Source organism: Humulus lupulus, chromosome 5 (genome assembly GCF_963169125.1).
Source record: "Humulus lupulus chromosome 5, drHumLupu1.1, whole genome shotgun sequence".
NCBI lineage: Eukaryota > Viridiplantae > Streptophyta > Magnoliopsida > Rosales > Cannabaceae > Humulus > Humulus lupulus.
Window position 1 is genome coordinate 40,622,032 of NC_084797.1, and position 288,358 is coordinate 40,910,389.

Genomic DNA, 288,358 nt, shown 5'->3' on the forward strand with positions numbered 1-288,358 from the left:
TGCTCTATCAAGGCCTTATATGAATAAAATGATGCTTTGCTATGTCCCTTTGTGTATGCTTTCTTTACGGTCTATGTGTTGCTTGTTTGTTACCTTTGTTGGGCCATTGCGTGCCACTTGACTGTGTTGTATGCTCTGATTGTTGTGTGGGATGTTGTCTCTGGATAGCTTGCCTCGTGCTTCCTCCTGCTTCATAATTGCCCTTACTCGTGTGAGACTTGTAACGTGGCTAACCATTGAGTTTGCTTGCCGCAGGTGTGAATTCTAGGCTGACTTGCTAGCTAAGAGCGCTAACAAGTGCCGCATGTTCCGTCAATTTGAGTATTGAAGTTGGCGGCCCGTGACACGCCGCGGTGCCCTTCAAGAAGGGTCGCGCCGCGGGTGGGCTATTTTGAGGCAGGGCCTCAGGTTGAGCTGGGGGCCGCGACATGAGTCCCTAGGGCCGCGGTGCTGAGAGCATTTTTGGGTTCTAGAGGGGTTTTAGGCTCGGGAATTCAATGGTTAAGGCCCGGGATGGATTTTATCACCCGGATTGATAGAATTCAATGCCCCGGAGAATTAGAATTATGATTCAAAGCTATTTAATGGATTAGAACCTGGTGGATGAATATTGTTAATGCGTTGTGACTATGGTTTTGGCGAGGCTCAGGTTAGGGGACTGTGCTCGGGATATCGGTACTTGGAAAGCTCGGGACGCAGGTAAGAAAACCATTATTCCCATAGAGCTTGTATGCAAGGCAGAGCCCAATATGATTGTATTGCAGGGTGTAGCCCTTTGATTGAATTTGTACATGTTCAGTATATGCTTTATTATTCTATGAATGCAAATATGTAAATGTTCAGCAAGAACCGGGAACGACGCAGGGCGAGGTCGGCGGGGGCCGGAAATGGCGTTAGGCACGTGGAGTGCAGCAAGGGGCCGGGAGCAGCGTTGAGCACGTGGAGTGCGAGTTGCCAGGGCGAGACCCTAAAGGATACCTGGGATATCCTCACGGTGTGGACCACAAACCCAGGGCATGGTAAAGCGCCTGGGACAACATGGTCGTATGTGTTTTGCCTATTGATGGCCTGTTTATATGCTAAGTGTTTGTTATGCATATGTTTTCTGCTTGTAAGGGTTTTCTTGCTGGGCTTCGGCTCACGGGTGCTCTGTGGTGCAGGTAAGGGCAAGGGGAAAGTCGACCAACCATGAATATGGAGAGCATGAAGCGTCGCGTACATGTTGGCCTGCCTGGCTGCCACAGCCAGTGGTTTTGGGAGATGATTGTATTAAACCTAGATTTTGTCATCTAGTCGACTTTGTTTGTAATTATATGTTGTAAATATTTCTAAACAGTATTTTGGGATCCCAAATGTCAAACACTATGCTTTTCAGTGAATGGAATTACTTTCAAAGTTTATAACTCTGTTTATGATTTAATCACACTTTTGACTTAAAACCTCGATTAGTGAGTTGAATGCACGTTTTAAACTCACCTAGTAACGGCTCTAAGGAGGTAGGGCATTACAGGTAACGTACAACATCTCGCCTATTGTGTTAGCAAGCGACTAATAGATGCCAAGGCATGATACCATCAGACAGAGAAGCTCGCCTACTATTTAGTGTTAGTATCCCAAAAACTGCGACTGCATTTCCAAGCTCATCTGATCATGGTGTTGACAAACCCATCTGATCATTAAGTTAGGACAGTTCGAGATCGCCTATCAGCCAAGAACGACAATAAAGGGTCAAGCCCTCCATGATTTCATAATCAAATGCAATCAATGATCAAAGGCTATGGATAGCGACCAACGATCAAGGGAAGAATATTGACAAGTCTATGTGGACGAACATAATGCCAGGGCAGGCCTAATCTTAGCAGCCCTGAAAGGCCACCGTATCCATTGCACATTAAGGCTCGGTTTTGCTGCCACAAATAATGAAGCCGAGTATGAGGCATTACTAATGGGATTAATCATGGCGAAGGAATTGAAAGCTAAGTGCCTAACAATCAGAAGTGACTCGCAATTGGTGGTCAACCAAATCCTTGGAGAGTACCAGGCCCGTGGATTGTGCATTACCGCCTACTTAAACAAAGCCAAAGGCATGCTTACCCAGTTTTATCGCTACACAATCGAACATGTCCCTAGAGAACAAAATTCCAACACCGATGCATTAGCAAAGTTAGCAAGCGCAAGAGATGTGGAGACCCTGAATGTCGTTCCAATTGAGTTCTTAGCAGTACCCAACATCACCCCTGCCACAGATGACGCCATAGGTGACCACACCATTGGCGATTGTACTTTTGGCGACCTCATCACTGGCGACCACGTCACTATCGACTGCACCCTTAGCCACGCCACTAATGGTGATCACAACACTTCAATTCTAATTGACGAAGAAGAAACATGGATAACCCCTATCATCAAATATCTAAGTGATGGTGTCCTCCCATTGGATCGCAACTTGGCAAGGAAGATGTTGTACCAAGAACCCTGCTATGTCATGCAGGATGGTCGCCTATACCGAAGGGGACATTTGATGATGCTACTATGATGTGTTACCAAGGAAGAGGCCCAAACCTTGTTGTAAGAGGTTCACAAAAGGATTTTGTGGCGACCATGCTGGGAGGCAGAGCCTCTCCAAGAAGATACTTCAGCAATGTCACTTTTGGCCAGCCATGAACGAGGACTCCATGGAGTACGTGAAAAAGTGCAAAAGGTATACATCCTGCCTATTGAAATAGATATCCTGTCGCACAGATGAATGAACTACGATCAAGGGTGGAACGAGGCAATGCTTGTCAAGTCCCTTGATCTCATTGAAGAAAGGCGGGAGCAAGCTAACTTGTAAGTGGCGGCCTGCCAACAAATGGTGGCTCACTACTTCAATGTTCAGGTTAAGGATAGAAAGTTCTGCAAAGTCCTACGCCGCGTGTTCCTCAATATGCGAGACCCATCTGCCGAGATCCTAGGTCCGAACTGGGAGGGGCCCTACTTGGTAGAGGGAGTCATGCAGCCAGGAATGTACAAGTTAGCGAGGCTCAATGGTGAGGTTGTCCCAAGGAATTGGAATGAAGAGCACCTGAAGAAGTACTACTAGTAATAGGGTCGGTGTCCTAACTTTTGTAATCAAAGACCAGCCTCCAGGTGGTCGCTCTTAATATTACTATTTTGAGTTTTAGGGCGTCACTTTTTAGTGACCTCCGTGTAATGGCTCGTAGGCCATAGCTAATGGGAATCAAAATAGACATCCTCAAGAAAATCTTGATTTCTCTAAGTCCCCTATAAGGTCTAATATTGAATGGAAAAATTTGTTGAGTCAAGCCGACCGATCAAGAGAAAATGACATTTTACAAAGGACGTAAGGGGCTGCGACCCAATCTCAAGTCCGGTCATGGGAACATGAGAGCCATTGCAGGCCACGGGGTAGAACATATAAGCAACTTTCCCTCTGTGTTAGCCACTACAGGCAATCTGGAAAAATAAGTAGTTCGCTCAAATTTCACGAGAGTCGTCATAGGCGCGGGAGGGGTCCTTTGCAGGCTCCCCTATCAATCAGAGGGCCAGTCGCAACATAGGTGACCAGGCTCCCCCACTCTCCTAGTCACTTGGAGGGCATAAGTGATATCATGCCCATGGAACAAAGCAGCGGACATGCAAAGTTCATGAGAAGTATGTATGGAAAAAAATAGAGTGCATGTAAAGTTCATGCAAGGCGCATTCAGGATGAAGCATGCAATCAATCAACAACAAAAAGGAGAAATTCAGAAATTTTTTCGAAGCACCATCAAGCATGGATGAAAAAAGTAAGCAGAAGTCATCATCAATATACATAAAAAAGTAGCCAACTTAAGGCCAATGTTTATATAGACGAGAGCATAGCTCAATGTAAAGAACAACAAAAATAAAGAGAGATAGAGATGAGAAGCCAATGCGAGGTCGGTCGAGTGGTCGCCCTCGTTGATAGCCACCTCACTGACAGAAGCCTTACAAGGTGCAACCCCCTCAGCACTGCCTTGGTCTGAGGCAATCTCATCAGTGCCATCCTCACCAACGACCTCAACAACAACGTCCCTCAAATCCTCGCAACGCCGTCTTCATCAACCTCATACTCATCTGTATCCTCGGTTAGACGAGCTTGACAATATGTCAAAATCTTTGTAGTAGGTGGCTCACCCATGAAACTGAAATCGGGGTTATGGTTGAAGTGCCAGAGAGAGAACAACATACTATTAGTATTCTCGCTGCCACCCCTATGAGCCACCTTGACCTCACGGTGAAACTTGTCACGCTCATCCATGAGAAGCACGTCGATGATGTCATGCTAAATCATCCATGCTTTGGCATCTTGCCGAGTGCATGTCGCAGCTTTGGTGGCATCCTCACAGTCAGAACGAGCCCTTAAGAGCTCCTGCTCTTAGCGACAAGTGAGATATGAGCGCTCTCAAGGCCAGAAAGGGCACTCTTGATATCTTAGCGGGTCTTCTGGAGATCCTCAGTCTTTCGCTTGAGTTGGCGATGAAGGTTAACCATAGTTAGGGCCGCCTGAAAAGCAAAGAAAATTGTGAGAACGTACACATAACAGAAGGAAAAGGAGACAAGTCAAAACAATTACTATAATAGTGTTCTCCATCTATTGCTGGGACAAGTCGTGAGAGGAGCCAGTGGTCGCCAATGGCCAGTTGCAGAGGATGAGAGGGCCTAGTGCTACAATCTCTAAAATCCCTCTTACCATGTTGATGGTCGCTTGAAGGGGCACGGGAGGTGGAAAATCTGAGGAATTCGATGCAGCAGGAGGAAAAACACACTCTGGCACCACAAGACATGGAGCGCTCCCCAAAAGAGGGCATGATGGAGCGGGCCCAGTAGGTGTAGTAGCTGGAGGTCAAATCTGGACCCTCTCAATTATGTGACGAAGGTCGTTTCTTTTGTCTTCCAGACCCCCTGGAATAGTCAAGGGTTGAGAAAAATACTTTGATGGGTCCATGGTTCCTGCAATTCAGAAAATAAATAGTCAGTCAGTCAAGGCAGAAACTAAATTCTGACATCACATAAACAAGCTCCAGCAAATATTTTTTAGCGCAGGTGGGCACTAAATACCCAAAAATAATGTGAAAGAAGGCCCACTAGAAGGTACCCTTCCACTCGGATGAGGATCTAGAAAAGTCAAATCGGCCCAGCTCCCCAAAAGGGACTGTAACTACCCAAATTTACTAATGAGGCTTAAGGGCCTTGATTAGTGTGCCGGGAGGGCATAATCGGAGCATATGTGATTTAATGATTTAAAGCATGTTATATGACTATTTGAATATTTGAGATGCATGACTATGTGTATTAGTATGCATGTAGGCCCTGAATAGGTTAGAATGGCATAATCGTAATTTTGTCCCATTGCGGGCATAACTGTGTATATATGTGATAAATATTGAGACCACATTATTATGTGGATATATCTGTGATCTGTGATTCGAGACGATCCTAGTGAGCAGATTAGTGAAAAAGTCACGACGGGGATTTATACCCGGCTCGGGGCGAGCCTGGGGGTATAAATGGGAATATAGAGAATATATTGGGGTTAATTTTGATAATGAGGAATATAATTGGTGATTAATTAGGTATCGAGAAGTAAGCGGGAAATATTAGAGACACTTGAGGAAATTAGCGGGACTTGGGTAAAATGACCAAAATTCCCCTAAGTGGATTAAAGGATTTAGGATTAAAGGGGAGGGCATTATGGTCATTTGGCTTGCAAGAGATAAGTATGTTGAGGCTTTATACTTAGTGGAAATTGTAGAATAATATAGAAGCCTGAGGAAAGAAAGAAAAGAAGGAAAAGAAAGGAAAAGAAAGGGAAGAAAACAGAGCTGTTTTTCTAAGGGTCGGTTGGTGATCTCCTTCACCATTTCCTTGTGTTTTCTTGGAGCAAGACTCAGAGGGGAGCTAGGTTAGGCTGAGCAACAAGAATTCTGAGCTAAGCTTGAAGGGTTGGAAAGGGATTAGCAGGAACACACCAATACCTAAGGTAAGACTTTGGGGTTTTTAGTTTCTGTTTTGGCTTGTTTATGCTATGGGGTCTAAGCTGAGCTGATGGGAACTTTAGGGGAATTCAAGCCAAGGAATTGAGGAAGAACAAGCTAAGGAGGGCTAGAGGCTAACTTGAAATCGAATTTCCATCAAAGGTATAAAACTCTAAGCTTTAAACTTTGAAGTTTTGATTGTGTTTTGCTGAATTCTGAAGTCCTGGAGCAGCTATGGTGAATTTTGGGATTAGGGGTGCATGTGGTTATATTTTGTATGGTTATGATGCTTGGGATGAGTTAGACATGTTAGTGAGCTTGATTTGTAGTTTGGTGAAATTTTGGGGAAGTTTTGGTTAAGTTTGGCTCGGGAGAAATCGCAGGAAGAAATTGAGCAGTTTGGCAGTCTGTGACTAGCGCTACAGCGCTAGCCTTTGGGCACTGTAGCGCTAGGCCAAGTTTACTGAGGGCATTTTAGTTCTATTTGTAGTGCTGTAGCACCCTCCAATGAGTGCTGTAGTGGAACTAGGACTTCCCGAGGGCTCGAGATAGTTTCCGAGGCTAGGTTATGGACTTGAGGGTTGGTAATGACTTTGGTCTATGCTTGAGGCTAGGTTCGCACTAGTGCTCGGGTAGGATCGTGCTTGAGGATTTCATTGAACAAAGCTAGCAAATTCAAAGGTAAGAAAACTGCACCCGGTTATATGTTTGTGATGGGACTAAGAGCTCCCGATATCTGTATAATGTCAATGATGGTATTACGCCATAGGACATGTGATAGCGGCCTAAGGGTGCCGTACACAATATTTGCGCACAGAGCGCAGCTTGGCCACTGGTAGCCGAGGACAGCCTAATATTCACTGAGCTCAGTTTAAGCGGGCCGAGTCAGTGGGATAACGGAGGGTGCGACCTGAGGGCGCTAACCCTACTTATCATTTGTGAATTGATGTATGATATGAGTTGATATGTTTGGTATGCTGAATACTTGGTTATTATGAATATTTAAATGGTTGAGAACATGTTTATGGAATATGTGATATTGAATTGTGTGTTGATTGTTTATGCTCTGTTATTGTGTTTTCTTGCTGGGCCTTGGCTCACGGGTGCTACGTGGTGTAGGTAAAGGCAAAGGAAAGTTAGCCCAGTCCTGAGATGGAGAGCTGCGGGGCTGAGTGTACATAGCTAGCTGTTCGGTCGCCATGGCCGAGGAGTGGATCAGGACAGAGATTGCCTAATTGTCTGTTTTGCCTTAATATGGCTAATACTGTATTTAATTCTTGAATCTTTTGTAGATGGTTTTAATCTTAATATTTTTGGGATCCTGTGTAAACAGGAAATGTTTCTTTATAAGAAATGTGACTTTTAAGACCAAAACATTTTAACCCTAGTTCCATTATAGTTTCAGTAACACGTTCTTAATTAAATGACTTGATTAGCAAGCCTAGCACTTTTATAAATACACAGTTTAATGGTCTTGGCTATCCAGGGCGTTACAGGGACCCCATTAACGCCTTGTCAACTATATTAAGCCCACAGTGGTTTGGATCGGTGGAAAAGAAGGGCATCGATGCAAGCTCTATCGTGGTAGCAGCCAGAAAGTCATCCCACTGAGAGGGAAAGGGATAGTGCAGCGAGGATCACGAATACTCCCCCTGTACTTGAGTGATCCCAAAGGGTCGACCGCGGAGGAAGTCCCGAAAGCGTTGACCTCTTGAGGCACAAAAGTGTTGCAGAAACACCGCGATGATGAGTGTGCAGGGTGAAGAGCTGAAAGACCTACCATCTCGGGGGTTGTTGGTCACTTGTAGCAAACCGCAACTGGCCCACCGTCGTCAATTGTCCCCATGCCTGCATCACGAAGTGTCAGGACTCCACGTCCCACAAAAACAATGTTATAAAAGTGCAAGTAAAGTACAACCAGGTGACCCCTAACACCCTCACGGAGGAGCTCGCCGATTGCCAATGTCAAGGACTCCCGTGCGGGATGGCGAGAATAACACCCTAATGCTCCTAAGAAGAATCTCAAGAAGAAAGGGAGTAAATTACTTACCAACTCTCCTAAAGACTCTATGGATGGAGTTGATACCCCTTGTGAACAAATATCTATACGGGTACTACCCCGACGTTGGACTTCCCGCTGATTTCTAAGTCTGACACCCCACTCTGAACACGAAGGTGATAGAATCCATATGCCCCCCATCTAGATTTTACTGAAGGTGATATAGATAATGAATATCTCGAGGCGTAGGAAGCGCTCAGCCTAGGCTGTGGTATAATACTTGAAGCTCGAGAATAATCCGATAGTTGTTGGGCATCAACTGAAATGGCGCCACCTGAAAGTAGTCTGCAACACTGGCCAAATAATCATGCAGTGGAAGAATTGCCCTGGGTCACAATTTTGAGGACTTTATGCCTACCAACCCTCTGGAGGGAGATCTGTATGCTCGCCGGGCCTGGGAAGCCTGCACTTGATAGCGTCTAAAAGAACGTGGTAGGATCTCATATGCGCAAGTTGAGCCGCGCTCATAACAGATGGACTATAAGCAAAGTCACCCTTAATTGACGAGGGCAGCGTGTCGCGAGCCCACCAAGTGAAGAATCCTTGCTGGAGGATGACCCTGATTCAACGATAGCAAGTCAAACGACACCTCACTTCAGACGCCTTGGTTCCTGAGGAGGCTATTGGGGAGCCATAAGGATAATCAAAAGGGTACCTGAAATAGGCAACATTCAAGAGTTATTGAAATAGGCAATTTGATTCGCCCTTCACGCCCACGGGCCGCCCTTCGCCACCGCACGCCCTTCGTACCAGCAAGTCGTCCATCGCCACTGCTTGCCAAGGGGTGGGCCCGATTAACACCTGTGGCTTATTCCAAGCTCCCACACATGGCACAAATCACCCCATTGCAGAACTGGACAACCCAATGAGGAATTTCGCCAAGTTCTATCCTAAACCTACCTAGCACACTCAATTTCCACCACTAATTTCATGGGTCAAGCTAGAAATAGAGAAATTACCCAAGGACATTCAAGAACATATTTATTCAACAAGAATTATGCAGATTTCTAACAATGTGCAAAATTAATGGGGAAGGAACTTGTTAGAATATATTAGCTGTATATTAGTTGTAGAAATTAGAGTTAATTGTATTTAGTTAGTTTCCTATTTAGTCTCTCTAATTTTGTATATAAATACATACTATTCTATTGAATATATACACAATTCATTCACCATACTTTTACATGGTATCAGAGCTGATTTTGGGATTGGGAATTCGAAATTCGAAATTAGGTTTCATTACAAATTGGGGTTTTCAATTAGGGTTCATCACAAATTTGGGTTTTTCAATTAGGGTTCTTTTTTTTTCGGAAACCATCTTTAGAGTGATCATTTGTTCTCACCGCCCACTCAGAAAGATTGCCCAGCCGCCGATCTGCCAAACCCCAAAGTCTGGTTGTTAGATTCCTTGTTTCTTCAAATTCGAAATTCTATTGATAATGAGGTAATTAGTTTAATTGGTTAAAGAACTAATGAATTACTTGGAGTTTTTCTATTTTGGAAAAAACAATCTATCGCGTATGTATGATGTTTGCAAAGCCTTTTATCGCGCGGAGAAACAAGATCAGTCTCTTATGAACTACTTTATGACATAAAGAGGACATATGAAGAGCTTAATGTGTTGTTGCCATTTAGTCCTGATGTGAAGGTTCAACAGCGCCAGCGAGAGCAGATGGCTATCATGAGCTTTCTAGCAGGACTTTCATCTGACTTTGACTCTGCAAAGTCACAGGTTCTTTCTGGGTCTGATGTCTCCTCTTTACAAGATGTCTTTAGCTGTGTTCTTCGTACAGAAACTACTACATCTGTTTCTCTTAATAGTGCTTTGGTTGGTCATAATAATCATGCACCATGGAGAAACTCTACTCCAAATGGTTCCAAAGGAGGCAATTCACAAAGGCCTGACAATCAAACACCGGAATCCGGGAGCATTATGTGCAACTATTGTACGAAACCAGGCCATACCAAGTTCGAGTGTAAGAAGCTACAGTTTAAAAATCAGCAAAAACACTATGCTAATGTTACAAGCACTAGTGATGCATCTAACAAATCGGTCATTATTTCTACGGATGAATTTGCCAAGTTCTCAAAGTACCAGGAATCACTCAAGTCATCTCCTTCTGTCACTGCAATTGCTGATTCAACTAAATCTAATGCATGCCTTCTTTCCACATCCTCAAAATGGGTCATTGATTCCGGTGCCACAGATCACATGACAGGTAATTCTAGTCTCTTTTCCACTCTTCAGTCTTATAGTCCCACTTCTTCTGTTACCTTAGTTGATGGATCACCATCTTCTGTTCTTAGATCTGGCACTGTTACTCCTACACCTTTGCTTACTTTGTCATCGGTCTTACATTTACCTAATTTATCCTTTAATTTGCTTTCTGTTAGTCAACTCACTCGTAATTTGAATTGTTGCATCTCTTTCTTTCCCGATCATTGTTTATTTCATGATCTTATGACGAAGAAAATTATTGGCAAATGACATGAATCTGGCAGCCTGTATGTTCTTGATCCACTGTCCTCAACTCCTATTGCTTGTCCGAGTGTCACTTCCGCTTTTGAGGCTCATTGTCGTTTGGGCCATCCATCCCTTCCTTTGCTCAAGAAGCTTTGTCCCCAATATAGTAAGGTGTCTTCATTAGATTGTGAGTCATGTTAGTTTTCCAAACATCATCATGTTAGTTTGAGTCCTCGAGTCAATAAACATGCTAGTGTTCCTTTTGAGTTAGTTCATTATGATGTTTGGGGTCCTTCTCCTATTTTGTCTAAACTTGGATTTAGGTATTTTGTTACTTTTGTGGATGATTATTCTCATGTAACTTGGTTATATTTAATGAAAAATTGTTCTGAGTTGTTTTCTATATTTTGTGCTTTTTGTGCTGAGATTCAAAATCAATTTAATGTGTCTGTTTGTACTTTACGAAGTGATAATGCCAAGGAATACACATCTGCTCAATTTCAGTATTATATGATCTCTAATGGCATGCTTCATGAAACTTCTTGCGTTGATACTGCACCCCAAAATGGTGTAGCAGAACGTAAAAATAGACATCTTCTTGAAACTGCACGTGCCCTCTTGTTTCAAATGAAAGTTCCTAAACCTTTTTGGGCCGATGCAGTTTCCACAGCATGCTTTCTTATTAATCGCATGCCATCCTCAGTACTTAATGGTGAGATCCCATTTAAAATTCTTTTTCCTGGTAAGTCATTATTTCCAGTTGTTCCTCGGGTATTTGGCAGTGTTTGTTTTGCTCGAGATGTCCGTCCACATGTCACCAAATTAGATCCTAAGTCATTAAAGTGTGTATTTCTTGGTTATTCTCGTCTTCAGAAAGGATATAGGTGTTATTGTCCTGATTTTAACAAATATCTTGTGTCTATTGATGTTACTTTTGTGGAAAATACACCTTTTTTTTTTCATCTTCACCTACTCCTACTCGTCAGGGGGAGGATGATGATTTGTTGGTATATTCTGTCACATCCTATGCACCAGATACATGTTCTGACGAGTCTCTTGTTCCTTCACCTGCCTCAGTCATAGCTCCCATAATGCCTACACCTCCACCACCTCCTAAGCCTCCTATTATAGTGTACTCCAGACGTCCACCTCCTCCACCTCCCATTTCATGTCCTGCATCTTCATCATCAGATTCGGAACTCAATGATGATCTTCCCATTGCACTACGTAAAGGTAAACGCCAATGTACATATCCTATATTTTCTTTTGTTTCTTATAATCATCTGTCCTCTTCTTCTTTCTCTTTTATTGCTTCTCTTGATTCTATCACTATTCCTAAAACTATTCGTGAAGCCATGTCTCATCCTGGTTGGCTTGCTGCAATGATAGAAGAGATGAATGCTTTAGTTGCAAATGGTACTTGGGACTTGGTTAATTTACCTTCAGGAAAACGGGCCATAGGGTGCAAATGGGTGTTTACGGTTAAAGTCAATCTAGATGGAACAATTGCTCGATTAAAGGCCTGTCTTGTTGCCAAGGGTTATGCTCAAACCTATGGAGTGGACTATTGTGATACTTTTTCTCCTGTTGCTAAACTCACATCTGTTCGATGGTTCATTTCCATGGCAGTTACTCATCATTGGCCTTTGCATCAGCTTGATATTAAAAATGTTTTTCTTCATGGGGATCTTGAGAAAGAAGTGTATATGGAGCAACCTCCTGGGTTTGTTGCTCATGGGGAGAAAGGGCGAGTTTGTCGTCTTCGCAGATCTTTATATGGGTTGAAACAAAGTCCTCGTGCTTGGTTTGGTAAATTTAGTCAGGCTGTTGAGAAATTTGATTTGTTGAAAAGTAAGTCAGATCATTCTGTGTTCTATAAAAGATCAACTGTTGGTATCATTTTGTTAGTTGTGTATGTGGATGACATCGTTATTACTGGAAATGATACTGGAGGCATCTCATCCCTTAAATCTTTCATTCATACCCAATTTCACACGAAGGATTTAGGGGTGCTCAAGTATTTCTTGGGAGTTGAAGTTACTCGGAGTAAACAAGGTATTTTTCTATCTCAAAGGAAGTATGTACTTGACTTGTTAACTGAGACAGGAAAATTGGGAGCAAAACCTTGTAGTACTCCAATAAATCCAGCTGTGCATCTTACATGTGATGGGAAACTATTTGAAGATCCTGAGAAATATCGCAGATTGGTTGGAAAGTTGAATTATCTAACTGTGACTCGTCCAAATATTGCATTCTCAGTTAGTGTTGTTAGTCAGTTTATGTCTTCTCCAACAATTCATCATTGGGCAACATTAGAGAAAATTTTGTGTTACTTGAAAGGAGCACCAGCACGAGGTATTGTTTACAAGGATCATGGACACACCCAGATTGAGTGTTTCTCTGATGCAGATTAGGTAGGCTCCAAGGTAGATAGATGATCCACTTCAGGTTATTGTGTCTTTGTTGGGGGAAATCTAATCTCTTGGAAGAGTAAGAAGCAAAATATTGTGTCTAGATCCAGTGCAGAATCAAAATATAGAACTATGGCACAGTCTGTGTGTGAGATAGTTTTATCAGCTTTTGATTGAATTCGGGTTTAAGACTTCAGTTCCAGCAAAATTGGGTTTGATAATCAAGCTGCTCTTCATATTTCCTTAAATCCTGTGTTCCACGAGCGAACTAAGCACATTGAGATTGATTGTCATTTTGTTCGTGAGAAAATTCAACAAGGCCTGATCTCCACAGGATATTTGAAGACTGGAGAACAATTAGGAGATATTTTTACAAAGGCTTTGAATGGGGTGCGGGTTGATTATCTTTGTAACAAGTTGTGCATGATTAACATTTATGCTCCAGCTTGAGGGGGAGTGTTAGAATATATTAGCTGTATATTAGTTGTAGAAATTAGAGTTAATTGTATTTAGTTAGTTTCCTATTTAGTCTCTCTAATTTTGTATATAAATACATACTATTCAATTGAATATATACACAATTCATTCACCATATTTTTACAAAACCTTACCATAATGAACACAACGCTTGATGATCAAATGGCGAGAGATGCGACCCAATTGGGGGGGGGGGGGGGGGGGGGTAATGAAGGTGGCAAAATCCTTGGAGCAAGTTCTCAATGAAGTGGGCAAGTCACCACCTTTATAGGCCCCTTTGGCTAGCACTTCACATCAATGCTTCGGCAACTAAATGGTTCCCTATGAAGAAGGAAGAAGGAGAGAAGGTGGCCTTGCTCCTCTTGAAGCGAGAAATGAAGTATGTAAGGGTGCATGTCCCCTCCCTCGTTGTTCTGCCACTGCATGTGAATGAACTATTAAGGTGGGACCCACTCACTTTCGACGGGAAAGGAAATGCTAAATACTTAAAATGACTCATAAAAACAGAAAATATGCGAATGACACCAATCTGGATGCAATGCCCGGGCCCCCGTCGCCAATTGCCGCTCTGCACCTCACCAAAGGCGATCGCGGTCATCTACATTGAAAAGATGTAAGAATCAAATCCATTGATCACGGTCAGACCACATGGGTACAGACTAAGCATCAATCCCATCAGCAATCCCACGCTTCGAGACACCCATCATTCACTGAGTCTTTGCATAGTAAAGGCGTCAAATTAATGAAGGAAAAAAGATGGGTATGGGGATAATATAATAAAAGAAAATCAAGTAATTTTCTTGTTATTATTCCACGAAGAGGTACAGATCTATAGTGAAAAAGGATTCGCGGTCTATAAATACGAGCTAGTTGTGCGCCATCAGAAGGCAACTCACCCCCAAGAATCCACCTTACGATCTCACTGACCAGCACTGCACAACTCACACAATCCCTCTCAAAGAAAATGATCAGAATACGGGCACGAGTTAGAAAGCAAGAATGGAGAGGAAACCAATTCCCTCCATGAAGAGAAATCATTTCCGAGCAAGCTCAGGGAAGCAACGTTCCTGCCAGTGCGCAAAAAAATTAGGTCCGAGCATACAGTGGGGACGGGTTGCACAATAGGAAACTTCCCAGCCGAGGAGATATTCAGGGGTAGCCCTTGTACAGTCGCCAAGCAGAGGCAACTATGGTAAAGAAGGCTACAACTTCCCTTGAAGTTCGCCGTAGCCTCTCATCACACCTGAGGCACCCCATTTCCTTTCGTCATAGAATGGGGAAGGCGGGGCAGAGAAGGCGAAGACAGCCAACGGGAGTTGGTCTTGAAAATATGACGAGGAACTCGCAAACAAGGCTTCCCCAATGGCTATGGATGAGGAAGTGTAACTCAGACGCAGAGTTCCAATTCCACCTCGTCCCACTCTGCAACTTCCTCAATCGAAGGAGTTGATGTAAGAATGAGCCTAGAGACAACGAAGTTATGGGCTTCAATAAGCGGATCACCCCTCGGCCATGTAAGTCAGCCCCACATCAACGTGGAGCTTAACTTGGGGGACAAATGTTATGCCCAAAATTTGGCACATCCACGTCACTTTCTCTTTATCGACTGGCCTGATTCAACGGGGTTTTCCCTTCGATATTAGACCTTATAGGGGACTTAGAGAAATCAAGACTGTCCTGAGGATGTCTATTTTGATTCCCATTAGTTGTGGCCTACGGGCCATTACACGGAGATCACTAAAAAGTGACGCTCAAAACCTCAAAATAATAATATTAAGAGCGACCACCTGGAGGTTGGTGTTTGATTACAAAAGTTGGGGCACCGACCCTGTTACTGGTAGTACTTCTTCAGGTGCTCTTCATTCTAATTCTTTGGGACAGCCTCGCCATTGAGCCTTGCTAACTTGTATGTTCCTGGTTGCATGACTCCCTCTACCAAGTATGGCCCCTCCTAGTTCAGACCTAGGACCCTGGCAGATGGGTCTCGCGTACTAAGGAACACGCGGCACAGGACGAGGTCGCCAGTGCAAAACTTTCTGCCCTTGACCCGAGCATTGAAGTAGCAAGCCACTATTTGTTGGTAGGTCGCCACTCACAAGTTAGCTTGCTCCCACCTTTCTTCAATGAGATCTAAGGACTCGAAAAGCATTGCCTCATTCTGCCCTTGATCATAGTTCATTCATCTGTGCGACGGGATGTCTAATTCAATGGGAAGTATGGCTGAGCGTGAAGTAGTTGGTCCCCAAGGCCCTCGCCAGTCGCTGGTCGCTAAGGGCCCTCAACCCTCGCCGGTGGCCCTCGCTGCCCGAGCCTCCTTCCGCATCACAGTGGGCCTTCAACCATTAAATGAACAAGACACGTAGGATTACCAATTTTTGTGAGACACAAACCTGTCTCCAGCCAAGTGCACCGAAATTTAGCCTGATCGAGAAACAAGGTGCCACCGTCAGCCCTTCTCATCTCTGCATCTATAAATAGTGCAAATACAAATGTAAGAAAGGGAGAACAATCAGTACCTGTTCATTTTCGGAGAGAGCTCCTACTCTCCATTACTGCAACTGCCACAAGAACAAGAACAAACTCAACTTGTTCTTGAGGGTTCAGAGTTCATAAATCATACTGACTGAAATGGACGTAGGTCATCTTTTTTGGGTTGAACCACTATAAATATTTGCCTCATTCATTTATTATTGCATTTATTTCTCTTTTCTTTAACTCATTGTTCATTATTAAGATCCACTCTGAGGTATTACACACAAAACAACTCTTCATTTATTGCTCTGTGCAAGTTGATGAAAAAATGAGTCAACACATATATAATCTTTATTGTGCAATTCTTTTATAAAATAAAAAATAAACTCAAAATTCAATAAAAAATAAATAAATAAAAAAGAAAGTGAAAGAACCCAGTTAAAAAAAATCCCTAAACAAATCCACATTCAAAATTATTCAAATATTCGAGTTTTGTTTTTAACCTAGTTAAGAAAACAAGAAGAAGATTAAGGATAGATCATGGTGAGAGTAAGTGAAGGCAATCAATCATCTTCCCACAACCTCGTCATCCTCGCACAGCCTGCAACCCATTCTTCAATTTCGTCATTGTTAATTTCCCTACATAGATCGTTCCTTCATTGTCGAAATGTATAAATTGGAAAAAAAACGAGGATTATTTACAAAAGTTGCTAAGTAGTTTCAAAAGTTGCACATGGATCATGAAATATTTTTTTTATGACAAAAGTCACTTCCATCACTATTTTGGCACGGTTGTAAGTCATCCTAATGATGGAGCCAGAAGTTTTTCTTAAGAGGGCTAATTGTAATTTAAAAAAAATTAAGGGGCTTTTTTATTATTTTAAAAAAAATTATATATCAATATATATTTTACTTATTTAAAATAAAATAAAAAAATAAGAAGAGGAGGGGGGCTTGAGCCCCCACACTTCATGTGTGGCTTCAACATAGGGTCATTCTTAGTTAAATCTTGCTTATAAAACACGTGGTGATTTATAACTTTGTTTGTTTAGGGAAAATGAAAATTTCATTAAACGATTAAAATAGGTTAAAATCTAATACAAGTTTGATATGCTCAAAGAGCAAATACAAATTTCACACGAAGATGACCAACCAACCATGCTGTTACAAAGGTAGAAACAATAAGAGGCACAATAGCTAAGAAATAAACTAATCTAAACCCCATATACAGAAACAATACTCGGCAAGCCACCTTCTTTGATTTAATATTTTGGTGAATTGGTAAATCCAAATCAAATCGGCAAACCCAAACCAAAAAGGTTAAAGCCTTATACAATTTAAATGTAGGGAAACCATCCAACTTAAAATTATGACAAAAGACAAAGTCCTCGAAAGACAAGGGTGATAAACATCATTACCAGACAAATGCCAAAGTTCATATTTTAAATGCAAATTTATTGCTTCCTTTATTGCCTCTGCACTTCCATCAATACTTATCCTTCTACAAATTGAAGGTGGATTCTCAGCTCTTGATAGCCCCGTTAATGATTTCAATTATTATGGTACATTGAAATCCTTAGGAAAGAGATAACTGTGATGGTGACTAGCCTTTGTATGTAGTCGAATCTAGAATGGGGTTAGGGACAGTGGTGGCGCCAGACGTTGGATATGGGTTTTCGTTGATACGAGTTTTGTACAAATTTTAGGATTTTTTTAGTTTACTTTTTAGATTTTAGGTTTTAATTTTTTTTTTTAGTTTTAGATTTGTAAATATATTTTTAATGTTTAAAATATATTTTAAGTTTTATAATAAAATTTTGATAATTTTATTTTTAAATTATATTATATATGATTTTTAGAATATTTAATAAATTAAAATTGATATGAGCCAATTATAAATTGTTATGTGTTTTATGTTGACCAAAATTTGACTAACGACACTTAGTCAAGAATTTGATATATAATAGAGAATTGAACAGAATTAATAGAGAACATACATGATTTATAGTAGTTTGGCTCCAAAAATTAATAATGGTCCACTTATATTTTTATTAAATATATAAATCTCAGACTCAAGATCAATGATCAGCTGAGTTTCTAGAGAGAATACAAATTGCACGAGTTTCAGTAATAAAGAGTGCTTAAGAAAATATGTAACATTAAGTCTGATATTTATAGACTTAATGGCCTGACATAATGGGCCTTCGGCCTTGAGTAACTTGCTTAACACGTAATGTACGTATAAATGATCAAAACAATACATTTAAACTAGATATCTTCATGATAAGCTGCTCGAGATATTCATATTTTTTATAATACTCGACCAGCTACATATTATGCGATCAGTTACATCTTCAATAAGTATCATTGCTATAGGTCTTTTGTAGCACATTTACTTTCACTGGTCGTGATCATCGACCGCTTTGTTTTTGTCATATATAACTTTCCTTTGCCATGTGTTATTCAAGAAATGCCACGACATCTTGCTGACTTTCAGGGATAGCATCTTATAATTTGGATTTAATGAAGGATGACCTACGATTGAACCAAAATAGTGATAAAAGTGACTTTTTTTCATATAAAAAATTACTTTGTGACTTGAGTGGAACCTTTGATACTACTTAATGACTTTCATCACAAATATTTCAAAAAAAATAAGAGAATATAATAAGTACAAAGAAAAAAAAAACCCGAGAGGTGAGAGAAGGTCAATGAGATGAGAACCCTAAAGATAAAAAAAAAAAAAAAAAAAAGAGAGAGAGAGAGAAAAGAAAGAAGATAGATTCTTGCTAAATAGATTAAAAGGGACATGAATAAGTAATAAAACCTAACATATAAAAGGGTGCTTTACCTTTCATTATAAGGTTTTTCAATGGGGTTCAAATCAATATTAAAATATTTTTTAATTTATTTTATTTCTGATGTATCTTTCTACGCCAGTCAGCATTTGTTGAGTCTAGTTTTGTGTAGTGTGTATGTTGTGTTTTAGGAAGTTTTTATTAAGTTTCTCTATTGTTTAGTGCAGTATTATGCTTGTTTTTGTTTGTTTTCATATTTTAGCTTATAAATAAAGGAAAATAACAAGTGGAGAAAATTGGCAAAAAATGATGAAAAATTGGCTTTTTGGTGTTGATTCCGTGAAAAAATGAATCCTCAAGCACTTTTATGGCTTCGGTGAATTTTCGGGACCAAAAGCACAAAAATTGAAGAAGTTGTTAAGGGTCGCGGCACTACGATGCTAAGTCGCGACCAGGTCCAAGATAGAAAGCCTTTTTCTTTTAGGTTTGACATGGGCTGCGGTGGAAGAACAGAGGGTCGTGGCATTGATGAGTGTGTCTGCCCAGAAATTTTACATGGGCCACAACACTGAAGGGGTTGGGCTTCACCTGCCTAATCGAAGCTCGGCTATAATTTATACACAGGTCGTTGCGTTGGAATAGGTGGGCCGCGGCCCCCATTTCAAAAGAAAGAAAAAAAAATTAGTTCCTTAAACCTAATTTCGAGATAGAGTAATCAGACTGGAGATGAGGACGAATTGTGAAGCAAGGAACACACCGTGGAGCATCTCCATTTGCTCTCTACAATTCTTTTCTATTTCCTTTTAATTCTATGTTATTTTTAATTGTTGTTTATGTTTAGAATGACAATGTTGAACTAAATCTTTATTAGGGTTTTTAATGGATTCTCTTGAACTCCTTTAATGATCTAATGCAATATTAGTATTTTTCATCTTCGTCTATTAAGCTTGTCTCAATCTATTTTAATGCATGAGATGTGATTGACAATCTTATTTCATTATCTATTTGTGTTTGAATTGAAATTCTGAAAGGTGAAATTTAAACAAGCTTTGATTGAAACATCATAGATTTAATCTAGAACGAAAGTATCTAGGTTATTTGTGTAGCATCTAGGTTGTGAATTCATTGCCTCCTAATTATTGAATTTATCATAGAAATATAAAAAGTTCACTATTAGATTGAGTTTTATAATTCCTAATTCTTTTATAAAATACCTTGACAACTTGTTAGCTTAATAAGAAGAAGATTTTTTAATTTTGTGTTAGTGATTAATTGGAGGGATTGTAGATGAAATTAAAACCCCTAATTGTTTAAATCTTTGGAATTTTATTCCTGTTTATATTCTTACAATCTTGCATTATTTTTAGTAGCTTTTATTGTTTTTAATTATCAAGATACAAAACTAATTTTTGTTAACCAAATAGAAACTAAGAATTAATTATCTGGTAATTAATAATTCAGTCCTGGTAAGACGATACTTGGTCTTACTAAGAAATTATTACAAATTGCGACTGTGTGCAATTGCATATCTTTAATTTTCGCCACAACATTTGATGTAAAAAGATTAATTTAGTATGTTAGGCTATGCCCAACGTAATAAGTGAAAATGTAGAGGTTCTCCATATCAATTCTTACTCGACACATAAAATATTTGCGCTTTTATTATGTTGGTCAACACGTTTGACTAACATAATTAGGCGACATGAAAAATCCTTTTTGTAGTAGTAAAAACTCTAAGACATATTTTTTTGTAAGAGTAAATAACATTTTTTCCCCTTGAACTATAACTGATTCAGATCGTGTCTTCTGAATGATCCGCGATGTTAAAAAACCCTCCCGGATCATATGCGTTACTGAAATGTGGGACTTTTGTTAGATTTCGTCCTAGGTCGCTAACCGAATGATGTTGTGGCAATGCCACATGTAGAATAATAAGCAATTTTGTCCCTCAAACTTTTACCACTGCCAAATCATGCTCTTTTTATTTAAAAAATTGATTAAAAATTAAAATTAAATCTAATTTAAAAAAAAATTAAATATCATTTTAAAAGATTAAGAAAATAAAAAACATTAAAATGTTCAAATATTGAAAAATTAAAATTCTAATTAATGAAAAATATATATTTGTTTACTTGTGATTTTCTTTTCCAATATAAAATAAATTTATTATAAAATAGGAATTAAAAATAAATACTAAAATTAAGTTTTTCCCCTTCGTCCTCCTACTTCTTCTTCTTCTTCTTCTTCTCCTACTCCTTTTCTTCTTCTTCTTCTTCACTAGTTTGCTCCATCATTCCCAACCACCCTAGCATCCGATGGACGGTCAGAGAACACAATAGAGATGGTTAGAGAACGTGAGAGGACAAATGACGTTTGTGTTGTGCAGATTTGGAATTAAATGATTTAATGTTTTAGTTTTTTTTTAATTTTCTTAATCTTTTAAAATTATTTTTTTAAGGTTTTAATTATCTTTCTTAAGATTTTTTTTAATCTTTTAATAAAAGGGACACGATTTGGTAGTGGTCAAAATTTGGAGGGAAAAATTACTAATTATTCTACACGTGACATTGATGTGGCAGGCAAAATGCCACGTCATATTCTGTCAGCCACCAAGGATGAAAATCTAATAGAAGTCTCACGTTTCAATAATGTGTATAGTTTTGGGGAAATTTTTAACATCGTGAATCATTTAGATGGCACGATCTAAAGTGGTCATAGTTCGGGGGAAAAAATTATATATATTTTTTTGTAAATACTTAAAAAGAAAAATTGGTGAAAGTATATCTTTTTTATGTCATTTTGTAAAAAGAATTTTTTTATTTTTATATATAAAATTTTTTAAAAATGGCATCCAACATGATGTTGAAATTTTTTGGCAAGGTGTTGATAATTTTTAACAAAATATTAGCCTCTGCATGATTACCTGAATCATTATTGATATTCACTTAGGATTGACTTGATAGTCATCCATACAGGAGGGCAGGGCCCACAATCATTTACTTGGACTTACTTGCATGCATGAATAGGGTTATTATTGCTAGGCATGCTTATTATGATTCAGTGACATGTTATTACTTGTTCATGAGCATATTGAGTTTTCTTGCTGAGTCTCGGCTCACGGGTACTATGTGGTGCAGGTAAAGGCAAAAGAAAGCTAGACAATCCTTGAGTTGGAGAGCTTAGGTGACGATGTGTACATATGCGGCTGCTCGATTGCCACGACCGAGGGTTTAAAGAGGAACTAGGGATAAACCCTATTTTACCGCTTAGGTTAGCTGGTTGTAAATCTTTTATTGTAATTAATCTTTAAAATATATTTTTGGATCCCAATGTATACAGTAAACGTTTTAGTGAAACGTTGTATCTTTGACCAAAATTTTTAATCCTAAACCGTTAATCACATTTAGTTTCAAGGTTATGGCCAAATGCCTCGGTTAGCAAGTTTAACACTATTTAAAATGCACAACGTAACGGTCTCTGGGTAGTAGGGTATTACGCACGCCTCTCCTTTACAAGCAAAAGAAAATATCACCAAAACAACTTCTTCATGTCTTGGCCTATTCTCCCTCAAAGCTCCCAAGAGTGATTGATTTTCTAAAAGTGAATCAAAGGCATATCCCAAGAAATCAAAGGCTCTTCCATCCATTTGTGTAAGTTTTCCCTTCTTTTACTTCATTTTGAAACATTTTGAAGCTTTCAAATTCTGCACATACTATGTAAGAACATGTGGTGGTCGAAACCCTCTTTTGGAATACTTTCTTTGGAATTTTGTTATGAATCTTTGAAGGATAGTGTTTTTGTGGCTGTTTTGATGTAGTTTAGGCTTTGGGTTAGCCAATTTCACTTCTAATTTCATGAAATTTTAGAGAAAAAATAATTACCCATCCTCAAACATACATTCAGGTTCATGGGTGTGTATGAATTCTTGGAGTTTTCATGAAACTTTTGCAAACCCTTGAAATTCCCCTTTTTGATCTTGTTTGTGTGCCCCATGAATAGGAAAACATGTTTATGCTCCACGTTATACCCCATTTCTTTTTAGGCTTTGACTGCTCAGATTCTTCTTAGCCGATCAGATTACCAAGCTAGCCCCTCGATTTTCACATTTTGCTTTTCGGAACCCCCTAGAAATTTTTGGGTGCTTTAACTCCTCAAGACCTTGTAACCGATTGAGTAATTTTGGCCAATTACCGCTCGAATAACTTTTGGCTGTCTAGGCTCCTCAAACACTTGCTAGTCGATCGGATGCTGTCTTTGGCCCCTCGTAACATGCTTATGTGCTTGGTCACACACCACTTGGGTGCCTTGACCCATGCGCTCCAGCCGATCGGATCACACATCACTCGGGTGCCGTGACTCTTCGAAAACCCTCAGCCGCTCGGACATTCTCTACCCCTCGAAACCCACTTAGCTCCTCAGCATAATGCTTTAGCCGTTTGGATTAAGCATCCAACCACTCAGGTTTGTGCGTATTTAGCCGAGCACAAAACTTCATAGTTCAAAGACACATAGCATAAAACTATAGGCTTAATGCCCCCAAACACATAGCCCTCAAAAAAATTTCCATTTTTCTTGTGAATTTCTTAAAATTGTTTCCACTGCTCAAAAATGTTTTTATCTGGCAGTAAAATGTTTTTACTTTCATGCATTTTTGTTTGGTTTACTCACCTCCCCGTATTTTTTGTAGATGAATTGTTTTGACTATAAGGGAGGTAACAACCAAACAGACTCTGATTCTTCATCGCCCAAGTCAAGTGACACCCCTCCAAGCAATGATTCTTCTTCAAAATCTCCAAGCAAACGAACTCCCGAAGACTGTCTTCGTTGTCTCAAGAAAATCCTTTCCCGATCAGCTTTATACTTCTTTCACAAAGAATAGTTCCTTAAGCAGCAACATCAACACCAACCAATGAGGATGAAAAAATCCAATCGACTCCCTCAGGAACAAGATCCCCAAGTAGCTCATAGAGCGACACAAAAGGTGGTGGAACGAGTGCCTTTTGTGGGAGAAAATTTATGAGAACATGCCAAGTTCGAAAAACTAGTAAACCCAAGAGAAAGGCTACCCAGACTTTCGCAACAGAAATCCAACAAACTGCTACACTCAAACCGAGGAAAGAAGAAGATCGCGTGCGTTCATGGTTCTTAGCTAAGGCTTCTAAGTTGAACTCCAAAATGCTCGATAGACACATTCAGACTTTGGGACTTGAAGGAGTGAATGTGGTAGGCCTGTACCCATACTGGAGAGCCAATAATCCTGGTGGTGCCTATTGTGCCTGGTCTAGGTATCACATTTATGCAGGAGCTACTATCCCTTTGCGTCTTTTATTTTGGTCAATAGCAGATTACTTTAATGTTTCTCCCTTCCAGATTGCTCCAAATGGGATACAAGCTGTTGACGGTAAGAACTCGTCAACGATTGATGGTTAGAAAACTTCAATCTCTATACTATAAGAAGCTATGAATTAGATAGAAAGCACTCTAAACAACAGGAGAAAACTCAGGAAAGCATGAGAACCAGAAGCATATATTTCATAAGTCTCATTTTTACATTCAGTTTTCCAACCCCTTAGCCTGAGGGGTTGGAGCCTATTTATAGGGGAGGCTCTATTGGCCCAGGATACAAACAAGTCCCAGACCACTGGGACGTACATAGGTACTCTGATAAAGTAGTGGCTCAGGGCGTAGTGGTGTCTACCCTGATGGTGTCAGAGTCGTGGCCTTGGACATAGTACTGTCGGCTCTGGCGCATGGTCGGGGGTGTCCAAGTGGTCTCACCACTCTTCGTACAGGTCCGTACCGCCACTACTCCTCAGACGCAGATCATAGGGTCGTGCCTCTGTTCTCTCCATAACCGTACAGCCCGTGTCAGCGCACGTGTTCCGTACTCGGTCATCAATTCCCGTTCAATGCTCCATGTTCGTTTGGCATATCAACAAGATTCCCCTAAGTGATCTCATGCCTGTGCCAAGGAGGCTTCATCCTATGCATGTCCTGAGAAGTCGAGGTGCCGAGGGTCAGGGCCGACCTATGCGGACCGCATAGACACGAGGCTAGGAGCACGGGTACCTCAACACACCCTTCACCCTCGCATAGCGAGGCTGCCTCTCCTCCTTCCGAGCGCAGCGTCGCGAGGCTAGGAACACGGATACCTCAACACAGCCCTCACCCTCGCATAGCGAGGCTGACGTTCTTCCTCCGAGTGTAGACGAGGCTTGATGCCTACTGGAATGGGGCGCACGCGGATGGCCAGCTGGGGACCTTCATATAGCGAGGGTGAAGCTTGGCAAGTGGCCGAAGTCCCTCGCCTAGTGAGGGTGACTCTCTTACCCCAACTCCCTGACCATCATGCGATGCCCTTTCAAGATGTCTCGTAGTATAGAGCTTCACTTGTGAATAGAATTCACAGGGAAAAAATTCCACATTTACACTTCCCCCCGAGTCTATAAGTACACTTTTAAGTGTGTTTGTAGACTCTCTCTATTTTTCTTGCTTGACACGCATGGCCAGAAGTGTGAAGAAACACAATAGCCACCTAATACTTGGGGGATCCACGTAAGTTCCTAAGGTTGCGTAAGGACTAATCATCCTCAATCGCAGATCCCAAGTTTCAAAGCCACTTGTCCACACCAAGATCTGCGTAGCCTAGCGGCATGCTCTCCAACTTATTTTCACGAGTTCAAGGGTTCTATCCTCCTCCAAAGCTCTTGAGGTGCTCTAGTAGGTCCCTCTTATTGTCGTTGTTCGTGGATCACATATTTTTCTTTGATCTGATGGCGATAATCTTTCCGGTGCACCTTGATTATACTTGTAAGGACACATTAACCCGTTGGGCTGTTGGGGTCCTTTTATATTCATTGCGCGCGCTTGTTATTTTTTTGCGAGAAGCGTCCTTCTCGTCCTTATACATAGTACTATTTTTTCCAAGGGTCACTTGTAAGACCCTTTTTGGCTAGCCGGCTTAATGGCCGATCTAGACTTATTGGGCGATTCCCTCCTTACGGCCTCACCTCTTGGGGTGTCGGCCTTTAGTTAGAGGTCATCCTTTTAGACCGTTCCTTTGATATTCATAAGGGTAGCTAATCCTTTTGAATATAAGAGAGATTTTTTTTTTTTTTTTTGCTCATGCCTCCTGTCCTACCCCCCAAGTGCTTGGTGAGATTTAATTCAGCAGGCAGTTCGGTTGATGCTCGCATGAAAAAGAAAAAAAATCACATGTGAAGTTGTGAACATTTTCATTTATAGTAATCAGATTACAACGACATGCATATAGAGGGCTTACATTTACTTGGGGGTTATGTAGGTAACCTCTTTGATTCTCGTCTACTGAGATAGCCTATCCTGCGACAAACTAAACACAGCTACTGCCTGTGTTGGGAGTGGAAGTCTTACGAGTAGTATTTCCTCAGGTGTTCCGCGCCATTTGACCCTTCATTGGTTGGGGGCTGTGCAGGGGACTCGCCCATTCCCGCCTTTAAGTTCGCGTGACCATCCTCTACACGAATATACTTCTGCGCTCTCTCGTAGAAGTCATCTAGATCTGTGACTTCCCTCTTGAGCATATTATCCCACAACTTGCTTCCCAGAAGCACCCCGGCGGTGATGGCCATTTTTAACTCTCTGCGGGTCAGGCTCCCCACTTTGGCCGCTTCCATATTGAACCTATGGATATAGTTTTTTAGGCTCTCACTTTCGCCCTGTTTTACATTGGCTAGGCTAGTTCCTGGCATTGTATAGTCACGCACGGCATGATGCTGCTGGAGAAATTCGTCTGAAAATTGTTGCCAAGACCTGACGGACCCCGGTCGAAGTCTCTTAAACCATTTGTATGCGGGCCCTTTCAACGTGACTGCGAAACAGTGGCATCTAGCCCCGCTACTTATCCCCCTCAGCTTCATTAAGTCATTGAATGCGTCTAGATGGTACTTGGGGTTGGTGCTTCCTTCATACGGGGTCATATGAGGCTCCTTGAAGTTGGCTGGGAGTCGAATGGCTTGGATCTCTTTGGTGAAAGGCGATTCATAGTCGAAATCTTCCTCAAGGCTCTGCCCTCCAGACACGGTGACAATCTTACTCCACAGGCTCTTCATCTCCGTATCGAGGTCTTGCCTCCTCTTCTTCAGGGAGTCCCTCAACATGGATGGGTTGACATCTTCCTTTCCTTTGCCGTCCCGGGGGGCAGTAGGAGGGGTAGTTCTCTTATTCGCCCTCTTCTTGCTGAGCTCCTCTCGTAGGTCTGAGGGCGTCCTCTTTGAGGTGACCTCGACGTCGTTGCGAGAGCCACCATTGTTCCCTTGCTTTGGCTCCTGGGGTGGCCTCGATGGTCTAGGATGCTCTTGTGGCTTTTCCCTGGGGGTGTTACTGGTGGAGTATCTGGTTCTTCCGTCGTCTACTGGGACAGTGGTTTCCCGACCCTTCTCTTTCCTCTTGGGCAGGGTCACGTTTGACTTACCTTGCAACAGGTCATTCAGCACCTCCTGCATGTTCTCCAGGGTAGTCTCCAGTCTTTGGTTTTTACGGTGCAGTTCACGAATCTCCTCTTCATAGAAACGAGATTTAGAACTCGAGCTCACGGAATGGACCCGGGGTTGCTTATCGCGTCTGTGCGTTGAGGGGCCCGGGTCTTGCCGGCCGGAGTTCGGTACCTTCGGTGGTTTGGGAGGAGGGAACTCGTTGGCGTTCCCGGGTGGTGCAGTAGTTGTCCTTGGAGGATTCTCACCGAGCGGGATGGCCGGAGACGAGGCCTCCTTGTCATTCTGGTGAACCTCAGGGTCCCTTGGGGGGTCTACGTCTCGGGGTGGAGGTGGATCCTTCATGGAGGCCTTCAGCTGGACTCCGGTAAGGTGGACCTCCACCTCTCGAGGCTCCTTGAGACGCTTCGAACGTCTCGACATTTTTCCTTGCCCGAAATAATGGCAGAACAGTAGCTTGGTGCTTACGTTCCCACAGACGGCGCCAAACTGTTGACGGTAAGAACTCGTCAACGATTGATGGTTAGAAAACTTCAATCTCTATACTATAAGAAGCTATGAATTAGATAGAAAGCACTCTAAACAACAGGAGAAAACTCAGGAAAGCATGAGAACCAGAAGCATATATTTCATAAGTCTCATTTTTACATTCAGTTTTCCAACCCCTTAGCCTGAGGGGTTGGAGCCTATTTATAGGGGAGGCTCTATTGGCCCAGGATACAAACAAGTCCCAGACCACTGGGACGTACATAGGTACTCTGATAAAGTAGTGGCTCAGGGCGTAGTGGTGTCTACCCTGATGGTGTCAGAGTCGTGGCCTTGGACATAGTACTATCGGCTCTGGCGCATGGTCAGGGGTGTCCAAGTGGTCTCACCACTCTTCGTACAGGTCCGTACCGCCACTACTCCTCAGACGCAGATCATAGGGTCGTGCCTCTGTTCTCTCCATAACTGTACACCCCGTGTCAGCGCACGTGTTCCGTACTCGGTGGTCCTCATCAATTCCCGTTCAATGCTCCATGTTCGTTTGGCATATCAACAAGATTCCCCTAAGTGATCTCATGCCTGTGCCAAGGAGGCTTCATCCTATGCATGTCCTGAGAAGTCGAGGTTCCGAGGGTCAGGGCCGGCCTATGCGGACCGCATAGACACGAGGCTAGGAGCACGGGTACCTCAACACACCCCTCACCCTCGCATAGCGAGGCTACCTCTCCTCCTTCCGAGCGCAGCGTCGCGAGGCTAGGAACACGGATACCTCAACACAGCCCTCACCCTCGCATAGCGAGGCTGACGTTCTTCCTCCGAGTGTGGACGAGGCTTGATGCCTGCTGGAATGGGGCGCACGCGGATGGCCAACTGGGGACCTTCACATAGCGAGGGTGAAGCTTGGCAAGTGGCCGAAGTCCCTCGCCTAGTGAGGGTGACTCTCTTACCCCAACTCCCTCACCATCATGCGATGCCCTTTCAAGATGTCTCGTAGTATAGAGCTTCACTTGTGAATAGAATTCACAGGGAAAAAATTCCACATTTACACAAGCCCTGTTTGTTCTATACATTCTCTACCACTTCCAGGGCTGAAACCCACCTACCCCTCATGAGGTACACTATTTGTTCGATTTTAGGACCAATCCCAGCCACAAGAATATAGGTGTTTTCCACCTTTTTTCAGACAGAAATGGGCTAAGTATCTTCATGGTATTGCCCATAAATCGAATCCTAGAAAGTATTATAAGGAATACTTCCTTACTCCATACATTAAAGCCAACAACCTGGCTTTTCCGTATGCGGACCCTTTCCATCAACCTCTCCCGACCAAGGAAATGCATTCCCGGGCAGAGGATCTTGATAACATGCACATTTAGGAGAGGATGTTGAGCAGTTGGTCACCTTGGAGAATCTTCGATTGGCGGGGATGTTACAGAACAACCAAGACATTGTTGTGGGAAACACTACTGATGAAGCAAACATGACTAACCATTCAAATGCAGATATCGAAGTACTTACTGACCAGTTCTCTCCTGAACCATCTCCCCAGCCACGCAGACCAGGTGATCTTATCATTAGAGAACCTCTTCATGAAAATTCTCACTGACTCACCTTCCCTACCAGGCCCGGAAAAGGCAAAAGCATTTTCGATGATATTTTTTAAAAGACAACTCATCGTCCGAGAAGACAACTCATCGTTGGAAGGCAAGGATGATATTTTCGATGAAATTCTAAACTCAGTTTTTACTAATAGTAACCATAGTTACATTTTGAGAATGATTGCGATGAAAGTCTGTAGAATTTTTATTCACTTATGTTTATTTCTAGTTTCCACTAACCAGGTTTTTGCTTTAATTTTATGCAGATCCAACCATGTTCAAGCAGTTCAACACTCCCTCTGCCCAAAAGAGGAAGACTAGTGAAGGTAGCAGCTTGAATCCTCCAAGCAAGGTCGTGAGGACTTCACCTTCCAACCAGGGGAGACCATCTGATCTGTTAGTCACTATCCCACGCTTGACTCCTCCATCTATTCCTCCTTCTGCCAACCTACAAACTACTTGACCAATCAGCCTAAGCAAGCCCCTTCACATTTCTGGTGAGTATGGAAAAGAGTTACTAGACCACACTCTTCACCACATAACGAGAAGTTAGACCTTTGAGACTCTACCCCGTAAAATCTTTGAAGTTGTCCTTTACAAAGGCCTCACTGAAATAATGAGTGTAAGCATCTTATCATAAAAAACACTCACTTTCTTATCGATTGTTCTTATTCTGAATACTTTTATGGTTATTTACTTCAGGGACTCATCACTAGTAGTCATGCTCAACACCGAGCAGTTGACATAAGGATCTGGTCAAGGTCTTGAATGATCAATTGGTGGAAGCTCAGGTAAAGATTGAAATTATGACTAAATTTGAGAAAGATCTCCAAGAAAAGACTGAATAGGAAAAGAAAGCAGTTGCTGACCGGAACCATTCTCTAAAAGAGTTGGTTGTTGAGAACAACAAACAAATTCAAGCCAACAAGAGATTGACCGATCAATTGGTGGAGAGAACTCAAGAGAATGAGGAGCTGAAACAAGACAAGGAAATCAATCTGCTTCAACTGCTTCTATCAGATATGGAAGTTAAACAAGCCTCTTAACCTCGACTTTCTCTTTGAAGAGGCGAGGGCCGAAGAGCTTTCTAAATGTGAAGCCAAGGCCACCGAGGAGGAAGCTCTTCCAGTTGGCAGTGTGCCTGCCTCTCCTACTCTATCATTCCAACTAGAGGAGGTTCCAGATGTTGATGACGGTGTTGACTAACCAAGGACCAGTTTACCCGACCAGTAAACGTGCCCATCCGACCTTGGAGCCTCCTACCTGATCAACAAAAACTTTGTACCTAGCCAGTAGTTTATTTTTTTTCATTATAATTTTGTTGAGTCAACTGCTGCTTATCAACTTTGATAGTTTGCTCATACGACCGAGTTGTTTGACATTTACGCTTTACTATTCTTAAAACATTCTAACTCTTTTGTGAATAGTAAAGTCTCTTTGATTTATTCCTTATATTTTTGCATGAGTACTTAGTTTTCTAACTTAGAAATTATAGAAATTTTATAAGTCCCTACTAAGTATACTTTCTCACACTCTTATTGCTTTAAAATTTTATGAGCATATTGTTTATTTTCACACGAATAACTACATTTTAACTTCGAATCTTGAAAAATTTCAAATTATTTAAGCTTTGTTAAACAAGTGAGCTTAATGGCCATTTTTTACTTCAAAAATTTACAAGTTGACCTGAAAACAAATATTTTAACTCGTGCTCTCATTGCTTATGTTGAATTATATACCAGTATACCCTGTGCGCCCCCCAAGTGATCGAGAGTTGAAAGATCCTTGGTCACTTAATGCTTGACCGAATCTGTTGAGTAGTTATTACTCGTGAAATACATAAAATATAAAGAAAACATCCAAGCAGTTAAACACTGCTAGAATACTCAACCAGTTAAATACTGTCAGTTTGCCCGACTAAGTGAATATCGGTCAGTTGAACACTGCTTAGTTTGTACTGACCAGTTGAAGACTATTCGAGTATAAATAATCAACACATATGCATAATTTGTAGCAATATCAGACCGCGCTGCATGTGATCTCTTTTATTAATCATAAATTATAAAAGGAAAAAATGTATCTAATAATGAGTTTCAAACAAACAAAAAATTGTTCAAAAATAAATGACTGGTCAACAAATAACCAACTCATAAACAAACTTAAATAACAAGTAAAACACTTGAATCCAAGCTACCACTCTGCAAGCGGTATTTATTGATAATATTCCTCAGGTGCTCCCCATTCCAATAGTATATGATCAGCGAACCACTCAACCGAGAAAGTTTGTAAGTGTCAGGTGGTATTTCTTGCACAATCTAATATGGTCCTTACCAATTTGGTTCTAGCACTCCAGCAGCTGGGTATTTGATGAACGCCTTTCTGAGGAACAAATCTCCGACCTATAACTTTGGACTTAAAATAGCGAACCACCTTTTGTTGATGAGAAACAACTCTCAAGCTCGCCTTTTCTCATTTTTCTTCAATAAAGGGCAAAGATTCAACTAGTAATTGGTTGTTCTCTGCCAGGTCGGCCAACTTTTCATTACCTCCCTTGTCGGTAAAATCTGCAATACCTCATAGGTCGGTAAAGTTAATGTAACGCCCTACTTCCTTAGAGTCGTTACCAAGTGAGTTTAAAACGTGCATTTAACTCGCTAATCGAGGTTTTAAGACAAACGTGTAATTAAACCATAAACAGGGTCATAAACTTTGAAAATAATTCCATTTACTGAAAATCATAAAGTGTTTAACATTTGGGATCCCGAAACACTGTTTAAAAATGTTTACAACACATAAATACAAGCAGAGTCGACTAGATAACCAAATTTATGTTTAGTACAATCATCTCACAAATACCCCTGGCCGTGGCAGCCAGGCAGGCCAAACATGTACGCGCTGCTTCACACTCTCCATACTCATGGTTGGTCGACTTTTCCCTTGCCCTTACTTGCAACACAGAGCACCCGTGAGCCGAAGCCCAGAAAGAAAACCCTCACAAGCAGGTAACATATGCAAACCAAACACTTAGCATATAAACAGGCCATCAATAGGCTATACACATACGGCCATGCCGTCCCAGGCACTTTACCAGGCCCTGGGTTCGCGGTCCACACCGTGAAGATATCCCAGGTATTCTTTAGGGTCTCGCCCTGGCAACTCGCACTCTGCATGCTAAATGCTGCCCTCGACCCCTTGCCGCACTCGGCCTTGCACTCCACGTGCTTAACGCCATTCCCGGCCCCTTGCCGTTCCTGGCCTTGCCGATCATTTACACATATGCATACATAGCATAATAAAGCAAATACTAAACATGAACAAACTCAATCAAAGGGCTACACCCTGCAACACAATCATATAGGGCCCTGTTCTGCATACAAGCTCTACGGGAACAGCAGTTTTCTTACCTGGGTCCCAAGCTTTTCAAGGATCGATGTCCCGAGCACAGTCCCCTAATCCGAGCCTCGCTGAAACCCTAGTCACAACGCATTAACAATATTCATTCATCAAGTTCCAATCCATTTAATAACTTCGAGCCATAATTCTAATCTCCAGGACCTTGAATTCTATCAATCCGGGTGATAAAATCCATCCCGAGCCTTAACCTTTGAGTTCCCAAGCCTAAACACACTTTAAAGCTCAAAATTTCACTAAGAGTCGCGGCCCCATAAGGCCATGCCGTGGCCTGCCCCCAAAAACAGAGAGCAACCCCAAATCAGGGCAGGCACGCCGCGGCCCTAGCTAGGGCATGCCGTGGGCCGCCCTTCTTCCAAGCCACAAAAATGCTTCGGAGGGCCACGGCTAAGCAAGAACAATGTCGCGGCCTGACCCTTCAAACCCAGAAAAATCCTCCATTGATGCCACGAAAACCCATCCAATTTATCCCAAAATCAACCCAACAATCCAAACCATTAATCACATAATCTCTACCATGTTTTCAGTAACAAACCTAACAAAGAACTAGCCCAAAACCTCATCAAATCTCAAGAGTGATCCTTCACCCAACACACATGCAAAGCTCTAATATTTCAGCGGAAAACCAGATGCAAATCAAAACAACTCAACCATATTAAAAGCTTACCTTAAGCAGAAGTTAATCCCTAAACTAATTCTCCAAGGTCCAAGCCTCTAGCTCCCAAAATCCCAGCTGAAATCCTTTAATCTTTGCTTAAATTCACCAAGGTACCCCAAGCTTCCAAAGGATAAACTCCAAAAGAGAGAGAGAGAGAGAGAGAGAGAGAGAGAGAGAGAGAGATACCTTCTTAAGTGTCCCTGTCTTATCAGGAACTCAATCTCGTCCTTCAGCTGGTTACACTCATTGGTGTCGTGCCCATATTCGTTATGGTGACGACAGAACTTTGTTGAATCTCTCTTGGAGATATCTTTTCTATGGGTTCGGGTCGTCTGTAGGGCACGCTCGAGCTGGTCGCTTGGAAAAACTCCGCTCGGCTTTCAACAAGGGCGGTGTAATTGGTGAATTTCAGTTCATACCGATTATTTTTGGGGCGCTTACTCTCAGAGGCCGAGGGTTCTCCATTCGCCCACTTTCCACCTTTCTTTCCATTTCCATTCCTGTTGCCTTTGTTGTTGCCATTGGGCTCAAACCCGTTGGCGGCTTTGGCGGGTTCTTCCTTGGGCTTGTTGTCTTTTCCTGGCGACTTGCCTTCATTGGCAATCGCGTCTTCAAGCTTGATGTACCGATCAGCTCGATCTAAAAACTCCTAGGTAATTTTAACCCCATGCTTCCTAAGGCTACTCCAGAGGGGAGAATGGCGCCTAACCCTAGCGGTTACGGCCATCATCTTGCCCTCATCGCCCACAGTCTTGGCTCCTGCTACGGCTCGCATGAAGCACTGAACGTATTCCTTCAAAGGCTCCCCCTCTTTCTGGCGTATCTCGACCAGTTGGTTCGCCTCGGTGGGGTGCACACGACCCGCGTAGAACTGTCCGTAAAAATCCTTCACGAACATCTCCCAGGATACTATACTTGCAGGAGGGAACTTAAAGAACCACTCCTGAGCAGCATCAGAAAGGGTCGCTGGGAAGATCCTGCCTTTCTCGACGGTCGTTGAGTACATCCCTCAAGTCATCGTCTCTTCGTTGCTACTCGCTGGCTTCGAGCTGGCTAAAGACATTATTTTGTCTGGGCTTCCCCCCAGCATTATGTCCTGCTTGTCGGTCTTCTCTAGCTGGGGGGCTTTTGCCTCCACCTCTCTCCTCGTTCCTCCGACCAGCATTCCCACTGCCTGAGTTGGCCTCATTGTAGCTGTGGCCATCTCTGAACCTTGACTGGTTATGGTGGGACCGACTGTTTCCTCTGTTGCCTCCTTGGGCTAGCATTTCCCGGGCGTTAGGGGGAGGCCTGCGTTGGTCGGTGGGTCCCCGTGCATTGTCATGCCGTGGGGGGCCCCTGACCGCAGAGCCTGTCTCTGAGTTCCTTCTATTATTAGAAGGACGCTGCCCCCTGCTCGGTGGATGCGGCTCTTCACCCCTGGGCATCTAGGGTTGCGGGGTTGTTGCCCGGCCCTATTCTGCCTCGGGCGCGGGGGATTGCCTCAACCAGCCTGGGATGGAGGCTGCATCTCAGGGTCCCTAGGTGGGATATCATCTTGAGGCATCGGTGGCTGCTCCGATCTTTGAGGGCTTGTTGGCTGGAATGGAGGGCTAGGATTGGGACCTCTTTGAGGTGGCCCACTTGAGGGTTGATCAGGCTACGAGGCAGGCGCAGCCTGATTCCTAGCCAACTGGAGGGCTACTTCAAGGGCTGCCATGGCATCCCTCTGACGACAGTCCATCTCCGCCTGTCTCTCGCTAAGCTCTTGACACTGACGCTCTATCTCCTTCTGCTGTGACGCCATTATCTCGGTGGCACTCTCCTGATTGGCCCTCAGAGCGGCCAACTCATCTTGCAACACCCCCAGTGTTGTCTTCAGGGCCTCAGAGTCCACTTCCTCCTCATCAAACTCCAAATGAGGTTCGTCTTCAACCATATTTAGGGGAGGAGGCTGGGATGGTGCAGCGGCAGCCTGTCCAGTCTTCTTGGTAGTCTTTGCCATTAGATTTTCTTGGATTCAAGTCTCTCAATGAAAGCACCAGAATGTTGACCCTAATTTTTTTCAACGACACGGAGTATAGAAAACGACAGGAAATTAATATAGAGCTTGAGAAAATAATCTAATGGAAAGATAAAGAACACAGAGATTTATAGTGGTTCGGCCCCAGTGATTGGTAATGGCCTATGTCCACTTGATACTATTATTAGTATTGAGCTCCAAAGGTGTGATCAAAGAACTAGGGTTCTTGAGTTTCACAGACCTTGGAAGAAGAAAGCAATACAAACAACGGATAATAGTACTATAATTCCAAAAGAAAAAGATCGATCTCCTTCCTTGAGCTATTTCTTGTGTATTTATAGGCTCAGGAAGAGTTACATGAATTAGGAAACAATATCTATCCTTAATAAACGGATCTGCAGATCATAATGAAGAGATATTCTTGGATATCATCACAACTGTACAGATCTTTACATAAACGAACGGAGTATACGACCAGTCTGGTCGTATATAAACTTGATCTTTTCATGTGGAAATAGTGCTGGTTGATAGGCGAGCCGTATCTCTACTACGTGTCTGCCACGTGTCGAAAATCATTGCCACGTCATCAGCAACTGATTTATGGATAAACAGTCCCCGAGGGAAAAATAGTAAACTTCCCCAATATTCCCTCCTTTAACATTCTAACCTCAAATATATCTCCAAATATTTATTTCCACAACCCGATAACCCCATAAAACATCTAATACCCGAAATACCCCTCGACTCACCCCGAGTCAGATTCTCAACCCCATTGTGGCTTTCTGGCTAACAGCTCCCAAGGACTGTCTCGGATCGTGCTACATAGATATGTCACAAGTATATCTCATTTATCACATTTATGCCCTCAACGGGCTAAAATTACAAACATGCCCCTTGTTATCCAATAAATTAGCATTGGTGACGTGGCAAATAATCTCTGGACACGTGGCTGATACCTGGAAGCGTCTGCTAGAGTATCGACCAGGGGACACAGTAGAAGCAGGGTAAGCCTGTCTTACCCGCGACCAGTCTGGTCAGTAGTTCCGCATACAAGGCAACATTTATGGGAAGATCTTTATGAATCCCGAATTTATCTCATACAATCTTCTGGATATCCGATTATTCAGGGAAGAATATGTAATGCCCCGAATTCCCCGATGAGTTTAACGGCATGAATAGTAGGCCGGGAGGGCCATACTTGCTTAATTATGTTATTAATTGATAAATGCATGTATATGTTGATTATATTATGATATGATGTGAAATGCATGCATGTGAGTCCATATCTCTTATTACAGGGGTGTGATGATAATTTGGCCCGTTGAGGGTAATTTGTGTATTTGGGTGCATAGCTTGATTTGTGAATGAGATTCCATTATTATGGAGATATATTCGAGCTATTTGACATGAGACGGTTATTTTTAGTGGATTAGCGGTTTTACCATAACGGGGTCAATTTTGGGGTAATAGAAATGTTCATTTGATGATAAATTGGGAATATTTGAGATCAGGGTAAAATTTTGGAGGTTTTGACTATAATGTCCCCGGGGGTGTTTTCGGGACCCCGAGCATTAGGTTTTATTTGAGGTTACTTAAGGTTGAAGTAGCTTATCAGATAGAACATACGATAAGAAAACCTTCCGTTCTCCCTTTTCAAAGTTCGTTTTACCGTTTAAGCCTTTTTGACGAAATCTTGAGTTCTAGGAGTCGGAATCGAGTGAGGATCGAGGCATAGCGATCCTAGGGAAGATTAGAAGCTTCTTAACCGAAGGATTCGACGGAAAACAACCCAATTGAAGGTAATCGAAGTTTAAGTTTTGAGTTTTTCCGAGTTTCTAAGCTTTGAATTGATTTTGTGAATTGTTGAGTTTTCGGTTCGTTCGAGCCTTGGGTTTTGAGGGTCTTGATGCATGGGGAATCTTGGGAACTTTGTCTTGATGATTGGGTAATGTTTAGGGATGATTTTGGAGGCTTTGGAGTGTTAGAAACGCGGTTGGGAATGGCCCAGGGTGGAGCGTCGCGGCCCTGTTCTTGAGGCGCTGCGACCCTTCTTTGAAGAAGCAGGTGGGGAGCTTGTGCTCGCTGGGCGCCGTGGCCCTAGCCTCTGGGAACCCTGGGGGCCGCAGCCCAAGGTGCCAGGGCTGCAGCCCGTGCCCTGTTTTCGCCCCGTTTGCTCGTTTTGACCCCGGGAACCTAGTTTTAGGCCTCGGGAGTGTCCTTGCTACTTGGATTAGTTTGGATTGATCTCTTGGAGGTTATATAATGGTTTGAGACCCTTGATTATCTTGATTATTAATGGTATCCCAAATGTGTTGTGATTAGGTAACCACTAAAGGACTAAAAGCTAAACCGTTCTCAAAGGTCGTTCTTTTGTTCATTCTAGCTCGAATCAAAGGTAAGAAAACTGCACCGCGAGTGTGACATGCATGGATATTTGTGAGGCATGTTGGTTGAGTAATATGGACATGGGTTGTATATGGAATGCTTAGCATATGTTGTACACTTATACATAGCACTGACTTATTAGTCAGATTTGGCAAAGGTGCCAGTATCAACTGTGAAGCTGTGACTGATTAGTCAGGTTCGGCAGTGGTACTGGGCACTGGTCACGTTGCACTGACTTGTCAGTCAGAATTGGCAAAGGTGTTAGTGTCAACTGTGAAGCTGTGACTTATTAGTCAAGTTCGGCGGTGATACTGGACACTGGTCACTTAGTGCTGACTTATTAGTCAAGGATGGACTTAGCGTGGTTCACGCAAGCCAACGGAGATTAGATCTAATCGACTTCTAGCATTGAATGACTCAAGGAGCATTAATGTTTGACCGACCCTGAGGGTCGATGAATAAACAGAGCCTGGAGGCTAGTGGCTTACCTAGCAGCCACCCTCCTGCTAGAAAAGAGAGCTTGGAGGCTAGTGGCTCACTTAACAGCCACTCTCCCGCTAGATTCATTTGTTGTTCATTCGCTTGTTGAAAGCTTTATGATCAGTATGATTATAATGATAAGCAATTGATAATGTTTATGAAAAGTGTTATGTTTTCTTGCTGGGCTTTGGGTCATGGGTGCTATGTGGTGCAGGTAAAGGGAAAGAAAAGCTCACCTAGCCTTGAGTGGAGAGCTGATGTGGTGTTGTGTACATATGCGGCCGCTTGACCACCACGGCCAAGGAGTTCTCAGAGGAACTAGGGGGTTTACCCTATTTTTGCCGCTTAGGTCGGCGGGATTGTAAATTTCAAACACTAATGACCATTTTGTACTGAGAACTGCTTGTAAATGTTTTGTTTAGCTCTGTAGAGCGGTTTGTAATAAAATCTCCATTTCCTTTTTATTGGTTTTGTACCTTAACCTGTTAATTACACTTAGAGCACGTTTTTGACCAAAGGACTCAGGTAACGAGTCAAATTTCTGGTCCACCGTTCACCGTAACTATTCTGGGGTAGCCAGGGCGTTACAGAATATCTGTAACAATCTCTTGTAACCCTCCTTGAGCCTATAAATAAGAAGAGATAGCTCAAAGGAGGGGACCTTTGGCTTTCGAATCATAGGAAACGATAGTAATTCTCCAAGTAAATCTGTATTGTTCTTTAGAGGAGAGTGAAACTCATTGAACCCTGGTTCTTTGATCACCCTTCTGATTTTCTATCAATATCATTCTAAGTGGACGTAGGTCATTACCAAATCCTGGGGCCGAACCACTATAAATTACTGTGTTTTCTTTACTTTTGTCATTGCGTTATTCTCTATACATTTGTCCACATCAATCACGTTTTGACTCCGTGTCAGTTGGCCAAATCTTGGGTCAACATTCTGATGCTTTCATTGAGAGGATTGATTTGTTGCTGTTAAGAAAACCAATGGCGAAAGCAGGAAGGAAAACTGGGCAAGCAACCGCCGCTGCACCGTCGAATCCACCACCTCCTCCTCCCCCTACAAGCATGGCGGAAGATGAGCCGCAACTAGATTTTGAAGAGGAGGAAATGGACGATGCGTCGCTGAAGAGCACCCTGGGCGCGTTGCAGGAAGAATTGGCTAGCCTGAGGGCCAATCAAGAAACTGCCGCAGAAGTTATGGCGCGGCAGCAGCAGGAGATTGATCGGCAGCATGCAGAATTGAGCGAGAGACAGGCGGAGGTGGATCGCCGCCAGATCGAAGCCATGGCCACCCTCGAAGCAGCCTTGCTGTTGGCTAGAAATCAGGCCGCACCTGCCTCGCAGCCTGACCAACCCGCGAATGGGCCACCCCACAGGGGTCCCAATCCTAGCCCACCAATTCAGCCTTCAAGTCCGCAATGGCCCGAGCAGCCTCAGACACCCCATGACGATGTCTCGTTGGACCCTGAGGCAAATCTACCATCCCAAGCTGCTCGGGGTAATCCCCCGCAGCAAAGGCAGAATAGGGCCGAGCATCAGCCTCGTAGTCCTAGACGCCATGAGAGTGATGGGCCAAACCTACCGAACAGAGGTCACTACCCTCCTGGTAACAGGAGGGACTCAGAGTTAGGCTCTGTGGTCCGAGGACCCCCACGGCATGATAATGCACGGGGACACCGCGACCAGCGCAGGCCACCCTCTAACACTCGGGGCGTTTATGCCAGAGACGGGAATAGAGGGAACAGTCAGTCTCACCATAGCCAGTCAAGGTTCAGAGATGGCCACGGATACATTGAGGCCGACTCAGGCAAGGGAAATGCTGGTGGGAGGAATGGAGAAAGAGGTAAAGGCAGGAGCCAAGTACCTCAAGGTGACCAGCCATATAGACAAGATGCTGGGGGGCAGCCCAGACAAAATAATGTCTTCAACCGGCTTGGAGGTAGCGAGCAGCGAAGAAGAGAAGAGGACCTGAGAGATGTACTCAACGATCGTCGTGAGAGGCACGGCGAAAACATCCCCCCAGCAACAGAGGCCACCGCAATACCTGCCGCAGTGCAGGCCCAGATAGATGCACTCAATCAGGTTGTGCAGCAGCTGGTCGGAGGAAGGACTTCTTACATCGACCACGACAGGAGGAAAGGTACTCCTTTTGTCCAGAGGATAGCTAACGCCGAAACTCCCAGCAAGTTCAAAATGCCTACGATCCCAAACTTTGATGGATACGAGGACCCAGTCTCTCATGTGAATAAATTTGAGATTCAGATGGACATTCAGAAAGTGTCCAAAGACGCTCGGTGTAGGATCTTCCCTGCAACACTTTCTGAAGCAGCGCAGGAGTGGTTCTTTAAGTTCCCCCCTGCAATCATAGTTTCCTGGGAAATGTTCGTAAGGGAGTTCTACGGACAGTTCTATGCGGGTCGTGTGCACCCAACCGAAGAAAACCAGCTGGTCGAGATTCGCCAGCAGGACGGAGAGTCAGTGAAGGATTACGTCCAGCGCTTTATGCAAGCGGCAGCTGGAGCAAAAACAGTAAGAGACGAAGGCAAGATGATGGCCATTACCGCGGGGGTCAAACATTGCTCTCCCCTCTGGAAAAGTCTCCGAAAGGAAGGAGTTAAAACAACCCAGGAGTTCCTGGACCGAGCTGATCGTTACATCAAGCTCGAGGAGGCCATTGCTGATGATGGAAAACCCTTGAACAAGGGTAAGAAGGTCGTCGAACCTGCCAAAGCCGCCAATGGTTCCAAACCAAATGGCAACGACAAAGGCCACGGAAACGACAACAGTAATGGCAAAAATGGTGGGAAACGGTCGTATAACGAGCCTTCCACCTCCGACAATAAACGAGCCAAGGGTAATCGTTATGAACCTAGGTTCACTAACTACACTACCCTCGTCGAGTCTCAGGGAGAGGTTTATCAGGCCACAAGCTCTAGTGTGCCTTACAAGAAACCGGGACCCATTCGAAAAGACATTTCGAAAAGAGACACTACCAAGTTCTATCGTTACCATAATGACTACGGACATGACACTAATGAATGCAACCAGCTGAAAGACGAAATCGAGTTCCTTATTAGACAAGGACACTTGAGAAGGTACGTACGGGCCTCGGGAACTTCCCAATGAGAAGCTCCAGGTGGCAACGAGCAGGCGTCTACACGCCAAGGCTCGCCACCATTACAGCCTGCCCCCGTGGCCGGAACACTCTTAACCATCTGTGGAGGCTCGCACCTCGCGGGAAATAGCAGAAAGGCCAGAGAACGATATGCTCAGACTCTACGTCATGACCAGGACATCGAGATGATGACTGTGGAGGACCGTGCACCAAAAAAGGCCCGGTCAGAAGAGGGTGGGATAACCTTCTCTGATGGCGATGCCCAGCACGTTCGGCTCCCACATTCTGATCCACTGGTCGTGGACATCCAGATGCCCAACATGATGGTAAAGAGAGTACTGGTCGATACAGGGAGTTCAGTGAACATCCTGTATAAGTCAACACTGGAACGCATGAAGTTGTCCGTAAAAGACTTGGAGCCCTGCAATCAAACCATATATGGTTTCTCTGGAGAAGGACTTGCCCCAGCCGGAATGATCAAGCTTCCAGTAACGACGGGTACAACGCCCACAACAAGGACATTACTCACCACCTTTGTAGTGGTCGATTGTCCTTCAGCATACAACACCGTTATTGGAAGGCCCATACTGGTTGATCTACGGGTCGTCATCTCTATGTGGCACCTAGCCATGAAATTCCCGATGGACGAGGGGGTAGGACGCGTCTTAGGAAACCAAAGGGAAGCCAGGGAGTGCTACAACGCCTCGATCACAAAGGCGAAAAGTGGGACATCAAGGAGTACTACCCCAGATCGATTGCAGATGGAAATAGACACGCAAGCCCAGTCCGGTGGTGAAGTCACCAAATAGGCTGTTGCCCAAAGTGAGGATGGAGATTTGGATCCTTGCTTTGGGGATTTTGAAGAAATGTTGGACCCGTCGAGGACCTGGAGGAGGTCCAACTCGACAAAAAAGACCCGACCAGAGTCGTAAAGGTTGGGAAGAACTTAGAGCCTACTATAAAGCAAGCACTGGTGGAATTCTTGCAAAAGAACCAAGAGGTTTTCGCCTGGACGCACAAAGACATGCTTGGGATAGATCCTGCAGTAATCAGCCATGTCCTAGACATAGATAAAACCTTTCCACCCGTGCAACAAAAGAGAAGGCTGCTCGATAAAGAAAGATCAAGGGCCTTGAAAGAAGAAGTCGAAAGGCTTAAGGAGAATGGGTTTATCAGAGTGGCGTTTTATCCGTCGTGGGTCTCCAATCCGGTGCTAGTCCCCAAGCGTAACGGAAAATGGCGGACCTGTGTGGATTTTACGGACCTCAATAAAGCCTGCCCAAAGGACTGCTTCCCGCTCCCAAGGATCGACCAGCTGGTCGATGCAACTGCAGGACATGAGATCCTCTCGTTCATGGATGCATATTCAGGCTACAACCAGATCAGCATGCATCCCCCTGACGAGGATCACACCAACTTTTGGACCGATACAGGCTTATACTGTTACAAAGTGATGCCCTTCGGGCTGAAAAACGCAAGTGCGACTTACCAACAGCTAGTCAACCACATGTTTAAGGAGCTGATCGGTGCAAACATGGAGGTATATGTGGATGACATGCTGGTAAAGTCTAAGAAGGCAGAAGGACATGTGAGGGATCTACAAGATTGCTTTAATGTGCTAAACAAGTACCGGATGAAGTTGAATCCCCTCAAATGTTCCTTTGGAGTCGGATCAGGGAATTTTTTGGGTTTTATAGTGAATTCAAGAGGGATCGAGGCCAACCCCGACAAGATAAGAGCCCTGATCGACATGAAGTCGCCAGAAAGGATTAACGATGTACAAAGATTAACTGGGAGGATCGCGGCCCTGAGTAGATTTATCTCGAAATCAACTGACAAGTGCGTCCCATTCTTCAATCTACTCAGGGGAAATAAGAATTTTGAATGGACGGGAGACTGCGAACAAGCATTCCAGGCCTTAAAAACTCATATGGCGCAACCTCCCATCTTATCAAAACCAATCAAAGGAGAAAATTTGTATATTTATCTGGCGATTACCGAAGTTGCTGCTAGTGCGGTACTATTACAGGAGGAAGAAGGCATACAGAAAGCAGTCTACTATGTCAGCAAAAGGTTGATCGGTGCAGAATTAAGATATCTGCCAATCGAAAGATTAGCATATTGCTTAATTCTAGCCTCCCGGAAGTTGCGTCCCTACTTCCAAGCCCATCCTATCACAGTTCTAACTGACCAGCCCCTTCGGCAAGTCCTCCAAAAGCCTGAGGCAGCTGGAAGATTGTTAAAATGGGCAGTTGAACTAGGGCAGTTCGATGTAACTTATTCACCACGGGCAGCAAGAAAAGGACAAGTCTTGGCTGATCTTGTCGCGGAGTTCACCGAACTCCCAGGCAGTGAGCAGTGCGAACAGCCTGAAGCGCCCATGCCTCAAGACAAAACTCCTTCGTGGAAACTATTCACGGATGGTTCATCCAATGAATCCCACGCTGGAGTAGGAGTGATATTGATAACGCCGGAAGGGCATCGATTTCACTGCGCAATCAGGTTCGACTTCGCAGCATCAAACAATGAAGCGGAATATGAAGCACTCCTAGCTGGATTGAGAATGGCCAAAGATATGAGCATAAAGATGCTTGATATTTACAGTGACTCTCAGCTAGTCGTAAATCAAGTCCTGGGAGAATATCAAGGGCGAGGCTTAAAGATGATGGCCTACCTGAATAAAACGAAGGATTTGCTAGCCCAGTTTACAAAGTACACCCTCCAGCAAATCCCGCGAGACCAGAATTCGAATGCAGAAGCCTTAGCTAAACTCGGGAGCACGAAGGATGCTGACACTTTGAACATTGTGCCAGTAGAAAGACTGAGCAAGCCAAGCATACAAGTAGCTGAGTCCAGTATGGAGATTCGAATGGAGGATACATGGATGGCACCTTACTTGGAGTTTCTGACGAATGGTGCACTACCAACAGATAGAAACAAAGCCAGAACTCTGCAAAGACGAGCCGCTAGGTACATACTAGTCGATGGTGTTATGTATCGGAGAGGATATTCAATGCCACTACTCAGGTACGTTACACCAGAAAAAGCTAAGGAACTCATGAGAGAAGTGCATGAAGGCTTCTGCGGAGATCATGCTGGGGGGCAGAGTTTGGCAACAAATATTCTAAGACAAGGCTACTTCTGGCCAACAATGAACGAGGATTCGATGGAGTATGTACGAAGATGCGACAAATGTCAGAGGTTCTCCAAGATCCCACGAGCAGCTCCAAATGAACTAAAACAGATGCAGAGCCCATGGCCCTTCGCAGTATGGGGGATAGATTTGATTGGATCCCTGCCAACAGGGAAAGGAGGAGTAAAGTACGCAGTTGTGGCAGTCGATTACTTTACAAAATGGGCTGAAGCTGAACCACTCGCAACCATCACGACCAACAAAGTTCTTGACTTCGTCATCAAAAACATTGTATGCCGGTATGGATTACCCAGGAAGATAGTTTCAGACAACGGGACCCAATTTGACAGTGATTTATTCACCAATTTCTGCGACAGGCATGGGGTCATTAAAAGTTTTTCTTCAGTCGCACATCCCCAAGCGAATGGGCAAGTCGAAGCCGTGAACAAAACTCTTAAGGACACCCTGAATAAAAGACTTGAAGAAGCTAAAGGAGCGTGGCTGCCTGAAGTCCTCTGGTCGTATAGAACATCCCACGGAACAGCAACAGGGCATACCCCATTTTCCCTAGCCTACGGATATGAGGCCATGTTACCTGTCGAGTTAGATCCCCCCTCACATCGGCGTTTGACTTACGACCAGGACATGAACAGCCAGCTGATGATGGAGTCCCTAGACTCGATCGATGAGATGCGAGAAAAATCTCAACTCCGAGTTGCTGCTTACCAGCAAAAAGTCGCCCGGTACATTAACTCCAAAGTTAAAGAAAGAAAATTCAACGTCGGAGATTTGGTGTTACGACGAGTTTTCTTAAATACCCGCGACCCCACTGCTGGAGTGCTCGGACCTAACTGGGAAGGACCTTACCAGATTGAAGAAGTCCTTCACCCAGGCACCTACACACTTGCACGCTTAAACGGAGATCTCGTTCCGCGTTATTGGAATGGAGAACACCTGCGCAAGTATTATCAATGAACAGTCCTTCTTAAAGGACTGGCTTGTTTAAATTTTTCTTTTTAATTTTTACAAGTTTTGCAAAGAGGGTTAGCCACGTTGTATGGCTAACTGCTCGTATATGTAAGATTCTATTTCAGAATCACTCGTAAAGACATGTTTAGTCCATTTTTAATACGAGATTATAAGGGACTGTACTCAGCCAGTCATTCTTGCCAACCTTTGTGAATTTATATTTACAAATATTTGTTCATTACGTGTGTTGTTTTGCTGTATTACAAGTATCAGTTTTAATACGAACAGGAATGTTCGAGCAGGTTATGGTCAAGGCAAGTGACCCAGGACCTAAAGCTCCTCGATCACTTGGGGGGCATATAAGGCACATCGATAGCAAAGGATACTCTCAAGGTATGTAAACACATGAACAAAATAAGTGAAAGCATGCTACAGTACTTAGAGTATTTTTCAAAATTTGTGTTTTGTTAAATCATGGCAAAGTACTATGCTAAGTCCGGTCATACGGACAAATGTTATAATAAGTAAAGATATTATAGCACCAGGAGGTAAGCTTTTACACCGCAAGCATCGCAGCTTGGATGTAATTGTTCAAGTAAAAAGATTTACTGCCCGTGCAGCAAAATTTAAAAAGAAACTATTGTCTTTACATCACGACCCTTGGGTCGTATATCCAAAAAGAGGAAAAAATAAATGAGAAGAATTCAAGAGGCATTCAGGGCTGGAGGATCTTGGGCAGCATACTGGTTAGCACGTCCTCAACAACATCTTCTTCTTCCAAACCAGTGACGCTTGGAGTGGCAGGGGTCGCGGCTCTTGCCTCCTCTTCGGCCAGTTGGGCAGCACATCGGGCCAACTCCGCAGTTCTGACTTCCTCTGAAAGGTAGCTAAAGTCAGCACCCTAATTGTGTTTCCAGAAATTGTAGAAACATCGGAGTGTTGTCCTCTTGTACTTTTCCAGATTCTTGGAGTTGTCAAGCTCCAACTGCTTCACTTTTCCCTCGAGGGAGAGAATAGCCTCATCCTTGGTCTTGAGAACCTCCCCCAGATGCTTGATTTCGTGGAGATGGGTTTTGTTGAAGTCTCGGTACTCCTGCCTCAACTTGACCGCTGCTTCCTTCGCAGCTTCAGCCTCGGACAGCTTAGTCACCGTCGTATCCCTCTCTCGGACCACTGCCTCCAACTCCTTGGCATGCTTAGCCTCAGCAGCCGAAAGCTCCTCGGCTGCCTTCACCTGATACCTCTCGATGGCTTTTGCCTCAGCCTGCTCGAGGTAAGCCTGGGCTCGGGTACGAGCAGTAGTGGCAGAAAGTAAGGCCTGTGCAAAAAAAAAAAAAAGGAGTTAGAACTTATCACGAGGACTAAAAAACTAAAGACTCAAAGAATAAAGAAACACTTACGCTGGAGATTTCGTTCAGAGCCCTGTTCAGGATCTGGTCGACTGGCAGCTCTTCAGCTTGGACCATTGCGGCCCTAACACGGTCGCCTTTGCCGATGCGATTGAGGCGGTCCCTGGCAGATCGAATGGCGCGGCTCATGAGTCTGGCCTCATGAGCCACTTCACGAGAAAGCTGCTCCCTAGCAGGCGCAGCTGGAGGATTCAGCCGAACAGGAGTAGTTTGCTGTTCAGAAGGAGCTAGAGGAGGAGTAGGAGTTCGCCCAGTGGGCGCAGGACTTTGCCCAGTAGGCGTACCCTGAGGAGGATCTTCTGATCGACCCTTCTTGGCTGGAGGGCCTCGACTGGATTCACCAGTTCTCTTCTTAGGCTTCCGTTGGAGTTGAGGAACTTCCTCTTCCTCCTCGGCCTGGTACATGTCAAAAATGTTGGGAGATGACATATCTGCATGAAGATAAACATAGCAAGTTAATAAAAAGGAGGCAGGTGAAAGTAAGCAAGACAACTGAAAGGAGGTAACAAAGTAAATACCCGAGCTACAACTACTGGTCACTACACTACTGACTCTATTAGTCATATACTCATTATCTGGCATGAAGAAGTTTGGCCCTAGATTTGGAGCATATGTAAAGTTACCGTCCCCGTCAAACATATGACAGGGAATTGGCAAACCATTTAAAAGCGAAATAACTTTACCATTATCATCGAAAGATTCTCCTAAGTCAACAATAGGCTCTTTGGCATTTTCTTTCCCCTTGCCTTGGGGAGCAGAAGGCCTTTCTGCGGAAGGGCTACCCGTGGGTTCCCTGATCATAACTCTTGTTGGCCTCCTCCTAGGAGGACGCATAGGAGGTTGCTGCTCGGAAACCCCCTCGGCAGTGGCTTCGACCACCACGGACCCTCTATTTTCATGGCGAGGAGCCAGGAGGCCAGACAACCTCAAGTTCTTTTCGATTATCAGGGTCTTGACACATTTTGCTGCATCAGACATCCTGGCCAGAGTGTTAGACCTCAACACCATGTCTGGTGTTGGGGTCGGACGTAACCAAGGGCCTGAAAAACAGATTAAGTTTGAGAAAGATGAAAGGAAACACTCTATGTTAAAGTATCGACCAGTCGAAGACAAGTTCTTACCTCCTCTCGCGAAGGCCAAGTTGTTACTGGTTATGTCCGGAGTAAAGAAGTACTCCTTGTTGTAGTGCCCCACATTTGATATATGGGTAGTGCCACTCAAGAACGTCCGGCCGGTCTCCTGGTGGGAGAAGTGGAAAAATCCCGTCCCGTTGTGTTGTGGGTTGGACTTGAGGTCAAAAAGATAGTTGACCTCGTGGGGTGAAGGTTCTGGCCATTTGTTAAGTTTGTACAGGATATAGAGTGCGGCCAGCATCCTATATCCGTTTGGAGTTATTTGGAAGGGAGCGACGCCAAAATAATTGGCCACCCCCACAAAGAAGGGATGAAGAGGGAGATAAGTTCCCGCCTCAATGTGATACCGGGACCAGGCGCTGTTCGCCCCTCCTGGACGGTTAGCCCTCTGGTCCGCGGTGGGACGTATAATGGTTACCCCCGTGAGGGGGAATTTCCTGAAGCAGTTAGCAACCATTCGAAGGGTCACTGAACTAGCTGGGGAAGTATGTTGGGGTTTTATGCCCTAATTAAAACCCAAATTCTTTGTAATCTCATTTTATTATCAATAAAAGAATAGAAATCATTTTTTGACTTGGTCAATCACTTTGCTCGCATGTTTTATTTTCATGATTATTTGTTTAATATAAAATTCTATTAAATCCCGAGCATATAGCTAATCTTATTTATAGTGACGTAATCACAGTGGAATATAAATATGATTATATGTTCAAAATAAGTTAGTCCTAAGATTAGTCAGTGCATCAGATTCACACTGACTTGCCAATCTACGATATGATCTATTTACACATTACAGTGATATGTTCTTTCTAGAACATTAGCAAAGTAGATAAGATCGGATGTATATGTTACATCGGACAGGACCGATATTGACAGTTGATAAGATAAGTAAACATGTCGTTATTATCTATTCTAGTCATATCATATAGTTGACCATAGGTCAATTCAATCTCAATTCTGAGTGGTTAGTATTCTAACTGATTGTATTATTTGAGTTCTTTGACTTGTTCGTTACCAGCTTACCCTACGGACTAGCCCATACTTACATCTTGGGAACTCGGTAGTATAATTGAGTAGGAGTGTTAATCATAGATATGAACATCTATAGCTTCTGATGAAGAAGTGAAACGATGGTTTCTTTTTAGTTTGGTTCAAGGTGTTAAATGATAAAGATCTCATTTCAGTAATTAAATTAGTTTACTGAAATATCATTTACAAGGAACTGAGTGTTTTAAGGATAAAATACAATGAGGGGTAAAACGGTATTTTAGTCCTATCTCATTGTAGACCGTCTATAGAGGATTGAGTGACAATTATGGTTGTAACAATGGATAATTAATAGCGTATCTATATTTGTTATAGAGCGTTCTATGAATTCAAGAGTGCAATTCCAAGTCTATAGTGGAGTCACGAGGAATTAATAAGTTAGTAAATTTATTTGTTAGATTTATGATAACTTATTGGAGCTTGATTTTATAGGCCCATGGTCCCCATTGTACCTTGGATAAAATCATCTAGATAGTCTCAATTAATTGATTTAATTATCAATTAGAATTATCAAAGTTGACCAGGTCAATTTTGGATAGTTTCACAGAGTTGTGTAATTTTGAGAAGAAAAGAGAAATTATGGCAGATTTATTAATTAAGATAAATTGGTATCTAAATTAATAAATAAATTTAAATCAAGGTTCAAATTATAAATAATTAATTTGATAAAGGATTTAAATAATTATTTAATTAATTAAATCAATAGAAAATAATACAGACCTTCATTTTAAGTCCAATGGGCTTATAATCAAATGGGAAATTTCACGGGCCTATAGCCCATGATAATTTCAACCTAGGGCTTCAAAATGGCTGTTATTTTATTGATTTTTTAATTAAATTAAATGGCCTAATTTGAGTCTATAAAAGGAGTGCTTAGAGAGAAGATTTTAGAGACGACAGATAAGTCACAAATCAGATTTTAGAGACGACAGATAAGTCACAAATCAGATTTTAGAGACGACAGATAAGTCACAAATCAGATTTTCTGATAGTTTTATATTCTCTCTAAACACAAGTCCTTTTCTAAGCAACTTTGTTATTTTCTCTTCTTCTCTCTATATATATCGCATGTGTTGATAATTGTCCACACTAGTCTAGGTGGTTCTAAGGATGCATTGGAAGATCGTGAAGAAAATAGAAGATCGGTTCAGTTTCTTGTTAATACTCAGCAACAGAAAGGATACAAGAGTTAGAGAAATTGAAGGAAGGACTCTTAATTCCGCTGCGTATACTGTAAGTATTATATTATTTGTTTCTCTTTGAATTCAATTTTAGAAACATGTTTTAGGCTATCTCGTATTAATTTGTTTAATATTAGATATACATGAAAATAAATAAAGATCCTGTATAAGCTTTTTCCAACAAAGTATACCACTCGACGTCAGGCGGATTCCAATGATGAGGACGAGCCCTAGTTTGGATATTAGGGTCAGGAACAAGATTTTCTCGACCGTTGGTCGAGGGAGCCCTAGCCTGCGAATCAGGCTGGGCAGGAGGAGTAGGGTTGCTTTCAGACTCGGGCCTTTTCTTGCCAGAATACTTGGAGCGGGCCATTGGGGAGGAAGGACGAGGTCTGGAAGAAGATCGTGAGAAAGGAATCTCGTGGACACGTACAGCTGGTTGTTCTTCCCCCTCGAGCAGCTGGGCAAGAAGGTCGTCATCGATGGATCTTTCACCTCCCCACAAATCTGGCATTAAAGTCTGCAAACAGAAGAATAGGGAGGTGAGGAAATAGAACTTTAAAAAGCTTTTTAGAATAACGCTGGTCGAGTATAAAAGTTAGGCTTTTATACAACAGCATTCTATCAAAAAGCTAGTTTTTCTACACGAACAGTTTGAAAAGCGGATCAAAGGGTGAAAGTAAAAAGTTTTTCTGTGAAAGCTTTTTCAACTCCTCTTAGGGCGGGAAAAATTTATTTTTCAACTGGCTTAAAAATCGAAATGTTACTTCGGTTTTACGTCCTAAAAAGCATGATCCTGGATTTTAAACTAACTCGTAACTCTATTGCGCCTACAAAACATTCTGTCTACAAGCATTTTAAACCAGAAACAGAAAGACTTAAAAAATATACCATCAGAAGCATGCATCACGAGAAATTAGAAGCATGGGGTTTTGAAAACTTACCAAGAAAAGTGATCGTGAAGGTGGAAGATGGGTCTTCGAAGATTAAAGAGTCCGCGGCCTGAGTCTTGGAAGTGCAGGAAAACGGTCTCCGGAGAAGATTAAAGCTCTGGTTTTTAGGGTTTTCTGCAAAGATAATGGCGTGCGTAAAAAGAAAGAAGAGGCTCCGACGGTCTTATATAAGTTTGTCTCTGATATTAAAAAAGTATAATCATTAGTTTTCCTTTTTCAAAGTATGGGGAAACGTGATGGCCGTTGAAATCGTTTCTGGGGAACTGAAAAGACATGATTAGACGGAAGTGGGTTGCTTTTTTCAAGAGCACACGAAGGGCTCTGACACGTCAGGAGGGGTTACCGAAGAGTCGTTCGTTCAAAGTTTATTTACTGTTCGTAGTAAATAAACTTTGGGGGGCAAATGTTATCCAATAAATTAGCATTGGTGACGTGGAAAATAATCTCTGGACACGTGGCTGATACCTGGAAACGTCTGCTAGAGTATCGACCAGGAGACACAGTAGAAGCAGGGTAAGCCTGTCTTACCCGCGACCAGTCTAGTCGGTAGTTCCGCATACAAGGAAACATTTATGGGAAGATCTTTATGAATCCCGAATTTATCTCATACAATCTTATGGATATCCGATTATTCAGGGAAGAATATCTATAACAATCTCTTGTAACCCTCCTTGAGCCTATAAATAAGAAGAGATAGCTCAAAGGAGGGGACCTTTGGCTTTCGAATCATAGGAAACGATAGTAATTCTCCAAGTAAATATGTATTGTTCTTAGAGGAGAGTGAAACTCATTGAACCCTGGTTCTTTGATCACCCTTCTGATTTTATATCAATATCATTCTAAGTGGACGTAGGTCATTACCAAATCCTGGGGCCGAACCACTATAAATTACTGTGTTTTCTTAACTTTTGTCATTGTGTTCTTCTCTATACATTTGTCCACATCAATCACGTTTTGACTCCGTGTCAGTTGGCCAAATCTTGGGTCAACACCCCTAATATCCAAACAGGGCCCACATGCATATTTAATTCAACTAAACATGCATCTCTAATCACATATTCACATAAATTCACATATTATAGAAATAATTCACTTATTGCTCTCTAGGCACGCTAATCAAGGCCCTAAGCCTGATTAGCAAATTTGGGTCGTTACAACTATCCCCTCCTTACAGAGATTTCGTCCTCGAAATTACCTGAACACCTCGGGATACCGCTCCCGCATCTCTGATTCAAGTTCTCACGTCGCCTCCTCAATCTTGTTGTTCCTCCACAGCACTTTCACCAAGGTGATGGTCTTGCTCCGCAAGACTTTATCCTTTCGGTCAAGAATCTGAACCGGCTTCTCCTCATTAGACAAATCCTGGTCCAGCTCCAAATTCTCATAACTCAAAACGTGCGTCGAATCTGATACATACTTCCGGAGCATGGATACATGAAAAACATCATGAACCCCTGACAAAGTTGGTGGCATCGCCAGTCTATAAGCTACCTCTCCAACCCGTTCCAAAATCTCGAAGGGGCCAAAAAACCTAAGGCTTAGCTTGCCCCGAACACCAAACCGTTTCACTCTCCTCAAAGGTGAAACCCTAAGAAACACATGGTCACCAACCTGAAATTCCACGCTCCTGGGTTTCAGTTCTAAATAACTCTTCTGGTGACTCTGGGAGACGAGCATTCGCGCTCTAATCTTCTCAATCACCTCATTGGTCCTCTGAACCATCTCAGGACCCAAATAACTCCTCTCACCTGTCTCATCCCAATGGATAGGTGATCTACACTTCCTTCCATAAAGCATCTCATATGGAGCCACTCCGATAGTCGCCTGATAACTGTTATTGTACGAGAACTCAATCAAAGGGAGATACTTACTCCAAGATCCCCCAAAATCTAGCACGCAGGCTCGCAACATATCCTCCAATATCTGAATCATCCTCTCAGACTGTCCATCTGTCTGAGGATGATAAGCGGTACTAAACCGTAACTTCGTGCCCATAGCCTTCTGCCAACTCTCCCAAAACTTGGAAGTGAAGGTGGGGTCCCTGTCGAATACTATCAACCTCGGAGCCCCATGAAGTCGAACAATTTCCTTCACATATAACTCAGCATATTGCTCCATGGTATAAGTCGTCACGACAGGTAAAAAGTGGGAGAACTTGGTATACCTATCCACAATCACCCACACCAAGTCATGCTGTCCCACGGTCCTCGGAAAACCAACCACGAAGTCCATAGTGATATCTTCCCACTTCCATTCTGGAATCCCCAGAGGCTGCAACAACCTTGCTGGCCTCTGATGTTCAGCCTTGACCTGCTGACAAGTTAAGCACTTGGCCACATAATCCACCACATCCCTCTTCATGCCCGACCACCAATACAAAGCTCTCAAATCCTGGTACATCTTCATCGTACCTGGATGTAAGGAATAAGGAGTGGTATGCGATTCATCTAAGATCTCCCGCCGGATACCAGAATCTATCGGAACACAGATCGGACCCTTGTAATTCAGTAACCCCATCTCCGAGATAGAAAAGTCCTTAGCTGCTCCGACTAAGACATTCTCTCTGTGACCTCTCAATTGGGAATCTTTCCCCTGCGCCTCCATGATCCTTTCAAGGAGTGTAGAATGAAGAGTGATGTTGGCTAACTGGCCAACCACCAACTCTATACCCGCTCTGGTCATCTCCTCAGCTAGCTTATCAGATATATGTCTCGAACTGAACATCTGTCCTGGGCCTTTCCGACTTAATGCATCAGCCACTACATTAGCCTTCCCAGGATGGTTTAGGATATCACAATCATAATCTTTAACCAAATCTAGCCACCGTCTCTAGCACATATTCTGATCCTTCTAAGTAAAGAAGTACTTCAAGCTCTTATGGTCGGTGTATATCTCGCACTTCTCACCATAAAGATAATTTCTCCAAATCTTAAGTGCGAATACCACCGCTGCCAACTCCAAATCATGCGTGGGATATCTTTGCTCATACTTCTTTAACTGTCTCAATGCATAGGCTATCACCTTACCAGCTTGCTTCAGCACACACCCTAAACCCTGTCTGGAAGCATCACAATAAACCACAAACTTCTTGTTGTCTGTCAGCAAACTCAATACTAGCGCGGTGATCAGTCGCTGCTTCAACTCTTTGAAACTGTTCTCACATCTGTCTGTCCAAACATACTTTGTCTTCTTCTTTGTCAATTCTGTCAACGGTGTAGCTATCCTAGAGAACCCCTCAACAAACTGCCAATAATACCCTGCCAAACCCAGAAAACTCCTCACTTCAGGAACATTGCTCGGTCTAGGCCAATCTCTCACTGCCTCTATCTTACTTGGGTCAACCAGAATCCCATCCTTACTGATGATATAGCCAAGAAATGTAACTTGCGGTAACCAGAACTCGCATTTGCTGAACTTAGCATATAACCTATGCTCCCTTAACCGCTGCAATACCAACCACAGACGTTGCTGATGCTCTGTCTCTGACTGAGAGTACACCAAAATTTCATCGATGAACACAATCACAAACTTATCCAAATAATCCTTGAAACCCCTATTCATCATATCCATAAAAGTTGTTGGGGCGTTGGTTAATCCAAAGGACATAACCAGGAATTCATAGTGTCCATACCTCATGCGGAAAGCGGTCTTTGGTATGTCCTCCTCTTTGATCCTTAACTAATGATAACCTGATTGGAAAACACTTTCCTTCCCTGTAGTTGATCAAATAAATCGTCAATCCTAGGCAATGGGTATTTATTCTTAATAGTCAACTTGTTCAGCTCCTTGTAGTCAATACACATCCTAAGAGATCCATCCTTCTTCTTGACGAACAACACAGGAGCACCCCATGGCGAGAAACTCGGTCTGATGAACCCCAAATCAAGTAACTCCTACAACTGAATCTTCAACTCCTTTAACTCCGCTGGAGCCATTCTGTAAGGTGTCCTAGATATTGGCTCCGCCCCTGGTACCAACTCAATAACAAAATCAATCTCCCGCTGCGGCGGCAACCCTGGAAGATTTGCTGGAAATAAATCTGGAAACTCACATACCAATTTGGTCCCCCCCGGTCCAACCAACACAATCCTAGAGGTATCCACAACATTCGCTAGGAATCCTAAGCAACCTCCCTACATCAGGTCTCTAGCCTTGAGTGCTGAAATCATAGGTATTCGTGGTCCATCAACTGTCCCCACAAATACAAAGGGTACCTCCCCTTCTGGTTCAAAAGTCACCATCCTATGCTTACAGTCAATCGTCGCCCCATACTTTGATAGCCAATCCATCCCTAGGATCATATCAAAGTCATCCATCACAAGCTCAATCAGATTAGCAAACAACTCACTACCATCTACCTCTACTGGTAAAGCTCTAATCCATCTCCTAGAGACTATCAGTTCCCCAGTTGGCAACAAAGTCTGAAAACCCCTAGCACACAACACACTAGGTCTACACAGTTGATCTATCACTCTAGCAGACACAAATGAATGAGTAGCTCTCGAATCAAACAATGCAGTATAAGAAGAACCAGCACTAGAAATCTAACCTGGCACAACCAAGGGGTTAGCCTCCGCCTCAGTTTGAGTCAAAGTAAACACTCTGGCAGGAGCGAGACTATCACTCTGCTTCGACTCTTCTTTCCTGACTTGTGGGCAGTCCCTCTTTAGATGATTGGCACTCCCACAAACAAAGCAGGACCTAATAATTCACTCACCTTGGTGTCTTCGTCTGCACCGTGGACACACTAGAAAACTCCTCCAGTTGTCACTTCCGCCCTGATGGCCAGTAGAACCACCCCGTGCCCTCCTATCTGAACTGGGAAGAACAAAGGTATATGGGGCCTTCCTCTTCTGCTTACTAGAGCCACTACCCCAACTGGATCCAATAAAAGGAGAAATTTTCCTCCTAGCATCGCGCCTAACAGCGCTTTCCTTCCAAATCTGATCTTTGGCCCCCTCAGCCGTAAGGGCCTTATCCATAGCCTGAGCATAGGTAGTAGTCTCTGGATCCAAGGTGATCTTTACATCACGGGCGATCATAATGTTCAATCCACGTATAAATCTATCTCTTCTTGCCGCATCAGTCGGCACTAAATCTGGCACAAACTTTGCCAACCGGTCAAATCCCAGAGCATACTCAGTAACTGTCAACCGGTTCTGAGTCAGGTTGATGAACCCGTCAACCTTCGCAGCTCGAACTGCTACACTGTAGTATTTCTCATTGAAGATATTTTTGAACTCTTCCCAAGTCATAACTGCCACATTCCTCCTCTGAACTACTACATCCCACCAGATGCGGGCATCCTCTCTAAACATGTAGCTAGCACAAGCTACCCTCTTGTTCCCCTCAAACCTCATAAAATATAGAATTGAGAAAATCATCTTCATCCACTGCTCTGTCCGCAGCGGGTCTGATCCACCCTCAAAGGTGGGAGGATGCTGCTTCCTTAACCTCTCCTATAAAGGTTCCCACCTGTTCTCCACAACAGGTTGAACCGGCACTGGCGCCACAACGTGCTGAACTGGCAACCCAGTGACCTATGGAGGGTCCTGCTGCCTCAACTATCGAAGTTCCTCCTCTGTTCGTTGCATTCTTGCTTCTATTTCGGCAAACATCTCTTGCCAATTCTGTGGGGCAGGTGGAGGGTCCTGACCCTGGTTATCATCCTTGGCCTTATTATCGCGAAGTCTAGACAATTGTCGAGGCATCTCAACAAATATGCCTGCAATCAACGACGCTACTCATCAGACATGATAATAACATCCAAAACCACATCCCAATTCAATTCAGCCAACCCATAAACAACAATCCACATAACATATAGATAGCATATAACACACAACGGGCCATGCCCTAGAATCATGCATATGTTAACTCATTCATCATGCTCTATATGAAGTAAGCAGGCAAACAGGGCATTTAAACACATATTCAAGAATATTAATCAATCATACCAACCAACCCTGAGTTAAGCTTGTCACTGACAGCGAGCGTACATGTTCGGTCAATCTCCAAAAACCATAAACCTTGGCTCGCTCTGATACCAATTTGTAATGCCCTACTTCCTTATAGCCATTACTAAGTGAGTTTAAAACGTGCATTTAATTCGCTAATCGAGGTTTTAAGATAAACGTGTAATTAAACCATAAACAGGGTCATAAACTTTGAAAATAATTCCATTTACTGAAAATCATAAAGTGTTGAACATTTGGGATCCCAGAACACTGTTTAGAAATGTTTACAACACATAAATACAAGCAGAGTTGACTAGACGACAAAATATAAGTTTAGAACAATCATCTCCCAAATACCCCTGGTCATGGCAGCCAGGCAGGCCAAACATGTACGCGTCGCTTCACGCTCTTCGTACTCATGGTTGGTCGACTTTTCCCTTGCCCTTACCTACACCACAGAGCACCCGTGAGCCGAATCCCAGCAAGAAAACCCTCACAATCATATAGCATATGCATATCAAACACTTAGCATATAAACAGGCCATCAATAGGCTATACACATACGGCCATGCCATCCCAGGTGCTTTACGAGGCCCTGGGTTCGCGGTCCACATCGTGAGGATATCCCAGGTATCATTTAGGGTCTCACCCTGGTAACTCGCACTCTGCGTGCTAAACGCTGCCCTCGGCCTCTTGTCGCACTCGGCCTTGCACTCCACGTGCTTAACACTGTTCCTAGCCCCTTGCCGATCTTTTACACATATGCATACATAGCATAATAAAGCAAATACTAAACATAAACAAACTCAATCAAAGGGCTATACCCTGCAACATAATCATATAGGGCCCTGCCCTGCATACAAGCTCTACGGGAACAGCAGTTTTCTTACCTGTGTCCCAAGCTTTTCAAGCACCGATGTCCCGAGCACAGTCCCCTAATCCGAGCCTCGCCGAAACCCTAGTCACAATGCATTAACAATATTCATCCATCAAGTTTCAATCCATTTAATAACTTCGAGCCATAATTCTAATCTCCAGGACCTTGAATTCTATCAATCTGGGTGATAAAATCCATCCCGAGCCTTAACCTTTGAGTTCCCAAGCCTAAACACACTTTAAAGCTCAAAATTGCACTAAGAGCTGCGGCCCCATAACGCCATGCCGCGGCCCGCCCCCAGAACAGAGAGAAACCCCAAATCAGGGCAAGCGCGCTACAGCCCTAGCTAGGGCATGTCGCGGCCCGCCCTTCTTCCAGGCCACCAAAATGCTTCAGAGGGCCGTGGCTCAGCAAGAACAATGCCATGGCCTGACCCTTTGAACCCAGAAAAATCCTCCATTGATGCCACGAAAACTCAACCAATTTATCCCAAAATCAACCCAACAATCCAAACCATTAATCACATAATATCTACCATGTTTTCAGTAACAAACCTAACAAAGAACTAGCCCAAAACCTCATCAAATCTCAAGAGTGATCCTTCACCCAACACACATGCAAAGCTCTAATATTTCAACAGAAAACCAGCTGCAAATCAAAACAACTCAACCATATTAAAATCTTACCTTAAGCGGAAGTGAATCCCTAAACTAATTCACCAAGGTCCAAGCCTCTAGCTCCCAAAATCCCAGCTGAAATCCTTTAATCTTTGCTTAAATTCACCAAGGTTCCCCAAGCTTCCAAAGGATAAACTCCAAAAGAGAGAGAGAGAGAGACAGAAGGGAGGGTCAGTTCTTTTTTTTTCTAAAGGTTTCTCTTAGCTTTTTTGTTTTATTTAACTTAGTCTCTAAGGTTACCTCAAGGCTCGGGGTGCCAAAAACGTCCCCGAGGGAAAAATAGTAAATTTCCCCAATATTCCCTCCTTGAACATTCTAACCTCAAATATATCTCCAAACATTTATTTCCACAACCCGATAACCCCATTAAACATCTAATACCCAAAATACCCCTCGACTCGCCCCGAGTCGGATTCTCAACCCCGTTGTGACTTTCTGGCTAACAGCTGCCAAGGGTTGTCTCGGATCGTGCTACACAGATATATCACAAGTATATCGCATTTATCTCATTTATCACATTTATGCCCTCAACAGGCTAAAATTACAAACATGCCCCTAATATCCAAACAGGGCCCACATGCATATTTAATTCAACTAAACATGCATCTCTAATCACATATTCACATAAATTCACATATTATAGCAATAATTCACTTATTGCCCTCCAGGCACGCTAATCAAGGCCCTAAGCCTTATTTGCAAATTTGGGTCATTACAGTTAATAACGCCGTGTTGGTCGGCATCCAGTGTAAACCCTACTTCCTTAGAGTCGTTACTAAGTAGTTAAAAAAATGTGTCATTAGCTCGCTAATCAAGGTTTTAGGTTAAAAGTGTGACTAAACTGTAACAAAACTTGTTTAAAGACATTAAATATAAAATATTTGGTTATTTATTGAAACCTTAGAAAGTTTTACATTTGGAATCCCAAAATACTATTTAAAAAATACATTACAGATCAAAATATACATATGGTTGACTTAGGCGACAAAACAACTATTACAATACGTTTTTGTTGACGCCGTTTTTCGTCAACAGATAAAAGAAGAGCACAAAAACAATGAATGACAATGGCCAAACGAAACAAACAAATCAAACACACGATTTTTTACGTGGTTCAGCAGTTAAATCTGCCTAGTCCACGAGTCTCTGTTATTAATCTCAAGATTATCTCTGAAAAATTCTTTAGCATGAATTCTCCAGAGTTTTCTCTCAAGGATCAGAATTTCGGTCCTTTACAATGGTGCATGGCTTCTCTATTTATAGAGAAGGATGCAGAATACTATCCAACATATTTTGGGTAGTTACTCTTTTGTGAATAAAATAAATGGCTTTAAATGCCTATAATCAGATAAAAAAGGAAACACCCCTGAAAACCAGGAAACGCATAACTGATTAAATAATATCCCACGATTCTTGGGGATTTACATTAATAAATGAGGATTACATCTCATGTCTATAATACTTGTTGATATTCAAAGCGGCGATCGCGTATCTCTAAGGCTCTTGCCTCCCAAGTTTCCCATCATTGCCCGAGCTAGTGACTTCTCCCGAGCTAACGTGGCTTTCGAGATAGTGCGTCGAGCTCAAGACCCCTGCTCCGAAGTTGTTCCTGAAGATGAGGGTTCTCTCAGAGCTACCTTTCGAGATCGAGATTATTTCGAGGTCACGATATTCGAGGTCATGTATCGTACTTTGCAGGCTCGATTTACAATCCTAGAGCATGCCCTAACCCTCACGAGACCATTTATTGCGAACTCAGCTTTCGAGGTCATATTTACTATAGCTCGAAATCTGGGTATAACAGTTTTACCAAAAATAACCCTAGTCGTGGCGGCCAGGCAGGCCGAACATGTACCCGTCGCTCCAGGCTCTCCGTACTCTTGGGTTGTCAACCTATCCTTTGCCCTTACATGCTCCATAGAGCACCCATGAACTGAAGCCCAGCAAGAAAACTCAACACAAAACATATAACATATGCATAGCAATCCATAGTACATAACAAAATAGACAGCATGCTAAAGACATAGCGGCCAACGCCGTCCCAGGTGCTTTACCAGGCCTTGGGTTCGCGATCTTCACCGAGAGGGTGACTTCAGCATCCTAGGAGGGTCTCGCCCTAATGGCATGCACTCATCGTGCTCAACGTAGATCCCAACCCTTGTCGTATCAACTTCCTGCCATTCTCGGCCTTCGCCAATCCCGGCTTTCGCTGTTCCCGGCCTTCGTCGTTCACTCGCAAATATTCATCACACAGCACATTATCAACATATATTTAAACATATGTTGAATATAAACATTAGGGCCACGCCCTGCAACACAATCATTAGGGCTACGCCATGCAATAAAAACAATAGGGCTATGCCCTGCTCTATGGTTACAAAAGTTTCCTTACCTGTGTCCCGAGCTATCTGAGCACCGCAATCCCGATCACAGTCCCTTAACCCGAGCCTTGTTGAAAACCTAGTCACAACGCATTCATAATAACAATCCATCAAGTTCTAAACTAATAAATAACTTCGGAATATAAATCTAGCCTCCGGGTCCTTGGATTCTACCAATCCGAGTAGTATAATCCTTCCCGAGCCTTAACATTTGCGTTCCCAAGCTACAATCCTTCAAATAGCCATTATTTTGCATTTGAGTCATGGCCCAGCCCCTTAAGAGTCACGGCGTGCTCAAGTCAGAGGAAAAATGCCTCTCTTCTGAGGGACATGGGCTGCGGCGCACTATACCTTGCACCGCGGTGCGCCTAGGCAAACAGGGGCTTCCCAGCCTCTTCGACACACACGGGCCGCAATGCCTGAAGAACAAAGCCGCGACCCGAGCCCCCAAACCCAGAAAACCAACACTCTTCCTGCATTTTTCCTTGATCCTAAACCCCAATTTCATACCCCAAACACCAATTAAACTCAGAATCGGGCCTAGACTTCCTTTCACACAACTTAGGCTTCATAAAAATCTCAGAAACAATCATATACTCATCAAAACATAAAACCAAGCTGAAATCTACCTTCTTGCATACTTATAGTTCTAGCTAGAATTCTAACAGAAACAACCAGCATCAATTCTTACTTCAGTGATATCTCAAACCCTGAGCTGACTTCCCAAATCTTCAAGCTTCTAGCCTCCCAAATTCCAGCCTTGAATCCTTAGTCTCTGGATAATTTTCTTCAAAAAGCCTATAAGCTTCAATGAGAGAAGGAGTGAGCCGAGAGAGAGAAAAAGGCTGAGAGATATTGTTGTCCTTCTTCTTAGTTCCAGTGGTTTCTCAAGCCATCTAAGTGTATATCCAACCTTAGCCAAAAGTCTAAAATGCCCTTAAGCTTATCTAAACCCTCAAGTGCCACCAAGGGAAATTTTGTCAATTGTCAGGTCCTACTAATTCCTCGAGTGTTCTTATAAATCCCCATTAAATCTCGACATGTCTAAATCATTGCTAAATTACTACCCATTACTCGATAAATCCCAAGTACATATTACGTTCCCAAAATACCCCTAGGTTCCTCCCGAGCCGGGTATTCGACCATGTTGTGACTATCTAGCTAAACTGCTCCCTACGACTGTCTCGGATCGTGCACAAAAAATATATCACCACTCACTTGTGGTATCAATCACAATTTATACAACTATTACATTTAGGCCCTAAACTGGCTAAAATTACAAATATGCCCCTAATAGCCAAATGGGGCCCACATGCATATTTAATTCACCTAAACATGCATTGCTAATCACATAATCATCAAATTCTAATATTAACATAATTAAATCAATTATTTCCCTCCCGGCACGCTAATCAATTCCCTAAACCTTATTAGCAAATTTGGGACGCTACATCTAGCTCCTTTACTTCTTATTTTCTCTCTCCACACACAATCATGCTATTCTCGTTGATTCCCCTCCGTGCCGTGAACACTGAAGCATTGTAACACTCCCTAGCTTCCCTTTGGTTTCCTTGGATACATCCCATGCCAGCACCGGTTGGGAATTTAATAGTGAGCTGCCATATAAACACTGCTGCGTGTAGAGCCATGAGTGGTGGTCGACCAATCACCAGATTGTATGCTGATGAGCAATCTACTATAAAAATTATGTCAAGACTATCTCGTGCCTAGGAGCATCTCCTATTGTGACCGGTAATTTGATTGTTCCAGCTAGTGACAAACCTTCTCCAGTGAACTCATAAATAACTTGAGAGCATGGCTTCAAGTCATTGACATGCAGCTTCATCTTTTCAAAAGACAACTTGTACATAATGTCCACTTAGCAACCTGTATAAACCAGGCAGCTCTTCACCTTCATGTATGCAATTTGGACTGTAATGACGAGCGGGTAATTATGAAGATGCCTCACGTTTCTAGCATCATCCTCTGTAAAAATAAGAGACTCACTCTCGTGTAGAGGATTCTTTGGAGGTCGCTCCTCAACAGTCATGACATCTAATGTTGCAGCAAACCCATGTCGAAGTGTCCGGGTGTATCTCTCCCTTGCTTTGTTATTGTCCCCAGCCAAGTGTGGACCTCCACATATAGTGTCTAAGGGAAATTCAACAGGCTCAGGTTGTGAGGGTGGAGATTGTTGTTGTGTGAACCCAGGATTGTTGTTGCTTCCTTCTCCTTGGGGTTTTTCTGCCCGATACTTTTTCAATTTGTCCGCTCAGAGGAGAAATTCTATCTCATCCTTAAGGTGATTGAATTCATTCATGTCATGACCATCATCTCCATGGAAGCAAAAATACTTATTCATGTCCGTCTTACTCATCTTTTTCCTGATGGGTGGAGGCTTTCGGTAGGGAACCTCCTGATGACTAGTGAGATATATTTCCGCCCGGCTAATCGAGAGAGTGGTGTAATTAGTGAGACAAGGTTAATATTTGGTTGGCTTGTCGTTTGTGTTATATTATTTTATAATATAATGTAATATTATATTATATTATATTATAATATAATGTTTTAGATTAAATAAATGTGACAAAGAGTGTCACATATTGTAACATATAATAAAGAGTTACAATATTTAGATATATGAGATATATCCAAATAATGTAACATATTTGGTGTTACAAATTTGTAACTTCCACATATTACCATTTATTGTGTAAATTTGGTGTTACACAATATTGAGATGAATTTCATAAAGCCATTTGAGAAATGGCTATTAGAGATATGATTTTAACCCCAATAATATGTTTTGGGGGTTACAAAATCATTTGGGAGGGTTTGGAACCGTTTGGAAAAACAGCACAAAATTTTGTGCTGAAAATGGTTAGTGGTCGCGGCCACTGAATGTTGGTGGCCGTGGCCAGTGGGACAGAGAGTAGTGACCGCGGCCACTAATGTCTCTGGCCGCGGCGACAGGCCAAAACTGACCATTTTTTCAGTTTTTTCAATCTTTGTTGAACGGCTCAAAAAACCCAAATAACTCCCAAATCTCATTTTTAATTCCATATTAATCCAATTAAACATTGGTAACAGCCACGGGGGTTGGTGGAATTTGAAATTCAAAGGGTGTCTCTAAACTCTATAAATAGGAGCCTATAGCTCACTTGAAAGACACAACATTTTCTATCCATTAGAGCACTTGGCTAGAAACACCTTGAGGCTTGATAATTCCAGAAAACATTTCCAATATCTGAGAGAGATCCCTTAGTGCTTGAGTTAGGGGAAATAAGCTTTTGGACAAAGGTTTTAAACCTTGTTCAAGTTGGTGATCCCTAACCCTCTTCACTTAGGTTGTGTAAGTGAGAGTTTACTTGTGTTTCTGTTCTTCATTTTATTCTATTGTTTTTCTTCTTATTCTCTTGTTCTATTTACTTGTATATTTTGTTTAAGAGTTGTAATCTTTTCTTTTGGTTCAAACACTTTATTTTACTTGTAATCTTTTTCTTAGAGTTGTATTCTCACTATTCTCTTCTTCTTCATCATCTTCTTCCTTTTCTTTGTTTATTTGTAATTTTCAGTTATAGAGTTGTAACCTTATTTAATCAATCTATATTTATTTGTAATATTATTGCATAGAGTTGTAATATTCTTACCTATTTCCATTGAGGCAATCTATTTTTTCCTAACAGTTTGATCCCTACTTATCCTTCTTCTCTTCATGGCGGTCAAACACGTTATTCCCACGTTTCTTTCCACTATTTTGACTGTTTCTGCCATTCTTGGGAGGTTCAGATGATCCACCTGGATTGTTTATGCCTTTCTCCTCTTTCTCGATTGCATCATCCAATTTCATATACTTTTCTGCCTGGTCAAGAAATTGTTGAAGTGTTGAAATTTAGTTTCTATGGATGCTATCCCACAAGGGGCTTCGGTAAGTGATTCCAGAGGATATGGCAACCATCTTCCCCTCATCTCCTATAGTGGTTGCTCTGTTTGCCTCTCTCATGAATCTCTGTATATAATTCTTTAGCGATTCATCCTTTCCTTGTTTGATATCTGCCAAGTGGTTGGCATAAACTGGTGGAGTCCGAGCAGCAATGAATTATCTACAAAATTCTTTCTTGAATGTTTCCCATGAGGTAATGGAATTTGGCTTAAACATCCAATACCATTCCTGGGTAGTATTTGACAGCATAGTCGGGAAGACTCTGCACTGATAATCATCACTTATCGTGACCAGTTCCATCTGATCCTCAAATTTCCCAACATGCCTGATGGGATCTTCTTTTTCTATATACACCGAAAGCACCGGTGCTTTATATTTTGCTAGCGGCTAGGCCGCTCTGATCCTAGCACAAAATGGAATGCCACTCCTATGGTCTACTCCATTTAGCCCAAAAGTTTTTTAGATAAGCCCTACATCGTAGCTGTTAGTGCGTCAAGCTGGGCTTGGATGGCTGGTGCAACTGTCGATGCTCCAATATTTTGACCTCCTAGTCGAACATTTCCATCTGGTGCATTTTCCTCAAGTATAACTACTTTCTGGGTAGCATGTCCTCCTAACCGACTGAACACTGTACTTTTCGATTTTTTAGAGGGCTTACTTCGCGGGACCTGCTCATTCCCACTACGCTACTGGCCAGGATGTAGTGGCGGGTTTTCAGAACGACTCAGGTGGTCTCTTCCTCCTTATCGTTGGTTGTTGGCCTCTTTTTCCTTTGACTGGTCGGTTTGATGACTATCAGCCTCATCTCGACCATATCCATCTTTGTATTGGGGATTTTTCTTATCTTGAGGAGCTCTGGTCTGGTTATTCCCAAACGGGGTTTTCTTACTACCCGACCGGTAACTTCCTGATCGGGAAGTTTCTGACCCGTGGCTTCTGTTTGTGTTGATGCAGTTTTAGAGCAGACTCCATCATCTGCTCGACCAGTCTGATTGCTTCGACTTCATTCTAGTCCCCGTGAATCTGCCCTCCTAACAGGGGACTTCTGACTAGCATTTTTGTTTCGTGCTCCCTGGGCAGCTGTCCATGCTACGGCTTGAGCGTTGGCTTGGGCCATGGGTAGCTACTTCTAGAGCGAGCGCTGCCTCACGATGTCGTCGTTAGACCTCCTCTTGTTGTTGTTTGATCTCTTTACTTCTGGCATCCATATCCCGTCTTTTCTGCTCGAACGCAGCCTTCTGCCTTGCCATTTCTTCAATGAAAAACTCATGTTGGGCATTGAATTGCATCATCTCTTCTTGAAAATCCCCCATGGCTTCCTGGAGTTGTTTGAATTCTGGGGTTATCTCCTAGAGAAAGACCCTGGGCTCAGTGTCAGGGTTCTCAGGTGCAGGACCTTCTGGTCTAACAATTTCTTTAGCAGTTGTCATACCGGGCTTTCTGGGCGCCATAATGGTAGGATGGTAATGTGTTTCTTCTATCTAGGCTCTCAATGAAAGCACCAAAAATGTTGACCATGATTTTGCCCAACTGCTATAAAGATTATCCTCCTCAAAGAAATTGGGGTTAAAGCTACTCATTGGAAAGATAAAGTTGCCATTCCTGTCTGTTGACCATGATTTTGGCCAACTGTGAGTAGACGCAAAAACGACAATAATCCTAATAGCCTTGAATAGAAAATAAAATGACACAACCAATTTTATAGTGGTTCTGCCCCAGTTTATTGGTAATAGCCTAATCCACTTTGAGTTGTGATATATGAAACTATCCTTAAGATCAGATGAACCTGAGCCAACTGAGTTTCCTAAGAATAAGCCAAAAAAATACAATGTTTCTCTCTCTAAATTCTCTGAGAAAATGTCCCAAGAATTCCCCCAGTCAAAGTTCAAAAAGTAAAAGGTCCCTCAAATGATGCCATGAGCTCTATATTTATAAGCTTGTGGATCAAACATGAAAATCCCCCATTTTGACTAGGTCCTTGGTTGTTTTAACCAATATTAAGTAAAATAATAAATAAATTCATATTACAATAATGCGGCTACCACTTCAGGATATCTGAGAGATTCGTGCGGTAGTTACGGCCAATACGGGTTGTATTTGGTAATGAGATTCGTAAAAATCCACTTGGCATCTAACTCTTGAGACTCTGGCATACCCGGACGGCTAAATCTTCCTTCTAATGTAGCTGGTCGGGTAAGACCTCCCTTGTGATGTTGCTGGTCGGATAAGCCTCCCTTCTGATGTCGCTAGTCGGATAAGACATTCCCTGACCAGGTAAAATCATACCTAGTCGGGTGAATCAGTCCCTACCCAAGTAAATTCTTACCTGGTCGGGTAAATCACCTCCTGACTAGATAAAACCATCTTTTTGGCCAATGATCTTCCGACCAGTGAAATGATGACTCTATAGATCATCTTCTAACCCTTACACTTCCCTTGGCCAATACATTCATTGACCATTATTATGCCACTCGATGACCATGCATTGTCACGTGTCACTTCTGATTGCCACATCATTGAACTGAAATTTTGGGGATAACACTGTCGAACTTGCTAATAGGAATGGGCAATGTATTTAGGAGCGTTGAATAATCCATACCCATCTCACCCTTGGATGAGTCGTATCCTCGACCAGGGTGGTTAAGAAGTTTTTGTTTTCCCTTCTCGTGGGAAGGGGGAATGTCTGGTCGAAGGGAAGGTACCGACTACCTTATGGAAACCCCAACCGTCGATCGGCGCCTGGGTGGTTTTGAAACGTCTTGGGGTTGGGAGGCCTCCTCGACACCTTCTCCTATGGCGCTCCCAGCAATCGTTTCCTTCACCTCTTGGTGAGGCTCAAAAAGGTCGACCAACCTTATATTATTCTCGGTAACCAGCTCCTTGATGCTTTTTTCGATGGCGGTCATGCAGGATAAGGCAACGACCCTCTCTACCACAGGCTCTGGTCGAAACTATGGGCCTATATTCGGTAGAATGAATTAAAAATAGGAATAAAAATAAGCAACCAGAAGTATAAAAAAGAAATTTTTCAAGAAGGATAAATACCTCTCCAGGTGAAGGACAGGTTGTCCGCGACAAAGCCCGTCATGAGAAAATATTCTTGAAAATATTTTCCCACGTTGGAATTGTAGGTGATTTCGATTAGGAAGGTGCGACCAGACTCTTGATGGCAGAAGTGGAAGAACCCTGTGTTGTTCTGGTTGAGGTTGGACTTCAGATCTAACAGGCAGGGCCGACCTAAGCTTTTTTGGGGCCTTAGGAAAAATTCCAAAATGTGGCCTTTGATGAAGAAGAAGAAAAACTATATTCTTAATATTAATATATCATCCAAATTTAAATAAAATTTTTATACCCACATAATAAAGTCAATTATTCTAAATAAAAGTACTACAAATTTATTATTCAAATTTGTAGATGAATTCTCCAATAAGCAAATTTTCTTCTCCAACTTTTTTACAACGAACAATCTCCAAGCCATAGAACTTAACAAGAATATCAATTAAAAAAATGATTAAAAAGGAATAAACAACAATAATTGATTCATTTAAAATTTTATCTTTCTTTCTTTTTGGGATGCAATTTTTTTAATCAAATCATTGTATTCAAGTTTATCTAGCAAATTATGCTCAATAGACAACATTGTCAATCCACTCAATCGTTCTTGCAACATAGTTGATCTTAAATAAGATTTTATCAATTTCAATTTTGAAAAACTTCTCTCTGCTGAAGCAACTGTTACATGAATAGTTAGCAATATTCTATAAGCAATGTATGCATTTGGAAATGAATCAATCTTTTTTATGGAATCAAGTATTTCTATTGAACTACTATTTTCATTTGGAAAATTTTCTCTCAACACTTTTAATTCTGAAAACAAATCTAAACCATCAATATTAGAAAATCCATTATATTTTAAAACATTTTCGAGATTTAAAGAATGATATTTTAAAGCATCTTCATTCAATGCTTTTAGTTTCTTCAAATTGAATAAAAATCCAAAAATGTTTACATACACTCGAAATTGTTCAAATATATTTCTAAATGAACAAATAATTTGATCAATCACAAAAAGAAAATAATCAATCTGAAATGATTCTTCAGCAAATTTTACTATATCATCATCATCATCATCAATTATTTCATCAAATTATTTTTTCCTACGAATCACACGTTTTTCAAAAAATTTAGGCTCAATTTCCATCTCATTTGCAATTTCTTTAGCTGAAATCATAGCAAAAACAAATCCATCATTCCTATAATTTTCAAAAATAAGAAAGAAGGTCATCTAATTGATTTATAGCATTGTCAATATCCATATTTTTACATTGTAATATTTACTAATTGAATTGACAGCAAAAAAAATATCAAACCAAATAGCATGCCTAACAAAAATTCAAAATTCTCTAATTCATAAGTTGCTAGACATTTAGCTTCACTCTTTATTTTAGGATCATCAATTGTTTCTGCTAGTTCAAGCAAAGCATCTCTTATTTTTGGAGTTTGAAATCTAATTGCCTTAACACTTTCAATACGACTTTCCCAACGAGTTTGAGACAATGATTTCACAGCCAAAGTAGATATATTATTTTTCAATATTGTCCATCGATTAGGTGAAGAAGATAATAATGAATATATACGTTATAAAAGACAAAAAAAAAATGATACAGCTTTAACACAAGAATTAGCAACATCACAAAGTACTAAATTAAGATTATGACAACCACAAGGTGTATATAATGCTCTAGGATTTAACTCTAATAATCTCTTTAATACACCTTGGTTCTTTCCTTCCATGTTAGATCCATTATCATATCCTTGTCCTCTTATGTCATTGATTTCAAGTTTCAAATTTTCAATTTCTTTTGTGAGTCACTAAAAAGACCTTTTTCCAGAAGTATCATCCACTTTTAAAAGTCCAAAAAAAAATATTCTTCCACTCTTATTGGACTAGTTGAGATATCTACACCTCAGTATAAGAGACATTTGTTCTTGATAACTTAAATCAGGAGTACAATAAAGTATAACTGAAAAATATTTTGCTTCTTTGACTTTTTTCAAAATTGTATTTTTCACTTCACTCGCTAATAATTGAATCAACTTATTTTGAATTCTATGTCCCAAATAATGATTATGAATTTCACTATTTTTAATTGTCGAGCATGTTCTTGCATAAGTGGATCAAATTCAGCAATCATTTCAATTAAACTCAAAAAATTTCCATTGTTCTCTTGGTAGATCTTTTCATTATTTCCACGAAATGCCAAATTATTCTTAGCTAGACGTTTTACAATAGCAATTATTCTTACTAAAACATTCCTCCAATGTTCCTTCTCCTTATTAATTCGTTCTTGCACACTTTTATCTATTGTTTTATTATTTTCAAGTGTCAATTCTAAGTCAATCCAAGCATTCATGTTAACTATATGCTCATTACTTGTTTTATGTGTTTTAAGCCTAGCCCCAAGATTTTTCCATTCCTTAATTCCTTCATTGCCTAATTGATTCATATTATTAGTAGAATTAGAATGAAATAATTTGCAACAAAAACAATACACCTTGTCAAAATCCTTAGAATATACCAACCATCTTCTATCATATATTTCTTCATTCGATAATTTTCTCATGTAATAAAAAGTGGAAAAATGCCTAGAATTTTCATCTTTTAGAAAAATTATATCATTTATTCTAATTGGATCTTTTCTACTAACAAATCTCTTAGTTTAGTATCAATAATTTTCCACCTTCGGGATCATAAATATTACAAGAAACATCACTACTCAAATTATCATGAACATCTTTTCTTTCTATATCAACTTCATTTTCATTAATATTTTCTAAACCATCTTCATTAACAATTACATCATCATTCTCATTCTCTAAGTTCTTTTCTACCATAATTTCCCCATCCTCTAGTGATTTCAAATTAATTTTTTCACTTGTTTCACGACTCGAATTCAATGCATCATTCTTGCTACTTAAAATAAATTTATTAAGAGCTCCTTTTTATGATTGAACTAAACTTTCTATTCTTTTTTTTCTTTTTTAGTTTCTCATATCCTGAAGCATATTTTTGGTTAGACATATTTTTTCTGACTCTAAAACTATTACATAGAATAAGCAAACTAGCAAGCAAATAAAAATAATATAACAAGATAGAAATAACAAAACAACAATAATAACAATATAAAATATTATTTGAAAAATATTATAAACAAATGAGTAAGAATGATATAACCTGGAGGGTGGAGATTTTTGCTTTCTAGCAAAATTATGAAGAAAGATTTTGATTCTTGAATCCAAATGCTTAAAGAAAGAATGCATATAAGAGAATTTCACTTTTAGAGAAAAAGAGAAATAAAATAATGTATTATGAGAATTGTAATAGGAATATATAAACACAAATATTTTAAGGATATATTAATAAAATTAAATCTATTAATTACCAAACCAACGATATAATTTGAAACGTTAACCTATAATTAATGAAAATTTCTATTAACAAGAAAAAAAAATGTTAGAATATATATATATATACTGTTATTAAATTGGAAATGAAAAATAAAATAATTTAAAGTCAAAAGAAGTTAATCAGTACCTATTTTTTCTCACTAAATCGTATAACTCGTGACTCGCCACTTTAAAGTTTAAAAAATATTTAAAAAAAAAGTTAACTATGTACAATAAATATCTAAAATTTTGAAATATATTTAATATATGTATATGATGGTATAAAAAAAATGGGCCTGCTATATTTTAGGCTTTAGGCAGTCACCTCACCTACCTTGAGGTGAGGCCGGCTTTGCGAACAAGTAGTTGATTTCATGAGGGGTGGGTACGGGTCATTTCTTGTGATGGTAAAGAATGTAGAGTATTGATAGCACTCTATACTCGTTTGGCATGATTTGAAAGGGCGAAATGTCGAAATAGTTCGCCACCCCTCGAAAATACTTGTGTAGAGGAAGAGTAGCCACCACCTCGATATGGTACCTCGACTATGCGCTATAAGCACCTCCTTGCACGTTTGCATTTGGTCGGGGGTTGTCTTGAAAAGAGTAATCTCAGGAAGGTCATACTTCTTGGGGTATTTGGCCACCATCCTGCTTGATATAATGCTAGGAGGAGCAACATACCATGGTATATCCTTTTTTATGACCTCTTTTGGAAAAGCGCGAAAAAGGAGGATCTCCGGAGGTTGCTCAGGTGTGGCAAGTCGATTAGTGGTACATGTTCCTTCAGCATTGGATGTGTGCTGACTGATGTGAGGGTCAGGAATTTTCCTCCTCCTCTGAGCAACATGTTTAACTCGTGCCATGAAGAGGCTAGTAGCGGGATAGTTGGTTGGTGTTGTTGGTGATGTATTTGTTCGAACGAGTAAAGTAGGCGGTTCTGCGTCTTCGAACAGCAGGTTAAGAAGATCTTCGTATATTGGCCTCTCACCTCCCTAGGGATCGTGCATGAATATCTAAGAAGAATAAGGAGAAATGAGAATCCACGACCAATAGAGAAAGAAGAAAAAAAAAGAAGGGTACAGTGTTTGCTCATAGATAAAAGTTAAGTTTTTATCCGACCAGCAGCACCTGAGTACAAACACACAAAACCTACAAGTAGGTTGGAAAAACAAATCAAAAAGTGAAACTAAAAAGTATTTTTAGAAAAACTTTTCAATTTCAAAACTAGGCGGGAAAAACGTAGTTTTTCCGAAATACCCAAAATTGAATTTTCACTTCGATTTTGGACCTAAAATTAGTGTAAGCAAACCCAAAAACTCCTCATAAACGTTTTTTTATGCACTATATAGCCTAAAATGCCTATTCTAGCATAGTATTTCTATGAGTATTTTGCCTAAACCCGATTTACCCAAAGACTCGCCAAGAACAGTGTAAAACCAGTTACGAAAATTGGTATATCGCAACCAAAAAGCAAGTAAATTTGAAGAGTTTTCTCAAAAACTTACTTGGAATAAATATTGTTGAATAAAACACGGCGAAATCGCTTAAAATTGCTACAAAAACTTCGGATTGCACTAAGAAAAGCTTGACAGTCTTGAGAGAATTCGGAGAGTTCTTGAGGAAAGAGAAAGTTTAGGTAAGAGTAAAAATAGGTGAAGGGACTTATATTTATACTGCTCGGGGCATTAATGGTGAGTAATGATAAGAATAGGGTTTCGATGCATGGGAAACTGCAATAACCATCAAATCATACCTTGGAAAGTGAAAAAGTTGTGATTACTTATCTTTTCGAGAAAGTAAGTACTGACAGATATGACGAGTAAGCAGAATTGTTGATCGAGTAAGTTTTTTAAATGTTGTTCAAATTAAAATAAACTTAGGGGGTAAATGTTTCCCTAAATATTGGCATGATGAGGTGGCATGTTAAAGAGGCACATGAACAGCACGTGACTAACTATTAAAAGGACTGGTCGATCGATGACCAGATTGTCAAGAAGAAACTAAGCTGCTCGATAGGCGCACGAATATGCTGAGCAGCAGGAAAAGGAGGTATACCAAAGCATACGACTAGAGCTGCTTGTAGGACTGAGACAAACGTTCAGAAACAGTTATAAGTTAGATATTTCATATATATATATACTATTTTAAATGTAAATATCATTATTTTGTTATGCTTGTAACATCAATTAAACATGGCCCATAGGCCCATAAGTACATCCATGAGCCTATAAATAGGACTCATAGGATTCACTTATTTCACGCGCAATATTTTGTATTCAGAGAGAAATAGTGCTTTTATACGCAACATTTGTATCTACTTTCAGAGTTTATGAAACTCAGTGAACCCTTGTTCACTGATCATAGATTTTGGAATTATTTTACATCAATAAAACACTAAGTGGACATAGGTTACCAATCCTTGGGGCCGAACCACTATAAAATTCTTCTGTCGTTTACATTCTTGAATTCAGTGTTTTACTTCTTGTCTTTTTCTGTGACTCTGTGTTGTTGACCAAATCGAGGGTCAACATGAATTAACTTATATTTATTTTGAGAAAAATATATTGTCTTAAATATTAATTAAACAAACAAATGAGAAAATTAGGGAAATCCCTAATGTGGCATCACACAGGGATATTTTCTATCCCTGTGATTTTGAATTTTGAAATTTATTTGTTTATTTAATTATTCTTTTTAAATATAATTTAAATTAAATAATAAATAGGTTATAATTGATTAGTTTTATTTTAAATTAAAAAAGATTAATTAATTAAGTTAATTATCTTTATAAAACTGAAAGAGCGATACTTTTAGGGATAAGATTTTTAAGCAATCAAAGTTGTTTGACTGTCAGACTCTCTCTCAAAAAAAAGAAAACGATAGATTTTTCTAAACCTGAAAATCTATTCACAACATCCTCTCTCTTATCAAACATCTCTAGATCTCATGTGTTGAAAACATCTAGAGAGTTCTAAATCAAGATTTTGAATCCTATGTGTCCACACACTTCCTTGTGTGTTTGAGGATTGGTCTGGAAGATCAAGGTGTGAGCTTTCAGAATAAAAATAGGAAGATCGTTGATTTATACAAAAAGATTCATAGACTCTTGATAGGCTACAAGAGGTAATCTCTAATCTATTTGTGTTTGATTTAGTATATCTATTTATGTACAATCCTGGCTAGAGTTAATATTTTTTTTTTAAAAAAATCAATTTCGTTGCGTATTCTGATTTTCATATTTAATACCAACGATAATTACATTATATAAGTGTCGTATGTATAAATAGTATGATTGTGTAATTGCATAAGGGATTAGAATAACATTTCTCTTTTATCAAGAATAAGCAAACCTTTTCTCCAATCACTAATGTGTGATTTGAATAATATCATAAATATTTTGTACCTTAAATAGGGTAGTTTGTGATCTAAAACATTATCATATTATTTTTAAAAAAATCATAAACAATGTTTTGGTTTAATTTTTCTTTAATATGTTTATGTCATTATTTTATATGTAACTAGGTGCAAGCAACGTGCAATGCACGTTTGCTTACTTTTATTTAGAAAATTTATTAATTATTTTTATTATGTTTTTATGATTTTCATATAAATTTTAAATAAATAAAAAATATTATATATAAAATAATTACATAAACATATTAAAATAAAAATTAAACCAAAAAATTATTTATGGTTTTTTTAAATAATATGATTATATTTTATATCACAAACTACCTTATTTAAGGTACAAAACATTCATGATATTATTCAAATCACACTTCAATAATTGGAGAATAGAAATGTTATTCTAATTTCTTATGTAGTTACACAGTCATACTATTTATACACACACGACACTTATATATAATGTTTGTTGTCATTTAATATGAATATAAAATAGAACATGTTTTAAATATAATTGATAAAAATTTAAATAAAAATAAAAATTAAGATTATGTATTATGTATTATATATTATAATAATAATGATATTTTATAACATTTGAATTTATATTAATATAATTATTCAATATCTAGTTTTGTATTCAATATTATTATAATTATGATATTTTATAACATTTGAATTTATATTAATATTATTACTAAATATCTAGTTTTGTATGAGAAATTTCACTTTTTATACATATTAATATCTACAATTACAAAAAAATCTTAGCACTATTAACTTTTTCAAATTGATGCTAAACTTTCCCCTCATACCCAAAATATCCTTCTCATTTTTCCACACCCAAATAATTCAACCTCTCACTTCTCTCTCTACACTCTCAATTTCTCTCTCTCATTCTCACAAAAATCCCCAAAAAATAGTTGAACCCCCACCTCCGTCGAGCCCCCACCTCTGTCGAGCCGCATCGCCGTCTACTCTTCTCTCCCATTTCTTCGTCGACCCCGAGACCCACGGCAAAGCACTATTTCCGTCGAACCTGAGACCCACGGCACATATTTCCTTCAAAGTTTCAAAATCAAAGGTAAAATCTTGAACCCAAGTCCATATTTGCTTTATATTGTTGTTGAATCTTTGATTTGTGGAATGGGTTCATCGATTTTGTGGGAAATTTTTTCTGGGTTTGAACCAGTGGCTTGATAGGTTCGATACAAGTTTGATAGAAGCTCGATTGATCTATGGTAATGGATGAAACTAGCTCAATGGGATCGATTATGGTTCGATAGTAGGATCGATAGGGTAGTTTGAATAGTTCGATGGTGGATAGATAGGAGCTCGATAGGATGAGTGTAAATTTGTAACGCCCTGGATAGCCAGGACCGCTACACTGTGTACTTATAAAGTGAAAGACTTGCTAATCAAGTCATCAATTTAAAAATGTGTCATTAGTTTAAGTGTTCTAGGGTTAAGAGACATTTTGGTCTCAAAAGATAAGTTTTATAAGTTATAAACAGTTTACAGTAGGGATCCCCAAAACATCAGTGTTCAAAAGCTGGTTTACAGAACCCAACAGTTAAAAGTAAAAATTAGCCATACTAAGGCAAAATACAAGGTTCTGGTCCTCTCGTCCCTGTAATCTCCTCAACTGTGGCAGCTGAGCGGCCTGTCATGTACATTCACCCTACAGAGCTCTCCAATCAAGGCTGATCGATCTTGCATTTGCCTTTACCTACACCACACAGCACCCGTGAGCCAAGGTCCAGCAAGAAAACAACATACACAACATATATAGCAATCTCAAACAGATATTCTAACAAGCATGTTTAGTTATCAAATCCATAGCATATAAGAATATTTCAAGGTACAACCAACTTCAACCACACTTAGATTACTCAACAACCTCATCTATAGCCAAATACAGCATTCAGTTTGCACAAATACTAGGGCGGACACCTTAGGCTGCACCCTCTGTTTGACCCACTGACTTCGGCCCACTTATACCGTGTTCAGTGCATAATAAGCTGTCCTCGGATACCAGTGTCTGAGCTGTTCCAATTTCACAAGTTAATTGTGGTTACAATTTACATGGCATAATACCGTTCTTTCAATCATTTATATTAGGGAGCCCTTAATCCCGTTCAGATATTCAACCGGGTGTAGTTTTCTTACTTTTAGTCTGTACGGTTATTGAATTACGAGCAACGCCCCTCAAGCACGATCCGTTCCCGAGCCTAAGCCTTTATCACCTAGTCACAACCAAAGTATAGGGTTCCATTAATACTCGAATATAGGTTTCTGGTTACAAAGCTGACTCCCGGGACTCCAAATTCCACCAAGCACGGTGGTGAAATCAATCCCGAGCATACTAGACCACTTTCTCGTGCCTAAAACCCTCAAAAGCTAATGTGTGAAACCAAGGGCTGCAGCCCTTGAAGCTTAGCCGCGGCCCTTGCCTCAAAACAGAACCAATGCCATCTTAAACAAAACACACGCCGCGGCCCTTGCTTTGGGCGCCGCGGCGCCCTCCCATGGCCGAACCTCCTTGGCCCTTTTTCATCCTAGGGCCGCAGCGCTCTAGAACAGAGCCGCGTCCCTTCCCTTCGTGCCCAGAAAACCCATCATTTTAAAGCCTAAAACCTTAACCAAAACCACCCCTAAGCTTCCTACTTCTACACCCAACAAATCCCCAACTCATGCCACACAATTTCAACAGAAATTCAGCTCAATAAACTATAGAAGATTCACCTCCAACCCTTGAGACTCTAAGAACACAAACACCCTGTTATAACCAGTCAAAACTTAAACTCAAATCATCAATTCATTAAACAAAGCTTACCTTCTTGATTGAACTCCTCCCTTAGCCAAAACTTAGCTGATTCCAAGGAATTCCCCTGCTCAATTCCACCCTAATCATCAATTGAACAACACCCTTAATAATCCAGCTGAAGCTTAAGGTTGAATTTCAGAAAAACAGATGGATTAAACCCTTACCTTAGTCTTGATTCATTCATGGTTCATTCACTGAGCTAAGCCTCAAGATTTACTCTAGAATCTCACTAAACTTCCAACAATTCTTCAGCTCCAATCCCCAATTCCCTTGAGTGCTTCTAATTTAGTTCCCTTTGTTTTTCTTGAGAGTGAGAGTGAGAGTAACCAGCTGAGTAAGAGGTTAGGCTGGTTTATTTTTTCCCTAAAGGCTTCCTAACTCTTGTCTTACTTGTTAAGCTAATCCCAAGGCTCGGGGTGCCGGAACTGTCTCCGAGGCCAAAACGGTAAAATCCCCCAGTATTCCCGCCTAGACATCCTAACCTCAAATATATCTCCATATATTTATTTTCATGACTCGATAGTTCAAATCACTACCTGATACCTAAAATACCCCTAACCTGTCCAAAGTCATATCTTAAGTCCCGTTGTGACTTTCCTCGCTATCTGACCCTAGGATCGCCTCAAGTTGTGCTCTATGAACCTGGCCACATGATAATGTGGTTCTCACATATATCACATAAATATTCATATTATCACATAATATCATTAATCACATATGCACACATTAAAGTCAATAATATTCACTCTAATCCCAATTATGCCCTCCCGGCACACTAATCAAGGCCCTTAAGCCTTATTAGCGAATTTGGGTCGTTACAAAATTACTCAATGGATCTGTGGTATTAGATAAAAGGGGCTCGATAGGTTCGATAATGGTTCGATAATAGGCTCAATTGTAGCTCGATTATTTCTCGATGGTTATTTATGTAGACAATTTGGCTTTTCTCGATAGGTTCGACACTGGCTCAATAGTCTCTATAGTTTTAGGTTGTTGATATTGCTCGATAGTTTCTCGATAGTGGCTTGATAGGGTATGTTGCAGCTCGATAGAGCTCGCTGGCTTATTTTAGTTTTTCTATGAAATTTTTTTGAATTTTTTCCCAATTTTGTTTAACATTTTTTTTTCTTACCAATTTTTTCCATGTGTTGTTGCAGATGCCTAAGTTGCTTGTTTCGTTTAGTGATCACTTTCCTGGTAAAGTCATATATCAGGGTAGTAGCACTTTAAATCACATTAAGACTAGATTTATGGACCTCGGGCTGATAGAAATGGCTAAGGAATCCCCTTTCAAAGCAGTTCTTTTTGGCTTCGGAGTTTAATTTCTCCAAAGTTTTGGTGCATCAACTTCTTTTGAGGAAAATCGCCAGTAACAACGAAGATGAGGTGCATTTATTCTTGGGGTCAAAGTCTTGTAGATTCCTCATGGGAGAGTTTTCCCTGGTGATAGGGTTGAATTTCAGTACCTTCCCGTCATCAGAAGAGTTGGAAGAGCGTAATCTCAGCGACCGCTTGATAAAGGAGTATTTCAATGATGCTAAGAAAGTAAAGCTCTCACAGGTGGACCATGCTTTCAAGACTTGTACTGTTGTGGAAGATGTGTACAAGCTTGGTCTATGTTTGTTGGTTGAGGGGGTTCTGAATGCCATAGAGGGAAAGTTGCATATATGGCAAGATATTCTGAAGATGGTTGAGGATGTAGACTACTTCTTCAGCTATCCATGGGGGAAGTACTCTTATGGGAGGCTATTGCAGTCTTGTAAGAAGAACATGGTGAAGCAAAAAGCCAACTATGACAACAAGAAGGATGCCAAGGTGCAGCAAGAGTCCAAGTACAGTATGTATGGTTATGCCCCGACCTTACAGTATTGGGCATATGAGGCTATCCAGCAGCTTGCGATGGAGTTTGTTGTGAGCTCGGGAAACATGGTCCTGAGGATGCTTAGTTCGTCACATCATAAAAACAAGGATTTCACCAAGTCTGTCCTCTCACCGATATTATCGAAGAAGAATGTAAGTTATATTTTATTGACATTAAACAATGATTTTTTTATCTATATGCTTATCTTTTATGATTATTTGAGTTAACCAAAGGTTTTATGTTATTTGCAGTTGATCGTCCTTCCGATGTTGAAGCCTCGACTAGAAGAAAAAGACTAATATTTATCGTTGACAGAGGGAGATCTTCCCATTTATCCCAGGCTTGGCCAGGATCCCGGGGATGCTGATGAGGAGGAGGATGCAACTTTTGAGAAAGTCGCCGAGATAGTTTCTCAGACAGCCGAGGCAGCGAAGATATTTGATGATGTTGTTCTGTAGGATGAGGAGGTTGCATGTCCCACCCCTCTTGTTGCCCCAGCTACAACCCCAGCACTAGCCCCAGTCCTAGCCTCAGCCCCTGAGCTCGCCAAGTTGATCAAGTGGTTGGACAGAATCAAGGGTCGATAGGAGACCCTCCTGAAGAACCAGTCAGTGATCCTGGACAGAGTCAGTCAGATCCTGACGTTTATTAAGGAGAAATCAAGGGGCTCCAAGGAAGATTCAGACTTAGATTCACTGGATATTCCTCTGGACTATGTTGATGATCCAACCACACCTCCCACCATCATTGTGACACCTGATGCTGCGACTTCGGGAGTCGTTATTGTCAACCCTGAGGATATTGTTTGGGTTTGGTTTCAGAGGACTAGACGCCAAAGACGCAAGCCAAATTGGTTTCAAGACTACACGAATCCCACGAGGAAAAGACCTCGCATTCATGCAGCTGCACCAGAAGAAGAGGCTACACAGGTGCTGGACCCTCTCAAGAAGCCAGATCGCAAACAATATAGGACAGTGTCCAAGTGGCTGCTTGGAGACATCCCCAACAAGACCCCGAGGGATGTAAAGACTGGGAGTCACAGTCCAGCGTGGTTTCTGATGTAAAAGACACCCCAGTCGTGGCTCAATGATGGGGTAAGCCATTTATACCTAATGTTAAGAAATTATGTTTAATTTTCAATTTTACAAGTTCTGTTTTTATTGACTCGATATGAGCTCGATGAGATCTCAATAGAAGATCGGTGGGGGGTTACCAGGATCGATATGGCTTGATAGTGGCTCGATGGGGTGTTAAACTAGGGTTGTTTTTTACTGTTTGAGATTAGCTCGATGGAGCTCGATAGTAGATCGATAAGGTTGTTAAACTAGGGATGTTGTTTACTGTTTGAGATTAGATCGATGTGAGCTCGATGGATCTCGATAGTAGATCAATAGGGTTGTTAAACTAGGGTTGTTGTTTACTGTTTGAGATTAGCTTGATATGATCTTGATGAGCTCGATAGTAGATCGATAGCAGTGTTAAACTAGGGCTGTTGTTTACTTTTTGAGATTAGCTCGATAGTAGATCGATGGAGCTGTTGTTTACTGTCTGAGAATAGCTCGATATGAGCTCGATGGGGCTCGAAATGGACTCAATGAGCTCGATGTTTTGTTTGATATAAGCTCGATAGTGCTCAATTATAACTCAATTTATTCGTTTATACACTATTTTTTATCCATTTATGATGGTCTTTGCTAACTTTTTATATCGTACTCTCTTTTGTAGCATATTGATATGGCATAACACATGCTTCGTATGTGTCACAAGTATTTTCCCAACACATATCGCCAGAATGCTGTTGTGATGAACATTTATTTCTCACAAGTGATACTTGCTTGATATGATTAGAACAAGAAAATTGCCCACAAAACAAAGTACACGTGGGATTCTGACGTTATGTCCATGTTGATCGGCATTAAGCATCAATTTTTGGCATCTTGGGGAGGAGTTAAGGATGTATATTGGTGTCAGAACTATGAACAGCAACATTGGTTTGCCATTGAGGCTTCTATTTCTAGTTGAACTCTCACTATTTATGATTCAGAAAACTCGGTGATTAATGACGTAAAGATGGAGGAAATTATGAATCCATGGTTCTTTTTGCTTCTCTGTTGATGCAGAGTAAATTGTTCACTGATAGCTTGATGTTGAAGATTCCTACAGCAGGAAAGAGGCCGCATCAATTCACATGGCGTCGCAAACAGAAACACGAGCTCACTCAGTCAAAGAGAAGGTAACAAACATCATCTTCATACTATATTTGTTTCTAAGTAAAATTATAATATTGTACACTTAATGCTTACATGTTTTTTTTTACAGTGGGGATTGTGGTGTGTATGTTGTCAAGCATATTGAGCATCTCATGGCCGACCTTCCATTGGAAACCATCTGCGATGAAAATATAAAGGTGTTCAGGAACAAGTGGACCACAAACTTGTGGTATAAAAACTTGTTACCTTGATGATTGTATATTTACAGGGTATTTACATGTGCAATTTTTTTGTTTTTTGTTCACCTTTTTTTGTAACATTCAGTTCCCTGTATTGTTATATCGAACTACTATCGAGCTTTAATTGAGGAATATCATTTTCATATACATTATCTAACTGTTACCGAACTATGTCGAACCATTATCGAACTAATATCGAGCTATATCGAACCATTATTGAACTAATATCGAGCTATATCGAGCTATATCGAACCATTATCGAACTAATATCGAGCTAAGATTTGAAGTAAGTTTAGAAGCTAAGTTAACAACCATATTATAGAGTTCATATCGAGCTACTATCGAGTATATGTTAAGCTACAATCTAGCTCATCGATTTTACATCGAGCTTAACATAACTTTTAAGAAAAATAAAAGAAAAAAGAAGGGAAAACAAGCTAGGTTATTAATACAACAAGTCCAAATGGGAAAAACAAGTTTATAGCCTAGCTTTGCATGTAGCCCTGTTGTGGCCAAGACCACCACACATACTACACTTGTGCTCTTTGCGAATGATTTTTCCATTCAATGGAGTGCGGTTTGTCTTCCTTCTTCCCACATTTTTCTTCTTCGGCCGACCAACTGGTTGTTTTTCAACGGGAACCCCAACTTGTATTTTCTCTATGTTCTCAGGAATTTCCCAATCATCCTCGTTGCCAGGTGGGTAAATTGTTTCTTTGTAAGACTCCATCCACATCTCAATAGTGTAATATGGGAAACACAGTGAGTAAATGTTGACATTGCACAGGATGGCTGTAACGCCCTGGTTACCCCAGAACAGCTACGGTGAATGATGAACCGTGAATTTAACTCGCTACCCGAGTTCTTTGGTTAAAAACGTGCTTCTAGGTGTTATTAACAGGCTAAGGTGGAACAATCAAAAGGAAAGGATATATTTTATTTAAAACATAAAACTGTTCATGGGCCCATAAAAACATTTACAAGTTATTTACAACTCAAAATGGTCATTACAGTTTCAAATTTACAAACACGCCGACCTAAGCGGCAAAAATAGGGTAAACCCCCTAGTTCCTCTGAGAACTCCTTGGCCGTGGTGGTCAAGCAGCGGCATATGTACATAGCACCACCTAAGATGTCCACTCAAGGTAGGGTGAGCTTTTCTTTCCCTTTACCTGCACCACATAGCACCCATGAGCCAAAGCCCAGCAAGAAAACATAATAATGCAAGTATATAATTTTAAATGATGATCATGATAATCATACAAAGCTTATAGCTCTGAACAAATGAGTGAATATCACTTTGTGGTTACATTAACCATGAAGGAGCTTATAGCTCTTAATCAAATGAGTGGTTTAACACTTGAGGTTCTGGTAAACCATAATGAGTGACTGACAAGCAAGTCACTAGCTTAAATAGATGAGTGACTGTTGGGTAAGTCACACGGGGCTCAGCACCCACAGCCATGTGACTAAATAGTCACTGTGGCTCTAAGTAACTAGCCTTTGGCTAGACAAGCGATTATAGTATTCATCGAACTTGAGGTCGGTCCGGCATTAATGCTCTTCTGAGTCACTTAATGTAGATGTCGATTAGATCTAATCTTTGTGGCTTGCGTTGAACATGCTAAGGCCGTTCCTGACTTATGAGTCAGCACTGTGTGACCAGTGCCCAGTACCACTACCAAACTTAACTAATGAGTCACAACTTCACAGTTGATACTGACACATTTTCCAATTCTGACTATTCAGTCAGTACCATGCACAAGTGAGCAAGATTTGCTAAGCATTCAATAATCAATCTATGTCCACATTTAAACATTCAACATGCCTCATGAATAACCATGCATGTCACATATGGGGTGCAGTTTTCTTACCTCTGGTTCGAGCGAGAATTAATATAAGAACGACCCTTGAGAACGATCTGTCTTTTAGTCCCTTAGCGGTCACTAGTCATAACCAAATATGGGATTCCATCAATAAAATGAATAATAAAATGTTCCTGAACCAAGATCTAGCCTCTAGGACGTCGAATCCTACTAAACCGGGTAGTAGGAACGACCCCAAGGCCTAAGATTTGAGTTCCCATGACAAAAACACATTTTTGGACAAAAAAGCTCTTAAGGGCCGCGGCCCTGCTTCCACCATGCCGCGGCCCGCCTCCCAAACAGAGGTGCCAGCCTCAAGCTCCTGCACCCAATGCCGCGGCATTGCCTCCCAGCAGCCAAAAACCCCTATTTTCTCCCATTAAAACCTCGTTTTTTCCCTCTTTCAATCCTTCCAAAAACTTACTCAGACATCTCCAAATCCAAAACCAAGTATTACCACAACACAATCAACATACCAACAACAAAACATAAGCAAATTTTCTCAAAAACCTCCATGAATTCCCAACTAACCACGTCAAAATCTCTTGACTAAAAACCATAAGAAAAACAGAGCAATTCTTGAAATTCATGGATAAAATCTTACCTCAAATTGGTTTTGAATCCTTTTCAATGAATGAATCAAGTTCCTAAGCTCAAACCTTTAGTTTCCTAGCTTAATTCCTCAATTTGGCTTTAAAAATTCCAAAGAAGAAAAAAGAGAAAATGATGAACGTGAGGAAGAAGGTGAAGCTCTGTTTTGTTCTGTTCTTTCTACAGGTTTCTACAGCCAATAAAGTCATATATATCCATGCCAAATGACCTTAATGCCTCTAGGTCATTTAAAAGCTTCTAAAGTCTCCCCAAGGGTAAAATCGTCATCTTCCACCTATTTCATTAATCATAATTAACACTCTCCAATTCCCGATATTCTCAATATTCTCAAATACCAATAATTCAAATCTCGTTACCCTTTTATTCCTGGTAACTCTCTAATCTCCAAAACACCCCGAGACTCACCCCGAGCCCCGAGCTTAAGCCTGTTATGACCAAACCAATAGTTTATAATCAAATATCGTCTCATGCCGAATAGCTCGAACAAATCCACATTATAATGTGGCCTCAACAATTAATCACAAACATGCACCAAAATATTCAAATATGCCCTCAATGGGCCAAATTACCAATATACCTTTATAATCAAATGTGGACCCACATGCATGCATTTAACGTCATATTATAGTATATTTCACATAAGCATGCATGTAACAGTTTAATAGCATAATAAATCAATTATGGCCCTCCCGGCCTACTAATCCGACAATTAAACCACATTAGGGATTTTGGGGCATTACAATGGCTGTAGCCACACCATGAACACAAGGGTAACCCATTATTTGAAACATGCCACAGAAGCATGATTTGGTCATCAAATTCACCTAACCATCACCTTCTGGGTCTACCACATGAAATTCGAACTGTCCAAGAGGATGGACTTTCAAGTACCTTGCATCATCCGCAATGCCTGAGACATCCTTCTCATATATTGTTGCTAATTTGGACGTGCACTTCTCTAGCTCCTCACAACACGTAGAAAATAATGACTGAACTGTGAAACGAATGAATTCCAAAAAATTAGTGACTGGGAATGTAACGCCCTGGATAGCGAAGACCACTACACTGTGTGTTTATAAAGGTGTGAGACTTGCTAATCAAGTCGTTTATTCAAAACGTGTCATTAGCTAAAGTATTCTAGGGCTAAAAGACATTTTGGCCACAAATGAAACATTTTATAGACTATAAACAATTTACAGAAGGGATCCCCAAAAGTACAATGTTTAAAAGTTGGTTTACAAAATTCAACAGTTAAGAGTAAACATTAGCCATACTAAGGCAAAATACAAGGTTCTGGTCCTCTCGTCCCTATAATCTCCTTAACCGTGGCGGTTGAGCGGCCTGACATGTACATTCACCCTGCAGAGCTCTCCAATTAAGGTTGATCAATCCTTCCCTTGCCTTTACCTGCACCACGCAACACCCATGAGCCAAGACCCAGCAAAAAACAACATACGCAGCATATACAATGTTATCAAACAAATATTCTAATAAGGATGTTCAAGTATTCAATCCATAGCATATAAGCATACTTCAAGGCACAAATAACCTCATCTATACTTAGAATATTTAACAATCTCACTAACCACATCATAACCAAATATAACAATCAACTAACACAAATACTAGGGCCGACACCTTAGGTCGCGCCCTCTGTTTAACCCACTGACTCCGGCCCGCTTAAACCGAGCTCAGTACATAATAAGTTGTCCTCGGATACCAGTGTCCGAGCCATGCCAATTACACAAGTTAACCGTGGCACACTTAGGCCGTTGGTTTACAATTTACATGGCATAATACCATTCTTTCAATCATATATATCAGGGAACCCTTAGTCCCATTCAAATATTCAACCGAGTGTAGTTTTCTTACCTTTGGCTTCTAGATGAATTAGTTATGGGCGATACTCCTTGAGCGCAATCCGATCCCCGAGCCCTAGCTTAGCACCTAGTCACAACCATGATGAAGGATACCATTAACAATCTTAAATGAGTTTCTAAACCAAGTTCTAGTCCTCGGAACATTGAACTTCACCAAATATGGTAAAAGATTCAATCCCGAGCACCCTAGGTTAAATTCCCAAGCCTAAAATCTCAAAATCCCAAAATCCCTTAAGGGCCCTGGCATAGGCCATCCATGTCGCGGCATGGCCCCAGACAGAGCCCTCCATAGGCACAAAAACAGGTAAGGGCTGCGGCATTCCTTAGGCCATGCCGCGGCCCGCCCTCCTTCCTCAGCACAACTCAACTTCCAAGGGCTGCGGCTCACCAAGAACCATGCTGCAGCCCGACCCCTTCGAACCTAGAAAAACCACCATTTTTAACTCCCAAACCTCATGCAAACTCACTCAAAACCACCCCAAATCCACAACTCAATTATCCAAAGACTTCCCACAAGATTCCAACAACTCAACCAAGCTGAATCCTAGGCTAAAAACCCATCAAAGACCCATTTCAATTACTGAAACTTCCTAACTTAAAAACACAAAACCCAGCCATGGAAACTCTAAAATTCAACCATCAAACTTTGAATTGAACCTTACCTCAGTTGTAGAATCGTTTCTCCAAGGACCCCCTGGCCTATCTTCAGAGTTCCAAGCCTCAAACTCCACCTTAAATGTCAAAGTCACAACTATCAAAACTCAGCCATTTTTCTTAAAGTTCCTAACCATAGAACGAAAATCAATGCTTACCTTGGCTCTAATTCAGTCCTTGATTAGTTCTTGAGCTCAACCTCTAATTCAGCCCTTTAATTCCTCAAAGATTCAGCTTGATTCCAGTAATTCCTCCTCAACTTTCAGTGTTGTTCTTCCTTAGGAGAGAGAAGAGAGAGAAAGAGTTGAGAAAGGGTCAGTTTAATTTCAGTGTCTAGTATTTTCTAAGTCTTTCCAAGTATATCCTTAGGTTATTAGACTAATCCCAAAGCTCGGGGTGCCGAAAATGTCCCCGAGGGCAAAACGGTAAAATCCCCCAATAATCCCGCCTAGACATCCTAACCTCAAATATATCTCCAATTATTTATTTCCATCACCCGATAGTCCAAATCACTACCCGATACCTAAGATATCTCTGACTTGTCCAAAGTCAGTTATAATGCCCCATTGTGAATTTTCCCGCTATCTAGCCCTAGGATCGCCTCGAGTCTCCGGCTATAGAGTTATCCACATAATAATGTGGTTCTCACATATACAACATATCTATTTCATATTATCACATAATATCATCAATTATCATATAATATCATTTAAGCACTATCAATCACATAATATCTCATTCAAATAAATATTATTCACTCTAATCCCATTTATGCCCTCCCGGCACACTAATCAAGGCCCTTAAGCCTTATTAGAGAATTTGGGTCGTTACAGGGAAGGTTCTTGCATCTTTGGTTTTGTTGTTGAAACTTTCAGAGTAGTTGCTTGTCATTACATTGTATCGATTCCCAAGAAAGTAAGCACGAGTCCACTTATCGAAGTCGATACCCTCGAGATATTGAACTATGGCAGGATCCATTTGCTTTATATTGTTGAAGTACCTGTGAAATTTTGACTTTAAAAAAGCATATGTCACATTCCACATCTCCTTGTGACAGTGATCAATATTGAATTTAGCGATTACATTCATACTTATGTGATAGTAGCATGCACCGTGGTAGGCATCAGGGAAGACCAACTCAAGAGCATGAATAATGCTAGCTTGCCTGTTTGATACAAAAGCTAGATTATCAACAACTCCAATGGCTTCCTTCAATTTAATCATGAAATACTTCCAAGAATTATGATTCTCGCTGTCAACAATCACGAACGCAATTGGATAAATGTGGTTATTCACATCCAATGCAACAGCACACAACATGTGGCCACCATACCTTGACTTCAAGAAAGTGTCGTCCATACATATAACAAGATGACATGATGTAAATCCCCTTCTAAAAATTCCAAGTGAGAAGAAACAGTAAAGAAAGCAACCGTCATCTGTGACAAAATCAGTTATTGTACCTGGATTCTTTTGCTATAGCATGTACAAGTAAGAAGGTAACTTGGAGTACGATTCTTCAAGTGTCCCCCTGACATAACCGAGTTCCTTCTCTCTGCATCTCCAAGCCTTCATATAACTCGTATCAATCCCAAAATTATTCTTTATATCCTCATTTATGTTGTTTGATGGGTAGCTAGTGCCATCAGTAGCATATTTGTTCTTAATAAGGTGCCCAATGACCCAATGTGTTTCTTGACGGTGGTCTTTCTGTCACAATTCTAGCGAGCAAGTATGTACACTATTATAAACAGTGATCTCAAACATATCCGATCATGCTACTTTTTTCCCCTTTATTCTCCAACCACAATCAGGATCCTTGCAGATGATATACAACACATCAGTACCAGACTTCTTAACCATAAACTCAAAAGTATTCTTCATTACGAAGAGAGCCGCTTTGGTTTTCAATTCCATCTTATTCTCAAAAGTCTTCCCAAGGTGTAGTTCTCTCAACAGTACACCAGATGAGGGTGTTTCAGATCAACTAAAAGCCATGATATTTTCTTTTGTAAACATGGGGGCACTCCATCTTCTATGATCTTCTATTGAACATATTGGAACGTTCCCTGTATTGTTATTGTGACAGTCAGAATCCCGTGATCCGTAAGGGGAAAGACCGGGTAAGTTGTGCAATCCCACACCGCCTGGGGAAGGTCAAGTGTGATGATTCTAAGACTGTGTAGGTATGGGACTACACAGTTGAAGAAGGCTTAAATGGATTGATGGGTACTACCTATATCAACAAGATGCATCTTCTTTTCGGTAGCCCATCACTTGAGAACTCCAAAGTTAAGCGTGCTTGACCTGGGGTAATCTAGGGATGGGTGACCTCCTGGGAAGTTTTCCTAGGAAGCATGTGAGTGAGGACAAAGCACGCTGAAAAGACTTGTGTTGGTTTGTAGGGCCAGTCTTCATTCCAGAAAGTAGCCATAGTGACATGAGGCGTTACAGTTATATTCTGTTCCACCAGGACGACTAGAGCTGGTGTCAGGACGTTCCAGGTGTTCAACGTCCTTGATTTGGTGGGTTCGCCCATGCAATAGGACGTATTGGCTGTTCTTGTACTTGTTCGACTTGCAAATAATCAGACATGTCAATCGACACTTCTGCACTATAATATGCCTCTGAATCGTATCTTGAGTCCTCATTATGTTCAGCTACTAGATCATCATTCACATAGGGGTTGTACTCACACTGGTTGTCCCTCAAGTCACCAATAGGACCTCCTAAAGTATTGGCTGCTCCCTCAAGTCCGGGAGTGGAATATAAATCTGTAATGACAATCTTTTTAACAAGATTGACACACAAGGCTAACCTTTCTTTAGTATTACTCCTAAGAATGAACAGACACCCAGATCACTTTCAACATGAACGGTGTAAACGGTTGGTCACCGCATGTGTAAGGAACCTCCAATTTCAACCCATACATCTGTTTATCAAATTTAAGTTCCCTGTGCAATATGTCAAGAAGTTGCAAGTATGTTACAGTATCCTCCATCGGTATCACCATGCCTTGAGGGTCCTTGAAAATCAACTTGTGTCCCTTGTAATTCCCAAAAACCATTGTAGGATAAAAAAACTTAGACAATGGAACCTGTGTTGGAAATTTTTTTTTTGAAATTGTTGAAAAAACAATCAATTTTTCACAAATTCATGAAAAAAAGAATATTATCGAGCTTTATTGAGCTTCAATCAAACTCTGTCGAATTACCATCGATCCCTCATCAAGATCTTATTGAGTTCATATCGAGCTAAAAGTTCTTAAACTGAACATAAAACCTAACCAAAACCTTCATCGAGCCCCTATCGAGCTCCTATCGAGCACATATCGAGAAAACAACTACACCAAATATTCTAGGGTCCAATCGAACCCTTATCGAGTTGTCATCGAACACAATCGAGCAACAAAGCCTAAAACTATCGAACTATATCGAGTAGCATCGAGCTCATAAAAGAACATTCTTCTACATACCATCGAGCCCCTATCGAACCGCTATCGAGCTCCTATCAAGCAAAAAAGTTGCAGAAAACCCAGAAAAATGCAGATCGCAAAATCTCTCTAAGAAAAAGCCAAAAAAACACACCAATATAGGCTTAGATCTGTTCGAAATAGCCAAAAAAAAAATGTAAACATACAATACCCAACACATAAAATGAACAATCTTCTTACCCATGGTTTTTCTCCTCCAAAAACCCTCAAAATGGATGTTTCTTTTGATATTGGTGACTTTACAAAAACAATGGAGATGGCTAACAACGATTTCGGCAAGAAAATCATACAAATCCATGAGTTTTAGGGAGGATTTCGTGAGAATGAGAGAGAGAGAGAGAAGGTTTTAGGATTAATGATATAATGGGAGGGGTATTTTGGGTATGAGGGGAATGTTTAGCATCAAATTGAAATGAATAATAGTGCTAGGATTTTTTAGTAATATTAGACACTATTAAGTATGAATAGTGAAATTTATATTTTGTATTCAATATTATTATAATTATGATATTTTATAATATTTAAATTTATATTAATATTATTACTAGATATTTACCAAATTTTTATAAAAATTAGAATTAGAATTATATATTATTATAATAATATATAATAATAATATTACTAGATATTTTATAATAATTGAATTTATATTAATATAATTATTAAATGTCTGATTTTGTATTAAATATTATTATAATAATATTTTATAATGTTTGAATTTATATAAATATAATTAATAAATATTTATTTTTAATTGATTTTATATTTTGTGAAATACTTATAATATTGTGTTATAGTTAACCATCAAAACGGTTAAAACCAATAAAATTCATTAAATACACACTTTTTATATAGAAGAGATATTATTTATTTATTTAAAATTTATACGTCAATCATATATAAAATTAATTTATAAATTTTCTTTACAAGTACGATGCTTGCACCTTGTGTATATATATATATATATATACTACATACAAGCAACGTGCAATATGCACGTTTGCTTAGTTTTATTTATAGAATTTATTAATTATTTTTATTAAATTTATATTAATGTCATATAAATTTTGAAATAAATATCATATTTTAATTAAATAATTTATTTATTTTTGTTTAAGTTTATGTTTGTTCTAGTTTTTTAATTTGGGAGTGACAACAAGAGATTATATATTATATATTTAATGTAATATTAAATATTATACGTGGATTTTAAATTTAAGTTTCTTATTAGATTTTAAAAAAAAAACAATTTGTTGCTAATTCACAGTAAATTACATTATATGTTTAATATGATATTATTCTAATAAGTGAATTTAAGTTTAATTAAATTTTATTTAAGTTATAAAACGTATGATTTTATTATTTTTAAATAATTATCATTGTAAAATATCTCAAAAATATCATATTTTAATTTGTTTAATTATTTATTATTTTAAAATAATTATCATTGTAAAATATCTCAAAAATATCCTATTTTAATTTTTTAATTATTTTATTTTATTTAAGTTTAAGTATTTACAAATTACCGTTAAATATAAGAATATTCTGTTAAAGTTAATATTAAAAAAATAAAAAACCGTTAAAACAATCTACACACTTATTATATATATATATATATGAAAAGGGAAATTTTACCATTTATGCATCATAACATATTTAATTTTTTTAAAATGCCAACATAAAAATTCTCCCCATAATATGCCCCCTCTTATATTTTGGACAAAAATACCCTCCTCACTCAAATTTAACACTTCACACATTTTTTTTCTCTCTCCCTCTTTCTCTCATCCCTCATTTACAGCCATTTTTTCACAACTCGGAGGTGGAACGGATTGGAAGTTTCTTGGCGTTTTTTAAGAGAAAAAATCATGGGTAAGTATCATTTCATTAATCTACTTGTGAATATGAAATGTCATTGTTAGATATTAGATCGGACTGTTCCGAAGTTGAGTTTGTATTTTTTTCTGCAATTTTTGAACTGTTCTTCGGATCTGGGATTATGTGGGAGCCATTCCAAAATCGATGGTACATCGATGCCATTTCGATGGTACATCGATGCCATTTCGGTACTGAGGCGAACATCTAAATTAGATGATATTTTCGATGTAATATCGATGATGTATCGATATTGAATCGATGTCATATATGTTAATTTGGTTCAGCGTCGATATGGCATCGATGTGGCATCGATATACCATCGAAATTGAATCGCATGCATAGGGCAACCATCAGCATCGATGGCATTTCGATGATACATCGATGCCATTTCGATACTGAGGCGAATATCTAATTTCGATGTTAGTATCGATGTAATATCGATGGTGTATTGATGTTGAATCGATGCCATATATTTTTATTTGGTTCAGCGTCGATATGGCATCGATGTGGCATCGATATACCATCGAAATTGAATCGCATACATAGGCCAACCATCAGTATCGATGGCATTTCGATGGTACATCGATGCCATTTTGATACTGAGGCAAATATCTAATTTCGATGTTAGGATCGATGGTGTATCGATGTTGAATCGATGTCATATATGTTTATTTGGTTCAGCGTCGATATGGCATCGATGTGGCATCGAAATGGTATCGCATCGAAATGGCAACCATCAGCATCGATGATGCATCGAAATGTCATCGATGTGGCATCGATTTTGAACTACAATACAGATTTTCATAGGCATCGATTCATCATCGATTTACCATCGATTCTTCATAGATTACACTTTATTTTTATAATTTTCTTATGTTTTTTTTTTTTTGTAAATTTGCAGGTTCCAGAGTTAATATAATTATTTCTTACAACAGTGTTTGGGAACAGAAAGGAGAAAATGGAATTTCAAAGCTGGTTTGAACACTATAATACATGTACCAATTGATGTTGGTTACATAGAATTATTGGAGAAGTTGTATTCAAAGTTGAAAGTGGATAGGTCATTGTTTGACTTAAAGTTGGAAGTGTCGTTTACATGCAATGATTTTAGCGTAGATCTCATTGAAATCACAGATGATGAAGGAGTTAGTGCTCTTATTCTTAAGTCCTTAAAACATCGGGTTCCTTTATGCGTTAGTTCGATTTCAAAGAACATTGCTCTTATTGATCCATATCCTAGAGCGAGTGTTAATATGGAAAATCATAATCAATCATGCACGACTGTTCCACAAACAGCTCATGGGCCAAGTGTATGCATGGGAGGTCCTAGTCATAATGAAAGTTTTTTCCCCCAACAAATCTCCCGCATGATGATGGGTATGAGTATGAGCCTTATGTCAATGACGATCCAGTTGCCCTTTTTGGTGATGATGATGAAAGAGTTGAGGGGTGCAGTAGTTCTGATGATAACTCAGAGGATCGGTTGTCGATGCTACATGTGGTTCAAGTAGATAATTTAAATGTATGACCATTGCCAAGTCGTCAAGAAAGCCAAGGACGGAGGACTGCTGGCTCAAAGAGCTATCGTCCAACTACACAAGATGATGGAAATAGATGGAGTTCTCTAGCGTATACTGCTGAAGATATCCCATGCCCCTCTTATGTTATCCCCATGTTATCTGGGGTGAGTTGTGGAGTAATAGAAGTTGGGAAAGTTTTTGAGAACAAGTTAGAGTTGAAGACGAAGGCACACTTGTATGAAATGAAGCAGAACTTCGAGTTTGTGGTGAAGAAGTCAGGTACTGAAGTTTGGTATATCACTTGAAAGGATCCTGATTGTGGGTGGAGATTGAGGGGGAAGAGAATTCCTAAATCTGATATGTTTGAGATAACTCGTTTCACCAACAAACACACTTTCTCACTTGACCTCCGACATAAAGGCCATCGCCAAGCTGCACCTTGGGTTATTGGTCATTGCATAAAGAAAAAATATCAAACTAGATCGAATGTGTACATGGAAAACAACATAAGAGAGGACATTAAGAATGATTATGGCATTGAGTTGTCATATGGAAAAGCTTGGAGATGCCGAGAGAAGGCTCTTTCTTATGTCAGAGGGACACTGGAAGCATCCTACCAAAAGTTACCATAGTACATGTTCATGCTTCAACAGAAAAATCCCGGGACGTTGACAAATTTTTTCACTGAGTAAGATCGATTCAAATATTGGTTTTTCTCACTCGGAGTTAGTAGAAGAGGGTTTCGTACATGTCGTCCTGTGTTATGTGTGGATGGCACTTTTTTAAAGACAAAATACGGTGGGCAGATGTTATGTGCAGTCGTGCTGGATGCAAATAACCATCTATATCCAGTTGCATTTGGTATTGTGGATAGTGAGAATCGTGATTCTTGGAATTATTTCATGCCAAAGCTAAAGGAAGCGATTGGGGAAGTCGAGGACCTAGCGTTTGTATCTGATAGGCATGCAAGTATTACACATGCCTTGGAAACTATTTTCCCGGATGCCTATCACGGTGCTTGCTACCACCACATTAGTATGAATGTGGTTGCTAAATTCAAGACAGATCATTTTCATGTGTTGATGTATAATGCGGCATATGCTTTTAGGAAATCCGAGTTCCACGCTAACTTCAAAAAAATCAAATCAAAAGACCCAGCCATTGCTCAATACCTAGAAGGCATGGGTTTTGATAAGTGGTCCCGTGCTTACTCTCCTGGAAATAAGTATGTCATTGTGAATTGTATTTTAATTTATGAAATCTTCTAAATGTATGTTACTATTAAATTTTAGTTTTCCTGGATACTAGGTATAATATAATGACAAGCAATTACGCTGAAAGTTTCAACAATAAGACCCGGGACGCTAGGAGCTTTCTGATAACTACATTCGTCGAATTTATTCGCTTCACACTACAGTCCTGGTTCTGTGATAGGAGAGAAACTAGCGAGAAGACAACTATAACTCTTGCACTGACCTATGAGAAAAATTTGGCGGATATGGCTGAGAAAGCTCGATTCTTGATTCCTTATGCAATAGGGAGGCATGAGTTCCATGTGTTAGATGGTGAGCTGAATGGTGAAGTCGACCTCCTGAATAAGACATGCACATGCAGCGTGTTTTAGATTATTGGTATCCCATGTGCTCATGCACTATCTGGATCCCTTAAGCGAGTGGTGAACTTTTATTCGTTGTGTTTAGATTACTATAAAATTGAGACATGGAGGTCCTCTTACGCAGAATCTACATATCCTACTGGTAACGAGGAAGAGTGGATTGTTCCACATGACATTATGACAATAAAAGTGAGAACACCTGCGCAGAAAAACCTGGTTGGTCGTCCAAAGAAGAAACAAGGTAGGCCTAAGACGAAACGCCATCCTTCCAATGGAGATAAATTGGTTGTTCAACGCAAGTGCAGCACTTGTGGAGGTCTAGGCCATAATAGGGCAACTTGTAAAGTTCGTGTTTGAAATTTATGGCATCAATGTTAAACTTTTTATTTGGGTACTAATGGTATTTGTTACTCTTTTTATTTGTGTATTGATGGACTTTGTTACTCTTTTTATTTGTGTATTAATAGACTTTGTTACTCTTTATATTTGTGTATTAATGGACTTTGTTACTCGAAACGAAATTTTTTATATACAATACTAAGGAGAAATATACTATTGTGTGTCATCAAAATCAAAATAAATGTTCTAACATCAAGGGTACACATTCTCATAAAAAAATGGCGATGCATAATTTATCCCTGAAGTACTGAATGTTGTCCTCGATGGCATATGATAAGGGAATGTCTCCAAGAATGAACTCCAAGTGTTTGATGGCGAATACGCTGCAATCTCCGCTGAAACCAAGAAATCTTTATTGTGAGTGTATTGAAAATTAAAGGAGAACAATATTGAAAATATGAATTTAGTACGTCTACCTGGTTCTAGACTGTGGGACAATATCGGTGGACATGCGCCGCCAATCAAAGTTTGGAACAGTGATCTTCGGTCTAGCTATTTTCAACTTAGGGTGTCCTTTAAACATACCAGAAGCGTTGAGTAAAGATGGAAGCATCCTAGTCCAAGGCTCGATCAACTCAGACAACTTATTATGGCTAAAGTTAGAATGATCTGAATCAAATATAGTGATCATCCAATCAGTAAAATTTATTTCGCAAAGGACCCAGTGTCGATTTTCCATGCACCAGTGGAAGTAGACCTCGTTGCAATCACCCCAAGGCTTCTTGTACTTTTTGGCATCTCCTTTCAGGAAATCAAGAATGTCCGAGTCCCATTGGTAAGTCCTGCCATTTTTCTTGAATTCCTCATATCTAGCAGGAATATATTGTGCAAATGATGAATCAAGTACGGTGGCTTTCACGGGGTACGTCTTCAGCAACTCAAAAAGACGTCTCCGTATAAGATAATTCGCAGCGTCGAGATGCTGCAAATAAATAGAGTAACGTTAAGGAAGAGTGGATTGTTAAAATGAGATAAATGTTCTAACAAACATAAGAGACTTACAGTTTCTGCCAACCATTCTTTTGCCACCTTCAACTTCAAGAACCAAACAGGGGTCCCATCACAACATTCCAACTTCCTCAGTCTGCTGTTGTCAATCTCACCGAGTACCCATCGATTAAAAGTTGTCAACATATCTTGATCCAACACCTTTAAAGGAAGGATCGTAACTGGGTCCTTGAACTTTGGTTTCTTGGCTGCTAGAGTATAGTCCTTGTACCTTACTGGTCTCTGTCTAGTGCGCTTACCTGTAAAGGAGCAATTAGTATCTAATATCTTTAAAACAAAAAAACAAAACTCATGGATTTGTCGTACCTAAGACCGTCTGCACTGGCTGAGAAGGTGTGGCTTCTCCAACAGAAGGCTCGTAACATGAGGGGAGAATGTCATACTCTACATCATCTGTTGGAGTAGGTGCATGAGTATGTGCAGGAGCAGGTATACCACCTAGTGTTGCCAGCTTCTCTAATATGACTTCTTGATTTTTAAGGACGATACCTAGACTGGCCTTAACATCGTCCACTGTACCTGATAGTCTGGCTATCTCACCCAACACCTCCTCATAAGCCCCAGGAGCAGGAGCAGAAGTAGATTCTGTACTAGTATCTGGAGTAGACTTTTTCGGGGCATCCTCCACAAATATGCTAGCCTCAACGGCTATCTCAGCCACCGCAGCAGCCTCTGCCTCAGGATCGTAAGGTCTTCCATCCTCTAGTGCAGGCTAGATCATATTCTACAGCATCGCATACCTAGGAGCATCCCCCTCTGTCCTCTGATATATGGCATCAAAGAAGTCTCGCTCATTTGGTCGAGGCCTTAGGATAGAAATGCATGACAGCTGTAATGGAAACCAAACAATCAAATTAGAAACGACATAAGTTGATTAGTATAATTCAAAAGTTCTTGAATTATTTAAATGTAATATAACTTACATGTCCCCTCGCAAGTACATCCTTCAAATGCAAATGCTTCGGCTGGCCTATGCTCTCCCACTGTAGCATCCTAGGGAACTTGAATCCACAGGGCTTGGTGTGTTCCTTCTGTAAATCAAGAATCGTCTCATATGCCCAATATTGCAAGGCTGGTGGATACCCCTTGCAAGTATACTTTGCCTCAACCTTAACACCCTTAGAAGACTCCACCTCAGTGATCTTCTTCGCCTTCTTACCTGGTATTGTAGCACCAATCGCTTTCATATCTCTATTGAATTGTTTCACAGTTGTATCGAATGAAAGGGATCCCCATGGATACTTCTCAAAACAATCTAAATCCTCGACCATCGACAATGAATCTCGCCAAATAGCATTGTCGTTCTCAGCGCCCAATAGTATCCCCTCCACAAAGTAAACCAAACCGAGCTTGTACAAATCATCAGGTACATCGCACATACTAAAAGCTCATTCCAACATACTGAACCGAATGTCTTTCTCGGGTTCCACACTGAAATATGTATCAACTAGGTGGGAGGAAGTAAAGTGAGGTTCAATGTCAACGGCAAGTGGTGGACAGGAGCAGCTCAGACCGGTGATAATGGCAAACTCGTGCACCCCAAACTAACATAAGTTTGGGCCCATCAAGAAGTGCACCTCATCGCCACGCGGAGACTTGACCTTCCGCAAATGCAATGTGTGCACCAATGCCCTAGAGAACAAAAAGGGAGGGGTTGTGAAGAATGCTCCAAAAACAGACTCATTCACCCTCCCCAACAATCCATGCTCCTCAAATCTTTTCTTCAATTTTTTTAACCTCCCGAAACCCCTATAGGTCATACGACTAACATAATGATCCTCCATAGGGATCTCAAGCGGTGGGATACGTTTGGGTGGCATCTGCAAAATATCCAAGAAAAAAAAAAGAATTAGTTGAATTTATAAAAAATACTCAATCTGTTGTTGTCATCGAAATGGAATCGATGTACCATCGAAATAGCATCGATGGAGCATGGAATCGATGTCATATATGTTCAGTATTGATATGGCATCGATGTGGCATCGATATACCATCGATTGCGCATCGATAAACCATCGATGGAATTTCGATGGTACATCGATGCCATGTCAATGCTGAGGCGAACTTCTAATTTAGATGTTATTTTCGATGTGATATCGATGGTGTATCGATGTAGAATCGATGCCATATATGTTCAGCATCAATATGGCATCAATGTGGCATCGATATACCATCGATTGCGCATCGATTAGGCATCGATGTGGTATCGATAAACCATCGATTATGAAAGAATCGACATGGCATCGATATACCATCGATGGAGCATCGATTGCGCACTGTATGTCATCGAATTACCATCGAGGAGCATCGATGTGGAATCGAAAGAACATCGACCCACAAAATTTTTGCAGAATTTAAACATAATCTTCCAAAATGATGCACATAGAATCAAACCCATTTTAAGCTACATTTTTTGCAAAATAAAGATTAACAATCAAACTCATTTCATCGATTTATACATTACGATTCAAATTTTTTTAAAAAAGAACCACATGATAACCGAATGTCTTACCTTATCGTGGCCGGCGATGGAGAAGACGGTAGCGACGGCGGCTGTGAGGAGAGAGAGAGCTTCGCCTGAGAGAGATGGTGAGAATGTGAACCGAGAGAAAATAATGAGAAAGAAATGAGAGAGTTTGGCTGGGAAGAGAGAAGATGAGGGGTCTCGGTTAGTGGTAGGAGTGTTTTTGTCCAAAATTTTAAAAATGGCATATATTTGGGAGAGTATATTATGTTGGCATTTTAAAAAAATTAAGTATGTTATTGAACATACTGTCTAAAATTTCCCTATGAAAATTGGGGATAGAATAATCTCAAGTTTATTAATGAGATTAAATTATTCCATGATAGAAGGATTAAGGTTTTAGAGGTTTTTGCTTCAATATATTCTTTAATTACTTGACAAAATCACATAATAAATTTGATTCAGTCCAGCCCAGTACTATCTTATTTATCTAGGGGTACCGCTGCACACCATAGGAACTGATGCTTTTTACTCAAGTTATCTGCAATGGAAACAAAGTGACTAACAATCTTACTAAACACTCTTAGGCTAGCTAAAAGCAATAAAAATTTAAAATAAAAAAATGGTGAAGAAATAGAAAATGGAGGTATAAATACAAGTAGATGTAATAAAAAAAAAAATGAGAAATTAATTTGCAAGTATTATTTAACATAGAATATGGCTCTTTATATTTAGATTCTACTTAATAAATTAACAAAATTTACGCATTTCATGACTGAGGCTGTGCCGCTAATAACATTTACATCTAATTTTTTAAAAGAAAAGGGTGTCATTTTAAACATCTATCCTTCCTTTACTTGTGAGCGTGACCAAGATATGGAGTATCCGGAGCTCTGTATCTTTGATCAAAAAGCAAGAATGAAGCTGAATGTGGATGTGGGATATCAAGATCCATTTCCTATAGTCAAAACAAAATAAACAAATTATAATCGTATTCGAACAGAGGGTTTGGATAAATAAAAAGTTTTTTTACATTATTTGACTTTCTACTTTTGATTACCTGCCTCAACTGCGTAGTGTTTGATACAGATTCTGGGTACGTATTATGGATTAGTGGTTCCTGCATGAAGAATATGCGAGTCACATATAACAACAATACTTCAAATTATGATTTATACTCAAAATAAGATTCAACAAACAGCTAGCTTACCTGTAATAATTGGGATTGGCTGGGTGAATCCTGTTGGTTAGTATAAAAGTTCGGTGGTTGGTACATGTTAGTATTGGTTTGCAGGTCAATAACAAGATTTGGTTGTTGGTACATGCTCTTAACCACCTGATTTGCTTCAAAATTGTATAAACCCTGTTCATATGGAAGATAAGAAAAATTTGGAAAATTTAATAACCAAATTGTAAAAGTAACAGTCCTAGCAAATTAGTACCTGCATAATGGGATTTCCTGTTGTGGCTGGAGGTGAAACATAAACCGGAAGGGAATTAGAAATACAGGTAATAGTACTTTGTGGGTGCATTTCTACATTCGGAATTCCTTTTGTAGCAGAGCCTTTTTCATTTAGAATAGTTAGATGATCTCTATCCAATACGGCTCTCTCCCCTTGGTTTGTTCTGTTATCCTTATCATCAATTGCATTTCCATTTATAAAAACCTGTGTTTGTTCATTTTCAGAAGCATTTACGCCCGTGTTAGTCGAAGTTACTGCTCGAGCTTCTTCAGGTTTTAATCTCAATATTTTCTCAACCCCTTCTATCACTTCATCAAGTTGTCTATAAGCGTATACATATGCTTCCTCAGATTCAGAAGCCCTGGCAGACAAGGTTAGAATTTTGTGGCCCAAATCCTTGTAACGGTTTGCTACAATCATTTTAGGATTATCATGGGTGGGGAACTCCTTGCACTCTTTCACACTCCCTAACCTTGCATCTTTTGTCCACCTCTTCAATATATATCTGGAGGGAACTACTTTTATATTTCTATGGTCAAGAACTTTCAATGCATGGCTACACAGGAATCCAACACATTCAAACTTTCTACAATTGCATATAACTGTATCATCCAAAGAGTTAAATTTAACATTGTATTCTCGACTTTGCCCAAATTTCTTAGTTTTGTACTCAAATGATGGTCCATTCTCACTGCACTGGTTAACAACAACATTTAAGCACTTCTCATATCCTTGTTGAAAAACTTCGAATGCCCTTGGGGTGTAAACATCACTTGCATGTTTCAGCAAAACCACTTTCCCCATAAGTCTTGGCATACATCTATCCATTTCATCACTAGCTTCTGTTTCTTTGTACCGTTGCTCATCTACCACCCTCTCAAAGTGCTTAAAGAATTGTAGCACGTCAAGGCTAGAATTTAGATAGTCTCTCAAATCATTAAATAAACTTTCACCAAGATGTGAGCCCTTCATGTCAATAAAAAAGGAATTTCTACCATATACCACAGCCCATTTTTCTTGTTCTCTAAACATCCACTTTAGCCACTCATTTTGTTGAAGACTATATTTTTCCAACATGGCCTCCCACGTATGAATGAAGTCCTCCTCATCCTTTGAATCATAAATACTGCTCTTTAAATCACTAGCAAATGATTCAGTATCTTTTACAACACGGCTCAGGTTTTTGACTGCATTCTCATACATTTGCCACACACAAACACAATGGTTTGTGTCTGGTAAGACTGAATGGATTGCCTCAATAATTGCTGCATCCTGATCAGTGTGTATGGCCTTAGGAGTCTTCCCAGACATTACCTCTAGAAAAGTTCGAAAAAGCCATTTATAAGATTCCACAGTGTCATCGTATAAAAGTGCAGCAGCAAAGATTACCACTTGTTTGTGATGATTCACTCCTACAAACTGTACAAATGGAAAATGATCTGCCTTTGTTCTGCAAACTGTGTCCAAACAAACCACATCACCAAAATGGTCATAATCTGATACCATATTATCATCAGCCCAGAAAATATTACTCACCTTATCATCAATATCAAGCTGTAATGCATACAAGAATGATGGATTTTCAAAATGCTGCCTTTGAAAATAATGCATCAAGCGTGCTGCTTCTCCCTCCTTCATATCTCGAATTCTTTCAGTTCGAAGATAATTATTAAAACTGAAAGAAAAATCATCTAGAGAATCACGGATTCTAAACTGCCTATTCATTGATTCAAATGCTGTTTTTGACTGTGGTCTAAAATCTTCTACCAAGTCAGCTTCATTATATTGATCTTCACTTAATTCTCTTTGCAGTGGTAATGTTTGGACACTACTTGGATTGACATTATCATGATTATGTTGAGATTCAAAATGTGTGACACGGTATTTACCATCAGGTTGACGAGTAATAATCATATGTGCCAAGCAACCAGTTCTTGTTTCCTTCCGATGTTTCCTCACATTAACATCTCTTCTGTCTTTCCGACGATAACCCTCCTTAGAACAGGTGAACTTCCTAGATACCACCTGACCATGTACCTTACTCCTATTTACCCAGTCTTTTCTAACACTAAAGCCAACCAATCTAGCATATTTGTTGTAGAATTTGTATGCATGTTCATCAGAATCAAACTCTGTGCCAATTTGTAATATTGAATCTACACCAACTTCATCTTTTGAGGAAAAAGTGGAGTGAGTACCACAACTAGCATGGACCACTTTTTGGCTGCGATTGTCCTGCTCCACATTCAAGTCCAAATCCTTTGATGTTTTAAGTTGGACATCCATGTTTTCTTGATGAAGAGTACCGAAATCGTCGTCATCACTGTCCATTGACCTTCAGTGAAAACAACTCACATTGTCATAATAGTACACGTTTAAAAGAAAGTTGCAAAACATTGGGTCCATAAAGACAAAGGCATAAGCTTTTATAGTTTTTAAAGTAATATATGTATCAATCACAATGCTACTACATTACTTGTCTATCTGTAAAGTCTAATTGCATAAAATCATTGGCAGGAAAGAAGATCAAAGTGAAAACAATATGCAAAAGAGTTAATTATCAGTCAGTGCTCAAGTGGTATATGCCGCAAATACATTATAATGGTCAAATTTCACTCATTTTATAAGGAGAATTAAGTGATTCATGCCGAATGTGCCCAGAAATGAAAGTTGTGTTTCTTCTTGCTAGTTTAACTTGTAATATGAAACAAAAAAAAAATGATTATTGTCCATAGGATGCACAAATAAATTATCAACGAGGAACATATCTTTTAGATATTTTCATTCTTCACCAATTAACACATGAAAGAAACCTGGTCAAAACAATATAATAAACCTCTTGGTTTAAGTTTTTACAAAATTTCCATGATATCCAACCCATTTGTATTCCTCTAATTTAACATCCAAAATTTACAAAACTTACATCTCCAACATCAATTTGAAAAAAATCATTTTTCCTTATTATAATCATACTAATTCCCTAAATATTTTCCTAGCTAAAACATGTAGTTAAATACAAGCAGAAGCTTTAAACCCCTTGCTTTCTTAATCAGTCCTTAGTTGATGAAAGACATACTATTATTGATTAAAGCTATAACTATAACAGTTCATTGAGAAACAAATTTCAAGAATTTCACAAAGGAAAAAAAAAGCGGAAAATAAAATTGCCTTTAAAGAAAAAAAGCTCTTAGTTTGGGCTAGTATTCATGATAACAGCAGCGGCCAGTTTCGAGCCAAGAATTAAGACACAACCACACAATGTGGTAGGAAATAACTGAAAAGGCACATCTCAAAACACTCGTTATGTTTATACATAAGAAGATGATGCAAAAAACCCAAAAAAGAATACTGTACAATTAGGATGGGGTACCTCGAATGTTTGAGCTTGGAACCGAATCAGGTTTTCGGTCGTTTTTAGGTGGCGGAGCTCGTAGCCACGACCATGGGAGCTTTTCGTTCTTTCTTCCGACGACTTAGACAAGATTCAAGGTTGGGTTGGGCTGTTTTGTCCTGTGAGAAAATTAGTGTAAGCTGAAATGATGTTTTTTTTTTCTAGGGGAGATTGAAATAATGCTTAATTTGGGAAATTTGACCAAATATTCATCAAAACACACACCATACTTTTAAAAACTATGCCTAAATTACTCATTATTGCAAAAATATACTCTAAAATGAAAATAAGACCAAATATTCTTCTGTATTCATAACTTAAAGAAAGTATGACCAAATAATGTTTCCTAAATCATATATGGAAATATTCATAACAATTTTGTATATATTCAAAATTTATATTTTTTTTATTTGTTATTATAAAAAAAAAAAATATCCCATCTATATATTTATAGGAAATTTCTAGTGTGAATATAATTATTTTGTTCCTATGGGTCTGGACATTTTCTTGTACGCTGACTATTGATCAAATAGTTATAAAAATTTAGAGAATATGTATGATGGTGGAGGTTAGTACATAGTTTCTTTAGCGGTCAGCTACCGCCGCCATCGGCGACGACGTTGACGTCGTTGCTCTTCTAGACCTTTCAGCAGTAGTATCGGAAGAAGAAGAAGAAACCATATCGGAGCAGAATGATGTCGCACGGGGTAGTACTGATGAAACACGAGAAATTTGAGGAAATATTTATGGGAAGAGGGAAGTTGTTTTTGCGTGTATTTATATATATTAGAAAGAGAGAGGTCTTCGGCCGGTTGCGTTGGGAGAAAGTAGGGTTTCAAGAACGTGGACTACTTGGGCCTAAAAGAAAGGAAATCTACACAAATACACTGAAAGTTAAAAAAAATCTGAAAAATACGGTACATTACAAAAATACAGAATTTTTGGATAAAAACACGGAAGGGCAAAATTGTAAATATGGAGTGGCAAAATCATAAATAAAAGCTGTAAAATATAATTTTTTGTAACCAACGTTTACAAACTAGTAAATATCTGTTACAAACTTGTAAATATCTGTTACGTGTTTGTAAATAATATTTACAAAGTCAGTTATAGAATTGTAAAAAAAATTTTAATTTTTTTGTAAATAAAACTTACAAACAAATTCGTAACTATTTTTTTTTATTTTTGCAACAATAGTTTACAAATCTAGTTTTACAACTAAGAAAGATATTTTTGTAACTAATATTTATGAAAATATTTTATAATTAAGAAATCATAAACAAAAAATACATAAAAATATTATACTTTTCCATATTGTTACAATATTATACCAAAAAATTACATGAACTATCATATTTATGCTATAAAACTTAAAAATATAAATTTAAGATATTTATTATTTATAAAACACTTTATTGAATATAGTGGTGAAATATAATATTTTTTTTTAACAAGTTTTACATTTTTGTAACAACAATTTACAAAACTAATTTCACAACTAAAACGTTTATTTTTGTAACTCGCATTTACATAAATATTTATAAATTTATTTAACATGATTATTACAAAGATTTACAAAACTAATTTTTTAACTTTAAATATATTTTTGTAACAAAACTTGAAACTTTGATTAGATTATGATTTTTGTTTAACATTGAGTGTTGAGACTTGACTAGCTATGATTTAAAAAAAATATATACAATATTTTTATAAGGAATAATAATATTGTGATTATCTTTAACTATATATTGTAACATATAGTTATTAATATTAATTTTAATTAACAGCATATTGTAATTTGTATAAATATTTATTTATTTTTTTAAGTAATTGTATAAATATTAATTTTAATATTAATAAATACATTTATTTTAAATAAAAATAAATTAATCTACTTTATTTTATTTTATTAAAGATAGTAACTATAATTATTATTATATATTATTTGATATGCCTAAATTTTTATTAAAAATTAAGACAAAAAAATAAAACAAAAGGTCTATATACAAAAAAAAAATTATATTACGGTGTGAGATGTAATTATCTCTTAAAAAGAAAGTTGTATAATTCATTTTTCCAACATAGCTTTAGACTTTGAATAATTATTATGATTTTATTTTACTATTTTCTTGGAGGGTATAGTTTGGGATTACGAATTGATTAGGTAATTGTTTTCAAAGATGATTAGGTTTAATTAATGTCGTGAAAACATTGGAAAAGGAGGAATTTAATAGGGTTTGATTTGTTGTGGAGGGGTGGAGAAATACCCATTGGTTGACACGTGTGAGGGTTGCATCCAAAATGTTGAGTAGTTAACTTCATCAACTTGGATTTATTTTGGACACAAAATAATAATAATAATAATCAAATAGTGGACTGGATGTAATGGGATGTTGGGTGAGACAAAACATCTCGGCTAACATATCCCATCTATTATCATATATTTAATCATCAAAGCATGAGTTTTCTTATTGGATAATTCTTAATGATATGAATAAAAAATAAATAAAAATTGTTATAAGTAATAATGTTTCTAGTTAACCCAAATTTCTTTCTTTGTATAATTGAATGTGAAATATACGGGTCAGTATATTCTTAAGAAATTTTTTCATAAATATGACTTTTTAGCTATTAATACGCAAAAATATGGTCATTAAATTTTCTTAATTTGTATGGACAAATTTAATTAAAAAAAAATAGATTATAGGAAAAAAAATATGGCATAATAATGATTTTTTACAAAAATATGGCATAATAATGATTTTTTTACAAAAATATGGAAAAAAAAATTCAATAGAAGGAAATACAAATTTTAAAAAGCCATAAAATAATACTTTAAAAAAAATATATTTTTTAAAAATTTATTAAAAACTCATATAAAATGTAATTTTCACTATTTTCTTAATCAAAGAAGCTATATAGGTTACCCTATAATATGGGCTGAACAACAGTAAACTATGAACGAGAGTAGTGGTGGAAAGGTGAGGCGTGGGGTGCAGTTTTTGTGAGTATGTGTAGGGAAAAGTGTTACGTTCTTTCCGGAACATTAGCAAAGTAGATAAGATCGGATGTATTTGTTACATCGGACTGGATCGATATTGACAGTAGATTGAATAAGTAAACATATTGTTATTATCTATTCTAGTCATATCATATAGTTGACCATAGGTTAATTCAATCTCAATTATGAGTGGTTAGTATTCTAACTGATTGTATTATTTGAGTTCTTTGACTTGTTCGTTATCAACTTACCCTACGAACTAGCTCATACTTACGTCTTGGGAACTCGGTAGTATAATTGAGTGAGAATGTTAATCATAGATATGAACATCTATAACTTCTAATGAATAAGTAAAACGATGGTTTACTTTTAGTTTGGTTCAAGGTGTTAAATGATAGAGATCTCATTTCAACAATTAATATTAGTTTGCTGAAATATCATTTATAAGGAGCTAAGTGTTTTAAGGATAAAATACAATGAGGGGTAAAATAGTATTTTAGTCTCATCTCATTGTAGACCGTCTATAGAGGATTGAGTGACAATTATGGTTGTAACAATGGATAATTAATAATTGGTGGACCCAAAACGAGTATGTTTTAAAAATATATAACTCGCAAGCGCACGAATCGTATATGAAATATAGTGTTCGTATAAGCACAAAATCGAACCCAAAGGAGTTGTCTAAAATAAAAAAAAATAAAAAAAACTATTTTAAACCAAAATTAATAAATTCTAACCTAGCTCCAAAGATTGATGAGATTTTTGTAGAATGAAAATACAATAAAAGATAATAATAAAGAAATTAAAGACAATGAATAAAAATAAATTAATAGTAAAAATTAAGATGGTAAAAGAAGATTATTAAGGTATTAGTTACCACAAAATATAAGTTTAATAATATTTATAAGTACATTGATTCCCAAATTTCATTAATAGTAGAAATTAATCAACTATCACTTATTCAAATTAGATACTCTATTTAAGCACAAATTACTATATAATTGTAGGATTTATCTTCAGTTTTAAAATTATAATTTCAAAGCATTTAGTGTAAATCAATATAATGAAATAACAAATAAATCAATGAACATTATTTATAAGGCAGAACATAATATTTTTGTTCTAAGCATTGGATGTGTACAATTTACTGACACATCTTACACAAATAATATTATATTTTTGCACTAATGAAGAACAAAGTGTAAATATGTTCTAACAATAAAAAATACAAGATATTTAAGATGAAAGAAAATATTTGAAGAAGAAAATTCATAAACTTTATTGCACAAAATGAAAAATCAACATTATAATTTCAAAGCATTTAGTGTAAATCAATATAATGAAATAACAAATAAATCAATGAACATTATTTATAAGGCAGAACATAATATTTTTGTTCTAAGCATTGGATGTGTACAATTTACTGACACATCTTACACAAATAATATTATATTTTTGCACTAATGAAGAACAAAGTGTAAATATGTTCTAACAATAAAAAATACAAGATATTTAAGATGAAAGAAAATATTTGAAGAAGAAAATTCATAAACTTTATTGCACAAAATGAAAAATCAACATACAAAATAAACACTGTCTAGTTACATATTGTTTCATCATCACCTTAATAATCTTAAAAAGATTAGAAACTCATAACTACAATAGAAAATACAAACCAAAAAATTACAAACATAAATAGGATAATTTGGAGAAGAAACCCCCAAATTTTTCCTCTAAAAATTTATAGAAAAAATTACCAAAAATGAGAAAAAGATGAAGAGAATGGAGTGATCTTCCAAGTGTAGCAATTGTAGTGTGACCTCCTCCAAAAATTAAGCACACTGAAATAGTCTTGAAAATTCACTATTTATAGCCAAATGAGAGTATTAAAATAATCAATTTAAATTGATTAAAATAATTACATTAATAATAATATAGCAAATATGGGTAAATTTTAGGATGTAATGATGATTTTTGGGTAAAATGTGTAGAAAATTTGGGTAATAAGTTGGCATTTTTGGACATAGGGGACAAAAATACATTGTGGGCTCAAGAAGGTTGTTGGTGGCTGGGCAGGCGGCTGTGGCAGCTGGTGCGTGTTGGGCTCGATTGGGCCTGTGTTGGGTCTGTGGCTGGGGCAAAAGGCTTGGGCCGAGTGGGAGGCTGAAGGTGTTAGGCAGGCAGGGATGGTTCGGGCCTTGGGCTGGGCAGCTAACTAGGAGGTTTCGGATTGGGCCTGGGCCCGTGTGGCTGGAGAAGTTGGAGGAAGGCCTGGCAGCTAAGGAATGCCACGGGTTGGGTGAAGGACTTCATGCAGCTGGGCTGGTGTGGGACGAACTGGGCTGTTGAAGGTTGCAGCAGCAGGTGTGGGCCTGGCATAGGCTTTAGTCTGGGCTGGCCTTTTTGGGCCTAGGAAAATGTCAATTTCTTGTCTTTCTTTCTTGAAAATGCCACATTTTTTCTTCATTTTTCTTGGCTTTTCAAACACCAATAATACAACATACTCCCTACAAAATAAACATAAATTAAATCATAATAAAATATTTTCAATTATAAAATAAATCATATTAAGTCATTGAAAATATTAATTAAAACTTAATTTAATTTAACATTTAGTTTCAATAAAACACACATTTTTTTACTTCTAACTAGACACAATAATTTAAATAATTAAATACAACATTTTACAAAAAAAAATAACTATAAAAACACAAAAAAATATATAAAATAAAAATAAACCCAATAAATTCAAAATTACTTTAAAACCTAATAAATCAATTAAAAACTCAAGAATTAAGCAACAATTAGCTCATAAAAAGTGGTAAAATAACTCTATTTCGTAGAGTTATCACACCCCCAAACTTAATATTTTGCTCGTCATCAAGCAAAAGAAAAATTAAAAACACACACATTTTTTTTAATTGGTGATGTCAATTATATAATAGAAATAGTTCAAAGAAAATCACAAATAAAAGTAAAGCTTATGTAATTAATTGAAAAGTTAAAATTGTTTTCAAAATAAATATTTAACATGCAAACACAAAAACATCAAATCATCATGTGAACATTAGACAAGTTTATGCAAACAAAAATAAATTAAATCTGAAGATATAATCAAGCAAATTCTAGGATTTTTCAATTTTTTTTAGAGATTTAAAGAATTTAATGTTTAAATAAACTTTGTCCAAATATCACAATAATTCAAATAGAATAGAAAAGTGTCATATAATGAAAAAAAAAATCTATAATTAAACAAAACTAACTCAAAAATTAAAAACAAAGCTTAAGATTTATTTATATTTTTCTAAGAACTAAGAACAATTTCAATCATAATTCTTATCATCGGAAAATGAAAATCACTAATTTTTTTTTTTCAAACAAAACAAAGAAAATAATTTTTTTTAACATTTTACAACAAATAAAAAACATGCATAAACACAAAGAAAAAACACATACACACTACCCCCAAACTTAAATGAAATATTGTCCTCAATGTTTAAAAAAATGGAAAAAATTAAGAACTACTCCCTTTGATGTATGCTTCCTTGATTTGGCTCCTTTGTTTTCTTCTCTTTTTTCATTTTTTAGGCAAGAAGTTTCCTTCCAGCTTTTGAAAAACATGAAATAAAAACACACAACAAAAGTGAAATATAAAATGAAACATGAAAAGTATGGGTTGCCTCCCACAAAGCACTTTAGTTTATAGTCTTTAGCTCGACTATAATTTTTTTCTTTCAACCTACACCCAATCGATGATGTAAAATTTCATTTGTAGGGTGAGTTATGACTTTGGTGCAAATGCCATAAATAATAATTGATAACATCACACCTACAAAAAAAATTAGAAATATGCAATTTTAATGGAATATCAATAAAATACAAAAATTGCATATATATATAAGGCTCCTTTTCATTTTGAGTAAATATACAAATTTGTTCATTTATGGGCTCTTGAGATATAATTATATCTTTTTTATTTTCCTCATGAGCCTCGAAAATTATTTCATTCAACTCTTTTGTTTCATTAGGGGGTTGAATGCATATTACAAGTTCTTCAACTACTTCATTCTCTTTTTCATTTTGAATTTGACTATTTGGATTAGGAATGGGTTGGTTGGGATAAACTTGTTTTTCCGATTCTATAACAGTTGCAAGTTGTCCTACTATTATTTCAATTTTTGAGATTGACTGAGACTGGTCTTGTAAGATTTGGTAGGTTGATTGCATGAACTGTTGTAGGGTATCCTCTAAAGATGAGCTCGTTTATTGTTGAATGGGATATGATAGGTCGGATTGGGCATGACTTTGATTATGCATGTTGAATGCATGCCCTATTGGAGATGGGGTATGACTTCATGAAAAATTTGGATTATGGGTAGGGGCATATGAGATATCAAAAGATTTATGCATATCATACATATCATTAGTTTCTCCATAATTTAAATTTGATTGTGCATAATAGTTGTACTCAGAGTTCATACTATAATTAAAATGATCTATATGGTAAAAAATAAATGATATTATATATATATATTTTCTTTCTAAAATGACAATTAAGGTAAAAATAAAAAAATAAAATTAAGAGAACAAAAATAACGTTAAGATAATAAACAAAATTTAGAAGGCACAAGTGTCATCAACTAATAACAATATAATAAAATAAAAGGTTAGGAGACACAAATGCCATCAACTAGCTAGGAAGCAAAATTGTCATCAACTAGTAATGTGCAAAAATAAAATAAAATAAAAACTACAACAAGATAAACAAAAAAAGTTACAACAAAGGTTAGGAGGCACAAGTGCCGTCAACTAACAAAGAAATAAAAATTATAACAAAATTAGGAGGCACAAGTGCCATCGACTATAAAAATTAAAAAGATAGATAGGAGGCACAAGTATCGTCAACCTAAAAAAAATAATAAATATAGAAATATAAGTAAGTGTTTTTTTTATGGGTGGTAGAACCGTCCCAAATTTTCTTTTTATCTTTTTTTTTTTATAGTTTTTATAGTTTTAAATATATATTTTATATTTTTGTATATATAGTTTTTTTTAAGTGCAAAAAGTAAAATAACTAGTAGAAGAATTCACTAACCTTGAGATAAATTTCGTTTATTTTCTTGCAACTCCCCGACAACGGCGCCAAAAACTTGATGGATCCAAAATGGGTATGTTTTAAAAATTTATAACTCGCAAGTGCACGAATCGTATATGAAATATAGTGTTCGTGTAAGTACAAGATCAAACCAAAATGAGTTGTCTAAAATAAAAAAGAAAACTATTTTAAACCAAAATTAATAAATTCTAACATAGCTCCAAAGATTGATGAGATTTTTGTAGAATGAAAATAAAATAAAAGATAATAATAAAGAAATTAAAGACAATGAATAAAAATAAATTAATAGTAGATTTCAAGATGGTAAAAGAAGATTATTAAGGTATTAGAATCCACAAAATATAAATTCAATAATATTTATAAGTACATTGTTTCCCAAATTTCATTAATAGTAGAAATTAATCAACTATCACTTATTCAAATTAGATATTCTATTTAAGCACAAATTACTATATAATTGTAGGATTTATCTTCACTTTTAAAATTATAATTTCAAAACATTTAGTGTAAATCAATTGTAACGACCCGAATTTGCTAATAAGGCTTAGAGCCTTGATTAGCATGCATGGAGGGCAATGGGTGAATTATGGATATAATATGTGAATTTATGTGAATATGTGATAGAGATGCATGTTTAGTTGAATTAAATATGCATGTGGGCCCCGTTTGGATATTAGGGGTATGTTTGTAATTTTAGCTCGTTGAGGGCATAAATGTGATAAATGTGTGATATATCTGTGTAGCACGATCCGAGACAGTCCTAAGGAGCCGTTAGCCAGAAAGTCACAACGGGGTTGAGAATCCGACTCGGGGCGAGTCGAGGGGTATTTCGGGTATTAGATATCTTATGGGGTTATCGGGTTATGGAAATAAATATTTGGAGATATACTTGAGGTTAGAATGTCTATGAGGGAATATTGGGGAAATTTACCATTTTTCCCTCGGGGACGTTTTTGGTACCCCGAGTCTTGAGGTAACCTTAAAGCTTAAGTTAAATAAAACAAAATATAAGGAACTTTCAAAATTGTAGAAACCGACTCAAACTCTCTCTCTCTCTCTCTCTTCTTCCATTCTCTCAACTTGCCAAGGAAATTTTGAGGGAAAGCTTTGGATTTGAGGTTGCAATTTGGGGAATCAAAGCAAGGAGCAAGGTTAAAGATAGCTAAGGGTCGAACTGTTCTTGAGGTAAGGATTTAAGCTTGAGTTTTATCTACGTTTTTCTCTATTTTATTGAAGTTTGAGGAGTTAGAACTTAGGCAATTGAGTTTGAGTTTTGGTAGGATTTTGATTGGTTTCTCTAAGGTTATGTGCTACTTAAAGTGTATTAGTATGAGTGTGTGACTCAATTCTGCTGTTGGGATGTGTTTAGAATGATTCTAGGGGTGTTAGCTCGAAAAGTTTGCATGGGAATTCTGGGTTTCGAGCTCGTGCCGCGACCCCATTCTTCAGCGCCGCGGCCTGCTTGTGTTTTGAGGCTAGTGGCCTTCGAGGGAATTTCCCAGGCGCAGCGGCGCAAGGTTTGGGCGCCACGACGCTTAAGGGAGGCTGAGTCGCGACCCAAATGTGGATTTTTGGCAAAATTAGGGTTTTTAGCTCGGGAACTTGAACGTTAAGGCCCGGGAAGGTTCCTGCTACCCCGTTTGGTAGAAATCAAGGTCCCGGAGGTTTGAATTATGACTTGAAACTATTTAATGGGTTCAAACGTGATGGTTGATTATGGTTCATGTGTTGTGACTAGTTGAGAGGATCAAGGAGGCGCATGGGAAATATTCCTAGTTGAGAGGTTACAGAGAGAACGTCTTAGTCGAAGTGGCTAAGGACTTTTCCATTTCAGAGATGGGGTTGCTGAAGTACAAGGGTCGGATTTGTGTTCCAATGGATTTTGATATCCGACGGGAGGTTTTAGATGAATCACATACCACTCCCTATTCCTTGCATCCAAGTACGATGAAGATGTACCAAGATTTGAGAGCTTTGTATTGGTGGTCGGGCATGAAAAAGGATGTGGTGGATTATGTGGTCAAGTGCTTAACTTGTCAGTAGATCAAGGCTGAGCATCAGAGGCCAGCAGGATTGCTGCAGCCTCTGGGATTCCAGAATGGAAGTGGGAAGATATCACCATGGACTTCGTGGTTGGTTTGTCGAAGACCGTGGGTTAGCATGACTCGGTGTGGGTGATTGTGGATAGGTATACCAAGTCCGCCCACTTTTTGCCTGTTAGGATGACTTATACTGTGGAGCAGTATGCTGAGTTATATGTGAAGGAAATTGTTCGACTTCATGGGGTTCCGAGGTCGATAGTATCCGATAGGGACCCCACCTTCACCTCCAAGTTTTGGGAGAGTCTGCAAAGGGCAATGGGCACGCAATTACGGTTTAGTACCGCTTATCATCCTTAGACAGATGGACAGTCTGAGAGGACGATTCAGATATTGGAGGACATGCTCTGAGCCTGTGTGTTAGATTTTGGGGGATCTTGGAGTAAGTATCTCCCTTTGATTGAGTTCTCGTACAACAACAGTTATCAGACGACTATCGGAGTGGCTCCGTATAAAATGTTTTATGGGTGAAAGTGTAGATCACCTATTCATTGGGACGAGACGGGTGAGAGGAGTTACTTGGGTTCTGAGATGGTGCAGAGGACCAATGAGGAGATTGAGAAGAATAGAGCGCAAATGTTCACCTCCCAGACCCGCCAGAAGAGTTATTCAAACCTGAAACGCAGGAGCGTGGAATTTCAGGTTGGTGATCATGTGTTCCTTAGGGTTTCACCTTTGAGGGGAGTGAAACGGTTTGGTGTTCGGGGCAATCTGAGCCCTAGGTTTGTTGGCCCCTTCGAGATTCTGGAACGGGTTGGAGAGGTAGCTTATAGACTAGCAATGCTTCCAGCTTTATCAGGGGTTCATGATGTTTTTCATGTATCCATGCTCTAGAAGTATGTGTCAGATTCGATGCACATTCTGAGTTATGGGAATTTGGAGCTGGATCAGGATTTGTCCTTTGAGGAGAAGCCGGTTCAGGTTCTTGACGGGAAGGATAAAGTCTTGCGGAGCAAGACCATCACCTTAGTTAAAGTGTTGTGGAAGAACAGCAAGGTTGAGGAGGCGACATGGGAACTTGAATCAGAGATGAGGGAGCCGCATCCCGAGTTGTTCAGGTAATTTCGAGGACGAAATTTCTATAAGGAGGGGATAGTTGTAACGACCCAAATTTGCTAATAAGGCTTAGGGCCTTGATTAGCATGCCTGGAGGGCCATGGGTGAATTATGGATATAATATGTGAATTTATGTGAATATGTGATAGAGATGCATGTTTAGTTGAATTAAATATGCATGTGGGCCCCATTTAGATATTAGGGGTATGTTTGTAATTTTAGCTCGTTAAGGGCATAAATGTGATAAATGTGATATATGTGTGATATATCTGTGTAGCACGATCCGAGCCAGTCCTAAGGAGCTGTTAGCCAGAAAGTCACAATAGGGTTGAGAATCCGACTCAGGGCGAGTCGAGGGGTATTTCGGGTATTAGATATCTTATGGGGTTATCGGGTTATGAAAATAAATATTTGGAGATATACTTGAGGTTAGAATGTCTACGAGGGAATATTGGGGAAATTTACCATTTTTCCCTCGGGGACGTTTTTGGTACCCTGAGTCTTGAGGTAACCTTAAAACTTAAGTTAAATAAAACAAAATATAAGGAACTTTCAGAATTGTAGAAATCGACTCAAACTCTCTCTCTCTCTCTCTCTCTCTCTCTCTCTCTCTCTCTCTCTCTCTTCTTCCTTTCTTGCTTTCTCTCAACTTGCCAAGGGAATTTTGAGGGAAAGCTTTGGATTTGAGGTTGCAATTTGGGGAATCAAAGCAAGGAGCAAGGTTAAAGACAGCTAAGGGTCGAACTGTTCTTGAGGTAAGGATTTAAGCTTGAGTTTTATCTAAGTTTTTCTCTATTTTATTGAAGTTTGAGGAGTTAGAACTTAGGCAATTGAGTTTGAGTTTTGGCATGATTTTGATTGGTTTCTCTAAGGTTATGTGCTGCTTAAAGTGTATTAGTATGAGTGTGTGACTCAATTCTGCTGTTGGGATGTGTTTAGAATGATTCCAGGGGTGTTAGCTCGAAAAGTTTGCATGGGAATTCTGGGTTTCGGGCTCGCGCCGCGGCCCAATTCTTCAGCGCCGCAGCCTGCTTGCGTTTTGAGGCTAGTGGCCTTCGAGGGAATTTCCCAGGCGCAGCAGCGCAAGGTTTGGGTGTCGCGACGCTTAAGGGAGGCTGCGCCGCGGCCCACATGTGGATTTTTGGCAAAATGAGGGTTTTTAGCTCGGGATCTTGAACGTTAAGGCCCGGGAAGGTTCCTACTACCCAGTTTGGTAGAAACCAAGGTCCCGGAGGTTTGAATTATGACTTGAAACTATTTAATGGGTTAGAACGTGATGGTTGATTATGGTTCATGTGTTGTGACTAGGATTTCTTAAAGGCTCGGGTTAGAGGACTGTGCTCCTGATCGCGGTGCTTGGGAAGCTCGGGACACAGGTAAGAAAACTGTTGTTCCCATAGAGTTTGTATGCAGGGCAGGGCCCTATATGATTGTGTTGCAGGGCGTAGCCCTTTGATTGATTTTACTCATGTTCAGTATCTGCTTTATTATGCTATGTATGCAATTGTGTGAATGGTCGGCAAGGCCGGGAACAGCAAGGGGCCGAGAACGGCGTAAAGCACGTGGAGTGTGGCAAGGGGCCAGGAGTAGCGTTTAGCACGTGGAGTGCGAGTTGCCAGGGCAAGACCCTAAAGGATACCTGGGATATCCTTACGGTGCAGACCGTGAACCCAGGGCCTGGTAAAGTGCCTGGGACGGAATGGCCGTATTTGTATAGCCTATTGATGGCCTGTTTATATGCTAAGTGTTTGATATGCATATGTTATTTGCTTGTGAGGGTTTTCTTGCTAGGCTTCGGCTCACGGGTGCTCTGTGGTGCAGGTAAGGGCAAGGGGAAAGTCAGCCAACCATGAGTACGGAGAGCGTGAAGCGGCGCGTACATGTTTGGCCTACCTAGCTGCCATAGCTAGGAGTATTTTGGGAGATGTTTGTACTGAAACTAGATTTTGTCGTTTAGCCGACTCTGATTATATTTTTTAGTTGTAAATATTTCTAAACAGTATTTTGGGATCCCAAATGCTAAACGTTTTATGATTTTCAGTAAATAGAATTATTTTCAAAGTTTATGACTTTGATTATGGTTTATTTACACTTTTGCCTTAAAACCTCGATTAGCGAGTTAAATGCACGTTTTAAACTCACTTAGTAATGGCTCTAAGGAAGTAGGGTGTTACATCAATCTAATGAAATAACAAATAAATCAATGAACATTATTTATAAGGCAAAACATAATATTTTTGTTCTAAGTATTGGATGTGTACAATTTAATGACACATCTTACACAAAGAATATTATATTTTTGCACTAATGAAGAAAAAAGTGTAAATATGTTCTAACAATAAAAAATACAAGATATTTAAGAGAAAAGAAAATATTTGAAGAAGAAAATCCATAAACTTTATTGCACAAAATGGGAAATCAACATATAAAATAAACACTGTCTAGTTACATATAGTTTCATCATCACCTTAATAATCTAAAAAATATTATGTTGGCCGCGTTTTTGGCCAAGGACGTGAGAACGTCAAAAACGAAAAAACTTCAAGAGAATTTAAACGACACAGACGGTTTTTGAACAGAAAGTAAATAACAGAGCAATTTTTATAGTGGTTCAGCCCCAATATGTTGGTAATAGCCTAATCCACTTAGAGTTGTGATTATAGATCTGTACTCAAGATCAGATGAACTGAGCCAACTGAGTTTCTTCAGTACAGATTACAAGAGTTCTTTCAGATACAAGCACTTTCTCTCTCTAGAAAACTCAGACCCAAAATTTCCCAAAAAGTGTAAAAAAAGAAGCCCCCTTCTGATCTCATAAGCCATGTATTTATAGGCTTAGGATCATACATCTGATATCCCCTAGAATCGGGATATTTTATTATTCTTATTATATTTAAATTACAAAATATTCAAAATTTAACAGAACACCCAATTTGTGGGGAAAAATGAGATATTCCCGCGTGTGCCAAGACCGGTTCTTGTTGAAGCCGTTTCTGGGAATCTTGACTTAGTCCTCCTCTATCTGGTTGATCTACATCACCTCCACTCTGGTCGAACATACACATGCTGGTCAGTCATACACTTGCTGGTAGGACATGCACTTGCTGGTAGGACATGCAAGTGCTGGTAGGACATGCAAGTGCTGGTCGGACACATGCATGCTGGACATACACAAGTGCTGGTAGGACATGTGCATGGTGGTAGGACATGCACTCCTCTCCTCTAACATGGCACGTTCTCTCTGGTCTAGCATGCCATGTCTCTCCTCTAACATGGAAATCTTCTCTAGCATGCCATGTCTCTCCTCTAACATGGCACTCTCCTCTAGCATGCCATGTCTCTCGTCTAACATGGCACTCTCCTCTAGCATGCCAGTGCTGGTAGGACATGTGCATGCTGGTAGGACAATGTCACTCCTGGGAAGCAATGTCACTCCTGGGCAGACAAACACGTGACTGGTCGGACAAGGTCATGCCTGGTCGGTCATGACACTTCTCAAGCAGTCAAAACTCTTCATCAGTCTACCGGGTCACTTTATCACAACTCTGAGGAGTCAATGTATTTATTGACTATTTAATGTGTCTTTTACGGAGCATATACTGTCACTTGTCACCTCTATTTCCACGTCATCGATCTCCATTTTTTGGGGATAACATATTAGAAACTCATAACTAGAATAGAAAATACAAACCTGAAAATTACCGTTTTACCCCTCATCAGTATTTTATTCTTAACTCCCACTAAGTTCCTTATAAATGATATTTCCGTGAACTTAATCACAGAAATGAGATCTCAATCATTTAACCTTTTGAACAAAGAAATTAAGGAAATCATCTTTTCACTTCTCATACAGAAGTTATAGATTTCATATTTATGAATGATACTCCCACTCAATTACATTACTAAATCTCCAAGATGTAAGTATGGGCTAGACCGTAGGGTAAGCTGGTAACGAACAAGTCAAAAGATTTAAATAATATAATTAGTAGAATATTATCACTCAGAATTAAGATCGACTTAACATATGGTCAACGTTGTGATATTGATTAGATTCGATAACAACGATACTTATTTATCAATCAATAATCAATATCGGTCCTAGTTCGATGTAATCAAATACATCCGATCATATCTACTTGGTCAATGCCTTGGACAAGACATCACACTCCTAATGTGTAAGTAGATCATATCGTAGATTTCCTAATCAGTGAAAATCCAATGCACTGATCTAATCTAGGACTTGTTCTTTTGAACATATAATTACAACTATAATCCACTGTGACCTAGTCACCATAATTGTAACTATCCATATGTTCAGGATTTTATGAATGTTTGTATTAATTGAATAAACATGTAATAAAACAAGCGAACAATGCAATTGAATAAATAAAATGATTTCTACTTCTTTTATTTGATAATAATAACGTGTTACATAAGAAATATGGTTTTATTAAGGGCATAAAACCCAACAAGAATCAATAGGCATTAATTTATTTATGTAAATGGGGTGTTACTTAAAAACGTGTGTTACCATATTTATGCACGGATACCCAAAATTGTCCATGCAGAATTCCCTATAGTGAAGGAGATCGACATTTTTGTATACTGAAACTCTAGTGAAATTGTCACGTACAATTTCACAGTGAGAATAACATAGATTAATAAGAGTGACTCGTGGACTAGGTGGATTTTAACCATTGAACCACATAAAAAGTGTGTGTGATCTTAATACTTTTTTATTTATCCAATTATGGTTTAACATAAGTCTAATATCTCTATATTCAGTTTTCTTAATCCACTGTTGGCAAAAACCGCGTCAACAGATTGGTGCTTTCATTGAGAGCATATTAGGCTTAATTACCCACACAAGTTTCTTGTAACAGACACCATGGTGGTCACCCGATCAATGCGCGACAACCAGATGGAACAACCTGACGACCAGGAGGCTCACCGTGAGACCATCCTCACTTGAGAAGGCTCATTTGCACAATATCGTCCTGGAAAACAACATATGCACCAAGATGATGCTGGGAGCTCTACCTCACGCCCACCAAACCCCCATCCGGGATACCTGATAGCCATCGAGATGGAAAACGCCTAGTTAAGGAACCATCTTGCCCAGGCTAACAAGTATATTGAGGAGATCTTGGCTTGATTACCCCCTCTTGTAATCGATGTTAACATTAGAAGGTGGAAGAGTAGGTCCATAGGGAAACTAGGTTCCCTAGCAAGCTAGTAAAGGTATTGGCCTAGGGACTTGAGGACACTGCTAGGCTGTTAACAATTGTATTCGCCTATAAGGATCGTGCGAGGCCTAGAGGTGGTGTCCCCTTGGGACCTCACCAACCCTGTAGGAACAATGGTCTGGGGGCCCGCCAAAGGAACGTCTCATAGAACCGAAAACGTGGCATCAATATCTTGGTAAATGATGAGAATATTGAGTTCGATAGAGAAACTGAGGTTGCTCGTCCCGATGATAACGACGCGACCTAGGGTCAAGCGACCTGAGAGACAACCTTAATGATCGAAGATATAATAAGAACAATGGGTGTGAACCTGCCAGGAAAGTTCTGTCATACCTACGAGACAACCTCAATGCCCGAAGAATAGATAACCTGGCGCAGAGCATCAACCAAGACCAAGATCCATTCCGTGCAGAGTTAGAGAGTCTAAAGAAGATCATGTTAAGAATCACCAAGCGGCAAGGACACGACTTAGACTCGGAAGACGAAGAAGTGGAGCCATGCGCTCCCCACATTGTGGAAGCCACCTGGTCACAAGGCTTCAAGATGGCGTCCATCCCGCCCTATGATGGCGGTTGGGATCCCACCGACTACCTTTCTAAGTTTAACAGGTTGATGTCGGAACATCGCATCTCCAACGACGCTAAGTGTAACGTGTTCCCAATCACTCTAACGGGACCAACAGATGAATGGTTTAAGAAGCATCGACCATGATTCATTTGCTCGTGGCATAAACAATCATTTTCCTTCCGAAGGAAATTCATAGGAGCTTGGAAGGTGAGCTTCGAGGTCAATCCTTTGGCCAACATTAAACAAGGGCCCTTCGAGACCCTCAAGTCATACATCAAATGCTTCAAGGAGGAGGCGAGGGTTCAAGAGGAGAGGGCCATTGAACCAAAAGAGGAGGTGTGTGAGGTAGTTCTTGATACCTCCACCCCCGATAGAAAAATAAAAGTTGGGGGGAGGTTTAAAGACGGAAGTCCGAATGATACTGGTGGACTTCCTTCGAGAAAACCAGGACGTGTTTGCATGGTCGCATTCTGACATGACAGGAATTGATCCAAACATCACATGCCATGCCTTGAACGTTGATCCTCACTTTGCTTCCGTCCAGCAGAAGCAATGAACGTTTGATCAAACTTGGAAAAAGGCTCTCAAGGTCGAGGTAGACAAGCTCCTCACCAACGAATTCATCTGAGAAGCCCAATACCCCAGGTGGCTATCTAACCCTATTCTTGTGCCAAAGCAAAATGGAAAATGGAGGGCATGAATTGATTTCTCAAACCTTAACAAGGCTTGTCTGAAGGATTAATTTTTTCTTCCCAAGAAAGATCAGATGGTCGATGCAACCTCTGGCTACGAGCTATTTTCATTCATGGACGCATACTCGAGATATAACTAGATATCCATGCATGTCGCAAACTAGGAGCATACTAGTTTTTAGACCGATAATGGTGTCTACTGCTACATCATGATGCCTTTTAGACTGAAGAATGCTAGTGCCACCTACCAGATGCTGGTTAACACGATGTTTAAGAAACACCTGGGGATAAATATGGAGGTCTACGTGGATGACATGCTGTCATGTCTAGAACAGCTCCCGACCATGTGGGCGACTTGACAGAGGTTTTCTCGGTGCTTTGTCGATTCAGAATGAAATTAAAATCCCCAAAAGTGCACATTTGAGGTCACCTCCGGAAAGTTCCTAGGCTTTATCATCAGTGCTCGGGGAATTGAGGCAAACCCCGAGAAGATCAAGGCCCTAATCGAGATGTCGTCTCCTTGAAAGCATAAAAATGTTTAGAGTCTCACAGGGAGGATTGCAACTTTGAGCCGTTTTATCTCCGAGACAACAAACAAGTGCATCCCTTTCTTTAATGTTCTCCGAGGGAGTCAGAGGTTTGAATGGTCGGAAGAGTGCGAATATGCATTCCAGCAGCTCAAGGCACACATGGAAAATCCCCCCGATTCTGTCCAAGCCAGTAGACGGAGAGCCTTTCCTGCTCTATATGGCTGTCTTGGAGAATTCTATCATTGCTGCATTGGTGCAGGAGGAAGGCCGTGTTCAGCACCCCATCTATTACATTATAAAAAGGCTCCTTGGTGTATAATCTAGGTACTTGTTGATGGAGAAGTTAACTTTTTGCCTTATGGTGGCTTCTCGAAAGCTAAGGCCCTACTTCCAAATGCATCCAATTAAAGTCCTCACAAACCATCCCCTTAGGCAAGTCCTTCAAAAGCCACATTCATCAGGAAGACTCTTGAAATGATCGGTGGAGCTGGGTTAGTTTGACATCACTTACCATTCGAGGACTGCTATAAAAGGTCATACACTAACCGACTTCATCACCGAGTGTATAGGGAATCATGGGGGCATCCCAGTGATTAGACCAACCTGGAAGTTGTATGTGAACAAGTCTTCAAACAAAAATGGTGCCGGAGCTGGACTCATTTTGGTTTCCCTTGAGGGATACAGAGGGCACAATGCCCTCCGCGTTGGGTTCGACGCCTCAAATAATGAAGTGGAGTACGAAACCTTAATCGTTGGGCTCCGATTGGCACTTGAGCTCAAAGTCAAGGCCCTCGAAATTTTTAGCGATTCTCAACTCGTGGTAAACCAAGTACTCGAAGAATACCAGGCCCGACGAACAAAAATGGCAGCGTATCTGGCTAAGGCTCAAGAAATACTGCATAACTTCAGAAAGTTCACTATTCAGCAAGTGTCGCGAGAGTAGAATTCCAATGCCGATGCTCTGGCTAAGTTAGCCACTTCCAAAGACACTGAGTTGATTTATGTGTTCCTTATTTATTACTTGAACTCTTTGAGCATCTCAGCTCCTGAAGAGGTGGAGGCTATACAACCCCAAGATGGGTGGATGGAGCCAATAGTAAAATATCTTATCTCTGGGGAGGTGCCTCCAGAAAAGAAGGCGACTCAGAATTTGCTCTATCAGGCACCTTGGTGCGTGATCATGGACAGTAAACTATATCGGTGAGGTTATTCTCTGCCTTTTCTCTAATGTGTGTCCAAGCAAGAGGCCAGTCTGGTACTTTGACAAGTACATGAGGGTTTTTGCAGGGACCATGCAGGGGGGCAAAGTCTTTACAAAAATATCTTACAAAAAGGATACTTTTGTTGGGGATTTATGCCCTAATTAAAACCCAATTTCTTTGTAATCTCATTTATTATCAATAAAAGAATATAAATACACTTTTGACTTGGTTAATCACTTTGCTCACATGTTTTATTTTCATGATTATTTGTTTAATATAAACTTCTATTAAATCTCGAGCATATAGCTAATCATATCTATAGTGATGTAATCACAGTGCAATATAAATATGATTATATGTTCAAACATAAGTTAGTCCTAAGATTAGTCGGTTCACATGATTTACACTGACTTGCCAATCTACGATATGATCTACTTACACATTGTAGTGTTATGTTCTTTCCAAAACATTAAAAAAGCAGATAAGTTCAGATGTATTTGTTACATCGGACTGGAGCGATATTGACAGTATAATATGATAAGTAAACATACCGTTATTATCTATTTTAGTCATATCATATAGTTGACCATAGGTCAATTCAATCTCAATTCTGAGTGGTTAGTATTCTAACTGATTGTATTATTTGAGTTCTTGGACTTGTTCGTTACCAGCATACCCTACAGACTAGTCCATACTTACATCTTCGGAACTCGGTAGTATAATTGAGTGCGAGTGTTAATCATAGATATGAACATCTATAGCTTCTAATGAACAAGTAAAACGATGGTTTCCTATTAGTTTGGTTCAAGGTGCTAAATGATAGAGATCTCATTTCAGTAATTAATATTAGTTTGCTGAAATATCATTTACAAGGAACTAAGTGTTTTAAGGATAGAATACAATGAGGGGTAAAATAGTATTTTAGTCCTATCTCACTGTACACCGTTTATAGAGGATTGAGTGACAATTATGCCTGTAACAATGGATAATTAATAATGTATCTATATTTGTTATAGAGCGTTTTATGAATTCAAGAGTGCAATTCTGAGTTTTTAGTGGAGTCACGATAAATTAATAAGTTAGTAAATTTATTTGTTAAATTTATGATAAATTATTGGAGCTTGATTTCATTGGCCCATGGTCTACATTGTACCTTGGATAAAATCACCTAGACATTCTTAATTAATTAATTAAATTATCAATTAGAATTATCAAAGTTGACCAGGTCAATTTTGGATAGTTTCACAGAGTTATACAATTTAGAGAAGAAAAGAGATTTTAGGACAGATTTATTAATTAAGAAAAATTGGTGTCTAAATTAATAAATAAGTTTAAATCAATGTTCAAATTATAAATAATTAATTTGATAAAAGAATCAAATAATTATTTAATTAATTAAATCAATAGAAAATAATACAGACCTTGTTTTAAGTCCAATCGGCTTATAATTAAATGGGAACTTTGACGGGCCTAAAGCCGATGAGAGTTTCGACCTAATGGTTGATATTATCTATTATTTTATTGATTTTTTAATTAAAATAAGTGACCTAATCGAGCCTATAAAAGGAATGCTTAGTGAGAGTAGAAATCAGATTTTTGAATCACTTGTTTTGAGAAGATCAGAAGATCTATTCTTGATGCTCTAGGTTTTAGATTCTCTCTACAACATAAGTCCTTTTCTAAGCCTCAATATTCTGTTCTATTCTTCTTCTCTTTGTATCTATCTCATGTTTTGAGAATTTCCCACTATAGTCTAGGTGATTCTAAGGATACTTTGGAAGACTGTGAAGAAATTTGAAGATCGATTCAATTTCTTGGTGATACCCTGCGACAGAATGGATTCAAGGGTTAGCGAAACTGAAGGAAGGACTAATACATTCCGCTGCGTATAATGTAAGTGTTGTTATCATTATCTTTGTTTAAATTCAATTATAGAAACATGTTCTAGGTTGTCTTATATTAATGTGTTTAATATATGATGTACATGAAAATAATTAAGATCCTGTATAAGTTTTCCCAACAACTTTTGGACCACCATGAATGGAGATGCAATAGATTATGTCAAGAAATACGACAAGTGCCAGCGCTTCGCTAACATCCTCCGAGCACCTCCGAATGAGCTTATGCAGATGACCTGCCCATGGCCTTTCACTGTCTGGGGTATCGACCTTATCGGGTCCCTACCTACAGGGAAGGGAGGAGTGAAATATGCCATAGTGGTCGTCAACTACTTCAAAAAGTGGGAATCGCTACGATCACCTCTGAAAAGGCATTGGATTTTGTAATTAAAGGCTCCCGAGGAAGATAGAAGACAATGGGTTGCAGTTCGACAACGAAGTATTCACGTACTTCTATCAACGACATGGAGTCATAAAAAGCTTCTCCTCCGTGACCCATCAGTAGGCCAATGCCCAAGTGGAAGTAGTTAACAAGAAACTTAAGTCCACTTTGAAGAAAAGGCTTGAATAGGCAAAATGAGCTTGCCACGAGGAGTTGCCTAGGGCTTTGTGGAGCTATTGCACCACTGCAAGGAATTCTACTCACCACTCGCCATTCTCCATGGCCTATGGGTATGAGGCTATGCTCCCAGTTGAGGACCCAATCCCCACGCACCGACGAGATATGTATGACCCAACCACGAACCATGCTTTACTACGAGAATCCCTGGACCTCGTGGAGGTGCTCTGTGAAGCTTCTCAGCTTTGCTAGCGTCCTACTAGCAGAAGGATAGATCTGGTGTGGTGAAGAGTCTTCTTAGCCACCCGAGATCTCGGTCCAGGAGTGCTGGGACCTAAATGGGAAGGCCCATACCAATTCGAGAGCATTGTGTGTCCAGGAACATAAAAATTGGCCTGAATGAGTGTGGAGTTGATTCCCCACGCCTAGAATGTCGAGTATCTTCGGCAGTATTACCAGTGATATGAGTAAGGTACTTTGTCAATTTCTATAATACCCTTTGTAGCCTTCAGGCACATTTAATGAAAACCGTGTATATAAAACATAGTAGGAAATAGATTTATTGCCTGCTTATATTTCTTAGTTTCCTTTATTATGTTATTTCTACGTATAAGAGCACCCGCTCGCTGGCCTGAACAAGTGAACGCAGACTAGTCTTCGATCACTTAGGGGGCATGGAGTTAGGGCAACGCAACGACTTACAGGGAGCGACCAAGGAAACTAATCTTGTCAAGGGGAGTAAGCCTAGTGTCGCCACCATGAGTATAGAAAAACCTAGGAAACTAATTGAGTCTAGCGTAGGAGACTAAGCAGAATAGGCTCAGCACCTAGAAATTAGACAATCTTAGTAGCACGAGAATAGACTTTTGTTATCTCCCGTGGACATCGAGGTCGAGGAGCACTGACCAAGTCTTTGACCTTGAGATGTGAACGGATGACCGAGTACTCTGTACTCAATCCCAAGGCAGACTTGGGATGCCTCCCATGGACACCGTGCCCGAGGAGTATGCCCAAGTCCTCCAAATGCCTCAAATATTATAGCGTCAAGAAGTCCATGACATGGGGAGCTTGGCTAGTCGACGAGTGAAGCACCCCTTGTAGGAAATACTTATTGTAGGATCTTCATTTATTTTCATCCAATTTACATATTATCAAACAAACATGCAAATTATAGAACATGCTCCTATGAAATTGATATAAATATAGAGTAGAGTAAAAACTTACATTACGTAGCAGAACTGTAACAACTCCTTCCTTCAATCTCTCTAACCCTAGATTCCTTTCTGTAGTAGAGTATTATCAAGAGATTGAACTAGATTAGTAACATAGTCTTCCTCACCAAGCCTTTGATCAACCTAGAACTAGTGTGGGCTAGTTCTCAACACATGAGATAGAGATCTAGAAGAGTAGAAGAGATAGTGGCTACGAAAGGATTAGATTGTCTAGGTTTTCACTTACCCAATGAATCAACTGAGACTGACTTATGAAAACCCTAGATATCATATTCCTTACATAGGAAACTTAATGGGCTTTATTTAAATTTAAATTAATTAAAATAATAAACAAAAGATAAAAGCCTTGGGCTTCCACAAATGGACTTGGTCCAAATCTCTTTGTTTTGAATTTAAATCCTAATTGGGCCTAAATTCAAAAGCTTTTATTTATTTAATTTTAATTAATTAATTAAATCATTATTCAAATTAACTAATTATAATTTGAAACTTGATTTAATATTATTTATTTATATTAACACCAATTTATCAATATTAATAAATTTATCCAAAGATTCTCTTTTATTCTCTAATTCTCATTTCTCTGTAAATTTTCCAAAATTGACCTAGTCAACTTTAAAAATCCTAATTGATAATTAAATCAATTAATTGATACATTCTAGATGATTTACTTAAATGTGATGTAGGGACCATGGATCCATGAAATCAAGCTCCAACAAGTTACCGTGAATTTATTTATGAATAATTTCACTACCTTATTAATTCCTCGTGACTCCACTATAGACTCATAATTGAACTCTTGAATTCATAGAACGCATTTTCCAAACCATAAATACGTTATCCATTGTTATAACCATTACAGTTAGTCAATCATCTATTGATGACATACTAACGAGCTGGGTGAAAATTACCATTTTACCCCTCATCAGTATATTATCCTTAACTCCCACTAAGTTCCTTATAAATGATATTTTCGTGAACTTAATCACAGAAATGAGATATCAATCATTTAACCTTTTGAACAAAGCAGTTAAGGAAATCATCTTTTCACTTCTCATATAGAAGTTATAGATTTCATATCTATGAATAATACTCCCACTCAATTACACTACTAAATCTCCAAGATGTAAGTATGGGCTAGATCGTAGGGTAAGCTGGTAACGAACAAGTCAAAAGATTTAAATAATATAATTAGCAGAATATTATCACTCAGAATTAAGATCGACTTAATCTATGGTCAATGTTGTGACATTGATTAGTTTTGATAACAACGATACTTATTTATCAATCAATAATCAATATCAGTCCTAGTTTGATCTAACCAAATACATCCGATCTTATCTACTTGGTTAATGCCTTGGACAAGACATCACACCCTGAATGTGTAAGTAGATCATATCGTAGATTTCCTAATCAGTGAAAATCCAATGCACTGATCTAATCTTAGGGCTCGTTCTTTTGAACATATAATTACAACTATAATCCACTGTGACCTAGTCACTATAATTGTAACCATCCATATGTTTGGGATTTATAAATGTTTGTATTATTTCAATAATCATGTAATAAAACAAGCAAGCAACACGGTTGTCAAAATAAATGATTTCTACTACTTTTATTGACAACATGAAATCATGTTAAATGTCCGACATGGTTTTATAAGGGCATAAAACCCATCACCCCTAGTATCGTGGGATCCCATAAAATACTTGGAGAAAACCCAGCGTAAAAAGTCCAGTAACACGAACTTAGAGATTCATGTTACCTCCGAGGACAACGTGAGCCTGAGGAGTAATAACCAAATCCTAATCTTCGAGATGTGAACAGATGCCCAAGTCATTTGTACTTGGATACATCCTGTGGAAATCGCGCCTAGGAACCCCTGACCAAGTCATAGTCTTGACACGTTGTCGGGATATGAGCTAAACACTTGGAAGACTAGACCTTAAAGCTAACCCCTAGAAGCGCTAGTATAGATTAACATCGCCTCCCGAGGGCATAGAACCTGGGGAGTTGTGAGATGATCCTGAAAGGAAAATAAAAGCCCCAAGATACACACTCGAGGAAACAAAGCAAAGGCCCTTAACTGGCCTCCCGGGTATTTCATACTTGGTGGGGCAGGCGTTCCATGTGCAAGAACTCCTGAAAGCCTGAGTCTTTGGACTACGGAGGCATAGGGGGATGATAGACCGACTCCACCTCGAGCCGTAGGAGCTTGGGGACGCTGAGCTGTGTTAGATTAATGGTCAACTTCACATTAAAGTTACTTCTAGAACTGCGAGTCTATAAGAGACACTAAACGCTGAAGTCACATGCTTAAAATAGTTTTGGTTCTTGTTCTCGTGACAGTCATGTTATGTTGAATTTACAGAACCAAATCAAATGCTTGAAGTTGTAATGCCCCGAAATCCCTAATGTGGTATAATGGCTGGATTAGTAGGCCGGGAGGGCCATAACTGTTTAATTATGCCATTAAATGATTATATGCATGTTTATGTGAATTATATTATAATATGATGTTAAATGCATGCATGTGGGTCCACATTTGATAACAGGGGTGTTTTGGTAATTTGTCCCGTTGAGGGTGTAATTGTTTATTTGTATGCATGTCGGTGACATATTGTTGAGACCACATTATAATGTGGGTTTGTTCGAGCTTTTCGGCATGAGACGATCTTAGAATATTGATTAGCGGTCTAGTAATAACAGGTTTAAGTTCGGGGCTCGGGATGAGTCTCGGGGTGATATTAATGATTAGAGCATTGCTGGGAATTAAAGGGTAACGAGATGTGAATTATCGATGTTTGAGAATTTCGAGAATAGTGGGAATTGGAGAGCGTTAATTATGATTAACGAGATAGGTGGGAAATGTCAATTTTTCCCTTGGGAGTCTTAGAAACCCTTAATTAGACCTAGGGGTATTTTGGTCTTTTCAACCCTAGGATAGATATAAGCCATTAATGCTGTAGAAAGAAGAGGAAAACAGAGTATCATTTGAAGTTCCGTACCTTTTCTCCTTCAGTTTTCTTTGTGATTTTTGAGCCATTCTTGAGGATTCAAGCCTGGGAAGTAAGTCTTGGGAGTTTGGGAGTGTGTTCCACCATTGAAGAGCATCATAATCTGAGCTTGAGGTAATTTTCTAGCCATTAAAATCCCTGCTTTGCTCTGTTTTAGTTCTGATTTTCAGTTGGGATTTCTAGGTTGGATGATTGGTTTTGTTGGAAGTTTTGGCTAGGGTTCTTGTTGTTGTGATGCTTGGGGTATGTGAGGATGGTTTTTGGGTTCATTTGGCAACAAAAATGGGATTTGGAAGCATTGGAATCGAGTTAGAATTGAAGGATTCGAAGAAGGAGGTTTCAGGGGAGCATCAGTCTGGGGGTAGCGCTACAACGCCCATCAGAGGGCGCTATAGCGCTACATAGGATTTCTGTGGGTGGTTTGGGGGTTCTGAGTATAGCGCTGGGGTGCTAGGGAGCAGTGCTATAGCGCCACTCTGTTCCTCCAGAATCCTGTTTTGAGTGTTTTTAAGGGTTTTTGGCTCGGGGTTTCAATCCTTAAGGCCCGGGATCGAATCTACTCACCGTGTGGGCATGTTTCGAGGTCCCGAGAGTGGGGTTTAGGTTAAGACCCTTTCATTGTTAATTTTCATTAATGGAGGTTATAATTGGTTATGATTATGTAACTGCCAAGGAATCAAAAGGTCGATCGTTCTCAGGAGTCGTTCTTGTTTTATTCTCGCTCGAACCTGAGGTAAGAAAACTGCACCCTATGTATATGACATGCATGATTGTTGTTGAGGCATGTTGATTGATAAATGTGGACATTTATTGCATATAAAATGCTAGCAAATGTTGTTTACTTGTGTATGGCACTGATTAGTCAGGGACGACACTAGTCGTGTATCACTGACCTAAGAGCCAGAAACGGCATAAGCGTCCTGAACGCAGGGCCGAATGAAGATTAGATCTAATCGATGTCAGCATTGAATGACTCTAAGGCATTAATGCTAGACCGACCCTAAGGTCGATGAAACTTATAAGCGCTTGGCTAGTCTAGGACTAGTTACTCAGAGCCAGGGCCTAAGGCCTAGTGCTTGTCACATGGCTAGGGAACAGTGTTCCATGGTTATGACCCTATTGTAACGACCCAAATCCGCTATTAAGGCTTAAGGGCCTTGATTAGCGTGCCAGGAGGGCATGATGGGATTTATGTGTGATTTTAATGATTTAAATGCATGGTTATGATTTAAAGCATGTTATATGACCATTTGTTTATCTGAGATGCATGACTATGTATGTTAGTATGCATGTAGGCCCGGATCGTGTTAGAAGGGCATAATTGTAATTTTGGCCATGTTGGGCATAACTGCATTGATATGTGATGATTGTTGAGACCACATTGTGATGTGGATGTATCTGTGAATTGTGACTCGAGGCGATCCCAGTGAGCAGGCTAGCGGAAATTCATGACGGGAATTTATACCCGGCTCGGGGTGAGCCTGGAGGTATGAACATGAATTCAGAGAAATAGATTGAGATTTACTTTGATGATGGGGGATAATTATTTGGTGATTTATCAGGTATTGGGAAACAACGGGAAAATATTAGAGACACTTGAGGATTAGCGGGAATTGGGTAAATGACTAAAATGGCCCTACTTGGGTAAAAGGGGTTTAGAATTAATAGGGAGGGCATTTTGGTCAATTGGCTTTTGAAGATAGAATAAATAAGGCTTTATACACTTAGTGGATTTTGTAGAATAGAGTAAAGGGGCTGAAAAAGAAAGGAAAAAGGAAAGAAAGAAAAGAGAGAAAACTGATGGGTTTTCTAAGGGATCGGTTTGGGGGTTCTAGCACCTCTTCTCTTCATTTTTCTTGAGGTCAAGCTCAGTGGGGAGCTAGGATAGGCTGTGCATCAAGAATCTTAAGGTCACACTTGAAGACTTGGCAAGGATTAGCAAGAACATCTGAAACTTGAGGTAAGTTCTTGAGGATTTCTGTTTTAGGGTTTTGGCTGGTTTGAGCTGTGTTTTGAACTGAGTTGTTGGGAACTTTAGGGGATTTCTGGGCAAGCTTTGAGGATGAACAAGCTAAGGAGGCCTAGGGTTGAATCAAGGTCGAAATTGCATCAATGGTAAGAATTCTAAGCCTTTAACTTTGTTGTTGATTGAATTTCTGGTTTTTGAGTTCTTCATGTTAGATTTTGAGATTTGGGTTGAATGTGATTGGGTTTTGAGTTCTTGGGATGCTTGGGATGAGTGTGGAGTGTGTATAAGCTTGATTTTGGGTTTGGAAAAGGTTTGGACAAGTTTGGAGTTGAAATGGGAGGAGAAAATCGCAAGATGCGATTTTTGGTTCTGCTGGGCTGCAACTAGCGCTACAGCGCTAGCCCCTGTTCTGGGGGGAGTGTTCTGCTTGTAGCGCTACAGTGCCCTCTTTAGAGCGCTGTAGCGCTGCACTGTTCACAGAGGTGAATTTTTGGGTTTTTATGAGGGATTTTGACCTAGGGTTTAGGGCTCGATTCCGCCGCTTTGTTTTGGGGATTTAGGACTTCCCGGGGGCTCGGGATTGGTCCCGAGGCTAGGTATTCAGACTTGGGGTTCAGTGTTGACTTTGACCTATGTTTGTGCCTAGGTGTGCGCTAAGGCTCGGGTGGGATCGTGCTCAAGGAGTCAGGTGATCTAAGCTATTGATTGGAAAGGTAAGAAAACTATAACACCCGAGGTTAGGGCATGGCCCCAGATTGTATTATGTGCAAATGTTTAAACCTTAAATGAATCATGATGTATGTGAATGATTATTTTGAATGTACTATATGTGTGATTATGATGAAATGAGCGGCTAGGGCCGAGTACGGCGTAAGCCGGGGCGGCCGTGGGCCGAGTACGGCGTAAGCCGGGGCGGCCTTGGGCCGAAAGTAACACCTAGCACATGGGATGCTATATTCAGGGTGGGACCCAAGGGATACATGAGTTATCCTCGCGGTGAGAACCGATACCCCAGGCTTCGGTAAGGCTCTGGGGCGGCTTGGCCGTGTTTGCTTAGTCTAATGATTGACTTGTTTATTTGTGGATTATCTGTTATGATAACTGTATACATTGCATATGTTATGTTCTGCATGAGTTTTCTTGCTGGGCTTCGGCTCACGGGTGCTCTGTGTTGCAGGTAAGGGCAATGACTGAATCAACCAACCATGAGTACGGAGAGCGTGAAGCGGCGCGTACATGTTTGGCCTGCCCGACTGCTTTGGTTGGGGGTTTATTTGAAAATGGCTGTAATAATCTATGATTTTATGATTTATCAACTGTAAACTTATTTCAAGATATAAATAGTTTTCAAACCTTATTTTGGGATCCCAAATGTTTAATAATAGAAGTTTTAATGAAACGACGCACTTTCAAAGATTACAGCCTTAACTTTTAATTAGTCACACTTTTGTTTCAAAACCTTGGTTAGCGAGTTCATTGCACACTATTTTGTCTTATAAAACTCACTTAGTAACGGCTCTAAGGAAGTAGGGCGTTACACCTATGGTCATGAGGAAGGTTATGTTGGTGACTAGTCATCATGCACCTCCTGTTTAAGCTAGTGAAAGTTTCACTTATCTGTTAAGCCCCGGTGACCCTATCGTCACATGGCTAAAGGGAGCTGTACCCACTTTAGTGAGTTTTCCAACTGTCACTCCTCTGTTTTGGACTGAAAGTCCTGAATGATTATTATGATCATTGTTGATATTATATCATGCTATATTGTGTTTTCTTGCCGGGCCTTGGCTCATGGGTGCTATGTGGTGCAAGTAAAGGGAAAGAAAAGCTCACCCATCCTTGAGTGGAGAGCTTAGGTGGTGACGTGTACATATGCGGCCGCTTGACCACCACGGCGAAGGAGTTCTCAGAGGAACTAGGGGGTTTACCCTATTTTTTTCGCTTAGGTCGGCGGGTTTGTAAATTAGAAACAGTAATGACCATTTTGAGTTGAAAATAACTTGTAAATGTTTTGATGAGCCCATGAACAGTTTTATGTATTAAATAAAATATATCCTTTCCTTTTGATTGGTTTTCCTCCTTAGCCTGTTAATAACACTTAGATGCACGTTTTTAACCAAAGGACTCGGGTAGCAAGTCAAATTTCCAGTTCACCGTAACTGTTCTGGGGTAACTAGGGCGTTACAGAAATAGTTTGAGTTCTTGTTCTCGTGGTAGTCATGTTATGTCAAATTTATTGGACCAAGCGTTTAAAACAGTTTGATTTCTTGTTCTCGTGGCAGTAATGTTACGTCGAATTTATAGAACCAAGCGTTTAAAATAGTTTGAGTGCTTATTCTCGTAGCAACTAAGTCATGTTGAATTTATAGAACAAAACCAAGTAAAACAGGACTTAGGGTTCATGTTCTCGTGAATGTAATGATACGACGAACTAAAAAAACCAAAGGCGTTTAAAAGTAGTGCAAGCCATCATTGCATTAAATAGTGACAACTATGCTCGGGGACTCGAGTGTTGTTTGTCTATACCCCAATAAGCTACGACATGCAGGCCTACTCAGTTTACAAAGAAAAAAAAATTATAAACGAGGCAAAGTTACTGGGCCCTTCACCTGGGGGAACCTCTACCACCAACTCGATCATCGGGTTAGCTTTGGGGGTGCGACCCACCATTGAAGCCTCTCTCTCCTGAGCTGCGTGGGCAGTGTCTGCTTCAAGATGTGCCTCGAATTAGTCCTCATGTCGGGATCCTCTATGAAAGAGAGAACCATGTCTTTGTTTCTCTGCCATGCAACGAAGAACATGTCCTCGGCCATCACATCAAGGTCTTTGCCCAATTCTCTATTGGTTTTCTCTAGCTCATCGACACGAGCTAGAGACTCCACCCGGTTCAACCGGGGCTCCTCGCGGACTTGAGCAAGCTCCTCCTCCACGGTCCATGTGCGGCTTGCAGCATTTTCCAGTAACTTGGAGGATGTTTCCTCCAAGGTAGACAACTTCGAACTCTAGGTGACCAGTTGGTCCTCCACCTCGCGGACACGGGCCCTGGTGTCTTCCACTTCTTTCTGGAGCCGCGAGTGTTCCTCTAGGGGGACTGCAGTCTCCTGGAGTTGGGCAAGTTCCATCTGGACCTGGACCAGCTCCTCCTGAGTTTTCTTCAGCTCGAGAGATCGTGTTAGCACTAGGTCCCCGAGTTGTTGATTGAGGGTCACAGTTTGTAAAATAAGAATATCAAGCCAGCTTAAAAGAAAGAAAATATAGACTGAACTTGGACAGAAATCAAGAGACTTACCCTCGTGGAAGAGTGGCAGCTGGTAGCCACCAACGCAACTTCATTGTCACTGCTGCAACGGGCGAAATTGCTGGCGGGCATCTCGCATAAGGACACTGCTAGTCCCTGCATGAGCTCCGTGCCGAGGAGAGGTTCCAGCTCTTCGTGGTGAGGATGAACGATGGGTTTCTTTGGCCAATCCTCTTGCAGGAATTCGGCTAGGAGTCAGTCATCCTCGATGCCCTCCCTGATACGAGCGTTGTAGTACTTGATAACCTCCCTATGCAGCTCCGAGTCATCCCCTTCATAGTGCTTTGGGAAGATGACCAGCCGGGGCACCCTAGCTTGAGGAGAGTTGGAGGGGATCTCTTTGCCCTTCCTGGAGAATCCCTCATCTCGGGGAGAGGAGGTCTCGGGGTCAATGACCTCACCGACATCTGTTGTGCTCGGGGCAAGGGCCATTGGAGCAGCGGCAGAGGGTGCTTGGGTAGTCAACGTGGGATCAGGCACTGCTGTAGGAGCTGTCGGGGTGCCAATCTTAGAAGGCCCCGACACCCTCTGACGTTTTGAACGTATCAAATCAGAAAGGCCCATACTTTCTCCACAAAGGAAATACCTTGGTTAGTCTCGATAAAAGAAAGGAAAATCACAACAGAATAAAACATGTGTAGAAAGGAAAATAAAACTCCTCGGGAGACCCAACACGATCAGGCTCCTCAGATTGGAGGGCAGAATTAGCGAATTTGTGTACGAGTCTATGTTGTGATAATATTCAATCAAATATGTGCAAGTGTACACAGTCACAAAACAAGTAATAAAGTGATAAGTATACAAGATCGTCTCCATAGGGATTGCAAATTAAAACTAAATGCGTCAATTAATTACCAAACAATTACACATGAGTAACCAAATTAAATTGTTTTGATTTTTGTAAGCTAACATTACTTGGAATCAATTAAAAATGCTCAAAAATAAAATGCAACACTAATATAAAAGTGAGATAAAATCGATTGGTTAAAATAGGCTTGAATTATTAAATCCCTCAATGTCAATTGACCTGTGCGCTTTGCTGTAGCAAAATCTCAGCAAACTACCCAGAGTTAACAAGAAATCAAAACACGTTCATGAAACTTTTCCTAGACCCATGATATTAATTCTTCCACCTAATTTAACATATTCCTATGCCAGTCAAGTTAAAGAACCCATAATTAAGTATCAATTCATCATTATTACACAAGGAAAATAACACATTCCTATGCTATTCACAAACATAATCTAACAAGATTATCCACTTGTGTCATTCAAATCTGTCCATTATATTCAAACTTCCAAGCACAAATATAACTCAATATCTTGTAATTGGTGATCAAGCAATAACAAGAATTCATCATTAAGCACAATTGAACGAACAATGGGTAAATTACTAAAATAAAGTGCTAGAAATTTAGAATTAAGACATAGAGTTCATCAACAATTCAAGCCACAAAAGATTAGTTCATGGCTAATATAAAGAGCATAAATCCACTTTCAATTCTGCCCATGAGTATAAAAATTCACAAATCAAAAGAGGAAATACAAATCTAGAGAGAGAGAGAGAGTAAGAACAAAATTTCTTCAATGGAGATGTAAGATTCCTCTTCTTGGACTTCTGGTACTTCTCTTTCCTCCTTTCTCTCTATTCTTTTAGCTCTCTCCAATCTCTCCAAAAAAATGGCTACCAAAAAATTCAGTAATGGAGGCTACTTTTGCTAGGGTACAAAACCCTCTTTTCTATCTTGCCAAAAATGCCCCCAAGCACTCCACGTGAGCCCCTCCTTTTTTCTCTAGAATCTTCCTTCTAAAATGCAGCTAACATTCTAATTTGCTGCCACATCACCACCCTTTGACATATCAATTAATGAAATGCCACTTGTCTTTCCCTTATATGCTGACTTTTCATTTTTGATTCCTACTGAAAATGCTCCAGCAAAACTTTTTTTGCTCCAACAAACCTAATATTTCAGCACACAATAAAGAAATAAGAGCCTTTTCATTTTTCATTATTTTCTTTGAACAATTTCATACCTCAATTCCTTAATTACTACATTCAGCTCTAAAACACCATAAAGGACACAAGAACACAAAAAGGAAAAGAATCAACTAAAAATAACAAAATACACAAACATCACTCAACCAAAGTCTAAAATTATAAGCTCAAAAGTATGAAAATTAACACTTTATTAAAGAGTTATTAGTCGACCCATCTCCTGCGTTAAGTTGGCCTCGTACTGACAAAACCAAGAGGCATGCATGGTCATCGTCTCGTCAAGAGGCATGAAGCCTTGAGGGTGCCTCTTCCTCCTCAGGTTGCGAAGGAACACGTCGATGAGATCCTTGTAATCTTGGTATTCCTCTGCGGACCAGCGACTCCCCGAGACTTGGCCGCATTCGAGAAGGAAGGGAGAAAAGGATGAATGGTCAGGATTAGTTCCCTCCCCTACACGCCTGGAGTAGTAAAGTATACTCGGAGATTTACCTTGTGGCACGAAAGATGATTCAATCCCCGCCTCGAGCTCCGCCTCAAGCTCCTCGTCTTCCTTCGCCTCTGAAACTGCCTTGATGGCGAGGATGCTCTCCGCATGCTCCTCGTGAAGGCGTTGTATGTACTGATGTTGTGCTCTTGTTTCCATGTACTCCATGTGTAGCCTTGCCGCATTCCGAGATTTCTTCGAATCCCAGAATTCGGTTAACACCATTGGATTTATGCTCTGTCCTGCCTACGGAAGCCCGTATTGTCGGAGATGGCCGTTGGTGACAAGGAAGTCGAGCTCTAGCTCCTCATTGCAAATGGAATCCATCGCCCAAAGCCTTTCATCGAAAGAGTCAATGAAGGGAGTGCGGTGAAACATACCTGATTAAGACGACACAAACTGGGATGAGTCGTGGACTAAATAGTATCGTACTAACTAACTTGGGGATATAAGTACTTACCAACTGTAGCAAAGTCCAAGAGTAATGTGGGGTTGGTCTTTTTCGGGAAGCCGTCCGCCCAAAAGATCTGGTCCTTGTAGGCACGAGCGTGATTCTCATTGGTGCACGAGGCTTTGTAGCTTCTCCCTGGGACTGTATTCTTCATCAAGGTATAATATCCCCCTTTCCCCCCTTCTTTGTGCATTCGAAAAAAGTGTAGATGTACAGTATTTCGGATGGGGATGGGAGTAGGCCAGTTATGCCTTTTGTACAAAACATACAGCCTTGCCAGTACTTGATATCCGTTCGGGGATAGTTGGAAAGGAGCTATGCCAACAAACTTAAGAAAGTCAACATAGTACTGGTGTAGTGGCAGGGCTGTACCCGCTTGGAGATGAGAGGCGCTCCAAGGCCCGAGCCCATGAATACTCTCTTGCGCCCTCTCATCCTCTCGAGCTAGATGCAACACTATTTTTCTATCATACCCCGTGGTTTTTGAGGATCCTCTGCAAGGCGCCTTTATGCCATAACTTACTCGGGAGGTCTACCACTTCGAACCCTACGGTAGGGTAAGGGGAGTCTGAAGGTGTCGGGCCTGTATTGGCCTCTTCCTCGGAGACACTAGCTCTGAGAGGTCTCGTCGCCACTGGTTCCGAGCTCTCCCGTACTGTGAGAGCTTGGCTGCTACCAACCACTTGTTTCCCCTTCTTAGGGCATTGTCCCGCTTCTTGGGCCATTTGAAGGATCTCATTGTCGAAGGCATAGAAATCTTATTGATGGAGCAGATGAAGCTCCTCAGACATCTGAAACAAACACCAAGCAGTTAGTGCCTTGACCCGAAGAAAGTAAGGCAAAAACGAGAACCCCTAAGACAATTACTCGGGGAAAGGGGAAGAAAAAGAAAATCTAGACATTGGGGTGTTCTCGGAGCCAGGCACTTGGCGCCAGAGACACCACCAGAAAAGATGAACACCATTGGAGATGACGAACACCACCGGAATCTGGATATTTTCCAGATTCCGATCGAAGGTCCACAATATAAAAAAAATGCCCCAGATCGTCTAAATAGGCCTTTTAGACCATTCTCAATGACAAATAAGCTAAAAAAAAACTCATAAACATGCATCCTAAGTCATCAAACATATGCAAAAATAAAGTTACAGTTCAGAGGCACTTACTCGAAATGAAGCGTCGGATGGTGTTGAATCGTGTGCAAACGATGAAGAATTACTTGCCGTTTGCCCAGAAGTAAGAAGCTTCACGCCAATCTTCCAGAATGACAGGAGAGTTAGAAAGGATGTAAGGCCGGAGAGTGGTTTGGGAGGCTAAGAGAGGCTGAAGAGTTGAAAGCATAGGAAATTTAAAATGGGCAAAAATAAAGTTGGAGACTTGGTTCTTGAACTTTTATACGTCCACCCCAACCATCAGATCACCTAAGACATAGCTACTCAAGAGCGATCCAAGGGTCAAAGACCCCAAATGGGAGAATGGTGTAAACTAGGTTTACAACCATTCCATAATTCCATGGGTGTCTTCTGGATAGACTTAGATGGAACAACATTCAATATGTATAGAGCACAATGAATCGCATAGCCTCAGAATGACAGTGGTAATGATGAGAAGCTCATCATTGATCTAACCATATCTAGTAACGTTCTATTTCGTCTTTCTGAAACACCATTTTGCTGTGGTGTTCTAGGTGCTGTGAGTTGGGATTGAATACCATGCTCACGCACATGGTCCTCGAATTCAAAATCCAAGTACTCTCCTCCTCGATCAAATCGAAGAACTTTCAGTGATTTACCTAATTGCTTTTCAGCCTCTGCTTGAAATTCTTTGAACTTTCCAAAAGTTTCAGATTTTCTTTGCATTAAGTATAGGTAACCATATCTTGAATAATCGTCAACGAAAGTGACAAAGTATTCATAACCTCCTCTTACTTGTGCATTAAGTGGACCGCAAACATTCGTATGTACCAGCTGAAGTGGTTTTGTAGCTCCTGAACCTTTAGCAGAGAAAGGTCTCTTGGTCATCTTGCCTTCTAGACAGGATTCACAAACAGGGAGAGATCCAATAGATAGTTCTCTTAAAGGACCATCATTTACAAGCCTATTAATTCTATCTAGACCAATATGGCCCAATCTCAAGTGCCACATATATGTTTCACTATCAGAATCAATCTTTTTTCATTTAATAGATCTAGGATTAGCTGTTTTAAATAATTTAGAATTATTAGCAGATTTCTCTTTAGCTTGTAGTTTATAAAGACCATCAATAGATTTTGCATAACATATCTTAAAACCATATCTCAAAATAACAATCGAATTATTATTAAAAGAAATTTTAAAACCTTGTTCATGCAACATTGAAACATAAATTAGGTTTCTAGAAAATCCAGGAATATAATAAAAGTTCTCTAAAATAAGAAATTTATTCTTCTCAAATTCCAGACGAGCTATTCCAACTGCTGCTGTAGAAACAATCTGACCACTACCTACCCTCATAGTCACCTCTGTATCAGCAAGCTTCCTCGTCGAACTAAGAGTCTGTAGAGAAAAACAAACATGGTTAGTGGCTCCTGAATCTACTATCCAGGATGTGGAATTGTCTTCCACTAAACAAGCTTCTAGCATAAGTAAATCAAATTTACATTTCTTTTTCTCTTTCAGGTCAGCTAGATACTTTGGACAGTCTCTCTTCCAGTGACCATCTACTCCACAGTGAAAACAAGTCCCTTTAGCGGTCTTCTTTTTGGAACTCTTGGTGTTCTTGTTCTCTTTGCCCTTGGATGACTTGTTAGGCTTCTTTGAATTCTTGTCTTTTTCTTTCTCTTTGTCCTTTCCATATCCATTTTTCCTCTTTTTGGTTTTAGCCTTTGAAGAGGAAGGGCCAGAATTAGCATCATTTGCCTCTCCTTCTTTCTCAGAATCTTTGTTAAGAGATTCATAAGTTTGCAACTCATTCAACAGCTGTGTCATGTTATATTTTAATTTGTTTATGACATAATTGGTTGTGAAACCTTTAAAAGCTAGAGAAAGCGATTCAAGTATAATGCGCACTTAAGTTCTTTCATCAATGGTTGCCCCATGGATAATGACATCATGCATTATATTGATCATGTCTAATACATGTTCTTCGACATAAACTTCTTTCTTCATTTTCTTGGTCATGTAGGATCTGGTGGCCTCATGCCTGCACTGATCTGACTGCTGCCCAAACATATCTTGAAGGGAATACCAGATATCATAAGTAGGCTCAGTGTCTTCAAAATTCTTTCTGAGCACATCGCTCATACTTGCAAGCATATAACACTTTGCTTTGTTGTTTGATAAGTTCCAATTATCAAACTTTTCCCTTGCAGTTTTGGTAGCAGTAGCGGGAGGGACATCAGGGCATTCCTCAGTCAAGGCAAATTTGTGGTTCTCACGTATTAATACAATGTTCATGTTTGATTTCCATTTCATGTAGTTTTCACCAGTCAACTTTTCATTAGTAAGTAAAGAAGATACAAGATTTAAGCTAAACATGATTGCTGAAAATAAATAAATAGAAAAAATTGAATTTATGCATATAATAAATATCAGTAATTTTTGGAATAGTAAACGTGATGCATGAATGCAACAATTAAAGAACACATAAAAAACAATTACTAATTCCACGATTAATTAATTTGAACATTAATAGACCAGCCTTAGGGTAGGTCAGACTAATTCCAAATTAATTTTGAGACAAATTATCAAATTTATATGTGAAAACTCAAATCAACATTTCTCTTTTGACTTATAAACAACCGCTTGTTTTGTCAAGAATACACTAGTCTGCTCGAAAGCCTAATGCACCTTGTGAGTGTAACCCATTATTTTAGATCAATGACTTAACTCAAGAGTATGCCTTAGGGTTAGTCAAACTTGAAATACATCATTAAATCATATTATTGAAAAAGAAGTTTGCCTTGAGAATAACACAGTTTGAAGCCTTCCTTAGGGGGACACGAGCAATGGTGTCGCGAGGCCCTCTCCATGTTACCTCGGTGCTAACTAATAATGGAGACCATGAGACTTATGGTCATAACTCCCTCTCCCACTCAATATTTTAAAATGTGTTTTCTCAAAACATCTTATGCTTTTTAATTAGTTTGTAAAAATAAAATGATCTACTTTTACCAAATGATATTCTAATAATTACTAATCCAATTAAGAAAAATTTAAAATTATAGAACTATGCCCTAATTAATTTAATTTTAATTTTCTATAATTACTAGGAATATCATTTATTATTTATTAAAACAAATTTATTAAATACTATAAATTAAACTACTTTAAAATCAATTTTCGCTCGTGAACTAGTTAAAACTAGATTTATTATTATATGGTCCATCACATAAAGCACATAATCACATAGGACAATCCCTAATGCATGTTTCTACTCATATGAGATGCATGCTAATTTTAAATACTGTGTGGGTAATATGTATGACGTGTTCAAAATGCATGATAAAGTATTAAACAATTTAATCACATTCAAACATTTAAATAAATAAATAAATAAATGCGAGCTGGGTGTCTTGGGTATTTCTAGAAAAATTACAACACTTGCAAAATTATACACAAAAATGTAAGAAACTAAATAAAACCTAAAGAGATCTCTATCTTCAGCTTTGGGCCTTCACAAGTAGTCTTAATCCATTAAGTCATTTATCCATTTAATTTTGAATTAAAATAACTTTTAATTATGTTAAAAAAATTTAAGAATAATTAACTTGGGCTTTAATGTCCAACAAGTTATTAGGCCCACTTTTTGAATTTGGGCTCAAACAATTAATTCAAAACAAAACAATTTTAATTATGGGCTAAAATTAATTAGGTTCATAATTTAAATAGATAACAAAGATGCAAGCCTTAGGGTTTAGAGACCCTAGGGCCGGCGGCACAAGGTGGCTCGGCATGGGGAGGTGCAGCTGGAAGGCGCACTGATGCAGATGAAGGGGCGCGCGACAGCAGGCGTAGGGGCGTGCGCGCAGGGGCTCGGGCTTTGGGGCACGGAACCCGGGGCTCGGGCCTTACAGAATTTTAAAAAATAATTGAATGCAGAAAATTAAATTACAAAAAATTCCTATGCCCCAAAATATCTTACATTTTTCATCTGGAAATTTAAGAACAATTTGTAAACCCAAAACACCATATAATTAATGACCCTTAAGAATCAACTTTAAACATACATACCTCCATCCATTCGCACATATTACGATAACATAAGAATGGATATTATGCCCACACAGTAACTAATGTATGCAGAGATTAATGACCGCTATGGTACCAATTGTTAGGAACGAGTTTCCTAATACGCAGCAGAATAGTGATGGGTGGCCCAGTGTGCAACAAAAATTTTGTAACATATTTAAACTACTTTTAAATATGCGGATTCATTAATATACATACATTAATCATAAACAAGAAAAGAATAAAGAACATAACTCTTGATGCCTATCAAGTTTCCTTGCTATCTTTTCATAAAATGAACGATCTTCCTATCCACGCTGCTCCTAGGTACTCACACCAAGATTTTCCACAACGTTCTCTACACCTCAAGAAGTGTGTGGGCACTTAGAAGATAAAGATTGGTATATTTCTGATTCAACTTGATGTACTCAACACATGAGATCAAGAGAATAAACCTGAAATTGGTTCTGTATCTTTTTCAGAGAGAGATAGAAAAGTATTGTTCTTGTTCTTACAACGAATAAATTCAGTCTCTTTTTTATTTTCTGGTAAGTCTAACTTATATGGAAAATATTTAAATTTAAAAAATAAATATGTAACCAATTTACAATTTATCTTTTAATTAATTAATTATCTTATTAATGAAAATATCAAAAACTAACTTTTGAATTTTCCATTAATTAATTAATTAAATAAATAAAAATGAAAAATCTATCCCTGATTTTTATATATCTGCACGCCACACACACAGTCTAGGGACTGTGTGTGTCGTGTAACACCCTATAAATTAGGGATATTTAATTTTTCCACAATTATTTAATTATTTATTCAAACTACCTTATCAGATAAAATCCAACAACCTGATAATTAATTCAAATTTGAATCTATTATCTTTTTAACTAATTATTGCATATAATTAATTATTTGAATAAATATTAATCTTTTAAATTCAAATCCAATTTGAACATATTAGATTATTATCTCCCACTCAAATAAATATATTTAATTAATTCTACTAATTAATTAAAACCAATTTTAATTAAATACTAATTTCAAAAATTAAATATTTATTTTATTATAATTTCAAAATTATAATAAATTAATTATTTATATAATTTTGAAAATTATATAATAATTAATTTTGATAATTACAACTAATTTGTAATTAATTATTTAATCACTATTATCACATAGTTGCATATTTGGCCCGAAGAACAAATTTCTTCTTAAATATATATTTTTACCATTTTACCCTTTATATCAATTCTTGCCTTGAATAGTGTTGATAGAGCCGATGTGGGGACTAATGGACCTATAATTCCAAGCTCCAATAAATTTGTGATTATTAATTAAACTCTTTAATTGAATAATCTTAATTTATTAATCTCATGATTACTCAACTATAAATATGAGACTGCACTCTTGTAATTATAGACATTTCATTTACTGAGTACTTTATAACAATAAAACGTCCATTGATATAATCATTACACACAAATTAACCCTTTAATAATGGTTCATAATTAACTAGGAATAAAATTACCATTTTACCCTTTTAATTATATCTTGTTTCCTTAAGTACCATTGACTTTACTAGTGAGGGTTAATTCATAACTAAATTATGAATTTGAGCTCAATAACCTTTCAGTCCCAAAAGTCAACCCTTAAGAGAACCATTATTCAATCTCTTACGAGAAGATATAGATTCCATATCTGTATACTATGTCCCCAGCCATTTACATTAATGAGTTCCCAAAACAAAAGTTTCTAGCATGATCATTCAGACAAACCCTAACGAGTAAATGAAAGAACTCATGTAACATAAACAGGAGTTCGTTGTAACTTCAGGATTAAGATCTATTTGTATATGATCATCAGTTGATATATTTAATTAATACTTCGAAACAATATTTAACTAAGTATTAATAAAAATATCTAGTCCAGTTCTATATATTCTCTAATATATGAAGCACCTCCATTAAAGTGTCCTACTACACTAGTAATCCGGATCTAGATCACATGTATTCATAATACTAGTGGACCGTACTTGCAGTAATTAATCTAAAGATTCCATAACTTTATTTTACTGCGAACTATTAAAGTTTATTTATCTCAAACACAATCCTCCCGTACCAATACGTGGTTGAGATCACATGTATGAACTTAGGAATTTTTCTGATATTTACTTAATACTATCACATTGTTGACGCGGTTCTTCGACAACAAGTAATTAAGAGAAGAAGAGAAAGAGATTAGCACTCAAGGTAGAACCGTCACAGATATGAAATCTTATATAATGAACTAGGTGACTCAAGACACGTTTTTAAGTGGTTCAAAGGTTAAAATCCTTCTACTCCACTAGTCAATATTATTCATCCTCTCTGGGTATTTGGTTTACAAAGTATATAGTTCTTCAAAGACTATTTTTCCCAACCCCTATCAACTCCCAGGGTCTCCATATTTATAGGAGAAGGCACCTAGAAGTTGGTAGGGAGGTCATCCCGTGACCTTAACATTTGTCATATCAACCCTGTGACATTCATGATTAATTCCTAAACCTGACACATAAGTGTGGTCTAATCAGCATGGAAGGAGATAATGGGCCGCACGGCCCAACCCATCCGTGGGTGTTTGACACGCACGTTCCTACTGCGTGTCCGAGAAGTCAGGGGGATATCAGACACGTGATGTCAGATATATGCACGTTTATCTTGCGTGCGTTGACTTCATAAAGGCTCAAAGCTTCCTGGGCTCCTCGTGACATGAACAGCTCGTATTACGAGCTGTTCTCCTGGCGTGGCCTTCAGATGCCCCTCTCGAGCTGAGAAGATCCGCCCTGGAAATAGGATCTTCGTCCTGTGGGCACCTCGGACTAAACCTGATTAGTTCGAGGCTCGTCCTGCTAATCAGCCCGTGGGAAAATCAGGGCGTACATCTGCCCCCCAAGCTCCTGCTCGTGGTATATGACGTCATGTATAGGAGACCACAGTAGGGGCTTTTAGACTTCCCCCACAACCCTTCGCATTCCATTCTTTTCGCAGGTGTCTGATACGTGGAACGTCGTGGGTGGCGACGGTACACTCTACAAGAACCACATTAAATGGCCTAGCCTACTGACCAGCCGTCGTTTCACATTTCGAGTGGAGGGTCTTCCAAGAGCCTTTTACACGTGATCCTTCCCTTGTATAAAGAGGGGGTGGCCACCCTTCGCACGGGCCACCCTATCATTCAAAAATTTCTCAAATTTCCTTCTTCCTTCTCTGACTTTCCGAAGGACGAAACCCTCATCTCTGCTGTTTTCATCTTCTCCATTCACGAAGCCTAAGCGTACGAGTTTCTTCAAAGCCTTGGAAGCCACTGTACCAACGAAGCTCCTACCAGCGCAGCAATCTTGCTCACCATCTAGCCATACACTGTAAGTTTTCTGACCCAGTTTATTTTGAAAGCATGCCACTGTAGCTTAGGTAAAATTTTTTACTGTAGCCACATGCAGGGGTTTTCTGGGTTGTGTGGATATGGAGGTTGACGGCCCTTCTTAGATTAGGGAACGCTTGTTGCAGGAAATCATTTTAGAATATGGGTTTCAAGGTGTTTCTTCAGGGACAATTTCTGGGTAGGACTTTTAGGAATTTTGGGTGCAAAACCGGGTAGCTTAGGGAATACGCCTCAAAAGCAGTTTTGCACGTTTTGCCTATTGAAACTTTCCCCCCAAGGCAAATTTTTACTCTGAGCCCCCTGACACACGAATTCCGAGTAATCTGGGATCTGTTGAGGGCCTAGGCGCGTGTTCATTGAACCGCGTGGTTCCACTCTCCACGGGCTGGGCTTACCCCAGCTCGTGTAATTAACACTTGCTTCATCCTTCTGCTTGGGTCGCCTTTTCTAAAGTGTTTTCTTTTGTTCGATAGGCGACCAGATGGCCCCGAAGAAGAACCTGCCCCAGAAGAACGTGGGAAGCTCGGCCTCCCAACAAGATAAAGGAAAGGCGGTGATGCCCAGCTCGCCGATTCCCCACTTTGGCCCGGCCGTGGAGAAACAGGCCGAGGTGGCCCCTGACGCATTTTTCGAGGCGGAGAGAATCGTCTCGAAGATAATCGAGCAGGCCAAGATCACCAAACTCTTCATCACCCACAACATTCCCTTGGGGAAAGCCTCAGTGATTGCCTGACCTGCCGCAGAGGGCGAGCGAAGCTACACGCCGCTCGATGAATCGTTCGCGGCCTGGAGCGGTGAACACTTCAAGGCAGGGGCCTTCCTCCCCTTGGACCAGTACTTCGCCGACTTCCTGAATTATGTGGGGTTGGCCCCATTTCAGCTCCCTCCCAACTCCTACCGTCTGCTGGCGGGGTTGGGGTATTTATTTCAAAAGCACGAGTGGGAGGTCCCCACTCCTGCTGATATTCTATACTTCTTTTGCCTCAAAGCCAGCCCGGACCAGCGGGGGCGAGGCGACGGGTTCTATTACTTAACCCGTTTCCCTAATACAGCGGCGGTCATCGAGCTGCCGAGCCACCCGAATGACTTCAAGGACCAGTTTTTCATGTCAACTGGGTTCCGCAACTGCGATCATCATTACTTTAATCGCCCTCGTAAGTGATCCTTGACCTTAGCCCGCCTTTTAAGGGTTATCTTATTTTAGCTCCCTCCTTATCCCACTTCTGACTTCAACCAATCTTGCAGCCATCTACGCGAGGACCGAAAAGTCCGCGACCCTCGGGGGTCAATACGACACACTGGCGAGCTTGCCCCCCAGTGAGAAAGACTACCGCGTGCTCGTGACTGACAAGACGATGGTATTCTGCAAGCTAATTTTCCCAAATCAGACTTTGAATTTGAAGAGGCCTCGGGGGCCGCCCCCAGCTCGTGACAACAGACCGATCATCACGGAGGAGATCGCAGACGACGAAGGTGAGGAAGAGAGTGACGAAGTTCCTCTCGTGAGGAGTAGGAAGAGGACCTTGGAGGTCACCCAGATGATGGACGAGGAGAGGGTCCAATCCGGAGCAGCCGCGGGTCCCTCCGGCCAAGGTAATCCTTACTTATTTAAGAATGTAGATAGGGCCATTGCAGACCCCCGGCTGGTTAGGTTCAATCCTAGGCAGCTCATCCATCGTCACCTGAGGAATCCGGACCTGGACACGCTCTTGCTCCATTGTGTTGACCGGCTCGTGCTGGATCACCAAGAGAGTCGGCCTGGGGGTACCGTAGCAGTAGATAACACCTTAGCTTTTAGGTCGATCCTTTTTGAGGAGTATGGGACCAACTTACGCACGTGGCCGGCGCTCCAGAGGGGCATCTATGCTCTGGGGATTAGGCAGTATGTAGAAGAGTCCAGCCCCGAGTCAGAACCGGACCTAGAACCTGCGCCAGTTCGTGAGATAATCGTCTTAGGCTCTTCCAGCTCGGGGGGTAGGGCTCCCTTAGTATTCGTTTACTCATTGCCTTTAAACCTTTTGCCTCTATTTCTGCATGATTGCTACCTTGTAATAACCATGTTTTTTGTTCTTGGCAGAAGAGATGTCTCAGCCCGGAGGTAATCTGCGGGGTGTGGTCTTCAGGGGAACCCCCCAGCGGGGCCAAGGTTGAAAAGGCTTCGAGAGTCCAAGAGCTCGGCTGGGACCTCCACCAAATCCCCGGCTAAGGAGAAGGAGAAAGCCCCTCCATCCCAGGTCGCGGGGACGATCCTTCCTGTCGCCAGGACAGGACCCATGCCCCCGCCACCCCAACGATCTCCATTAGCCGCCCAGGACGGGGTAATGGAGATCGGGAATCCGGCCGCGGCAGCCTCGGATGTGCGTATCCCGGTCGATCCCCAGGATCTGGAGAAGATGCCAGAAGCATTCCGGGGGACGGTGTATGAGTCGGCGAGCTATGCTGTCAGCCATTTCTACAAGCTCAGGGAGAAGGAGCTCCGGGCCATCAAAACAACGAGCCCGGTCCGAGTTATAGAGTCTTCGATGGACATGACCCTAACGGTAAACTGCCCCATTCTTTTAAAGCTTTAACACTCACACGCCGCCTTTTTTCTTCCAGTTAGTTAATTTATCCTTCCTTTCTTGCAGGGCATTGCTGCCGCATACAGAGGCATCGCTAGGACCAAGGCCCAGCTCGAGGGTATGGAGGCTGAGCGCCAGACCGCCCTTCAGGAGGCGAAAGACGCGCTGGCGGCCTCTAAAGCCGAGCTAGAGAAGATCCGCTCCAAGAACCGAGAACTTAAAAACTCCCTGGCCGCGTCGCGGACAGATCTCGAGGTTACGAAGACCGAGGCCCAGGCAGCCATGGAAGCCGAGCGGGCCGTCTCGGAGCAGTCCTTGCAAGACCTGTTCTATCATTGCTGGTCCCACAACCCGGATGCAGACTTTTCTTTCATGCCGCCGAACCTCTGGGCGTTTTTGCTGCCGAAGCTCCAAGCCCGCCTAAATAAAGAGGTACCTCCCTCGGAGACTGGAGAGGCCTCTGTCGCGGCGGAGCAGGACGAGACTGCGACCTCCAAAGGGCCAACTGATGGGGCTTAGGAGACTTCTCTTTGGGCATTTTGAACTATTTTATTTTCCATTGTAATTTTTTCATGAGGTGTTTCCACCTTGAGACAATTTGCTCAGCAACCTTAACATATATATATATTTATGCTTTTGGCTACAATTCATCTCTTTATTTTTATGAACTTAGTTCGGGTTAACCGTTATTTATATCCCGGGCTTTTAAAGAAGAGCCACGATCAAAATTAAAGTTAACCCCTAAGTTTTATGACCTGGTTAAAACCAGGAACTTATTTTGAAAACTTAGTTCGCGTCAACTTTTATCCATATCCCGGGCTCTTTAAAGAAGAACCGCGGTCAATAAATTTTAGTTAACTTCTAAGTTTTATGACTTGGTTAAAACCAGGAACTTATTTTGAAAACTTAGTTCGCGTCAACTTTTATCCATATCCCGGGCTCTTTAAAGAGGAACCGGGGTCAATAAATTTTAGTTAACTTCTAAGTTTTATGATCTGGTTAAAACCAGGAACTTATTTTGAAAACTTAGTTCGCGTCAACTTTTATCCATATCCCGGGCTCTTTAAAGAAGAACCGCGGTCAATAAATTTTAGTTAACTTCTAAGTTTTATGACTTGGTTAAAACCAAGAACTTATTTTGAAAACTTAGTTCGCGTCAACTTTTATCCATATCCCGGGCTCTTTAAAGAGGAACCGGGGTCAATAAATTTTAGTTAACTTCTAAGTTTTATGACCTGGTTAAAACCAGGAACTTATTTTGAAAACTTAGTTCGCGTCAACTTTTATCCATATCCCGGGCTCTTGAAAGAAGAACCGCGGTCAATAAATTTTAGTTAACTTCTAAGTTTTATGACCTGGTTAAAACCAGGAACTTATTTTGAAAACTTAGTTCGTGTCAACTTTTATCCATATCCCGGGCTCTTTAAAGAAGAACCGCGGTCAATAAATTTTAGTTAACTTCTAAGTTTTATGACCTGGTTAAAACCAGGATAGGACTTAGTTTGTGATAACTCTTATCCATAGATAAAAATTACCACCTAAGTCGTTAAGGAGACCTGCTTATATCCAGGTACCATATGCCCCCCAAGTAACTGGGAAAGGGTATTTCGTGGTTACTTTAAAATCACACTTGCAAATAAAGAGAAACATTTGATTTTTATTTATACATGGAAGGTGACCTCCTAGGCTTTACAAGTGGCTCATTGATAGTATTTCTTTAGGTGGATGGCATTCCAAGTCCGCGGGACCGCCCCTCCACCAAGTCGAGCTAACTTATAAGTTCCCTCTTTGATGACTTCGATGACCTGGTATGGTCCTTCCCAGTTTGGTCCCAAAACCCCATCTTTGGGATCTTTCCCGGCCAGGAAAACTCTCCTTAAGACCAAATCGCCGACGCTAAAGGCACGTCTTTTGACCTTAGTGTTGAAGTAGCGAGTGATCTTCTGTTGATAATGGGCGAGCTGGAGTTGTGAATCTTCTCGCCTTTCATCCACTAAGTCTAGGGAATGGCATAGGAGCTCGTGGTTCCTGTCTTGGTCGTAGGACTGGACCCGATGTGACAGAACTTTAACCTCCATGGGGAGGACTGAAAGGCGTGTGACCCGTGGGAGTCCGATGTGAGGTCCGGTATGCCCACATGACTTGGGGGAGCTGTTTTGGCCAGATCCCCTTTGCCTCATCTAGCCTCTTCTTGAGGCTCGCCTTCAGAGTTTTGTTGATAGCCTCGATCTGGCCGTTCGCCTGGGGATAGGCCATGGACGAGAAGCTTTTCACAATTCCGTGCCTTTCGCAAAATTCGGTGAACATATCGCTGTCAAATTGAGTGCCGTTATCGGAGACGATATTCTTAGGTAGGCCAAATCGACATATGATGCTTTTAACCACGAAGTCTAGCACCTTTTTCGATGTTATTGTCGCCAACGGCTCTACTTCGGCCCACTTGGTGAAGTAGTCGATGGCTACTACGGCGTAACGGACCCCGCCCTTTCCGGTAGGCAGGGCGCCTACTAGATCTATCCCCCAAACGGCAAATGGCCAGGGAGACGAAATCATTTTTAGCTCGACCGGAGGAGCTCGGGCAACCGCAGCGAATCGCTGACACTTGTCGCACCATTTTACATATGAGATCGAGTCTTTGGACAAAGTCGGCCAGTAATAACCTTGCCTGAGAACCTTTAAAGCCAGGCTTTGCCCCCCAGTGTGGTCTCCGCAGAATCCTTCATGAACTTCTTGCAGGATGGCCTTCGCTTCACTTGGAAGAACGCATCGGAGGAGAGGTAGGGAATGCCCACGTCGGTACAACGCCCCTTCGACTAGCGTATATCTTGGAGCTTGATAAAGGACTCGCCGTGCGTCGTTGCGCCCTTCGGGTAACTTTCCCTCGACGATATACTCAATAATGGGAGTCATCCAGGTCGGCCTGATGTCAATCATTTCAATTTCTGCCCGATCCCCGTCTATGCTAGGTTTCTCCAAGAACTCAACTGGCACCAACCCCAGGGTTTCTGTCTCTCCCGAGGCAGCGAGCTTGGCGAGAGCATCTGCGTTGGCATTCTGCTCCCGAGGTATCTGTTCGATTGACCCTCGCCCAAACGCAGACAGCTCGGACTTTACCTTTGCCAAATAGGCGGCCATCTTGGGTCCCCGCGCCTGATATTCGCCTAGAACCTGATTCACCACGAGCTGGGAATCGCTGAAGCATTGGACAGAGCTAGCCTTTAGCTCACTAGCTATCCTAAGTCCAGCCAACAAAGCCTCGTACTCTGCCTCGTTGTTAGACGCCTTGAATCCGAACCTTAGCGCCGAGTGGAATCTATGTCCCTCTGGGGATATCAGAATGATTCCGGCCCCGGAGCCGTTCTCGTTAGATGAGCCATCAACGAAGATCTTCCACGATGAGTGTGGGGAGGCGACCTGAGGTGAGTCTCCTGATGGAATCTCCTGGAACCCCGTGCATTCCGCCACGAAGTCGGCCAAGGCCTGACTTTTTATGGTAGTTCGGGGAGTATAGAAAATCTCGAACTGACCGAGTTCGACCGCCCACTTTAGCAAGCGTCCTGATGCTTCAGGCTTTTGCAAAACCTGCCTTAAAGGCTGATCGGTCATGACATGTATAGAGTGGGACTGGAAGTATGGCCTAAGCTTTCGCGAGGCCGTGATTAGGCAGAACGCCAGTTTTTCCATCATTGGGTATCTTGATTCAGCTCCGAGGAGTCTCTTGCTGATGTAATAGACCGGTTTCTGAGCCTGGTCCTCTTCTCGCACCAGAACGACACTAGCTGCTCAGTGATGGCCATGTAGAGGAAAAGAGGTTCTCCTACCTTGGGTTTTGATAGCACAGGCGGTTCAGCCAAATGTGCTTTTAGGTCGAGGAATGCGCTTTCGCACTCTACTGCCCATTCGAATTTCTTGTTTCCCCGGAGCAGGTTGTAGAAGGGCAAACACTTATCGGTCGACTTGGAAATGAACCGGTTCAGTGCTGCCACTCTTCCTGTGAGGCCTTGGACATCTTTCCGCGACCTGGGGGAAGGAAGCTCGAGTAGTGACCTGATCTTGTCGGGGTTTGCCTCGATTCCTCGGGTATTGACTATGAAACCCAAGAATTTCCCCGATGCAACACCGAAAGTGCATTTATGAGGATTGAGCCTCATGCCATATTCTCGCAGTATGTTAAAACATTCTTCCAGGTCGGCAACGTGGTTGCTGGCAGTCTTTGACTTGACAAGCATATCATCGACGTACACTTCCATGTTTTTCCCGATCTGGTCCGCGAACATTCTGTTCACTAGCCTTTGGTAGGTAGCTCCGGCATTCTTCAGTCCAAACGGCATGACCTTATAACAATAGACATTAGTCGGGGTCATGAAGCTGGTATGTTCCTGGTCTGCCGGATTCATCGCGATCTGATTGTAGCCTGAGTACGCGTCCATGAAGGACATGAGCTCGTGCCCCACCGTGGCATCCACCAATTGATCGATCCTTGGCAATGGAAAGCAATCCTTGGGGCAGGCTTTATTCAGGTCGGAGAAGTCAATACAGGTCCGCCACTTCCCGTTGGGCTTTGGAACTAGCACGGGATTGGCAACCCAAATTGGAAATTTGGCTTCACGAATAAAGCAACACTTTTTGAGCCGGGCCACCTCTTCTTCGAGGGCTTCAGCTCGGGTTGTTCCCAGACGCCTCTGTTTTTTAGACTTGGCAGGGACGCTTTTATCCAGGTGGAGCGTGTGCATGATGATGCTCGGGCTGATTCCTATCATGTCCTCATGCGACCATGCGAATACGTCTAGGTTCTTCTGCAAAAACGTAGTCAGCTCCGCCTTTCTTTTATCGCAGAGGTTCTTTCCGAGCTTAACCGTCCGTGATGGGTTTTGTTTATCGATGCTCACCTCCTCGAGCTCCTCAATAGCTTGTAGCTCGGACCTGTCCTCGCCTACACGGGGGTCAATGTTCTCACTTAGGGCGAGCTTTTCATCTTCGTAAATCTGAGGTTTTTCAATCTCAGGAGCCGCCTTGGGTCCCTGAGATTCCTCTTCATCCTGAATGGCCATCGTCGCCTGCCCGGGTTTAGATTTTCCCTTCATGGAAATGCTGTAGCATTCCCTGGCAGCGAGCTGATCGCCCTTGATAGTACAGACCCCTGTTGAGATAGGGAACTTCATGGCGAGGTGCCGGATGGAAGTGATAGCCTCGAAGGCTATGAGCGTAGGTCGGCCCAAAATGGCATTGTAGGCAGCGGAGCAGTCAATGACCACGAATTTGAGTAGTTTGGACACTGTTCGGGACTCCTCTCCTAGGGTGATCACCAGCTCGATTGTCCCTAGCGCTGCTGATCCTTCTCCTGAAAAACCATATAGCATCATCGAGGTTGCCTTCAGTTCGGCAACAGTCAGACCCATTTTTTCTAAGGTGGATCGGAATAGGAGGTTCACCGAGCTCCCATTGTCCACCAACACTTTCCTTACTTTCCGGTTGGCGAGCTGGACTGCTACGACCAAGGGATCGTTATGAGGGAATTGGACATGGCCTGCGTCTTCCTCCGTGAAAGTTATCGGTTGTTTCTCTAATCGTTGCTGTTTTGATTGACGCTGTTCCGGGGCGAACTCCGCTCCGTTGTGGGCCTTTAATTCATTCACATACCTCTTCTGGGCGCCCCTACTCATGCCAGCCATGTGTGGTCCTCCAGAGATGGTGGATATCTCTCCCTCGATCACGGGGGGAAGGACGTCCTGATCTGCCCGACGCCCGGGCTGACTGGCTGGGACCTCCGGAACGGGTTGACTTGCCGGGACCCTGTTCCGCGAGTATTGCGCCAATGGACCTGCTCGGATAAGAGTCTCGATTTCATCTTTGAGGTGCTTGCAGTCGTCGGTATTGTGCCTGACGTCGTTATGAAAACGGCAGAATTTGGAAGCGTCTCTCTTTCCCTTAGGGTGCTTCAATGGCTCCGGCCTCTTCCAGGGGACCCGAGTAACGTTGGCCAGGAAAATATTTTCCCTGGTCTGGGTGAGCTCGGCATAGGTTGTGAACACGGGCTTGAACTTATCCACAGACTTATTCTTCTTCTGGCCATGCTGGTTGTTTTCACCATGTCCTTTTCTTTTGCTACCACTGGGCTGGTTATTCTGCGCGACGTCGGGAGTCGCCACTACGATCTCTGTCCCCGTCCCAGCGGTCTTCTCGGGGACTTGGCTGGTCCCGGCGGCCGAAGCTTCAGCTTCTTCCAGGTTTATCCACTCTTGGGCTCTGTTAAGGAATTCGCTAACTGAGCTGACTCCCCTCCTTTGAATATCTTTCCACAGGTCTCCGCCGACTAGGATCCCGGTCCTCATGGCCATGAGTTTGGAGCTATCGTCAGCATCCCTTGCCCGAGCAGCGACATTTGCAAATCTGGTCAAGTAGGCTTTCAACGTCTCACCGGGCTGCTGCCTCATGTTAGCTAAAGAATCGGCCTGGATTCGGGCGGCCTGAGAGGCACGGAATGCCCTCTTGAAGTCCACCGAGAAGGTCTTCCAGGAGCTGATTGACTGCCTTTTACTCTGCTTGAACCACTGCCTGGCAGGTCCAATCAGGGTGGAGGGAAAGATCAAGAACCACAGCTCCGGGCCGATGTTATGGGCCATCATTAGGGTGTTGAACATCCCTAAGTGGTCAGACGGGTCTCCATCCCCGTTGAACATTGACAAGTGGGGCATACGAAAGCCAGAAGGGTATGCCGTTGCTGCTATATTGGGGGCGAAGAGTTCCTTCTCATCCCCTGAATTATATTCATCTTTTTCTTTTTCCGATAGGAGCTTCTTCATCAGCTCCTCCATCTGAGTTAGGCGCTCTAAGGTTTTGTCCTGAGATCCTGGGTTATTCCGGGGCTTTTCAACAGCTCTAGTCCCGTTGTACATATTAGGTGGGTTGTTGCCCCTCCTATCTTGAGATAGGTTATTTGGGACATTTCCACCGTTACGTACTTCGGATCGAACCCCCACTGAGCAGGCCTGGCTACCATCCCTAACTCGATCCACTCTGTGAGAATTGAGGCGATCTCGAAGGTCGCCTCCCTGGGTAGTATGGTGACTTTGTGCTGAACTTAGTCGCTGGCGCAAGTCTCCTCCCGAGAGATCACTCCGTCCACTACCGGTCCAGTGACTCCTGCTGGACAGGCTCGGGGTGCGTCTTTGGCGGCTACGACCTGATCGTCCCTCCGGCACCCTGCCGCGCCAGGAGGGTCCAACTGACGGCGGGTCTCTCCTGCTATTTCCATAGGTCGGGATGTCTCGGACGGGCTAAGGAGACGGATATCTGATGGGAGAAGGAGGATGCCTGACCGGGGAGGCGATCCTAGTGCCGTCCGGATGGACTAAATTTGGTGGGGGCCTCTCGGCCCTGTCATCTTGCTGGTCCCGCGCTGGGTGAGCTGGACGAGGAACTGGACGTTCTTCGGGGACGGGCTGACGTCTCTGGCCTTCCTCGGCCCTTCTTCGGGAATTTCCTTGATCTCTTCTAGGCGTCCTCGAGGAAGGATGAGAGCTAGGGGTTGGCGTCCTAACCGAACGGCTGTACTACTGCTGTCCGGTCCGAGGCATTTCCCTGAAGTTTGCCTCCTGATGGTGTGATGAAGGGGTGGAGATGGCTGCGGGAAGTCTACCCGAACGGCTATGCCTGGACCGATTACTCCGACGAGACTTAGGAGCCTCGCCTTGCCTCTCTCCAACGTTACCGTTGGTTGTGAGAGGGGGTAGTCGGCTCAGAATATCCTGGATTTGCTGACTAGCTGCTGCTAAATGGCTCCTCAGCTGAACATTCTCCATCTCCACCGCAGAATAATAACATGGATTCGGATTAGGCGGCCGGGGCGCTGAACTACCAGTGTCGTCTTGGCCCGCCGGCTGCTTTCCTGGCCTCTGCTGGACTGCAGGAGCTTGCTCATCAGGGATGGCAACCTGGTGGGCCTCCTGCCCATCATGCTGTTCTGTCTCGTTGCCATGCCTGGATCGAGTGGTCACCATAGTTGGATGTCTGCAGTAGTACTAATAGAACTTGCTCTCAATGAAAGCACCAAACTGTTGACGCGGTTCTTCGGCAACATGTAATTAAGAGAAGAAGAGAAAGAGATTAGCACTCAAGGTAGAACCGTCACAGATATGAAATCTTATATAATGAACTAGGTGACTCAAGACACGTTTTTAAGTGGTTCAAAGGTTAAAATCCTTCTACTCCACTAGTCAATATTATTCATCCTCTCTGGGTATTTGGTTTACAAAGTATATAGTTCTTCAAAGACTATTTTTCCCAACCCCTATCAACTCCCAGGGTCTCCATATTTATAGGAGAAGGCACCTGGAAGTTGGTAGGGAGGTCATCCCGTGACCTTACCTTTTGTCATATCAAACCTGTGGCATTCATGATTAATTCCTAAACCTGACATAAGTGTGGTCTAATCAGCATGGAAGGAGATAATGGGCCGCACGGCCCAACCCATCCGTGGGTGTCTGACAAGCACGTTCCTACTGCGTGTCCGAGAAGTCAGGGGGATATCAGACACGTGATGTCAGATATATGCACGTTTATCTTGCGTGCGTTGACTTCATAAAGGCTCAGAGCTTCCTGGGCTCCTCGTGACACGAACAGCTCGTATTACGAGCTGTTCTCCTGGCGTGGCCTTCAGATGCCCCTCTCGAGCTGAGAAGATCCACCCTGGAAATAGGATCTTCGTCCTGTGGGCACCTCGGACTAAACCTGATTAGTTCGAGGCTCGTCCTGCTAATCAGCCCGTGGGAAAATCAGGGTGTACACACATAATAACATAGTCCATAAAATATATGCATAACAAATTCAATTTATTTGTTTATTTCTTAAAACAATGTCTACTACATATGCTTTCAGGGCACAATTCCCAACACAACTAGGTGTCAACCAATGCATATTTGCAGCGTCAAAGGATCGCCTGACAACCTTTTTGGCGATCCGTCCATAATGTTGTCAATTGTACGACTCAAAAATTCACACTCCTACTACGTCGTCTGACATGGAGATGCGTACAACACGCCTTGATAGTAACTGGGGCATGTTTCCCATAAAGTAGGTACCTTTCTACAGTGGGCCCCGCAGACCTCGCCTGGGCCGTGGTCTATATTCAATGCAGCCCAATGCATTAAATTGGTATTAATCCCCCAATAAAGGGAAGAATGTATATTAATTACAAATGATTAGTATTAATGACCCCAACCTCTATAAATAGGGCTAGGAGTCTCATTGTAAAGGGTTCGGTCCTTTAGAGAGAAAAAGACCTTGTACTCAGAGCAATCTATACGCTGCCTGAGAATACACCATTGGAGTTTGCATCAACTAGCTTCCAACCATCTTAATACCAGAGAGTTGTGGACTAGGGCTCTTTTATAGCTTGAACAACGTAAAAAACTTTTGTGTTCTTGTTAATTATTTCTTTAATCTTTCATTTTAAGGTTGATAGCGAAAAGAGCAATCAACAAGCTCCATTAAGACAAGGCTTGAAAAAGCTAAAGGCAGGTGGCTCGAAGAATTACCACAAGTCCAATGGGCTTATAGAACAACAACTCAAACCTCAACCGGACATACACCCTTCTCCTTAGCCTAAGATTGCAAAGCGAAGTTGCCAATCGAGGTCGAAGTTCCTACTATCAGACGTGAAGCATATAACCAGGACTCAAACCAATCTCACCTTGATGAAACCCTAGATTTAATTGAAGAAAAGTGAGAATAAGCCCAGCTTAAAAACACTTCATACTAGCAAAGGGCTACAAGATACTTCAATAAAAGGGTTCGAGACAAACAATTTAGATTGGGAGATTTCGTGCTTAGGCACATATTTTTGGCCACACGAGACCCCTCTGCAAGCGTGCTCAGGCCTAATTTGGAGGGACCTTACCAAATAAAATCCATCATTCGACGTAGAGTGTACAAACTAGTGAGATTGAATGGAGAGTTGGTTCCACGAGCTTGGAATAATGAACATCTAAGACATTTTTATCAGTAATGTAGAATTGATGTTTATTTACTTGTAACCAAGCTTGTATTTACTTTTCACTTTTATTATCAATAAAGAACTAATTCTTGTTCAAATTTTTATTTTTATTGTTATATTTTTTGTAAGCTCTCACAACTAAATAACCTAAGATTTCACAATCGTAGAAACTTAAAGGGGGCATGAGTGGTATACAATCATACCATAGGCTCGAAAAAATATAGCATAAATAAAAATAGAAGTAAAAACAATAGAAGAATTGCAGTGCATAGATCGCTACTAACAACCAAGCACAAATTTAAACACAAGTGCCTGGACAAAACAAAGCATGAACTTAACCTAACAAGTCTGGAATAACCAGCAAAAACAAATCGACATAAGAATAAAGTTGGAATTCTAGATTATCCACAATATTCTTAAAATCGAGACAGAACTGGAATTTGTAGCCAAATAGTTTCATCCTCTCAATTTCAAGACCATACTTCGATGAGGAAAGTTTACTACCTCTAAGCAAGAAATATGTAATGACCCAACTTTTTCAAGGACATTGGACCATTAAAACTACTAGACATAGCTAATATTTTGATACGATCACAAGAAATAACATATCTTTATTGAAAACCCAAAATATTGTACTAATACAAAATAGAGTAAAAATATAAAATAAAATGTGACATGGTATGGGATCCCATTGTTTACAACACATAAAACATAACTTTAAAAAAACTAGTTGTAGAATTACATCAAAACATAATTTTAAAAGACTAAAATAAACGTCATCCTTGATTGACACGCAACCCATCCATTCCATTCATCCTCAACACACAAGCCAAGTTGCCAAGAATCCTTCCGCCTTCCATATTCATTCTCCTGCATCAAGCTAAAAATAAAGGAGTGAGCCTAATGCCCAGTAAGGAAAATCTACTGTCAACATACAACATATATCATAAACATAAGACTACATCATATTAAAACATATGACTATAAACATATATCACATATGACTACAACATCAATGGCCAATATAAACTATTGGGGCTTGTTAGCTAAACACGTCATATGCCCAATATAACTTCTTGGGGCTTCCTTATCTAAGCAAGTCATATGCCCAATCATCCATTCTCGGGGCTTGTTATCTTAACAAGTCATATGCCCAATCATAAATTCTCGGGGCTTGCTTGTCTAAGCAAGTCATGTGCCCAAGCGGCTGAAAAACATACTAATCTATTGACGCAGTTTTTCGCCAACAGTGTATTACAAAAATGATCTAGAATAAATTAGTGCTTAAGGGTAAACCGTAAGAAGAATAATAGCTCTTAAAGATGCTTAGAATGGTATAGTAAGAACGCTCGTTCCTTTTTATGTGGTTCGAAGGTTAAAATCCCCCTAGCCCACGAGTCGATATTATTGTTGTGTGTCTCTCTATATTTTGACAGAATATTTGCATTACACAGAAAAAACCCAACCCCTTTTCTATCCAAGGTCTTGGTATTTATAGAAGAACCATCCCAGGAAAGGTGTTGGGGTTATCACGTGAATATTCATCCCTTTCTGTGACCTGTCTTCTACAAATGGTGAATATTATATTATATCTTAAGGTAAGGCCTAATCATTAGGTAAATATGATCGTGGGCCGCCTGGCATAATCAAACATGTGATATTTGATTACGCACGTTTATATTACATGTCTGAGAATTCAGGGATAAATGGACATGCGATGCCTGACCACACACGTTTATATATAATGTATCAAGCTTAATAAACTCGTGGGCGTGGTAGGTGGTCAGAGGACTCTGACCTAAGCATAATACCAATCCATGTCCATGAGACGGTAAGTTATATCCATCTCCAGCTCGTACTTTAATGTTTCATTCTCCTCAGCTTGTGTTATTATCTGGGGGGTCGCATTGCCTCCGCCGAGGAGATATCAACTTGTGGGTTCCTTAGAATTGTTCTTAGATAGCCAGCTGTACTCGAGCTGTACAAAAGGTCCGGGCTAAATATAATGGCGTACATTTGCCCCCCATGTCCCTGCTCGTGTCTTATGACGTCATTCTCTGGCTGACATGATGGGGACTTTTAAACTTCTGTTGCGATTATCCATGTTTGTTCATTACTTGAGTACTGGACACGTGGAACGCCGCGATTGGCGCTTGTTCAGGTTTCGAGGATTGCATTAAATGGCCTGGCCACCTTTTTTTTCGCCGTTTAATCTTTCGAAACACGACCCTCGCATGTCGCGTTAGCTTGATCAGACGGTCCGTGTTTCTTTATGCTTATTAGGTATAAATAGGCCTGGCAATTTTTAGTGTCCATACCCTCCCATTTGAAAATTTTCCTAGTTTTCTCTCCTCTGAACTTCGAAAACCCTTCTTCATTTTCTCATAAAATCCCAAAAAATCTGCCACCGAAACCTTCGTAAGCCCAGTCACCAAGGATTTTTTTTTACGAAATCTCCTTCTACGTTGCATATTCCTTCTGTCAATGAACACACTGTAAGTTCTCTATTCTACTGGAACTTTCTTTTGCTGGTTTTTTGTGTATTTCTTCTTTATAATGCCAATCTGCACTTCACCGTCACTAGGTTCAGGTTGTTCCCACATGTTTTCTGTGCACATGTTTCAGTTTAGGTTTATTGAGCAGGTTCTAAAATACATCTAGGATGGTGAAGTTCATAAACTGGGTAAATCTTCGAGTGATTCCTAGGTAATTTTTAGAAAATATCCATTAGGCATGTAGGAGATGAAAGGTTTTAGGTTTCGACATTAGGTTGCGTAGGGGCTATGCTTCTTGGGCAGTTTTGCTATAAACCGTTCCCCAAGGAGGGTGGTGGCTTGATTTTCTAACACACATATTCCTAAATATCAGGGGTTTGTTGGGAAACCTAGGCGCGTAGCATAGGCAATGTGTGGCATCACACCGCGGGGTGATATTGCGTCAGCTCGCGTGTTAGGACCCCTGCCTTTGTTATTTCTTCTGTTAAAAAAATTCTACGTTGCCCACTAAAAACTCAGTCGTTCTTATTTGATAGGCGAGCTAATGGCACCCAAGAAAGGCGCATCTAAGAAGAATGTACCTGGCTCGTTGTCTCAGCAATCTCACAAGAGAAAGGAGGTCGTCCCTGATTCCCCCCTTCCTGAATTCGGCCCCGTGGTGGATAAGGAGGTCGCGGTTGCTCCTGATGCCTTTTTCGAGGCCGAAAGGATTGTCTCCAACAAAACGACCCAAGGAAGGGTCAACAAGATTCTGCTGTCCCATAATATCGAGGTTGGGACGGGTGTTCACATTGCTCGACCTCCCTACGAGGGGGAGCAGAGCTATGCACCACTCCAGGACGATTTCGTGGCCTGGAGTGACAAACACTTAAAGGCCGGGGCCTTCCTCCCCCTCGACCAATACTTCGCGAACTTCCTCAACTATGTGAGGTTGGCGCCATTCCAGCTCCCCCCCAACTCGTATCGACTGTTGGCGAGGTCGAAGTACCTTTTTCTAAAGCATGAGTGGGAGGTCCCCACTCCGGCAGACATCCTCTACTTCTTCTGCCTCAAAGCCAGCCCGAACCAAAGGGGACGAGGCGACGTGTTCTATTACTTGACCTGGTTCCCAAACTCGCCCACAGTCATCGAGTTGCCCAGTTATCCCAACGACTTCAAAGACCAATTCTTTATGCCGAATGGGTTTTGAAAATGCGAACACTGATACTTCAACCGCCCTTGTAAGTCTTCTTTCTTTTCTTAGCTTGTAAAAAAGAAAGTTCCTTTCACACTTAGTTTTTCTTCAGTGTATATTGACTCGAGTGTCTTCGTGCAGCCATTTTTGTGAGGACGACCAAATTAGTGACCCTTGGGGGTCAGTATGATACTTTGGCGGGGCTCCCATCCGTCGAGAAGGACTACCGCCATCTCGTGTCTGACGACACGATGTTGGCATGTAAGCTACTTGCTGAAGGTCAAACCCTGGCCTTGAGAAGAATGCGGGCCAACGTTCCTATAATTCGCGAGCTCCTGTCCGTTCCTGAAAAGAATGCTGAGGCCACCGACGGAGAGGAGCCAGAAGAGGACGAGGTACCCCTCGTGTGAAAGAGGCAAGTTCTCGAGGCCGCCCAAGACCCCATTGCTGAGAGAGCTGCGTCGGGGGCAGCAGCCAGCCCCTCCGGCCAAGATAACCCATATTCCTTTAGGGATTTAGATAGGGTTGTGGCCGACCTTAGGCTAGTTAGGTTTAACCCTAACCAGCTCGTACACCGTCACCCTAATGACCCCAACCATAATATAACCTTACTCCAGTGTGTGGTCCATTTAGTGTTGTGTCATGATATGGGCCATCCTAAGGGGACCGAAGTAGTAGACAACACCCTGTCCTTTAGGTCGGCCTTCTTTGAAGAGTATGGAACCAACCTTAGGTCGTGGTCTTCCTTTCTCCAAGGTGTTGTTGCTCCTGGACTTAGGCAATATGTAGAGGAGTCCAGTCCTAAGGTAGAACCTGATCCGGAACCTCCCCTAATCTAAGAAGTGGTTGACTTAGGCTCTCCTTCCCCTATAGCAGTTCTGAGGCCAGAGGTTGTGGAAATAGACTCCTCCTCTAGCTCGGAGGGTAGGATTTTTTTGTTGCTTTGTACATATTTTCTTTGTAAATTGATGAATGTATATGCATACTTAACGCATTTCCCATTCTTTTTCAGGTGAGGCGATGGCACAGCGAGGGGAATCTGACATCCGTTTGATGTTCCAGGAAGGGAGATCCATTGAGGGTCCCCTTGTGAAGAAACTCTAGCCCACGTCAAAGAAAATGCCTCCTCCGGCTGCGACTGCCTCCAAATCCCCGACCAAGGGGAAAGGCTTGGGCTCGGGAGCTTCGCCCACAGTAGCCCCAGAGAAGTGGGGTCTGACTGCACCCCCTCAGTTTCCCCCAGCCCCTGCTCGGGAGCCGGTAGCGCCAATTGGTCCCCCAGCTCTGGTAGTCCCCGCCGCTACTGTTTGCATCCCCGTCAACACCCAGGACCTGGAGCAAATTCTAGACATCTTTCGGAGGACTGTCTATGAGACGGCGAATCATGCGGTGGAGCACTTTTATAAGGCCAAGCCCAACGACCTGAGGACAATCGAGGAGAGGAGCCCGGAGAACGTTATGGAATCGAATCTAGGAATGAACCTCACAGTAAGCATTTTTCCTGACCTAACTTTTATTATTTTTCCCTGGTATGTGCCTAACTGTTTCCTTGCTTTTTTTAGGCGGCCTTGGCTCAACATCGCAAAATATCTCGTGCCAGGGCAAGGAATGATGAACTCAAGGCCGAGCTCCAAACTGCTAAGGCTGCCCCGACTGCGGCCCAAGCTGCTCTCGCCCCCTCTTAACAAAGTTAACAGAATGCCAAGGCTGCTTTGGCGGCGGCCCAAGCAAGTGAACAAGCAGCAAAGACTACCTTAACCATGACTCAGGAGGGCGAGTATGCAGTAAAGGCTGCCTCGGCTGCCCTTCAGGTCAAGCTCGAGGGGGCCAAGGCCAAACAGTTGGAGGTCGAGGCGGCTATTCAGGAGGAAAAGAAGGCATCGACATCCTCCATGGAGAGGATGCTGTACCACTGTTGGGCATTCAATCAAGACGACAACTTTTCCTTCATGGCCTCCGAAGTGTGGGGGCACTACCTTGAGAAGTTCAAGGCTCGGCTTCAACAAGAGCTACAGTCTGAGACCGGGGAGGCCTTTGTCACTGGCGAGCAAGAGGTCGAGGAGGTGACGTCCTCAGAGCCGCCTGGAGGGTCTTAGATTTTATTTGCCTTCATTTATGTTATATATATATATTGTAAACGTAAAGCACGAGGTTATTCTCCTCAAGACAATTTATCTATAATTTCAGTATCTAAGTTTTATTTATTCCTTGATTTCTTTCTCATGCCTCATGACGTGAACATTTAAAGCCTTAGGAAATGACCCTTAGGTTGAGATAGATACTTTACTTCTGGCTGTAACCAAAAATGATGATTTATATTCTACCTGTTAAGTATCAGGCCTTGGACCCGGTTGTATCCGGGGTTTTTAATTAAAAACCTAGTTCGCGTCAGTTTTATTGACACCTCGCTTTTTCTTTAGAAATACACTGGTTAATCAATTTTACCAACTTCTAAGTTTCGGAACCTGGTCGTATCCAGGATATTTTAATTAAAACTTAGTTCGTGTTAGTTTTATTGACACCTCGTGTTTTTTTAGAAAAACACTGGTTAATAAATTTTACCAACTTCTAAGTTTCAGAACTTGGTCGTATCCATGATATTTTAATTAAAACTTAGTTCGTGTTAGTTTTATTGACACCTCGCGTTTTTTAGAAAACACTGGTTAATCAATTTTACTAACTTCTAAGTTTCAAAACCTGGTCGTATCCAAGATATTTTAATTAAAACTTAGTTCGTGTTAGTCTTATTGACATCTCGCGTTTTTTTAGAAAAACACTGGTTAATCAATTTTACCAACTTCTAAGTTTCGAAACCTGGTTCTCGGGCTATTTGCCCCCCAAGTAATCAGAAAGTGGACTTTCTGGGTTACTTTGAACTAACATGCAGATGAAACCATACAAAGATACAAATATACCAAATTTTTTTTTATTTCTAAAATTAAATGGCTTTTATATCCGAGCCTTACATAGACAGGTGGTTTGATCATTGATAGTACTTTTTCAAATGCATAGCATTCCAGGTCTGTGGTACTGTTTCTCCACTAAGTCAGGCCAATTTAAAAGTACCCTCCTGTATGATTTCCATTATCTGATAGGGCCCTTCCCAGCTCGGACCTAAGGCACCATCTTTGGGGTCCTTGCCTGCTAAAAATATCCTTTGGAATACCAGGTCTCCTAAACCAAAGACACGCTTCTTGACCTTTGAATTAAAGTAATGAGCGATTTTTTGTTGATAATGCGCGAGTCGTAGTTGTGAATCTTCTCGTTTTTCATCAATCAGGTCAAGGGACGCATTGAGTAGTTCGTCGTTCCGCTCCGGGCTAAAGGTCCGGAGCCTATGTGTGGTTATCTTTGTTTCAACAAGGAGGATAGCCTCACTTCCACGAGTTAAGGAGAAAGGGGTGTGCCCCGTGAATGTTCGGTGGGAGGTCTAGTATGCCCACATCACATACGGGAGCTGCTCGGGCCATACTCCCTTGGCTTCGTCCAACCTCTTGTTAAGGCTTGCTTTGAGGGTTTTATTCACAGCCTCAACCTGCCCATTGGCCTGTGGGTAGGCCACCGAGGAGAAGCTTTTTATTATGTCATGTCTTTCAAAAAATTCAGTGAAGAGATTGCTATTGAACTGTGTCCCATTATCTGATACAATCTTTCTTGGCAGTCCGAACCGGCAAACAATATTCTTGACCACGAAGTCAAGGACTCTTTTTGCGGTGATTGTCGCCAGGGGCTCCGCTTCCGCCCACTTCATAAAATAATCAATGGACACTACTGCATAGCTAACTCCTCCCTTCCCTGGGGGCAGGGCCCCAATGAAATCGATTCCCCATACCGCGAATCGCCAGGGGGATGATATCATTTTTAGCTTGAGTGGCGGAGCTCGAGCGATGGTGGCAAACCGATGGCACTTATCACACTTTTGGACATAGGATATGGAGTCCTTTGATAACGTGGGCCAAAAGTATCCCTGCCTTAGTATTTTCAGGGCCAGGTTTTGCCCCCCAGCGTGATCCCCACAAAAACCTTCATGCACCTCCTGCAAAATAACTTTAGCTTCCTCTGGCAGAGCACACCGTAGTAGAGGTATGGAATGGCCACGTCAGTATAGCGTCCTGTCTATGATTGTATACCTTGGATCTTGATATAGTATTCTCCTCGTGTCTTTTCGTTCATCAGGCAATTTCCGTGTCGTAAGATACTCTATTATGGGAGTCATCCAGGTCGGTCTGACATTGATCATCTTGACCTCCATCGCACTTCCCGCTACGCTCAAGCTTTCCAAGAATTCCACTAGTACTGTGTTCAGAGTCTCGGATTCTTTGGACGTAGTGAGTCTAGCCAGAGTGTCGACATTGGCGTTCTGCTCGCGAGGGATCTGCTCGACTAGGCTATATTCACACTCGGATAGCTCCTTCTTGACCTTGGCCAGGTAAGCCGCCATTTGGGCCCCCCATGATTGATATTCCCCAGACACTTGGTTTACCACGAGCTGGGAATCAATGTAGCAGTGGATGGCCCTGGCTTTCAACTGCTTCGCCACTCTGAACCTAGCCAATACGACTTCGTATTCGGCTTCGTTGTTGGACGCCACGAACCCGAACCGCAGCACGGAGTGGAAACGATGCCCTTCAGGGGATATTAAGATGATCCTAGCTCCAGACCTATTCTCATTAGATGACCTGTCTATGAAGATTCTCCATAATTCCTACACTGGTTCTCTCAAGGGCTCTTCTTGGAATCCAGTGCATTCAGCCATGAAATCATCCAGGGCTTGGCTTTTGATCGTAGTTTGGGGTATATATAGTATCTCGAATTGGCTGAGCTTGATCGCCCATTTCAACAGTCGTCCCGATGTCTCAGGTTTCTGCAACACCTTCCTTAAAGGTTGATCGGTCATGACATGTATTGAATGGGATTGGAAATATGGCCTAAGCTTCCTGGAAGCCGTAATAAGGCAGAACACCATCTTTTCCATTAGTGGGTACCGAGATTCTGCTTCGAGAAGTCTTTTGATTATATAATATATTTGCATTTGAGCTTGGTCCTCCTCCATGACCAACACGGCGCTGGTCGCATTCTCCGTCATGGATAAATAGAGAAAAAGGGGCTTTCCTGCCGTTACTTTAGATAACACTGGTGGCTCGAAAAAATGTGTCTTCCGGTCGATGAAAGCTTGCTCTCACTCCTCAGTCCATTCGAACTTTTTGTTCCCTGGAAGCAGGTTATAGAATTCCAAACATTTGTCGATGGATTTAGAGATAAACTGATTGAGGGCCGCCACCCTTCCTGTCAGACTCTGGACATCTTTATGCGACCTAGGCGAAGGCATCTCTAGCAGCGATATGATTTTATCAGGGTTTGTCTCTATCCCCCTGGTGTTGATTATGAATCCCATAAGTTTTCCCGACGCCACACTGAAAGTACATTTCTGGGGATTTAGCCTCATACTATACTTCCTTAGAATTCCAAAACATTCCTTCAGATCGGAGACATGGTTATCGACAGTCTTTGACTTGACCAACATATCATCAACATACACTTCCATGTTTTTCCTGATCTGATCAGTGAACATTTTGTTGACCAACCTCTGGTAGGTCACCCCAACGTTTTTCAGCCCGAAGGGCATGACTTTATAATAGTACACATTGGTTGGAGTCATGAAGCCAGTATGCTCCTCGTCTGCAGGGATCATGGCGATCTGTTTATATCCAGAGTATGCATCCATGAAGGACATGAGCTCATGCCCTGTGGTGGCGTCCACCAACTGGTCAATCCTTGGCAAGGGGAAGCAATCCTTGGGACATGCTTTGTTTAGACCGGAGAAATCAATGTAGTTTCACCATTTCCCATTTGGCTTTGGGACCAAGACAGGATTGGCGACCCATATTAGATACTTAACCTCGCAGATAAAGCCGCACTTCAAAAGTCTAGCTACTTCTTCCTCTAACGCTTCAGCTCGGGTTGTACCCAGGCGCCTCTATTTCTGGGATTTCACAGGCATGCTTTTTTCCAAATTTAGTGTATGCATGATGACACTCGGGCTGATTCCTATCATGTCTTCATGGGACCAAGCGAAAACATATAGATTTTCTTGTAAAAATGTGACCAGCTCCGCCTTTCTTTCGGCGTCAAGATTTTTCCCGAGCTTAACGACCCTCAAAGCATCTTTGGGATCAATGTTTACTTCTTCGAGGTCTTCAATAGCCTATAGCTCGGATCTTTCTTCACCCATTCGGGGATCGATATCCTCACTCGGGGTGGTTCCCCTGCAACTAACTTGCTGAGGTTCTTCCATCCCAGGATTAGCTCTGACTTCCTGAGATTCCTCTCCTCGATCCTACACGACCATAGTTTGCTGCCCGAGTTGTGATTTTCCCTTCATGGAAATGATATAGCATTCCCTAGCAGTGAGCTAATAGCCTCGGGCAGTACATATTCCCATGGATGAAGGGAATTTTATCACGAGGTGGCGGGCGGAAGTTCTGGCTTCGAATGCCATCAGCGTGGGCCTTCCCAAGATTGCATTGTATGCAGTCGGACAATCCACGACCACAAACTGGAGCAGCTTGGAAATAGTTCGTGGTCCCTCACCCAGGGTTATCACCAACTCGATCATTCTGATAGTCGTCGAACCTTCTCCGGAAAATCCATACAACATCATGGAGGTTGCCATTAGTTCGGCCACAGACAATCCCATTTTCTCCAATGTGGACCTAAATAGCAGGTTTACATAACTCCCGTTATCGACCAAGGTCCACCTAACTCTCTGATTGGCGAGCTGGACGGTTATGACTAGAGGGTCGTTATGCGCGATCTGGACATGACTAGTGTCTTCTTCAGTAAAATTGATCGGTTGTTTCTCCAATCGTTGTTGTTTAGACAAACGTTGCTCTGGGACAAACTCAACTCCATTTTGAGACCTCAGCTCATTGACATACCTCTTCTGGACATTTCTGTTCGTGCCTGCCAGATGAGGGCCTCCAGAGATGGTGGTTATTTCTCCTCCTATTATCGGAGGAGGGGTGTCTTGACTCACCTGGGCTCCAGTCTGATTTGCGGGGGCTTCCGGAGTTGATTGACTGTTTTTCCCAGCGAGCTCATTAGGAGTGATTCGATTCCGGGCATACTGAGCCAGGGGCCTGGCCCTGATGAGCGTCTCGATCTCATCCTTCAAATGCCTGCAGTTTTCAATGTTGTGGCCGATGTCATTTTGGAATCGACAAAATTTTGAAGGGTCTCTCTTCACCCTTTGATTTTTTAGAGGCTTCGGCTTCTTCCACGGAAGGCGGGTAGAGTTCGCCAAGAAGATGCACTCTCTTCTCCATGAGTTTATTCTTTTTTGAACCATTCGGGCTACCCTCCCCACTTCCCTTCTTCTTGCTTCCTCCCCTGTGGTTATTCTGGGTAACAGTTTGAGCCATAGCTGCCACGTCCGTTACCTCTCCAACGGGCTGGGCAGGGACTTGGCTGATTCCTGCGACCAAAGCTCACGCCTCTTCCAGGTTGATCCACCTTTGAGCTTTGTTCAGGAACTCGTCCACTATGTTGACTGAAACATAACTCGGACCTATTAATTATGATTTCTTATGAAAAATTATGTAAGCCTTCTTTACGATTAGGGTGTGTTTCTAAACTTAGAAAAATAAGCCATCTTTATAATTTACTAAGTCTGTTTCTAATCATCCTATATGACTTAATTCTCAGGCTCGAAACTTGTCGTTGTTCCAAAGTTAACCATATTGAGGGAGGGATGGGATCAGTAAAATCGTTCCCACTATTATGGCCCCCAAAACTTGTCGTCATTATTTATTATGATTGTAGAAAAAAATCAAACTCATACTTTAATGCCCAAAATTTCCTAATAAGGTTTAGGACCTTGATGAGGAGGCCGAGATGGGCCATAATTGATTGATTGTGTTATTAAATGATAATATGCATGCGAACCCATTTCTGAGTAATTGAGTGACTTTCATATTTTGGCCATTTCGGGCATATTTGGCATATATGTGATATGTGTGTGGTACTTTATTATTATTTGGTTATGCCAGGGTTACTCAGCACGAGACGATCTTAGGAGGTAAGCTAGTGGGAAAGTCACAACGAGATTTATGCTTGACTTGGAGTAAGTAAAGGGGTATTTAGAGCATTACCGGGTTATTGGATAATGGGAATAAATATTTGATGATAAATTGGGAGTTAGTAAGATCAGGGGGAAATTCTGGAGGTTTTGACTATTTTGCCCCCGGGAGTGTTTTCGGGACCTCGAGCGTTAGGATTTGGTTGAGGCTACTTAAGCTTGAAGTAACCTTTAAAGGAATAAAAAGAAAGTTCAGAATGTTCTCTCTCCCTCCAAGTTCCATTTTCATCTCCTAATCGCATTTTCAAAGGAAACTTGAGTTTTAGGACTCGGATTCGAGCGAGGAACGAGGCATAGCGATCATAGGAAAGATTAAAAGCTTATTATTCGGAAGATTTAGTTGGAAACAACTCAATTGGAGGTAATTAAAGTTTTAAGTTTTCTTAAAGTTTTTAAGCTTGAATTGGACTGTGTTTTTGATGAGCTTTTGTTAGATCTGAGACTTGGGTTTTGTTGGTTTTGGATAATGGGGATGTTTGGGTAGGTTTTGGGGAGGTTTTAAAAGGTTAAAGTTGGAGAAAAATGGCTGGTCCGAGGTTGGGCCGCAGCCCAAGCTCGATGAAGTAGGTGGAGGGTTTTGTGAGCTCTGGGGGCCACGGCACTGGGTATAGGGCGCTGCGGTACTTTCCCCCTGATGCCTCTATTTTGGCTGGGGGCCATGACTCAGTGAGTTGGGGCCACGGTGCTTGAGGGTTTTTATGGCCGAAATGATGTTTTAAGCATGGGAACTCAAACCTTAGGCCTCGGGATCATTCCTACTACTAGGTTTAGTGGGATTGGATGTCTCGGAGGCTAGGTCTTGGTTCTGAGATTGGTTTTAGAACTTGAACTCATTGGATCACCATTTATGGTTGTGACTAGGTTATCACTAGAGGCTCGGAATCGGGATCGTGCTTGTGGCTCGTTTATTGGTAACCTATGCTTGGACCAGAGGTAAGAAAACTACACCCTGTGTATATGTGACATGCATGGTTATTCTTGATGCATGTTGGATGTTTAAATGTGATGCATGTGATACACGAGAAACATGTGAGTAAGGCATGCCATGAATTTTGAATATGAGATTGATCAGAGCTTGAGTCTCTGTGTTTATGCATGATCCTAGTTATGCTAGCAATTGTTAAGTAAGCATGCTGAAGGCCCTATATTCGGATATTCGGATATTTGACATATGATATATGTTTGGTAGCATTGCTTACTTGTGTATGCCACTGACTAGTCAGGGTCGGCACTAGTCGCGTATTACTGACCTGAGAGTCAGAAATGGCATAAGCATTATGAACGGAAGGCCGATAAAAGATTAGATCTAATCGATATCAGCATTGAATGACTATAGGAGCATTAATGCTGGACCAACTCGAAGGTCGATGAAAATTCCAAACGGTTGACTAGTCTAGGACTAGTTACTCAAAGCCAGGGCCAAAGGCCTAGGTGACTGTTTGTCACGTGGCTAGGGAGTGGAATCCCATGGTTGTGACTCTATGGTCATGCGATAGGTTATATTGGTGACTAGTTCATTGAACACCTATCTTGTTTAAGCTAGTGAAAGGATCACTTATTTATAAAGGGAACAGAACCCTCCTTAGTGACTTTTACAACTGTCACTCATCTATTTAGGGTTATAAGCCCCACATGGTTACCAGAACCACCAGTGTTAAATCACTTATCTGATTAGGATTGACTTGATAGCCATCTACTCAGGAGGGCATGATTCCTTATCCTGGATACCCATCATTTCGTCTTATTTGCATGCCTGAATAGGGCTATATTTGTTAGGCGTGTGCCTTATGATTTGATGACATGTTATTGCTGTTCATGAGCATATTAAGTTTTTTTGCAGGTCTTTGGCTCACGGGTGCTATGTGGTGGAGGTAAAGGCAAAGGAAAGCTAGACCATCCTTGAGTTGGAGAGCTTAGGTGACAACGTGTACATATGCGGCTGCTCGATCGCCACAGTCGAGGGTTGAAAGAGGAACTAGGTTTAAACCCTGTTTTGCCACTTAGATCGGCTGGTTGTAAATATTTTCTTGTCATAGATCTTTAAATTATATTTTTTTGGGATCCCAATGTATACAGTAAACGTTCTAATGAAACGTTACATCTTAACCAAAAAATTTAAATCCCTAAACCGCTAATCATACTTAGTTACACGATTTTGGCCAAATGAGTCAATTAGCGAATTTAACACTGTTTATGAGGCCCACCGTAACGGTCCCTGGAGTTTAGGGCGTTACACATACATGTCATTAAAAATAACAATGATATTCATTTAGAAAAATGTTTTCACTATGTATAATCATAAATGCAAAGATAATAAATAAAATAAACTAATTTACAGATATTCTTAACTGAAAACATAAAGGCTAAAATGCTAGCTAAACACATAATCATAACAACTATAACATAAACACTTACATTTGCGGTTAGATTCAGAGTTTGAGCATGTGTATCAAGGAGAGCTTCATGCAAATGGACCGTTGCTCTGATACCAACTGTAATGACCCAACTATTTCTAAGACCTTGGACCATTAAAACTACTAGACATAGCTACTATTTTGATACGATCATAAGAAATAACATATCTTTATTGAAAACCCAAAATATTGTACTAATATAAAATAGAGTATAAATATAAAATAAAATGTGACATGGTATGGGATCCCATTGTTTACAACACATAAAACATAACTTTAAAAAAACTAGTTGCGGAATTACATCAAAACATAATTTTAAAAGACTGAAATAAACATCATCCTCGATCGACACGCAACCCATCCATTCCATTCATCCTCAACACACAAGCCAAGCTGCCAAGAATCCTTCCGCCTTCCATATTCATTCTCTTGCATCAAGCTAAAAATAAAGGAGTGAGCCTAATGCCCAATAAGAAAAATCTACTGTCAACATACAACATATATCATAAACATAAGACTGCATCATATTAAAACATATGACTATAAACATATATCACATATGACTACAACATTAGTGGCTAATATAAACTATTGGGGCTTGCTAACTAAACAAGTCATATGCCCAATATAACTTCTTGGGGCTTCCTTATCTAAGCAATTCATATGACCAATCATCCATTCTTGGGGCTTGTTATCTTAACAAGTCATATGCCCAATCATAAATTCTCAGGGCTTGCTTGTCTAAGCAAGTCAAGTGCCCAAGCGACTGAAAAACATACTAATCATATACTTATCATAACATAAACATATCATTACATCTAAACACATAAAATCTATCCTATTTTCCTTACCAACACCGGGATATTTGAGAACAAGGACGGGATTTGGAACACTCCTAAAACCAACATAAAAACATATGAGTATCTATAGAAAAGAAGATGAAAGAAAGCTAAACCATCAAAGAGAGAAACTTACCAAGAACCTTAATATTTAAGAACTTAAACACCTAACCACGAAATCATAAACAAAAGTTAGGATCTAAAAGAGACTTAAGGAAAACTAAGGAATAATAAAGAATAGAACTTATAAATAATATTACCTTGGATGAACTAGAACCGATCTAAACTTCAATATCGAAAACACACTTTATCTCACTACCCAAGTGTTTATAAAGCTTAAGATGATAAAGCTTTTATTCTCCAAAAACCCAAGTGTATCACTCTATAGAAATCCTAGCAGCTTGAAGGCTCTGAACACAGCTTGAGGAATGAAGAAAATGGCTGAGCACTAGGTCCTATTTATAGAGTTTGAGGAGTGAAACTATCCTATTAAAAAAATTCTTAAATCCTTAAATAAACATGATTATGACAAGTGTCATGCTCTTAGTGGTTCTGGAAGATTCTAGAGTTTCTAGAACTTTCTTTTATAATTGAATCCTTAAATAAACATGATTATGACAAGTGTCATGCTCTTAGTGGTTTTGGAGGGTTCTAGAGTTTCTAGATCGTTCTTTTATAAAAAAAATACTTAATTTCATTCTAACTATAATCCAAATTTAAATTTAAATAAAATAGAATCCTAACTTCTAACTTCCTAAATCTCGTAACTCTAAACTCACCTGTAGTAAAATCAACATAACTGAGTTGTAAGATTCTGATTTAGACTATCTCTATACCGTTAGAAAGCTAATTCAATTATCTACAACTTTCTAGTTATACTATTTTTCGAAATTCATAATATAACTGGGTCAACAATAGGTCGAAAGTTACAGTACCCTAAAGTTACGGAAAATCTATTTAATTATCTAAATAACAACCTAATCCACAAATATCTTAACTAACCATAAAATAACTAACTCTAATTCCCTAGGCTGATTTCGAATTTACTAAGCCAAAAATCTTATTGGGCTTTTGGGCTTTATGTAGGCTTGATCCATAACACTTTTTAATAATATCATAATCAATTTATTCTTATGCAATCACCCCCTTTTCCACAAACAAGACTACTAATATCATAAACCTATACTATACTATAATAATCATAACTACTAAAAAAATTAAACCTTATGTTATAATTAATATTCTTAAACTATAGGTTAAAACTTATAAAATTCATAACTATTGCTACGAGTTTCCAACTAAGTCCCAACTTGAACTAAAATCCATGAAATCTAACATACTACAACTAATACTAACTACTACTACTACTACTACTACTACTACTACTACTACTAGCCAGTTAAGTAAATATTTTGGGACTCTACAAAATAACTAGACTAACGAGACTACATGCCAATAAGTGTTTTTAAACGCAAAAATGCATGGTATAAGTAGTGCTCAAAATTTAGTATAACAAGGTCAGAATTGAGCAATTAGATATTCTATGTATGATTACATGGAAATTTGAACTTTGGCTCGAACATGTACTTGCGTAAGTAAGTATAAAAGTGATCCCTTAGTAATAAGCTCAAAATATTTCGATAGTGAAATGTGATGCATAACACTAAGGAAAAAAGCTAAAGGTGGATGATGTGCATAAAGATTTTCAAACTAGAAGGTTAAAAGCATAAAGACTACCATTAAAACAAAGCATTCACAAGATAATAAGAAAATAAAAAGCTCAAGCTTGAGCTATAAATTATCTTTGCCCCAAGGGCATCAAAAATGATAATTACAAAAAAAATACCATGGGTCACATCCCATGTTTCACTCCTCAAGGATTAGAAGCTCCGACATCTCTCGATCTAGCTTGTTCTTTGGCTTTTACCGCCTCCTCGGCTACGAGCTTGGTCTCGTCTACATTCAAGTGATTCTGCCATTTCTCCATATATTTCTCCTCTTTGCTGGCAAAAAAGCTGGTGTCGAGCTCGGGATTCATGGCCCAAGTTCTATAAATGGCAAGGTCGATGGCATTATCTATTTTGGCCTTGAGTTCCTCTAGAAGACAAGCCTTTTTGCCCTCCATGACCTTGAAAGTGGTGGCCTTTTCCTCCTCAAGTTTGGAGTTGAGCTTCTAAAACCTTTCAAGCTCAGCCGTCTTGGAGAACAGCTCTACCGCTTTTGTCTCCAGCTCTGATGCCTTCGTGTCCCGTTCCTGCTTGATCTCCTCGATCTCCTTTCTTGCCTCCTTGAGAGCGTCTTCAGCCAGGGTTTGGGCAGCTTTGGCCTCATGAACATGCCCGAGTTTGGTGGCTACTTCATGGTTCAGTATCTAGAACTGGCAAATGAAGGTTAAAATGCTCTGCATAAAGGAGAAGAAAAACACTTAAGGCAAGCAAAGACAAATAAAGGTAATTTTGAACTCGAAAGACAGTAATACTTACTGAGGTGTACAGCTCCCCAGCCTTATCAAAAAGAGATGTGGCATCGTCACAACTAGGAGTGCACAAAAAACTGTTAATTCGCCCCACCCGCCCAACCAATCAAAATCCGCCCGCTTTGAACCCTAAAAAACCCGCCGAAATTGGGTTTGGTTGAACCCAACTCGCCACAAGATGGGTTGGGTATGGGTTGCAATAATATAAGGAGGGTCCAATCCGCATCTGCTACTTTATTTTTTTTGTATATACATTTTTAGTAATATTCTAAATCTAAAAATACAACCCATAAAGGGCTCATTAAAAATTATAAAGTTTGTGACACTTTTAATATGTTTGATGAAGATATTGGATTTTACGATATGAATCGTTGTATGCTTTATATTTATACATATATATTCATGGTAGTCCAAAGATTTAAATTTTTTTAATAAAAGCTTTCGTTGCTATGAGATTAATGGTGGTAACTTAGAAATTGTATATAAAACATTGTTTAGGAAAAATAGATGAAAAAAGAAATAGTGTTACTTATATTGATGGTTTAATATTAGTGATTTTTTCATAACAAAACTCAAACTGTTAAAATTATTAATGTGTGGATTGATGAGTCAATACCATTTATAATTTGTATAATTTAGATAATTATTATACTAATTATTAGAATATTTTTTTTTTTTGTAAAATTTTACATTCAAGTTTGAGATACTATAATATTTTATCAAATTATTATTCACAATGACATTGATGAGTAAAGATGGTATAAGTTTGAACTTTATAGTCTACAATTTTTTGTTTTTTTAAATATCATAAGTTGATAATTTTGACATTTAAATCAGCCCAACCCGCCCATAAAATCGCATAAATCCGTCCATAAGAAAATCACCCAAACCGCACACTTGTTGGCAGTTATGGGTTTCATTTTTCTCAAACCGCCAAATAAAAAAATCGCACAAACCGCCCAAAACCCGCCCAACCTGCCTGCCGTGCACCCCTAGTCACAACCCCTCAAAAACTCCCAATGGGGACCTTGAACATTGCTACAATCGCAACCCAGACGAGTGAGGGCTTCAAAATTGAGTTGGACATACTCGACAAATCCCTATAGTCATTAGTCCTGTACTAGACAACTATCTCTTCACAAACCTCATTTATACTATACAAGGTTTGGTATTTACCTATCAAATTATCGTCCCTATGTACCTTAAGATCTACCCCTGACTAGGTCATAAAATTGTTCCGGGGATCATTAAAAAGGACTACAACATTGAGCTTTTGTTTTAATAGGGTTGAAGACAACATAGACAGGTCTAGCATGAATTTACCTTCATCTGACAAGCTAGGAGAAGCATTGTCCCATGCTTCAGTCCCCCAGCCTGAAGGTTCAACTAAGTGGGGAATGGAGGCTCAAGAGTGTGGGCTTGGGTGCTTCCTTGTAGAGGGGAGCTTGGCAGTTGGAACTTGGACATCCTCCCACCTCACGTACTTATGACTCCCAGCATCATCCGTAGACTCGCCTGCACCCAAAAGATCGCATAGACGGAGCTTGTCCTTGTGTAGGAGGTAATTGAGGGATCGTTGACTGTACGGAAGCTTTAGGTTTTTCTCCTTGTGATCCTTCATGGTCTTGGTGGGCTTCAAACGGTGATAATTTGATGCAAAAGTAACTTGGGTGAGCATTTTGAGCTCGAAAGTAAAGAATTCAAGGATGAAAGTGTGGAAATATACTTACAGATTCGTTGGAAGAAGTAGAATATGGACGAATTGAGCCTATCTGTCCAGAAGAAGACTGTCTTCAAGTTCGAAGGATGATTAGGTATGTCCTCGAACAACCTTCTCTCCCTCGGATAGCTCGATAAGCAGTAGAAGACATCCCCACCATGAGCTCAGGAAGGGTTGTGTTTTAGGCAAAAGAGATATAAAATCTCATGTGCCAAGGGTCCATCCCACTTCTTCTCTTGGTAGAGCGACTTCAATGCCACGAGGACCCTATACGAGTTAGACTGGAGTTGGAAGGGGGCGATACCAACGTAGTAAATGAAATTCTTCAAATACTCCTTTAAGGGCAGCGCCTCATCTCGCATATGCTCGCGACTCCAAGCTGCGAGCTTAACCTTTCTCTCTAGGTCGTCTTCACCTGGAGCAAAACAACTTCTTTCGTCACATTAATTTGCCAGAAAATTTAATCCATGGGAAGACAGGGTGCCCAAAATCAGTCTTATGGAGGTGATGGAGCTCCAATAGTATTCAACCTTGAAGAAAGAAGTCTCCGAGGTCGGGGCAAAGGAACTTCGAGGGAAATTTAACTGGCTGGTTGGTTTGATGTACCCTTTATGAATTCGAAGGAGAGCTCGCCTGGGGGAAATGTTATGGTGACCATACACTTGGGATCCAGGGGGATTGGTTGGACCTCGGGATCTGGGTTAGGATACACGGTGAACTATAATCTCCTTTTCTTCCCCTCTTCGATCTCGTCAATCTGATGTCAGAAATGGGCTCTTATGTCTTCCCCTTCGAGGCGTTGTTCGTGCTCTTGAATTAACTGTTGGTTTCGAGTAAATGGAGACTCAATTTAGGAGATGGTGGGTGGTAAGGGATTGCAAGCTCGGGCCCCACCGATTCTCTGAAGATTTCATCATCTAACAAGAAGGAAAAGGGTGAAGGCCCAATACTTAGAAAAAATAGGAAGTAAAAATCTTGAAAACTCGAGCTCGCAAGCTCAAGGTAACAAGATAAAATAAATTGAGCCCGAAGGCTCGAAATAGTGAGACTTTTCGAATGCCATAACTGAGCCATTATAAGCTCGGGGCACAGAGTGTGGGATAGTTACTTCCAATTTGGGGTATCCAAAATTTCTAGGAAGAAATGGGCAGTTACCCAAAATGGGGATATCGTCGGTTCATGAGCATTAAAACCCTATTTCTTGTACTACACGAAACCTATTATCTCATAACCTAAATAAAGATGCCATTTTTACCAATTTTTAATTGAACCTTTTCCCAAGAAGATTTTTATCCATCAAGGTTACTCACCCACATAAATCAAAAACTCTCTTTTACAATGAAAATCTCAAGAACACATAAAGAGCTAGGAATTTTTTTTATTTATTTTGCATGCATGAAAAGGAAAAGTACAATATATAGATAAAAACAAGGTTTAAGAACTTACGAAAGTTGATCGTGGGAATGAATAGACCATCGATTGAAGATCAGAAGTAGGGACGATCCTTGGACCCAAGAGATTGAAGGTTGCTTTGTTTTTTTGGCCTAGAGAACATACGAGGGTTTGGAGCTCTGGATCATGGTTCTTTTTAGAAAATTTAGGGAGTAAAAGTGAAGATGAAAAAAAGGATTTAAATAGGTGAAAAGGTGGCATTCAGGGTGGGGGATCTGAGCCTTTGAATCAGATTAGAACATAATCTGATGGACCATGTTTGATTTTGAAAAATGGCGGCAAAAAGGTGGAATAGGAAAAGGCGTGTGCAGAAAAAGCGTATTTGAGTACTCTTAGCATCCACCCCTATGATGACACGTGCTCTCCCTTGAGTGTGGTAGGTGGGCACGTTTTTTTAAAGTGAAGTTCATAAGTTTCCTCATAAGATTACACCCAACACTTTTGAGGGGGAAAATGTTACACCCAAATTTAAAGAATAAATAAACAGCCTCAAAATTTAGGCTCGTAAAGTGTAAGCTCGGGACCAACAAGTGTTAACATTATGCTTGTATAATTTGTTATGAAGTTCCATAGCTACGTCATCAGCGCTCGAACATGAGTTGCAGGCTTGAAGGTAACAAAGGTCTTCCCTGAAAGATGAGATCGAAGACCAACCAAGCAAGGAGATAGTGACAACTGGAATGATGAGCTCGTAGCTATGTGTGATCTCGAAAGCACGTGGGAGCAGTGATCAAGCTCGAAGACACGTTAAACCTGTACACAAAGAAGCTGTTGGGAAATCCCTATTTCTTTGGGATTTGTTAAACCTGTGTATTAAATCCCTATTTTTATGGGATCTTTATTTAAATAATACACTTTAATTTGTATTATGATTTAGATATTAATTTGAATTTAAAATTCTAATATATGTTATAACTTCCCTAAATTTATGGGAAGATATTCTTGTAACCAGGTCTATAAATAACCTGGATTTGGTCATTTGTCCACATGCACAATTTTGTACTGAGAAACACTCTGTGAAAATTGTTTCTTCTTGAAGCTTTAACACAAATTTTAATAAAAGTGACTCGTGGACATAGACAGATTTTAACTACTGAACCACGTAAAAATCTATTTCTTTTCTTTTCTTCCTGTTTAATTGCTCTACATAATAAACTTGACGAAAAACGACGTTAACAATTATAGATTGTTGACACGGTTCTTCGCCAACAGGTAATTAAGAAAATAAGAGGAAGGGATTAGTGCTTATGTTGAACCGAAATAGATGAATGATCTATTTTATGGAATGGTGACACAAATACGTTTTTAGGTGGTTCAAAGGTTAAAATCCTTCTACTCCACCAGTCAATATTATTGCTATATGCTGGGTATTCTTTTACAGGGTATTTTTTACATAATAGAATCCAACCCTTTGTAACTCCCAGGGTCTCCATATTTATAGGAGAAGGCACCTGGGAGTTGGTAAGGAGGTCATCCCGTGACCTTCTTACCTATCATGTCAACTCTGTGACATTCATGATTAATTCCTAAACCTGACACATAAGTGTGGTCAAATCAATAGGTAAGGGGATAATGGGCCGCACGGCCCAACCCAGTCGTGGGTGTCTGAATACGCACGTTCATGCTGCGTGTCCGAGAAGTCAGGGATATATCAGACACGTGATGTCTGATATATGCACGTTTACCTTGCGTGGTTGACTTTATAAAGGGTCACAGCCTCCAACTCTAGCTCGTACCATGAACTGGAAGCTTCCCTCGACCTGTGGTCTTCAGAGTCCAAACTCAGTCTATTCTTGGCGAACCCTTAGGTTATCTCGAGCTGAGGAGGTAGGGCCTTTCTATGGCAGCTCTGGTCTTGGGGATGTCCACGTGGCAGACATTATTAGGCCGAATCTCATGATTAGGCCGTGTCTCAGCTTGCTAACAGCCCGTGGGAAAACCAGGGCGTACACTTGCCCCCCAAGCCCCTGCTCGTGGTACACGAAGTCGCATAGGGCCACAGTAGGGGCTTTTAGGCTTCCCCACGAACTCTTCATATTCCACATTCTACACAGGCGCCGAATACGTGGAACATCGTGGTTGGTGACGGTACGTCTTCCGAGAACCGCATTTAATGGCCTAGCCTATACTCAGCCGTCGTTTCGTCTTTCGAGTGGAGGGCCTTGGATCCCACATCAGGGAAATTCAACGGTCCTCCTCACGTGGCCCTTCATGTATATAAAAGGGGTGGACACCTTACGCATGGGCCACCCGTTCATTTGAAATTTTCCAAAATTTTCTCTTCTTCTTGCTCTCAAAAATCCCCCTTTTTTTTCCTTTCGGTTACCATCTTCGGCGTCCCAGAAAGTCAGGTGCAAGGGTTCCTTTGAAGCTTTGGAATCAACTACTCCGACGAAGTCCCTACCTAGGCGATCCCTTCATCCTCTTCTCAACCAACACATACTGTAAGTCTCCTGACTGTGCACGTTTTGAAATTATTTTTCACTGTAGCTTAGGTAAATATTTACTGTAGCCACATGCAGGGTTTTGTTGGTTTTTTGTGGGCAAGAAGGGTAAAAGCCTCTTAGGCTAGGGTATCATTTGTGGTAGGAAACCTTTTAGAAGCATGGTTTATAGGGTGCGTTTTCTGGGGAAATTTTCTGGGTAGGATTTTTGGTAGGCTTGTTCAAAATATCCAGTATTTTGGGTGCAAAACCGGGTAGCTTAGGGGACACGCTTCACAGGAGGTTTTGCCTCTCTTGCCTACTGGAACATTCCCTCCAAGGAAAAATTCTACCCTGACCCTCCCGACATACGAATTCCGAGTAATCGGGGATTTGTTGGGAGCATAGGCGCATGTTCATAGAACCGCATGGTCTCACTCTCCACGGGCTGGGCTTACCTCAACTCGTGTCAAGGAAATACAAATTTTTCTCCATTTTTAGGTCGCCTTCTTCTAAAATTTCTTCTTTTTGTTCGCTGGGCGACCAGATGGGACCCAAGAAGAATGCTCCCAAGAAGCCTATAGGCAGCTCGTCCTCCTGACAAGACAAAGGAAAGGAGGTGATGGCTGAATCCCCAATCCCCAACTTCGGGCCAACAGTGGAACAGGAGCTCGAGGTGGCTCCCGAGGCGTTCTTTGAGGCAGAGAGGATCGTTTTAAAGATTACTGACCAGGCGAAGGTAAACAGAATATTCCTCTCCCACAAAATCGAGTTGGGGAGAGGATCCGTGATTGCCCGACCTCTTGCAAAAGGCGAGCGGATCTGGGTGCCGCTTGATGAGGCGTTCTCGGCCTGGAGCGACGAACATTTCAAGGCGGGGGCCTTCCTCCCGTTGGATCATTACTTCGCTGATTTCCTCAATTACGTGAAGTTGGCCCCATTCTAGCTCCCCCCCAACTCTTACCGTTTGTTGGCGGGGTTAAGGTACCTGTTGTTGAAACAAGAGTGGGAGGTCCCCACTCCTGCGGACATTCTGTATTTCTTCTGCCTCAAGGCCAGCCCAGAGAAGCGGGGGCGAGGTGACGAGTTTTATTACTTAACCCGGTTCCCTAACACGGCCGCGGTCATCGAGCTGCCCAGCCACCCTAATGACTTTAAAGATCAATTCTTTATGTCGACGGGGTTCCGAAACTGCGAGCTGCACTACTTCAACCGTCCTCGTAAGTTAAGTACCATTTAGCTCCTTCTGTATCCCTCTCTAACTTAGATTAATTCTACAACTATCTTCGCGAGGACAGAGAAGTCTGTGGTCCTCGGGAACCAGTACGAGACACTAGCGGGCTTGCCCCCCAGTGAAAAGGACTATCGTCAGCTTGTGACAGATGAGACGATGCTGGCCTGTAAGCTGATCTCCCTAGGCCAGAATCTGAACCTGAGGAGGCCCCGAGTGCTTCCCCCAGCCCGCAACACGAGGCCTATCATCGTGGAGGAGGTTGCGAGGGATGAAGATGAGGAGGACGAGGTGCCTCTCATGAGGACGAAGAAGCGGGCGTTGGAGGTCGCCTAGAGAACGGACGAGGAGAGGATTTGGTCCGGAGCAGCCGCGGGTCCTTCCGGTCAAGGTAACCCTTACATGTTTAGGAACTTAGATAGGGCCACTGTCGACCCCCGGCTAGCTAGGTACAATCTCAAATAGATCGTCCAATGCCATCGAAGTGACCCAGACTTAGATGAAACCCTGCTCCACTGCGTCAACCAGCTCGTGCTGGATTACGAAAGTAGCCATCCTAGGGGTACCATAGTTGTAGACAACACCCTAGCCTTTAGGTCGGTCCTATTCGAGGAGTATGGGACTAACCTTCGGTCATGGCCATCACTCCGGGAGGGTACCATAGCTCCAGGACTTAGGAAATACGTAGAAGAGTCTAGTCCTGAGCCAGCCTCGGATCCAGAACTCGCACCAGCTCGAGAAGTGATTGTCTTAGATTCCCAAGAAGCTCCGGGGCCGATGGTCGTAACCGTAGACTCTTCTTCTAGCTCGGGGGGTAGGATTCCCTCTAGTACACATATATATATACTTGAATTCCGCATTTTTTTTTCTTTTTGCTCTTATTTTTGTTTTTGCATGACTGTTAACTCGTGTACTAACCATATGTTTGTTTTGCTAGAGGAGATGTCTCAGTCCGGGGGAAAAAATTTGTGGGCTGTGTTCACCGGGGGGAACTCCCTAGCTGGGGCCTCTGGGCCCAAAATGAAGAAGCTCTGGAAATTGAAGAAAACCGCTGGGACCCCCACCAAGTCTCCTGCAAAGGAGAAAGAGCAGCCCCCAGCCGCCCAAGTCGAGAAAACCGTACCTCCTGCTGCAGGAGGGAGCATGCCCCCACCCCCTCCACGAGCTTTGGCCTTCTTTCGGGGCACAGGGGTGGAGCCCAAGACTTCGGCGATTGTGCCTTCCGAGGTACGCATCCCGGAGGACCCCCAGGATCTGGAGAAGATCCCAGATGTCTTTAGGGGGACGGTGTACGAGACGACGAACTACGCCGTCAGCCACTTCTACCGTTTCAAAGAGACGGAGCTGCGGGCCATCGAAATGATGAGCCTGGTGGGCGTGCTGGAATCTTCATTGGGCATGGCCCTTACAGTAAGCTAACCTTATCATTTTGTGATGTTCGATTAACATGCCTTACCATGTTTTTCCTTTCTCCCTTCTCTTTTTCTTAAGGCAATTTCTCCTCCATTTTCGCAGAGCGCCTTGGCCCTTCACAAGAGCATAGCCAGGACCAAGGCCCAGCTCGAGGACATGAGGGGCGAGCACCACTCGGTTGTGGCCACCCACCAGACCTCCTTGCAGGAGGCTAGGGGTGTCCTGGCGGCCGCACGGACCGAGTTGGATGAAGCCCGTCCCAAGCTTCAGGAGGCCGAGGCAACCAAAGCTGCCCTCGCCGCTGCGTGGGAAGAGCTAGACACCGTGAAGGCTAGGGCCGAGGAGGCCAAGGCCGCCCTGGAAGCCGAGTAGGCAGCCTCAAGCACCGCCATGGAGGACATGCTCTATCACTGCTAGGTCTACAACCCGGACAGTGACTTCTCCTTCGTGGGAGCGGACGTCTGGGAGCCCTTGCTGGAGGGGTTTAAAGCTCGCCTCGAGAAAGAAACACCTTCCGAGACTGGGGAAGCCTCCGGCGCAGCTGAGTAGGAGGGCGAGACGGCGACCTCGTCGGGGCAACCCGGCAGAGCTTAGGGCCTTACTCTTTTGCACCCCTTCCTTTAATATCATTTACTTTTTTTTTTGTTGTAACTTTTGCATGAGGTGTTTCCACCTCGAGACAATCTAACTATCAATTTTATTTTTAATTGATTTATTTCCTTGTCTTTACGCATTTTAGTTACTATTTTGAAAAACTTAGTTCGTGCTTAACTTTTATCAATATCTCATGCTCTTCAAGAAAAACAACGATCAATCGATTTAAGTTAACTTCTAAGTTTTATGACCTGGTTATTTCCAGGAACTGAATTTGAAAACTTAGTTCGTGTTAACTTTTATCAATATCTCGTGCTCTTTAAGAAGAACAACGATCAATCGATTTAAGTTAACTTCTAAGTTTTATGACCTGGTTATTTCCAGGAACTTAATTTGAAAACTTAGTTCGTGTTAACTTTTATCAATATCTCGTGCTCTTTAAGAAGAACAACGATCAATCGATTTAAGTTAACTTCTAAGTTTTATGACCTGGTTATTTCTAGGAGCTTAATTTGAAAACTTAGTTCGTGTTAACTTTTATCAATATCTCGTGCTCTTTAGAAAGAACAACGATCAATCGATTTAAGTTAACTTCTAAGTTTTATGACCTGGTTATTTCCAAGAGCTTAATTTGAAAACTTAGTTCGTGTTAACTTTTATCAATATCTCGTGCTCTTTAGGAATAACAACGATCAATCAATTTAAATTAACTTCTAAGTTTTATGACCTGGTTATATCCAGGAACTTAATTTGAAAACTTAGTTCGTGTTAACTTTTATCAATATCTCGTGCTCTTTAGAAAGAACAACGATCAATCGATTTAAATTAACTTCTAAGTTTTATGACCTGGTTATATCCAGGAACTTAATTTGAAAACTTAGTTCGTGTTAACTTTTATCAATATCTCGTGCTCTTTAGGAAGAACAACGATCAATCGATTTAAATTAACTTCTAAGTTTTAAGGCGACCTGGTTAAATCCAAGATAGGACTTAGTTCGCGTTAATCCTCTATCAATATCTCGCGTTTTTTAAGAAAAACAACGATCAATCGATTTGAATTAACTTCTAAGTCTTTAAGGCGACCTGGTTATATCCAGGCACCATATGCCCCCCAAGTAACTGGGAAAGGGTCTTTTGTGGTTACTTTTGATTACACTTGTAAATATGTACAATCATAAACGAAAAAGTTAATTCTCATTGCGTAATACATAAAAAATGGCCTTTTAGGCCTTACAAGGGAGTCATTGATAATATCTCTTTAAATGGACGGCGTTCCAAGTTCGTGGGACTGCCCCTCCATCAAGCCGAGCTAGTTTATAAGTTCATTCTTTAATGACCTCGATGATTTGATATGGTCCTTCCCAGTTTGGTCCCAATACTCCATCTTTGGGGTCCTTTCCGGCTAGGAAAACTCTTCTGAGGACCAGGTCGCCCATGCTAAAGATGCGCTTTTTGACTTTTGAGTTGAAATAATGAGTGATTTTTTGCTGATAATGCGCGAGCTGGAGCTATGAATCTTCTCGTCTTTCATCAACCAAGTCGAGGGAAGTGCAGAATAGCGCGTGGTTGCAATCCTGGTCATATGCCTGGACCCTATGTGAAAGTACCTTAATCTCCACAAGGAGGGCTGCCTCACTCCCAAAGGTCAGCGAGAAAGGAGTATGACCCGTAGGAGTCCGATGCGAGGTCCGGTATTTCTTCGCCAACAGGTAATTAAGAAAATAAGAGGAAGGGATTAGTGCTTATGTTGAATCGAAATAGATGAATGATCTATTTTATGGAATGGTGACACAAATACGTTTTTAGGTGGTTCAAAGGTTAAAATCCTTCTACTCCACCAATCAATATTATTGCTATATGCTGGGTATTCTTTTACAGGGTATGTTTTACATAATAGAATCCAACCCTTTGTAACTCCCAGGGTCTCCATATTTATAGGAGAAGGCACCTGGGAGTTGGTAAGGAGGTCATCCCGTGACCTTCTTACCTATCATGTCAACTCTGTGACATTCATGATTAATTCCTAAACCTGACACATAAGTGTGGTCAAATCAATAGGTAAGGGGATAATGGGCCGCACGGCCCAACCCAGTCGTGGGTGTCTGAATACGCACGTTCATGCTGCGTGTCCGAGAAGTCAGGGATATATCAGACACGTGATGTCTGATATATGCACGTTTACCTTGCGTGGTTGACTTTATAAAGGGTCACAGCCTCCAACTCTAGCTCGTACCATGAACTGGAAGCTTCCCTCGACCTGTGGTCTTCAGAGTCCAAACTCAGTCTATTCTTGGCGAACCCTTAGGTTATCTCGAGCTGAGGAGGTAGGGCCTTTCTGTGGCATTCACGTGGTAGACATGATTAGGCCGTGTCTCAGCTTGCTAACAGCCCGTGGGAAAACCAGGGCGTACATAGATAATCTAAAAATTAAATTAAAAATAACTAAAATATTATATATTATTTTATTTAATGCAACTCAAATTAAAATAGGTTTTTAATTGAATTTCATTGATTATTATATCGTAACAAATTTGAGGTATTTTAATATCTTATCTCACAAATTTTCTATTTTTTCTCATTTTTTTAATTTGACTTTGTTATACCCAGATTTCGAGCCATGGTAAATATGACCTCGAAAGTTGAGTTCGCAATAAATGGTCTCGTGAGGATTAGAGTATGATCTAGGATTGTAAATCGAGCATGCAAAGTATGATATATGATCTCGAATGCGGTGACCTCGAAATGATCTCGATCTCGAAAGGTAGCTCCGAGAACACCTTCATCTTCAGGGACTTCGGAGCATGGGTCTTGAGCTCGATGTACTATCTCGAAAGCAATGTTAGCTCGGGAGATGTCAATGGCTCGCACAATGACATGAAACCTGAGATGCTGAAGCCTTGGAGATACGCTATAACCACCTTGAATATCTACAAGTATTGTAAACATGAGATGTAATCCTCATTTATTGATGTAAATCCCCAAGAATCGTGGGATATTATTTAGTCAGTTATGCATTCCCTGGTCTTCACGGACGTTTCCTTGTTTATCTGATTAAAGGCATTTAAAGCCATTTATTTTTATTCACAAAAGAGTAACTACCCAAAATATGTGGGATAGTATTCTGCATCCTTCTCTATAAATAGAGAAGCCATGCACCATTGTAATGGACCGAAATTCTGATCTTTGAGAGAAAACTCTGGAGAATTCATGCTAAAGAATTTTTCAGAGATAATCTTAAGATTAATAACAGAGACTCGTGGACTAGGCAGATTTAACTGCTGAACCACGTAAAAAATTGTGTGTTTGATTTGTTTGTTCCGTTTTGCTATCGTCATCCATTGTTTTTGTGCTCTTCTTTTATCTGTTGACGAAAAACGGCGTCGACAGACTTTTTCTAATTTATGGTCGATAATAATAATAATAATTAGTATTTATACATTTATTCAAATTACTTATGTTTTTTTATTTAAACGTAAATAGTTTTACAAAAATATATGTTAACAACATATATAATTTAAATTCTAATTTGATTTATTTAAAAATTTAATTCAAATGATATTTATTTTAAATTGAAATTTGATTAGATATTTAATAAATTTTAGTTAAATTATACATTATAAATATAATAATAAACATCATTTTTCTCACTTTTTGTTCTACTTTTCTAATTTATGCTTACTAAATAATTAAGGGGAAAACTCTATCTATTTTTTCTTTTTTTTTCTCATATTTTATTCTAATGATAATTATTATATATGTTAATTAATTTTTTTTATATATAATAATAATAAATAATCTATCTATTTATATTTTTATCTTTGACAAAACACGTGGTCCAAAAGTTAGTTTTTTAAAATAAAAGTCCAAACAAGTAATCGACCAAAGTACATGTGGTTAAAATAATTTATCTCTATATTTCTATTTTTAACCTTTTGGCAAAATAAGAAGTCAAAAAGTTAATTTTTAAAAATAAAAGTTGTCTAGACGAGTAATCGGCTAAAATAAAAAGTTCAAAATAGAGTGAACTCTTGTACAAAAATAAATTATATATAATTAAAATTTTTTATAAATAATTTTTTACCTTTTTAATAAATATATGGTCCAAATGTTAATTTTTAAAATAAATGGTCAAAACGGGTAATTAGCCAAAATGCACTATTCAAATTATTGATCTATCTATTCATATTTTTAACATTTTGACAAAACACGGGGTCTAAAAGTTAATTTTAAAAAATAATGGATTTAAACAGGTAGTTTGCCAAAATAATTCTTCCACAAAAAAATAGATTTATTTATACATAATTTATCATTTTTACAAAAAATCATGCAAAGTGTATAATAAATAATAATAATAACCATAACAATAAATAAATAAAACAAAGCGTACTACAAATTATTTGAATTTTTTTTTGATATTTTAATTATTTGGAATCTCATGAATTTTTTTTTTAAAAATATATCTTTTAATCATTATAAAATACTACACGAAATACGTTTATATTTTCTAGTATTTATATATAGGAGAGTCCCAAGGAAATGATGTGGCACTCTGAAATTGCTTCAAAACACTCTTTTTATTTTCTCATCTTTTTCACATTTTTTAATTCTTCTTTTTCAAATTTATAATTATTAATTGATAATTGAAGAAAAAAAAACTAAAATATCTAATTATTATAAAATTAATAATAGAAGTAAATTAATTTTAATAATAATAATTTAATTATTTATTTATTTAAACAAAACCGTATTATAATTAAATAAAAAACTTTATTTTATTTTACTTTTTATATTAATAACCAATGATAATAATTATTAAAAAAAACTTCACTTTTTAAATTAATTAATAATAATAACTATATAATAATAATTTTATTATTTAAACAAAAACCATATCATAATTTATATCTATCTCTAAAGAGCATTTTTTTTATTCTTCTTTTTAAAATTTAAATTATTCGTTAGCATTTTGTTTTAATTTATGATTATTAATTAATATAAAGGGGAACCCCAACGAGATGATGTGGCACTGTAAAATTGATCCAAATCACTCTAAATATCTATATATCTATATAAATGAGAGCCTCAAAGAGATGGTTTGACATTTTAAAATTTCTCTAAATCACTCTATCTATTTTCTTAGTTTTTCTCATTTTTTATTCATTTTTTTTCTAAAAATCTGTATATCTATATGGCCCCCAAGGAGATAATATGACACTATAAAATTGCTCTAAATTACTCTAACTATGTTCTTAGTTTTTCTCATTTTTATTCAACTTTTTCTAAAAGTAAATATAATAATAATGGTAATTAACTCTATTTTATATTATCTTAGTCTCTAAATATCTATTTATATATAATGATAAATTAATTAATTAATTTAAATGAGAGATATTTAAGTGGCTTTTTAAATGAGAGATATTTTTTCAAAATAAATTTATTAGCTAATTTAAATGAGAGATATTTAAATGTGAGATATTTTTTAAAAAAATTATAACTAATATGAAAGATGTATGCATATATAAATATATATTTAAATGATATAAAAATCAAACTACAACACAAGAATATAAAAGGAAATATATTATGAACTACTCTGTTTTAGTCAAATATTTTTTCCGAAAATTCAATACTAACTCTTTGTTTGATAAATTTTTAATAATTTATTTTACCATTTTAAAAATAAATGGTCCAAATAAGTAATTGACCAAAATACACGTGGTTCAAATAATCTATGTATATATTCTTATTTGTTAATGTTTTGAAAAAAAACGAGGACTAAAATTATTTTTTTTTAAATAAAGGGTTCAAACAAGTAATCAGCTAAAATAGAAGGTTCCAAATAGTGTAAACCCTTACACAAAATATATTATATATATAATTTACTTTTTATAAAGAATCTTTAACCTTTTGAATGCATACATGGTCCAAAGGTTAATTTTTCAAAATAAAAGTTCAAAACAGGTAATCGGTCAAAATAAAGTGTTAATCTATCTATTACTATTTTTAACCTTTTGACTAAACACAAGATCTAAAAGTTAATTTTTAAAAAAATAAAGGGTAATTAGCCAAAATAACCCTTGCACAAAATTTAAATTTCTTTCTACATAATTTAGACTTTTTATAAAATAAAATCATGCAAAGTGTATAATAATAATAATAATAATAAATGTATAAATAAAATTACACATACAACAAACTATTTGAAGTTTATTTTTGGTACTTTAATTATTCGTTATACAATAAACACAATCATAAAAAAAAAACTGAGGTCAAGACGTGCCCACGTGTCTATATATGGAGCATGTTGTACATGTATGGTGCAAAAGACTCATTACCACACAATCTTCAAAAAAAAAAAAAGTAATCATTACAAAAAATAGCTCGATGCATGGTTGTATGTTTTCTAGTTTGGTATATAAAACGAAAAAAAAATCAAATTTAGTGTCTTATTGTAAATTTTAATTTTGAATTCCCAACAACTAAATCTATGTAATTTATTAGCAATTAATAAACTTTAATACCCAATTTATGTTATCCTTATTTGCACCATATTAAATTTCATTTAAAAATTGGAAGATATTGTTACACTCCAAATTTCAAGATATAGTTATTAGCCTCGAAATGTATGCTCGTAAGAGTGGAGATTGAATATATAAAAGAAAAGAAATGTTATCATATACACTATTAATCGTACACCTAAGTGTCATGTCACTGACACGTGTGTGTGAGTTCAAAGAATAGGGTTCACTCCAAAGGTTAGTCTCGAAAGCTTGAAAATTAAAGAAGTGGGTAATCATGCAGCGGTGAGCTCGAACTATTGTGCAGACTCGAACACGCGTCAGATTAGATGATAATAGGTAGGTTCTACACACCTATATTTGTTGAATTTGTTATAGCCGCATATTAACAATCATATTCTTAAGGGATATTTGATATTTAATATATCATATTACATTTTTATTAATTCTTTTATAAGTTTGAATTTAAATAAGATATTATGTAACTTCCCTAAAATTAAAGGAAGATATATTTTGTAAACCAAGTCTATAAATAGCCTGGATTGTAGTCATTTATTTTCACACACAAGTTTTGTACTCAAGCTCTGTGAAATTGCTTTAAAATCTTTAACACAGACTATATCAATAAAAGTGACTCATGGACCAGGTAGATTTAATTACTGAACCACGTAAAAATCTCTTTCTTTTCTTTTCTTCCTTGATTATTCATAAGAAGCTTAATTGTTCTTGTTTAATTTTGGTTAAGGAAAAACATTGTCAATAGTTTGGTGCTTTCATTGAGAGCATTAAGCATTCTTTCAAACCTTTCATTCATCACTAAAATGGCTACACCCACTGATAATATCCCTGAATCTAGAAATGGTCGACCACTACCCAGAATCCCTGAGGAGAACACTCCCTGTACTAAGGAACACCCTTGACGGCCTGACAAGCAACCTATTAACGATCAGACCCCATTTGAAGTAAGTGCTTTATCGACACCACGAGACCTTGGTCAAAGTTCTAAGCCACCAAATTAAGACTACTGCAATCGTGAGAGATATGTCCCAATGGTGGAGCTAGAGAACCAAAGGCTGCAAGAAAGATTAGCCGAGGCTACACAATTAAACGAAGAAATGGAAAGACGGACAGCTAAAGCCCAAGCACCCACATGAAGGACTAGGTGATGTCCTCGGGGTAGTACTGCGGCTAGAATGGCTGAACAAAGAGCCTAAAAAAATTGGAGCTAGGGCGAACGCTAGAGTTAACCAGACAAGTGTTTCATCTCAAAGCCAAACATGCCCCAACCCGACTAGGGAAATTCCTGCTGATATTGGGAATAACCGAGCTGCCCCATAAGCGGCTCAGAAAAACAACCCAGAGTCTACAAGTCCAACATCGAATAATGAGAAGTCATCACCATCTTTAATCAGATATCCTCTATCTCTAATTAGATATCCCTCACTAGTTCGAGACATACCACAATCTGCTCCTATTGGACCTCTAACTATTGAGGGGGCACCTCAAAGACCTGCCCAAAGTGTAAGGAGTGCTAGCCGAGATAGGAACCCTTGAGCTAGGCCAGAACAAAGAGATAATCATGAGGCCCCAAGGGGGAAAATCAAGGGCATAGACAACCAAGACAACCCCAACCATCGGGGAGTCACATGTCGAGATCACATGCCACCGAGATCAGGGTACATGTGGATAATCCACCTCGAAACCATGCTCAATAGTAGCAGCAGAGGAAAATTAGTTTCCTCAAAGATTGTCGGAATCATAGTAGGTCGGTGAGTGTCTACAACACCGAACCGATATATTATGAAAGCTATTCAATAATGGTTTGGGTCTCCGAGGCCACCTGAACCATAACCGGGGGCAGTACAATTAGTCAAACCCAGACTTAAAGGCACACTTGAATCCCCAAAGGGAGGCCTTACAGCCTGTTTATAGGATTGATTACCACCTGATACTGAAACAAGGAGGTGGAGTTCCTTTTGTTGTATCCTAAAAACACGAGCTCAATTATCTTGCTCGTGGTACAGCTGGCACGAAATAAATAAAGGAAGCAAGACTTCAGAGATATCTTGCCCACTTCAGGTCAAACATCTCAAGGCTATGTCACTGAATTTGGGACGACCCATGATCCTTCATATCGTTTGAAGTGCGGATGACAGAGGTCAAAGTATCCAATGTCTATTGTCCAGATTGCCATCACTAAGCTCGAGTATTATCTGAGTCAATTCGTCCTGATTCAGTTATATCTAGTTCGAGTATGGCATCTAGCTTGAGATAGTTCAACGATGCACATGGAAGAATCCCTACAGACTCGAATGCCCGATATGCGCAATAAATGCACACATTCATTATCCACGTTTATTGATTGATAAAAATGGCAATAGGCTTAATTATGATAATTACATATTCGTTAATTTGGGAAGTTACCCAATATTGTATGTTACCATTTATAGCACGGTTACCCAATAATAGCCATCATAATTCCCTATAAATATAAGGGGAATGGACAGTAAAAGAGAACGACATCTTGTATGCAAAGTTCTGCTGGAATTGTCATAAGCAATTTCTTCAAGAGTTCCAAAGCAAGAATAAGAGTAACTCATGTACTAGGTGAATTTTAACCACTGAACCATGTAAAAGTTTCGTAAGTTTACATTTATGGTTTATTATAGCTTAATCTCTCTAATCAGATTTCTTAATCCCCTGTTGGAGAAAAACCACGTCACCAGATTGGTGTTTTCATTGAGAGCATATTAAGTTTGAAATTCATCAGAAAATATTCGACACAACAATCAACATCGTGGTTACTCGTTCCATACGCAAAAATGAATCAGAGAGACATGGTGATCATGGAGATTACTGTGCGGCCGACCCAACTGGAGAGGGCACATATGTGCAACGTCATCTTGGAAAGCAACATATGAACTAGGATGATACTGGAAGTTTGGCCTCACGCCCACCGATCCCAAACCCTGGGTATTTGACTGCCATTGAAATGGAAAATGCCCAGTTAATGAACCACCTTTCCAAGGCCAACAGGTGAATAGACGAGATCATGGCTCAATTACCCCATTCTACATCCGATGGGAATGTCGGAAGGAGACAAAGTGGGTCCCACAGATCTTGGTCTCATCGAAACAATCGACCCAATATAAGTCGTTTTGTTAGAACAACACCGAGCTCTGTGCCTTCTGAACGAACACCTAGAAACAATCCTCATGCTAATAATCACAGGAATGGACAAGTGACTCACACTCACAGAAATCATCCTATCCAAATAGGGCGAGCTAAGACCACATCGAGAAAGGTGGAGTCCCTGTGAATCCATCAGCACCTCAGCCAACCACTTAGGTACAACGTAACAACTATGTGTTGCCACCAACTCGGGAAATTGGAGTAGACCATGGACAGACTAATCTGGTTCATCCAGATGGGGCACGAATTGCTTCGCCAATAAGGCATCCTCCCTCACCTATATGTCATCCAACGCCACCACGCCCACAGAGGAATGCATCAGGTCGTGGGAATGAAAGAAGACATTCTATACCCACAGAAGAAATGTATGTCCCTCCACCTTATGGGAATAATCAAGCCCCGTGACCTCAGCCTCGAGCACTAAGCTTTGTGAATGGTAGTTATTGGATGGAGAGCCATCGTGGAGGCAAAGATGGGAGTGTATACAACACGCCCTCCTAAAGACATGAGAGTGACTTGAGAAATCAGTTGAGCTTCTCCCAAAGTTTGCATTCCAATCCCAATTTTGATCTATGAGAACATCTAAGCACACAAAGAGAACAGTAAACCCGCTACAATGATCTGAGTTACGCTCAGACGATAAGAGATTTGTCAATCGTGCGCGATAATGGGAACGTCCCGCCTAATTGAGCTCTTGCTTGGAGGGATAATAACCCACATAACTCACAATATAGGATGGGTAATGGTAACCATTTCCAAAATAACCTAGAAATGAAGGATCCACCCTTGAACGACTGGCATTGATGGAGGAACAAATGAAGAAACTTTTGTCTGGGAAAAATGTGGACAATCGCTATTCTTATGAAGAGCTCAAGCCATTTGCTCCTCATATTGCAGTCACTCCCTATCCCATTGGCTTCAAAATGCCAAACATGCCCTCGTACGATGGAACCACCGATTTTTCAAACCACGTCTAGACCTTCAACACTTTGATGAGAGCCCACAATGTTGATATCGACATGCACTGTGTCTTGTTCCTAGTCATGTTGACACGACCAACCAATTTATGGTTCAACAAGTTTAAGAGTTCAAAAAGTAGTTTCGAGCTGCGAAAGAAGCTCGAATAGAGGCCAACTCCCTGGCCAATATAAAATAGCCACCAGGTGAATCCCTGAAGGCGTATCTCAATTGATTCACTAACATAGTTGCATGAGCTAGAGATGCCGATGATAGAGCCAAGCTTGTGGCCATGAGGACAAGGATCACTGTGAGAGGTGAACTATGGAAGGAACTCTAAAGGAAATGAGTGAAGAGTACTGACGAGTTCTTAGCTTGATCTGAGGAATAGATCAATTTGGAGCAAGTAGAGTCTGTAGTCAGAGGAACCATCCATACCCTTATTCAGCCCGCTAGAGTGGTGACAAATGCTATAGCTACGGCTTAGCCTGCGGTTCATAATAACCAGGTGGGGAATAACAAAAGAAAGGGGAATGATGTTGGTTTTTGATCATGTGATTGATAGTGCAACCGAAGCATGTGATAGTATTTCAATGAAATAATAACAATTATTAAAGAATAAGAGTGAATCACTAGGAACCATAACTAGAATGAGATCTTTCTCATGCGACATGAATATGAATAAAAGGAGAAAAGTACAAATACCTTTTGGATGTAGAACATCCGCATATCAAATAATGTCTTAGCCTCCTAACCCACCATCTTCCATACTAAATGGCTCGCACAAAGAGAAGGAGATAGGTGAATGTCTATGCTATTTGGTAGGATGTACAAGAACACACTTTTGAATCTCAACACATGAGAGTGTTCTTCTCACAATTTAGAGAGAACAAAGTTCTCTTTTTTTCACTCTTAATAAATATATCATGATATTGCATCTGAGTCTTATCTTCTCTTTTGATTTTATGTTCTATTAATATAACAATAGAAAAAAGACCTAGCTCTAATCTCATTGGGCCTATGCGTAGGCCACAATCCATTTGGACTGTGGTTGGCACCAACTATAGGGCTTTGGGCCCTGTGGTATTTTATCTCTATAAAATGCTATTTGTTGGACCTTTATCATATTATTTTATATAGTATACTGTGGATGCCAAAAATCCACCAAAAAGAAAAAATCTCTAAGTCCATCGATGGAATAGAAGTATAAAGGTCACTTAGTCATGTTATTAGACTCAGGCCCATAAGTCTTGCGGAACCGGGAGATTGTCCCAAGGGAAGCATCACCTTATGAGCCATGAAGTATGGCCTTGCGTAGCGAGGCCCTACTTGTCTTGAGCCATGCTCCTCTCATGTAGCAGCATGTCTCGCATCTCGCAAGTCTCCCCTCGTAATGTGCCTCATCCTAAGGGTCTCGCGTAGCCTCGCACCTTGCACATCCGAAGCCTTGCACCAACCTACAACCTCGCATAGAGAGGCCAAAGGCCTCGCGCCTTGCACATCTGAGGGCCACGCGTCGCCTAGCCTAGCGAGGCCAAGGGCCTCGCACCCCACACAGATGCAGCCCCGGCCTTGCACGCCTAGGGGGTCTCGCATGGGTGATGCCTAGCGGAGGTGCTCCAATGGGCCTCGCGACCCACACAGATGCAGCCCCGACCTCGTGCGCCAAGGGGGCCTTGCATGGGTGACGCCTCGCGGAGGTGCTCCAATGGGCCTCGCGCCCCATACAGATGCAGCCCCGGCCTCGCTGAAGCCCCGCCTCGCGTGCCTAGGGGCCTCGAGTGGGTGGCGCCTCGTGAAGGTGCTCCAACAGGCCTCGCGCCCCATGCAGATGCAGCCCTCATCTCGGCCAGGCACCGCCTCGCGCGCCAGCCCTACTAAGGGCTCGTGGCCTCGCGCGACAGCCATACTAAGGGCTCGTGGCCTCGCCTCATGTGCCAACCGTGCTAAGGACTTAGTAGCCTCGCCTCGCGCACTGGCCACGTCAAAAGCCTCGAGGCTTCGCCTTTTGCACCCGCCACATCATTAAGGGCCTCAAGAGACATAGCCTCCACTAAACACCCTTCGGCCTCATACCACGGGCCTCGTGATGTGGGGGCTGCAAAGTGATGGTTTCACAAGATGAGACCCTCATCTCATTTGTAGGCGTCATGTCTCATCACAAACGCAGCAGGCCTCGTTGAAGAGGCTTTACCTCTCTTCCTGAGGTAAGTGCCACCAATGGGGCACCACTCTCCCTATGAGTCACATGAGATGAAGAGTCAAGGGTCTCTCGGACATGCGGTCGAGGAAGGTCAGAAGGGGCCTCACAACGATTTGACATGAAGCCAAGGGAGGTACAAAATGAGCCAACAAACCAAGAGGAATTAGAGTACGGATACAGTGTCCACGCCAGACAGGTAGTGGTAGTACAAGAATGGTGCTTGGTCAGGACTCCCTTAGCACGCTTATGAGGTCTGTACCCGACAAGTAGTGGAGGCATAATATAGTACCACGACAGGAGTACTTTGGCAGACCCCTGACACGTACTAGAGAAGACCAACACTCTTCCAACACCACTACCCTTCGTACTGCTATCCTGACAGTGTACTCGTGTACTATTTTGTCCAGAGGGACCACTATGTACAAAGGAGCCATTAGAGCTCCAATATAAATAGATGATCACCCCTCCAGAAAGGAGGTTGGAAAATTCTTTGTATGCAGGGGTTATTGAGCAATACACATTTTTCACTCCATTGTTCATCTATGTTTATCCTTCGATAAGTTCATTCTAAGTTTTGATCTAAAGATCGCCACATTTACCTTTGATTTTTCCGACCTAATTTCGTTGACGAGATTTCACCGTCAACATATAATTATACCATAAAATTAAATATGATTAAATTAATTTTCAATAAAAATTAATTTCACATAATTATCAATATAATTTTATTTGTCATTAAATATTATTTCATATATAATATTTTGAATATTAATTCACAAATAATATTATTTTATGAGATTAAAAGTAATACTTTATTATTTTTAATTAGTTCATTTTAATACCCAAATCCCACCTCTGTGTTATCGAGATAGTACGTGGATAGTATGGACCCGTAGTTCTAAGCTCCAATAATTTAATTAATTTCACCAACTCATAGTTCCATTAATTAATTTATTAACTACGAATTACTTCACTAGAAATTCATAGTTGAACTCTCAAAACTATAATCTTATATTATTAGAAGTTATAACTATAAAGTCGTCTATTGATTTAGTCATTTGCATGAGTTATGACCCTTTGCTAGTTGCTCATAATTAGAGCTAGGTCTTAATGTCTGTTAACCTCTCTAATTATGTCTTTATCAATAGTTTCATTGATCCTCTAATGAACATTGTTCTATAAATTTAATTATAGAATGAAATTTCTGCCCTCTAATAGAAATTGAGCGCTATATGTTTAAGCCCCAAATCAACACTAAAATGAACAACTAATCTACTCCCATTAAGTAAGAAGCAGTGTAATATCCATTTTTTCGTTTCATGGGTATATTGGAAATTTTGTCCTGTGAGGGAAATTTGGTAATTTAATGCTCTTGAGGGATATTTTTGTAATTTTGTGAAATTATGTATTATGTGATTATATGAATATGTATATGTGATATTATATGTAATAATTTCTTCTACTAGTAAGGGTATTATGGTAATCTGGCTTGGGTCAGGGTATTATGGTAAATTGTATGTTATGTGTTTAATTATATGAACTATGATATGCATGATTTATGGTCTATTTTTATTTTATGTTTTCTGTCAGGAAACCCGCACACATGTGTTTCTTCAAGTATTAGGGGCCAGAGTGTGATAGTAGTTGAGTTATAGGGGTCAAAGTAGAAATATGAGTTTTATGGTAGAAAGTGTAATTAAAAGGAGTTGAAACTATTACTACCTCAATGGACTTAAGTAATTATAATGGAAAAATAAAGACTCGAGTTAGTATGGTATGTTATCCCCAAAATTTCAGTTCGATGACGTGGCAATCAGAAGTGACAAGTGGCAATGCATGGTCAGTAAATGACACATTAATAGTCAATAAATGTATTGGCTCTTCGGAGTTATGATATTATTGGTCATGAAAATTATTTATCTGGTTTGGGAGTAATTTGACCGACCAGGTAGAATTTTTGTTCAACCGGTAAAGATTTTTGACTGAACAGTCAAATGCTTTGGCCGACCAGTCAATTGTTTTGGCCGACCAATGAAGTGTTTTGCTAGACCAGAGATGTGTCATGTTAGACTAGAAGTGTGCTAGAGGAGTGCTTTTGCTTATGCCGATCGGTAAGTTGTCTTGTCCGACCAGTCACTTTGGGGATGGATTTGGTCGGTGTACGGATCAGAATCTCAGAAGTTACCGTCTACTTCAATAAAGCCTCTGTAACAACTTCAACCCGAATCATTCTCAACTGCTGCGGGAATCTCTCAGATATCCCGGAATAATAGCTATATTATTGTAATTTAGATTTATTTTTATTTTATTAATTAAAGGCTGTTGGAAGAACCAATGACCCAGTCAAAGGGAGTATCTGATGTACGATCTATGAGCCTATAAATAAAGGAATCATGGCATAATTTTGGGGATCTGATCTTTTTAGACTGAGGAAAACACTCTAGTTTGGAGACTTTGGGACTGTTACTTGGAGCATTCTTAGGGCATTCTTGGGGCATTTTCTGAGAGAGTTTAGAGAGAGAAACTATGTATTTTTTTACTTACACCTAAGAAACTCAGTTGACTCAAGTTCATCTGATCTTAACAAGTGGATTAGGCTGTTACCAATAAATTGGGGCTGAACCACTATAAAATTATCAGTGTCGTATTTTTCTCTTGAAGGTTTATTGTAGTTTTGACGTCTACTCGTCGTTGGCCAAAATCGTGGTCAACATATGGTAAATTGGTTTTATACAATTAATTCTTAGAAATAAAAGTAATAATGAGAATTAGGTTTAGAATTCTTACGATAGGCAGACATTTTTCATTTTACATTACGCGATAGAGTATCAGACCAAGAACATCCTTCCTGTTCTTGATTTGGAGTTTTTAAGGCTTTGAGATCGAAAGGAGAGTGAGGATTTTGTGAGTGGGTGGACTAAGGATCGCACTAGGAGAGCAAGGCATTGAAGATCTAACTTGAAAATTTGTAAGGTGAACTCTTTAAACTTTGTTACTAAAGTTATGATAGATTTAGGTTTTGATGTTGTAAGATGGATTTAATTGTTTTTGGGATTATGAATGTTTATTAGAGGTTTAAGTTTGTTAATATCTAAGTTTCAAGGGTTAGAAACATGTTAGGATAGTTTTTTGGTGCAAAGTATTGAGTCCCCTAGTGTTTTTGGATGTGTTGGGGTCGAAATGGTTGAGAAATCACAGAAATTGTTGGGTTTTTCGCAGTGGCACCGCAACTTAAGTGGATAAGCACCGTGGTGCAAATGCATCTCATTTAGGCTCTAAAATGCTCTTTGACTTTGGTATCGCCGCAACCTTTTTGGGAGGGAGCTACGACTAAAATACATTTTTTGGTTATAATTTTTTGGTTTCGTATTTTGATCATAACTTTTGACCCCGATGTTGAATTTGTATGTTCTTTATATGGTTGGAAAGCTTATGAAAAGATCTAAAATCCTAGAACCTAAACCAAGTTTAGATGTTATTATTTTATAGTCGGAATTATGAACTAAATTTTGTATTAATCGATTTTGATCGATTTGTTTAGGTTTGGCTAGAGACGCTTGAACAGAATCACACTTCGGTTGTTTTATCAACTAAATTACTGGTATTTAGATAAGAAGAGTCGTCACTTTAATACATGGTGTCCATAGAAGGCACAAATGTTATGTATAGATGATTTAATTATGTATATGTATGGTTAAATTTATGATTTTGTCATGTATTTTATGACTTATTGAATATTGCATGTTTATGTGTGTTGTATGATTACAGTGATACTTTCAACACTACTTGCTTACGTTGTTTGGTTTATGTATGCTTGCATGACATTCTTATATTATGAAAATGCATGTTTACATTACGATAAAATTGCATGCTTACGTTATGATAAAATGCATGCTTTCGTTTCTCGTGCTTAGTTGCACACTTGACTAGGTTAGCACTCGTTTACGGCTGGTATGACATCGATAATACATGTTACAATTGTATGATGAGATGTTGTGCTATGGTATGATTATGAATTAATTATGATATTTTATGGTATGCTATGGTATGTTAAGTTATGCTATGAGAATGATGTGATACGATATGAATTATTATTGAACTATATATATATATGTTAAGGTATGGATTATGAGTAGTATATGAATTAGGATGTAATAGTTTGAATTACTTTATGTTTTATATTTTATGCTTATGTTTTCTGTTTGGGCTTTGGGGGTTGTGACCTACATAGCTCTTCTTGCTGGGCATTAGCTCATGGGTACTCTTTGTTGATGGTAAAGGTATAAGCGTAGTTGATGAGGTGATGAGTTGAAGCTGGCTTGTTTAGATGTGTGTATGTCGTGATTGGTTGACCTGAGAGTCAAGGGGTTGCTACTTATGTATTATTGTTATAAATGTTTTCATCTTTGTTTTATGTTGTGTCTTAAACGTGTATTTTTACTTACGTCGTGCATGTAAAACATGATTTATTTTAAATTTCGAGATCTCAAGTTGCATGTTTTGTAAAAGGTGTTAATTCATGTTTATTTCAATAAAATTTTTGGTTTTCTTAAAGAGATTCATGTAAACATTAATTTATTTAAATATGGAGTATTTAGTAAATTAATGAGTTTTAAGTCGGTCTTTTCAAGCAGATTCCATATCTGTGAAGTATGTTCCCAGCCACTTGTAGTTCTATGACTCCAAGATATCAAGAATTCGGTCGTAGGAATATTGAACCTTACCCGATAAGTCAAAATTCATAAAAGCACAATTCATTACTCACTTCAGGATTGAGTTCAAGTCTTAAACAACCATCGATTGATGAATGTTGAACTTTTATATTTTAACAGAGATTATCAGAAGTTCTGTCTTTCATCGTGTCTCAATCCAATATAATCTATATTGTATACGATAACTCTATCTTTTTATGTCATTATGCTTAACAGCCTGGATAAACTGTTCTGTCTTAAACAAAAGACATACCATACTCATAATAATTATTAAATAAAGCTCCCACTTTATTTAGCGATTACAGACAATTTTTATACTATTATCTTGAATTAAATTCTCTTGTATATATATCATCATACATATACTTAATTCGAGACCACATCAATAATACTAGATCTTCATGATAAATGGCATCTATAATTAAATACAAATATGAGTGCAAAATATTAACTTGATTTAATTAACAGTAATCATTCATACAGAAATACGCTTTCAGGGCACAAGAAAAATAAGAACGGGGAGAAGTACACTTCTATCTTGAGTATTTATGTCCGTCTTCCATGGAAGGAGCCTGAGCCCATGAAGCATTAGCGGGCAAAGAGAGATCCGACCAAATTTTGTCATTTTTATAATTACATTGGCCATAACACTGACGATTGCCGTCAATCAAAGGATGAGATCGAGACACTCATATGATCTGGACCGTTAGCGCAATACACTCGAAATCTAGTAGTCCATAATCAACTAGTAGCGCAAAATCTGAAATAGCTCAGGGAAGCCAAATCAATCCACCAGCAGTTCTCTCAGCTCCTGGCAACCAGATCATCCCTCCTTTTTTTGAAGGAAGAGATATAGTCACCATTACAGGCGGACCTCACCCAGCACGTACAAGCAATGGATCTCAAAAAAGATATATCCATGAGCTAAAGATTCAAGAGGGCATGGTATTTACTCCATATCAGAGGTTATCTAAACAACATCGATAGGATAAATGACCAATTATTTTTACAGAAGAAGACACTAGCCATGTTTAATTCCCTCATAATGATTCACTAGCGATAACCATTCAGCTCGCTAATCGGAGGGTGAGAGGAATCTTGATTGATAATGGGAGCTCAGTGAATGTGGTATTCAGGTTCACTCTTGAGAAGATGGGACTCTTTGTAACTGACATTAAGGCGACCTCCATGACTTTTATGGGTTTTTTTGGAGAAGAAATGGCAACAATAGGAACGTTCAAGCTTGTTGTAATCATGGGAGAAGAAGTAAGGGTTGTCACTAAAATGCTTGAGTTCATTGTAATTGACTGCCCAACTGCTTACAATACAATCTTGGGAAGACCAGCACTGATGGCATTTGAGGCCATAACTTTTGTTCACCACTTGGCCATGAAGTTCCCTCATCCTTAGGCATGAAGTTCCTTTAGCTTGTTGCTAGGGAATGCTACAACATTTCCATGAAGGGAAAGTCATAACCCGGGCAACAAGCCATGGTGATAATTGAAGGAAATGAGGAGTCTCAGACAATGGAAATTGCTAAAGAGACGAAAGAACCTTAGGAGACCGATAATGAGGTCGCCCAACCAGGTGATATAGACCCAAGGATAGGTGAAGACCAATCTGAACTCCAGGCTCTAGAGGAGCTCAAAGAAATAATTCTCGACACAGTGATACCTTCGAGGGTGGTAAAGATTGGGAAGAATCTAGGAGCTGAACGAAAGAAGGAGTTGGTCAAGTTTTTGATGAAAATTCTCGTCGTCTTTGCCTAGTTAAACGAAGACATGGTGGGAATCAGTCCAAGTGTGATTATGCACACCTTAAACTTGGACAAAAAGATGCTTGCAAAATAGAAAAAATTAAGGCTATTGATGAGGGAGCAAGGATAAGCTTTAGAAGAAGTAGCTCTCCTACTAAAATGCAGGTTCATCAGGGAGGCAAAATATCCGAACTGGATCGCCAACCCTATTTTGGTTCCAAAGCCAAATGGAAAATAGAGGTCCTGTATTGACTTCTCTGACTTGAATAATGCATGCCCAAAAGACTGTTTCCCACTGCCAAGAATAGATCAACTAGTTAACGCCACAGCTGGCCACGAGCTCATGTCCTTCATGGATGCGTATTCTAGATATAACTTGATCGTGATGAACCATGCGGACTAAGAGCACACCAGCTTCATGACCAAACACAATGTATACTACTACATAGTCATTCCATTCTAGCTAAAGAATGTTGGTGCCACATACTAGAGGCTAGCCAACAAAATGTTCATTGAAAAGATCGAGAAAAACATGGAAGTGTATGTCAATGACATGCTTGTCAAGTTAAAAACTTCTAATAACCATGTCTTCGATCTGGAAGAATTTTTTGGTGTACTAAAGAAGTATCATATGAAGTCGAACCCCCAAAAGTTCACCTTTGGAGTCTATTGGGGAAATTTCTGGGCTTTATAGTTAACACGAGGGGATCGAGGCAACCCTTGAAAATATCAGATCGTTGTTAGAGATGTCGTGACCCAGGTCGTGGAAAAGAAGTCCAGAGCTTAACTAGAAAATTCATGGCCTTAAATCAATTTGTGTTCAAGTCCACAGCCAAATGCCTCCCCTTCTATAATTTGCTCAGGGGAAACAGACGATTTGAATGGACAGAAGAATGCGAACATGCATTTCAAGATCTAAAGACACATATAGTCGAACCCCCTGTTTTATCAAAACCAAATTCTGGGGAGTGTCAATATTTATACCTAGTAGTAATGGAGAACACGGTTAGTACTGTGTTAGGTCGAGAAGAAAATTGAACACAGAAACCAGTGTACTACATGAGTAAGGGGCTTTTGGGAGCTGAATCCAGATAACCTCTGATAAAAAAACTTGCCTTCTGCTTAATCTTGGCCTCGAGGAAGCTTAGACCATATTTTCAGTCCCACACCATACACGTCATAATCAATCAACATTTAAGCTAGGTCTTGCAAAAGCCTGAAGCATCGGGATGTTTGTTGAAGTGGGCCATTGAACTTAGCCAGTTCAAAATATTATACAAGTCACAGGCAGAAATAAAGGGCCAGGCGCTCACTGACTTCGTTGCTAAATGTATTGGGTTCCAAGATGAGACTATGAGGGAACCAGTACAAGAATTGTGTAAACTCTTCGTTAACGGGTCATCCAACGAGAGCAGATCTGGACCTGGCATAAACCTAATTACACCTTGAGGACATTGCTTCCATAAAACTCTGATGTCCAGTTTTGACTCATCCAACAATGAAGCAGAATACGAGGCTTTGCTGGCCAGAGTTCGGGTAGCAAAAGAGTTGAAAGCGAAAGAAATTCAATGTTTCAATGATTCTCAGCTCTCGGTTAATCAAGTACTCATGGAATCAAAATGGTGGCTTATATAGCTAAAGTGAAGATTTAATTGTTAGGGTTTGAATCTACTCCATCGAACAAGTTCCACAAGAGCAGAACACAAATGCAGATGCATTAGCCCGACTCGCCACCACCAAAGAGGGGAATACATTGAATGTGGTCCCCGTAGAATTCTTGGACAAACCAAGCATAAATGAGGACACTAGACAGGTTGGAATGATTCATGAAGGACCGACCTAGATGACTCCAATCATTGATTGCCTCAAATCTAGGAAATTGTTTGGAGACCAAAAGGATGCGAGAAAAATGCTATACTAGGTCCGATGTATGTTATGGTCGAAGGGATTCTATACAGACGGGGTCACTCAATGCCTCTTCTAAGATGTGTCTTGCCTGAGCAAGCGCAAGTTATCCTTAGGGAGATTCATGAGGGGTTTTTTGGAGACCACGCTGAGGGGCAAAGCTTGGCCCTAAAGGTGCTAAGACATGGCTATTTTTGGCCTACTCTAAAAAAGGACTTAGCTTCATATGTCCACAAGTGTGACAAATGCCAATGCTTTGTCACCATCTCCCAAGCTGCACCCATGGAGCTGACCATGATCTCCTCGCCCTTGCCATTTTCTATATGGGGGATTGACCTGATTGGATCGTTGCCAACTGGAAAGGGAGGAGTCCGTTACACAGATGTCGCAATCGACTATTTCACAAAGTGAGTTGAGGTCGAATCTCTGACAACTATAACCTTGAAGAGAATAGTGGATTTTGTGGTAAAGAATATAATATGCTGATTTGGAATCCCAAAGAAGATTGTGTTGGACAACGAACCTCAAGAGCTTCTCTTCAGTTGCATACCCTCAGGCCAATGGGCAAGTCGAGGCAATAAATGAAACCCTCAAGGAAAATATAAAGAAATAGCTAGAGGATGCTAAAGGGCTATGGCTTACAGGACCTCACATCGCACTTCCACTGGGTACACTTCCTTCTCTCTAACCTTTGGAAGCGAAGTTATGCTCCCAGTCGAGGCTTTGGTAATGTCGCACAGGCAATAGACCTTTGACCAGGATCAAAATCACGACTTGCTTAATGCATCCATGGATTTAATTAAAGAGCGATGAGAAGAATCTCAACTACAACTCACCCTTTACAAGCAAAGGGTGACACGCTACTTCAACTCAAAGGTCAAAGAGCGGAGACTCGAACTAGGAGATTTGGTGCTCCGAAGGGTACCTAAAGACGGTGTCCGAACTGGGAAAGACCCTATCAGATCGTAGAGATCTTACGGGAAGGAACCTTCAAACTAACTTGGTTAAATGGAGAGATGATTCCACGAACTTGGAATGCTGTGCAACTCAAGAAGTATTACCAATGAAGAAGTTTTTCTTACTCTTATGTAATTCATCTTTTGTAAGGCTTACTTATAAAAGCCATGTTTTCTATTGTTCGAATTTGAATAGTATATGGTTGCTGTGTAATTTAAACACGGTACCAGAATTTTTCAATTTATCCTTGCTATTTAACACATGTTGATTATGTAAAAGCGATCTATAATATTTATAAATTATGATCGCTTGGAGGGCATATAACCCTCGACAGTCTTTGAAAAATTATGCAATCTTAAGATATATTTTTGCAACTTAGTGTTTGGAAATTCGAAAAGTCTACGACTTTTTAAAGAACAAGTTTTCAAAGTAATTCCAAATACGAACTAAGTTAAGAAAATTCAAAGAAGAAACAACAAAAATCCTAGAATTTAACTAGGCACAAAAATCCTAGAGCTAAACCAGGTATGAGGCCTGAATGATAATAGGTATGCGCAAATAGACGGTCAAAACTCCTGAATATAACCAGATCAACGACTAGAAATTAATTGGTCAAGTTATCAGGTACACGTTTCGATCTAAAAAGCATTCCTTAGCACTATGCTACTGTATAAAAGCTTTAAAAGTCTATAAAGATGATAATAATCAATGGAAATGGGGAGTAGAAAGATTGAACATATATAAAAAAAAATCAACATATACGAGGAAAATATATGTAAATTTTCTCGACCTAAAAAGCCCAATTACAAGGGATGGAAGCATTCCCAAAAGAAAGACAACAAGTATAAAAATAAACAAAGAAGAGACTCTCAACCCTGAGCTCCAACAACATGCCCTTGGGATGAAACCTCATCTTCTCCACCATCTCCGAATGTTGTCTCAACCATTTTCGCGGGCTCCTTTGCCAACTAGTCTAGGAACTTGGCGAGGTAACGCTCCTAGACCTCGCCATCCAGGAATGAGAAATCCCCATCTTGATTATATGCCAAGAATTGATAGAAAATGTCCTCCAAGGAGCTCCCAATTTTGGGCCTCGTGGCCTTTCACCTGAAGCTCAAGTGTCTTGATCCAGGCATCATCCTCCAGGGCATTAGACAAGGATTTTGCCTCGACCTCCAAAATCTCCAGCTTAAGGTCCTCAACCTCCTTCAGAAGCTGATCGCGGCTCTGGATCACCTTCAAAGCTTGCGCCTTAGAAATTTTTTTGTTGTTCTGGGAGGTTTCCACCTCAGCTCGAATCCGAACAATACCACAGATCTGAGCCACGCAGGACTACAACCAATGATTAAAGAGAGGTCACTTTGTGAAAACATGAAATTGAAGAAGGAGGATAAGGATAAGACTTACGATTAGAGTCATCCCCAATGCAGAATTGAGGACGGTCGTCGAGGGTCTCGTCTCAATGGCCTATAGCTATTTGCTGATGATCAAGTTTGCAAGCTCCATCATATGGTTCATAATCTCTTGGAATGAACCACGCAGGGGTTCTCGATGTTTCCCCACCTCGATGGGAGAACTTGGGATTGCGGTAGTTGGGGCCGCAACTTGGACAACCTGTGCGATATGAAAAAAATCACGAGGAGCTAGGGTAGGAACATTTTGGGTCATAATTGCAGAGGGCTGGAGTTGCTTCTGGGGGGAACTGGTCCCCTTTGTGTTTGGCTGGATAATCAGCAACAACTCCAATTCCAGATGTAATTTTTTTCAAAATTGTTGGCTTCTTAACGATAGGGTCAGTGCTGAAGATGTCCTTGAGGGAAACTAATACGATTAGTTCTGGATTATGGACCGGGCTAGACACAACATATAACTCTTGGATTATAGGGGGAGAGGGAGATTCTAACATTACTACTTCATGGGACCTACTAGGTTCGGGCTCCTTGTTCGGACTAGGCTCATATTCAGCCTGCCTAATACCCAAGGTAAAGGAACCATGACACAAGGAACGCCATGACAGGAGGTTTGTACCATACCGTTAAAAAATGATGGACCTAAAATGTAAAGTGTTATCTACTACTACGATATATTTGAGGTAGGAAAAATCAGGGCGTACGACCAATTGGTCAACACACTAATGTAAGGTCACATTCAGGTCCAAGTCTTTAGGATGTCGACTCAAAAACTGCCTTAGATTGAAACGGATTAGTGCAAAACTAGTAGCAACCCAATTTATATCCCTATCTTTATTATATTGGATGGAGGTGCAGGCTGCTGCCCCTAATCCAGCACGACTTGGTCAGAATCTTGCACGCCTTCTGTGATATTTTTTTTTACGCACCAACAGTGTGACCTCCTCCTCTTCCTCGACCTCCTCAGCGATCAGAGGTAGCCTCTTGGGAAGATTTTGAGGCTTGATGGCCATCATCTGAATATACTTGATCAACTTCCAGGCCACCATGGTGGCTATTAGGAATATATTTTACAGGATCATAAATATATTCATGTGTATGTTTCATATATTAAACAAATTAACATATAAAACAACCTTGAAGCATGTTTCTAATGAATTCATAAAGTAAATCAAATAACAAAGTTTAAGAATCTTACTGTTATCCCTCAAAAATCTAGGGATGTGGAAAATGAGAAAGCGGCACGTGGCATCACAAATCAGGGAAAAGTGACGAAGTATTGAAAAAAGATTGATGAGAAAAAAAGATAGGAACAAGACCTATAGGGAAGTCGACCAGGCCTAAACCCCGTAAGGGTGGTTGGCCTAGCCCTAGCCCCTAGGGGTGGTTGACCTGTTCCTAGCCCCTAGGGGTGGTTGGCCTGACCCCAACCCCTAGGGGTGGTCGACCTAAGCATGCTCAAGAACCCCCCGGGGTGGTCGACCCACCCTATCCTCCATAGGGTGATCGGCCTACACTCCTGAAAATGGGCAAAATTGACTCTCATTTAGACTGAGATCAACAGGCCTGACACCCAGAAGATCAACAGGCCTAGCACCTAGAAGATCATAGGCCTATCACCCAGAGGACCAACGGGCCTAACACCCAAGCTCTAAAGGGTCGTTGAGCCTAGCACCTAAGTCTCATAGACCAATCTAGGCTTAGCATTTTCCCAAAGGTTTCAATTATGCATTGTCTACCACGATCCAAAGAAACAACAAGAAGACCCACGATCTCATAATCATGGGGATGTGGACATGTATCTCCATTACCTAATAATCGTGTACTAAACTACGATCCTAGTACTACTGATCATGTAACAGCCCCTGGGTACTATAAATAAAGGACCCATGGCTTCATTGAAGGGGATTTGAGGAATATTTGGTGAGAAACTCTGGGCGAATTAGTAACGAGTGAATACTTTTGTTCATCAGTGTAATTTTCTATCGAGTGATTCAATACTAAAAGCTAAGTCGATTAGGTTAGTACTGTTCATCAGAACAGGGCTGAACCACTATAAAAATTTTGTGTGTTTGTTTAAGATATATGTACTAAGTAATCTATTATATTTATTTCATTCAAAAGGCCTCATATACTGTACATATGACCGTTTGCCAATTTCACATGTCAACATTTTGGTGCTTTCATTGAGAGTACGAAATCAAGAAACACACTTTCATTAGTTATACGATGCCTTCAAAATCCAGTCAGACGAAGAAGATGACTCCCAGGGATTCCAACACTCAGGATCCCATTGATCCTATTAACGAACCTCGGGTGGAGGTTGGAGACCAACCTGATGCAGAAGATCCACATGATGCTCACCAGGAGGAGATGGCGCAGTTTCTGGCGAGGCAGGAGGCCTTTGCTGCAGAAATTTCCCTCCGAAGGGCGACTATGGAATGGCAGCAACGGGAGATAGATGAGCAGGTCCAGAGCATGATCCAAAGGGAGCAGAAAGCTAACCAGAGGCACCAGGAGGTTGTTGTGGCCCTTGAGGCGGCTACCCAGTTACCCCGAGCTAATGCTGAAGCCGCTGCTCAGGCGGTGAGGGAGGCTCAGGCCAAAGCAGCAGGAATGCGAGACAGCAGTAACAGGGAGTCCTAGGGGAGGATTTGAATCTTAAGGATGCTCTCAGAGCCACTTTCCCAGAGATAGGATGAAGAGGCACAATCCAAGACTGCCTCCTCAATCACTAAGAAGAATAACACCTCATCTCGGAGTAGGAGTGTTACCAACTCAAAGGCCCCTTCCTAGGGGGATAGATGAAACAACGTAGGAGATGAGGGTCAAACATATGAGAGGCATGATAGGAATGGGAATGGCCGCTCAAAATCGCAAAGTCATGTAGGAGGAGAGGCTCGAGGGCAAGGTCTCATCGACAAGGGCAAGGCGGACCTACCACCCTTACAACCTCAGTCTCGCAAGGGAAAGGAACTGATGAACAACACCAATACTGTAGCATCTCAAAATTTTACTTAGCTAGATAGTAGTAGTAGTAGCTTGTAGTATGTTAGGTTTCGTGGATATTGGTTCAAGCCGAGACTTAGTTGGTTCAAGCCAGGACCAAAGTCATGTAGGAGGAGAGGCTCGAGGGCAAGGTCCCATCGACAAGGGCAAGGCGGACCTACCACCCCTACAACCTTAGTCTCGCAAGGGAAAGGAACCGATGAACAACACCAATACTGTAGCGTCTCAAAATTTTACTTAGCTAGATAGTAGTAGTAGTAGCTTGTAGTATGTTAGGTTTCGCGGATATTGGTTCAAGCAGGGACTTAGTTGGAAAATCATAGAAACAGTTATAGATTTTATAAGGTTAACCTATAGTTTAGAAATATTAATTATAACATAAGGTTTGATTAATATAGCTGGTCCTAGAAATATTATTTATTATAACCTAAGGTATAGACAAAATTAATAAGAACGTGACACTTGTCACAAGCATGTTTATTAAGGATTTAAGCATTTTGGATGAATAATTTAATAAGGGATAAATCTAGAAGCTCTAGAACCTTCCAGTAGTTGTTAGGATCATGTTTTACTCAATCAAAGCTATTTAAACAAATTCAAAATATGCTTAAGGAGTGCAAAAATGTGTTTTATATATTAACATATGTCGATATATCGCAGCTATAGGGGCCGATATATCGCCTACGGGAGATATTGAAAACATGTCGACTACACACGAATGAAAGCACGAAAGCTCGGGACATAGGTAGGGGAGATATATCACCTAGGGTAGGCGATATATCGTCTCCTGGAGCTATTTTTGAAATTTTGAGGATTTAAATTAGAAACAACCCCCATCACCTAGACTTGCTCTTGAACGTTTGTGACCGAGTTCTGGGTATCTGTTGAAACGAAAATTCAAATATTTTCAATTTTTATTCATTTTTAAATTGGTTAGTTTCACTCCTTGAACTTTATAAATAAGACCTAGTACTCAAACATTTCATTCATCATTCAAGCATTCTTCAGAACCTCCAAGCTACTAAGCTATTCTAAGAGAGAAAACACTAGGGTTTTGGGATTTAAAAGCTTTTCCAATCTAAGATTTTCTAAACACTTGAGAAGTAAGATAGAGTGACATTTTAGTATCGAGGTGTAGATCAAAGTTCTAGTCTTTCAAGGTATTTGTATCCTCAGATTTAGTTCATCATAGTTCTTTTATTTTCTTTCAAATTCTAACTCATTATTATGGCTTTTGGTTAGGTGTTTAAGTTCTTGAAACTTAAGGTTTTTTGGTAAGTTTCTATCTTGATGGTTTAGATCTCTTTTTCATCTCCTTTTCTTTAGAAACTCATGGTTCTTATTGTTGATTTTAGGAGTTTTCAATCCCATTCTTCTCTCCATTATCTCAATTTTTGGTAAGCAAAATATGTTAGATAGATGTGTTATGATATGTTTATGCGGTATGATAGGTTATGTTGATATGTTATTTGTATGAATATGTTTTGTAGTCACTTAGGTCTTATAGTTGCTTAGATAGCAAACCCCAAGGTTTTTATCATTATCGTGGCGTAGAGTTATGATTTACCCTACCTCGATTTGTAGACAGAGGACCTAGATGGGTTATCATATACTATTTTGTGATGTAACCTACCTCGATTAGTAGATTGAGGACCTAGATGGTTTATCACATACCACAGTAATGAGTTAATGGCCATTAATATTGTAGTCCTATATGATGTACATTTTTACGGCTTATGTTTTATAGTATATGTTTTATGATATAGTCTTATAATTTATGATATATGTTTTTAGTAGATTTTCCTTGCTGGGCATTAGGCTCATTCCTTTTATTTTAGATGGTGTAGGAAAATGAACTTGGAAGCTGGGACGGATTCGTGGCAGCTTGGCATGTGTATTAGGGATGGATTGATTGAATGGACTATTGGAAGATCAAGGTTGACGTTGTTTTCAAGTCTTTTAATTTATGTTCTTATGTATTTCTGCACTTAGTATTTAAAAAATTGATTAAAGTTTATGTTTTTATGTTTTATGTACTAAACAATGGGTACCCATACCTTATTTTTGTATTTCGTACCGTATTTTGGATTTTTAATAAAGTTCTAATATTTTATAGATGTATGTATTCCAAATAGTAGTTATTTTTAGTAGTTTTTAATGGTCCGAGGTCTAGAATTAGTCAGGGCATTACAGTTGGTATCAGAGCCCAGAGTTCATATGCATGAAGTTCTCCTTGATACACACGCACAAGCTCCAGATCTAACTGCCAATGTAAGTGTTTATGTTATGATCATTATGTTTATAACTAATGTTTTAGTCATTATGGTTTCAGTTAAGAATGAATGGAGCTTTGACTTATCAAGATATCCAAGCCATTAAGTCATTGAAAAGGATTAGAGAGCCAAGGGATACAATAGAAGTGTTAGAAAGAATCACTCAAAGACTGGTTCTATTTCACCAGGAGATAGTTCACCCTCAAACTACTAAGCAAATTATGATGAGAGTTACGTAACAATATGTCCTAGTAATTAGGCTTTTTAAATATTTTCCTTCTGTAATTTCAACATTAGAAGAATTATGGGAGACTATAGATGAAGAAGATTATTTACCGGTAGCCATGAGATATTATTTTCTTATACCTACGTTCACCTCTAAGTTTGAATTTCAATTCACAAATGAACAAAATAATAATATCTTAATGAAAATTCCCCGAGGTAGTTTTGAGGCTCATAGTAATGATGATTATGAAGAAATAGATGATGATATGTTAGATGAAGGGCATGATCTTAATTTTTAGATTTTACCCTAGTTTTTTTTTTGGTATAGTTTCCTTATTAATTTCATTCTTCATTTATTTATTTTTTAATTTATGGTTGTACTTAGTGAAAATCGTTTTCCAAATGAATAAACTTGTTATTTTGAATGACATGTATGCGTTTGATTTTTTCTTACAATCATAATAAATTTAGAGTAAATAAATAATGACCGAGTTCAGTAAGGGTGGATACAAATCAATGAACCAGGTTCTGTATTGAGAGTTTAGGGGGCCATAGTAGCGGAAACGAATTTACAGATCCAAGCCCTCCCTCAATATGGTTGACTTTGGAACAACGAGGGGTTTCAAGCCTGAGAATTAAGTCATATAGGATGGTTAGAAACAAACTTAGAAAATATTAAAGATGGCTCATTTTTCTAAGTATAGAAACACACCTTAATTATAAAGATGGCTTACATAATTTTTCATAAGAAATCATAACAGATAGGTCTGAGTTATGTTTTCTTAGACTAAGTTTTGCCTTAGAACCCATTAGGGTAAGTTCTAATGTGTTTTCTCAACTGTTAGAACTTTGCTAAAGATGTCGCTACGAAGGTCTGCACACACGAACGGTAATGTCTCCAGCGCCACCAACGAGACTAATGAAGCCCTCCAGTCCGACGAAGGAGAAGGCGTGCTACTACTGCTGCTGCCAATAGAAATGCACCACCTCTAGTTGACAACACCGCTGAGATTCTTAGGCTACATCAACAAGTAGAAGAATTGCTGCAACAACAATGACAATAGACTCAGCTATAGCCTCAGACTCATCCGCAGACTCAGACTCAGTCTCAGACTCAGCCCCAGCCTCAAACGCAGCCTCAGCCAGCGACTCAAGCACCCCCAACAAGTAGGTCCATATGGGGGACGGCTGATGGAGAATTATGTGCCTTATCCAGCTCAGTACATAGAGCCAATCTATGAGTATTTTCGCAAGCAGAACGCTCCAAACTTTGAAGGGACACTAACCCCTTCGAGGCAGAAGAATGGCTCAAGAATGTAGAGTCAATTTTAGCACACATGAACCTTGGCAACGTAGATCGCACATCCTGTGTTTCGTCTCTTCTGAAGAAGGATACTAGAATTTGGTGGGATTTAGTACAATAGACTCATGACGTCACCACCATGACTTGGGCCAGATTTGTGGAACTGTTTCACGAGAAGTATTACAACTCGGCTGTCATCACTATGAGGGTAGAAGAGTTCACCAGTCTGAAGTAAGGCAACTTAACAGTAGCCGAGTATGCTTGACAGTTCGATCATCTAGCCAAGTTTGCACCGGAGTTGGTCCCAACCGATTTCTTAAGGGTTACCAAGTTCATCAGAGGACTCAGACCCAAGATTGAGCTAGGAGTCAAGCTTCCAAACCCTGGAACCACTTCTTACGCCGATGCTCTAGACACGACTATAGAGGTGGAACGACTCTAAGCAAATGTTAGTAAGGAGGAGGTCAGCAAGTCTGAACCTAGGTAGTAGAGTTAGATGAAAAATTGTAGAAACAACAACAACCACCAGCACAACAATAATGGCCAAAAAAGGAAGCATTCTGATAGTAAGCAGGCCGACAATGACAAAAGAGCATGGACAAATAATGGAAGTAATAAATCAGGTTATGTAGAATACCCGCAGTGCTCCAAGTGCCAGAAAAGAAATGTTGGGGAGTGTCGCACAAACACCAAGGGCTGTTACAATTGTGGCCAGAAAGGTCACCGGAAGAAAGAATGACCACAGCTCAAAACAGAAGAAAAGAGGGACAATAAGATGGTTCCAGCCAGAGTCTTTGCCTTGACCCAGGGAGAAGCTGAAGCTAGTAAAAAAGTGGTCACAGGTCAGATTCCTATCCTCGATAATATATGTTCATTATTATTTGATTTGGGAGCAACACACTCATGTATCTCGTTAGGAATGATAGAGAAATTAGACAAACCTTGTGAAAGATTTAGAACTAGGTTTTTGACAGAATTGCCTTTGGGCGAAGTAGTCCTATCATCACAAATAGTATGAGGGGTACCGATCAAAATCGAGGACACAGAACTAGAAGGAGACCTGATTGAGCTAGAGATCAAAGACTTCGACGTAATACTAGGCATGGATTGGCAAGCAAGTCTGGCACAACGATCGACTGTAGACATAAGCAAGTGACGTTCGAAACTCCTGATGGACAGAAACTATGCTTTATGGGAAAGATGTCGGGACTACGAACACCACATATCTCATCTCTCAAAGCTCAGAGAATGATAGAGAAAGGATGTTACACATTCTTAGCAAGCATCACAAATATGGCGCAAGAAACACCACTAAAGGTTGGAGACATCTGCATTATAAAGGAATTTCCAAAGATATATCCTGACGACTTACCAGGGTTGACATCTACTCAGGAAATTGATTTCACAATCGAATAGTACCGGGAACCAAGCCTATCTCAAAGGCACCATACTGGATGGCCCCAAGCGAACTCAAGGAGTTAAAGATGCAGTTGCAAGAACTCTTAGACTTTGGTTTCATTAGACTAAGCCATTCGCCATGGGGAGCACCGGTTCTATTTGTGAAGAAAAAGGATGGAAGCATGCGAATGTGTATCGATTACCGTGAGCTGAACAAGGTGACAATTAAGAACAAGTACCCGCTACCCCGGATCAACGACTTGTTTGATCAACTCTGAGGAGCGACCGTGTTTTCTAAGATTAATCTACGATCCAGCTATCACCAGCTCAAGGTATGGGAAGCGCATATTCCAAAGACTACTTGTAGAAGTTGATATGGACATTACGGGTTTCTAGTTATGTCTTTTGGTCTTACCAATGCTCCAATCGTATTTATGGACTTAATGAATTGGGTCTTCAAGGATTACTTGGACAAATTTGTCGCAATGTTCATTGACGATATTTTGGTGCACTCCAAGGACGAAGTCGAGCAAGAGGAACATTTAAGAATGACCATGCTACAACTGAAGGAGCATCAACTTTACGCCAAGTTCAAGAAGTGCGAATTTTTGCTATCGCAAGTAGCGTTCCTCGGCCATATAGTATCCAAAGATAGAGTTGCTGTAGACCCAGCTAAGGTAGAGGCTGTGAAGGATTGGCAAATACCTAAGAATGCGTCAAAGATTAGATGTTTTCTTGGGCTAGCAGGCTATTATCAGAGGTTTGTAGAAGGCTTGTCAAAGATAGCCACTCTGCTTACCAACCTGACTCGATAACAGCAAAAGTTCAACTGGACGGATAGAAGTGAAGAGGGCTTTCAGTTGCTCAAAGATAAACTAGGCTCAGCACCAGTACTTTATGTACCGACACCCAACGACAAGTTTGTAGTATATTGTGATGCGTCGAAGCAAGGTTTAGGTTATGTGCTGATGCAGAATGACAAAGCGATAGCCTATGGCTCAAGGCAGCTGAAGGAATATGAGCAACGTTATCCAATGCATGATATGGAGTTGGCGGCAGTGGTCTTCGCATTGAAAATCTGGCGCCACTATCTTTATGAAGAACAGTGTGAGATTTATAAGAACCACAAGAGCTTAAAGTATTTGTTCACACAGAAAGATATCAACATGAGGCAACACAGGTGGTTAGAACTAGTAAAGGATTATGACTACAAAATCCTATACCACCCAGGAAAAGAAAATGTAGTTGCAGATGCGCTAAGTCAGAAGAGTTAACGAAAATCTAGCAGCATTATTCGAAATTATTAAGTCCCTCCAGGAAGAGATGATTAATGACGGAATAGAAGTATTCATTGGTCAACTGGCTAACTTGTCCATCCAGCCAAGTCTATTAGAAGACATGAGAATTAGGCAAGGGCATGATGACACGTTAGTATCACATATGGCTGCAATCAAAGAAGGCAAGACCACAGATTTCTCTATATCAGGACAGGGTTCTTGAGATATAAGGGACGAGTATGCGTGCCAAATGACCATGGAATTAAGATGAAAATTTTAGAAGAGGCACACACTACCCCATACTCAGTTTACCCGGGGTCGACCATGATGACTCACGACCTTAAGGCACTATATTGGTGGCCGGGAATGAAGAAAGACATAGTAGAATATGTGTCCAAATGCCTAGTATGCCAGCAAGTAAAGGCGGAGCATCAGCGACTTGCAGGCTTATTGCAACCGCTTAGTATTTTGGAATGGAAGTGGGAAGATATAGCCATGGACTTTGTGACAAGATTACCACAAACAAATAAGCAGCACAAATCGGCTTGGGTAGTGGTAGATAGACTAACCAAGTTAGCTCACTTCCTGCCTGTCAAGACTACGTACACAGCAGACCAGTATGTAGACATTTATGTTCAAGAAATAGTATGACTGCATGGAATCCCTAAGACCATAGTATCAGATAGAGGATCGGTGTTTACATCCAGATTTTAGGGAAGCTTGCAGCTAGCTATGGGTACCAAGTTAAGTCTTAGTATGACATTTCATCCTCAAACCAACGGCCATTCCGAGCGTACCATACAAATTTTAGAAGATATGTTGCGTGCTTGTGTACTAGACTTCAGAGGACCGTGGAGTAAGTATTTGCCACTTATAGAATTCTCCTACAATAATAGCTACCAGGCAACAATCGGTATGGAACCCTATGAGTTACTTTATGGAAGGAAGTGTCCATCACTGTACATTGGGATGAGGTAGGATAAAGACAACTTCTTGGACCCAAAGCTGTTAGAGAGGCTCATGATGCAGTGGCGCTGATTAGAAAGCGTATGCTTGCTGCTCAAAGCTGACAGAAGAGTTATGCGGATGCCAAGCAAAAGAGATGTGGAATTCAAAGTCGGAGATCAAGTCTTCTTAAAGATATCTCCTATGAAAGGAGTGAAGCGATTTGGGAAGAAAGGCAAACTTAGTCCACGGTTTATAGGTCCTTTTGAGATATTGGACAAGGTGGGAACAATTCCATATAGATTAGCCCTACTGCCAGCTCTAGCAGATAGCCACAATATGTTTCACATCTCGCTGTTGCGTAGATATATGTCAGACCCATCTCACATCCTCAAGTACGATACGATAGCACTCCAGAAAGACTTGAGTTAAGAGGAACGACCAGTTAGCATCCTAGAGAAGGGGATGAAAGAATTACGGTCTAAGAGTATTCCTACAGTCAAGGTCCTATGTGTTGGGGTTTTATGCCCTAATTAAAACCCAAATTCTTTGTAATCTCATTTTATTATTAATAAAAGAATAAGAAATCATTTTTTGACTTGTTTAATCACTTTTCTCACATGTTTTATTTTCATGATTATTTGTTTAATATAAACTTCTATTAAATTCTGAGCATATAACTAATCTTATTTATAGTGACGTAATCATAGTGAAATATAAAGATGATTATATGTTCAAAATAAGTTAGTCCGAAGATTAGTCAGTGCACAGGATTTACACTGACTTGCAAATCTACGATATGATGTACTTACACATTACAGTGTTTTGTTCTTTCTAGAACATTAGCAAAGAAGATAAGATCATATGTATTTGTGACATCGGACTGGATCGATATTGACAGTTGATAAGATAAGTAAACATACTGTTGTTATATATTCTAGTCATATCATATAGTTGACCATAGGTCAATTCAATCTCAATTCTGAGTGGTTAGTATTCTAACTGATTGTATTGTTTGAGTTCTTTGACTTGTTCGTTACCAGCTTACCCTACGGACTAGCCCATACTTACATCTTGGGAACTCGGTAGTATAATTGAGTGGGAGTGTTAATCATAGATATGAACATCTATAGCTTCTGATGAAGAAGTGAAACGATGGTTTCCTTTTAGTTTGGTTCAAGGAGTTAAAGGATAAAGATCTCATTCCAATAATTTAATTAGTTTACTGAAATATCATTTACAAGGAACTAAGTGTTTTAAGGATAAAATACAATGAGGGGTAAAACGGTATTTTAGTCCCATCTCATTGTAGACCGTCTATAGAGGATTGAATGACAATTATGGTTATAACAATGGATAATTAATAGCATGTCTATATTTGTTATAGAGTGTTCTATGAATTCAAGAGTGCAATTCTGAGTCTTTAGTGGAGTCACGTGGAATTAATAAGTTAGTAAATTTATTTGTTAGATTTATGATAACTTATTGGAGCTTGATTTCATAGGCCCATGGTCCCCATTGTACCTTGGACAAAATCATCTAGATAGTCTCAATTAATTGATTTCATTATCAATTAGAATTATCAAAGTTGACCAGGTCAATTTTGGATAGTTTCACAGAGTTATGTAATTTAGAGAAGAAAAAATAAATTATGGCATATTTATTATTAAGAGAAATTGGTATCTAAATTAATAAATAATTTTAAATCAAGGTCCAAATTATAAATAATTAATTTGATAAATAATTTAATTAATTAAATCAATAAAAAATAATACATGCCTTGATTTTAAGTCCAGTGAGCTTATAATGAAATCACTACTACAAAAAAGACTTTTTAGGACTAGCATTTGCAGTCCTAAAAAAGTTTTTAGGACTCGCGCCCCTTTGAGAGCCTTAAAAACTGAGGCGAGTCCTAAAAAAATGTTTTTAGGACTCGCATTGAGAGTCCTAAAAGAATATTTTTGGGACACCAAAGACGAGCAAGAGTACCTCGAAAAAACAAGAGATGACAACGAGATGGAGAGAGTAGCGGAGTCAGGAGAACGGCAAGATAGAGCTTTGATTTTTTTGGGGATAAGTACTCATGGCCATTGTTTTAAGCTGTCAGTACCACATTACAATATGCAAACAAAAAAAAATTATAAACACACAAAAGGGACCAGCAATTATGTTACTGTAATAATAAGTTGCCATCAATTAGAAGCTGCATGAACAAGACAAACTAAATTCAAGAAACATATCATGTATAGCTAGTCTCCTAATTAATTAACTATATATAGCTACAGAAACTAATATTAATGATTGATATGGATGATGTTCTACTCAATAATCTATACAAAGAAGAGTGTGATGATCTGATCGATAGTATTTGATTAACCTCAATACCACAAGGGGGAGAGGCATGCATATATATGCCATTTTTGCTAAGAACCAAGCTATATAACATGCTATGCAAACATTTATATATATATATATATCTATATTGAGAAATTAATTAACCTTATTGGGATGAATTATACATAACAGGAATTGAATGATGTTGCTGACTGGCCTTTTTGGAGATTATTAATTACTAGAGCTACTAAAATTAGACATGGAAGTTATCATTATATATCCTCATGTGTAGCCTTTAATATATTATATATTAGCATACATACATTAATTGCTTTCCAAAGACAAAAATAAAAGACTACTTAAGACGAAAGTGAGAATGAGACCAACATCTCTTGCTTGAAGGAGAAAGAGGAGCTTGTTATATTATAAGAGATTATATTATATAATATAGTTTATTATTAGTTCCATAAACTTCCATAATTGAATAATATCTAAAACTGGGTTTGATAATCCAAAATCAGAAGAGAGTAGAAAGAAATAAAGTGAAAACCTTTAGTTGTGAAAGCCCTTTTTCAACTCTCTTTTTATTGACTGAAACTCCACCTGGCTCCTTACTGCCATAACCAAAATCAGTCAAACTTTTCTTCTTCTGGTTCATTAATCAAACAAAATTCAACTAATCCACTTGAAAAACCAGTTTAATGGCCAAATCATAGTACTTATCATCATGTATAAAGTTCAATGAAATGTCCCAAAAAAGAAGTTAATCCAAAACTAACCTGACCACTATAGCTTCCAAATTTTCATCAACTATAAAAGGGCCATAAGGGTCCATGATTGGCTCAGCTTGCACAGTGAGCTCAGGTTTTATAGACTATCACCCCATTTATATGAATATATATATATATATATAGAATCTGAATAACATTGGTCTGCTTTTTGAAGTTGCAAAATTTATTCATTGCTTACCAATTTACGCAAATATATTTAAACTTCTTCAAACAATGGAATAAATTATAAATGTTATTTTCGTTACTTGAATGGTCAGGCAGAACGAATGCATCAGAAAAACAAAAAAATTGAAATAAACGGATCCCATGATACACCCTGATGAACAATAAAATAAAATCATGAGCTTTCTTTTATTTGATATCACCCAATGAAAAGAAAAAAAATATATGTACAAAAAAAATCTAGACAAATCAACAACACTCAAATTGGTCAGAAAAACCAGACCCGGATACACACAATCTACAATAGAATGAAAGCATAAACTAAAATAATATGATTCAAAGTTCAAACAAACGAGGCAATGACTCAATGATCTTTATAAAATATTTAAATACATAAATACAATTAACCAGCTTGCATCATATCCAAAAAGAAATGAGAAAATAAAAGTTGACAGAGTTGATTTTTATTTCATTTTCATAATTTCTACTAATATTGAACAACTCCACTTGGCTTAGATATCAAGAACTTAGGTTGATTTTTTTTTCTTTCTATTATTATTATTGGCAATGGAAATTATTATTGATTAATACCTTTGGCTTGTGCTCTTCGGTCCGTGCGAATCGTCCCTTCGGCCTGTGCTCTTCGATCGGCGATGGTGGCGGTGCGGCTACAATCGGCTGGCTGAGGTAGAGGCGGTGACAGAGAGATCAAGAGGGAGGGTGAGGGTGTGGCGACAGAGAGATCGAGAGTGAGAGTGAGGGTGAGGGGTGCGTCAACAGAGAGATCGAGAGTGAGGGTGAGGGTCTGCAGCTACAATCCATTATGTGGTATATTTGGGATTAGATTTCTAATATATAAATTCTATTTTAGTTAACACAATTTTTTTTATTTAAATTAAAAATATCTTGTGTGTGACTGAAATAAATCTCCAAATGTGTATTTTGACCCTATATTTTCAAAACAATGAGTGATTTTATACTTTTTTACTAAACAATTTTAAGGACTTGCTTTGAGAGTCTTTAATAATCTTGTAGGACTCGCAAATCAAGTCTTTAAGAGTCACCATTACTAATTTTTCAGCTCATGTGTTTTTAGGACTCGCTTAAAGAGTATTAAGGACTCCCAAAGAGAGTCCTTAAAAATTGTTAAGTAAAACACTCATTTTTTAGCCCAGATTTTGTTAGGACTCGCGTATTTTTTTAGGACATTCATTGCGAGTGTCCTAAATTGTGTTTTTTCAGGACTCTCAACGAGTGTCCTAAAAACTCCATAAATATTTTTAAGGACTTGCATTTATGTGCGTGTCCTAAAAAAGTGTCCCGTAAAGGGTATTTTGTAGTAGTGAATGGGAAATTTGACGAGCCTAAAGGCCATGATAATTTCAACATGGGGCTTCAAATTGGATATTATTTTATTGATTTTTTAATTAAATTAAATGACCTAATTGAGTCTATAAAAGGAGTGCTTAGAGAGAAGTAAAGACAGACGACAAATAAGTTTAATCACTGGTTTTCTGATAGTTTTAGATTCTCTCTAAACACAAGTCCTTTTCTAAGCCTCTTATTATTCTTTTCTCTTCTTCTCTCTGTATCTATCTCATGTGTTTAGAATTGCCCACACTAGTCTAGGTTATACTAAGGATACATTGGAAGACAGTGAAGAAATTAGAAGAAAGGTTCAATTTCTTGATAAAACTCTGCGACAGAAATGATACAAGGGTTAGAGAAGCTGAAGGAATGACTCATTCATTCCCCTGCATATACTGTAAGTATTCTTATCTTTGTTTCTCTTTGAATTCAATTTTAGAAACATGTTCTAGGTTATCTCATATTAATTTGTTTAATATTAGATCTACATGAGAATAAATAAAGATCCTATATAAGTTTTCCCAACACTATGGAGTAATAGTTCAGAACGAGAGCCAACGTAGGAGTTGGAGGAAGACATCTTAGCACAGTATCCGAAATTGTTTGGTAAGTAAATTTTGCAGACGAAATTCTTTTAAGTAGGGGAGAATTGTAGCATCTCAGAATTTTACTTAGCCAGATAGTAGTAGTAGTAGCTTGTAGTAAGTTAGTTTTCATGGATATTGGTTCAAGCCGAGACTTACTTGGAAACTCATAGAAACAGTTATAGATTTTATAAATTTAACCTATAGTTTAGAAATATTAATTATACCATAAGGATTGATTAATATAGTTGGTCCTAGAAATATTATTTATTATAACCTAAGGTTTAGATAGAATTAATAAGAACGTGACACTTGTCACAAGCATGTTTATTAAGGATTTAATAATTTTGGATGAATAATTTAATAAAGGATAAATGTAGAAGCTCTAGAACCTTCCAACAGCTGTTAGGATCACGTTTTACTTAGTCAAAGTTGTTTAAACAAATTCAAAATATGTTGACGAAGTGCAAAAACGTGTTTGATATATCAACGTATTTCGATATATCGCAGCTATAGGGACCGATATATCGCCTACGAGAGATACGAAAAACATGTCGACTTCGCACGAACGAATGCTCGGGACATAGGTAAGGGAGATATATCGCCTAGGGTAGGCGATATATCGGCTTCTGGAGCTATTTCTGAAATTTTGAGGATTTAAATTAGAAGTAGCCCCCAACCACCTATACTTGTTCTTGAACGTTTTTTACCGAGTTCTGGGCATCTATTGAAACGAAAATTCAAATCTTTTCAATATTTATTCATTTTAAAATTGGTTAGTCTCACTCCTTGAACTCTATAAATAGGACCTAGTACTCAGCCATTTCACTCATCATTCAAGAATTCTTCATAACGTCCAAGCTGCTAAGCTATTCTAAGAGAGAAAACATTATGGTTTTGGGATTTAAAAGCTTTTCCAATCTAAGCTTTTCTAAACACTTGGGAAGTAAGATAGAGTGACATTTTAGTATCGAGGTGTAGATCGAAGTTCTAGTCAATCAATGTATTCGTATCCTCAAATTTAGTTCATCATAGTTCTTTTATTTTCTTTCAAATTCTAACTCATTATTATGGCTTTTGGTTAGGTGTTTAAGTTCTTGAAACTTAAGGTTCTTCGGTAAGTTTCTATCTTGATGGTTTAGATCTCTTTTTCATCTCCTTTTCTTTAGAAACTCATGGTTCTTATTGTTGATTTTAGGAGTTTTCAATCCTGTTCTTATCTCCATTATCTCAATTTTCGGTAAGGAAAAACGTTAGATATATGTGTTATGATATGTTTATGTGATATCATAGGTTATGTTGATATGTTATATGTATGAATATGTTTTGTAGTCATTTGGGGCTTATAGTTGCTTAGATAGCAAACCCCGAGGTTTTTATCATTATCGTGGAGTAGAGTTATGATTTACCCTACCTCGATTAGTAGACAGAGGACCTAGATGGGTTATCATATACTATTTTGTGATCTAACCTACCTCGATTAGTAGATTGAGGACCTAGATGGTTTTATCACATACTACAGTAATGAGTTAATGGCCATTAATATTGTAGTCCTATATGATATACGTTTTTACGACATATGTTTTATAGTATCTGTTTTATGATATAGTCTTATGATTTATGATATATGTTTTTAGTAGATTTTCCTTGCTGGGCATTAGGCTCATTCCTTTTATTTTAGATGGTGTGGGAAAATGAACTTGGAAGGCGGGATGTATTCGTGGCAGCTTGGCATGTGTATTAGGGATGGATTGATTGAATGGACTGTTGGAAGATCGAGGATGACATTGTTTTGAAGTCTTTTAATTTATGTTCTTATTTATTTCCGCACTTAGTATTTAAACAATTGATTAAAGTTTATGTTTTTATGTTCTAAACAATGGGTACCCATACCTTATTTTGTATTTCGTACCGTATTTTGGATTTTTAATAATGTTCTAATATTTTATATATGTATGTATTCTAAAATAGTAGTTATGTTTAGTAGTTTTTAATGGTCCGAGATCTAGAATTAGGTGGTGCATTACAAATACTGTGTTCGATAAGCTCGGGAAAGATGCACAACCTCAGTATCTGAGGGAGGTCATCAACAGGAGGACCAACGCTCAGGTGGCGGTACCAGGGACGTCTACCCCACATGGAGCAGCGATCCCATCGGCAGTGCAGACTCAAATAGATGCACTCATCATGGCTATCCAAGGTCTGACAAAGAAACCTTCCGATATCGAGATGGCTCATAGAAGTGGGAGTCCCTTCAGTGCTAATTTCCAAGGTGCTCAACCACCAACAAAATACAAGACCACGAAACTTCCAACATACATTGGGAATGAGGACCCAGTACGACACATAGGAAAGTTCGATGATCAGATGGAGTTACTCGGTGTGGAGCATGATTATGGTGTAGAGTATTCCCTACCACTCTCTCTGACTCATCTCAGGAATGGCATTGGAAATTCAAACCTGGATCCATCACTTCCTGGGAGCAGTTCAAGTAGGAATTTTGCAAGGTCTTCAGTGCCAGACAAATTCAACCAGTTTATGCCAATAAGCTAGGTGACATCAAGCAAGGGAAGGATGAATCACTGAAGGACTACATCCAAAGATTCATGAGAGAGGCAAACCGAGTGTCCACAGTAGGAGATGAAAGGAAGTTCGCTGCCATCTCGGCAGGAATAATTTATCGTAGTCCCTTGTGGGATAGCATACACAGGAACCCCATCAACACCTTGCAGGAGTTCCTGGACCGAGCAGATAAATACATGAAGCTAGATGACACTATCATGAAGGAAGAAAAAGGCATAAACCATCCGACCACTGTCAAGGCAGATAATAATGGCGCAAACCCTCAGGGTGACAATGGGGGCAACGGTAAGAAGAACAATACCTCAGGGGACGAGCAGGGTGGAGAAAAGAAAGCTAAGTCAGCACCAGCCAACAAACAGCCTAAGAATCAGCCCTACCAGTCCAGCTTCACCAATTATACCGTCCTGACTACATCAAGGGCTGAAATTTACTTGGAAACATATCAGGAGGTACCATACTGAAAGCCACCACCCTTGCACTTAGAAGGAAAGAGAGACAAGAATAAGTTTTTTCGTTTCCATAATGATTATGGGCATGACACAAACGAGTGCAAACAATTGAAGGATGAGATAGAGTTTCTTCTCTGATCAGGAAAACTCTCAAGGTACCGAGTCAAGACCGAAACCCCGAGCAGGAATCCAGAATTCCGATGGCAGAGGAGTCCACCACTGGAGCAAGCAGCCGTAGACTTCACACTGGATACCATATTTGGGGGGCCCCACATAGCAGGTAACAGTAACAATGCTTGTGAGAGATATGCAAGGACCCTAAGACATGAGGTAGGGGAGTATTCCCAATGCATGGCAGTCGAGGAGCAGTCTCCAAAGAATCCAAAGTATGAAAGTGAAACTCTCACTTTTATGGAGGATGATGCTAGGCACGTGAGGTACCCTTACAATGACCCTCTGGTCCTTACCATTCAAATCACCAATGCCCAGGTGAAGAGATGCTTGGTGGATATGGGAAGCTCAGTAGATCATCTACAAAACATCCCTCAAGAAGATGAAGCTCACAGTCAAGGACCTGACACAGTGTTCCCAAGTGATATATGGGTTCACGGGAGAATGCTTAGCACCAGCAGGAACTATCAGACTACTCGTCACAGTGGGGGATGCCCCCAGGAATGAGAGTGTGATGACATAGTTCCTGGTGGTATATTTCTCATTGGCTTACAATTTAGTGCTCGGGAGACCCCTCTTGATTGTGTTACATGCAACAGTATGTATCTGGCATCTGTCTTTGAAGTTCATCACAAGCGCAGGGCAAGGATGCGTACAGGGTTACCAAAGATAGGCACGAGAATGCTATAATGCGTCAGTGGTCAAGGAAAAGAAAGGACCATGCGTAAACAACATGGTAGTAGCCTATTGCAAAGAGAAGGAAGGAACTGATGAGGTTGTCAACATGGAAGTTGACGTTGAAAGAAACACTCTACTAGAGCGGAGGGCTCCTTTTAATGAAGATTTGTTATTATAGCAAGTTTCCCAAAGTGAGGGAAACAACATCGATCCTCGCTTTGGGGATGATGTCATGGGGGTAGGACCAGTCAAAGATCTTGATGAAATCCTACTAAATGAGGAGGACCCGACTAGAGCAATTAAATTCGGGAAGAACCTAAAGGTGGAAATTAAGGCACGGTTGGTAGAATTTTTTAAGAAGAACCAGGACGTCTTTGCCTGGTCACATAAATACATGGTTGGAATTTCTCCATCTGTGATGAGCCATGTCCTCAATGTGGACAAGAACTACCCACCAGTGCAACAAAAGAGGAGACTGCTTGACAAAGATCGATCTCAAGCCCTGAAGGAGGAGGTCGAGCGACTCAAGGAAAACAATTATATAAGGGAGGCCTACTACACAGATTGGGTATGAAACCCTGTGCTAGTTCCAAAGCCAAATGGGAAGTGGAGAACACGCGTGGACTTCACAGATCTTAACAAGGCCTGCCCCAAAGACTGCTTCCCACTACCCAAAATAGACCAACTGGTCGATGCAACAGCAGGACATGAAATACTCTCATTCATGGATGTGTATTATGGGTATATTAAAGAAGTATGCACCCTCCCGACAAGGAACATACCAGCTTCCGATTAGACAAGGGATTATACTGTTATGAGGTGATGCCATTCGGCTTGAAGAACACAGGAGCCACCTACCAACGTTTAGTGAATGGCATGTTCCGAGACATGATCAGCAAAAATATGGAGGTATATGTGGATGACATGTTGGTCAGGTCCAAAGAAGCTGGAGGTCATGTTCGAGACTTAGAGGGATGCTTTGCAATACTTAAAAAGTATAGCATGAAGTTAAACCCTCTTAAGTACTCGTTTGGAGTTGGTTCTGGTAAGTTTCTCGGATACATAGTCAATTCACATGGAATCGAGGCTAACCCTGAGAAGATCAAAGAATTGATCGACATGAAGTCACCTACCACAATCAAATAAGTGCAAAGCTTAACCAGGAGAGTAGTTGCCCTCAGTAGGTTCATATCAAAGTCTATAGACAAGTGTGTAGACTTTAACTTACTGAGAGGTAGCAAGAAGATCCAATGGACCGAGGAATGTGAGGAAGCTTTCCAAGACTTGAACTAGCATCTCACTCAACCTCCCATCCTAGCAAATCCTATATATGGTGAAGTACTATTCATCTATTTGGAAATCACTGAGCATGCAATCAGCGATGCTTTGGTAAAAGAAGAGAACAGGGTACAACACCCTGTGTACTATATCAGTATAATGCTAGTAGGTGCAGAGTCTAGGTATCCCCCTCTTGAAAAACTTGCCTACTGTTTAGTAATTGCCTCTTGAAAGTTGCATCCATACTTCCAAGCTCACTCAATCTGAGTCCTGATCGATCAACTGCTGAAAGTTCTTCAGAAACTAGAGGCCTCAGGACAATTACTCAAGTGGGCAGTGGAACTAGGACATTTTGATATCACTTATTATTCAAGGATGGCGATAAAAGGGCAAGCATTGGCAGACTTCATAGTTTAAGGCACCAACCTTGAAGACCCTTCCTACCAATCAAAGAATGGAGATACCAAGAAGGAAGAAGATACTCATGTATGGAAGCTATATGTTGATGGAGCATCCAACAAACACAACTCAGGCGCAGGAATCATACTGATCACTCAAGAGAATCACTAAATCCATTGCGCTTTCAGATTTGGATTCAACACTTCAAACAATGAGGCTGCGTACGAGGCATTATTATCCCTGGAGATATGCAGTGATTCCCAACTAGTAGTGTACCAGGTACTGGGGGAGTATCAAGCCAAGGGACTTAGGATGGTGCAATACTTGAATAAGGTGAAGGACTTGTTAACACAGTTCAAGAGATACTCGATTACATAAGTCCCGAAGGAGTAAAATGCCAATGCGGATGGCTTAGCCAAGCTTGCCAGTGCCAAATATGTGGACACCCTAAATGTCGTTCCCATCAAATCCTTGGCGGAAAGAAGCATAGTTGAGCAAGAGGCAAATTTATTATTTTCGAATTATCTGTATAACAACCATTGTGCTTCAATGAATGAATGAATTTAATTTCTTAAGTTTCACTGAGTTCATTAAATTTCTTTCAACGAGGGACTTGACACTTTAGACCTGTCAACCCCATTGGATCATGTTCGATTCTGGTCCTTGAGAGACCTATTGACCCATACGATCCAAAAGAGAGACAAGTCCTAGGACCTTGTCACCAAATTATTGGATCATGTTTGATCTTGGTTCTTGAGGAGCCTATCGACCCATACGATCCAAACAAGAGACTGGTATGAGGACCTTGTGGCCAAATTTATGGATCATGTTCGATCTTGGTTCTTGAGGAGCCTATTGACCCATACGATCCAAAAGAGAGACAGGTCCTAAGACCTTGTCGTCAAATTATGGATCATGTTTGATCTTGGTTCTTGAGGAGCCTATCGACCCATACGATCCAAGCAAGAGACTGGTTCGAGGACCTTGTCGCCAATTTATTTTGATCATGTTTGATCTTGGTTCTTGAGGAACCTATCGACCTATATGATCAACAAAAGAGACTTGTCCAAGGACCAGTCGCCATTATTTGATCACGCTCAATGCTGGTTCTTGAGGAACCTATCGACCCATTCGATCAAAAAAGAGACTGGTCTGAAGACCGATCGCCATCATCGGATCAGAATCAAATCTGGTCCTTGAGGGACCGATTGATAATTTCATCTAAGACTCGTTACAAGCCCAATTAGCCCATCTAGACCCGGTTGGTCAAACTTAGACACTTCTGTCTGCAATCATTATAATGAGTACACGAGAGATTACGTAGATCGTGATCGACACTTGCTACACAATCTGTATCTATGTATAGGTATCATTACTACTGAGTATGAAACCATCACCCAACTACCAATGAGGGACAAGCATTTTCTGCTTGCATCATTGGGTGAAAATGATAGTACTATGTGTCTAAACGCTCGAAGTAAGGCATGGTCAAGTAGCAAGTGACCAAGGCTTTTAAACCCATGATCACTTGGGGGCATATAGTACATACCGATTGGGGTATACACAAGCAATAAAGGCATGACCTTAAGTACTAAGTAAGCTCAAGTTTTTCTAGGACATTTGGTAAACATATGTTTTGAAAGTGCAAAAAACAAAAACAAAAAAGGCATTGGTGGTCACCCTATCATCCATGGGGTGGTCGACCTGACCTGTTTTGTTCATGGTACTTGGTGAAGTATCATCCTACTCACATTACCATGGCTGTTAGCATGAAAATCATAAAAGAGTAAGGTTAGTATGGCAGGTGAAATACATGTGTTTAGAGTATACTGATATATGAACCAATGAGGGTTGTGAGTTGATATACTTAGTAAGCATTGGAAATAAAAAATTTCAATCAATACACTGAGTACTCATAACAAAAAAATCATAAAGGCATAAAATGTCATATGTAAAAAATTTCAAGTACAAGGTGCCCCACCAATGACATGAAAAGAAAGACAGAGTAAAAGACCAAAAGAAGACTGACTAGGGCGAGGAGTGTCATCTGAAAGATCACCCTGAGCCTCGGTAGCCTCACGAACCAAACACTTCCTAAGCTCCTTCGCTCGCGTCTTCTCGGGAAGGAAATCCAAGTTTAGATCTTTGTTGGACTTCCAGATCAAGTAGAGGCAAGAGAAAGTTGTCTCTAAATACTCCTCTTGAGCCTTGTCCCAGACAACCTTTACCTCTTGCTCTTTCTCGACAAGAGCATCCTTCCGCAGTTGGTCCATGTCATGAATCATCTTCTCTTTCTCAGCTTCAGACTATTGGAGATGATCAGCAAGTTTCCACTCCATATAGGTTATCCTGAGAGTCAACTTCCGCAGTTGGTCCATGTCAGCAATTAGCGTCTCTTTCTCAGCTTCAGACTGTTGGAGCTAATCAGCAAGTTTCCCCTCCATCTGGTTTATCCTGAGAGTCAACTCGGTCACTTCCTACTGTTTGACCTCCACGATACTATGGAGAGTGTTGATCTCTTTATCTTTCAAAGCAATGTCTACATCCCTAGAGCCAAGAACTCGCCTTAGGTCCAGCACCTCATAGTGGACAGCTTCAAGCTCAGAATGAAAGTTGGACCAAAATAATCTGCCACACTCCGAAAGTATGGATGAAGAGGAAGTAGGGCACCAAACTTGATGGCTGAGCGTGTCCACCAGAACTTGTGAATAGAATGCTCCTAAGGATGAGTAGCCTGGCGATGAGAGCCCTCGATATGTTCTCTCTGAGAAAAAGAGTGATGGGGAACCCGATTGGTTTCCCGATGCAATGGGCGTTGTTGACTGGGGAGACTCCGCTGAGAAGAATGACTTTGCTTGGATGCCCTGAAAGCCACAAGAAGTAATATGCTGAGAAGAGATATTAGAAGAATTAGGCAAAGAGCCTTGGGTGATGTGCCTGGCAATAAGAGGATTATCTTCAGAAGCTTGCCGAGATGTCTATTTTACTCTTGCCATTGGGCTACACCTATTCAAGAAATATTCCTCACTGAACAAATATAAAGCGGAGTGAGGGAAAATCCTTTTCACCCTTTCCAAGACCACTTGTGGAGTATGCTCGCTTACAGACTTATTTGACGAAGAGGAGCTGGACATCTGCAACGAAGGAAAAATAAAGAGTAAAGTTAGTACATTGACATAACGAAGCTCCCTACCACGGATCAGATTGGCCAGTAGCTGGGGGCATGTCTATTACTAAGGAGAAAAATGAAGAAATCAAGGGAAAAATCTATAGAGGGGGTCGGCCCAGTGAGACTAAGCTCAGGCCGACCACCACAGGACTCCCCTAGTTTTGGAAAAATTAATCGAAGTCTTAAAGTAGGGGTTGGCCTAGTAGAACTGAGCCTAGGTCGACCACCCTGAGTCCCTGAGCTTACAAAACGCAAAAGAAAAGACCTAGGTGGTCGGCCTAGGCCTAGGGCAACCACCCTAGGATATTGGAGACCCAACAACGTGCAAAAAAGAAGACTAGGTGGTCGGCCTAGGCTTAGGCCGACCACCCTAGGGATAAAAGAACATTTTGGCGCATCAAGGAGACAAAGAGGAGCCAAGGTGGTCGGCCTACAACCTTAGGTCGACAACCCTGAGGATTTAAGCTCTAGAAAATCGTAAAAAGGCTAGGATTCAAGTCTCCAATAAATTGTACAATACAAGGAAAACCCCAAAGAGATCAGTAAAGGAGGAGAAAATTTTTGTTAGGGTCCCAGGTGGTCAACTTATGCTTGGGCCAACCTCTCGGATCCTTGGAAGTCTCGCAAGGGTGTGGTGGTTGGCCCATGATGTAAACACTAGGGTACTAGGCCTATGATGGGTATGTAAACCTGAAAATCACTGGGAGCATGAGGAAACCTTAGGGGTAGTCAGCCTAAACCCTAATCCCTAGGCCTGGAAATCGCATGAGGCAATGGAAATGCAAGGGAAGCTCTAGAGGTACTCGACCCATGATGGAAACCCTAGGGGTGGTCGGCCCATGAAGGAATTAACATCCTTGGAAATTGCATAAGCAAGGGAAATACAAGGGAGGCCCTAGAGGTGCTCGGCCCATGATGGAAACTCTAGGGGTGGTCGGCCCAAGAGGGAATTCACATCTCTAGAAATCACCTATGCTAGGGTTTGGAACCCTAGAAATCCCTAGGCTAATGAATCTTAAAGAGGTGGTCGGCCTAGGGTTTCAAAACCCTGAAATCACCTATGTTAGGGTTTGGAACCCTGGAAATCATCCAGGCTAAGGAAATTATAAAGAAATTGTAGACTTCATTCAAACAAGTCAATTATTTTGGATCAAAATAAAACAAAACAAGGAGATTTAGAAAGATTCCTCAAAGATTCAAAGTATTTCTTCTAAATCTAAGCACATTTAAATTAAATGATGTAAGGATTAGGAGAAAATACTTACCCAAATAAAGATCTGAGTTTGATGAAGAATTAGAGAAATCACGCTTGGAGAATCCTATTGTTGATGTGCACAGAGCAAGAGAGTGAGAAGGGTGGCCTCACTTATAGCCTCTCACGCTAACCATATATTTTTAGGAATTCAAATTTCCTTGATAAATATCTAGTATGGTTAAAATTTCAAATTGCTTGAAAAATATCTGGTACTTTTAGGAATTCAAATTCCTTGAAAAATATCTTATATTTTTAGGAATTAAAATGTAATGACCCAACTACTCTAGACTTTGGACCATTAATGACTACTAAACATAAACACTAATTTTTTAATAAAACTCATAAGGGAAATAATCATAACTTCATTTAAAACTTGTAAGACCAATGTTAAACTACAAAAAATTTAAAGTAGGATATGGGATCCCATTGTTTTAAAATAAAAACAAAACATAATTTTAAATAAATTGATTACATAATAAAGTGCGGAAAATACATATAAAATTTAAAGAGACTTCATCCTCGAATCGAACGCTCGGTCCATCGATTCCATCCCGCCTCAATACACATCCCCAAGCTTCCAAGAATCTTTCCCGCCACCAAAGCAATTTTCCTACACATATAAACATAAAGGAGTGAGCCTAATGCCCAGCAAGGAAAACCTAACACGTAAACCATATACATAAAATTCATAATGCAACATATAATAAAACATATCATAAACATATGTCACACATACTATAATGGCCATTATTACTTGGGGCTCGTAAACTAAACAAGTCATATGCCCATTAGATTTGTGGGGCTTCCTAGCTAAGCAAGTCATATGCCCATAAATTTATTGAGGCTTGTTAGTTATACAAGTCATATGCCCAAGTCTACAACATACATAACATAACACATAAATCATAAGTTAACATAACACATAAATCATAAAATAACATATAGCATAACATATAATATCCTATCCTATTTTCCTTACCAAAAATACCAGGATATGTGAACAGGTTTGGGACCTTGGGACACTCCTAAAAACCATCAAAGGAAGGTGAGTATACTTAAAGAAAAAGGGATGAAAATAATGAAAGAACTATACCATCAAAATATACTTACCAAGAATCTTATGTTCAAGATCTTAGATTTCCTAACCAAGAATAAAGAATATGAGTTAGGATTTTGAGTAGAAGAACTTAAGGAAAACAATACCAAAATGAACTAGAGTTTGGAATACCTTGAATGCTTCTATGACTGATCTAAACCTTGAACCGAAATGTGCTATAAACCTTAGTGCCCAAGTGTTTGGTAAGCTTATAATCCCCAACCCAAGTGTTTAAGCACTAAAAAATAACCTAGTAGCTTGCAGCCTCTGAACTTAGCTTGATGAATGAATAAATGGCTGGGTACTAGGTCCTATTTATAGAGTTCAAGAATGAAAAGATCTTCATTTAACTTGAATAAAATAATGGCTTTTTAAGTGAAAAATATTTGAATTATCGTTCAACAGAGGCTGAAGACTCGGTCAGAAAGATGCTGGACTTATCAAGAGGTTAAAGATTAAAATGAGAATGTTTTCAAAAACATTCAAAAATTCATCAAAGGAGCCGATATATCGCCTGGGCCAGTATGCCCAAGGCTCGTCGAGGTGATCGTGCGAAGTTACGTGTTTTTCGTATCCCCGTACTGCGATATATAACCCCCTATAGCTGCGATATATCGGCATACGCTGAATATTTAAACACGAAATTGCACATTTTCAGCCTAATTTGAATTGAGTAAACAACCTTGACTAAGTCCTCTAACGATTTCAAAGCTACTGACAGACCCTAGGATATTCAAATGTTACTCTTAATAAACTTATTCCTCAAAAATACTTAATTATCATTAAACATACACAAGACAAGTGTTATTATCTTATTGGGTCTATCTAAACCTTATAATATAATAAATATCACCATCAATATCAGTCATATTAATCAAACCTTAGGTTAAAATTAATATTCTTAAACTATAGGTTAAACTTAGAAAATCTACAAGTGTTACTACGAGTGTCCAATTAAATCCCGGTCTGAACCAAAATCCACAGTCATAAAAATACTACTTCTATTACTATTACTACTACTATCTAACTAGCTAAGTAAAGTTCTTGGACTCTACATAAAATTCCTTGAAAAATATTTTGTATTTTTAGGAATTAATATCCTTGAAAAATATTTTGTATTTTTAGGACTTCAAACTCCTTGAAAAATATATTATATTTCTAGGACTTCAAATCTGCTTAAAAAATATACTAGATTTTTAGAAAATTAATTTTTCTTGAAAAATCTAGTTATTTTTAGAAATTACCAATTATCCTTGAAAATTTTGTGTTGAGAAAATTATCGATAGTTGATTAAAGTGCTACGCAATGTCCTGAGGGACTTTGCTATTAAAGCACTGCTACGATATGCTTCTCGGGCCAAGATCAAGTTTACCGTAATATTGAACACATTACAATAAACTTTGGGGGGGGGGGGGATGTTATCCCTCAAAAATCTAGAGATGATGTGGAAAATGAGAAAGCGGCACGTGGCATCACAAATATGGAAAAAACAATGAAGTATTGAAAAAAGAATGATGAGAAAAAAAGATAGGTCCAAGACCTATAGGGAAGTCGACTAGGCCTAAACCCCCTAGGGGTGGTCAGCCTGGCCTAGCGGCTAGGGGTGGTCAGCCTGACCCCAACCCCTAGGGTTGGTCAACTTGAGATGTTGAAAAACCTCCTAGGGGTGGTCGGCCCAAGCATGCTCAAGAACCCCTCAGGATGGTCGGCCCACCCTATGGTCAGCCTACACTCCTGAAAATGGGTAAAACTCACGCTCGTTCAGACTTAGATCAACAGGCCAAACACCCAGAAGATCAACAAGCCTAGCACCCTGAAGATCACAAGCCTAGCACCCAGATGACCAACAGGCCTAGCACCCAAGCTCTAAAGGGTCATCGAGCCTAGCACCTAAGTCTCATAGACCAATCTAGACTTAGCATTTTCCCAGAGGTTTCAATCGTGCATTGTCTACCACAATCCAAAGAAACAACGAGAAGACCCATGATCTCATAATCATGAGGAGGGGGACACATATCTCCATTACCTAATAATTGTGTACCAAACCATGATCCCATCACTACTGATCATGTAACAGCCCCTGGGTACTATAAATAAAGGACCCATGGCTTCATTGAAGGGGATCTGAGGAATATTTGGGGAGAAAATCTGGGAAAATTAGTAACGAGTGAATACTTTTATTCATCATTGTAATTGTCTATCGAGTGATTCAATACTAAAAGCTAAGTGGATTAGGTTATTACTGTTCATCAGAACAGGGCTGAACCACTATAAAATTTCTGTGTGTTTGTTTAAGATATCTGTAATCTGTCGTTTATTATATTTATTTCGTTCAAAAGGTGTTGTATAATGTACATACGACCGTTGGCCAATTTCACAGGTCAACACTTACTTTTACTCAGGGTATTTTGAGACTTCTTCCTTTGCTCTCTCTAACCCTTTTTCCTTTATGTTGTGGAGTAATAACAAGAGAGTGAACTAGATCTTCAAACTACATAGTCTTCCACAACTTCCTTTGATCACCTAGACTAACGTGGGCAATTCTCAACACATGAGATGGAAAAACTATGGAGAAGAAGAGAATAGTGATGGGAGGCCACAATAGGTCTCTTTTGAGTCTAGGTTTTTGCTTTTTTCACACTTACTTGACAACCTTAAACTTAAGTCCCTATTTATAGCAACATTTTAGGGTTAATTTAATTTAACTAAAAAATTAAAATAATAGCTTAATTGTAATGCCCTGAATTTCCTAATAAGGGTTGGGACCTTGATTAGGAGGCCAAGAGGGCCATAATTGAGTTATGATGTTATTTAATGATCATATGCATGCTTATGTGGATTATATTGTTATATGATGGTAAATGCGTGCATATGGGTGTATTTATAATTATAAGGGTATTTCGGTAATTTAGCCGCTGTGGGTGTAATTGTGTATTTTGGGTGCATGGTTGTGATTAATTAATATAGCCATATTATAAGGTGGATTGGTTCGAGCTATTCGGCATGAGACGATCATGAGATGTAAGTGTTCGGTCTAGTCATAACGGGTTTAAGTTCGGGGCTCGGAGTGAGTCTCGGGGTCATTTTGATGAATAGAACATTACCGGGAATTAAAGGGTAATGAGATATGATTTATTGGCATTTGAGAATAGCAGGAATTGGAGAGCGTTAATTATAATTAACGAGATAAGCGGGAAAGGACGGTTTTACCCTTGGGAGTGTTTAGGAGCCTTTATTTGACCTAGGGGCAAAATAGTCTTTTCACCCTAAGTTATATATCAGCCTTTGGAGTTTAGAAGGCTGTGAAAGTGTAAAAGAATAGAGCATCATTATCCTCATCCTTCTCCCTCACACGTACACCATTTTCTCTCTTTCTTCCTTTGGAATTTTGAAGCCAACTCGAGGAAACAAGCTAGGAGATCAAAGGTGGGAGCTTAGAAACTTAGTTCAACCATTGAAGAGGGTTTAATCCCAAGTTTGAGGTAAGAATTCATCCATGAAAACAAGCCATACTCTATTTTTCTATATAGTTTTCAGCTTATAGTTTTGATGTGGGTAGTTGGAATCAATGGGATTTTTTGTGTAAGATTGATTGGGTTTTGATGAGGGTATGATATAGATGATGATTTGCGGTTGAATTGGATGTTTGGGTGATGTTTGAGATTGATTTGGAGGGTTGGTTTTAAGAGAAATCGCAAAGAAGAAGAACCAGAAAGTTTCTGGTCTGTTTTTGGCGCAACAACTCCATTCAGGGCGCAGCAGCGCTAGGCAGGGCAGAGAGCAGGGCTCTCTGACTTGGAAATAGGGCTGCAGCGCCATCTAATAGGGCTGCAACGCCATCTAATAGGTCTGCAATGCCATTTAATAGGGCTGCATCGCTGGTCCATTTTTCAGCAAACCTATTTTAGGGCTCGGAATGATCCTTAAGGCTCGAGGTTTGGTTCCTTTGCCCCGTTTGAGCATATTAAGATTCCCGAGAGTGCGGGATTGATCCCGGGAGTGTGGTTTTAGATTATAAACCTTTTTATGATTTATTTTATTGATGGGATTCCATATTTGGTTATGACTAGGTGACCGCTAAAGGATCAAATGGTTTATCGTTCTCAAGGGTCGTTCTTTTACTAATTCTTGCTCGAACCCAAGGTAAGAAAACTGCACCCTGTGTATATTTGACATGAATGGCTATTCTTGATGCAAGTTGGTTGATTATTGAACGTGACATGCATGGCTGTTATTGGTGCATGTTGGATTGTTGAATATTATGCATGTGATGCATGAGAAACATGTGAGTAGGACATGCTTTGAGTACTGAGTATGATATTGTTCAGAGCTTGTGCCTCTGGGTTTGTGCATGGTCCTAATTGTATTAATACTTGTTGAGTAAGCATGCTGAATACCTTATTTATGGATATTGGACATGTGACATATGTTTGGTGGCATGACTTACTTGTGTATGGCACTGACTTATTAGTCAGAATCGGCAATGGTGTTGGATTCATTTGTGAAGCTGTGATTTATTAGTCAAGTTCACAATGAGCTGAACACTGGACGTGTTTCACTGACCTGAGGGTCAGAAATAGTATAAGCGTCGAGGACGCAGGACCGAGTGAAGATTAGATCTAATCGATATCAGCGTTGAATGGCTCCATGGCATTAATGCTGGACCGACCCTAAAGTCAATGAACTTATAAGCGCTTGCCTGGTCTAAGACCAGATGTTCAGAGCCAGGGCATATGGCCCCGGTGACTGTTTGTCACATGGCTAGGGAACGTTGTTCCACAAAGGTTATGTTGGTGACCAATCACCATGCACCTATCCTGCTAAATCTAGTGAGATGCTCACTTATTTATTAAGCCCTGGTGATCCTATCGTCACATGGCTAAAGGGTGCTGTCCCCAGGCTATGACTCTATGGTCATGAGGAAGGTTATGTTAGTGACCATTCACCATACACCTATCCTGATTGAACTTATGAAAGGATAACTTATCAGTTAAGCCCTGGTGACCTTATCGTCACATGGCTAAAGGGAGCTATACCCATTTTTGTGACTTTGGCTACTGTCACCTACCTGTTTTGGACTAATAGTCCTGAATGATTATTATGATCATTATTGATATTATATCATACTTTATTGTGTTTTCTTGCTGGGCTTCGGCTCACGGGTGCTATGTGGTGCAGGTAAAGGCAAAAGAAAGCTGGACCATCTTTGAGTTGGAGAGCTTAGGTGATGATGTGTACATATGCAGCTGCTCGTCTGCCACGGCCGAGGCTTAAAGAGGAACTAGGGTTAAACCCTGTTTTGCCGCTTAGATCGGCATGTTGTAAATAGTTTTCTGTAATAGACTCTAAAATTATATTTTTGGGATCCCAACGTATATATTAAACGTTCTAGTGAAACATTACATCTTAACCAAAATTTTTAATCCCTAAACCGCTAATCATACTTAGTTCACGATTTTGGTCAAATGACTCGATTAGCAAGTTTAGCACTGTTTACACGGCACTCCGTAACGGTCCTTGGAGTTGGGGCATTACATTAATAATCCCAATATGGCTAAATAATAGATATTTGCCAAGCCATGGGATTTTTTTCATTTTTAAATTCAAAGCATAAAAGCTTTTTAAATTCAAATACTATTATCTTCTATAATTATATAATAAAACAAAACCCTTACTAATTAATTAATTAATTAAATATAATATATATATTATAAACATATTTTGTTATATACGAAATATTTTTTATTAAAACTTTATATATAAGTATATTTATATTTAAACAATAATTAATTAATTAAATCATTTATTCAAATTAATTAAATATAATTTGAACATTGATTTAATACTATTTATCAATTTGACACCAATTTTTCATAATTAATAAATTTGCCCAAAATTCTCTTTTCTTTAAATTCCACATCTTAGTAAAATTGTACAAAATTGACACAAAACAATTTTGACAATCTTAATTGATAATTAAATTAATTAATCGAGACTATATAAATGATTTAATCAAAGGCATTGTGGGGACCATGGACCCATGAATTCAAGCTCCAATAAGTTACCGTAAAATTATTATCAAATAATTTCAACACCTTTTTAATTCCTCGTGACTCCACTCTAAACTAAGAATTGCACTCTTGAACTCATGGACCGATTTACACTTAAAGTAAATATGTTATCCATTGTTACAACCATAATTTGTCATTCAATCCTCTATAGATGATCTATAACTGAGTCGAGTACAAATTATCTTTTTACCTCTTATTGTATTTTATCCTTAAATACCACTAAGTTCCTTGTAAATGATATTTTCGTGAACTTTAATCACAAAAATGAGTACTCAATCATTTAACTCGTTGAACCTATGTATACGGTGATCATCATTTCACTTCTTGCTAGAAGCTATAGATGTTCATATCTATGATTAACACTCCCACTCAATTATACTACCAAGTCCGCAAGATGTTAGTATGGGCTAGTCCGTAGGGTAAGCTGGTAATGAACAAATCAAGGGACTTGAATAATACAATCAGTTAGAATACTAACCACTCAGAATTGAGATTGAATTAACCTATATTCAACTTTATGATATGACTATATTAGATAATAATGATACATTTACTTATCTATCTAAATTCAATATCGGTCCAGTCTGATGTAACAAATACATCTGATCTTATCTACTTAGTTAATGTTCTGGAAAGAACATAACATTATAATGTGTAAGTAGATCATATCGTAAATTGGCAAGTCAATGTAAATCCTATGCACTGAATAATCTTAGGACTAACTTATTTTGAGCACATAATCATATTTATATTCCATTGTGATTACGTCACTATAAATATGATTAGTTATATGCTAGGGATTTAATAGAAGTTTATATTAAACAAATAATCATGAAAATAAAACATGTGAGCAAAGTGATTGACCAAGTAAAAAATGATTTCTATTATTAAATTGATAAAAAAATGAGATTGCAAAGAAATTGGTTTTTAGGGCATAAAACCCCAACAGTGGTGTCATTCATCATCGCCCTAAACTCTTTCTCCTCGGTGGGAGTGTTGGCCAAAGTATTGTATTGACCCTCAAGGGTCTCAGATCATGCTGTTCTCTCATAAATAGCCGCACAAGATAAAAACTTGATTATAATAAGTAAAACTTAACAAAAGTGAAGAATTCAGATGGAGTATAAAAGCAAAGATACTTACGAGGCCAGTTGAAATAACGACAATCGCAATTCCAGAATATATTTGACATAAAGAACTGGTCTTTGAAGTCATTTTGATGGCTAGGTAGGTTGATGATGCTGGCAGATTTGGGAAACCGGGTGAGGTAGTAGAAACCATCACCTCGAGTTTTAATGTCTGGATTGGCCTTTAGACAGAAAAAATATAAAATGTCCTCTGGGGTGGGGACCCCCCACTAGTTCTTGAGGTATAGATATTTTAACCTCGCGAAGAGGCGATAGGAATTTGGCAGGAGCTAGAATGGGCCGAACTTCACATAATTCAGGAAGTCTGTGAAATACTGGTTGTAATGCCCCAAATTTGCTAATAAGGCTTAGTGCCTTGATTAGCGTGTCGGGAGGGCAATAATTGATTTAATCGTATTATTATGTGATTAATTGTGATATATGTGTATCAATATGTGATTACTCGAATTATATTATTATATGACTAGATATGCATGTTTAGGTGAATTAAATATGCATGTGGGTTTGTTCCTGGTAATAAGGGCATATTAGTAATTTTGGTCTGTTGAGGGCATAAATGTAAATTATATGTGTGTTATGAATGAGACCACAAATTTGTGGAGATATATTTGAGATGTGGGATCTGAGGCGGTCCTAGGGAGCAGTTAGCAGAATAGTCACAACGGGGACAAATACCTGACTCGAGGTGAGGGTAGGGACATTTTGGGAACTTGGTGTGCGTTCAGGATTAATTGGGGATTTATAAGAATACTTGAGGAATTAGCAGGAATGTGGCACATGACAGATTTTCCCTTGGTGGTATTAAAAGGCTAAGAGTTAATTTAGGGGTGATGTGATCATTTTGGTGCTTAGGATAGACTTAGGTAACTTTGAAACATAACTCTTAGCTGACATCTCTCTCTTTCACTTTCACTCTCTCTCTCTGTCTGTCTCTCTCTCTCTCTCTTGGTGATTGGAAGGGTTTTGGGGAAACTTTGAAGGAATTTTCTTAGGAATTGAGGATTTGAGGCTGGAAACTTGGGGAAAACAAGCTAGGAGGAAGTCTGAGACAGTTCAAGATCGCAATTTGTAGCTGGGGTAAGCTCTAACCTTGATTTGATTAAGGTTTTGGGTTTATTTTTTTTTAGTGTTTTGGGGTTTTTGTACTCAAGTGATTAAGTTAGGTTGTGATGAGGTTTTTGGTTAAGTTTTTGGGTTTATGTACAGCTCCAGGTCTAGTGGAAATGTTTTGGGACTCAATTCTGGCCTTGGAACATGTTTTGAACGATTTTCGGGAGTTTAGGAATCTGAAAAGTGCTGGGGAAAAAATTGGGTTTGCGAGATCATGTCACGACGCTGTTCTTGAGCGTCGCAGCTCGCATGAACTCAGAAGGCCTTGGGGATTCACTGAATCACCTTAGCGCCGCAACTCGGGGTAGGGGCACCGCGGCACGTGTCTAGAGAAATTGAGAATTGGGCTCTCTGACTTGTAGAGGCTCGTGACTCTAATTGTGGAGGCACCTTTGTAATGCCCCGGATTCCCTATTATGGTTAACGGCTGGATTAGTAGGCCGGGAGGGCCATAATTGTTTAATTATGCCATTTAACGTGTTTATGTATGTTTATGAGAATTATATTATAATATAATGTTAATTGTATGCATGCCGATGATATATGTTGAGACCACATTATGATGTGGGTTTGTTCGAGCTGCTCGACATGAGACGATCGTAGATTATTAATTATCGGCTTAGTCACAACAGGTTTAAGTGTCGGGACTTGGTTTGAGTCTCGGGGTGTTTTTGATGGTAAGAGCGTTACCGGGAGATAAAGGGTAACGGGATGTGAATTATTGGTGTTTGAGATTATTGAGAGTAACGGGAATTGGAGAGCATTAATTATGATTAACGAGTTAGGAGGAAAGTACCAAAAATACCCTTGGGAGTCTTTAGAAACCATTAATTGACCTAGGGGTAAAATGGTCATTTCACCCCTAGGATAGATATAACCTTATTTAGCTGAAAAAGGTGATGGAAAAACAGAGTATGTTTTAGAGTTCTCCCGTACCTCCTTTCTCTCACTGTTCTTTGTGGTTTTTGAGCCAACTTTGAGGATTCTAGCTTGGGAAGCAAGCCTTGGGAGTTTGGGAGTGTGTTCCACTAGTGAAGGCCATCATAAGCCGAGCTTTGGGTAAGTTTCTAACCATAGTTTCTCTGGTTTGCTCTGTTTTGGTTTTGTTTTGCAGCTGAAATGTTTAGGGTGAATTCATGGTTTTTGTTGGGAGTTTTGGCTAGGGTTCCCATGCTTGTGATGTTTGGGATGTGTTGGGATGGTTTTTGGGTTCACTTGGCATCAAGAATAGGCTTTGGAAGCTTGGGAATCGAGTTAGAATCGAAGGAGATGAAGAAGGTCGGTTCAGGGGTGTTCTGGGATGGAGGTAGTGCTACAGCGCCCACCCTAGGGCGCTATAGCGCTCCTCATGAGGGTTTCTGGCACTTGGGCGGTTCTGAGTTTAGCGCTGTGGCGTTGGGGGTTGAGCGCTGTAGCGCTACCCTGTTCCTTCCAAACCCCGTTTTGAGTGTTTTTAAGGGTTTTTGACTTGGGGTTTCAATCCTTAAGGCCCGGGATCGATTCTACTCACCGTGTGGGCATGTTTCGAGGTCCCGAGGGTGGTGCTTAGGTTAAGACCCTATTATTGTGGATTTTCATTAATGGAGGTTATAATTGGTTGTGATTAGGTAACCGCTAAAGGACCAAAAAGTCGATCGTTCTCAGGGTTGTTCTTTTGTTCGTTCTTGCTCGAACCAGAGGTAAGAAAACTGCACCCCAAGTGTAACATGCATGGATATTCCTGAGGCATGTTGGATGTGAGAATATGGACATGGATTGAACATAGAATGCTTAGCATATGCTGCTCATTTGTGCATGGCACTGACTTATTAGTAAGGTTTGGCAAGGGTGCTAGTATCACTGTGAAGCTGTGACTTATTAGTCAGGTTCGGCAGGGGTATTGGGCATTGATCACGATGGACTGACTTATTAGTCAGGACGGCCTTGGCGTGTGTCATGCAGGCTAGTAAGATTGGATCTAATCGATTATTAGCATTGAATGACTCAAAGAGCATTAATGCCAGACCGACCCCGAGGGTCGATGAATGAAATAAGCGCTTGGAGGCTAGTGGCTTACCCAGCAGCCACTCTCCCACTTGAATTAGTGACATGCATGGCAGTCACTCAGTGCGGTTTACCAGAACCCGTTGAAGGCTAGTGGCTTACCCATCAGCCACTCTTCCATCTGAATTAGTGACTCGCTTGTCAGTCACTCAGTGTGGTTTATCAGGACCTCATGTGGTGTTCACTCATTTGTTTGAAAGCTTTATGCTCAGTGTGATTATAATGATAATCATTTGATAATGTTTATATAAAGTGTTATGTTTTCTTGCTGGGCCCTGGCTCATGGGTGCTATATGGTGCAGGTAAAGGGAAAGAGAAGCTCACCTAGCCTTGAGTGGAGAGCTGATGTGGTGGTGTGTACATATGCAGCCGCTTGACCACCACGGTCAAGGTGTTCTCAGAGGAACTAGGGGGTTTACCCTATTTTTGCCGCTTAGGTTGGCGGGTTTGTAACTTTACAACAGTAGTGACCTTTTGTACTGAGAACAGCTTGTAAACGTTTTGTTTAGCTCTGCAGAGCAGTTGTAATAAAATCTCCATTTCCTTTTTACTGGTTTTATACCTTACCCTGTTAATTACACTTAGAGCACATTTTTGACCAAAGGACTCAGGTAGTGAGTCAAATTTCCGGTCCACCGTTCACCGTAACGGTTCTGGGGTAGCCAGGGCGTTACAACCTTGGCTCTAATTAAGGGCGCCGCTGGGAAAATGGAGGTTATTGGCCAGATTAGGGTTTTAAGGTCAGGAACTTAATCTTAAGGGATTGGGAAAGATTCTACTACCCGGTTTAGTAGAATTCGAGGTCCCATAGGCTAGTTTATTATTCTGAAGGATTTTTTTAATCGATTTAGATGGTGATGGTTATGTGCTATTACATTGTGACTAGGTTATACTACTAAAGCTCGAATTTAGGGATCGTGCTCAGGATCGCCTGATATTGTCAGCTCAGGACTCAGGTAAGAGAACTATTTGTGCCCGTAGAGCTAGGCATGGTCCGATTATCTGTATTTAATGTTATATTGTAGTATTTTTAATTATTATACCATGTTTGTGTGATTGTGACTAATCGGCGAAGACCGGGATCGATAAGGGCTGGGAACGGCAATAAGCATGTTGAATGTAAGCCACCATTGCATGGCCATCTAGGGTGCAGTATTCACCCGTTCCGTGAAGACCATGAACCCAGTGCCTGGTAATGCACCTAGGTCGGCATAGTCCGCTATGTGAATAGTCTAGTGTATCTGTTTAAAGTTATGCATTTATTGGAATGAATTGTTATATATGTTATGTGTGTGGAGTTTTCTTATTGGGCCTTGGCTCATGGGTGCTCCATGGTGCTGGTTAGGGCAAGGGAAAAGCCGACAAAGCATGAGTTGGAGGGTATGGAGCAACGCGTGCATGTTTGGCCTACCTGGGCGCCACAGCTGAGGTTGTTCTGAAGAATGCATTATAAATACATGTACATTAACTTTTGAGTTGTAAATACTTTTTAAACAATATTTTGGGATCCTAATGTAACAATTTTATAATTTAAATGAATATCCAAACCTTTTCTCTTAGAGTTTCATTAATTGAGTATTTTTTACTTAATCTAATCAAACTTTTTAGTCTAAAACCTTGATTAGCGAGCTCATGGAACATTTTAAAATCGCATGGTAATGACTCTTGGGTAGTAGGGCATTATACAGGTCCAGTTGGAGGAAGACACTGATCTTCAGGTGTTCATCACTCCTTGCCCCAAAGTTGTCCTTCAACGGGATACAGCTCCGCTCAGCTTCCAATGGAGGTCGAGCATAAAAATTGGGATTCATCTCGATCCCGTGACTTAGCATTATTTTATTTTACTTTGGGTTGAGAAGTAATTCGAGACACGATTACCTCTAAACCCAAAAAAAACCCAGAACAATGACCATTTTTATGCACTAAATTTAACTATTTCTAGTCGTATTTTTTTTGGCCTAGTATAACCTGAAAAAATTCATATATAATTAAAATATGGCAACATATACTGGAAAATTTCATGAAATTGAAAAAAAAAACAAGTGAAAAAGAAATTTAAACCACAGTGAAGACGTACTTACTGATTGATTCTTGATCGATGTTGTAAAAGAAGCGAAGAACAGTGAAGGGTTCAGAAATTGGAAGGTAACCGTTGGAGGGATTTCTAAGAGGGAAGAAACTTGGAAGGATTTCTGGAAATTTTTGGAGAGGAGCAAGAAAGGAAATTCGAATGCAAAAGGTGGTCAATGATAGGTCTTGTTCTCGTATTTATACATCAAATTTGGGGATAAATTTGGGTCGCACGATTAAATCAAGTAGAGATCCAAGGGTCTAAATTAAATAAACCAAACGGCGAAAAAAAGGTTGACAAGACAATTGTCACAGTACTCAAAACCCGAACATGCACATATAACAAGCAGACACGTGTCCCATACTCAAGTGAGAGGGTGGGCACATATTTTTATAATAGTAGAGGAAAAACCTCTACTGCGTGTGTCAGAAGTAACACATCAGCAGGGGCTTGGGGGGAAAATGTTGTACCCTAAAAACATGAGCTCAATTATTTTACTCGGTGTACAGCTGGCACGAAATAAATAAAGGAAGCAAGACTTCAGAGATATCTTGCCAATTTCAGGTCAAATAACTCAAGGCTATATCACTGAATCCGGCACGGCCCAAGATCCTTCAGATCATTTGAAGTGCAGATGACAGAGGTAAAAGTGTTCAATGTCTATTGTCTAGATTGCCTTCACTAAGCTCGAGTATTATCTGAATCAATCCGTCCTAATCAAGTTACTTCTGGTTCAAGTATGGCATCTAGCTCGAGATAGTTCAATGATGCACATGGAAGAATCCCTATAGACTCAGATCCCTGATATGCGTAATAAATGCAGAAAATCGGTATCCACATTTATTGACTGATGAAAATTGAAATAGGCTTAATTAGGATAATTAAATATCCATTAATTTGGGAAGTTACCCAATAGTGTATGTTACCATTTATAGCACAATTACCCCAATATTGTCCATCATAATTCCCTATAAATATAAGGGCAATGGACAATAAAAGGGACTGACATCTTCTATGCAAAAGCTCTGCCCCAATATGATCCGATCTAGGAAAGAATTAATGCACTCAAGGAGCATTTCAAGCTCCTTCGAGAAGGGAAAAATAAGGAGAAGGCATATGACTCGGATGAGGATCTCGAGTCTTTGGCTCCTTAGATTTTGAGTACGCCTTTCCCATAAGGTTTCAAAATACCCCACGTGGCACCAAATGATGGGAATACCGACCCTAGTAGCCACCTGAGTACGTTTAACCCAGTGATGAGGGCATGTTGGCATCGAGCTTTGGTGCATGCATTTCCCAACAATGTTATCAGGACCTACAAAATGTTGGTTTGACAAGTTTCAAAGACATTTGATCTCGTCATGGGAGAAATTGTCCAAAGACTTCAAGAAGCAGTTTCGATCTACAAAAAGCATCAAGCCCGAAGCCTCTTCTTTGGCAAACATTATGCAACAACCAGGAGAGCCACTCAAGAAATATCTTGCTAGATTCAATATTGAAGTAGCCCGAGCTTGAGATGTTGATGACAACATCCATTTAAAGGCTATTCGAGCTGGAATCTTGCAAGAAAACCCCCTCTAGGATGACTTGCAACAAACACTAGTGCAAACCATAGCGGAATTCACTCTTCGAGCTTAGAGGTTCATCAATGTAGAAAAGGCCAGGTCGGAACTACAACTAGCGCCTCATACCCCAATAACTACAATGACGAGCATTAACTCTGCCACGAGCTCGACAGCACCACCCACAACTCAACATTCTTGTGGAAATTCTTTTAAACAAAAGATAAATGAAGGCAATACTCCCGATGCATAAGGGAGTAAGAAGAAAAAAGGAGACAAATATATCTCCATTTACACTGTGTACACCGAGCTCATTGGACTCGGGAGAAAATATACGTGGTTAATGAGAATTAAGTCCCATTCCAACGACCTAAATCAATGCACAATCAATGCACTAAACAAGATCATAATAAATACTGTCGATTCTATAGGGACATTGGTCACATGACTGAGGAATGCAGGAAGTTGAAGGACGAGATCGAAGGCTTGATCTCTTGAGCCTACCTCGGACAGTATGTTCAAAAGCAGGAGCAATAACCAGGGGTAGGCCCAACAAAACCAAAGGACGACTACCCAACCTACACCGCAACCTCAGGTCGTAGCACCCCCTGCCAGGGAAGACAATCGACCCCCTTCGATTGATGAAGAAGACGTAATAACCATCTCCAGGGGACCCCACATAGTTGGAACAAGCAGGAATGCTCAAAAAAGATATGCACATGAGCTAAAAACTGGAGATGGATCTCCTTATATTCTAGATCCTCGAGCTCCAAAACAACAAATGATCGAATCTCACCCAATAACCTTCACAGAAGAAGATGCATCTCATGTTCAGTTTCCCCATAATGACCCATTAGTCATAACTATCCAACTCACCAACAAGAGGGTCCACCAAGTACTAATTGATAATGGGAGCTCAGTAAATATCATTTATAAGGCGACATTGGAAAAAATAGGTCTATCAATTCGAAACATAAAAGCTTGTGCAACTACCGTTTACGGATTTTTGGGAGAAGGGATAGCCAATATAGGATAAATCAAGCTTCCAGTGACTCTGGGAGAATATCCAGTCTCACTCACGAAGTTGTTCAAGTTCATAGTGGTGGATAATCCATCATCTTACAATGTCTTGCTCGGGAGACCAGCCCTGATTGGGCTGGGGCAGCGACATAGTGGAATTGAGACATTAAAGGGAGATCAATTGGCAGCCTAAGAGTGCTATAATATCTCCATGAGGGGGAATGGTCAATCAAGTGCCCAAACCCTAGTTGTGATCAAGGAAATTAAAGAGAGCATTTTTTAGGTCAAAGATGAAATTGACTCTGGAATGGGAGAAGACCGAGATGACCTCGGCCCAATAGAGGAGCTCGAAGACATTCAACTCGATGATAAGGATACCACGAAATTGGTGAAGATCAGGAAGAACCTCACTAAGGAAGTGAAATAGCAATTAATATGTTTTCTGAGGGAAAACCAAGATGTTTTTGCTTGGTCCCACACATATATGATTGGGATTAATCCCAACATAATAAGACGTGCTTTAAACATACACAAGAACTTCCCCCCAAAATAGCAAAATAGAAGACTCCTTGATGGTGAAAGGAAGCAAGCTTTAAAGGAAGAAGTCGATAGACTGAAAGAAAACCGCTTCATAAGATACGCGTAATACCTAGACTGGATAGCCAATCTAGTGTGAATCCCCAAACCAAATGGGAAGTAGGAACTTGCATTGATTATTCGAACTTGAATAAGGCATGCCCAAAGGATTGCTTCCCATTGCTTCAAATTTATCAGCTCATTGATGCAACCTCGGGACATGACATTATGTTATTCATGGATGCTTACTCTAGATATAACTAGATAGCAATGCATGCTCCCCACCAAGAACACATGAGCTTTGTGACAGACAAGGGATTATACTGTTACAATGTAATGCCATTAAGGCTAAAAAATGTAGAAGCGACGTACCAGAGATTGGTAAATCATATGTTCGCCGAGAAAATTGGGAACAACATGGAAGTGTATGTGGATGACATGTTAGTAAAGTATAAGTACACTAAAACCGTGTTTCCTACATCGTAGAATGTTTCACTATACTTCGAAAGTATAACATTAGGATTAACTTGCAAAACTGCTCCTTTGGGGTATCTTCGAGACATTTTATGGGTTTTATAGTGAATTCTTTGGGCATCGAGTTGAATCAAGACAATATCAAGGCCTAATAGAAATTCCTTCACCTTGAAAGCATAAGGATGTCCAGAGCTTAACCGGATGAATGTCGGCCTTAAATAGATTCATCTAGAAATCCACAAATAAATGCCTACACTTCTTTATTCTTTTGAGAGGGGGAAAAAAACTCGAGTGGATAGAGGAGTGCGAGCTCGCCTTTCAGGCTTTTAAAAACACCTCGCTGAACAACATATCTTATCTAATCCAGTATTGGGAGAAGTATTGTACTTATACCTCGCCACAATTGTAGTGCACCAATTTTATTTATTTATTAATTTGTGTGCTTTATTTTATTATTAATTAGGAAATTATTTTTAATTATTTAAATTGTTTGGTAGAAATTCTGTGAATTTAATTTTGTTCTTTGTTTTATTTAATTATTCTGTCTTAAGAGCCTTCTTGAGGTTTGATTGTGTGCACCAAGGTGCATGGTTAGTAGAAATGCACCATATTGCTTGTGTGTGTGCATGTGCATGTGCATGGTGAGCATGCATTAGTTTCCATACATATTATATTTTTTCTATTAATTAATTATTTATTTATTTTCTTTGGTTAACTTAGAAAAAGGGAAAATAATGGGATAGGATATTTTATTTATTTATTTTAATTTAGTATAAAAATATTGGTGGTCTTCTAGCTATATTGGGTATGTAGATTAGATAAAAGTGATTTGTGTGTTTGTGCTAGCCGTGTATAGAGAGAGAGGGGGAGGCAAGAGTGCTCGTTCAAGGCTAGGGTGGGTGAAGAGGAAAGTTTCCATTTGAAAACAATCCAATCAAGCCATAGTTGTCAAATCTCATGAATTGTGGGAGAGGGAATCAAGGGAAGGGAATTGAGGCAATGATTTTGGAAATTGCCTCTTAAGTTTCAGCTAGGGTATGCATAAGTGTTAAGTTTCCTCATTCTTTTCTTCTTCCTCTAATCACCATAGTGGCCGTCCAACACCAAGGAGAGAAGCTTGTCTCTCATTTTTTTTTCTTGCCATCCATACAACAGAGGCTAGGGTTCGAAGCTTCCAAAGGGGTAGAGGTAAATTTTTGCAATTATATTTTTCCATTGTCTCCAATTCTCATTCTATGTTCTAAGCCAAGGATTTGATGGGGATTCATTGAAGTAGGTTCTTTGTGATGGTTCTAGAAAAACGTTCAAGAGGTTTTCCTTAGAGTGAATTCAACCACCAAGCCAAGAGTAATAAGGCTTTCGAATTTAGAAAAGGTAGATGGTGTTCATTTGTTTTTCTTCTTCTTATTTTTCTTTCCAAATTCTAAAACATAGATGCTTTAGGGTGTTTCACATCTTGGTTTTCGTAATAAGCAACTAGGGTGTCTAGGGACACAATTCTAGAGTTTTGTTGGGCTAAGCGAAATATCAAGAGATTTGTGTTCTCTGTTTGTTGTTTTGATTTTTGTTTCTCTATGTGTTTTGATGTTGTTCTATTTTCTCTATTTTAAATTCATAGAAACATACTAGGGTTGTACATGTGGTTTTTATGGATGAGTATATTCTATGAATACCATTTATAAATAATTGCATATATGAATGTGGTATATGCTTGTATTGATTCATATGTATGCGTGTGTATGTATTTTGTATTTGGAAAACTTATACAAGATCTTTATTTATTTTCATGTAGATCTAACATTAAACAAATTAATATGAGATAACCTAGAACATGTTTCTAAAATTGAATTCAAAGAGAAACAATGATAAGAATACTTACAGTATACGCAGCGGAATGAATGAGTCATCCCTTCAATTTCTCTAACCCTTTTATCCTTTCTGTTGCAGAGAATTATCAAGAAACTGAACCGATCTTCTATTATCTTCACAGTCTTCCAAAGTATCCTTAGAATCACCTAGACTAGAGTGGCCAATTCTCAACACATGAGATAGATACCAAGAGAAGAAAAGAAAACAACAAAGAGGCTTAGAAAAGGACTTGTGTTAAGAGAGAATCTAAAACTTATCAGAAAATCTGACTTGTGACTTAACTTGTCTTTTCAACTCTCTCTTAACATTCCTTTTATAGACTCAATTAGGTCATTTATTTAATTAAAATAAATAAATAAAATAATAGCCAATTAACAGCCCTAGGTCGAAATTATCATGGGCTTTAGGCCCGTGAAATTTCCCACTTGAGTATAAGCCCATTGGACTTAAAATCAAAGCTTGTATTATTTTCTTTTGATTTAATAAATTAAATAATTATTTAAATCCTTTATCAAATTAATTATTTATAATTTGAACCTTGATTTAAACTCATTTATTAATTTAGATACCAATTTATCTTAATTAATAAATCAGCCCTAATTTCTCTTTTCTTCTCAAAATTACATAACTCTATGAAATTATCCAAAATTTACCTGGTCAACTTTGATAATTCTAATTGATAATTAAATCAATTAAATGAGACTTTCCAAATGATTTTATCCAAGGTACAGTGGGGACCATGGGCCTATGAAATTAAGCTCCAATAAGTTATCATAAATCTAACAAATAAATTTACTAAGTTATTAATTCCTTGTGACTCCACTAAAGACTCAGAATTGCACTCTTGAATTCATAGAACGCTCTATAACAAATATAGATACGCTATTAATTATCCATTGTTACAACTATAATTGACACTCAATCCTCTATAGACGGTCTACAATGAGATGGGACTAAAATACCGTTTTACCCCTCATTGTATCTTATCCTTAAAACACTTAGTTCCTTGTAAATGATATTTCAGTAAACTAATTTAATTACTAAAATGAGATCTCTATCATTTAACACCTTGAACCAAACCAAAAGGAAATCATCGTTTCACTTCTTCATCAGAAGCTATAGATGTTCATATCTATGATTAACACTCCCACTCAATTATACTACCGAGTTCCCAAGAAGTAAGTATGGGCTAGTCCGTAGGGTAAGCTGGTAACGAACAAGTCAAAGAACTCAAATAATACAATCAGTTAGAATACTAACCACTCAGAATTAAGATTGAATTGACCTATGGTCAACTATATGATATGACTAGAATAGATAATAATGGTATGTTTACTTATCCTATCAACTGTCAATATCGGTCCAGTCCGATATAACAAATACATCCGATCTTATCTACTTTGCTAATGTTCTGGAAAGAACATAACACCACAATGTGTAAGTAGATCATATCGTAGATTGGCAAGTCAATGTAAATCCTGTGCACTGACTAATCTTAGGACTAACTTATTTTGAACATATAATCATATTTATATTCCACTGTGATTACGTCACTATAAATACGATTAGTTATATGCTCGGTATTTAATAGAAGTTTATATTAAACAAATAATCATGAAAATAAAACATGTGATCGAAGTGATTAACCAAGTCAGAAAATGATTTCTATTCTTTTATTGATAATAAAATGAGATTACAAAGAAATTGAGTTTTAATTAGGGCATAAAACCCCCAACAAACTCCCACTTGCACTAATTGAAACTAATTCCTTAATTATACTAATCTCATTTTCTTGATATGCTGATCAAATGTAGCTTCTGGTAGTGTCTTTGTAAACGAATTCACAAGATTGTCTTCAGTTGCAATCTTCATAACCATCAAATCTCCCCTGGCCACATATTCTCGAATAATGTGATACTTCCTTTCTATATGCTTACTCCTCTTGTGACTTCTAGGTTCTTTTCAGTTGGCTATCACTCCTGTATTGTCACAAAACAACACAAGCGGTTTATTCATTTCTGGAATAACACCAAGATCCTAATAGAACTTCTTTAGCTAGACTATTTCCTTAGCTGCTTCTGACGCAGCTATGTACTCAGCCTCCAAGGTGGAATCTGAGATTGCAGACTGCTTTACACTTCTCCATATCACAGCTCCACCCCCAAGAATGAACACCATTCTAGAAGTAGACTTCCTGTCATCGACATCAATCTGAAAATCTGAATCAGTGTAGCCTACAAGGTTTAGAACACCACCCATGTAGACTAACATACAATCCCTAGTCCACCTTAAATACTTCAGGATATGCTTAACTGTTATCCAATGTTCCGGTCTTGGGTTTGATACCTGCTCACTACTCCCACTACATAGCAAATATATGGTCTAGTACACAACATGGCATACATCAGACTTCCAACTGCAGATGTGTAAGGAAATTTTCTCATTGCATCTTCCTCTTCAGGATTCTAGGGAGACTGCTTCTTTTAAAGATGAATTCCATGGCGGGACAGTAAACACCCTTTCTTGGAATTTGTTATTGCGAAACATTCAAGCACTTTATCTATATATGCTGCTTGAGATAGATCTAAGATTTTGTTCTTTCTATCCCTAATGATATGGATACCTAGAACATAACTCGCTTCACCCAAATCCTTCATTTGCAATGGAGTGCTCAGCCAATTCTTCACATCTGATAATTTCTTAACATTATTTCCAATGATTAAGATATCATCTACATAAAGAACCAGGAATACCACTATTTAATTTGCCTTCAGTTGGTAAACACATAGCTCATCAATATTTTTTTCAAAGCCATAGGTTTTGATTATTTCGTCAAACCTAAGATTCCAGGAACGAGAAGTTTGCTTAAGTCCATAAATGGACCTATTCAACTTGCAAATTTTGCCTTCTTGTCCAACTACTTTAAATCCTTCTGCTAATCCATATAAATGACTTCATCAAGCTTTCCATTAAGAAAAGTTGTCTTGACGTCCATTTTCCATATCTCATAGTCGAGAGCAGCTGCTATGGATAGGAGGATGCAAGTGGATTTGAGCATGGCTACCAGACTAAAAGTTTCCTCATAGTCCACTCCTTCTCTTTGGGTATAACCCTTTGCCACTAATCGAGCTTTATAAGTCTCGATATTTCCATCAACACCTCATTTCTTCTTGTAGATCCAGTTGCACCTGATGGCCCTAAAGTCACTAGGTACTTCCACAAGATCCTAGACGGAGTTTGAGTACATGGACTCCATTTCCTGTTTCATTGTTTCGATCCATAGTTCCTTTTCAGGGCTAGCCATTGCCTGTTTGAAAGACAATGGATCATCATCTCTAGTGTCACCAACAACCATATTTTTTTCACCATCCACACCATAGCGAACTGGAATCCTAGAAACCCTCCCACTACGACGAGGCTCTGTGACTGTTTGCTCAGGAACATTGGTAATTTCTTCATATAAATCGACTTGCGTCGGTTGGACATGAAGAGTGGGAATTTCATCATCAACTCATGTTGATGACAATGGAACATTGGTTGGAGTCAATTCTTTAACCATCTCCTCTAAAAATACTTTGTTGAGTGGTTTAATGTTTTGGACATAGTCATTTTCTACAAAAGTAGCATTCGTAGAAGTAAACACTTTCTTTTCTAAATGACTATAGAAAAGTCCACCCCAATTACCTTTAGGATAGCCAACAAACATGCACACTTTAGTTTACAGTTCTAGCTTTCCTTCCTTTTTCCTCAGGACGTGAGCGGGACACCCTCATATTCTATAATGGCGTAAACTAGGTTCATGACCATTCCATCATTCTAAAGGTATTTTGGGGATTGATTTAGACGGCAAGACATTGAGTATGTCATTCGTGGTTTCAACTACATGTCGCCAGAACGAAGTTGGCAGAGTTGAGTAACTAAGCATGCATCTAACAATTTCCAATAGAGTTCTGTTTCGGTGTTCCGCGACACCATTTTGTTGCGGAGTACCTGGGGCAGTAAGTTGTGATAAAATCCCAAGTTCAATTAAATGAACTTGGAATTTCATATCAAGATATTCTCCACCCCTATCAGATCGCAAAATCTTTAACGTTTTACCTAATTGGTTCCGAGCCATTACTAGAAATTCCTGAAACCTTGAAAATGTTTCTGATTTCCTATGCATTAGGTAAAAACATGAGTATCTAGAGTAATCGTCAATGAAAGTGACGAAATAATCAAAACCGCCCCTAGCTTGTATATTCAAAGGTCCACAAACATCTTAATGAACAAGTCCAAGTGGTTCTTTGGCCCTATCACCCTTTGCAGAGAATGGACGCTGGGTCAGTTTTCCTTCCAGACAAGATTCACAGACAGGTAATTCACCTAAGCTGAGTTCCCTCAAAGGTCCATCCTTTGTAAGTCTTTGAATCCTATCATAGCCAATGTGACCTAGTCTCAAGTGCCATAAATATGTCATAGTATTGTTATCGGTCTTTTGACGTTTATTGGTCCTAGGTGTAGCTAATTTGAATAAATCATTGTTATGAGTGAGGGGTTCATTAGGTCGCAGAATATAAAGCCCATTTTCCAAACATGCAATACATAATTGTAATCCATTGAAAGAAATAGATATATTAGAACTTGTGAAAGTCATAAAAAATTGTTCAAATTGCAACATGGAAAATGAAATTAAATTTCTACTAAAATCTGAAATAAAAAATATATCATTTAAAATTAAAAAAAAATTTGAACTTCAGACGAGCTCTTCCTCTAGCTTGGACCGCAACGAACGCTCCGTTCCCAACTCTAAGCTTTAAGCCGCCTTCGTCCACTTCCTCCCACGATTCAAGAAGTGTAAAGAGTTACAAACATGGTTAGTAGATCCAGAATCAATAATCCAAATGAATTTATCATTCTCTAAAACACATGTTTCCAAGATAAATTAACTATAATCATTACCTTTGTTTTTAGCTGCTAGAAACTTAGGGCAATCCTGTTTCCAATGCCTCTTCTCTTTGCAGTGAAAATTCTTACCTTTACCTTTCTTGTTTTTCTTGTTATTCCCCTTAGGCATCTGTGCACTCGTCTTTGCAGCCTTTGCAGGCTTGGGGTTGTTGTTTTGTCCACCTTTCCTCTTGTTTCCAGCCTTCGAAGATGAAGCTTGGTTAGCTTTAGCCTTAGTCTTATTTTCTCCTCCTTTACTAGGTCCACCCATGATAGGCTCAATAATTTGAAGCTCGTTCATGAGCTGCGTCAAACCATAGTTAAGTTGATCACGAATGTGTAGAAACGGTGCCATTCGAGCATTCACAGTGTCATCACGTATGTTCGGAGACGGTGCTATCCAAGCATTTACGGTGCCATGACGAGCATTGACGGTGCCATCACGAATGTGTGGACACGGTGCTCGTTCTGGGGATTCCTTAATCATTACAAACTTGGAGTTGTCACCAATCAACTCTATGTTGATATTCTACTTCCAATTAAGGATGTTTTCTCCAGTGAGTTTCTCCATCGAAAGTTGAGAAAGGATGGGAGTACACACAGACACTACGAAACTTAAAACTACAAATTATCAATAAAATAAAAATCAATCACATTTGCTAAATAAAACTTCTATTCACACAAATTTCAAGAAATAGCAAAACATATACCAAAAATATGTAAGATATGAGAAAAAATATCAAAAACAAGCATATCTCTATATCTTTAGGTTTTTAACTAATCTATGATATCATTGTCCCAGTTTGCAAGAGTAAAAAATACCACTAGTTAAATAGAGTTGTAAACTCATTTAATAATGGACACCACTATTAACAACCTACTATTCAATCAAAATAAGAAAACAAATTCTCTTATTTTATGAGCTAGACCCGCGGTTTCGATAATCATAGATTTAGTCCTAGTAGTCACCGTATGGGTGAGTCTAGTAGAATTTGACCTATAATTATCTATCTTTCGAAATCTAACATTGTCAAAATAACTAATGAACACCTTCCGTAGGGGGACAAATCAAAGCGTCTCGAGGCCCCATTAAGCTATTGACTATATTAAACCAATAGTGGAGATCGAATAAAAATACTTAAAATAAGCTCATTATAAAATTAAAAAATTGTATTTTTTATTATTTATTTTTAGAAAATTAATGACTATGGTTTTCCAAAAAATTGAAAAAATTTAATTTTTAAAACCAAAGTCCTATAATTTCATATTAATTCTAAAGTGTCACATTAAAACAAATTCAATTAATTTAGAATTAATTTGTTGCTAATCAATTTTTAGGTTTAACTAATATAATGAACCTATACAATTAAGTCCAACTCAGGTAAATGAGCCTTAACAATTGGGCTTGTATGGAGGATGGTTAGGTCTAGTATATCGTTCCCACTACAAATGCCCCATATCTTCCATACAAGGTCCAAAAGACAGGAATTTAAACATTTGTTTTATTAATTGATATTCATTGATTAGGCCCACTATAGTCATGCAAAGCAAATGGGCCTTCACAAGTTGAATCACCCACAAGAGAGGAATTTAAACTTTACATTTTCTAATGGGCCCAAATAAAACCTATCACTTTATGAATATTTTATTTGGAAAAAACCATATATCTAACAAACATATGGGTCACTATATGCATCTAAGCCCAATTGCAAAAATATCACATTTGGTGCAAGCAGACATGTTATAATTGGATGGGCCTAATCATGTTACTATATGAGCAATTATATGAATTTATGCAAAAATACCTCAATTAATTGTCTAGAATTTATCAAAAAAATTCAAATTAATTAATTTTTTTAAAAATTAAGTCAATTTAAATGAAATTTATCAACAATTAACAATAGTTAATTTAAATTTCATTTATCAACAATCAACTTGGTTTAGGTTAATTTGAAGAAAAAAAAAATTAATTTAATTTTAATAGGATTTATCAACAATTAACCAAAGTTAATTTAAATCCTATTTATTAAAAAATATTTTAATAATTGGTTGAAAAAATATGATACTTTCCAAATTTAACCAATTTTAAATTTTAAAATCAATATCATAACTTTTTTCAAAAATATCTTGTGTTATTACAACTATAAGCAAATATTTTAACCATTTTTAAAATAAATAAAATATTAATAGTTATAACAACCCTAAAATATCTTAAAACAGTTGAACAAATTCAAATATCCATGAAAATATCTAACTAACAAATTTCAAATAATTTAAATATTAAAAACTATAAAATAAACAGATGTTTATATTTTCAAATAAAGATTTAATAAAATATCAAGAATTTAATAGAAAATATCTTATGTTTACTCAAAAATGGTTGTTGATGATGTGGCAAGGATTTCTCACACGTTGTTGACACGTAGTAGAGTCGAAATAAGGAGATGTTGTTCGATTATCAACCAGCTACACCTTGCTTCGTCAAACCTCACGATTAGATACGACCAAGCTGGTCATATGATTTGGTTTATTTCCTTAAAAAATTGTAATCTTGTAATAACTACGTTGATTATTTCCTCTTTATTACCTTGATACACGGACATTAAGGAGAGTTAAGGCCCATTGGCCCATGTAACCCCCCTTGAGCCTATAAATATGCATGAGAGAGCTTAAGGAAGGGACTTTTGACTTTTGAATCTTTTATCTGAATACTGAGAGAAAGAACATACAGTGCGATTATCCATCGTCTTGTTGTAATTCTCCCAAGGTTTGTGAAACTCAAGAACCCTAGTTCTTTGATCACGGCATTGGAATTCAATATTAATAATAGCACTAAGTGGACGTAGGTCATTACCATCATTTGGGGCCGAACCACTATAAATCATTTGCGTTTGTTCTTTATCATTAGACTCCATTATTGATTATCATCTCATTTCTTCTCGTATTTTTGACTCCGTGTCGTTGGCCAAATTGAGGGTCAACATTCTGGTGCTTTCATTGAGAGATTGATCAAGAAGCTGTAAGAGAATCTAATGGTGAAGAATGAGCCACATTTAGAGTTTTAAGAAGAGGAGTTGGATTCAGAAATGCTGAGGGTAACACTGGGGGTGTTGCAGGATGAGTTGGCCAATCTGAGGGCCAATCAGGAAAATGCAGCATAGACCCTGACACTGCATCAAAGGGAGATTGAGCGTCAGCGTTAGGCGGACATGGACTGTCGGCAGTGGGATGCCACGGCCGCTTTTGAAGCAGCCATTCAATTGGCTCGAGGACAGGCTATGCCGGCCTCTCAACTGGATCAGCCACTGAGTGCGCCACCTCAACGAGCTCCCAATCCCAGTCCTCCGCTCCAGCCAGCAAGCCCTTAAAGGTCTGAGCAGCCACTTGTGGCTCAGGATGATGTCCCAGCTAGGGATCTTGAGCAGTAGCCTCCATCTCAGGCTGGGCGACGCAATCCCCAACGCCAAAGGCAGAATAGGATCGGGCAGCTGCCCTGCAGACCTAGACGCCCAGGGGACGAAGAGCCAATTTCACCGAGCAGGGGGTAGCGTCCTTCTACCAACAGAAGGCATCACGAGTTAGTCTCTGCGGTCAGGGGCCCCCCACGGCATAGTAATGCACAGGGACCCAACGACCAGCGCAGGCCTCCCCCTGACGCTCAGGAAATGCCAGCCCGAAGAGGAAATAGCATGAACAGCCAGTCACGCCGTAGTCAGCCATAGTTTAGAGATGACCATGACTATAATGAAGCTGATTCCGGCAGAGGGAATGCTAGTCAGAGGAATGAGGAAAGAGGTGGAGGCAGAAGCCCCCCACCTAGAGAAAATAGGCCAGCAAGCCATAACGTTGGGGGGCAACCCAGGTAGCATAACATCTTTGATCGTCTAGGAGTTAGCGAGCAGAGATGCAGGGATGATGATTTAAGGGACGTACTCAACGACCGTCGTGAAAGGCACGATGAGTACGCTCCCCTGGCACCGGTCACCCCAGCGATCCCAGAAGCAGTTCAGGCTCAGATTGATGCTCTGAACCAGGCAGTACAACAACTAGTCGGGGGTCGAATGTCCCACATAGAGTACGATCGGAGGAGAGGCACTCTGTTTGTACAGAGAATTGTTGTGGCAGAAACCCCCAGCAAATTCAAAATGCCTGTACTGCCAAACTTTGATGGGTACGGAGACCCAGTATCTCATGTCAACAAATTTGAGATATAGATGGACATTCAGAAGGTGTCAGACAATGCCCGTTGCCGGATCTTCCCCGCAACACTGTCTAATACTGCCCAGGAGTGGTTCTTTAAGTTCCCTCCTGCCAGCATAGTATCCTGGGAGATGTTCGTGAAGGAATTTTATGGACAATTCTATGCAGGTCACGTACACCCCACAGAGGCCAACCAGCTGCTTGAGATACGCCAGAAAGAGAGAGAGCCCTTGAAGGAGAATGTCCAGCACTTTATGCGAGCAGCGGCTCGAGCCAAGACAATGGGTGACAAAGGCAAGATGATGGCCCTAACTACTGGGGTTAGGCGCCATTCCCCTCTCTGGAGTAGCCTAAAAAAGAATGGGGTAAGAAGTACCCAGGAGATTTTGGATCGAGCTGATTGATATATCAAGCTCGAGGACGCGATTGCCAATGAGGGGAAATCACCAACGAAGGACAAGGGGCCAAAGGAAGAACCCACCAAGGCTGCCAACGGATCGGAGAAACCCAATGGCAACGGCAAGGGCAACAGGAGCGAAAATGGCAAGAATAGTGGAAAGCGGGCGAGTAATGAGCCCTTAGCTTCTGAGAATAAATGCCCCAAAGGCAATCGATATGAGCCAAGATTAACCAACTACACAGCCCTTGTCGAAAGTTAAGCGAAAGTCTACTAGTCGACCAGCTCTAATGTGCCTTATAAGCGACCCGCGCCTATAAGGAAGGATATATCTAAGAGAGATACCACAAAATTCTGTCATTTTCATAATGACTATGGACACGACATTAATGAGTGTAACCAATTGAAGGATGAAATTGAGTTCCTGATCAGGCAGGGACATCTAAGGAGATATGTGCGAGTCGCAGAAGGGTCTCAGCGAGAGGCTCAAGGTGGCAACGAGCAAATTCCTGCACGCCAATGCTCACCATCTTTATAGCCAGCTCCTGTGGCAGGACCGTTACTTACCATCTGTGGTGGCCCACACCTTGCAGGGGATAGTGGGAAGGCAAGGGAACGATATGCTCAAACCCTACGCCACGACCAGGACATCGAGATGATGAGTGTGGAGGATCGAGCACCAAAGAAGGCTCGAACAGAGGAGGAATTGATAACCTTCTCTAAAGACGATGCCCAACACGTACAATTCCCACACTCCGATCCGCTGGTTGTGGACGTGCAAATTTCCAACATGATGGTGAAGAGGGTGTTGGTTGACATAGGAAGCTCGGTAAATATCCTATACAAGTCCTCGTTGGAAAGAATGAAGTTGTCTGTTAAAGATTTAGAGCCACGCAACCAAACCATCTATGGTTTTTCTGGCGAAGGGCTTGCCCCAACTGGGTCGATTAGGCTCCCAGTTATAGCAGGTACTGCACCTGCAAACAGGACATTACTGTAGAGTCCAAGAACTTTACTTAGCTAATTATTTAGTAGTATTATAGTATGTATAGTATTATCTTTGTTACTATGGATTTTTGGTTCAGACGGGGAATTATTTGGACACTCATAGTAGTACTTATAGACTTTCTAAGTTTAACCTATAGTTTAAGAATATTAATTTTAACCTAAGGATTGATTATATAGCTGATATTAAGAATAATATTTATTATATTATAAGGTTTAGATAGACCCAATAAGATAGTAACACTTATCATATGTATGATTATTAAGAAATTATTATTTTAATGATAAAATAAGATAAATATAAGACTTAGTCTTCACCAAAATCTGATAGGAGCATGACATTTATCACAATTTTATTTATTTGTGGATTAGGTTGATATTTAGATAATTAAATAGATTTTTACTGTAACTTCCGACCTGTTTTTGACCCAGTTATATTTGGAATTTCGAAAATTAGTATTTCTTAAAAGTTGTAGATAATTTAATGAGCTTTCTAACGGTATAAAGAGAGTCCAAATCGGAGTTCTAAAACTCCAGATATGTTGATTTTACGAAAAGGGAGTTTAGAGTTACGAGATTTAGGGAGTTAGAAGTTAGGATTCTATTTGTTTTTATTATTTTAAAATCAAGTTTTGAATCCTTAAATCTCTCTAAAAAATTTGAAAAATTCCTAAGCCTTTGGCTGAAGGATTTTCAAATATTTTCAATTAAATTTATTTTTTTTATTCAAAGCCAAAAAGAAGATTTTTATTCCTAGAACTCTATAAATAGGACCTAGCACAAAGCATTTTTCATTCATTCATCAAGCTAAGTTCAGAGGCTGCAAGTTGCTAGGTTATTGTGAGAGTGTAAACACTTGGGTTGGGGATTATAAGCTTGATCACTATAAGCTTACCAAACACTTGGGAAGTAAGGTCTTATAGCATTTCGGTTCAAGGTTTAGATTGGTCTTACAAGTGTTCAAGGTATTTCCACACTCTAGTTCATTGGTATTATTTTATTTTCTTTAAAGTTCTCATAGTCTTCTACTCAGCCTTCTAACCTTATTCCTATTCTTGGTTAGGAAATCCAAGTTCTTAAGCACAAGGTTTTTGGCAAGTATGTTTTAATATGTATAGTTCCTTCATCTCTTTCATCCCTTTTTCTTCAATATCAATAGACTCACCCTTTCACAAATGGTTTTTAGGAGTGTTCCAAAGTCCTTATTCTATCCTCATATCCCGGTAATTTTGGTAAGGAAAATAGGCTAGAATCAATATGTTATATGTTTATGTTATCTTATGTTTTATGTTATCAAATGTATTATGATATGTATATGTGTATGTTTGCAGGCTTGGGCATATGACCCATATGACTAACAAGACCCCAAATGGGTTATGGGCATATGACCTACTTAGCTAGTAGGACCCCATTAATCCCATGGGCATATGACTTGTTTAGTCTATGGGGCCCCAAGTAATAATGGCCATTATAATAAGTGTATGTAATAAGTGATATGATATGTCTTTATGCTTATTATGAAATTATGTTTATGACTATGTGTTAGATTTTCCTTGCTGGGCATTAGGCTCATTCCTTTTTGTTTTATGTGCAGGAAAATAGCCTAAGAGGCGGTAAGATTCGTGGACGCTTAGAGAATGTGTATCGATGGTGAATGGAGTCAAGGAGCCGAGCGTTATTCGATTCGAGGATGTAGTTTCGTTTTATGTCTTTTACATGTATTTTCCGCACTATTTATGTAATGTCTTTTTATTTTAAATCATGTTTTGTTTTTAAAGACAATGGGATCCCATATCCTTCTTGGTATTTATTTTGTAAGTAACTCTTATTTTTACAAGTTACTTAATAAAATTATGGTATTTTCGTAAATGTAAGTTCTATTAAGGATTGTATGTATAGTTTCGTTAATGGTCCAAAAGTCTAGATTAGTGGGTCATTACAATTACTCACTACTTTCATAGTAGTTGATTGTCCTTCAGCATATAATGTTGTAATTGGGAGGCCAATTATGGTCGACCTACAAGCCATTACCTCGATATGGCACCTAGCCATGAAGTTCCCGACCGACACAGGGATAGGATGCGTATTGGGAAATCAGCGGGAAGCGAGGGATTGCTACAACGCCTCGATAACTAAGGTGAAAAAAGGTGTATCGAGGGAAGTTGTTGGAAAAGAGTTGCAAATGGCGGCTGATGTACAAGTCCAATCAGGTGATAATGTCACCAAATAGGGTGTTGCCCAAAGTGAGGACAGAGGTTTAGATCCTTGCTTTGGGGATTTCGATGAAGAGATAGGACCCATAGAGGACCTTGAAGAGGTCCAACTTGATGAAGAAAATCTGACTAGGGTTGTGAAAGTCGGTAAAAACTTAGAGACAACAACAAAACAAGCACTGGTGGAATTTTTGAAGAAAAACCAGGAGGTCTTTGCCTAGTCACACAAAGACATGGTTGGAATAGACCCTACAATCATTAGCCATGTCCTGAACATAGACAAAAGTTTTCCACCAGTACAGTAGAAAAGGAGGTTGCTCGACAAAGATAGATCCAAGGATCTAAAGGAGGAAGTCGAGAAGCTGAAGGAGAATGGATTCATCAGGGTAGCGTTTTATCCATCGTGGGTCTCTAATCCCATGCTTGTTCCCAAGTCGAATGGCAAATGGCGAACATGCATAGATTTCACAAACCTTAATAAAGCCTGCCCTAAGGATTGTTTCCCACTCCCCAGAATCGACCAGTTGGTTGATGCCACTGCAGGGCACGGGATTCTCTCATTCATGGATGCATACTCTGGGTATAACCATATTAGTATGCATCCTCCTGACAAGGATCACACTAGCTTTCGAACTGACATAGGGCTTTGCTATTACAAAGTAATGCCCTTCGGTTTGAAAAACGCTGGTGCGACTTACCAGCGACTGGTCAACCACATGTTTAAGGAGTTGATCGGGACAAACATGGAGGTATACGTTGATGACATGTTGGTTAAGCCGAAGAAGGCAGAAGGGCATATAGGGGATTTTCAAGAATGCTTCAACATCTTGAACAAATATTAGATGAAGCTGAATCCCCTCAAGTGCTCCTTCGGAGTAGGATCAGGGAAGTTCTTGGGATTTATAGTAAACTCACAAGGAATTGAGGCTAATCCCGAAAAGATCAAAGCCCTGGTCGATATGAAATCGCTAGCAAAGATTAAGGATGTTCAAAGCTTTACTAGAAGAATTGCTGCTCTGAGTAGATTTATTTCCAAATCAACGAACAAATGTGTCCCATTCTTTAATCTACTCAGAGGCAACAAAAAATTCGAATGGACAAAGGAGTATGAACAGGCTTTTCAAGCATTGAAGACACAAATGTCACAACCACCGGTCCTATCAAAGCTGGTTAATAGATAAACTTTGTTCATCTACTTGGCGATCACAGAATATGTTGCTAGTGCTGTCTTAGTAAGAGAAGAAGAAGGCGTACACAAGGCTATTTATTATGTAAGCAAGAGGCTAATTGGTGGACAGCTCCTCTAATGAACATCACGTAGGAGCAGGTGTGATTTTGATAATGCCTGAGGAGCATCGATTTCACTGTGCAATCAGGTTTGACTTCACTACTTCTAACAACAAGGCTGAGTATGAAGCATTGCTCGCTGGGTTACGATTGGCCAAGGACATGAACATAATGGCACTTGACATCTACAATGACTCTCAGCTGGTGGTAAATCAGGTCATGGGAGAGTACCAGGCCCGTGGCTTAAAGATGGTCGCTTACTTAAACAAAACGAAGGATCTATTAGCACAGTTTGACAAGTACACCCTTCAGCAAGTACCTCGCGACCAGAACTCAAACTTTGGCCAAATTAGCAATTGTGAAGGATGCTGATACTCTGAACATAGTGCCAGTTGAATGGTTGTCTATGCCAAGCATCCAAATAGAGGAGACTACTTTGGTGATCCATGTGACAGATACATGGATGGCACCATATATAGAGTATCTGACACAAGGCGTGTTACCAATGGACAGAAACAAATCCAGGACCCTTCAACAGCAGGCCGCTAGGTATATCCTGGTCGATGGAATCTTGTACCGAAGGGGATACTCAATGCCACTCCTCAGATGTATTTCGAAAGAGAAGGCCAAGGAATTGATGAAAGAGGTACATGAAGGCTTTTGTGGGGACCATGCTAGGGGACAATGCTTATCAAAAAAGATCCTAAGGCAAGGATACTTCTGGCCAACAAAGAATGAAGACTCGATGGAATTTGTGCGGAGGTGCGACAAGTGCCAGAGGTTCTCCAAAATCCCACGAGCAGCCCCTAATGAGCTAAAATAGATGCAAAGTCTGTGGTTGTTCACAGTCTGGGGTATAGATTTAATCGGATCTCTCCCTTCAGGAAAGGGCGGCGTCAAGTATGCTGTGGTTGCTGTCGATTATTTCACTAAATGGGCCAAAGCTGAGCCCCTCGCAACCATAACGACCAAGAAAGTGCTGGATTTTGTGGTCAAAATCATCGTGTTTCGCTATGGATTGCCAAAGAAGATTGTCTCAGACAACGGCACGCAGTTTGATAGTGATCTGTTCACAGATTTTTGCAAACAACATGGAATTGTCAAGAGTTTTTCTTCAGTCGCTCATCCTCAAGAAAATGGACAAGTCGAAGCGGTCAATAAAACGCTAAAGGATACTCTGAAGAAATGACTCGAGGAGGCTAAGGGGGCATGGCCGGAGCAATTGCCTGAAGTCCTTTGGTCGTACAGAACTTCCCACCGAACAGCTATAGGCCATACTTTATTTTCCTTAGCTTATGGGTATGAGGCTATGTTGCCTGTTGAGCTAGATCCGCCGTCACATCGAAGAATAACATACGATCAAGGCTCTAATAGCCAACTATTAATGGAATCCCTAGATTTAGTTGATGAGAAGCGTGAGCAAGCCCAATTCCGAGTAGCTGCTTACCAGCAAAAAGTCGCCCAGTATTTCAATTCTAAAGTACGTGAAAGGAAGTTCAATGTCGGAGATCTGGTACTTCGAAGAGTTTTCCTAAACACCCGCGACCAGGCTACTGGAGTACTCGGGCCTAATTGGGAAGGACCATACCAGATTGAAGAAGTCCTCCATCCATGCACCTATAAACTTGCTCGCTTAAATGGAGATCTCATTCCTCGCTATTGAAATGGAGAACACATGCGCAAGTACTATCAATAAACAATTCTTCTTAAAGAATTGGCTTGTATTAATTTTACTTTTTACAAGTTATGAAAAAGGGTTGGTCATTTTACATGATTAATCACTTATAAGTGTAAGATCTTATTGATCACTCGTGCAGACATGTTTTGTCCATTTATTACGAGAAATATAAGGGACTGTGCGCAACCAGTCATTCTTGCCAATTATTGTATTTATTACAAGCATTTGCTCATTACATGTGTTGTTTTGCTGTATTATCATTTTAATTCCTTTGCTCCGAGCAGTAATGTTCGAACAGTTTTTGGTCAAGGCAAGTGACTAAGGACATAAAGCTCCTCAATCACTTGGGGGGCATATAAAGCATCTAGTAAGCAAAGCACATCGAAAGGTATGTAAACACGTGAGCAAAATAAGTGAAAGCATGCTAAGGTACTTAGAGGATTTTTCAAAATTTTGTAAGTTTATTAAATCAATCCAAAGTACCATGCTAAGTTTTGTCATGCGAATAGATATTATAATAACATAAAAATATTATAATATCCAAATGAATTATTTTACACCGCGCGCAGTGACTGCTCGGATGTAACTGTTTTATAAAAGAGAAAAGCTGCCTGTGCAGCAATAAAAGTTAAAACATAAAATTGTTTTTACATCATGACCCATAGGTCATATAATTCAAAAATAAAAAGATAAAATTATGAAGTAGCCGGGGGGTCCTGTGGCGATTTCTGTTGCTGCTGGTCGACTGTATCTCCAGCCTCTTCTCGGGCGCCCTCGATACCGGTTGCTAAAGAAATCTCTAGAGACCTTGGAATTCTTTCTTCTTCCAGAAAAGCAGCACACCTAGCTAGCTCCGCCTCCCTGATATGGTCTGGAAGATAGGAGAAATTAGCACTGGGGTTCCAGAACAAGTAAAAGCACTTGAACGCCGCCCCTTCATAGTCTTCAAGATTACGGGCATTTCGTTCCTCCAGTGCAGTAACTTCTTTGTGGCTTATCTCCAGCTCAGCTTGAAGCTTGTGCGCTTCCCGGTAATTTATGAGCGAAGTCTCCTTGTACTGCTCCTTAGATGCAGTGTTCTTGGCAATACCCGCCTCCTTCTTTTTCAACTCCTCTTCAAGATAAGTGAGTTTGGCCTCGGTCACTTGCTGTGCCTCGAGGTGCTTCGCCTCAGCTTCCTTAAGAGCCTCGGTATGCTTCGCTTCGGCTTCCTTAAGAGCCTCAGAATGCTTCACCTCAACTACCTTCAGTTGCTCGGCATAAGTAGCTTTAGTCGCCTTGAGTTGCTTAGTGTATCGAGCCTCAGCAGCACTAAGCTGATTGCTAAGTTTCTTTTTGAATTGGACGGTCAGCATCCTCGAGCATCGCCAGCCAGAAGTCATGGAAAGAACTCCCTACGATCAGAAAGAGATAAAGTTGTTAGAAGGGGAAAATTGGCGAGAAAATTCATAAAGTACAATAAAGAAAGCAACTTACAGCAAGCACTTCGTTCAGTGCACGGTTGAAGACTTGATCAACCGCCATGGAGCCTGTCTCCTGAATCGCCTCCCGGCTACGATGGTTATTCTAGACAGCCTATCTTTGGCTGAATTGAGCACCACTCCTGTGAGGTCATCTCCTGAGGCTTCTTCTCGGCGACCAGCCGGCTGCTAGACAGTGGACGTTGGAGGCGTAAGGTCGGCTGGAGCTGGTGGAGGAGTCTGTCTGACCAGAGACGGGGGATCTAGATTTACTGGAGGCGGCGGAGTTGCATCTCTGGCAGGGGCTGGTGGAGGAGTTTCCTCCTTTGTCAGAGTAGGCACAGAAGGGTCTGCTGTTCGAGATTTCTTCGCGAGGGGATTGCTACAGCCCTCCCCAGACTGGCGCTTGTGGGATTTTTTCTTGTTCGTCGATTTGGCATACAAGTCGAAAGCTCATTCGGGAGGCATGTCTGCAAAGAAGAAACAAGCGAACAATCAGGCAATATAATAAAAAGAGCTTGCTAAGTTTAGGAATCAAGGGCAGAGAAGTTAAAAGTATAATACCCGAGCTATAATTACTAGTCGCTACACTATTTACTTTACTAGTGCTACACTCACTCTTTGGCCTGAAGAAGTCTGAATTTAAAGCAGATGTGTATTTAAAGTTGCCATCCCCGTCAAAAAGGTGACAGGGAATAGGCAGATTATCTAAAAGCGAAAAATTAGTACCGTTCTTGTCCGACGACTCAAGAATAGGCTCTGAGGCCTTCCTCTTTCCCTTCCCTGGAGGGGACGGTGCAGTGGCGGGTCGCTGGGCGCCAGTTGGTTCATTGATGGTCACCCATGTTGCCCTCCTCATTGGAGGTTGTGACACATCTTGGGTTTGCTCAGGGACTTCAGTGCCGGTGGCACTCCCCGCGGTAGATTCCCTCACATCCTGGTGAGGTGCCAGAAGGCCGACTAGCCTCAGATTGGCCTCTGTGACTAGCTGTTTGACGCTTTTCTCTACGTCGGTCATGCTGGCCAAGAAGGCTGGTCGAACTTCCATGTCTGGAGTGGGAACTGGTCGCAACCATGGACCTGAAGCGCACTAAACCTCTAAGGGAAATGCAAGAAGAATCAAAAGAAAACAAACAATCAAGGGTGAAAAGGTATTACCTCCTTGTGTGAAGGCCAAGTTGTTGGCGACCATGTCGGTAGTTAGAAAGTACTCCAGATGGTACTCCCCCACATTGGATATGAAAGTAGTATCACTCAGGAAAGTGCGGGTCGTTTCCTGGTGGAAGAAATGGAAGAACCCCGTGTTTTCTTGATTGGGGATGGACTTTAGGTCAAACAGATAGTTGACCTCATGTGGTGTGGGGACTGGTCACTTCTTATGACTATAAAGGATATAGAGTGCAAAAAGCATTCTATACCCATTTAGGGTTATCTGGAAAGGAGCGACCCCAAAATAATTGGCCACTCCTTGAAAGAAAGGATGGAGAGGCAGGATCGCTCCTGCCTTGATATGATACCTCGATCAGGCGCTAAAGGAGCCTCCAGGTAGATTCGCCCATTGGTCTCGGTGGGTTGGACTAGGGTCACCCCAGGAAGCCCGTACTTCTTGATATAATTGGCAATCATCCTAATCGTTACTCGACTAGGGGGGGCAATGTACCATTCGACATCTGGTCGAATGACATTTCTGAGTTGGGCTTGAATTTGGATTCCTGGTTTGGGAGTACCCTCAGCTCTACCACTGGTCGAGGGAATTTCCGCATGGGGAGTAGGCTAGTTTTCATAAGGTTTTGCTGGTTTCTTTTTCTGGGCAGTGGATTTTACTCTACCCATGGCTGAAGGGTTTGAGTGAGGTCTGTTAGGTGAAATTCGAGAAAAAGGGATGTCCGAAATAAGTAATGACGGTTGTTCTTCATCCACGAGTAGTTGGGCGAGCAGGTCATCGTCAATTGGTCTCTGACCTCCTCACGGATCTTGCATGAAAATCTGCGAACAGAAAAGGGGAGATGAAAACTTGAAGCCTAAAAACTTGTGTTGAAAGTGGGAATAACGTTGCTCGCGTATAGAATTTAAGCTTTTATACGTCCAGCAACATTCTGGCAAAAACACTAAGTTTTATACGAGCAGTTTGAGAAACGGATTAAAAATCGGAAGTAAACAGTTTTTCAGAGAAAACTTTTACAACTCCGAGAAGGCAGGAAAAACCCAGTTTTTCAACTAGCTTAAAAATTGAATTTTTATTTCAATTTTACGCCCTAAATCTACAATCTCGACTAACAAACTGGCTCCTAACTCCTATGAAATGTTATTTCACCACCCTATCAAACATCGATCAAAATGCCCATTTACCCCAAAACAGATTCGGTCAAGAACAGTCAAGAGCTCAGATATGAAACAAATAAAAAATGATTTGCCATGGCAACTCAAACGACTGAAAGGTTCGGAAAGCTTACTTGGATGAAAGGTGGAGTATGAACACGAACATTTTGAGCGTCTGAGTGAAAGTTCCTTAGATTAGCAACGGGAGCTTCTGGGATTTTCTTGGCTCTGGTGGTCAAAGTTCTTCAGAGTTCTTGAAGAAGAGAAGGCGAGTAAAAAGTAAAAAGTAAAAATGTGATCTTGGGGTATTATTTATAGTGATTGTGACACCATAAAAGAGGTAATCATGGAATTACTTTTTTCAAAGTATGGGGAAGTGTAATAGCCGTCAGACAAGTTTTTGGGAAACCAAAAAGACTTGATTGGACATGATTAGTTACCTTTTTCGAGAAGGCATTGGCGGCTCTGACAGATTTGGCGGGGTACGCGAAAGGTCAGTTTCTTAAGTTTACTTTATGCTGGTCGCAGTAAAATAAACTTGGGGGGTAAATGTTTACCCAAAAACAGCTGCTGATGACGTGGCAAGGATTTCTCACACGTGGCAGAGTCGAAATAAGGAGATTTTGTTCGATTATCAACCAGCTACACCTTGCTTCGTCAAACCTCACGATTAGATACAACCAGGTTGGTCATATGATTCGGTTTATTTCCTTAAAAAATTGTAATCTTGTAATAACTACGTTGATTATTTCCTCTTTATTACCTTGATACACAGACATTAAGGAGAGTTAAGGCCCATTGGCCCATGTAACCCCCCTTGAGCCTATAAATATGCATGAGAGAGCTCAAGGAAGGGACTTTTGACTTTTGAATCTTTTATCGGAATGCTGAGAGAAAGAACATACAATGCAATTATTCATCGTCTTGTTGTAATTCTCCCAAGGTTTGTGAAACTCAAGAACCCTAGTTCTTTGATCACGACATTGGAATTCAATATTAATAATAGAAATAAGTGGAAGTAGGTCATTACCATCATTTGGGGCCGAACCACTATAAATCGTTTGCGTTTGTTCTTTATCATTAGACTTCATTATTGATTATCATCTCATTTCTTGTCGTATTTTTGACTCCATGTCGTTGGCTAAATCGAGGGTCAACATCTTAAATATCTGATATCTTAATTCTAATATTTTAATATATTAAAAGATTTAAAATTAAGTTGTTTGTCTATTTTTAAATTTGAATTTGAATCTTTGTATAAAATATCTAATTATTTAAATATCAACTAACAAAAATATCTTATTTTAAAAAATATTTTAAATGCAAAAACAAATCTGATATTTTTTGCTTTGATTATAAATAATTAATTTTCACAATTTTACTTCAAAAAAACTTTAATTTATTTTTATGAACAGTACGTGTGCGCGCCTTGTAACGTCCTACGTTTTTGGGTACCTTTAAACGATTCGGGTCGGGATTTTTCCCCCGGGTTAAGAATATTATTTTAAATAATATTATATTTTGTTTGTAAGTATTCCATGAGTTATTGCTAGCCAAAATATGAATTTTGTGATTTTAAAAGTCAAGATAAGACTTTCGGTCCTGGACCGACACAAAAACCCTGATTGGGTAAAAATCTCGGAAAATAAAACGAAAAATCATGGCAATTATATTTTGGGCATAAAATACATTCATAAAAGTTAAAGTTTGGTCAAAAATAATAAACCTAAAAGAGAATGGAAATTTTAAGGCATTTTGTGGTAAATACCTAATTTTTCCGAAATGGGGAATTTTATTCCATGAATGGACCTTAGGTTAAATTTTATTATGTGATTAATTAAATTAAATGTGAGAGACATTAAATTTAATTAATTAATGTTAAGTTTGGTGATTAAAACTTAATAAGAGTGAAAAAAAGGTGTCAAAAGCCAATTTGGACTTTTCTTCTTATGAAACCTTTATTAACCTTTATTTAAAAAAAAAATGAAATGATCATATATGGCAAAGGGTGGCCGGCCATGTGGTGTTTTAGAGTGGTGTGAACCCAAATTTTATAAAATTTAAATCCCATTTAATTAAGAAGTCAAGTGGGCAAGTGGGTAGAAAAGCACTCAAGTACTTTGTGATATTTTGAAGAGTTTTGTGAGCAATTCCCACACTAAGAACCGATCACTCTCCCTCTCTCATTCACTATCATCTGATTTTTGAAGACTCTCTCAAGTGTTCTCTCCATTTTCAACCCCAAGAACACCAAAGAAACTTGGAAGCTAAGTCTTGGTCTAGGAAGGGTTTTCCCTAAGGTAAAGTTTCATTAATCTAGACTTTTGTCAAGTTTTAATCATAGAGTTTCAAATAGCTAATTACCTATGTTTTTGGGGGAAGTTGGTTAGGTTTTTTGAAAGGTTTTGGAGGAGCCAAAGCTAATAGGAAGGTCAAAACCTTAAGCAAGAACACCAAAGAGGTAAAAAGTTTACTTTTCATGATTTTGTTGTAAGGTTTTTAGTTTTAAGCATTATTTTGTATATTTAATGCTTAAATTATCTTGTTGGTGATGTAATAAGGTTATGGTAGTTTTTTAATAATTTTTATGATGCATGTGTATTGATTTTTGAAAATGGGAACCAAAACCCCCAAGGGTTTTGTAGGATACCCTAAAACAAAACATGTTTTAAGCTGTGACTTCCAAGGGGTCAAGCAGCCACTGTATATTTTTTTTGTAAAATTAAATTGTACTGTGATGTTGTTGAGATTGAGTACATAAAATTGAGCTTTTGAAACACTAAAAAATGTTTAGAAATGAGTAAGTTATGCTATTTCAAAGTTTAGGTAAAAAACTGTTTTTTCGTATTCTTATTTTCGGAACCAAGTTTGGACAGCCATTGTATAGGGAAAATGAACCCAGTTTTTTCTAAAATTTTGTGGAAATATTTCTGGAATAACCTATTATTCCACTGTAAAATTTGGTAAGAAAATATTGAACGGTTTGAAATTTATTAACTGTCAAAGTTTGGAAAAAATAAGGGCTTGAAAATAAGGTCATTTTTACCTCATTGTTGGAAAATGATTTCACCAATAAAAAATGCTCATTTTGACCTAAGATTTTACAAAGACCTAAATGGCATAACAAAAATGGAATTGGGAAATTTTTGTAACAATTGGGTAAGTAAATTTCAAGTTATGAACTGACGAAGTATGTAGTTAAAAATGTGAAAAATAGGTTTTTCACACTTAGTGTAAAAATGAGATTTTGGAACATAAGGTAAAAAGTAAAATTTTGCTTATTTCAAGATATAAATTGGTAAGTCTTGAAATCATATTTTCACTAAAATTACCCCTTTGAGTTTAAATGAATTATTTTTCTAGTAAGTTAAATTGATTAATTGCTTTTGGAAAATTAATTAGTCAAGATGAGAAATTTATAACGGTTTTCCTAATTAAGACAAATTAGGCAATTTTCTTAAATCGGTTTTTAGATATTAAAACCTTAAGAAAACTAAAAGGAAAATTTAAAGAGTTTATTTTCTTTAAAAATAATTAAGGAATTTATTTGTATTTTCTGGATATAATACCGGCTAAAATCTTACATATTTTAACCGACTAGTCGAAAGTGCGGGTTAATAGCGATACCTTGAAAGAATAAGATTTTTAGCAGGTTGTGGGGAAATACCATTGTGATACCCGAGCCTAGGTATCGAGACCTTAGGATAGGTCTCCCCGAGACTTAGGGTTTAGTCTCGAATATTTTGTATGACTTTCCTTAATAGGTTTAAAACCAAATAAGGATTATAAATCCTTACAAATGACTTTTATTAAAATGACCAAACTGACCAAAATAATAATAATGAATTATGAGTGCCATAATTAATCCGAGTATACTGTATGGATAACTACAGTATTGGCTAAGCGTAACTGGACTGAACGTTGGAGGGTGAAAACCTGCTGAGCGCTAAGGACTCCAAGTAAGTCAACTTATATTGTATGGCTGCTACATGAAATGATTATTGTCTTGTATGTTAGTATAGGGATACATGCATATATATAGGCTGTCATAGAAAGTTTCTTAGAGACGTTAGTCTAGTGAGTGCTGATTTAGAAAATATGAACGGTAGAAGTCCGTCATATCCTAGACGGTTGATCCCCGTCACACAGCTTGATTTTATTTATGTCCGATTCATTACCGCGACGGGTGGCCATGAGATGAGGATAAGCTGGTTAAACCTAGGGGCGCCAAGATAAATGGGACCTAGGGGCCCTCATGCTTACTTAATCATTGGACGGTTAGAATCCGAGCAAGTGCTCTAATAAGTTATTCCCGGATAGCAGCCGTGAATATTGGCCATTCAGTGAGAGTGCCTAGAGACACTAGGGGTTGCCAAGATTGAGTGAGGTTGAACACCCTAGGGGCAACTGCTCACCAGCACCACTGATTAACATAGAAGTCTCCGTAAAACCGTGTAAATTGGATTACACTCTTGGATAAGTAGCGATGCCCTAGGTAACACGATAGTTACCCTTGATGAGAATATTTATTGGCTAGATCTTAGTGTGGAGACTCGGTTCTCTTTTACAAATTAGCAATTATTTTGGAGGGCGCATTACGCATGAATTGTTGGAAATTGTCGAGCGTTGGTCTCGAATTATGTTGTGATATAATATATCTGCTTGCTCTGGGATTTTCTGAGTGCAGGGATATAATTGTTGATAAGATATAGTTGTGATATAATATTTCTGCTTGCTCTGGGATTTTCTGAGTGCAGGGATATAATTGTTGATAAGAATTAGCTGTGATATAATATAGCTGCTTGTTCTAGGATTTTTCTGAGTGTAGGATTTTTAAGGCATGACCATAAGTTTGCCAGGATGCTTTGGCGTTCTTGAAATTGATTGTGTAGGGTCCGGATGGGTCCGGCACCCTAATTCTCTACATGCTTTGTTTGAAAGTTGATCTTACTAAGCGTTTTCGCTTACCTAGTTGTTTCATGTTGTAGGTAAGAGCAAGGACAAGGCAGAGCAGTGAGCGCTGGAGTCTTCCTTGCAAATGTACATGTGGACCGACCTTTTGGGAAGCCGTTTTATTTTTGGAAATGTTGTGTAATTTTCCTAAACTAGGCTCACTCTAATCTTTATAAAACATGTTTGTAACTAAATGTTAAGTATGGCCATACGACTTTTTAAAAAGTTTTTTTTTCTATGGGTTTTTGAGACATTTTGTTAAATGAAAACATTTATATTTCCGCATTATTGAGTCTTGAAAATCCGGGTCGTTACACGCCTAGAGACGCGTGGGCGGTGAGCGCGCGAGACGCGCACGGTGTGCGGGTGCGCGCATGGCAGCCAGGAAAAAAAAAAATTTAAAAATTGTGCAATTTTTCAAATAAAAATCATTTTCTAATTAATTTTTAACACGTTTTACACAAAATAAAGCATATATAAAAAAGAATAGCATAGAAAACACAACAAAATAACCTAAAAATTGCTAATAATCACATAAAATCAATGTGATTCATAAAAACATGAAATTCATCCAATTATTCAAACACATCAAATAATCCTATTAATTTGTTTAATATTAGATCTACATGAAAATAGATAAAGATCATGTATAAGTTTTCCCAATAACTGGCCTCAGAGCCTTTGGTAATCTTTATTTTCATGCATGAACATGTTAGATAACCTAGAACATATTTCTAAAATTGAATTCAAAGAGAAACAATGATAAGAATACTTGCGGCATACACATCAGAATGAATGAGTCATTCCTTCAGTTTCTCTAACCCTTGTATCCTTTTTGTCGCAGAGTATTATCAAGAAACTGAACCAATCTTCTATTATCTTCATAGTCTTCCAAAGTATCCTTAGAATCACCTAGACTAGAGTGGGAAATTCTCAACACATGAGATAGATACAGAGAGAATAAGAGAAAATAACAAAGAGGCTTAGAAAAGGACTTGTGTTTAGAGAGAATCTAAAACCTATCAGAAAATATGACTTGTGACTTAACTTGTGTTTTCAACTCTATCTTAACATTCCTTTTATAGACTCAATTAGGTAATTTATTTAATTAAAAAAATTAATAAAATAATAGTCAATTAACAGCCCTAGGTTGAAATTATCATGGGCTTTAGGCCCGTGAAATTTCCCATTTGATTATAAGCCCATTGGACTTATGATCAAGGCCTGTATTATTTTCTATTGATTTAATTAATTAAATAATTATTTAAATCATTTATCAAATTAATTATTTATAATTTGAACCTTGATTTAAACTTATTTATTAATTTAGATACCAATTTATCTTAATTAATAAATCAGCCATAATTTCTTTTTTCTTCTCAAAATTACATAACTCTGTGAAACTATCCAAAATTTACCTAGTCAACTTTGATAATTTTAATTGATAATTGAATCAATTAATTGAGACTATCTACATGATTTTATCCAAGGTACAGTGGGGACGATGGACCTATGAAATCAAGCTCCAATAAGTTATCATAATTCTAACAAATAAATTTACTAACTTATTAATTCCTCATGACTCCACTAAAGACTCGGAATTGCACTCTTGAATTCATAGAACGTTCTATAACAAATATAGATACGCTATTAATTATTCATTGTTACAACCATGCTTGTCACTCAATCCTGAGTACCCCTAACCTCTCCTATCAGGACCGGGAGCAGTCGAAGCATCAGGGGTCTTCCTCTTCAAATCACTGGGGCCTCCGCCCCTACTAGAACCAGAATATGGAGGCACCGCCCTACGACCCTCCCTTCTTGCTGCACTCTCCCTCCATATCTTATTTTCTGCTTCCTCAGCAGTAAGAGCCTTCTCTACAGCCTGGGCATAAGTCGTCCCTCCAGGAATTGTTGTAATCCTCACATCTCGGGCTATCATAGAATTAAGCCCTCTAATAAATCTGTCCTGCCTAGTTACATCAGTAGGCACCAGGCCTGGTGCGAACTTCGCAAGTCTGTCAAATTTTAGGGCATATTCTGTAACTGTCATGCTTCCCTGAACCAACCCCACAAACTCATTTACTTTCGCTGCTCTGATGGAAACATTATAGTACTTCTAACTGAATAAGTCCTTGAATCCTTCCCAAGTCAAAGTAGTAACATCTCTAGTTTGCGATGCCACTACCCACCAGATACGGGCATCCTCTCTCAGCATATATGTGGCACAGGCCACTCTGTCATGTCCCTCTACCCTCATGAAATCCAGGATAGTAGTAACCATGGTCATCCACTGTTCGGCCTTTAGTGGATCAGGTCCTCCCTCAAAGATCGAAGGCTACTATTTCCTGAACTGCTTATACAATGGCTCCCATCTATTCCCAACCTCTACTGACTGTACAACTAGTACCACTGCAGGTGGCACAATAGGGGCAAAACTCCCTGATTGAGCCTGCTATCGCAGGATGCGAATATGCTCATCCTGGCTCTGTAGCCATGCTTGCATATCAGCCATAAGTTGCTACCTGTTCTCAGGGACTGGCGGAGGGGTCTGGCCCTGGTCATCACCTCTAGTCTCAGACCTGATGCCGGCTAGTCGCGTAGATTTTCTTGGACGCATAATTATCCAAGTCAATCTGCAATCAATGACTTGGCGGTCAGACTATGATGACAGGGTAATAATCCTTCCATGATCCACCACTGGGACTCAAACATTCACAAACAATCAAGATATAACAGTTTATCCAAATATTCGTCCATATATTCATTCACATGCATAGCAATGCTAATAAGCATGCCTCAATATCATCATGCAATAGTCAAGGGCCAGGCCCTATCAGTATCTCATGCTCCCTATTAATTAAGCAGATATCAACATTCATATTCCATTCTATTCATTTAAGCATATAATCATATATACACAATTACCAAACCCTAAGTCGAGCTTGTCTTTCGCGACGAATGTACATGTCCAGCCAGTCTTCAGGAACCCTTAAACCTAGGATGCTCTGATACCAAGTTGTAACTCCCTGGATAGCCAAGACCATTACACTGTGTTTTTAAAGGTGCAAGACTTGCTAATCAAGTCATTTAGTTAGAAACATGTTACTCAAACTACAGTTGAACTAGGGTTAAAAGATTTTGGTCTCAAAAGTTTCATTTCTTATAATCAAACATTTTTTTTTACATGGGATCCCAGAAGTAGTAAAGTTAAAAGACAGTTTAAAAAATTTCAGGATTTAAAATACAGTTATTAGCCACTCTAAGGCAAACAGACAATTAGGCTTTTCTCGTCCTGTACCACTCCTCGGCCGTGGCGGCCGATTGGCTGACTATGTACATTCAGCCCCAAAGCTCTCCATCTCAGGACTGGTCCACTTTTCCTTTGCCTTTACCTGCACCACGTAGCACCCGTGAGCTAAGGCCCAGCAAGAAAACACAATAGCATATCATAATTATCTAACAAAACAACCAGATAACTCATATAGTATATTTATAAACTCAACGACCCAAGTATTCACAATAATCAAGTATTCAGCATACCAAGCACATCTTTTTATACTAATAATCAATTCACATATGATAACCAGGGTTAATTCCCTTAGGCCGCACCCTCTGTCTATCCCACTGACTCCGGCCCACTTAAACCGAGCTCAATGAATATTAAGTTGTCTTCAGCTACCAGTGGCCGAGTCGCGCCCTGTGCGCAAGTATTATTTACGACACTCTTAGGCTGCTTATCACATGTCCCATGGCATAATACCATCTATGACATCATACAGATATAGGGAGCTCTTAGTCCCATCACAAACACATAACCGGGTGCAGTTTTCTTACCTTTAAATTCCGATAGCTTTGTTCAATTCAATCCTCAAGCACGATCCCGTCCGAGCCCTAGCGTACACCTAGTCACGGTCACAAGTTAGAACCAACTCCAAACTTCAACTCAAAAAACCTAGCCTCAGGACCAATCCCGAGCCCTCGGGAAACCCTAATCCCACCAAACGAGGTGGTGGAATCAAACCCCGAGCCCCTGGGCAAAAACCCTAAGAAATAACCCAAAAATCCCCTTCTGGGAATAGGGTAGCACTACAGCGCCCTAAAGTGGGTGCTATAGCACTACAAACAGAGCCATCAGGCTCCCAGACACCTAAGCCTAGCGTTGTAGCGCCCTAAAACTAGCGCTGCAGCGCTAGTCACAACCAGACAACACTCAGGTTGTTCCCCTTCGAACATCCTCGAGCCAAAACCCTCCAAAACTCAACCAAACCTCTACCAAACTTCAAAACAAACCTCCCAACATCTCCAACTCACCCAAAATGACCTAACCACAAATAATTCAATCACATGCACCCCAAAACAAGGAAATTACCATGGCTGAGTTTGAAGCTCCAGAACTCAGCTGAACAACAGAAATCACAGAACTTAAAACTAGAATTTCTTACCTTTGATGGAAGAGCTCAACCTAGGTTATCTTCCACACTTCCTTATCCTTCACCTCCTCAAACCCTTAGGTTTAATTCCCTAGAATTTCCACAGAAACTCAGCTTAGAAAGCCAATTCAATACCAAAACTAAGAACTGAATAACAACCTCAAAACCTTACCTCAAATGATGAATAACCTCTGCTAATTCCCCAAGCCAAATCAAGGTTCCTAGTGTTGAGTCTTAGCCTAAGCCTTCTCTAAATTTTAGCTCCAAATTTCCAGAAGAATTGGTGAAGAAATGCCCAAACCGTACAAGAGAGAAGACTCCTGTTTTTCCCCTTCTTTCCTTTTCCTTCTTCCTTTCTTTTCTTCAAACTTCTAAAGCTTTCTACACAATCCACTAAGGCATAAAGAAATATGACCCTTATCTCTGATTCTAAACACCAAAAGACCATAAAAGACCATATTTCCCTCCCACTTAAAACTAAGCTTTTAAACATCTTAAGGGCATTTTAGTCATTACACCCAATTCCCACTAATTCCTCGAATGTCCCTAATATTTACTGCTTACTTCCCGACACCTGACTAATCACCAATTATATTCCTCAATATCAAAATAGACTCCAATATATTCCCTAAATTCCTAGAAATACCCCCAGGCTCGCCCCGAGCCAGGCATAAATCTCCGCTGTGACTTTTTCGCTACTGCTCCCTATGATCGCTTCAAGTCACATATTATAAATATATCCACATAATAATGTGGTCTCAAAAATTTATCACAGTTATTTACATTTATGCCCTCAACGGGCCAAAATTACGAATATGCCCTTCTAACCTAATTAGGGCCTACATGCATACTAATACACTTAGTCATGCTTCACAGATATCCAAATAATCATATAGCATGTGTTTAATCATTTAATTCACATATAATCCAGTTATGCCCTCCTAGCACACTAATCAAGGCCCTTAAGCCTTATTAGTAAATTTGGGTCGTTACAAGCTATATGCTCGAGATTTAATAGAAGTTTATATTAAACAAATAATCATGAAAATAAAACATGTGAGCAAAGTGATTGACCAAGTCAAAAAAATGATTTCTATTCTTTTATTGATTATAAAATGAGATTACAAAGAAATTGGGTTTTAATGAGGGCATAAAACCCCAAAATTTTGTACAAGCATGAGGAGTTAAAATGTATTTATATGTATGTATAAGTGTATATATGTAACGCCCTGGATAACCAAGACTGTTACACTATGTATTTTAAAATAGTGCAAGACTTGCTAATCAAGTCGTTTGAACATAAATGTGATTCTCAAGTCACTAACAAGTTAGGGTTAATAGATTTTGATCATAAACGGTTAGTTTTCATTAAAACAAATATTTATACATGGGATCCCAAAAATAGGGTTTATGTGGTAAATACAACTCTCAAAAGTCGATACAACAAAAGCCAGTCTAACGACAAAATACAATTTAGAGCTCTATTCGTGTAACTTTCCCTCGGTCGTGGCGGTCGAGCAACTAACGATGTACACTCCACCCCCAGAGCTCTCCAATTCATGGTTAATCTAGTTTCCCTTTGCCTTTACCTGCACCACATAGCACCCGTGAGCCAAGGCTCAGCAAGAATACCATAAACAGCAAACACATATAACAACAGTAGCATTCAATCAACTTTAATCCAATTAATTCAATTATTTAGCAGAGAACAAGCATTAAGCTAAACAACGATAAACATGTACTTTCAAGCATACATCCCAATCAGTAATACAACTGTTCAGGTGTCGGCGCCCTTAGGCTGAGCCCTCTGTTTATCTAGCTGATTCTGGCCCGCTTAGTCTGATTTGCGTTCAGTACGCTTATCATTAGCCCCGGCACCCTTAGGTCGTACTTTCATATAACACATAACAATAATATAATCACAGAATACATACGTTCAATTATAGGGAAACTCAGTCCCATTCACAACCATATGGGTGCAGTTTTCTTACCTCAAATCCTGAGCGATAACTAAAGAGTCCCGAGCACGATCCTCAGTCCTGAGCCTTAACGATAATCCTAGTCACAAGCAACAATGGATAACTATCAATCTCTAATCCAAATAAATGTTTAGGACACAAATACTAGCATCTGGAACCTTGAATTCTACTAAATGGGGTAATAGAATTCATCCCGAGCGCTTAGGTTTGAATCCCCGAGCCCCCCCGAAGCCTAAAATCTTGGTTTCCCTTAATTTCCCATTTAGGGTCATAACTTTCCCTAAAGGGCCACTAGCTGCCCCTTAGACAGAGACCCAGACCTCTCTGCTGGAGGACATGGACCGCGACTTGCACCACCCTGGGTTGCAGTGCACCTGGCGAAACAAAGGCACCCCAACCTCATCAAGCAAGCGAGTCGCGACGCCTAAAGAACAGTGCCGCGACCCAAGCCCCTAAACCTAGAAAATCCACACTTGTTCAGCATTTTCCTTAAGCCTAAACCCCAAAATTCAAACCCAAATCTTCAGCAAATCTCATTATTGAACCTAGAAAACTTATCCTTATATCCTAACCATCGTAACTAATCTATAACAATTCCCTACTCTCCTCAAACACCCAAAATCAGACTTGATAACCATGTTCATGCAAGCTCTAAGTTTCAACATTATTTAATCAGAATTCAATAATCAAAGGTTATACTTTTACCTAAATTGATAGCTTGAATCCCCCAGCTAAACTTTGTCCACTTCCAACCTCATATCCCGCTTAATTTCCCTAAGTGTTCTCCTTCAATTCTCCAAATTTAAATTAGGTTCTAGAGAGAGTGAGAGTGAGAACGTGAGTGAGAGAGTGAGAACGCTGAGAGGTTCTTGTGATTTCCTAATAGTTCTTGTAAAATCTTAAAGTGTCCAAGATAAACTTAACCCCTAAAAGACAGAAATGCCCCTCTAAAACTCAGCCTCCTTTAATTGTTCTGAGGGTAAAATGGTATTTTCCCAAATTACCGCTAATTCCTCAAGTCATCCTATCAATTCCCAATTAATCCCGACATGTCCAAATAATTACCAAATATTTACTGTTACTCAATAAACCTCAAATTAAATTCTAAGTTCCCAAAATACACCTTGAGTCGGGTATTAAATCCCGTTGTGACTATTCCGCTAATCCGCTCACTAGGATCGCCTCGAGTCATATACTGCAAATATAGCTACATAATAATGTGGTCTCAACCATTTAACACATATAGTCACATTTATGCCCTAACGGGCCAAAATTACAGATATGCCCTTATAAATAGTAAAGGGCCTACAAGCATATTTAATACTCATAAACATGCATATAATATATTCACATAATCATATAAATCATGCATGCCACATAGTCACGCTTTTAACTAATTAAACACACATATATCCAATTATGTCGTCCCAACACGCTAATCAAGGCACTAAACCCTATTAGCATTTTTGGGTCGTTACAATATAATATTGTTTGTATTATATACATATGTGGATATATATAGTAGAGGTATATAGGCATGTATATATATATATGTGTGTGTGTTGATTTTGGAAATGAGTATTTGGTTATGCTATGCGTGGTGAAATATTGTTTTATGATGAAAGACAAAAATGTGATTTTAACTTGTCTATGGAGATAAGGTATTTGTCAATTCGTGTATATGGATATGATATATGTCTTATAAATGTATGAAAATTGCTTGATTATTAGGTATGCATGCTAGTTTCGAACTTGGGGTTCTACTATGTGATTTAAAACACAATAGGTATATAATTAGGATAGAGATGCATATATGTAAATGTATATTCGACTTGAGAGGTATTTGATAAAATTGCTAAATTAAATTGTGAGAAAAGCCATAGAATTTTCCATAATTATAGAAACATGATGGATGCCTTGTCACTATGTATTTTGTGTTAACATTTTATGCTTAAGCTATATATATGTTTTGCCCAAGGCTATTTCACTAAGTTGGAATTTGTTAAAAATTATTTAAACTGATATATTTTGATCTTATATAAAGAAAAGACATTTTATTTCACATGTTAATGTGGATTTTATCTAATTAAAAACATGTAGTTATTTTGTGAGAGAAATATGGTTTTAGTTCAATTATGTGTTTAAATAAAATAAAATACTTGCTGGAATTTTTGTCTTATTGGGAGAAAATGTATTTTAAATAAAATAAGTAAAGCATCTGTTCAAATAAATTAAATCTTAGATTATGTATATGGTAAATGTAATTTTTTTCACACTTTAAATATGTATTTTTCTCATTTATATTTATGCATTTTAAAAAAAAAATTAAGTAAAATTATTTTCTAAAGGTGATCAAGGAATTCATTTAATAATTATAAGTGGCTACAAAATTTTGTCACATTCTTTTAAATGTTATTATATAATAACTGGGATTATTATTTTTATGCAAATTAAAGGTAAGAAATTATTTTAGTAGATTAAAATTTTGTAATAAAATTTATGAACCACAAATATGTGATTTAAAGGAATAATGTAGTAATAATTAAGTGGCAAATTACTTTATACTTGCTTAATTTTTGTGAAATTAACAAAAAAATAAAGGAACAAATAATTCAAACTACAACGCTAGTTTTAAGAACAGTCCTACGTATCCATGTTACATGCAAGTTCACTTTTACGCTCATAATATATGTTATTTAATTAAATCCATGGCTCCTGATTTGAAATCATTGAGAATTACTTAGTATAATTGACTTTATTCTTTTATGAATATATGTGACGTTATATGAATAGAGTTGTGGTGCAACTTGTGTTATGAGTGCATGGCTCATACACACGTGCGGTATGTATGTTAGGCATGTGTAATCTTTCATGATTTTAAGACGAAGGTTTGATTGTGATTTTAGGCTTATTGTGAAGTACCCCACACTTTATATTTTTCTTGGACTTGAGGTAAGGAAGTTAGCTAGAATTTATATGAATTATGTTATGAAAAGTATGCACTGATATGATTGCAAGAATTATGGTGTTATGGAAAGTATGAGTTAT

General features: G+C 39.8%; 2 protein-coding genes across 2 annotated transcripts; both read right to left on the reverse strand.

Moving 5' to 3' along the window:
• Positions 1 to 95,977: 95,977 nt before the first annotated feature.
• Positions 95,978 to 98,246, reverse strand: LOC133779073 (uncharacterized). The gene is made up of 5 exons (XM_062219073.1): positions 97,791 to 98,246; positions 97,174 to 97,579; positions 96,862 to 97,106; positions 96,276 to 96,781; positions 95,978 to 96,194 (listed from the first exon to the last, which is right to left on the reverse strand). The coding sequence occupies exons 1-5, from the start codon at positions 98,244 to 98,246 to the stop codon at positions 96,068 to 96,070; spliced, it is 1,740 nt and encodes a 579-aa protein (XP_062075057.1). The 3' UTR covers positions 95,978 to 96,067.
• Positions 98,247 to 99,996: 1,750 nt separating this feature from the next.
• On the reverse strand, positions 99,997 to 104,342 carry LOC133834774 (protein FAR1-RELATED SEQUENCE 5-like). The gene is made up of 5 exons (XM_062264518.1): positions 104,165 to 104,342; positions 100,774 to 103,129; positions 100,542 to 100,694; positions 100,392 to 100,451; positions 99,997 to 100,289 (listed from the first exon to the last, which is right to left on the reverse strand). Exons 2-5 carry the CDS (start codon positions 103,123 to 103,125, stop codon positions 100,185 to 100,187), a joined length of 2,670 nt encoding a protein of 889 aa, XP_062120502.1. The 5' UTR covers positions 103,126 to 103,129; positions 104,165 to 104,342; the 3' UTR covers positions 99,997 to 100,184.
• Positions 104,343 to 288,358: the final 184,016 nt, after the last annotated feature.

What these genes read in the sequence shown, in the direction of transcription:
- LOC133779073 (XM_062219073.1), bottom strand. Translation starts at nt 98,246, where the DNA reads ATGTGCGATGTACCTGATGATTTGTACAAGCTCGGTTTGGTTTACTTT. An exon ending in ATGTACTTGCGAGGGGACAT is followed by an intron (nt 97,580 to 97,790) that starts GTAAGTTATATT and finishes AATATGATCTAG; the next exon opens with CCTGCACTAGAGGATGGAAG. An exon ending in GTCCCACAGTCTAGAACCAG is followed by an intron (nt 96,195 to 96,275) that starts GTAGACGTACTA and finishes TCTTGGTTTCAG; the next exon opens with CGGAGATTGCAGCGTATTCG.
- LOC133834774 (XM_062264518.1), bottom strand. Translation starts at nt 103,125, where the DNA reads ATGGACAGTGATGACGACGATTTCGGTACTCTTCATCAAGAAAACATG. An exon ending in GCCAATCCCAATTATTACAG is followed by an intron (nt 100,452 to 100,541) that starts GTAAGCTAGCTG and finishes TTCTTCATGCAG; the next exon opens with GAACCACTAATCCATAATAC. An exon ending in ACACTACGCAGTTGAGGCAG is followed by an intron (nt 100,290 to 100,391) that starts GTAATCAAAAGT and finishes TTTTGACTATAG; the next exon opens with GAAATGGATCTTGATATCCC.